The 267,445-nt window shown below is 47.3% G+C and overlaps 4 protein-coding genes, 1 long non-coding RNA gene and 1 other non-coding gene across 8 annotated transcripts; 4 read left to right on the top strand and 2 right to left on the bottom strand.

Moving 5' to 3' along the window:
• Nucleotides 1-24,933: 24,933 nt before the first annotated feature.
• On the top strand, nt 24,934-43,128 carry SPDEF (SAM pointed domain containing ETS transcription factor). Its single transcript, XM_045543528.1, has 6 exons — nt 24,934-25,296; nt 35,709-36,167; nt 38,259-38,456; nt 40,414-40,458; nt 40,559-40,705; nt 42,484-43,128. Exons 2-6 carry the CDS (start codon nt 35,732-35,734, stop codon nt 42,660-42,662), a joined length of 1,005 nt encoding a protein of 334 aa, XP_045399484.1. The 5' UTR covers nt 24,934-25,296; nt 35,709-35,731; the 3' UTR covers nt 42,663-43,128.
• Nucleotides 43,129-45,574: 2,446 nt separating this feature from the next.
• On the bottom strand, nt 45,575-102,844 carry PACSIN1 (protein kinase C and casein kinase substrate in neurons 1). Its single transcript, XM_045543526.1, has 10 exons — nt 102,629-102,844; nt 53,462-53,584; nt 52,556-52,712; nt 51,172-51,407; nt 50,541-50,696; nt 50,251-50,426; nt 49,730-49,850; nt 49,506-49,633; nt 48,694-48,881; nt 45,575-48,255 (listed from the first exon to the last, which is right to left on the bottom strand). The coding sequence occupies exons 2-10, from the start codon at nt 53,522-53,524 to the stop codon at nt 48,146-48,148; spliced, it is 1,335 nt and encodes a 444-aa protein (XP_045399482.1). The 5' UTR covers nt 53,525-53,584; nt 102,629-102,844; the 3' UTR covers nt 45,575-48,145.
• Nucleotides 87,886-87,947, top strand: LOC123633721. The gene has a single exon (XR_006733736.1). It is a non-coding gene; the product is annotated as a U7 small nuclear RNA (small nuclear RNA).
• A 5,721-nt stretch (nt 102,845-108,565) lies between the features above and the next one.
• On the bottom strand, nt 108,566-111,016 carry LOC123631966. The gene is made up of 3 exons (XR_006733272.1): nt 110,705-111,016; nt 109,886-109,948; nt 108,566-108,718 (listed from the first exon to the last, which is right to left on the bottom strand). It is a non-coding gene; the product is annotated as an uncharacterized LOC123631966 (long non-coding RNA).
• Nucleotides 111,017-133,618: 22,602 nt separating this feature from the next.
• Nucleotides 133,619-140,056, top strand: RPS10 (ribosomal protein S10). Of its 2 annotated transcripts, none has more exons than XM_045543517.1 (6): nt 133,619-133,706; nt 134,532-134,681; nt 134,898-135,069; nt 136,643-136,720; nt 139,083-139,138; nt 139,966-140,056. In XM_045543517.1, exons 2-6 carry the CDS (start codon nt 134,532-134,534, stop codon nt 140,005-140,007), a joined length of 498 nt encoding a protein of 165 aa, XP_045399473.1. In that variant the 5' UTR covers nt 133,619-133,706; the 3' UTR covers nt 140,008-140,056. The 2 variants fall into 2 exon arrangements, with proteins under 2 accessions (XP_045399473.1, XP_045399475.1); XM_045543519.1 differs by having other exon boundaries at nt 133,655-133,711.
• Nucleotides 140,057-161,046: 20,990 nt separating this feature from the next.
• Nucleotides 161,047-262,301, top strand: NUDT3 (nudix hydrolase 3). 2 transcript variants are annotated; one of them, XM_045543516.1, is made up of 6 exons: nt 161,047-161,537; nt 214,927-215,037; nt 256,873-256,917; nt 257,701-257,785; nt 261,724-261,915; nt 262,172-262,301. In XM_045543516.1, exons 1-5 carry the CDS (start codon nt 161,439-161,441, stop codon nt 261,900-261,902), a joined length of 519 nt encoding a protein of 172 aa, XP_045399472.1. In that variant the 5' UTR covers nt 161,047-161,438; the 3' UTR covers nt 261,903-261,915; nt 262,172-262,301. The 2 variants fall into 2 exon arrangements, with proteins under 2 accessions (XP_045399472.1, XP_045399471.1); XM_045543515.1 differs by having other exon boundaries at nt 261,724-262,301.
• The last annotated feature ends 5,144 nt before the right edge of the window (nt 262,302-267,445 follow it).

The following is a 267,445-nucleotide window of genomic DNA, read 5'->3' as shown; positions in this document are numbered from 1 at the left end:
CCCTGGCATCCTAGATTTACAAGAGGGAGTGTATCTTATGTTTCCCATGGTGGTTAGGTATAGTTCCTGGGTGCTCAGGGTGCTCCTTCTGGTTTTATTTTATGGATTAGGTTTTTGTGAGCTGGACTGGGAGCCTGAGAGGTAGGGACCACACGTCAGGCAGCTGGCAAACAGACTTGGAACCTGCATACTTACACGAGACAGCCTGTGACCTTGATGGGGTGGGGGAAGGTGTTACATGGCACTTAGTGAGCGTTGAGCAGGAGTCAGATAACCTGAGAAAAAATGGCAAATACGAGGGCAAATGGTGGGGTGACTGGCTCTGTCCCTTCATATCTGTCGTGCTCTTCAGAGGTCAGAGCTCAAGTTTGTCCTCGGTCACGCCATCACCCCTCTGTGTTGAAGGGAGTGAGATCACAGAGGAAAGGGAGTGGCCTGAGCCACAGCTTAATGGGTGAGTCGGGCTTGGATCCGCCTCCCAGGTGCTAGCATTATTTTCACTTAACTGAAGAGCTAACTTTTCTTCTACAAACGCCTAAATTTGGCCTTCACCCTGGCTGGAAAAGCTGTGTGTTCTAGATGATGACTGTGAGCCAGGGGATCTAGGGTACAGGAGTTGGGGGAGGGGATCCCCTGGCCACCGCCCTATAGGCCCCTCAGTGAGGGAACCTGAGATTGCACGATGAAAACAGGTCCCACAAAGAGCTGGTCTCCTGCCCCAAGGGCCCGAATGCAACACTTTCTCAGAGAGCAGCCCAATACGGAGCCTAAGGTAAAGAAGACTGGCTCAGAGACCCCTGGGGCAAGTGCCCCCACCGTGATAGTGCACCCGCTTTCTTCCAAGTGCCCACAGCTGTTTGTTCTTGGCAGGGGAGGGGCTCCCACCCAGTCATCTGTGTCTTCTGGCAGCTCAGACCTGCTCCCAGGCCTTCTTCAACACCCCCACTGCTGAGCAGTTATTTGCTTGGCAGAATCTGTTTGTCTTTGGGGCTGTAACCTGTCAAGAAGTCACCAGGCCCTGGGAGACAGGAGCAAGTTTGATGGTAGCTCCTGACCCGAGCCATTCCCACGGGGGCTAGGTGACAGGGAGGGGGCTCTCAGCTGGGCCCAGGAGATGGGGGGAGATAGTTGTAGTGGTCTAAGCCCAGCCCTCCTGGCAGAGCAAACAGGCACTCAAGCTACCTCCCTGCCCCAGCTCAGGTTGTACCTGGGTGCCTCCCACCCCGTTCCTGAGAAGGCCCCTCCCTCACCTGCTTGCTGTGACCCAGCCATTTCCCACACACCACCTGGTGTCCGGCCCTGTGTGGCTGCCAGGAGAATAGGCATGGAGGTCACTCACGGTAGCCTCAGACTTCACAGACGGGAAAGGAGCAGGCAGGAGAGTGTGTGTGGGGTTGTGTTTGGAGAATGGATTCGGACTAGGCCGTGTGACCGGTGGGTCTCGGGTGCCTTGTCTGTAAAGTGAAGATGTACTAGTTTCGAAACCGGGACTTGGAAGATGAATATTTTTTTTAATATCTTTTTTAGCCCTTCCTTCTAAGATGCTGCGCTCTGGGGGGCAGTGCTTCTCAAGTGTGGATTCTAATATAACAGGTCTGGGGATGCTCCAGGATGAATGGGTGTTGCTGGCCCCGCACTCGAACTTCGTGTGAGGACGGTAGGACATGGCCTGAGGGGGTTCAGACCCCCACCCAGTCCACCCAGTCTGTGAGGCTCTAGCCAGCAGTGTGTTGCCCAGACCTACTAGAATTTGAGGGAGCGTCAGTCAACTAGAACAGTAATATTCAAAAGTGTGGGCTGTGGCTCCTCAGCATTTCTTAGGGTTTATTCAGGCTGTGATTTCTGGCTTCACATTATTTCTGGTATGATGCTCTTCTGTCACAAACTACAAGTGTTTGAGTGTCCACTACAATTATGGTAATATTGGCTGACCATTATTGACCAACTCGTATTAAAACTATTTATTTATGTGCATTACCTCATTTAACCTACAACCATCCAGATGAGGCAATAAAGGTCAGGTAAGCCTGGTGCTTGATTTATGAATGACCAGCTCCTGTAAGCGTCACGAGTCTTGTGGAAGTGTAGCTTCCTGGGGAGCATGAAGAAGGGGACCTTAGTCCAGGGGCGTCCGGGAGGCTTCTCTGAGGAAGTGACACTTAAGCTGAGACCCAAAGAATGGGGAGACAGGAAGGGGTTGGAGGAAATTGCCTACAGGAAGATGGGGAGAGGGTGGTGTGCTAGAGACACCGGAAGGAGATGAGAGCCTCTGTGAGGAATCTTCCTTCTGTCTGTATCTGGAGGAGGAAAAGGTTATGGGAATAGAGGCTTCCCAGTTATTGCCCCGGCCGAGCCCAGGAGAGCTCTGCTGCCCTTGCTCCTTTGCAGTTCATTTATTTAGTGAACATTTATGTGTCGGGTAATAAGGTGCTAAGGATGTGGCAGTGACCAAAAGAGACAAAACCCCCTGCTCTCATGGAGCTGCATTCTAGTTGGAGTAGACAGTCAGTAAACAGTGTAGCACGTTAGGAGGTGACAGGTGCCATGGAGAGAAATAAAGCAAAGAAGGATAGGAGTGCTGATGGAGGGGAGAGCATTGCTATTTTATACAGGATGGGCAGGGAAGCCCTAAATAATATGCAGAGACAAAGTCTTGCATATATCTGGAGTAGGAACATTCCAGGCAGAGAGAACAGCAAATGCAAAGGCCCTAAATAGTAGGAGATGTGGTCAGAGAGGTGAGTGGGTCAGCTTATGTGGGGCCTTGAGGTGACCAAAATGGCTTTGGCTTTCTCTGGGTGAGATGGGAGCCATTGAAGGGTTATGAGCAGAGGGAGGGACCTGAATACCTTGAAAGATCCCTCTGGCTGCTGTGTTGACAATAAACTGGGGGAGGGAGGCGGGGAAGGGCAGACACAGGGAAACTGTTAATAGTAAGGTGGTTACGGGGTGGGGTGGGTGGAGGAGGTAAGAAGTGGTCAGATCCTCAGTACATTTGGAAAGTTGAGCCACCAGTATTTGCTGATGGGTTGGATGTAGAGTATGAGGGGAGAGAAATGACTCCTGAGATTTGGGCCCGGGCAACTAGAATCTACTTACTGGATTAACTGGTCTGGAGTAACTTGTCTAAGTCACTCTTAGCTAAGATAGGCGGGACCACGTGAGGAGTGGGCTTGAGGGGAGAAATCAGGCATCCTTTCTGGACCTGTTCAGTGTGAGACGCTCATTAGGTGTCCAAGGGCGGTGCTGGGCCAGCAGGTGGCCGTACAAGGCTGCAGTTCGGAGGGAAGGGCTGGGAAGTCAGCGGTGAGATGGAATTTAAAGCCTCAGGACTGGCTGAGGTCATCAGAGGAGTAAAACTGGACCTTAACAGCTGGACCTTATCAGTCATGCACTCCCTCAAAAGCCTGCTTTTTGCCCTAGCTCCCTCTGCGAGGATCTTCTCCGACCGAGAAGGACCCTCCTTCAGGCTCAGAACTCTGATGATTGCAGTTAACCCTTCTCCTGTCCTAGCAGTCCCTATCCTGTCCCCAGACCCCTGTGCCCCAGCCCTCCCCCGGCTGGTCGCAGCAGATAAGGTGAGGGGCTGGGTGCTGTCCAGGCCAGGGGTGGCCCCCACCCAGGATCCAGGTGATAAGGGCACAGAAGAGTAGAGCCAGAGCCCCAGTAGGTCAGAGCTTGGTTCCTATGGTCCTGTCCTCCCCAAGGATGTTCTGGGGCCCGAGACCCAGGTCTTAGATTACCTCCTGCGGGGCTGTGGGAGAGAAGTGTGAGAGAAGAGGGGGACTGTGTCTGAGGGGGCCTAAGGAGAGAAGTCCTGCGGGGGCCACGCTTGCCTGCACCAAGCCCCCAGCCGTGGTCAACAGTCAAAGACACCCAAGATCCCTAGTGGGCTGGAATGTCACCGCTCAGTGCCTCTGAGCACCACTCGGGCCAGTGGGACAAAGCAAGGGCCAGGGAGGGATTTCAGCTGAGCTGTGAGGAAATCCTTATCTCAGGTATGGTTGCTCTGAGCCATTTGAGGGTTGCTGGGACCTGTCCCCCTCAGCTGTCGTGCGCAAGGCCAGCAGAGGGCGCCACGCTTCTCAGGCCTCACCTGGAAAGGATGGACACTACCTGGCCTGGCCTTCCCTGCAAGTATGTTTTCCAAATTCCCACTCCTCCAGGGCAAGTGTTGCTTGTGCTCTCTGCTCCCAGGTAGGCAAGCTTGGGTTTGAATCCAGGCTCTGCTGCTTATCAGCTATGTGACGGGTCAGTTTATTTAGGCACTCAGCCTCAGCGTCCTACTATGTAAAACGAGGAGTTTCTATCCCAGAGGTGACATAAGAATTAAAGCCACCATAAAAATGTTTAGCATCATAAACCTGGCACATGGTAAGTATTTGATATGTGGTGACAATTGTTACATTATATGACCTGCTGGATGTGGCAAGGCCTGGACCTCTGCGGAGGACAGGGGACTGGGACACTCCCTGGGTGTTTGGGAGGCAGAGTCCAAAAAATCCGTAGCCTGCTCAGGGGTCTCTCCCTGGACCACAGCTCTTACTTCCAGCAAACGATTGCCTTGTGAATATTTCTTGGTTTGGAGTGGGAGTTGGGATGCAGGAAAGGACCATTCCGGAAGATGGTCTGGGAGATCCTAATTCCTCTAAGGAGAGGAGGCTGTGCTCCGCAGCTGCATGCAGTGGGCCCTCAATGCACATGGTCGAAATGAACCATATAGGAGACACTGTGGGCCTGCCTTGTGTGGGACTGGCCTGATTGCTGGACACTGCTCAGACAGCCCAACTCAGACCCCAGACAGTGGCAGGGGCTCCTGGAGAGGGGTAAGGGGTCACAGATGGGCCCGAAGTTGAGAATGACAGCCCAGAAACCTTTGCCAGGGAACTGGTTTGGCCACTGTGGTTTACCACTTCCGAGGGTGGAGTACCGGGGCCGACACGTCTGCGTCTAGCTGCCCACAAGGACCCATATCAGTATCAGAGGCAGGGATGAGGGCCAGGGCCACAGGTGGGCACTGAGGTGGCATTTGCTGGTGGCAGATGGCACCCAAATCCACTGAGCATCTCCAGCTTTTGCTTTCATGCTTTCTCTCACCTCTTTCTTCCCACACATTTCAGATTTCTGATAGTTGAGTGCGTTCTAACCAGGGACCCGTGCCCTGGGGGTGAAGGCTTGGGGTTGGGGGTACCCACAGAGAGTGGGTTTAGGATAGTTGTCAGGGTGAGTTGGGAGGGGAGTCTGTGTGTTGGGCCCCTGCTGGGCCCCCTGACGTGTGTCATCCAGGGCTGATAAAGACACATGTCCCCGACGGGGAGACAGGACCTAGGAGATGGTAAAAGTGAGCACCAGTGGGGAGTCAGGTAGGCTAAGGGTCCTGTGAGTGGGGCCCAGGTAAGTGTGCCACGCAGGAAGGTCTGGGAGAGCCAGGCCTCTTCCAGCACCTTGGGACGAGACAGCCACCATCTGCAGCATCCTCAAACGTGAGAGGACACTGCCTTCCCCAAAGTCCCATGGTCTTTCCCAGGCGTTCTCTATGATACCTGAGCCAGCAGGGAAAGCCAAAGCCCCCAGGGAAGAGAAAGAATCAGTGGTTGTTTGGGAAACAGGAACTGGCTCCAGCTGGCTCCCATCCCCAAGCTGAGCAGCCGTGGTAGTTGGGCCCGAGGGGAGGCAGCCTTGGCTCTCAGGACTGGTTTGCATGGAGCCAGGGGAATTTGCATCTTTGAGAAGTTGTAGCTATGAGAAAGGGGAGCTGGGAGCCTTTATCCAGGCCTTTGCTCTCCTGCCTCCTCTTGGGTGAGGGGCATAGGGAGGGCATGTCCTGCTGCCAGCCGCCCCCTGCCTTGCCTTGTATGAGGAGCACAGTGGGATCCCAGGGCCGCTGGCTCAGGATTCAGGCCCTGTCTGTGCAGAACATGCAGGTTCAGAAAACAGCCCTCTGTATACCTCCACATGCGTGCAGCCTTTCACAAGCATGCAATCTGACATACCTGTGACACTGTACTGCTCACACAGGAACGTAGGTACATGGTACACAGCACACACTCGTTACCTTAGTTCAGACAGACACACCGCTACACCCACGGGGTCACTTCTCACCCCAGCCACACACAAGCTCACGCCATATGCACACGTTCATACTTCATAGTCATTTTTTAACTCAATTTTCCTTTAAGTCAGGCATATTTGAAATTCTATTCCATCCTCCTTACAACAGCCTCCTGAAGTAAGTACTAATTTTTTGTTGTTGTCCATGTATAATTTATATACAGTAAAGAACACAAAACTTACAAGTTCAGCTTGATGACCTCATTCTTATGCACAGACTGTGTAACTGTCACCCAGGTCAAGATCTAGAATGTTTCCAGTGCCCCAGCGGCTCCCACTTGTGCCTTCCTGGTCAGCAACCTACAATAATAGGAGCCGTCATTGTGATAAGGTAAGTACCGTTGTTATTCCCATTTAATAGGTGAGAAAACCGAGGCACCGTCCCACAGTCACCCACTAAGAAGTAGCCAGACTGGAAGCTCCCGACTCCAGACCACGATGTTACGTAATTACCCAGTAACATGCGTGTGTACGCCCTCACATTAACAGGGCCACGATCACAAAGGGTTGGAAGGGCCTATTGTGTTTTTCCGTGAAGGGAGCAGCAGAGAAAATTTCAGCTTTGTTGTCAGCCACACTCTTATGAGGGTACGTCTTGGTTCATAAAGGGTCAGTGAACTCTGTGAGCTTAGGAGCTGTGGCTCCTGCCCTGGGGCGATGGGCACAGGCCACACAAGGACACACGGAGCACAGCGTGTGCATGGGCAGGGGACACGTTCAGGGACACTTCTGCACTAGAAGCCATCCAAGCATTTTCATCATGCCCTCCGTGTGTAGGAATGCTGCTGGCACAGGTTGGCATGCATTTATTCTGTGAGTAAGTATTGAGCACGTATCTGCCTGGTGCCAGCAGTGTCCTAGGTGCTGGGCGCGCAGCAGTGAGCCAAACAGAGCATCCCTGTCCTGTGGAGCTGGCATGCAGTAAACAGACAGCGAACCAGGCCGTGAACAGTGACAGGGGGAAACGGGATGAGAAAGGGGGAGGAGAAAGTGCAACTTTAGGTGGGAGGCCGGGGAGGCCGCTCTGAGGAGGTGGTGTTTGTGAAGCAGCTGAGGGGTGATTATTGTGGATATGAGAGAAGAGTATGTCGGCCAGGGAGAACAGCCAACGCAAAGCAGAAAGGCAGGTGCCTGTTGTACTCAAATGCCAGTCAGGGATTTCGTGCAATGCAGGTTTTGGCACCTGCCCTGCTCTTAGTGCCGTGTAACTTTGGAGGAGCCCACTCACCCCCTCTGGGCTCCATCTCTGCACACACATGATACGAGGCTTAGATGTAAGCCGCCCTGTCCACCAGAGCCCTCTGTGTGTCCTCACCAGCCTGTCCTCCAGCCCAGGTCTGGCCACAGGGCCTGACAGTTCCACAGCAGTGCCTCTGGCCACCCTCACCTCAGGGCTGGCCTCAGCCTCAACCTAGGGCTTTATCCCCTCTGGATGCAGTGGCCAGGGGTGGCAGTAGGGGAGACCCTGGCATAGTTCATACACATTTTCAAATATGGAGCATTTTCAAATATTAGCTGTGTATACTTGGAGGGTGCAGTGACATTACCGGAGATTTGTATGTGCCTTGTATGTCACATGTTTGCAAATTTTTTGCAAATAGTGGATGAGAGCTGAATCTGGGTCCCTTCACACTCTACCCTCCCTGAGCACTCAGTGGCAGGCCCGGCTCGTCTCTGGAGGACCTCTGTCCTGGGTACCCCTGTCCTCTTCCCAGGGTTGACTCCATATCCAGGGCAATCCCCTTCCCTTCATTTGCTTTGCTTCCTAAAAGCCTCCTTAAGGGAAATGGTCACCCAAGACCATCTTGGCAAAGGAGAGGGCAAAAAAGGAGATATTGGGGATATTGACAGACTCTACTGAATCACTTAGGAATTGTGTTCAGCTGCAGATAACATTAACCTGAAAGACAGTGGCTTAGACAAGATAGGGATTTATTTTTCTGAAGGTAGGTACAAGGCTGGCTTCCATCCTTAAAGCCTCCTCATGGTCACAAGGTGGCTGCCGCAGCTCGTCATCACATCCCAGTGCCAGACACAAACGAGGAAAGATTAAATCAGCCCCCTTTAGAAGGAACTATCCTAGAATCTGTACCAAACAATTTTCATATATATCCCATTGGCCAGAACTTGGTTACTTATTCCTTCTATCTGCAAGAAATGCTAGCATTATTTCATCCAAGAAAATCAGAATGCCATTAATAAGAGGGAAGGAGAAAACAGATATTGGGGAGGCGACTAGCACTCTTCCCTACACATGCCCTGTACTATTCCATCTCTGAGCCTTAAAAAACTCATGCTGTTTTCTCCACCTCTGAGGCCCTCTACCCTGCCCCCCACCCCAGCTAGGTAAGAGGCCTGCACACATCATCAGCACCTGCTGAGGTTTTGGATAGCAGAGACCCAGGGTTCCTCGGGTGAGGGGGGAGGGTAGAGAGCACAGGCCTGCTCACGGTGCCCATCAGCGGGGCAGGAGGGGGTCTTGCCTGCTCCACCACCCCTCCCCACTCAGCAGGGACCGGAAGCAGGTGTGGATTCCCCAGGAAGCTGACTTGAGAGGCAGCACTGCCCAGAGCTGTGGACATAGCAATGAACAAGCCAGGCCAAGTCCCTGCCCCAAGTTGCTGACATTCTGATGGGGGAGGGAGACAGTCATCACACAGGCTCAAACCTCAATGGAATCATCGCAGGTTCCTCTGAGGGCCAAGAAGGTAAATCAGGGCAGGGGGCAGCAGGAACGCATTCGGCACTCGGGAGACATGCGTTGATGAAGGCCCCAAATCCCAGGTCTGTGGACCCACAAGGGACAGGCGAGAATGCCTCGGATCCCAGCTCCAGATGGAAAGTTCCAGAGCAGGTGTCAGGTGCTGAGGCCCTCAGCCCAGGGACTGCCAACCCTGGAGAAGGGAGAAGAAATCACAGGTGGTGGAGGGGAGTCCTGCTCTAGTACTGAGGTTAAGAGGAGCTGCTGGGCCCAAGAGCCAGCAAATGCCAAGGGTTCAGGGCTGTTTTCCCCTTAGTGGGCTTCCCTGGTGGGCTGGGCCCCGGGTGTGAGGTCTGCCAAAGCAGGTAGGGCCTGCGCCTCCAGGCGCCAAAGCAGGCCCGCCTGGCAGCTCTCTGGACCTGGGGGGAGCCAGCCCGACCCCCAAACCAGAGATGTGGGAAGAGCAGCCCTTTTGCCACCAAGGCACAGCTGCTACCCTCTGAGCATCCTTTGTGGGGAACGCTGTCCCAGGGAGCCCAGGAAGAAAGGACACAAGCTGCCTCCCCAAACTGTCTCTTTCTGCAAGTCCTGCTGCCCCTGACCTCCTCTCTCACCGTAGTATCCCTGAGACCCTTATGAGGAAAAACTCACTGAGACACAGTTCAAGGTGCGGATGCTGCTGTTACAAAGTGGTGACACCTTCCATGGACATGTGACGCGTGTTCTCACACAGCAGCTCCCCGGAGCCTTGTGTGGACAGACTAGAGAATGTTCACCCTCCCTTGACACGTGAGAAGACTGAGGCTCAGAGAGGGGAGGGCACTTGCTCCCACTCCCCCAGGGGAAGGAGGGTAGTGGTTGAGGGGGTAGGTTTGGATCCTGCAGTCAAGGGTCATGGATGCCAGGCAAGGACTTTGGCTTGTGGGTAGTGAGCGCTGTGAAGCCATGCAAATCCCCATGGTAAAAATCACCAGCTGTCTCCCACACAGCCTGACATCCATCCCCGGGCTTACTGTCCTTTTGTTCTTCTGACAGTGTTCACAAATACAGTCTCAAATTTTCTTCCATCTATCTGGAAGGTGTAGTATATTATCCCCATTTTATAGTACAGGAAACTGAGTCCCAAGGAGGCTGAGACTCTTGCCCAAGGTTTCAGGGTACCTGGGCCGGGTCCTCTGTTCCAGGCCTGCCCTTGGTCCCCAGCACCCGTATGGCAGTGCTGAGAGGTGGGGAGGACATGGGCTCCAATGTCACTCGTACCTGGCCTGAGTCCCAGTTCCACTGCTGGCCAGGTGTGACCTTGGGCAGTTTGGTGATCCGCTGGCCTCAGCGTCCTCACCCCTGAAATGGGACTAGTTCCTGCTTCACAGGGTCTTTGTCAGACTGTGCTGGACTCACGCTCACCTGCAGCCCCCCACCCTCTTTTGGGGGCCAAGCAACAGCTGGGGGGCAGCTCCCCACTGTGCCCAGTGCCCCCTCCTGGCCCTGGTCCTGTGCCAGCTAGGCCCGCCTGTGCCTCATCTTCCAGATGGCACCATAAAGCCATCCGAACCTGGGCCGCCCGGAACAAACAGCCCCTCCCAGGAGGCCACACCCCACTGGAGACCACAGCAGCGCGTTCTGCTCCCCCCTGCCTGGGGCCAGGTGTGAGAACAGCAGCTCGGCCAGGCTGGGTGGTCCCCTTTCCGGGGCGGGGGAGGGGAGACAGCCGGGGCAAGGCCCGTGTGAGAGCCGAGGGACTCCTGAGACCGTGGCCACCCTCTCCGCCTTCCCTTCCTCATCCTCCCTCCTTTATTTCGCCCCTCCTTCCTCTCTCTTCCTCCATCTGAAGACAGGCCAGCTGACCCACTTCCAGTAAGCTGTGTGATCTTGGGCAAGTCACCCTCTCTGTGCTCTAGCTTTTCCCTCTGAAATGGGGGTAAGAACCAGCGGCCCCTCCTGGGCTGGCTAGGAGGGCTGGGAGGATGCTTCAGGAGGCCCCAGCTGAAGGGCGGCCTGGGGCCTCTCCCCTACTGTGTGAGCAAGGAGGGGTGATCCTTCCTGGGGTGGGCAGGAGCGGGAAGCCTGGAGAGCTGAGGTCCCAGGGGGCAAGCAGAGCCCTCATCTCCTCCTGGCTCCCCTTGGCCAGATACCCCTTGCCTTTCTCCTCTGAGGGCCCTGCAGGATGGAGCTGGGGCCTCAGTATTCCTATCTGTGCAACTGGAGCAGCAGGGTTGGTGGGGAGGGGGATGGGTGGGTAAAGTGCCTGGCCCTGGGGGGCAGGAGCCAGAATGAGCAAATGCCTCCACTCTGACCCGCCTCCCGCCAGCACCTTGGTCACAGGGACTCGGGCTTCCTGCTCTGAAGCTTTCCTCTCCCTGCCTGCTCAGCTTTCCTCGGGCAGGGAGAGTCTGCCCGTGCACTTCCATTCGCAGTTACAGACTGCCTGTCTGCCATTGTGCCCTTTGTTTCGTGTGTGTTGGGAGGAGCCCAAGTTCTCACTGTGCTTCCTACCTGTGCCGAGAGGCGATGGAACCTCCCCTCTGCCTCAGTTTCCTCATGTGTAAAATGAGGTAGTGCCTACAATGTAGGATCTATGTGAGGTTGGTGTCCACGTGGTGAGAAGGGGCCCCCTGAGGGCAGGGCTTGGCTCTGGAAACTCGCGGACCGGGCAGTGCAGAGGAAGCGGCCATGCAACCTGCCGTGGTGCGCGCTGTCAGCCCCGTGGTGCGGAAGGGCCGGACCGTGGGAAGACGGCACCAGGCGGCCCCCAGGCTCCCGGTGAGGCGAGGGCAGCACCAGGCGACTGTGGGTGTGAGGCAGAGTGAGCGGCAGCCCCAGAGCTGAAACCTCCCTCCCCCAAGTCTCTGGGGCCCGGAGGACAAGCCGCCCACGGTCCCTGCCCACCGGGGAGAGGCAGGCCGTGGAGATTTGGGCTGCTCGTTCTGCCCACTCCCCTGCCCCCTGTTCTGCCCACTCCCCTGCCCCCCGGGGCCCTGGGCCGACCACGTACCTTTTCTGAGTCTGTTTCCTCATCTGGAGACGAGACCTTCCTCACAGGGATGTGTGGCGATGACAGCCGGCAGTGTCGCAGAGAGCCGGCCCGCTCAGTGTGACGGCGTTGGGGACGGCGGTGGGAGCAAACGCAGTGAGGGGCAGGTGAGGGGGCCGGCCAGGGACCTGTGACACACTGATTCATACAAACTCTTGGCCTTTAGAAGACCAGCCGGAGACCCAGAGAGGGAAAGGAACCTGTGGAGTTTGCACAGCCAGGCAGAGGCAGAGGTGGGGCTAGAGCCAGGTCTTGATCCCTCTGGTCCGGGCTCTTGGTCTGGCCACCGTGGGCCTTGCCAGGGCAGGGTTTCCAGCTTCAGCTCTCCGGGTCTGGCCCCCAGACTTCCCACCACTCTGGCCCGGATGCTCTGCGACAGCTGGTCAAGCAGGCCCACGCTGTAATCAGCTCTGCTACTGCCCAGCTGTGGGTGAGTCACCGCCCCCACCCCGCCCTGCCTCAGTTTGTTTATCTCTAAAATGGGTTGTTGTGAGGACCCAGCAGCAGGTGATCCAAGGCCTCTCCACCCTGCACGGCACTCACATGTTCTCTGCTGTCCCTGAGTTAGTGCCATGGTTGGTCCCCCACCTCAACCAAGACGTCAACACTGTTGTTAATCTCCGGGACTGAGGAAACCAAGGCTGGGGAGGTGAAGGGACCCATCTGAGGTCACATAAGTTGTCCAGCCCACCCCATCCATGTATGTGCTTCGCAGATTAGACTCCCCGAGCTCAACACATGCTCCGTTCCTTCACCTTCCTCGCTCCTCCCCCAGCCTTTGAGGCCTGGCTCTCCACTCAGCCCCACAGCTGCCCCCTCCCGCCCGGATGTCTTTGCCGTCTGCCCCTGGTCTCAGCTCCCTAGCAGGCCGTGAGCTCCCAGGGCAGGGCCCACAGCTGGGCACACAACTGGCGCTGAGTAAAGAAGTGGGAATGACTGTGAGGGAGGGAGCCAGGCAGGGTGGGGTGCGGGCTTCCTCGCCTGCTGGGGAGTGACACCTGAGATGCTGGGCGGGTCCTGCTTCCGGCAGCCGCTGCCAGCTGCGTCCCAGACTGGGCGCAGGGACCCTGGCCTCCCTGACATGACGTAGGAGCCGTGCCGGGAGCCGAAGAGTTTAAGGGTCATGGGCAGGGGTGGGGTGGCTTCTGGGGGGCACTCAAGGCTGCTAAGTCCAGTGATGGGCACAGGTGGCAAGAGGTCTCCAAAGGTGGAGGAAGGGACTGGACAGAACAACCTTCTGGGACTGACTGACCCTGTGACCCCTCATCTAGGCTGGCCCATGGACAGGCAAGACAGAGTCATGATCAGAGCTTGGCCTTGGCTGGCTTCACATCCTGGCTGTTTCTTACTAGCTGTGTGTCCCTGAGCAAGCTAATTAACTTCTCTGGGCCTCAGTTTCCCCAGCTGTAAGTGGGGATTATGATACCTACTCCATAGGGCTATTATGAGTATTAATAAGCAGAGAATGAATAAGTAGAAAGGCATTAGTCTGCAGTGCCTATGCCATAGAAAGGGTTCAATAAATTCAAATAGTATTATTATTATATTTATTGTTATAAAGGCACAGAGACCATGAGAGACTGAGCTGAAGCCACACAGCAGGCAGAAGCCAAGGCAAAACTAAGACTCTGACTTGGTGACTATAGGTAGAGGGGACAAAGTATGGGTGATGCACGAGGCCCGGGGCCTGGCTGCCTGGTGCACGATCAGCTCTGCCCCACTCAGCTGTGTTACTCAGGCAACTCCCTTGCCCTCTGCCTCCGTCTGTAAAATAGGGATTAGAGCAACATAATAGTGCACCTGCCTCATAGGGTTGCTGGAAGGATTAAGGAGTTAATATAGGCCGGGCGCGGTGGCTCACGCCTGTAATCCTAGCACTCGGGGAGGCCGAGGCGGGAGGATCGCTAGAGCTCAGGATTTTGAGACCAGCCTAAGTGAGAGCGAGACCCCGTCTCTACTAAAAAAAAATAGAAAGAAATTAGCCAGACATGGTGGCTCGTGCCTGTAGTCCCAGCTGCTCGAGAGGCTGAGGCAGGAGGATGGCTTGAACCCAGGAGTTGGAGGTTGCTGTGAGCTATGCTGACACCATGGCACTCTAGCCTGGGCAACAGAGCGATACTGTCTCAAAAAAAAAAGTTCAGGAAACTGTACTCTCCTTCTCACTTTGTTCCTCATGTTAAGAAAAAAAGGAGTTAATATGTGTAAAGTGCATAAAAGAGTGCCTTGTTCAGAGAGAACACTATAAACTCAGCAGTTATAGAGCTGTGTGACCTCAAGCAAGTCCCTTCCCTCTCTGTGCCTCCATCGCATCCCTGTAAAATGAATCATGAGGTGAGTTCAGCTCTAGGGTCTGTAGTCCTGGGAAGGGGAGTCCCACGGGGTTCACATCCCTCCCATTTGTACAGTCCTCTCCTGCCTGATGACAGGGTCCCTCCCCAGCCTTTGTTCTGCCTCCCCCCTCTCCTTTCCCCTCCTTAAGGGTGGCAGTTCAAGGGCAGAGGCAGCCCTACGGTGAAGGAGCTGAGGTGGGGGGATGTTGGTCATGGGGTTGGGACAGTGGGGAGAGGAGAGGCCCTGGGTCTCCCGCCAACCTTCCTTACTGCCCCTTGGTGCCCCTGTCCCCAGGGCTGAGCGACTGGGCCATACCTCTGCTCATCTCCAGCTGGGTGGCACCCCAGAGGCAGGCCTGGCTCGCCCTCCATCAGGAGGGGGGACTCTCAGAGAAGCACCCCCACTCCCTGGCCTGGCAGAGCCGGGCAGGTGCTGCCTGAGAATGAAGGCAGCAGAGTCCACGGGTGCAGCGTGGCTTCAGGCAGACCCTTGCTTTATCTGAGCCCATCTTGGGGTCTGAGCAGAGGGCAGGCCGTGTCTCAGCCCCTCCTGTGGGGCTGGGGGTAGAAGCCCCGACCCAGGGAGGTAAGAGCTCAGTATCCCCTGACTCAGGGGGTCTGTATTGCCCACCTCTCCTGCACCCCCCACCCACTTAACAGGGCCTGAGTCACTTCAGGGGAGCGGGGCCCCTGACTAGAACCGCAGGGTGGGGTGAGAGCAGTTAGAAACCCCGCACCAGGAAGCAAATCCTATTCCCAGCCACCCCTCCCCTGACCCTCCTTCCCACATGCCTGTGGCCATGGTTGCCCAGGGCAGTCAGATCACACGGGAACCAGGAGGAGGGAACCTGGCCCCACACCCTCTGCCCTCCCAGAGCCGTGCCCAGACCCCTCCCGGCCACAGCCCCCGTCCCCTCCACTCCCCACTGGTGCCCCAGCCTCAGCCGAGTCCTCCGTCGTCTGCTCGTTCCTGTTTTCCACGCACGGCTATTTGCCAGGCGCTATGCTGGGCCAGGACGCCAGGCACGCAAGACAAAGCCCTGTCTGTGGACTCCCGGCCCCGTGCGGGACGTGGACCAGGAGAAGGACTGTTTCATAACGTGCGATGGGTGCTGTGGCCGCAGGTCCCAAGGACGGCAGGACCTGGAAAGGCTTGTTAGAGATGATGGCCACGCTGGATTCAGAAGGTGACGTACGAGACATGTAGAAAAGTCTGGAAGGAAGCAAGAGCCACTGTCAGCCCTATGACACAGGGCCTGATTTGTTCATGGTTGTATCCCTGTGTCTAGAACAGCCCGGCATGCAATAAAGATGCTCAGTAAATGTGAGAATAAGTGAATGTTTGGGAAGCGCTTCTGGCAGTTCCTAGGGCTGAACCAACACACATGGTTGCAAAATGTGTGGGTGACTGGCAGGGTCACTCGGGGCCTTCTGTGTCCCACAGACTCTTCGTACTTTCTCGTGGGGCATTGCGGAGCCATGGGAGGGGTGTTAGTGGAGTGACACCCCATCATCACCCTCCACACCCCTCGCTTGACTCTGACTGTCTGGTCCAGTGCATGGCCCTGCCCCGGCTGCTCTTTCCCTGATCAAATAATATCTGTTGGTCTGTTTAAATAAGCACATACTAAGCACCCTACTGCGTGCCAGATGTCTTGCTGTAGCTGGAGGTGAATCCAACAGTCTTGCTCACACATTACCCAAGATTTAGTCAGGGACTCTTAATCTGGGGTTTGTGGAGGTGCAATTCCAAGGGCTCTGTGAGCCCCTGCATGCATTCAAGTAAGAGAGAGAGAGAGAGAGTGTGTGTGTGTGTGTGTGTGTGTGTGTGTGTGCGCGCGTGCTGATGTAGGGGGTCCATAGCTTTTAGCAGATTTGCAGGAGTGACCAGCACCCCATCCAGGTCAAGCCCACACTTGTGGGGAAGTAAGTGGATTTACCTGCATTGTATCTGGACCTCAGTCCTCCCCCAACCCTACCCCATTCCTGGCAGCAGGCGAGGGCAATGAGCACTGAGCACTTCCTGGGTGGTGGTGCTGCCCGGCAGGGTGTCCCGCCCACAGCCCAGGGCTTGCGGAGCAGCTTCAGCTGTATCAGCTTAGGAGGCTTCCTGGGAACTCCAGTGGTCACTGTGTCTGGGAAGTCACTGTGGGGGTGGGGCAGACCTCAGGTCGGGGACAGGGCAAAGGCAGTAACATCGGAGGGTCAGATCAACACAACCAAAGGGGCACAGAGCTCCCCGAGAGTGGCATCCTTCAGTGCTGGGTCCCACCTTGCCCACCTTCCATCCCTCCCCACACCCAGTTCTCAGAACTGCTCTGTGATTTTCTTTTATTGTCCCTTTCCCCCTTCCAGCATCCTCATTCATTCATCCATTGATTGATCTCTTTCATGTCTTCTTGGGCACTGCCTGGCAGGAGGCTAGGAGAGTGGCTAGGAGCACCAGCTCTGATGTTACTCGGCGGGGCTGGGAGAAGCACGGGAAGCCGAGGCAAGCTGCTGCCGAGGCCCCCACCCCAGATGCAGGGCTGTGGGAGGTGGGGCCCTGCAGGGGAGAGGGGCTGGCAGTGGTGGGGTGGCGTTACATGATGCCATCCTCATCCAGGGCTCTGCCTGCCTGAAACCCAGAACAGGAAGAGTCAGTGGGAAGAACGTGCCCAATGCATCTCCAGCGTCATTCGGTGGAGAGGATGCCCTGATCCCTCAGTTATGCCTCAATTTCCTCAGCTGGAAAATGGGAACAGTTTAGAGCCAAAACTGTAGGATCAACATGAGAGACAAATGAGTTGATACAGGTAACATTACTGGTAATCATCTTGACCTTGGGTTGGCCGTGGGCTCACAGTGTTTGTTATATTATTAAAAATTAAGAGAAGGCCGCACATGGACCCTGGTAATTGTGTGTCATACACCTGGTGTTATGGTTCATCCAGTGTGTACCCGAGGTCCTTTAAAGAACCCCCAAAATGCATGGCCCCAAACTCTGGCCACAGACTAGACGACAGTGAGATGGAAAGGCCCCTCAGGAGAGAGCCCACCGCGGACAGAGCCTGGGCTGTGTGCCGGGCACTGCCCTCTGAAGAAGAAATCCTTGGTCCTCTTTTACCAAGAAAGGAAACTGAGGCTGAGAGGGGAAATGACTTGCCCAAGGACACGCAGCAGGAACTCATGCTCTGTCCCACAGCCTGGCTGCCTTGGGCTTCTCCAGCTCCATAGAAACATAGTCCTGAGGGCCTCTGGACACTGCCCCAGCTCTCAGCTGCAAACAAGTCCTGGCCTCATCCTTGGCTACAAAAGCCAGTTAGTCAAATTGCTGTGAACATCCGCACCCCCGGATCATTTCCCCTGCTCCCTACCCCAAGAATGGCCAGAACTGTCCTGCCCAGGGCCCTGGCAGTGCCCCAGCCTAAGGGCAGCAGGAATGGGGAAAGGGTCCTGGCCTGGCCCCAGAGTTCCTGGGCTCCAAGTCCTGTCTGGCTCTGCTGCCACTGTGCTGTGTGCCCTTGGGCAGCTTGGTGCCCTCTCTGGGCCTCAGTACAAAAGAGAGCTTGTTGGACTGGAACTCTATCTCCTGGCTCTGCCCTCCTGTGTTTGTGATTCTAACTCCACAGTGGGAGAGGGTTAGACTTCTTCAGGTCCTGATGCAAATGTCACGTGAGAAGGCAGCCACCAACCCCCGCCCCAACACACACAATGAAAATTGCTGTCAACATTTCCTATGCTACTTCCCTGCTTTGCTTTTGCCCCCTAGCAGCAGTTATCGCCTCCTGACACACTGCATCCTACTTATCTGTGTTCATTTATCATCTCTCTCCAGCGCTAGAACGTCAGCTCCACGGGGAAGCAAGATTGGTCTGTGCTGTTCACCGCCGTGCCCCAGTGCCTGGCGTGCAGTAGGTGCTCAATAAACATTTGCTGAAGGTGTGACGTGAGGGAAGGTCGGGCATGTGGCAGGCCTGGGTGGCTGAGGACGCTGGACAGGGCGTGAGGAGCGGAAGGAGCTGTGTCCGGCTGAGAGAGGATGGGAGCCTGGGGCGCCGCAGGCTTGGGGCGGGCGCTGGACGCCAGGGAGGACAGCCTGGGAGGTGCCCACGTGGCAGTGACTGGGGCCGCCCCGGGTCCATGTGTGCAGTGCAGGGGCTGGAGGTCCAGGTCCTCCTTCCCTAGGGGTCTCCCCCGCCCCTCCCGCCCCTCTACCGCCCTGCCCCCAGATGCGGTCTCCTCTGGGCTGAGGCGGAAGGCAGCGGCTGGACACAAAGGCACCGCAGCGTCCCTAAGGAAAGCGCACCTTGATAAGGTGGGTAAATTTCAAAGGGGCTAATGGAGGGGGCCAGGGCTGCTGATAGCAGCGCCCGAGTGCTGCCAGCGGCCTCCGCACCCCCACTCCCACCCCGGTAGCCCAGCCCCCCAGCTGGCCTGGAGAAAAACAGGTTCGATTGTGCTCTTATCTGGGCCTGCGGTTTTGGAAGGCCATGCTGGCCGGCGTTAATGGGGGAAAGGCGGCACTCCGCTCAGGTGTGGGCAGTGGCTGGGGCTTCTGCACCCCCGCCCTCTGCCCCCAGGGCTGGGGCTGCACCCGTGCTCTGGAGGGGCCTCGAGGGACAGCTGATGCCACGCCCCAAGCGGGTGGGGAGCAGCACGGGGCACTGAATACAGAGGTCAGGGCAGGCCCCTTGAGAAGGTGGGATCTGAGCAAAAGCATGACGGAGGTGGAGGTGTGAGCTCTGCAGTTGTCAGTGAGCACTCCAGGCCGGCGAGGTGCAGTGAGGGGAGCAGCGCGGAGCCGACTGTGCAGGACCCGTTTCTGGGTCCCCTGCGGGTCCCCTGCCGAGTCTCACCTGCCCCGCGCTCACCGTGAGCTGGTGCCATGCTTGCTCTCCGGGTAAGGCACTCGCGTATCCCCACACACCTTTGAAGCAGCACCCCTATCGTTAGCGTCCCTCTTTTAACCTCAGTGAGGAAACTGAGGCATGGGGAGGTTAGTGGTTTGCACAGCGAGGTGAGGAGCCCGGATCTGGAGCAAAACCCATTCTTAGCCAGCACCCACCCCACCCACCCCGCGCTCCGGGCATCCCTGGCCCTTTCCAGCGTGCTGCAGGACTTGCCCGTTTATCCTCCTCCTGGTGACAGTCTCCTCCAGAACCCAAGCCCAGCAAGGCTCCCTGCTGTATCCCTCAACCATGTCGGCCCACAGTGGCCGCGGGCACACACCTGAGGACGGAGCAGATCCACGTGGGCACAGACCGGCCCGGGTCCAGGCTGGTCAGAACTCCACCCTGTGCCCCGTCGCGGGGCTGGAGGGGGCGGAGAGGATGCCGTGTGTGTCCTGCCTTCCTCTGGGGCCTGTAGGGTTCCTGACGTGCAGCCCGACGCTGCAGGAGCCTGGCCTGGCTGGGTCCACGGGGCAACTGTGGGGACCCAAGGGCTGTGCGGGGGCGCTGGGATGGGGTGAGTGCCGCTCAGATGCCACCCCAGGGGTGAGCCGGCAGTGGGCTGGGTGGGGAGGCTCCAGGGCAGGGTGTGGAGGTAGGTGCAGCCAGGCTTGGATACAGGGAGCAGCGGCCCCCCTGCCCAGCGCCCCTCAGGAGCTCGTGGCCCCTCCCAGGACTCCCTCTGTGGAGCAGCGGGAGAGCCATCCATGCGGACAGCCAGGGCCTGGGCCCTCCTACCTGTCAGTCTTCCCCAGAATGGAGAGGCTCAGGGTTGTGCATTGCAGCTCAAGGCACAGAGTAGGTGTTCATGAAGCCAGTAAGCCCACCGATGGCTCCACTTGGGAGGGACACTGGGGGTCCTCTGTCCCTGAGGCAGAGAGGTACCAAGTGATTGTGGCCAGCAGCCCATGAACTCTCCTCCGGGGCAGGCTGGCTGCTGTGCCTGGCCACCCTGCCCACACTGCCTGTGTAGGGCCTGGCACAGGGTCAGCGCCAGTCCTGGCAGAGCAACGTGTCTTGGCCAGGTGTGCCCAGGGGTCCCGGGCATGCTCCAGTTGCTGGAAATGCCGACTTCTCTGGCCCCTGAGGACACAGCCACCATCCCCTGGCTATTGCTGGTCCCCTTGTCCACCATCCAGCTGCAACATTGTGTGCTAGAAAGAGGATTCCAACAAACCCATCCCAAATCCTGCCTCTGCTACTTTTTAGGCTTGACTTTAGGGACGTTAATGAGCCTCTGTTGCCTCGTCTGTGACTGAAATGGGCAGTGAACCCCTCAGGAGGTGAACTTATTAGGCTTGGATGAGAGAGCACATGCCACATGTGAGCACAAACTGGGGCTTGGATTCAGATCCCAGCCCTGCTATGTGTATTTGGGCCTGTTCCCTAGCCTGTCTGGTCTCAAAGCCTTTGTACCACAGCAGCTGGGTGGTCCTGGGGTTCCACAAGCCAGGCTTCCTGCCCATCCTGCCACCCATGGTCCCATCTGGGTGACCAGCCCCAGGTTCTTCACAGCTCAGGGGAGGAGCCCTCCCCCTGCTATCCCACCTTCTTGTAGCTGGAGCCTGGGACTGGGGGCAGGAGCTGTGTCAGTGGGGAACCAACTGGCAGCCTGGCATCTCTGTGGCTGGCATGGGTCCCAGCCTTGTCTCTGCCACCAACTCCAGGTAGAAGCTTCTCAGAGGGAGGATGGGAGTGCAGGGAGATGGGGGCAGAGAGCAAGCTAGGAAGACAGGAATCGGACTCCCCAACTGACTGACAGACAGACAGACTGCCCTTTCCACAGTCCACTGTCAAGTGACGTTCACTCATCCCAGTGCTCTACCCACAAGGTCAGAGAGCAAATATTATCGTCTCCATTCGCAGACGGGCGAGGGAGCCCCAGAGCACCCGAGACTCGCTCGTGATCACACTGCTAGGAAATGGCTGTGCTGCGCGGGAACGCTGACCTGGGCTCTTTTTTTTTTTTTTTTTTTTGAGACAGAGTCTTGCTCTGTTGCCCGGGCTAGAGTGAGTGCCATGGCGTCAGCCCAGCTCACAGCAACCTCAAACTCCTGGGCTCAAGCGATCCTCCTGCCTCAGCCTCCTGAGTAGCTGGGACTACAGGCATGCGCCACCATGCCCGGCTAATTTTTTCTATATATATTTTTAGTTGTCCAGATAATTTTTATTTCTATTTTTAGTAGAGACGGGGTCTCGCTCAGGCTGGTCTCGAACTCCTGACCTCGAGCGATCCACCCGCCTCGGCCTCCCAGAGTGCTAGGATTACAGGCGTGAACCACCGCGCCCGGCCTGACCTGGGCTCTTGACACCTGCCTCCCACAGGCGGGTGGCCAGAGAGGATCGGGTGGGAGGGAGCTCAGGCCGCCGCTCCAGAAATCGCAGCCTGTGTTGGTCCGAGGCTGGTCCGCTGCTGGCTGCGGCAGGGGCCTTGCCCTCAAGGCGTTAGAATCCTGCGAAGAAAAATCTGCTGGGAGAAAAATAGCAAAGACTTGGGACATGTGAGGTCTGCAAGGCCTCGGGGGGACAAGGGAAGGCTTTCTGGAGGACGGCGCTTTTGAAACAGGCCTCCAAAGGATGGGGATTCTTGCAATCAAAAGTGGGAGAAACTCGACTCAAATCCATTTGTATGACGAAAAAGGGGGGAGTGACTGGTTCACCCAGGTGTCCTCACGCAAAGTCAGGAGGGCGTCTGGCTCCCGCTGGCGCCTTCTCTGAGCTGTGCCTAGTTCCCCTGGGCTGGCAGCCCCGGGTTGCACCCTCAAGGCTTGGCAACTGTAGTGGCAAGAGAGAGCGTGTTATCTCAGTAGGTTGGAGAAAAGTTCCCGGACTGAGTCACACTGGGCCAGCTTGAGTTGTGTCCTGGACCCCGGTTCTGGAAGGGGTGGCTATGGGGCTGGGGCGGGGTCTGGATGGAGGGAGAGCAGGAGGGCATGCTTTGCCCGATGACAGCTGGCCAGAGCAGGATTAGAGAGGAGACCGGGGCAGCTGTGGGCAGGAGGCAGGATGTTTAGTGAACCCAGGGACCTGGGACTTGGCCCCGAGGAGACAGCAAAGTAGCTATCCCTGAGGGGACAGTGTCCTGTTAGGCCTGGGGAAGTCAGGGACATTGTCGATTTGAGTTTGGATCTGCTTCCCAGCTATGCCCTTGGCCATGACATTTTAAATGTTCAGGACTGTTTCTTCACCTGACAAGTGGGCACGGCAATGTCTGCCTGGCAGTGTCGCTGTGAGCAGTAGGATGACGTGTGTCAGCCGTGGCGTCGGAACAGGGCGCCGGGCGCACAGAGGACTTCCGCCAGCGCTCGCCTCCCTCCTCTGAGTAGCTCCACAGTTCTCTGGGTGGGGGAGGGACTGCTCAGCGGGTTCACACACTGGCCCCCAAGTCACAAAGCTGGAAGTTGACAAAACCAGGACATGTACCTGGCACGGTGCCACGAGACCACGCTGGGTGGATCGGGGGGTCGAGAGGGTTGTTTTGCCCAGGAGTTCTCTCTTGGGTTAAGGGCAGGTCCTAGCTGACCCTGCCTTCCCCTGTAGCCCACCAGTGTTGCCTTGGTGGGTACCAAGCCCACCTTGGGCCCACCACTGATACCCACCCCTGATACCCACCCCCAGAAGCCTCTTGAGGGTTGGGCCCATGGGAGCCCCAGCTGAGCAGATGGAGGAGTCCTCTCCTTGCTCCCTCTTGGTAGACCTTTTTCAGCTTCCAGAGGCTTCCTTTGTTTCTCTGCTCCAGGCTTGGGCGGGTAGAATCACTGCCCACATCCTGCACAGCTTAGCCCGGCCCATCCATTCAGGCCGACTCACCCCTGGAGACCCCTGCGATGTGCTCCCTTGGACCCCGAGTGAGGGCCCCCAGCATTCAAGAGGCGCCCTTCCCAAGGCCAGGGTTTTCCGTGGTGTGACCTGGCCCTTCCTAATGCCACCCAGCAGTGAGATACCCGCTCTGGTTGCAAGATTGCTCTTCCTTCCTGTGTCTGTCCATGTTCTTGTCTATTTCAGGTAGAACCAGGCTTGGCTTTCAATAATAGGGACCCCACTTTAATAAAAGCAAAAAGTCTATTTCCCTCGTAAAAGTCCTGAGGCAGACAGTGTGGAGCTGGCACGGAGGTTTTATACAATCCTGAGAGATGCAGGCTCCTTCCAGCTCACTGCCCGCCCATGCTGTCCTCGTGGTCTAAGGTGACAGCCAGAATGCCACCTACCACCGCTGCGCTCCAGGCAGCAAGATGGAGGGAAGATAAAGGAGTGGGCAAATGGTACGTGCCAGCTTGCTTTTAAGAAAGATCCCTAGATATCCTGGCACATGACACTTCTGCTTGGTCACGTAGTCACATCTACCTGCAAGGGAGGCTGAGATCGTCTTAATTCTAGGTAGCCATGTGCCCAGCTGAGCACCAGGGCCTTGGTTGCCGAGGAAAAGGGGAGAGTGAACACTGGGGGGAACTAGCTATCGCTGACACCACGTCCACTCCGTAAGCATTTGTTAGGAACTCCTGTACTTGCCCGCGTCGTAGCACTTACGGTACAATTCACACTGGAGCGCGCCGTGCGGGCGGGACGCTGCTGGCATGGAGCGGGTGCCTGTCAGGCGGCTGGCACCAATGGGCTTCTGTGACAGTGAGCGGAGGGGGCCTGGCTGCAGGGCGAGGGTACTGAAAGGCATCGTGGGGGCGGAGTCCACCTGGAAATGTAGGGGTCTTCCTTTTTATCCACCCTGGAGGGCTGGACCACTGGGGGCTAGGAGTGGTCAGTTGTAGCCATTTTGGGGCTTTGTGTCACCCCTCAAACCGCCACTCCATCCTACCTCAGCCTTCTCTGGGGGACGACTCTGATAACTCCTCCTCAGCAAGGAGCCAGTGACAATGACAGCCAAGCACAGGCTCTCTAGGCGTGCGAAGCGCAACCTTTTGTTGGAGAATTTGGGTATCAGTTAAGGGGCGGGGGCTAGTTCTGAGGCCCTTGGGTCTTCTTGAAGCCCTGGAATGATCATGTTGTGGGCAGTTACACAATTACTTGTGAGAGTAGAGAGTAATAATCGACATTATCCGAAACTCCCACACCTGGCAGGACAGGTGCCTGGTGCCCTTCAGAAATGATCCCGAGGAAGGAAGACCCAGCCTCCGGGGACATCCCTGGACCCACCCTGGCAGGAGCAGGAGGAAGCTGAGAGCTCAGCTGCGTGGCCCTCCCTGGACTCGGGGCTGGAGCAGGCTGGGGTGGGGGGTGCCCGGGCGGGTCCCTCATGCTGCATGGCCTCCTGCCCTCGCCCTTCGGGGCTGTGGGGAGCAGGTTGGCCCCGCCGTGGGCCTGGGGAAGTGAGCCACCACCGTGTGACACAGAGAACATGGCTCCCACCAGACAGGGTGAGCCCACAAGCCTCGGGACCCCTCCCCAGGGCTCTCTAAGGCTCCCTCTCCCTGGCCTGGGCAGCCAGACAGCACCTCCTCCAGGAGGTCCGCTCTGCCTTCCCCTGCTGGCCTCCATCAGGCCCGGGTGGCCCTGGATGTCCACTGCTGTTGACTGTTGCTGGCCCTCCGCTGAGCCCTCTGAGAGCCCGGCCTTAGTCCCACTCGGTACGTCCCCTGTGCCTCGCATGTGATACGAGCTCAGTAGCCATGTGCCAACTAATGAACGAGTGAGTGGGGAGTGAGTGAGTGCCCGGCTGCCCGGGCGGGCATCCCCAGCAGGGAGGGGAGGCCTGCAAGGGTTAACCGGGAGCCCGCCTGTGGTCTGAGGTAAGCAAGGAGTGTGTTTGTTCAGGTAAATAAGGAAGGATTACTTATAATGGGAAATCAGGCCCCGGCCAAGTCTTCATCTCGCAGCTGCCCGACTTCCTCCCAGCACATTCCTGCACTCCACCCGCGTCCCACCGCTCCGCAGACCCAGTGCCCCAAGCCTGCCCCTGCCCCCCCGCAAGCCCCCCGGGCTGGGCCTTGCCACGGTGCCAGCAGGCAGCCCCAGCCCGGGTACAGGGCTCCCTACAGGCACGTCGCCCTGAGACCTCAGAGGGCCACCAGCGGCCCACCCAAGTGCTGCCTCTGCCCCCAGCCCTGCTGGCCCCTGGTCCCACTGGCTCCCCGGATGCCTGGCTGAGACACCGCAGTGGCCCACGCTGCCCACAACTCCTCCTGGCCCCTGAGGTTGGCACTGCAGCGGACAACTCCTTGGGCACCAGGCAGCTAACGGGTAAGTCTCATAGGAGGCACGAGTGCCCTGCCACAGGCCTTTTCCCTGCCAGCTGTGGGCGGTGGGCGACTGCAAGCAGGACTGGAAGCACATTTTGCAAGTTCAGAGCTCTTTGCTCAGGCATCAGTGACCCTGTGATCTGGGTCCCTTCACCCTCAGAATCTCCTGTCCCTCTCCACATGCTGCCCGATCTGCCTCCCCAGACCAACCCCAGGGGCTGAGTGAGCCCCTCTGGCCCAGCAAGCCCACGTCGGGGGGCTCCATGCCGAGCCCAGCCCGCCCAGCCCGAGGGAGGCAGCTCTGTGGGTGCAGTGCCCGGCCCCCGAGACCCAGCCGGTTCTGCTTGGCTAGTGAGACACAAGTGGCCCTTCTGCTGCTGCCAGTCCCAGCTGCTGTGCCAAGGGAAGGGTCTCCCTGGTGCTGGGCCACCAGTGGGCAGGGGCTCGCTGGAACCTCGCTCAGGGCCAGGGCCAGGGCTTGAGTTGGAGCAGGCAGAGAGGCCCAGAGCCCGGGGCGGGGCCGGGCAGTGGTGGGCACAGGAACCAGGTGGTCTGGGGTCGCTGCCGAGCAAACCCTCTGAGCACTTGGATACCAGGGAAGCTGAGGGCCTATGGGCCCCGGTCTGGGCACACAAGGACAGCAACAGTGGGGATGGCTTGAAGGTGCTCACTTCTAAGATTTGCCAGATTCCTGGTGGAGAGAGAGGTGGGTGATGGGGACAACAGGGTGGGAAGCCGAAGGGCCTGGGTGACTGGGTGCCCCCGAGGCTGGCCAAGGTGTGTGCGTGTGTGTGCGTGTGCACGTTGGGGTGGGCAGGCCCACTGAGCTAGCCCAGATCCTGCACCTCACCCTACCAGCTGGAGCTACCCAGCAGCCCACACCCGGGCCACATGCCCTGAGAGATCTGTCTGCTTTATGATGGTCATGGCATTTCCCCTCCTCCTTGGCCAGGGCTGGGCCTTGGCCTCATTTCCTGCCCCCACCTCCCCAGTAAACAGCTTCACAGCAACCCCCAATAAAGCTGCATCTCCCCAGCGCCAGCTGCTCGGCTGAGTAACAAAGCAAACAGGCATCCAAGCCGCCCCAGGCCCGAGGTGGCGGGCAGGGATGGGAGGAGACGCCCCACTGGACAGGTGGGCCCAGGCTCCGCTCAGCCAGGCCATGGAGCTGAGCTCACCGCCACCCGCTTGCAGGAGGGGCCAGAGCCCAGGACGCCCAGCTTGGAGCCTCACCACCCCAGATTCACAGACAAATAGAGCAGGGAGCATCCTCAGAGCTCCTGGGAAGGCTGAGGTGTGTGGGGGAGATGGTCTCTTGCCGCATGGGGACCACCCTCCCCTCTGAGAGCCCGACGGTGCATGAACAAGCGTTTCCTCTGTGCCGAGCACCATGGAGGATTCAGAGGTGAAAACCCAGCCCCTACCAGGCCTGTTATTGTGCTTGATACGTTATAAAACACTTCATTACAAGGACCCTCTGACTTAGGGCTTCTCTTCAACCAAACCTGAGGGAACAGGGCTGCACCCACTAGGTGCTCAATCAGTGCTCAGAAATTATAACCCTGGCAGTAGGTAAAAGAACCAGGAGGACCCACCTTTTACCACTGACATCGTTGCAGTGTAGCCTGTAGCCCTGAAACAATTAGAGCATGACTTTGTGCTACCTGACTTGTTGCAGCCTGAATGTGACCTGGGGAAGTCAAAGACCCTCTGGGTGGACAGCAAGAAGGGAGGGGTGATGGCCCATATCATATGATCTTGGGCAGGTCACTTCTCACTGCACTTGCAGTGAATGAGAAATGAGACGGTTAAACAAGGTGTTAAAGGAGGCTTCACGGAGAAGCCAGTCTGGGGTGGGGTCTTGAAGGCTGTGGAGGAGTTGGTTAGAGGCAGGCTGGCAGGCAGGGTTTACCAGCCTATCTCCTAGGCCTGGGGAGGGGGGAGGTGGGTGGGCAGGAATTCCTGGCTCTGGCTCCTCCGAGAGGGCAGGGAGTGGTGGGTGAGGCTGGAGAGCAGGCTGGCCCCAGGGCAACGGCCGTAAGCCCCCTCCGTCCACCCTCAACTCTCCCCCAGACTCCACACTTCAGCCCATCCCCCGTGCCCACTATCACCACCTGCTTCTTCCCTCGTCTCCCTCACTGCTCACCCCATTACCTCTCTCCTCCCTCATCTCGGCCCCACGCCCTCCCCTGCTCCCAGGTGCACGCTCAGCGCATCGTAATTCACAAGGAATTTCCATTCACCCTCCGTCTCGATCTTCACAACCCTCCAACCGCTCTTGACAGCCCATCTAACAGACAGGACAACTGAGTCTCAGAGGCGGCTGAGTCACTTGCCCTAGTCCCAGAGCTAGAGAGCAGAGAGTCAGGGCTCAAACCTGGTCTGGGACCCTCCTCCCCTTATCCCCACCCCCACCCCACTTCATGCCCCACCCTGAGCCCCCAGCCAAGCCAGTGGCCTGTCAGGTGGAACGACTCTTCCCAAAGCAAACTTTACACAAGCTGAGTTGCCCTGGGCTCTTCCTGACATTTAATGCCAGGCTCCTTCTCCCAGCTAGTTTGCATGTTCTCAGCCTGGGAGGCCCCCTGCCAGGTTCTCCTCTCCCACCTTTCAGTGGCTGGGGGTGGCCGGTGGAAGGGAGCCTCCTCCTTCCTCCCCAGCCAGTGTGACGCTGCTGGGGGCCAGATGGGACCAGGGCCCACCCAGGACCAGACCTGGGCAGTGAGGTCTCTCTAGGCATGCCAGAGTCCAGGCACTTCTTCTGCTTCTAGCTCGGGGCTAGGGGAGGGGTGGCCGGGACGCCTGGGCTAGGGTTCCAGCAGGGAGACTGGTGAGGGCGGGGCCAGGCCCCTCTGCTCATGGGGCGGCAAGCTGTCCCGAGGCCTGCTGGGGCCGGCTCCTCCTATCCCCCACGTCTAGCCACCCCCACCCCCACACCAGGACACAAGAGGGGCATGCGTCTCTGCTGCCCCCGCACTGACGGGAATGGGTCCCCCTTACCCGCTAATAACCGCCCCCTCCCCCATCTTGATCTCTTTTGAAGCAATTTCTGTTCTTAGCTTCTCAGGACAGTTTATTCTGGACTTTTGTCGCTGTACAGTCGGAGTGCCTTCACTTTGTCCAGACACGCCCTTTCCAAGCCTGGAGGTGTGCCCCTGCCCTAGGACTGGGGCTCAAGGCACATTTGCTCCTCGGCCTGCCAAGGCTTTGCAGACTCACCAGCAGGGTTTGTGAAGCGCCTCTGCCCTCGCTGGTCCGTGTGCGCCTGCAGGGGCTGGATGCGAGCAAGAGCAGAGACAGCAGCCACTGCTGCACACAGCCCTGTTGGGAGACCATAAGGCCTTCCCGTGTCACTGTCCCGCCTGGGGACTTCAAACCCCAGAGACACAACTGTCTTTATGAGACCCCATTTCACTGACGAGGAGACTGAGGCCGAGGGCAGCCAAGGTGCCCCAGCCAGGAGCCCAGGTGGAATCCATGGCTGCCAAGCTGGTGCCAGGCCTTAGGGAGCGACACCCACAAAACCTCCCAGCTCCTGTCCTGCAGCGAGTGCCGGGAGGCCCGGGAGGAGGGTAGGGAGGGAAGGGGCTGCAGCTCCAGCAACTGAGGCTGTGCTGGAGGGAGCAGGGCGGCCACGCGGGATCCGGGCTCCAAGGTGGGATGTGCAGGCGGCCGGGCAGGCAGCACCAGGAGGGCCAAGGGCCTGACTGAAGCGAGGTACCCTTGCACACAGCATGTGCTCAAGCAGGGCTGGACGAGGAACTGAATGGCAATTTCTGGAAAAGCCCGAAAGTGAGGCAGAATTGTACCCTGTCCCCACCCCACCAGCATCACTCACTCCAAGCCCCAGGCCCGCCTGGGCTGGGGGACCCTGCCGCCTGGGGGGGCTGGGGGGAGGGGCTGGGGCTGGAGTGGGGGTGGAGGGGCCAGGCCCGATGGGCAATTAGTGAGGGGACGGACAGCCTGGGGGTGGCCCTGCTTGGCCAGAAGGGTGGGCTGAGTCTTTCAGAGCCTCTGGACACCAACTCCAGGGACAGTGGGGGACCCCCAGCCACATCCCTCATCCTGCCAAAAGCGTCAGCCTTCAGCTGTGGCTCTGTCTGCAAGGGCAGCTCAGGTGTGGCCACCTCCGTGTCTCTGCCATCCTCCCTCCGAGTCCGGGTCAGGCCGAGGGGCGAGACGAGGCCCGTGGGTCATAGAACCCAGACAGTGCGGCTGGAAAAGTCTTGGGGGATGACTTGCCCCCTCGGAGTACAGAGGAGGAGACTGAGGCCCAGAGGGACCAGGGACTCGCCAGCGTTTCACATTTGGTGGGAACAGGGCCGGACGTCTCCAGAAGCTGAGGCCTCAGGTTCTTTCCAGGCCGTGTCTCCCCTTTGGGGCCGACCCCAATACGAGGGTACGCTTGGGGCTGAGCTGGGTCCCTGTACCTCCAGGCTGGGGGCACCCAGGTCACCAAGGCCCCATCAGTGCGACCCCTGTGGAGCTGTGATTCCCAGGGCCTGGGTTGGCAGGTGGCCTGAGCAGAGGCAAAGGACGGTCGGTAGGGGTGACCGTAGGGGTCGGAAGGTGCTAGACCTACCAGCACATCTGAAAAGAGGGTGGAGCTGAGTCTCGAGTTCGAGTCCCTGCTCAGTCTCACATGGGCACATGCAGGTCACAGTGCCTTTGTCTGTGAGGCGAGAATGACACTGGCAGCCCAGGGACTGGCAGGGAGGGCCCAGCAAAGCAGTTTAGAAGTTTGACCTCCCCGTCGCCCCAGGGAGAGTTGGAAGTGGTGTCAGCGAGGCTGTGCGTGTGGATGCCCGAGATGCCCACGCAGCGGGGCGCGGAGGGACTTCGCTGGCACAGAGGTGCCTGGGCTCCTGGCTGCCCATGGGAACCGCGGGAAGAACAGCCCACACCAGGGTTCTTTGGTGCTGCCCTGGCCCTTCGGTTCCCTGTGCCCCATCGTCCTGCTACCTGCCCCTGTCCCCAACTGCCACTCTCCTGCCCCTTCACAGTCTCACTGCATCCCCCATCCCGCCCTACACACACCCGGCTCCTGGGCCCACGAGCTGCCCCCCAAGGTGGCCCCCGCCGAGCCAGGCTCCCACAAAAGTTAGGTGAGTGGCCTGGACAGGTCTGTGCCTGGAGGAGGCAGAGACACCGGGGGTCTAGAGGAAACCCTCTTCTACGCTCATGTGGAGTCCAGGCCAGGCCAGGCTGCTCAGCAGCCCCGCAGGGTCTGCCTCCCTTCTCTCTGCCCTTGGAAACCCTGGGGGCTGCAGGTGCTTGGGGATGGCCACAGTGGGGTGCTCGAGAGAGCCCTGGAGCTGCCCACTGGAGGTGACCAGCCTGAGACCACTTCCTGGGCAACAGGGTGGTCTGTCCAGCGGGGGAGGACAGCACCTGGGCAGTAAGGAGGAGGCCTGGGCACGTCTCTGGGGTCCAGCTGGTGTGAAGGGCGAGGTTGCTGGGGTTCCGTGGGAGGCGTGGAGAGACAGGGAGAGCCGGGGCCTGAGGCCAGGGCGTTCGGGGAAGCCAGACTTGCTGCCGCACAGCCAGGGCCTGGCTGTGGCCTGGGACTCTGGTGGCCTGGGCTCCTCTCCAAGGTGCTGACCTGCTGACTGGGGGCAGACCCAGGTGGCCCCTGCTCACTCTGCCTGGTTCCTGGCCAGGTCCTCGGCTCACGGTCACAGTTCCCACTCTGGCTCATCAAAGGGGGCCAGGGGTTTGCGTGGATGGAGGGGGAGCGGCTGACGGTCAGTGCGCTGGCCGCTGTGGGGAAGCCGGGGGCGGTCTGCCCCCGCCGCAGCTCCTGCTGCAGTGGGCTGGCTGGGGGCCGAGCAGCAGGGCCAGGGTGGCTAGCTCTGTCCCCGCAGCACTTCTCAGCGGGGCCTGGGCTCTGGGAGGGCTGGGGTTGGGTCTCAGGATGGAGGTGCACACCGCCATCCCCCAGGATGAGGAGCTGGGAGCCTGGGCCGGGCAGGTGGTGGAACACAGGCTGCGCCCACAGCCCAGGCCGTGCTAGAGACCTGCCAGGCGACTGACTCCGCTCCCTGGCGCTGTGGTCTCCGGAGCCCTCAGGGGATCTTTCACTGGTGCCAGGTGGTGGCAGGAGATGAGAACCTGGGAGGCAAGGGGGCCGCAGGGCACATCCCTGGCAGCAAGGGCGAGGGCAAGCAGGGCAGTGGCAGAGAAAGCTGAGCCGAATCTCCAACTTTGGGTCCCTCTGCCCTTTCTCCTTAATCTGCCTTCCTGGAGGAACGGGAGGTGCTGAGAGAACGGTCGCTAATCCTCCTGGCCGCCACCCCGCCGATCTGGTCCTGTCTCTGGGCCGTGGCCTCCACCAGCTGTTACCGAACTTTCTTTGTCTGGAGTGGGAGCCAGGGCTTCTGGGGCCGGAGGGAGCCAGGACACGCTGAGCCTTAATCCAGACACGTGGCTTAATCCAGGAGAGATCAGCTCGAGGTTTGGGAGCTGCAGGCATCGCTCAGGAGATGCAGCCCCGCGCCTGCCGGCAGAGGCTATGGGGAGGACTGGGCCTGCGGGCAGGGGACCGGCACCTGGCAGGTACCTGGCTTGTCCCAGGACCCCAGGCCTATGAAGCAGTGGCCTAGTGTCAGGGGGCCCTTGGTCTGGCGCTGGCTCTGCTGTGTGACCGTGGGCACCCCCTGCCATGCTTTGAGCCTCAGCTTCCCCAGTGCACGTGTGTCCCCTGGGCAGACCGTCACCCATGGATCTGCTCACGGGATGGATGGCATGGCACAGGGAGGAGAGCTTTGGGCGGAACTGTGGTGAGAAGGAAGGAGCATCTGGGCAGGGGACAGTAACACAAGAGAAAATAGCCACGTCGTCCCCACAGCACGGGGCCCAGTGTGAAATGCCATTCTCATTAGAGCCTGGGCATTTGGTCACCATGTCAATCCCTGGTCTGGTCCAGATGCTGCCACTAACCAGAGCTTGAATCCCTTCCCTACGCTGGGCCTCATTGTTCCCACCAATGAGACAATCACAGAATATACGGCCCCTTCCAGCTCCGATTATCTGGGCGGGGCAGGAGGTAGGCTCAGAGGTGGGCATGAGCCATGGGGATGGGGCAGGGCAGGCCGTGGGGAGCCATGGGGGGCTCTGGAGCACAGAGGTGTCTGATGAAAGGGTGTTAGAGGGAAATGAGCTTGACAGTGGGGTGAATGAGCAGCCAGAACGTGGGCATGGACTTTGGAGGATCAAGGAGCTCAATCAGGAGGTGGCAGACCCCCCAGGAAGATGGGACTGGCCAGAAGAGGATCCTCAGGGTCCAGTGAGCAGAGCCCAGCCTGGCAGGTGGGAGCCTGGGCAAGCGCGTGAGTCCTTGGCCTCGCCGTCCGCGTCTATAAAACAGGGCCTGGGAGTCCACGGCCCCCAGGCTGTGGATAGTAAAAGGGGTGATGTGGGGATGCCCTGGGCACGGGGCATGGGAGGTGCTCACCGTGCAGTTCCCTCTTCTCCCCTCCCGAGTCCAGCCGGGAGCCTGGAGGAGGTGCCCGAGTTGCAGGCTGGCCCACCAGCCCCTGGCTCCCTGACCAGTCCAAGCCTCCCCGACCAGTCCAAGCCTCCCGGCCCCAGAGCTGGGCTGCCTGCGGGCCAGAGCCTTCCCCAGCACCCTGGCCGCGGAAAGCCAGGCCTTTCCTCTTGCTGCGCGGCTACTCATTAGCTTGTTTTTCACCCGGGAAGTGTCGGAGCTAGGACCAAGGGCTGGTGGAGAGCAGGTTCTTTGGCGTTTAGGGATACGGTGGTGAGGGCGAGCTGAAATGCGGGTGTGGGGGAAGCAGGACTCCGCGCTGGTGAGGGAGCCTTGGTGCGGGAGTCAGAGGCCTGGGTTTGGGGCGTCCACCTCTCTGCACCTTGACTTCCCATCGGCAGCGAGAATAAGGCCCCAGCTGCCTCTCCCTGGGGAGGGCTTCACGGTGCCCTCGACAAATGTTCCAAGGATGTGTCATTACATCTGACCTGGCAAATGCCACCACTCGCCCAGCCCATTCATCCCCACTGACCCCTCACACAGCCCTGCCCTGAAACACAGCCGCCGCCTCCCCCCCTGCCCGCGGCTGGGGCCGAGCAAACAGGAGGGCCGCAGAGGAAGCGAGCCCTCTTGCTGCTTGGAAAAGCTTCTGCCTCCCTGGCACGTGGCCCAGGGTGCTGGCAGAGACTGTCCTAACGTGGCAGGCACAGGGGTTCTGGGGATGTGGATGGGGCGGGAGCCAAGCAGGGGGCGATGAGGGAGGAGTGGGGGACCGAGGGGGGGTCCCCAGGGGTGGAGCACCCACGGGGTAGGGCGTGGGCACAGGCCAGGGTGGGGACGCAGGGGCAGAGTGAGCTGTTGGCTCTGCCTAGGTAAATAATGTGGGCCCACGGCACACACTGGTGTTTGCACAGAAGGACTTGAAATGATTCCAGACCTGCCCTCTATCCCTCACAACCAAGGCCCCCCCTCAGTCTCTGCCCACCCCACCTCACCCTGACCTTTTCTTCCCTGTCACTTAAAGGAGCCCTTGAAAGGAAGAGTTGAAATCAAAGGGAACACCCTTCTCTCTTGCTGGCATTCTCTCCGCCACAGGAAACTGCGGGGCTGCCATGTAAGGTTGGGAAAGTTGGGCACTGCACAAGGGGGGTGGGCAGAGGGAGCTGAAATTCTACCTGGGCTCCATTCACCAAGCTATGCTACCCAGAGGGGAAGGGGTGGCATTTTCTAAGTTGTACAAAGGTGTCAAACAGGCTAGCTGCAGCCCTAGACCGGAGGTATCAAACTGGGTTCTTTCCCTCGTCGCACCTGCAGAGGTAAGTGCCAGCTGCACACTAAGGCCGAGCAGGCCGGTCCCACAGGGCGGCTGGAGATGGGCCAGGGAGCCCCCCTTCACTCTCCAGCGTCCCTGTGTGGCACGGTGAGTTCTGCTGCGGTTAGAGAGGCTACCCAGTCTTTTGATTAAAGCCTCCCCCTCCTCCTGGCCAGATGCCTTTAAAGCAGCAGTTCTGCAATTTGAACGTGCCTCCAACTCACCCGAAAGCCTCCTGAAATGTAGTGCCGGCCTCCCTGCCCCAGAGCTTCCGATTCGGCAGCTCTAGAGCGGGCCTGGGAATGGGAGTTCTGACAAGTTCCCGGGCGGTGTTGGTACTGCTGGTCCAGGCACCGCATTTGAGGACCACTGCTTTCAAATACAAACACCCTTGAGAAAGGACACAACTCACTTGCCCTCAACAGGTTTATCTGCTCCTTTGCTCCCGTCCCAGTTGTTTCCTGTATTATTGGCAGCATGTATCTGCTGTAATCTTCCACCTCTGCCTTGATTATTCTGGAGTCTCAGGCCCCTGAATCACTGAACAGCCCAGAAAGCCCCGTGTCCGGGTGCAGGTCATCTCTCAATTCCCCTGCCTCTCCCAAACTGCGCCCTCTGATACGGGACTGAGAGCAAAGGGCCTGGGTGATCGGTGGCGAGCGAGGCCCCCCGACTGCACGGATGCTGAGTGGCCCTGGAGGGCCTGGGCGGGGGGAGCAGCGATGAGCAGCAGGCTGAGTTGCTGAGGGTCTTGGCTGCTCCTGGGAGCCTGCCCCTCCTCACCACCTCTGCTGCCCCCAGGAAAGGCTGGCGTGGGTACCTCCTCCAGCAGCTGCACGTTCCCCCAGGGCTCAAGGGGAGAGGACAGGGCCCTGGGAGCTGGGAGGGCCCCGGGGCAGCACTGGAGGCAGGAGGGGGAGGTGGGTGGGAACCAGGAAACAGCCTGGCAGGGCAGCGTGCCTATGAGTTCTTACTCAGTGGCCAACTCAAGAGTGTTAGGCTTTGGGACTTTATTGACATCCCCAGATGGCCCTGTAGGAGGGGCAGGGCTGGCAGACTCCCCACCACACACCCCCTTCTCCCATTCTCTCCCCTGCTGGTGAAGGTGATGGCAGCCTTCTCCCTTCCACTTCCACGTCTGTCTCTGTCAAGGGCAGAATAAAAGAAAACAAGCTTTGCTACAGTAGCAAAGATTTAGATTAGGTTAGCAGGAAGGATTTGGACGTGAAGGGCTCCTTGTCCAGGCCTCAGTTTGCTCATCTGCCAAATGGGGCTAATCGTGCCTCCATTGTGAGGACTGAATGAGGGTAAGAACCTCAGAAGATTGCCTTAAGCACATTAGGTGTGTAAAGATTTGCTGCTCCCAGCCAACCCGGCTTCCCTGGGGGGCGAGGGATCTATCTGTTTACAGTCCCCCCCTCACTGTCCTTCCCAGCCAGAAGCCTGTCTGCCCAACCCTGTCCCAGCTGCCCAATGACCCAGAAGCCCCCAACTCTCCCGGGCCCAGCCCACTGCCCACTGGGCGCCTCATCCCCATAACCAGCTTAGTGGCCCCACGGGGATGGGGAAGCAGTCAGACCTGACTCTCTTTCCTCTTTCGCTTCTGTGGACGCAGCCGCCAGCCCGAGCAGCAGTGGCATGGGCAGCGCCAGCCCAGGCCTGAACAGCGTGCCCCCCGGCCGCCTCCTGCTGCCCCCCGACACGGCATCGAGGACAGGCTTGGAGAAGGCAGCAGCAGGGGCGGCAGGTCCCGAGAGACGGGACTGGAGCCCCAGCCCGCCGGCCACGCCTGAGCAGGGCCTGTCTGCCTTCTACCTTTCCTACTTTGACATGCTGTACCCCGAGGACGGCAGCTGGGCTGCCAAGGGCCCTGGGGCCAGCACTCGCGAGGAGCCGCCTGAGGAGCCTGAGCAGTGCCCGGTCATTGACAGCCAAGCCCCAGGGGGCAGCCTGGACTTGGTGCCAGGGGGGCTGACCCTGGAGGAACACTCACTGGAGCAGGTGCAGTCCATGGTGGTGGGCGAAGTGCTCAAGGACATCGAGACAGCCTGCAAACTGCTCAACATCACCGCAGGTGAGCCCCTGTCCCCACACCCACCTCCATAAGGGGGTCACAGACAGGGCCAAGGTCACCGGTGTGGGTTGAGGCACTGCTGGATGGACTCTGGCCACCTCTGCCCAGCCCCAGGGATGCTGGCACTTCCACACACACAGCCCCTAACAACAGTAGCTGTGAGCCTGGGCTGGGAAGGTTTTGACCCATCTCTGTGCCCCAACCATGCCAGCCTGCTGTCCCCACTTGGTAGGTGCTGGGTGGCGTGAATGCAAGTGCTACACCAGCCTGCCCACCGCCTCCCCTTGCTTCCCTCTCCACTTTCCCCCACTCACGCTGCTCCAGACACAGCCCCTGCCATTCCCACGACACTCACCACAGGACCTTTGCACCTGCCGCTCCTGCAGCCGGGAAGGCTCTTCCCCCCAATATCTATTTGTCTCACCTCCTTCAGGTCTTGACTCCCGCGGCACCACCTGGGTGAGGCCTTCCCTGACCCCCGCACTGACATTGCTGCCGCGCCCCCACCTCCTGCCCCCTCGACTGCTTCCCCGCAGCACTTCCTGGCGTCTGCCATGCTGCGCACCTGACTGACTTACCTTGTTTACTGTCTGCCTCCCCACCACAGAGTACACTCCACAGGGCAAGGACTCCCATCCGTTCTGTCCGTCCCTACTCCCCTGTTCTTTGGAAAGCACTTTGAACATAGGATGCTCAAAACACCGTGGTTGGATGAATCCAACAAGAAGCACTTCCTGATAGGCCAGGCCCTGTTCTAGGACTTGGGGATTGAGTGGTGAACACAACACAAAAGTCCCCATGTTCACGGAGCCGGCATCACAGGGAGGGAGACAGATCATAAATAAATACATGTGTCACTGTCTGGTGGTGAGGAGGGGACATGCTGGGGCTGGGCACGTGTGTGTCTGCCAGGCCTGCGGGCTGTGGCTCTGGAGCTGATGCTACGGGCTGAGGGGCTGTGGGTCTCCAGTCCCCTGTCCCACCATCGTCTCTCCTGCTTCAGGCAGGCCTGCCCCGTTGCCCACAAGCTTCAGGCGGCCGTGCGAGCACCCCCATCCGTGCGGCTTCCACTGGGAGGAAGGTCTTCACGCATCCCTCAGGCCCAGCCCCTGCCCGCCACCTCCCCCGTTGGCATCCCCAGCGGAGGCAGCTCCTGCCAGTGACTCAGGCCTCCAGTTCCCCGGTGCCCACGCCACCCCGCCCTGGGAGGTTCTCCACGGGCCTCTTTTCCCACCCTGGCGGGGGAGGGGTGGGCCCTCTGAACAATGGGGACAGAAACAAATTGCTTTGACCTCAGGGAGAAAAATGAGTTTATTAAATGAGGGCAGCCTATCCTGCCGGTCACCTAGCTGGGGCACTGGCTTAGACCATGCCGTTCACTTACAGGCCCCACTGTGACTGTACCCACCAGCCTGGCCCCCTGTGTGCCCCATCAGGCTCACTCCAGAGCAGGCCCCTCCCCTGGCCTCTGCAGCCTTAGTCGCCCCCTAACCACCCTGTGCCCCGCCGTTTGCTTGTTCAACACGTGTGCACGGAGCCGCGGCTCTACACCCAGCCCTTTGTTAGGTGTGGAATAAGCAGATGGAGTTCTCTGTGCCTCAGTTTCCTCATCTGTAAGATAAGGGGGTGGGGGCAGTGTTGGGGCTGTAAGACTAATTCCTGGTTAGGTTTTACTCTGGTTCCTTGGGGGTTTGGGGAGGGCAAGAGGTATCTGGGGGAGAAGCTCAGGTGTTTCTGGCTTAATGCCACTGGCCACTCCAGGGCTGGGGCTCCCCTGAAAGGCCCTTTGGAGGGGCTGCAGGGGTCTGGGAGGACCCGAGGCCCAGGTGGGCTGGGGGTACAAATGCACCAGGCTACCCTACCCTGAGCCAAGTTTGTTTCTAGGGTCCTGGCTCCTTCCTTTCATCCCCCTCTCTTCTTGGGCACCCATCTCCACAAGTCCCCCCAAGGCCCTGCCTGGGCCTGGCCTGTCCATACGCCTAGGAGCGAATGGTCCCAGGCCACCATGGGTGCCCCATCACAGCAGGGTAGGCCACATTCGGGGCAGTGCCCTCAAGCAGCCCCTGAGCTGACAGGGTGTCCCTTGCTCAGACCCTGTGGACTGGAGCCCCGGCAACGTGCAGAAGTGGCTCCTGTGGACAGAGCACCAGTACCGGCTGCCCCCCGTGGGCAAGGCCTTCCAGGAGCTGGGGGGCAAGGAGCTGTGTGCCATGTCGGAAGAGCAGTTCCGCCAGCGCTCGCCCCTGGGCGGGGACGTGCTGCACGCCCACCTGGACATCTGGAAATCAGGTAGGACATGGCATGGCGGAGCAGCCCCTTGGGGCTCCAAGCCAGGGATACTGAGCGGGATGGCTAGGCCAGGATGCCAGCCGGGGAGTTGCCCTCTACTGGGGAAGCAGGCCCTTGGCCCCAACCTGGGCTCTGTTCTGAATCTCAGCCCCCACTGCAGCTGCCTCCCGGATCCTGGTGAGCTCCCCCTACCCCCACCTGCTCCCAGCCCTGGTCAAGGCCACAGAAGGTAGGACAGAGCACGTGGGCAGCTAAAAGGTAGAAGTCAGACAGCCAGGGCATGGGACGTCAGAGCTGAGGGCAAGCAGAGATACTGGGAAGTCCTTATTTTTCCCTTTTAAAATTTTGTTTGTTTTGCTTTGTTTTTCATTAAAGAAGTAATGAGAGCCGGGCACGGTGGCTCATGCTTGTAATCCTAGCACTCTGGGAAGCCGAGGCAAGTGGATTGTTTGAGCTCAGGAGTTCGAGACCAGCCTGAGCAAGAGTGAGACCCTGTCTCTACTAAAAAAATAGAAATAAATTAGCTGGACAACTAAAATATATATATATTAAAAAATTAGCCAGGCATGGTGGCACATGCCTGTAGTCCCAGCTACTCAGGAGGCTGAGGCAGGAGGATCGCTTGAGCCCCGGAGTTTGAGGTTGCTGTGAGCTAGGCTGATGCCACGGCACTCTAGCCTGGGCAACAGAGCAAGACTCTGTCTCAAAAAAAAAATAAGTAATGAGGCATAGATGTGCTTGTTAAAAAGAAGACCATAGTGAGGCCGGGTGCTGTGGCTCACACCTGTAACCCTAGCACTCTGGGACGCTGAGTTGGGATGATCGCTTGAGCTCAGGGGTTCAAGACCAGCCTGAGCAAGAGAGAGACCCTGTCTCCACAAAAAATAGAAAAATTAGCCAGGCATGGTGGTGCATGCCTGTAGTCTCAGCTACTCGGGAGGCTGAGGCAGGATCACTTGAGCCCAAGGAACGTGACGTTGTTGTGAGTTAGGCTGATGCCACTGCACTCTAGCCAGGACGACAGATTGAGACTCTGTCTTAACACAAAACAAAAAACAAACCAGAGTGAAAACCAGTATCTCCAACCCCCTCCCTACCCCAGCTTCCAGTCCTTCCTAGAGGCAACAGCTGTGACCAGTTTCTTGGGTATTTCTCCAGGGAAAGTCTATGCATATTCAAGCAAATACATGTATGTGTGGTTTTTACTCCTTTTTTAAGACATAAATAGTACCAGGGTATCCCGCTGTGCCGCACTCAGCAGTGTATCTTGGCTCTTGCTCCGTCCCCAACCGCCTGTGTACAGCGGCCTGCTGGGCGCCACCATGTGCCCTGCGCACAGTGGGGCACTTTGGCAGATGTGGCGTTTGCTCAGCGAGCTAGTCAAGGCCTTTGTCCCTAGGGGCCCGAAATGCATAAGGGGACAGGACCCATTCCTATGACCCTGTCAGGGACCGGTGCCCTGCCCCAGCCCAGGCCCCTTGCCAGGGGATGGTCGGTGCCAGACCAAGGGGATGCCAGTAGTGACGTGGGAGGAAGCTGGCTGCCTCCGCCCCGGCTGGCCTGTGGGGTGGGAGAGGCGGAGAGGGCCGGGGAGCCGGAGGGGATGGAGTGCTGGGGGCAGCTGGCGGCTGGAGGGCAGGGGGCCTGTTTGTATCGTGCCAGGCACTGAGTGAGGTGCTGTGCAGCCGGCACCACCTTGAGCCCGGAAAGACCTGTGAGGGGTGTCCCGGCCCCGTTTCACAGGTGAGGAGGGCGAGGCAGAGAGAGCCTCGGAGGCCCCTTCCCGCTTTGACGTCCTGAATTTTCTTCCAGGAGGCGGCTGCTTGTAAACAGCTTGCCTTCCCAGCTTGGCAGGAGGCAGGGGGCCGCGGGGGAACCCCCCGCCCCACCCCAGGGCCCTCCCTCCTGCACCCCTGGGCCTCTCCTGGGTCCCCAACCTCCTCTCCTTGCCCCGCAGCAGCCTGGATGAAGGAGCGGACCTCGCCTGGGGCGGTTCACTGCGGTGGTGAGCGGGGGAGCGGGCGCCCGGCGGGCAGGGGGCGGCCACCGAGGCAGCGGGGTGGCCGCGGCCGCCCGCTCACCGCCCTTCCCTGGCCGCCCAGCCTCCGCCGGCGAGGACAGCTGGACCGACGGCGAGGTGGACTCGTCCTGCTCCGGGCAGCCCATCCACCTGTGGCAGTTCCTCAAGGAGCTGCTGCTCAAGCCCCACAGCTACGGCCGCTTCATCCGGTGGCTCAACAAGGAGAAGGGTGAGCGGCCGCCAGCAGGCCCTGGGCCCCGGGAGGGCGGCCGGGCGATTTGTGTCTGCGCCCGTCTCCGGGGCCGACTCTGTCATGCCGGGGACCCTCAGCGCCACACGGTGCCGGGGACGTAGCGGGGGCTTAAAACCACTTGCTGAGAGTGCGGACACAGCCTTTGCCCTCAGAACGTCATGGCTTCGCTGGAAGGACTAAGGATGTCCCACCAGAAACAACGCGAGCTGCGCGGGTAACATTAAAGTTCCTAGTAGCCACGTTAAAGCATTGTTAAAAACAGGTGAATTAAATTTTAATTACACATTTATCTAATCCAACATTATAAATTATGGTTTCCACATATAATTAATATGAAAAATTAATTTTGATAATTATAATTAATTATAAATTATTTTACTAAGTCTTAGAAATCTAGTCTGTAATTTACATGTCTACCACATCTCAATTTAGGCTAAGCAACATTTCAAGTGTTCAAGAGTCACATGGGGCTGGTGGCTACTGTGTTGGACAGCGCAGGACTTGGGTGGGGTGTGTGTTGGAAAAGGCTAAGAGCCAAGAAACCTGAGTCCTGGGCCCTTGCTGCCATAGTAGCTGTGGTTGCCTGGACCACAGTCTTCTTATCTGTAAAATGGGCTAGATTCATTCGCCCCACAGACCTTCATTGAACACCAACTCTGATGCCACACTCAGCTGACTTTACAGAGAATTCAGCAACACTCCAGCCTTGAGGGGCCTACAGCGTGCAGGAGAGAGAGCAGTGAAATGAGCCGGTGTGTGGAGCATTTCAGGGCTGTGATGGGGCTATGGGGACAGAAAGGAGGGGATTAGCTGTGTCTGGTCCAAAGGACCCCGTGGAGGAGGGATGGTTAGATGGGGGTGGTGGAGGTGATGCTCCTGCACAAGGTACAGTAGCCCAGGTGTGCCTTGGGGACTGAGAGTGAGCCAGTCTTTCGGGACAGGGAGATCAGGGAGGGCCCTGTGGTCTGGAAAGCTTCCTGGAAGGGGCATGGTGGCCTGGGCCTTGGCCAGAGGGGTTAGAACGAGAATGGAGGGTACTAACGATGTAATAACTTGTCCCAGGGGGCACTTCCTCAGGTTCCACTCTAAGCGTTTTTGGTAACAACTCAACACCCCATGGTGGTCACGACAGCCCCTCTTACGGAGAGAAGGAGCCTCAGACAGGCTCTAAAGGGAGCAAATGGCAGAGCCAGGACTGAAGCCCAGTTGGCCCAGCTCCAAATCCAGTCTCCTTCCACCACCTCATATTTATTAATCATGCCAGAAAGGGCTGTGTGGGCTGCAATGTCTGAGAATGGCAAAGAGGTCGTTTCAGGCTTGGAGCCACAAGGACACAGGTGGTGGGTGTGAGGGCTGATCTTGCCAAATGAGCCGCGGGCACTGCCAGGAGCAGCGCAGGGCTTTGGATTAGGACGTGCAAACCCTGCAGTGGGAACCGAGGCTGGCAAAGGCCAGGCCCGCAGGGCCCTAAAGAACCCACTAGGTACACAGGCTCACCCCACAGCAGGAGGTTTTGACTCCAAAGTATTCTCTACCATTTATCTGGGCATGTGGCACATGCTTTGCACACATTTCTCTAGCCCTCACCACGACCATGGGAGTAGGTCCCCACAGCCTGGCTCTGCCTGAGCAGAGGGCGGTCTTGGCACTGGCTCCCTTGTTTCCCAGGAGACTGACCTGGTGGTCTGGGTCTTTCTCCTTCCTGCCGCACCACTTGCACCACTGGCTCTCTCTCGGCCCTCCTGCTCCCCCAGGCATCTTCAAAATTGAGGACTCCGCCCAGGTGGCCCGGCTGTGGGGCATCCGCAAGAACCGTCCTGCCATGAACTACGACAAGCTGAGCCGCTCCATCCGCCAGTATTACAAGAAGGGCATCATTCGGAAGCCGGACATCTCCCAGCGCCTGGTCTACCAGTTCGTGCACCCCATCTGAGACTGCGGCCAGGCCCCAGGCCCCTCCCGCCGGCCTGCACCTGCCTTGGCCAGACCCTGGGCTGGGGCAGAAAGGGTAGTCAGCTGGCATTCCGGAGTCCAAGTTCAGGGAGGGGGTGGCCACCACCCTCAGGGGTATAAGTGGGGTCCGGGGACCCCAGGGTGGGCTGCTTCCTCCTCAGGCCTGAATGTTCACGTGCCCGGTATTCTGGAGGGTGGAGGGAGGCAGGGCGGTTCCAGGTGTTCACTGCTCTCTAGGTAAGGACAACCCTCTAACAGCCTGTGACCCGGAATTGCCAGAGCAGAGCCTACAGAATGGCAGTGACTTGGCCAAGGCCACTTGCAGTCCAGGGCTCTCTCTGCTACACCCCCACTTCCCATTGTGCACCATGCCTGGCATGGTGCTAGGAGACGTCTGCACCCAGGGGTGCCCCCAGGAATGGATAATAAAGATATTAGAGAACTGACTCATCCCCAGTGTTTATGCAGTGAATGGCACAGCTCGGAGGCCATCAATGGTCAAGAGCAGTTGTGGTCACAGGAGCCTGGAGTGGTCAAGGGAGGCTTCCTGGAGGAGGTGGCATTGAGCTGAGCCTAGAAGGAAAGGGATAACTGATTGGTAGAAGCATGTGGGAGAGAGGTAGTGAGTCCTCAAAGCCTAGGAGGGGCTAGAACAGCCACCTTGGTTTGGGCTGAGAGGAGGGACGCAGGGCTGGCACTGAGGAGTCCTCCGCATACTCTTGCTCTGCTGTGGAGCAGGGCTTTGTGCCTGGGGGCGGAGGGGCAGAGCCCTTGTCTCTGCTCTGCCAGCTAAAGGAGCTAGACTACACCGAGGGGCGTGGGAGGGGGTGGGCGCTTCAGTCCCCTCGTGGGACACTGGCTTTGCAGCAAACAGGGTGGGAGAGAGGTTAGCTCGTTTGCAATTTCTCCTGAAGACCTCAGAGCGCCACGTGAGAAGCTTCGAGCCCAGTGCGGGGCTGTGATGGGGAGAGGGTGTGCGTCAGCGTTTGTGCATGTGCTGGGGGACACAGGACCTGCCACTCACTCTTCCGGGCAAAGCAGCTCGCTCAGCTTCCTCATGCTTCCCTCGCACTTCTTCACCCAAGTGTGTGTCCTGAGGGCCTACGACGTGTTAGGTACTTCCACTGCTTTTTTGTCATTGACCTTCCCAACAAAACTATGCGGTGGGGGTTACTCCCCCATTTTGCAGGTGATGAAACTGAGGTTCAGGGTGGTTAAGTGACTTGCTCACGGTCACACAGCTGATTAAGAGCAGAACCAGGAACTGAACCCACACCTGTCTCTCCCCAGGGACAGGGCCCTCTGCCTCGCCACGCCTCCTGCTTCCTGATCGGTCAGCACCCTTCGTGCTCTATAACCCTCACCCGCCGAGGCCTGGCTTCCAGCCAGCGCCACCCACACCACTGAGGGTTAAATGCTGTCTGCACTGCTGCCTCTGCCCCTGGCAATTTTACTGTCTTCAGAGAAAGTTTACTCCTGGCAGTGAGCAAACAGCACCTTGGCATCTGTCAGCTGCCATTGGACTGGGAGGAGGAGAGGGCCCTGCCGCAGGCCTGTGCCTCTGCCTCGCTGGGCCCTGCTGTCTCCCAGCCCCGGGAAGGGGCAGACTGGGACCCTGGCCAGAGCAGGCTCTGCTCTGCTGAACTGGTTTTGTCTCCAGCTAGCCGGCTGTCCCTGGAGCCACTTGCCTGTACGTCCCCAGCTGGGCCCAGGCCTGGAAAGGCCTCAGATCTCAGGCAGGGGCTGGGGTGGAGGATGGGCAGGGGACTGGCCGCTCCCACCCGCAAGCCCTTGGCAGGCACCCGGCCACCCAGTGACACCTTGTGAGCTGGCAGCAGCAATCTGCGGACTCCTTTCCCTCTCTCACACCCCTCCCTACCAGAACCCCACCTGCCCAGGTACTCCCAGACCCCTCTCCACGGGATGCCGCCCCCAGGGCTCCCCGTAACTAAATGTAACTGCCTGAGCACACAAGACAACACGGCCTTCTGTCTGTATTTGAACATTCCTCCGTCCGGCTGAAACCAGGGCTTCAGACCGATTTGGGGCAGTAGGGGACATGGGGTGGCAAATATTCAGTCCCCGCTTGCCCTTTCTCCCCGCCCTGAGCACACCTGGGGCCGGAGGAAATTCTCCTTGAGTAACGGGTTTGTGTCAGGGCCCTGCCAGGGCCCGAGGGGCCGCAGAGAGACCGCTCACCAGACTGGGGGAAGCTGGGGCCCCCAAGCTGAAAGGGGGCGGGGACCCAGTGAACGGATGGTGGAGCTGGGACCGAACCCCCCTGGCCAGAGATGTGTGGGGCCAGGCAGCGGGAGCGGGAGAGCTGGGCCGGGCCTGGTAGAGCAGCTGAGGCCCAGAGCCCGTCCTGCCCACGCGGCTGAGAACTTCTCCCTCCCAGGGGTCCCACACGGAAACGCCTTCAGATGCAGGACACAGGAAAGCTGCTGTCACAGCACGTGGAGCCTGGCACTGTGGACAACCAGGTACCACAGGCCTCAGCAGTCACTGTTTTAAAAATCAAAACGTGTTTGGGGGCCACATTCACCCTTGAACCATGAGTTTGGGACCCTGAATGCCCCAGTTCTCCTGGTCAGGGCTTGTCACTGTGGACTCAGAACCTGAGGCCAGAGCCGCAGGAGCCTCCAGGGTAACCCTTCCCAGTCCAGACAGGACCAGGATGCCCACCAGGCGAAGGGACCGGCCTGCAGGCGCCCAGCCTGTGGGTGACCGGCTGGCACAGCACCCAGTTTTGCTCGGGCACCACCTCCCCACAGACATCCCAACCGCGAGTGGTTCTCAGAAGGCTCGGAGACCCCCAGGACTAAGAGACACAAGACTCCAGATGACAACGCCCAGCCAGGTTGACACAGTTCTGGGTTTTATCCACAGTCATACAATCACAACTTATATATATATATTTGTATTTATATACCTTTAAATTACACAATCATGTACAAAACAGGTGCATTGCTGAGACCACAGCACTTTTCGGAGTTTCACAAGTGTCAGAACTAATGGAGTCAGGAAGCCTAGGGTGGCGGGTGGCGGGGCGGCCCTGGCTCCTCACAGAACCAGGTCACACAACGGTGGTTAACTGGGGACAAAACACATTATCGCCGAGCCCCACCAGGGCGGGCCCGTGCAGCATCGAGGGTGCGGGCGGGGGCTACAGGAGGAGGCTGTGGGCGCGGCGAGGGGCACGGCCCCCACGCTCGGTGTTGAGTGCCCTGACACCAGCACTGACGGGTGGGGCTGGGCTCCCGGAGCTCAGGGACTTCCAGGTGGGAGACCCTGCTGCTCTGGGGTCCTGAGGAGCCTGGGTACCGAAAGAGAGTGGCCCTAAATGGCCACGGAGGTGGTTGCTCAGAAGGGATGGGGGTTCGAGTCCTTGCCCTGGCGTGGGCAGCTAGAGTGCTAAGAGGGACAGGCCGAGGGTCCAGCCAGGGCCACAGCCCCTCCCCAGTGCTGGGGAGCCTCCGGCACAGGGAGAGGGAGCCCAGGCCCCAAGGTGCAGATGCGCCGGCTCCCTGCCTTTCCAGGGTAAGCGCTGAGGGGCAGCGGTCCCAACCCCAGCTCCCGCCTGGGGAAAGGTAGGAGAGGCTTTTGCTCTGCAGTTGGGAGGACGGCAGGCTTCCAAAATCTCGCTTCAGGCTCTGAGGGGCCCAGCCAGGGCATATCTCCAGCCGCAGCCAAGGCCCAGAGACCAGGCAGTGATAAGGACAGGGGTGCTGGTGGCAGGGGGTGAGGATTGCCTGTCCCTGGGCTGCCGTCACCCCTGTCCCCGGGGGAGGCCTGCCCGAGTTTGGGCCCTGCCACGATCCTCCATGCCCATGTGAAGGTCGGGGCCTTGAGGCCGGGGTCTTCCACTCCCTAACAGTGGGCTGCTGGGAGCAGCAGCAGCAGGGAGCAAAGGGCGGAGGGCCGACAGAGGGCTGGGCTAGCACGCTGTCTGTGCCTGGAGGCCCAGGAGGCCCGGTGGTACAGGAGGGAGGAGGTGTCTGCAGTCCAGAGGCCTAGCAGGGGCATCCTCTGTAACAAGTCTCACCTGGGGCTGTAGGACTTCTCAGCTCCTCTCCCCGGAGGTCCCCAAGAGATATCTCTCCCAGCTACTCCCCCACCTCTTGGGATCTTGTCCAGCGCTGGTCTGCTTCGCAAGCCCCCCACCCAATCCTGTGGGACAGGCTGGTACCTAGCACTCTGCACTACTGCTGTCACCAACCAGATGGGTCCTTTGCCCCGACCCACCCCCAAAAGTCCTTTAACTGTGACCCAGGCTTGGAGAGATAGAGGGGGTCCCAGCAGGGGGAATGTTGTTCTGGGGGCTGGGGGCAAGGAAGAAAGACATGGTGACTATCCTGCTCCGGAGAGCCAGGGCTCCCCCTTCCTGCCAAACTCAGCTGTAGGCTTTCCTCTGATGGTCCCAGGCTGGAAGCTCCCACGGGCCCTGTACTGTCTCCCAGGCAGGCCAGGGAAGGGGAAGGGGTGGTTAGGCCAAGAGCCTTGCAGGCCCAAGGCTTGGTCTCACAGAGGCTCGTGGTGAGCCCAGTGATTCTACGGTTCTGGATGGACAGGGAGGGAAGGAAGGTGGAGGGCAAGATGCCCTCCTCCCCAGGAAACGGGAGGAGGCTGCTACTGTTGCTGGCTATGCTGTGGGTTTTGGGGTCCCCACCCCTGCCAGAGGACTTGTGAGAGGGGGAGGGTCTCTGCAAGTTGCTGAGGGGTATGGCTCTGAGGAAGAGCCTATGCCCAAAGCGCTGACCGCTGGAGAGGGCCCAGACAGGGACTTGGCCCCTCACATGGGCCTGGAGCTGGGCGGGCTGGCACAGACACCCTCCTGTATCCCAGGGACACCATCACTTCCTCCAGCTCACCCCTCTTCATGTCTGGGGAGCGTAGGGACCCCTGGGAACCTCTATGGTGGAGGAGGGTGACCAGGATGGGGCCAGGACTAGAAGGGCACGCCCTACGGCAGAGTGGAAGACTAAAGATTGGGGCCTCCCTTCTCGGGGTCTGGAGGCGAGGCCTTGAGCATAGGGTGGTGGTGGAAGGGGGAACACGGTGCGGGGGAAGAAGAGGTTAGGAAACCAGGCCCAGGGGGCAGGGGCAGGTGCCGGCAGCCTGGAGGGAGTGGGAGGGGGGTAAGGCAGGGTAGAGGGTCCAGGAGACATCCCTCAAGGCTCAGGGGACTCTTTGGTGGAACCTGAAGAGCAGATGTTGTGATGCTGGGCTCTGTCCTAAGACCCTCACCTGCCCTGGGGCCATCATCCCAAGCCCTACCACCCTGGCCTCCGGGTGGCCCTGCAAATGCTCTGTCTCTGTATTTTTTGTTTTGTTCTGTTTTGACTTTTAAAAAAATAAAAGCTTGATCGGAAAATATGTCTGGAACTCTATGGCGAGGGAAAGGAGACGAGAGTGGGAAGGGGAGGCGGTGGGCAAGGAGGGGGTGTGGAGGCAGCCGGGCAGCTAGATGGCCTCCACGTAGTTGGCGGGGTAGAGGCCCAGCTGCCCGCTGTCCAGCCGCCCGCGGCACCAGCCCTGCTCATCCTCCTCACCCAGCTTGGTGAGCTCGTCTCCTGGAAGGGGGACACAGGCAGGGGCTCAGAGAGGGCCGCCCCTCCCTCAACACACTCCCCGCTAGGTGAGCCCAACAAAGCCTCCCTCCCCATTAGTGCCCAAATGCTCCACTCTGACTCCGCTAGGTGCTCTTAGATATTGGCCACGGACCTCACCCTCGGAGACCAGCCCCAGTCCCCACCCAACACCCACGTGCTCCCTGGCCCCGAGGTCCCGTCCCGGCCTACTGATTCGCCTCATGGGGCCGGTCCCGCCCCCGGGCTCAGGTCCCGCCCCCGCCCCAGCACCGGCCACCCGAGGACTGGCCCCGCCCACGCCAGGCCCCGCCCCATCCATTCCCCGCAAATCCTAGCGGGCCCTGCCCTCAGCCCCGCCCCCCACGCCCAATCCCGGCCGAGCCTCCCCGGCGCCCTCGCGTGGCCGCGCCGCCGCCTCACCGGCCTTGAAGCTGAGCTCGTCCTGCTCCTGGCCGTCGTAGTCGTAGAGCGCCCGCACGCGCACTCCTTTGGCGTCGTCCTCAAAGGGGTTGGCACCCCCATTGGCCTCGCTGCCCCCGAAGGGGTTCCCGCTCTCGTCGTCGGACCACTCTGTGGCGTAGGGCTGGCCTCTGTCGTAGCTACTCACACTGAGTCGCAGAGGGAGGACCCAGCTTGAAATCCCTCCCCGCCCTCCGCGCCGTGTCCCCAGGGCTAACCCCTCCTAACCTGGGCTCTGCCCCAAATTCTACCAAGGCTGGGCAGGGATTGGCCGCCCAGGAGGGGGTCTTGAGACAGTGACCCTCATGACAGCTCTTCAAACAGATGTGAGGCAGTGCCATTCGCATTATTATTCAGCTCTTGAAGGAGAAGGCACAGAAGGGGACCCCAGAGAACATCTGAGCCTTGATCTGGGAGGGAAAGTACCACCTAATGGTTAAGGATCCCGGAGTCAGACCTCCTGGGTATCATACCCGCGGAGGTTTACTATATGACCTTGGGCAAGTCACTTAACCTCTCTGGGTTTCAGTTTCTCTCTCTGTAAAATGGGAATGTTTGCACACTAGCCTAGAGTAATTGGAGGCTTAAATACATGGAAAATGCCTAAAACAGGGCCATTCACAGTGGGTGCTCTAGAAGGATCAGCTACCACTGTCTTTTAGCGGAGACACGGTTGCTGTGATCTGGACCATTTTTTGTCTCCTGGGGCAAAACTCAGCTGCCCCAGTGTGTGGATTCCTTTTGGCCCCAGGAAGCTCCATGGAGGCACTCACCTGCCACGGTCTCCAGCCTGGGATGTGGACTCCACCGCCCCAGTGGCATTGGTCAGCGTCACCCCCTCTGCCTTCTTGGGCTGTTTCTCCTTCTTGGCGGTGGTGTGAGGCAGGTCTGGGTTCCACTCCTGGTGGGAGCAGGGGAGCAGTCAGGCTTGGGGGCTGTACCCTGAGGACCCTTCCAGCCTTTCAGGCTTCCCTTCTCCAGCCCCACAAATCCTCACCTCAAACTGAGGCCAGTTCATAGGCATGCCAGGGCCACTGGTGCTGCGGAACCATCTGAGGTCCTCCTGGGCGTCAGCGCCCCGGATGGCCTGCTCCAGCTCACGGTACACGTGGATGTAGCTGTGCACAGGGAGATGGGGGGAGGTGGAGGACAGATTCACCATGGTCCCTCTTCATCCTCAGTGAGGGCCCAGAGCCCAGTCAAGGGACCGGAATGCTGCCCATGCCCTCCAGGCAGGAATCAGGCCGGCTTTGCAGGGAGCGGCTGCAGGCATGCCCAGTGAGCTCCCTTCTCCTTCCCCACCTTAGCCACTCACCGTCCATCCAAGCACGTTTCTGGAGTCCCTAGTATGAGTCAGCTTGCGTCAGGTGGCCCCTGTGTTTGGAGCCTCTTCCCCTTTGGCCTCTGCAGCTCTGCCCTCCCCTTCCTGGCACTGTGAGGCAGGGCCTGGGATGCCCTGCACCCGTTACACCTTCTGCTGGCTGTCCCTGTGCCCTCCATGCCCACCATGCTGGGTACCTGCTATTCTCGGCTAGGTTGAGGTGACGTTTGATGTCCAGCAGCACCTCCTTGAGGAAGACCAGCCGCTTTTCCTCAAACTGCTGGCACTGTTCAAACACCTGCTCCATGCCCTCCATGTACTGGGGCGTGGTCTTGCCCACATCGTCCAGCACCTTCTCATACTTCTCCTGTGTCTGTGGGCACCAGGGTGGAGTGTGGGTGGGACCTAGCCAGGCCTGCAGCTCCCAGCCACCACCCACTCCGGGGCTCTCACACCCTCCCCTGCCCCCGCCACCCCCCGGCCGCACCTTCTGCACATCTTGCTTGCACTTGTCCACTTTGTCCTGCAGCTTCTTTTGCTGCTCAGGTGTGACTGACTGCTCCGACTTGCTGTTCATCTCCCGGGTCATGGCCAGCTTCTCCTCTTTGCAGGCCAGATGGTAGGCCTTCTTGGCTGCCTCCAGCTGCGGGGAGGGGCAAAGGGGGCGGGGCTCCCACTAGTGAGCAGGAACAAACCTGGTGGCGTCAACTCCTCCCCTGCCCACTCCCCGGGAGCTGTGAGTGCATGTTCTTGAGGGGCAGAAGGGGTGCAGGCCCTGGCTCCAGGTATTTGGGGGCAGAGTTCCTCCAACTGTGCGGTGTCCCTGCGTGGCACTGCCTGCTGCCCTGCAGATACGCTCCCGTCAGGCAGTGCAGTGCCGTCCTGTCTGTGGATCCAGAGGGCAGTGCCTCTTTTTGCCTGTGGGTCTCTTTACCCATGGGGCACTGTTTGCCCATGTGTGGCTATTCTTCCTGGAAGGCAGTGCTGCTCCCCTGTGGGCACAGTCCTGGAGGGCAGTGCCCTGCCCACGCCATCTGTAGAACCCTCCCTGTGATCAGACTGGCCCTCTGAGCTCGGCCGCCCACCCCGCCCCGTGCGTGGCCGCGCCCACTGAGCACCTCCTTCATCTTCTTGGCCCAGGGCTTCTGGGCCTTGCGGAAGCCATCTTCTGCCTCCTTGGTCTCCTTGAAGCCGCCCATGATCTGCTTGTGATAGGCGTCCTTCTGCCAGTTCTTGACCTTCTCCAGGTCCTCATTCAGCAGGCTGTTCTTCACCTCCTGGTGCAGTTCGCTTACCTTGTCCGCCTCGGTCATCATGGCACCCCAGGCCCGCTCCAGGCTGCCATACTGTGGGCCTGAGAGAACAGCAGTGGTCTCGGGGAGCCTCATCAGCCCCTGCCCAGAGCCTCCCCTCCCGCCTCCCTTCCCTGAGACTTTCCTCTTCCTCCCCATGGCAACGGAAATGCCCTCCTCTGCTCTCCCGATGCATCTATCTATCCCTTTTCTAGCCACCAACTCCAGGAAGCCTTTTCTGGCTGCCGCACCCTCAGGCACTGCGCCCTGCAGCCCTCCCTGGGCTCTGCCTGCAGCTCCTGCCCCGGTACCTCCTCCCCGCCTCCCCGTCAGCCTGTGAGCCCCACGGGAGCAGCCTGGACCCCGTGAGCTCTCACAAGCCCAGCACAGAGCCAGGCAGTGGGTGCCCCAGGAATGTTAGCTGAATGCAAAACTGAAGAACCAGCTGGCGACAGGTGCCAGGAGGCCACTGCAGACCAGTCATTCCACATTCACTTATTGTGTGTGTACTGGCACCAACTTCACGCCAGGCAGTGTGCTGGGGGTACAAGCCCAGCCCCTGCCCTCCTGGGGCTTAGAGTTTAGTGTAAGAAAACACTTATATATACAGATATATGTAAACTCCACCTTGAAACTGTTCTAGACGAAAGGAATCTGGAGACACGACAGCTAGACGCAACATGTGCCTCTGGATTGGATCTTGGACTGGCACGATTTGCTATAGTAAAATTTGCATACGGGCTGCATTAAATGTCCCAATTTTGATAACTGAACTAGTTACATAAGCAAATGTTCTCATTCGTAGGCAATACATGAAGAATTCAGAGACAAAGAGGGCCGATGGCTCAAATTTCCTCTCAACTGGTTCAGAAAAAAGCATGCGGACCAGTGGGGAGGCCGTGAGGAAAGAAACAGGGCACTGGCGACTCTGGGGAAGGGTTTGTGGAAGCTCTCTCTACTACTGTTGCAACCTCCTCAAAGTCGAAATTATTTCAAAATAAGAAAAATGTTTTGCTTTGCTTTTTGTTTTTTTAATCTAACCTAAAGTTGTACAAAATAGAGCTGAACAGGGAGGCCTGGTTTGGTCTGAAAAAGGCCTTGGCGTCAGTAGACCCAGGGTGCACGCGCGTGCCTGGGGCTTCCAGGACCCAGACTGCGGGGGGCCCTGCTTAGGACCTGGGGGCGTGCAGAGGGTGGGCCCGGGGTGCACCTTTCTCGATGAGCTGGCGCCAGCGCTTGGCCCAGTCGGTGAGCTGCTGTGCATAGGCCTTCTCGATCTTGGCGCGCTCCTGCACGCAGTTCATGAGGTCGTTGCACAGACGGTGGCCGTCATCGATGCGCTTCACCGTCCGCTTGTAGTTCCCCACCTGGTGGCCAAGCGGCGAGCTCGAGCCCTGCGCGCTCCCGGTCTCCCCGCCCCCGTCCCCCCACGCATGGGGGCTCCCCACCCTCCAACCCGGGGAGGCCCCAGCACCCCGCACCAGACCCCATCTGCATGCACCCTCATCCCACTTTAAACGTCACCACCTCACTGCCACAAAATGCAGAAGGAAGTTTATAAGTTGGACTTGGGCTGGAATGAATTATTCATTTTGTTCTTGTGAGCTAAATCCATTATATTTATATAGTCATGTAAGCGTTGAGTTGAGCTGCAGCTTTTTGACATAATATTATGTTTTGTAGACATCTCATTAAACACTTATTAATTTAAGTTTGGCAGTTTTCGTTTTGGGTTTCGGGAGCCAATAGCAGTTTTTTCCCTCAGGTCCCAAATATTTCCAGAGGCTCCCAAGATGCTGGCTTCTAGTCTTGCCTCCACCCCCACGTCACGGTGGTGCTCCGGGAGCTCATTCCGCCTCTGTGCCCAGTGCTCCACCCCTGCCCACCTCACAGGGTGGGGGCGGGAGCAGCTCTGAAAGGCCGTGTAAACTGTAAAGTGCTGTACCTGCCTGTGCGATGTGTTGGAGTCTGAGCCAGGGCCCCCCAGAGCACGGCTACAGCTGCCTGTTGGACACGGAGGACCTGGAGGGGCCCAGGGGCAGGCGGGGGTGAGGCCTGAGGTCGTGGGGACTGGGGGCATGGTGGGAGCCTGGGCCCAGGGAGCATCGGGCCTCACCTCCCAGAAGCTGTCGGTGGTCTCCTCCGGAGCCAGTGAGGCCTCGTCGTAGGAGCTGGACATGGCGCAGCGTGTGGGGATGGACAGGTGGCACGGCAGTTAGCAGGCTGGGCTGCTCATGCGCTGGGGGGGCAGGAGAGAGATCCCTGGAGACAAGGGAAGTGCCCCCACACCCCATCCCAGGCCTGGGTCCCCAACTCGATGCAGTGATGAGGGCTCCACAGAACCAAGCTTGCACTGGGACGAGGGCTTCCTGCCCAGAGCCTGGCTCACCAGACCTAGGGGTACGCCAAGATTCACCCTATAGCACCCTTGCACCCACCTCCCCATCTCCCCCCTCCACGTGCTCCCACCCCAATCCATCCTCCAGCTCCAGTGTGAGCACCTCTCAGGAGCCAGCCCCAGCCTCTAGAGCTTGTGGTGCCGTAACTCCTGGACTCGCGGAGTGAAAAGTTACGGCCACACGATTGTGTAGGTGCCTTATAGAAATCTGGGCTTTGCTTATCAGACGCACACAGCTCCTCGAAGCCAGACTTCTAGGCTCGTCTTTGTGCATATCCTACACATCCTCCCCAGGGCCTGGCAACCTGTAGAGCCCACTGGGGCTTGATGAACCCCCCTGGTTTCCTGAGTCTGGCCCCTCACGTGGGGCTGCTGGAGCCTGCATGCTCCCCCCGCCCCCCACCTGCTTCCCCTCAGCATCACCCTCCCTGACCCCGCCAGATCCATGCACCAGGCCCAAAAACCCTCCCCAGGTTCCCAACCCCTGATCCCAAAACGATGCAGGGTTCCTGGTCTCGGCCCCTAGAACTTCCTCCCAGCCCCCAACTGGAGCAGGGACCCAAGCTCCCCAGGAAGCTGGCGGCAGGCCCCTCCCCCTCCAGCCCAGGCCCAGCACCTCCCCAGTTATCTGAGCCGGGAGCCCCTGTAAATGCCCTTCTGGCTGTCCTCACTCTGAGCCTCAAAAGCCCCCATTAGCTGCTTACAAGTCTCCTGAGAGCCTCAGATGTGTGGCTTCCTGGGCCACAGGTCAGACCACTGCGATCTGTGTGAGTGTCTGGGGTGGCTGTGTCCGCCCTGGATCTGTCAGCAGGCATCACAGTTGTCCAATCTAGGCCATGTGCTGCCCCAGGGCCGGGGGTGAGGCACTCCCCTCCGCCCCTCCCCCAGCCAGGCCTCGCTGCCACCGCAGGCAGGAACGGCGCAGCAGTCAGGAGGCAGGACTCAGAGGGCCACGGGCCTGGTTTTCAAAGAGGCAGCAGAGTCCAAGCCAGGCCTGAGCCCACTACGAGCTGCCAGCCTCTACCTGGCTCCTGGCCCTGGGGGACGCCTCCCTGCCTCTGCACTGCAGCCGCCGGGACCGTGACCCCTGGCTGGTGAGGACACGCAGAGAGGGCTGGCCTCTGCAGGATTTAGCCCAACCTGATCCCCGCCCTCACCAGCAGCCGGCTCTCAGGTTCAGAGCAGGGGTGCCAGCACATGAGGGTCCTTGGTCAAGGATGTCCCTCTCCCTTCTGGCCTCAGTCTCCCCATCTGTCCAGGCCTGATGCTCTCCTCCCAGTAACAACCTAGCACTGCCTCCTCCACCCCTCAGGTACCTGAACATGTTTTGTTCCCTCCCTTTTAGCAACACCTCGGCCAGACGTTCCCATAAACTCATGCCCAGTGCGGGTGGGTGAGAGGGAAGGCGGCTACATTTCAAGGGACAAAGAAATGAGTCTTTGAATTCTTCTCTTCTCCATTTGGCACTTTTCACTTATAAAGCAGTAACTGTTTCATAGAGAACATTTTAACTTTAGACACAGAGAGATAAAAAGCACGAAAGCAGGGGTGTTTGATGAAGCCCCTTCAGCCGGGTCAGGCAAGCATCCCTGGGATCACAGCCCCTTCTGGAACCCCTGAATTTGCACAGAAAGAACTCTGCTCCGTGGGACCCCCATAACGTGGGGGTGTCAGGGGACTGGTGGGGGGCATTCCGTCATAGGAACGAGGGTGGAACCCCAGCCACGTGTCTCTCAGCCACGCAGACGGAGGTAGCCTGGCACGATGAGAGCGTGTGAAGTCATGGATGTGAGGGTGTGGCACACACCCTTCACCCGGCCACAGCACGTCTGGGAATGCACCTTGCAGCCAGCTGGGCAAACTGAGTGACAGTGACGGCGGTTATCCTGCCTCAGTGCAAAAGGCTGGAAATGACCCAAACCCGTCCACCGGGGACTAGTTCAGTGAACTGGGGTGCAGGTCTGCAACGGACGCTCTGGTCCTGAATGGAAACGTCCCCAGACCATGTTGCCAAGGCAAACTGAGCAAGGTGAAGAACAGCGTGGCTGGGGAAGAATATAAGCAGAGAATATTTTTGGAAGACAACGAAAGGAGCCAGTAATGGCGATTGCCTTGGGGAACTGGATGGCTAGGGCACAGGGTGCGAGGGACATTTTTCACCATGGGTCCTTTTGTGCCCTTTTCATTTTGCCTTGTGTGCTCAAGTTGCATACTTTTTAAAGCCTCCCCCCGTGTCAGGGGAGAGAGCTAAGAGCCAGCACGGAGGGTGTGCTCTCGGCATGGAGGGAGGGGACAGTGCAGCTGAGACCCGGAATGTCAGGGCACAACGCCCAAGGGCCACTCTCCATCTTGTCCAGACAAGGAGGCCAGGCCATGGGCAGGTGAGCCTTGCCAGGGGACACCCTTGGTGTCGGCAGGTGATGGGTCTCCCTGGCTCCTGGCTGAGGTAGCATGTGCAGCAGCAATAGCTCCAACCTTGGGGTACGTATTCTAACACCAATCTGCTGTGTGACTATGGGCAATTCACATGGCCTCTCTGGGCCTTCCTGTGAAATGCGGATGATACGTCCTGTCTCAAAGCTTAGATGAGACGGTGAGTGTCCAGCCCACAGCACACTCCAGGCACTCCCCACTCTAGCTGAGGGCCAGACCCACACAGGGGTGGGCTCAGGAAGGTGGCAGGCAGGGTCAAGGAGAGGAGGCCGGGGGGCCACGTGTGAGCCCTGAGTACCGCATGGCCAGACACACCGTCCTGCTCTGCCCTTGCCTCCCCCAAACTGACCTCACAGCCCCGCCTGGGGGCAGGCAGAAGGCCCAACTCTGGACAAATGCCATGTCCTTCCTGAAGGGCAGTCAGTGCCTGCTGTCACTGAACAGGCTGCATCCCTCAGTCAGAAAGGGATGTGGCCGGCACCTGGCACTCCCCACGGGCAAGCGCCGTAGGCTCTTAGCCTTGCTCAACCCTTCAAAGGGGCACAAGGCCTGTCTGATTTCTCTCGCCAGGGGTTGTAAGGCTATATTGGCCCTGAAAGCCCTTGACTGTGAGTAATGACAGCTGGCATTTATTGAGCACATACTGTTCACATGTCTCATCCAATCCTAGCCACAACCCTACAAGGCAGGTCCTGTTGTCACCTCCACATTGTAGCAGAAAGCCCAGAGGCTCGGGGACGTGGCTGGGACAGAGCTTGTCCAGGTGCCTCGGGGAGTGAGCGAGGGCATAGGACGGGAGCCCAGCATCACAAGGTACCCCCTGCTGCTGTATGTAAGGTTCTCACAGAAACGATAATGGCCAGCAGGGCCCGAGGTCCTCCTCTGCCCTCCACGCTGTGCAAAGCAGCCATGAGACTATTATTGATGTCACCCTGTTTGCAAATGAGGAAACCGAGTTATGGAGCTGCGAAGCAACCTGCCAAAGGTAGCCCAGTGTGATGGTTTTAGGTGTCGGCTTGACTGGATTAAGGGATCCCCAGACAGCTGGGAAAGCATTATTTCTGGGTGTGTCTGTGAGGGCGTGTCTGGCTGGGGCTGGCATTTGAGTCATCGACTGAGTACGGGAGATCTGCCCTCACCCGAGGTGGGCAGGCGCCATCCAATCGGCTGGGGCCCGGATAAAACAAAGAGGCAGAGGAAGGGTGAGTTCATGTGTGTGCGCCCTCCCCCTCTCTCTCCCCCCTCTTCTAGAGCTGGAACACCCCAGCCGCTGGCTCTGGGACTGGCCTCAGTGGGGCCTGGTCCTCAGGCCTTCGCGCTTGGACTGAGCTGCGTCCCCTGGGTCTCCACGTGCAGACGGCCTGCCGTGGGACTCCCAGCCTCCATAACCGTGCGAGGCAATTTCCCTAACAAATCACCCATCCATCCGTCCATCCGTCCATCCTCCTGGCCTGCCTCTCTCAGCCAGGAGGACGTGCAGCTGGGACTTGAACCCAGACTACCACCCAGGCACGGCCTCCTCACCACTGCACTTTTACATGAGGCGGCGCTGACGCCAATCATGCCTATCACTAGCTGCATTTGCTGAGTGCCCGCCGTGTGCCAGGCACTGCTCCGGGTGCTTTATGTGCTTGCTCTTCACTCACAGATGGGGAAACCGAAGCACGGAGCGATTAAATAGCGCACCCAGGCTCCGAGAGGGTCAGTGGTGGAGCTGGCACTCGGTGCTCTCTCCAGCTGCGGCCCCTGCACTGGTCCCCTGCGAGCCTCACTCCCCAGGACCCCCGACGGAGGCCAGGCGCAAGCAAGAGGTGGGGAAGGAGGAAGGAGAAGCGGGGAGGACGCCGAGCTTCCCTGAGCCCTTGCCTGTGCCAGGCCCCCACGCCCAGCTCCTCGTCCGTTCTCACCCAGTCCTGGGGGGCCTGGCTGCTGCTTCTCGTCCAGAGGAGACCGAGGCTCAGAGAGGAAAGCCAAGGTCACACAGCTCAGGGGTGGCAGAGTAAGGACTTGCCCGGGAGCGTGCCGCCCAGAGCAGGATCACAGACTCTGGAAGCAGACACCGGCTCTCATCCCGGCGCTGTTATGTGTGGACTGTGGGACCTCGAGTGGGTCATTTCCTCTTCCTGGGCCTCAGCTTCCTCCTCTGTACAATGGGCTGTTGCAAGGATCAAATGGAGCACTAGACCTCAGGGGCTGGACCCGTGCCTGGCACCCAGTGCTCTCCCCACGGGTGGCCCTCATTATTCGTTTGCCGCCACTGCTGCCGGGAGCAGGGCGGTGTGGAGCCAGGGAAGGGGCCTTGCCTTCCTTGCTCTCGAGGACGGTGCAGCCCACGGTGTGCAGAATGGGGGCCACGGGGCTCCACTGCCTACCACCATGAGGCCTCAGCCAGGTCCTGTAACGGGGGTCTTAGTTTCCCACCTTGTGCAATGGGGTTAGGCAGAAAGAAGCCCCAGGGCGAAAGGTGTCCCTCCTCAGGCCCCGGCCTCCTCTCTCAGCTGCTTCTAAGAGACCCTGGAGGGCAGGGGCCTTGGCCACGCTCCCTCCACCCCTGGCTGCAGAGGGGCCAGAGGAGTGAAGAGCGGGAGGCCTGGGGGCTCCTGCAGTGGGCGTTGCCCCAGCCCCTCCACCTGGGCAGACCCTGAGTTCTACCTCCCCCGCCCGGGGAGTCTGGGCCCTGCTCCCGCCCCCACTTACATGTAGCTCCTTTTCCACGCCAGCACCCCCTTCTCCCTGTCCTCCCTGTTCTATTCTCCACAGCCCTTGTCACCGTCAGACGTGCTCTGGACATTACGGCCTCTGTCACACTTAGTGTCTTCCTCTCCCACTGGAATGTCAAACTCCATCCGATCAGCGATTTTTATCTGCCTGGTTCTCTGCCATGTTCCCAGCGTCCAGAGCCCGGCACACAGTGAGTGCGCGACACACTTTCATTGAATGGGTGAGTGAATGCCAAGGGCCTTCTGCAACATTCACTCAATAAATAGCAGAAACAGTGAATTCTGAAGCCCAGAGCCAAATACAGTTACTTGCATACAGTAGGTGCTCAGTAAATGATGATGGTGGCACAACCAAGAGCCAGAGTCCCACAAGAGGGGGTTCCGGAATCCCATCTGTCTTCTGTTTCCGGCCCCTGCCCCTCCTGGCCTGCCCTTCCCCCTCCCGGCGGCGCCGCGGCCAGGCCCAGTCCCCGGGTCCCTTCCCCGCGGCCCAGCTCCCAGACGACCGCCCCACGGCGCCCTCCCTCCTCAGGGACCCCAGGCACACAGACACAACAGGTGTCCTTACCCACTCTCCACTCCCCTTTCAACCACAGCAACCACTCTGAGCACCTGCTGTGTGCCAGCCTCCCCACACACATTCTCCTAACGCTCACGGCCCACTGAGACGGCAGCGACTTCCCTGCCTTTTCCGGGAAGTTAAACCGCTTGTCCAGGGTCACACGGCAGGGAAGAGACAGAGCGGGTTCCAGACCCAGGGGTGAGTCCTTCCCCTGTCCCTCCTCCCAGCCCTCCGTGGGGGTCACTCCCCCCATCCTGGCCTGAGGCCTTGTCCCCAGGGACAGGTTCAGCTCAGACCTGGGTGGGCTGTGGGGGAGCCAGAGCCGCCGCCCCCTCCCCCGGGGTCTCGGGTCCCACAGACATTCCCAGCAGCTCCCCTGCCCCTCACCTCACCCAGAGAGGGACACACAGTGTCACCGCAACCTGACTTGGGGCCACACAGGGACTCTGACCAGTCCGTGCTGGGGCTTCCCATGCAGCAGGGAGGGTTCGGGTTAGCCATGAGGCGCTGTCCTTCCACTGCTCCCCGAGGGTGTGCCCCATGTCCAGGCCTTCCCCGCTGCCAGGGGCGCATGCTGCCCTCCCATCGCTCACCTCTCCCTGCAAAAACCCTGCTTCCCTTCAAGGGCCAACTCAGTTCCTCTCCCTCCAAGAAGCCTTCCCTGAACACCGCAGCCCCCGCCTACCCCTCCTTCCTCACCCAGCACCGGTTCTTAGTCACATCCGCCTTGACCCATGTCTTGCTGGCTCAGGGCTGGCAACCTGCTCTCCCCGCCAGCACAGGCACTCCCGCCAGGTCAGCACAGGAGCTAAGGGCACTGCCTACGGGGCCAGACAGAGTGACTGGAGATTGGGTTCAAGTCCCAGCTCTACCACTCGCTGGCTATGCGGCCTTGGCAAGTTACTTAAATTCTCCATACCTTAGTTTCCTCGTCCGCACAGTGGGGGTGATGAGACCACCTCCCCCATGGGGCTGGTGTAGGATGAAATGAGTCCCAGCGTGGGAGACCCTGCTCTCTGGGGGGGCCTCACCCCCTCAGCCGATGCCCCCGGAGCCCTTCTGGGATCTTAGGCCTCATCCAGAACCCCAGTCTCCAGGTCCCCGTGGCGGGAAGAGCCCAGGCTCGGCTTCCTCGGGCCTTTCCTTTGGGTCTAAACACCAGGCCCGGGACCCCCTGTCTTCCGACCTCAGGGCCCGGACCTTCTGCTCCTCTCTCTCTCTCCATCTTCGCTCCTTCCAACCTCCCCATAGGCCCCGGGCCCTCTCTCTCTCCTCCAGAAAATCACCGCAAAAGGCCGCCCGGGCACCGCCCTGCTCCCAGTCCAAGGGGCCGAGCAGCATGTCACTGAGGCCACAGGTCTTGGGGTGCCGCTGTGGGGAGACGGCCCAGGCGCTGCGGCCTGCAGGGAACTGGTGCTCACGCTCCGGTGCAGGCAAAGCGCCGAGGAGCAAATAAATGTCCCACGCTGGGTGGTGACAAAAGTTACAAGAGAGTCCAGCAAGGCGAGAGGGACAGGGTGGAGGTACCTGGGAGGGTGGTGCACGCACACCCCACCCTGTGGCGGCTGCGTCTGCGGTGTGGTCCACGCTGCCCCCGGGGGTTGAGCCCTTGCTGCCCTCAGCAGTAGCCTTGGTGGCTGCCTCCCCTCCCCGTGTCATTTCCCCACGCCCAGGCCACCTCCCGCACGGACCACACCCTTATCTCAGGGTGGGCTTCTGGGGAAGCCCAAAGTGAGACACCCACAGGTGGGAGGCTGGAGCGGGAGCTGGTTAGGGGGACAGGACCCCATCCTCTCTGCTCTGGGTGCGTCCCTTTTCTCAAGACCAGTCATCACCTAGCTGTCCCCTCTGCAGGGGTCTGTCTGTCTGTCTGTCCTGAGCCCACTGCCTCTGTGGCCGCCTGCAGAGCAGGGGCCAGGCCTGCCCCCTCCGTGGGTGGCGCTGCTGGGGGGTGCACCATGTTCTCCCAACAGCACAGAACTCGGGGGTGAATTCTGACCAGGAAGAAGGGGCCATCGGCCCTCTCTGTGCGTTGGACACATGCGGCTGGCTCTGCTCCCCTGCCCGGCTGGGCCCGCTGTTTGGCCACAGCTGGAGTGGAGAAAAGAGGAAATGTGGACCCAGCCACGCCCAGCATCCTGTCCCACCTGACGCTCCTGGGGCAACTGCCCAGAGAGGGACATCACCTTCCCCTGCGAGGACGGAATCACAGCCCTCCAGCACGGCTCGGAGGCTGAGGGCCAGCCACCCAGGCGACGCTCCTGGCTTTAAACTGTAGCCCTGATCCTCGTGGTGCGGATCTGGGCCACAACAGTGAACAAGACATAAAACTCCCTGCCCTCGTGGGGCTGACATTCTACAGGGGCTGGGCAGGCAGGAAACCAGACAAATACATGAATGACAAAGTGTATTAGAAGGTGACAAGGGCTGTGGAGAAAAATAAGGCAGAGAAGGGGTTGGCGTGGGGTGGGAGGGCTAGAAGTGACACTGTTTCCTACAGGGTGGCCAGGGAAGGTCATTCTGAGGAGGTGACATTTGAGCAAACCCCTGGCGAAGGTGAGGCAGACCGGCCAGTGCAAAAGCCCTGAGGGAGAAGGCGGCAGGTGAGTGAGGAGGAGGGACAGGGGCTGGGGATGCAGAGGACCTAGGGCTTGGTAGGTCAGAGTGACGTGGGAGCCACTGCAGGGTTTGAGAAGAGGGAGGGTGTGGTCCAGCTTCCATTTCAAAGGGTCCCTGCCGCTGGAGGGCGAGTAGACTGTGGGGGGGCAGGCAGGGGACCCCCCAGGAGGCAGCTACAGTCCTCCAGTGGGGGAAGTGGGGCTCGCAGCGGGGAGGGAACACTAGAGGCGTGAGGGGGCTGGAAATACTTGCCGCCGAGCCCACAGGGTTCCTGGGTGGCCGGACGGGACTGTGAGGTGAGCAAGGACGCCTCCCTCCGGGGTCTGGGCTGAGCAGCCGGCAGGGGAGCACCGTTTGCTGACATGGGGATGCCAAGGGACAGACGCGCTGGGGGAGGCGGAGCACAGTCAGGGAAACCTGTGCTGCCAGCCAGGAGCCAACTGGGGGCTTGCGGCAGGCGCCACCCTGGGCCAAACTGCTCTTCCAGTCCCGGCCCAGCCCCTGAGTGCTCAGGCCACCGAGTGCTCCTTGGCCGCCGTGAGCTCCCTCTGGTGTGGGGAAGGCTGGGGGCGGGGGGAGGCCAGGGCCCAACCCGGCTTCCAGGCAGGTGCCTTGGGCTGTGGGCACACCAGGTGCCATGGGGTGGGGCTGGAGCCCACTCGGGGGGCTCACTCCCCAGAGTCTGGAGGCAGGAATGGAGGGGAGAGACACAGCACGCAAAGACAGACCCCAGGGACCCACGAGCAGAAGCATGACGGGGAGCCAGTGGGGCCCAGAAAAGGCGGGACAGGACTGGGAGGTCAGGGCAGGACTGGAGCGGCTGGGAAAGGGACAGCTCCTTCCAGCGCTCGCTCACCAAAAGCACCTGCCCTCTGGCCTCACCTGCCTCTTCTCCAGCAGGGACAGGGAAAGCTCCGGACTGGTGACTCTGACTGGCGGCTGAGGCTGGCCGGGCTATAAGAGGGGAGGCAGGACAGGTGCCAGCCCCACCCTGGTGGGAGCGGAGGGTGCGGGTATGAACAGGCAAGTCTGCATCCCCACCCTGTGCCTGCCATCCCCGAGACCTGCCCCCTCACCTCCCAAGCCTTTGACCCCAGAGTGGGGGCCCCTGTGGCCAGCACTCCGTGGACGTGCACCTAATGTGTGCAGAAATGAACAGAGCCACGCAGCCACCCACCATGTTTTCCCCTGTCACAGGACCCGTCCTGGGCCCCGCACCAGATCCTCTGACCCTGAGTGCCCAGGGGAAGGGGAAGCCACACCCTGTGCTCCGGGCAGGCGTGCGGTAGGGGAGGCAGGTGGGAGCAGGGGCAGGCCTTAAGCACACCTGAGGGTGCACTGCCCCCCACTCCTCTTGGGCTAGGGTCTCCTCCCCAGGCTGGCCAAGGTCCCTCAGCTCTGTCCAGGGCAACCATGGACCAGGCGCGTCCCACCCCTGCAATCCTGCAGCCCCCTCCTGCCCCTCCCTGTCCAGCTGCTCCCCAGCGCCGGCCCCACCCGCTCCCAGCGGCAGAGGCTTCTCCGCAGTGCCCCCAGCAGCAGCGGAGTCTGTCCCCAGGAGCAATGCAGCAGAGAGACAAAGATGGGAGGAGGGCCACAGGCACTCCCACCCCAACCCAGGCCTGCTGCCCTGCACCTTAACATGGAGGCCCTGGCTTGCCTGGGACGGGCACAGGGGTCCTTCGGGAGGTCTGGGTGGGGGCAGTTCATGAGGCCTGCAGGGAGAGCGAGGAGGGGGCAGAGGAGAAGGATACCTCCGGCCTGACCAGGGGCCCCGGGCCCAATGCCTGAGACCATCCAGGGCTGGCAGGGAGGCTCTGGCATCGAGGGTGGGTGGTGAATCTGCTTGTTCCAAGGGGCCAGACCTAGCGGCGCCCTGAGTGGGCAGGGGCCACCCTCACTTCTCCTGCCCCCCCCCACTGTCTTGCTCCAGACTGTGGGTCCCTGGAGGCTCCAGCCCCTCGGCCCACTGCCAGGGAGTCCGGACCTGTGGCAGTGGTGGAGACAGGGCTGGAGGAGCAGAGGAGGACGGTCCTCCCGACGGGGAGGGCCTCTTAGGATGCCAGCTGTGCCCCAAACCCTGCTCCCCACCAAGTTGCTGGCCCCGACCCCCTGGGCCGGCCTGTGTGCTTCCTCCCAGGTGTCGCTGTCCACACAGCCTCTTCCAGCCGTCGGCATGCCTACCTGGGCCCGTGTGGGCACCAAGCCGGGGGCAGGTAGGAGCTTACTGCCCCCGCTGGGCCAGGCCACGGCCGGAGGGGCTGGCTGTCCTCCTTCTCCTCCGTGGTGGCGGGCGGGGAGGGGGCCTGGCGCCGGGCTGGAGGCTCTGTCTTCCTGGGTTCCCTCCTTGTTCACTCAGGAAGGCAGCAGCGAAGAACTGCAGGAGCCAGCTCCCCGCCTCCTGCCTCCTCCCCGCCCTCCTCCCAACACGCCTCCTTCTCCAGCCACCCACCTCCTTCTGCCCGTTTCTATGGCAACTGGGCAATGCTCCGCACAGACAGCCTCCCTCCCCTGTACAGCAGGGCATGCCGGCTTCTGCATGGCACCCGCATCAACACTTCACATGCAGAGAGGCTGGTGGGGACACAGGCTCAGGCCGCCACCCTCGACTGGTGGGGCCCTGCTCCAGCTCCTTCCCTTTCTCCCCAAGATCCTGCCTCCCCCCTTCCCTGCCAGACACATCAGCTGCACCCTTCCATGCCCTTCCCTTGGGCTCTGAAAATCTTACCGCAGTGCATGCTGCTCTGTAAAACATTTCTATGTGTCTAATCATGTATTCTCCCATTTGATTAAAACTCCACATTTCATTTTGAGTTTTTTCTGGGCCAGGCTGAGTATGGGATGCTCATCCACAACGTTGTGCTATGAGGCTTCATACCCATTTGACAGATTGGAAGCTGAGGCCCACAGCACCCAAGGTTCCTGGGCTAGCTGCTGGCACGGACGCCCCGACTCCAGCTCTGATTCTTCTCCCTCAGGCCATGGCTGCCACACAGCCCACAGAGTCCACATCTAGGTTTGCACAGCACATGTGTATCCACACACACCCATGTGTGTCCAGGGTGTGTGCACCCCAGCACACACTACAGAAACATTCCTTACAAGTATCTGCACACAGGCATTTCCAAAAGTCTGTGTGTCTACCTACACACGTACACACACCACACACACATGTAACTGTAACACTAACATCAGCATACACACTTAAGACACATGCACACACATCTACATGGATCCAGAACATGCAACACGCAAACTCTTCCTACACAAAGGTGCACTGCACGCACAAGTCCCCACCCGAGCCTTGTGGGAGGGACGCGGTGAGAAGCTGCTGCCCAGGAGGGGATTTGACCGTCTGCTCGGCCCTGCCCAGGGATTGGCACTAATCTGATCTCAGCAGTGTCTCAGCTCTGCTGCTGGGGGGGACAGGTGAGGGGAGAGACAGGCTCTACCCTTCCGCCACTTCATTCTGAAAACCCACACCAGATCCTGCCCACGGCCCCCCGGCCTGTCCGGCCCTGGGACTTGGAGTCATGGCAGGGTAGAGAGAAACGGCCCCTCCCTCCTGGGCTGCAGACAGCCCTGCTGCCCCCCAGGGGCACAACTTCGGGGGCAGGGAGTGGCAGGAGACCAGAGTGGGGACACCACCTGCCCCACAGGACATGCTGTCCCTAGCCCAGTACCACTTCAGGGCCTCAGGCAAAGGTCCCCGCAGCCCCTCTGTCCCAGGGCAATTCTCAGGGACCCCACACACCCAGAGAGGGCAGATATGACAGGAAAGACCCAGAAGCCCACCCAAAATTCAGCGAAAGGCTGCCTCTTGCCACCAACAATGGCCTTTCCGTATTCACCACATCTAAGAGCCCTCTCCATGGTAAGACTGCTGCCAATTAGAGTAAGGGGAAAAAATCACCCGGGAATGGATGAAACGGAGCATTTTACTCATTTAACAGCTATTTACTAGGCCCTGACCACATGTCAGGGACTGTTCTAGGTGCTGGGATACAGCTGTGGGCAAAACAAAAGTCCCTGCCCTCGAGGGCATGGCGAGCTGGTGGATTTACTGAACACCTGTCCCAGTCTCAGGGCCACTCCGGCAGTGTCTCTGCTTGTCACAGCAGTCTTGCATGGTGAGGCCACCAGACCTATTAGGAACAGGGTCTGAGAGATGGAGCAGTTTGCCCAAGATGACAATGTCAGTCAATGGCTGGGCTGGGATTTGAACCCTCTGCGTGCCAAGCCTTCTCTTGTGTTCCACATTGGTTTCACTAAGAAACACAGGAACAGCCACCCAGTTTCTAGAAGTTTCACAGCCAAGTTCACAGTCTATCCTTAGATCAAAGGCAGGACAGAGTCACATGTACTTGAAGTGTCAGTCAAGTGGTAGGACCCAAGTGAGGACCCCCAAACAACCTCAGAGGTGACTTCCAGCCTTGCCTTCCTCGAGCCAGAAGCCCAACATCGGCTGTCCCCAGGCCTGGAGGTCCTTGCAAAGGGTCAGGTGGAGGCCCTGGCGGGAGGGCGGGGATGCCTGGTGCCCAAGAATAGAGGCAGCCTGGAAAGCGAGGCGGCCTCAGCGAGGGGGCGGGAGGGATTGAGTTCCCAGGTGCTGTAAGCAGAGCCCCCTGCCCACCTGCCGGCCCCCAGCCCCGGATCATCTTTCTCCTAAAGAGCGGGGCCCATCCAGGGATACCAAGGACAGCTGCCCTCCCACCCACACACCTTCAGCCTGATCCGCCCGTCTGCTACCTGGCAGAGCCTGAGCCCTGCCCTCCCACACTCGTGATTCCAGACAGGGCCTGCGGAGAAGCTGACCCCTCTGCCACCCCCGCCTTCCCCAGCCCAGGGAGCATTCCACCCCACCCCGCGCCCACCGCAGCCTAATCTGGCCCCATTTGCTGCTGGGAAGGCCCTGAGTTACCTGCCTGTAGCCCTCTGCTCCCCCGCTTGCAGGTCCCACGCCGGCCCAGGGACCACACACACACACACACACACACACACACACACACACGCACGCACGCACTCTCTCTCTCTCTCACAATGCCAGACCTCAGTGCCTATTCCTGGACCTTAACTGTGTTCCAGTCCCACAGGGGGGATCAGCCTACAAACGAGGACAGTGTCTTGCCCAGCCACAGAGCAGCTGCCCTCGTGCCCCTGGGAGAAGCCAGCCCCTCGCTCACCCGCTCCTTGCCTCCTTGCCCAACCCCCAAAAGCATTCATTGCCCCCTCCCTGCCAGCTCCACACAGTTATCCCACATGCTCCCCAGAGCCAGGGCTAAAGCAATCAGGGCTCATTAGCTGCTGCTTTGCATCTCATTTGCATAACATTCTCATGACTGTCGAAATGCCAGAATCCGCCCCAACCCCTGCCCACAATAGGCAGGGCTGGCCGGCTCTGGAGAAGCAAGAGGAGGAGGCTCTACCTAGGATGGGTGCGGGGGCTAAGCGAGGGGGCAGGCAGTGGAGACAGGAGGATCAGAGTGAGAAAATGTCCATTGGCCCGACAGGCACCAGGGGCCCTGCTGAGTGCAGGCACCGTGCACGGCACGTTACACTTTACCACTCGTTTTCCACACAAACCATTTTACAGGTGTGGAAACTGAGGCTCAGAGGAGTTAAGTCCTCACTACTCATAACCTGGGCCCAGGACCGCAGTTTGGGCATCACCTGCAAGGTGACGTCCGGCCCAGCCCAGTCGTCCTCCGACAGGATGTGCATCTTTAGAGGATCCGGGAGACCCGGGCGTGCGCCTGCTGGGTGGAGGGACTCACCCTACAGTATGACACCCGGCCGGGCGATGAAGCAGTGCCAGCACTGCGGTGTGTCTGACTAAATCCCATGCTGGCTTCTTTAGTGCATTTCACAAACGTTTCCTGAACACCTACTATGTGGCAGCACTTTAGGGTAGAACACAGCAGAGAACAACGTCCATAGCCCTGTGGACATTTCATGCCAAAGGGAGAGACACATGATCAATAAAAGTTCAAGTGCTGATTAGTGCTAGCAAGAAAAATAATGTGGATTACAGGAACAGAGAGTATGAGTGGGGAGACATTTTAAAGTCCTTCTTTGAAGAGATGACATTTGAACAGAGACCTAAATAAAGGGAGAGAAGGAGGTATGTGATGATTTGAGGGAAGAATGCTGAAGAACAGGGATGCCAAGAATATACAAAGGGGAAAGGATAGTTTCTTCAACAAATGGTATGAACAAACTGGATATCCATATGCAAAAGAATAAAATTGGATCTTTATCTCACATCATGCACGAAAATCAACTCAAAATGGATTAAAGACATAAACACTTGGCTGGGCGAGGTGGTTCATACCTATAATCACAGTACTTTTGGGAGGCCAAGGTGGGAGGATTGCTTGAGGCCAGGAGTTCAAGACCAGCCTGGTGAACACAGTGAGACCCCCATCTCTACAAAATATTAAGAAATTAGCCAGGCATGGTGGCTCACACCTGTAGTCCCAGCTACTTGGGAGGCTGAAGTGGGAGAATCATTTGAGCCCAGGAGGTCAAGGTTACAGTGAGCTATGATTGGGCCTCTGCACTCCAGCCTGGGAGACAATGAGAACTTGTCTCTAAAAATAAATAAATAAAGACATAAATATTTAAGACCAAAACCTGTAAAATTCCTAGAAGAAAATATAGGGGAAAAGCTTTATGCCATTGGCCTTGACAGTGATCTCTTGGATGACACCAAAAGCACAGTCAATAAAGCAAAAATAGACAACTGGGGCTACATCAACCTAAAAGCCTCTGTACAGTGAAGGAAACAATCAACAGAGTGTAAATGTAACCTACTAAATGGGAAAAAATATTTGCAAACCACATATCTGATAAAGGATTAATATCTAAAATACATAAGGAACTCCTACAACTCAATAGTAACAAACCAGATTTAAAAATGGACAAAGGACTCCAATGAAGACATACAAATGGCCAACAGGCATATTAAAATGTGGTCCAGCCTGGGCGCGGTGGCTCACACCTGTAACCCTAGCACTCTGAGAGGCCGAGGTGGGAGGATCGCTCGAGGTCAGGAGTTCGAGACCAGCCTGAGCAAGAGCGAGACTCCATCTCTACTAAAAATAGAAAGAAATTAGCTGGACAACTAAAAATATATATATAAAAAATTAGCCGGGCATGGTGGCACATGCCTGTAGTCCCAGCTACTCGGGAGGCTGAGGCAGGAGGATCACTTGAGCCCAGGAGTTTGAGGTTGCTGTGAGCTAGGCTGATGCCACGGCACTCTAGCCCGGGCAACAGAGCAAGATTCTGTCTCAAAAAAAAAAAAAAAAAAGATGGTCCACATCACTAATCACTGGGGAAATGCAAATCAAAACTACAGTGAGATATCACCTCACACCTGTCAGGATGGCCATTATCAAAAAACCGAAAAATAACCAGTGTTGGCAAGGATGTGGAGAAATTGGAACCCTTGTACACTGTTGGTGGGAGTGTAAAATGGTATAGCTGCTATGGAAAGCAGTATGGAGCTTTCTCAGAAAATTAAAAATAGAACTACCATATGATCTATCGATACCACTCCTGGGTATTTATCCAAAAGAATTAAAATCAGGATCACAAAGAGAAATTTGCATTCCCATGTTTACCATAGCATTATTCACAATAGCCAAGATGTGGAAGCAAACTAAATGTCCAGTGACAGATGAATGGATAAAGTGTGGGGCCAGGTGCGGTGGCTCATGCCTATAATCCTAGTACTTTGGAGGCTGAGGCAAGAGAATCGCTTGAGCCCAGAAGTTTGAGGTTGCTGTGAGCTATCAGGACGCCACCACTCTAGCCCTGGTGATGTAGTGAGACCCTGTCTCAAAAAAAAAAAAAAAAGAAAGAAAGAAAAAGAAGAAAGTGTGGCATTAGTGGAATAGTGTTTGCCCTTTAACAAAAATGAAATCCCCCCACAGGCCACAACATGGATGAACCTTGAGGACCTTATGCTAATGAAATAAGCCAATCACAGAATGACAAATATTGCATGATTCCATTTATATGAGGTCTCTAACATAGTCAAACCCATAGAAGCAGAAAGTAGAACGGTGGTCGCCAGAGGCAGATAGGAGGGAAAAATGGGAAGCTGCTGTTCAATGGGTATAAAGTTTTAGTTTTGCAGGATCAAAATGTTCGAGGGATTTCCTGTACAACACTATGCCTATATTAACAGTACTGTACTGTACATTTAAAAATTAGTCAAGAGAGTAGATCTCATGTTATGTGGGGTTTTTTTTAACCATAATAAAAAATTTTAAAAAGACATCATACCGAGCAAGAGAAGCCAAATTTAAAAGAGCACACACAGTGGGTTCTATTTATATGAAGTTCAAGAAGAGACAAATCTGGATTTCTGATTCCTGACAAGTTGGATTAGAAGCACTTCTCCCTAGTCCTCCTGCTGAGCACAGCTAACACTCCTGGACATTATATACACAACATAAGAAGACTCTAAAAGGTTGAGAGAAGAAAGCAGACTTACTAGGTGCTTAGGACCTAAAGAATGACACCGTGGCAAGATCCCTGGGTTTTCTTTCTGCCCAGACTTGGAACTAGAGAAGTCAGCAACTCAGAAATACCAATACGCATAGACAAAAACAGCCCCAAGAAAAACCTGCTTTCTAGCCAAAGGACCAGGAAAAGCATAGCCTAGCAAGACAAAAATCTTCACAATAATGACTGCCCTCCTATAGCCAAACACCACGGAAAAAACTACAATCCCAGCCCTGCGCCCACCCCACGAGCAAAGGCCAAGGGGAGAGCCTTGCATGGCTGCAACCTGGTACCCCATCCTCCACTGTCAGGGTAATAACAGAAGAACTAGGGGGAGCCAGGACTTCCATTCCACCCAGCAATAACAAGGCACCCCTCCCCTCCATGCTGGGTTGTGTCAGAGGAGGCCTTGGTTAGGGTTTTCACCACCACCCAATAGTACCCAGGTCAGTGGAGACCACGTGGAAGCAGTAACGAGACACCTGTCCCTTCCCAGACAGGGCGGGATCAGTGGAGGTCTAGTGGGCCAGAACTCTTACCACTTCCCACAAGTAAGGAGGTAGCCCTGGCCCCCACCAGGGTGTCAACCAAGGTCAAATGGGGGACCTAGATTTTACTTCCATTAGTAAGGCCCAGTGTTAGAGGAAGCCTGCTGAAACAGATTTCAAGAAGAGCCAGTGTTTCATAACATAAAGACCCAAAGTGTCTGGGATACAATAAAAAAAAAATTTGTCATACCAAGAACCAGGAAGATCTCAACTTGAATGAGAAAAGATTAACAAATACTAACACCAGGATGATACAAGTACTAGAATTATTTCACAAGGACTTTAAAGCTGTCATCTTAAAAATGCTTCAACAAGCAATTATGAACACACTTGAAACAAATGAAAAAACATAGAAAGCCCTAGCAAAGAAATAGAAGACACAAAGAACCAAATTGAAATTTTAGAACTGAAAGCTCACTTGATGGGCTCAACAGCAGAATGGAGATAAAAGAGGAAAAATCGGTGAACTTGAAGATAAAACAACGAAAATTACCCAATCTGAACAACAGAGACAAAATGGACTAGGAAAACAAAAAACAGAGCCTCAGGAACCTGTGGAACTAAAACAAAAGACCTAATACTCATATTTTTAGAGTCTAAGAAGGAGAGGATAAAAAGTAGGGCCTGAGGGCCGGGCACGGTGGCTCACGCCTGTAATCCTAGCACTCTGGAAGGCCGAGGCGGGTGGATTGTTTGAGCTCAGGAATTCGAGACCAGCCTGAGCAAGAGCGAGACCCCATCTCTACTAAAAATAGAAAGAAATTAGCTGGACAACTAAAAATATATATAGAAAAATTAGCCGGACATGGTGGCACATGCCTGTAGTCCCAGCTACTCGGGAGGCTGACGCAGAAGGATTGTTTGAGCCCAGGAGTTTGAGGTTGCTGTGAGCTAGGCTGACGCCATGGCACTCTAGCCCAGGCAACAGAGTAAGACTCTGTCTCAAAAAAAAAAAAAAAAAAAAAGTAGGGCCTGAAAAAGTATTCAAAGAAATAGTGGCTGAAAAAAAAACCCTGAATTTGGCAAAAGACATAAATAATGGATTTAAGAAGTTGAGTGACTCCAAACAGGTTTAAAACACCAACAAACCCACTTCAAGGCACATCATAGTCAAACTCCTGAAAACTAAGGACAATGAAAAAATCTTGAAAGCAGAAAGAAAGAAATGACACTTTATCTGAAAAGGAAAAATGAATAACAGCCGATTTCTCATCAGAAACCATGGAAGCCAGAAAGAAGTGGTAGAACATTTTTCAGATGCTGAAAGAAAAGAATTTCCAACCCAGAATCCTACATCTGGAGAAAATATTCTTCAGGAATGAAGGAGAATCAAAGCATCCTCAAATGAAGGAAAACTAAGCATTTGTTGTTAGCAGACCTATGCTAAAAGAATGGCTAAAGGAAGTTCTTGAAACAGAAAGGAAATGATAAAAGAAGGAATCTTGGAATATCAGGGAGCAAGAGAGAACAATGGAAAGACTAAACATATCTGTAAATATGACAGACTTTCCTTCTCTTGAGTTTTCTAAATTATGTTTGAGGGTTGAAGCAAAAATCATATTGTCTGATGTGCTTCTCAAAGCATGCAGAGGAAATATTTAAGACAATAAATGGGGAAGGCAAAGGAACTTACAGTGAGGTAAGTTTTCTACACTTCATTTGAGTTGGTAAAATGTTAACACCAGTAGACCGTGGATGGATGGGTAGAAAGATATAGACATATAGCTATAGGTATATATATATATATATATATATATATATATATATATATATATATATTATAACAACTAGAACTACTAAAGAAACTATACAAAGAGATATACTAAAAACAAAACTACAGGTAAATCAAGAATAGGCAAATCTAGTTGCTGGAGCTCAAGGTCAGAACAGCAGTTGCTCCTGGGAGATATCAGCAGGAGGGAGCATCCCTCTAGGGCACTGGAAATATTTTCTATCCTGATCTGAGTAGGATCTTTCACAGGTGTACAATTGAGTTGCATAGCTAAGATTTGTTATACTTTAATTTAAAAATTTTACCTTTATGAGTTATACCTCAATTAAAAATAAATAGAGAGGTTATTGCAACAGTCCAGGATAGCGATGATGGTGCAGCAGGATAGGTGAGATTCAGGGCACCCTCTAGGGATGGAGCCACAGGACGTGCTGTGGGTGAAGTGTTTTCCATGCCACCACCCCCATGGGCTCCCCCAGCCCACTTTCTCACCTCTGGTACGTCAGGGGAATAGGACCAGGACACTCAGAACCACAGTCCAAAGTCACAGCTGCACCAGGCCCAGTGCCAGGCATGCAGCAGCGTTCAGTGCATGCTCCAGCATGGTTTACATCTAACAATACTCATACCCCTCACTTCCATCTGGTCCCTCCAATTCAAAAAGCACTTTCCTTCCCATTAATCTCTGGAATCTATTACGTCTATATTACATACAAGGAAACAGGGATATGAAAGAAGCTAAGGAATTTGTACAAAGTCACACAGCGCATGGCAATTTAAATCAGGCTTCTGGATTCTAAATACAGTGCCCTTTTCCGGGGGTCCTCTGACTTCCAGGGGTCCATCAGAACCACCTGGAGGTTTGCACAAAATGGATATTCTGATTCAGCCACAGAGATTCTGATTCAGCAGGGGTTTCAGTTGTCTACTGCTGCATAACAAAGCTCCCAACAGTTTAGTGACTTAAAACAACGTTTGCGATTTTTTGTGGATTGGCTGGGCTCAGCTGCGTGGTTCTTCTCTTCTGCATGTCCTCAACTGAGGCTAAAATGTCCAAAATGGTTTCTTCATTCACATGACTAACCCTCAGCTGGGATGGATTGGGTAGCTGGCAGCTGGCTGGGTGTCAGGGTAGCTGAACCCACTTAGATGGCAGCTCAGGGCTCCAAAAGCACGCATCCCGAAAGGACAAGTTGCAGTGTGCAAGCGCTTCTCCACCGAGCCTCTGCTTGTGTCACACTTGCCAGTGTCTCGTTGGCCAGAGCAAGTCACATGGCCAAGCCCAGAGTGAACATAGAAGAGTCTATACCAGGGTGTGAATTTCAGGAGGGGTTCATGGGGAGGGGCAGGGAGCACCAAGGTACCTGTCCACCACAGCAAGTGCAGTGGGGCCCAAGAATTCACATTTTTTACAAGCTTCCATCCTGATAATTCCCCCATTATGATGCTGGTGTTCCAGTGACCATACTCCAAGAACACGTCCTATCCAATTGACACTACCACCAAAGAAACTTTTAAATGTCCCCACCTGTTGTGGTCACTGATCAATGGGAATGCCACAGACACCATCCTTGTCCTGGGGAAGCTGACAGCCCAGGGCAGACACACACATACACTGGGACACAAGAAAGCTGTCCAGACACTGGCTTCTTCAACAAACCTGGGGCACTGACTTTCAGCGCTGACCCCACCCCATTCCAGCTGGGCTGCCTTGCCCAGGTCTCTCCCCTCCCCAGGTGTTGGTTTACTCCCCTCAAAGTGAGGGGGATGGGCCAGATTAACCACTTCTTACTTCCTCACCACCATGGGACCCTTTATGTATTTCTTCACCAAGGAGACCCGTGTCTCAAAAGATTTTTATCTACCAAAGAAATGGCACATGCTAAGTAATTTTTTAAAAATTGGAAAATGAATGACTTTTTACTCAATTAATTACTGGGTAGAGTTTCTGATTAGCATGGAATAACCAACATTTCTACACTGAATTGAGAGAATTCCCACCAAAAGCAAAGAGCTTGGAGGTACACGCAGACCAGGCTGCTTCAGCTTGGCAAATGTTCAGTTTGGGTATATGTTTTCACAATATTCAAAATAACTAAAGCCCTGTCTGGAGTGTTGGGGGTATCCAGCTGAGACCGACCACACAGGGTGTCCTCTAAGTGAGAACTTGTGCAGCCCTAAGCACCCTGCATGCTGAGTACCTCTTGGTCCCAGTACCTCTTGGGGAGAGCACACTGCCAGGCACCGCAGAAAAACTGTCCACTATGGCAGCCGCTAGTGCCATGTGACTATTTACACTGAAATTAATTAGAATTAAATAAAACTGCAAAGTCAATTCACTAGCCACATTTCATGTGCTTAATAGCCATGTGTGGCTAGTGGCCACCAATTGGACAGTGCGGATAATATAGCATTTCCATCACCACGGAACGTGCAAATGGACGGTACTAGAAAGCACAGTTTAGAAATACAAATGCAGGCATGTCCAATGTTAGAGGCTCGATGGTGGGTCCTTAAACCTCAGATTCCAGCCGCTCCACAGCTTGGATGATACGATGGAGCTATACATTTCCAGGACAAAAAAAAAAAAAAAAAGAAACTGATTCCAAAACAGCGAAAAATCACACACAGGGATGCAGCCAGCCTTTAGAATCACATACCATATTTAGACAGAAGATGATTAAGCTCCTGATGAGACGGCACTGCCAGTGATACTTGGAGTGAGCCACTGCCACGACGCCTGGCAGAACCCAGCTTTCCTCGGGACCCCCTCACCCTCAAAGAACACAGAGCAAGGGGGCCGTACATTTGTAGCCTGACAAACAGAAACCTCTCTGACCCTGCAGGTCCCACACTTTGGATCTGCGCTATTTCAGCATCTATTTCTAAAGAAAGGGCTTGCTCTGCAAGGCAACAGTGTGGGAAAGACGGTGGGGATGTCTGCTTTAATTGTGGAAGTTTGGCAGCCACTGCCAAAACTTTGACAGCAGACACTGGTGACTGTCGTCTAATCAACTGCCACTCCTCCGTGCTCCTCTGCCCTTGCTCACCAAATCCTGAGTGCATTAGCAGCGATTCAGGGCAAATGCTGATTGGCCTAAGGCAGCGTTTCTCAACCCCAGGACTATTATTAACATTTTGGGCCAGATAATTCTTTCTTTTTTCTTTTTTTCAGAGACAAGGTCTCACTCTGTCACCAAGGCTAAAGTACAGTGGCACAATCATTAGCTCACTGTAGCCTCAAACTCCTGGGCTCAAGTGATCCTCCTGTCTCAGCCTCCCGAGTAGCTGGGACTACAGGCGCGCACCACCATGCCCAGCTAATTTTTTCTATTTTTAGTAGAGATGGCATCTCGCTCTTGCTCAGGCCAGTCTTGAACTGAACTCAAGTAATCCTGCCGCCTCAGCCTCCCAGAGCGCTAGGATTACAGGCATGGTTCTTTATTGTAAGGTTGCCCTGTATATTGTAGGATGTTCAGCAGCATCTCTGGCCTCTACCCATGAGATACTCGTAGCACCCACCCTTGAGTCTGCAGACATGACAAAAATGTGTGCAGACATTGTCAAATATCCCCTGTGGGGCAAAATAATCCCACCCTGAGAACCATTGGTCTAAGGCTAAGACTCTAAGCCAGTGGTTTTCAAACTTAAGCGTGCATCAGAATCACCTGGAGGACTTGTTGAAACAGATTGCAGGGCCTCATCCCCAAAGTTTCTGATTCAGTAGGTCTGTGGTGGAGCTCAAGAATTTGCATTTCAGGGCCAGGCGCGGTGGCTCACGCCTGTTATCCTAGCACTCTGGGAGACCAAGGCGGTAGGATGGCTTAAGCTCAGGAGTTTGAGACCAGCCTGAGCAAGAGCAAGACCCCTTCTCTACTAAAAATAAAAAAATTAGCGGGGCGTGGTGGTGAGTGTCTGTAGTCCTGCCTGAGGCAGGAGGATCGCTTGAGGCCAAGTTTGAGGTTACAGTGAGCTATGAGGATGCCACTGCATTCTAGCCAGCGACAGAGTGAAACTCCGTTTCAAAAAAACCCAAACAGACAAGAATTTGCATTTCTGTCAAGTGCTCAGGCAATGCTTATGCTCCTGGTCAGGGACCCCATTTTAAGAACCATTGGTCTAAGCTCTTTGACACTTGTGTTCCCCTGGCCAGTCAGACCAGAGGGAAGGTGCTGAGGGGCTCCTAGGAAAGCTTTCTCATTGATGATGAGAGACTTGGGAAGAAAGTCCCTTGTCTTCTTGGACATTGTGGAGTCTGCATATGATGTCTGGAGGTGTGGCAGCCATTTTGTGACTCCAGGGGGTAGTTTGAAGGCCAAACTCACCCACCAAGAATGGGAAGAAGTTGGTCCCTTGAGGTTGTTCAGTCACAAAGTTAACCAACTATGTAGCATTCTTCTCAAGAGATCTTTGTGAGAGAGACAAGTCTTCCTTTTTGTTTAAGCAAGTAGTTCTCAGACTTTGCTACCAATTAGAATCACCTGGGAAGTTTTAAAAACTCACCCCATACCAATCAAATCAAAATCTCTGAGTGTGGGGCCCAAGCATCAGTAGTTTCAAAAAGTCCCCCTCAGGTGTTTCAAGGTACAGCCAAGTTTGAGAACCCTCACCACTGAAGGTGTGGCCAGTGGCCCATCAACACCAGCATCATCCAGAAGCTCGTCAGAAAGGGATAATCTCAGGTCCCATCCCAGACTCTGAGGCCGACTTACAGTCTGTGTTTTAACAGGTCATATGTGATCCACATACACAAAATTTGAGAAGCCATTTTGAGTTGATTTTTTGTTTTGAGACAGAGTCTTGCTCTGTCGCCCTGGGTAGAGTGCAGTGGCATCATCGTAGCTCACTGCAACCTCCAACTCCTGGGCTTAAGCAATCCTCCTGCCTCAGCCTCCCGAGTAGCTGGGACTACAGGCATGCGCCACCATGCCCGGCTAATTTTTCTATTTTTAGCAGAGACAGGGTCTCACTCTTGCTCAGGCTGGTATCCAACTCCTGAGGTCAAGCGATCCTCCTGCCTTGGCCTCCCAGATTGCTAGGATTACAGGCCACCATGCCTGGCCTTGAGTTGATTTTTTTGTTATTTGCATTCCAACTGCTACCATTTTTAATAAGGCTGCAGGGCTCACACACGTGAACACAGGATTCACATGTTAAATCATTTGAAAGAAAGATCCTAGTAGTGTGTCACTGCAGAGCAAAGTGGCATGTCCCATAAAGTTGACCATGCGTACACTTACAATTTAGGAATTCCACCTCTTGGCATACAGCCTAGAGAAAACCTCACATGGGCTCAAGAAAACAAATACAAAAATGTCCTTTGCAATTTTGTTCTATCAGAAAAGAGAGAAAATCTAGATGTCCGTAGTTGGGGAAATTGATGAGTAAGTCACGGCACATTCATACTACCGTAACGTTAGCTAACATTTCTGAACAGACACAGTCCAAAATGCTTTACATAGATTACCTTGTTCAGCCTCAGAAGTTCCCTCTAAGACAGACACAGAGCAGTAACTTCCCCAAGTAACTGCATAAAACTTGATGAGCTAGGCAGGATTCAAAACCAAGCAGTTTGCCTCTAGTACTGTCCTCCTAATCATTATACTAGCCGCATGGGGGAAAAAATCCCCTGACCCCCTGACCTCTGTACACAAATGTGCCTCTTCTTTCCACACACTCCCCCCAACCCCCCATCATCACAACACCTGCAACACTCAACTGCAAACGATGATTTTCATGCCAAGGTGCTGGCCCCCTTACATCACCTGGAACAATTTTTTATCATAGTAAAATACACATACCATAAAATTTACCATTTTTAAGTGTACAGTTCAGCAGTATTTATTCACATTATTGTGCAACCATCACCACCATCCACCTCCAGGACTTTTCTACCGTCCAAACAGACACTCTGTGCCCATTAAACAGCTGCTCCTCATTCCCCTCCCCCCAGGCCCCAGCAACCACCGTTCTACTTTCTGCCTCTAGGAATTTGCTAAGTGGGATCACACAGTATTTGTCCTTTTGTGTCCGGCTTCTTTCACTTAGCATGACGTTGTCGAGGTTCATCCATGTTGTAGCATCTATCAGAATTTCATTCCTTTTTAAGGCTGAATAATATTCCATTTTATGTAAGTACCACATTTTCTTTATCTATTAATCTGTCAATGGACACTTGGGCTGTTGTCACCTTTTTGCCAGTGTGAACAACGCTGCTGTGAAGGCCAGTGTCCCAGTGCCTGTCGGAGCACCTGTTTCTAGCTCTTTGGGGTGCATGCAGGCAGGCTTCCCTTTAGTGCGCTTTGCTTTGCAGGAACACAACATTACGCTGTTTTGCAAATTGAAGGTTTGTGGCAGCCCTATGTCGAGCAAGTCTGTCACTGTCATTTTTCTAACAGCATGTGCTCACTTTGTGTCTCTATGTCACATTTGGGTAATTATCACAATATTTCAAACTTTTTCATTATTACATCTAAGATCAGCAGATCTTAGATGATATTACTATCTTTTTCATTATTACACTATTACACTTTTTCATTATTACACCTAAGATCAGATCTTAGATGATATTACTACTAAGATCAGATCTTCGATGATATTACTACTAAGATCAGATCTTAGATGATATTACTACTAAGATCAGATCTTAGATGATATTACTACTAAGATCAGATCTTAGATGATATTACTTAGTTTGATATTACTATTGTAATTGTTTTGGGGTGCCACGAACTGTGCCCACATAAGACAATGAACTTAACCGAAAAATGTTATGTGTGTTCTGACTGCTCCACCAACTGGCTGTTTCCTTGTCTCTCTCCCTCTCTTCAGGCCTCACTGTTCCCAGAAACACAATGATATTGAAGCTAGGCCAGTCAATAACTCTGCAATGCCCTCTACATGTTCAAGTGAAAGAATAGTCACATGTCTCTCACTTTAGATCAAAAGGTAGAAATGAGTAAGCTTAGTGAGGAAGGCATGTTGAAAGCTGAAACAGGCTGAAAGCCAGGCCTCTTGCACCAGTCAGCCAAGCTGTGAATGGCGAAGAAAAGTCCTTGAAGGAAATTTAAAGTGCTACCACAGTGAACACATGAATGGTAAGAAAGTGAAAGAGCCTCACTGCTGATACGGAGAAAGCTTGAGTGGTCTGAATGGAAGATCAAAAACCAGCCACAGGATTCCCTTAAGCCAAAGCCTAATCCAGAGCAAGGCCCTCACTCTCTTCAATTCCATGAAGGCTGAGAGAGGTGAGGAAGCTGAAGAAGGTGTGAAGCTAGCATGGGTTGGTTCATGGGACTTAAGGAAGAAGCCGTGTCCACAACATAACAGTGCCAGGTGAAGCAGCAGGTGCTGATGGAGAAGCTGCAGCAAGTTATCCAGAAGATCTAGCTAAGGTCATTGATGAAGGTGGCTACACTAAACAACAGATTTTCCAGGCAGACAAAACAGCCTTATCTTGGAAGAAGATGCCATCTAGGACTTTCATGGCTACAGAGGGTAAGCCAATGCCTGGCTTCAAACGACAGGCTGACTTGTTAGGGGCTGAGGCAGCTGTGACTTTAAGTTGAAGCCACTACTCATTTACCACTCCAAAAGCCCTACAGCCCTTAAGAATCATGCTAAAGCTACTCTGCCTATGCTCTAGAAATGGAACAACAAAGCCTGAATAACAGCACATCTGTTTACAGCACGGTTTAGTGAATACTGTCAGCCCACTGTTGAGACCTACTGCTCAGAAAAAAAGATGCCTTACAAAATATCACTGCTCATTGACAATGCAACTGGTCACCCAAGAGCTCTGATGGAGATGTACGGGGCGATCAAGGAGTAATTTTGACTTTCAAGTCTTATTACTGAAGAAATACATTTGGTAAGGCTATCGCTGCCATAGATAGTGATTCCTCTGATGGATCTGGACGATGTCAATTGAAAACCTTTTGGAAAGGATTCACCGTTCTAGATGCCATTAAAAACATTTGTGATTCACAGGAGCAGGTCAAAATATCAACATTAGCAGGAGTTTGGAAGAAGTTGATTCCAATCTTCATGGATGACTTTGAGGGGTCCAAGACTTCAGTGAAGGAACTGCAGATGTGGTGGAAATAGCAAGAGAACTAGAATCAGAAGTGGAGCCTGAAGATGTGACTGAATTGCCGCAGTCTCATGATCAAACTATAATGGATGACAAGTTGCTTCTTATGGATGAGCAAAGAAAGTGGTTTCTTGAGATGGAATATACTCCTGGTGAAAATGCTGTGGATATTGTTGAAATGACAACAAAGGATTTAGAATATTCCATAAACTTGGTTGAAGAAGCAGAGGCAGGGACTGAGAGGATTGACTACAATTTTGAAAGAAGTAAAATGCTGTCAAACAGTGTCACATGCTACAGGTATCTTTCATGAAAGGAAGAGTTCATCAATGCAAGAAACTTCACTGTCTTATTTTCAGAAATTGCCACAGCCACCCACCTGCAGCAACCACCAGCCTGATCAGTCAGCAGACATCACGTTGAGGCAAGACCCTCCACCAGCAAAATCATGACTCGATAAAGGCTCAGTTGATCATTAGCACTTTTTAGCAAGGAAGTATTTTTAAGTTATGTACATTGCTTTTTTGGACATAATGCTAATGCACACTTAATAGACAACAATATAGTTTAAACATAACTTTATATGCATTGGGAAGTCCAAAAATGCATGGTGGTGACAGAGCAAGGGACAGTGTGGGGCAGGCTGTTCTGGCTGCTGGGGAGGCTGCCTGGGGCAGGGCTGGTTGCAGCCGTGGGGGCCAGAGAGGAAGGCAGCTCAGCAGGAGCCGAGCCTGTGTGGAGCAAATGGGGAGCCCAGCCCCTTTGGAGAAGCTTCCCAAGGAGGACAGAGGGGGCCATCGTAGCAGCAGCTGACATCTGCGGGAGGCCTGTCTGCTCCTGCTTTCCACCGTGTCTCCTCACCTCTAAACTGGGGTGACAGCAGCACCTACCTCACAGGGTGGCAGGGAGGATGCCTGGAGCAGGACAGGAAAAGCACCTGGAGCAGCACCTGACGCAGAGGAAGTGCTCAATGTCGGTTATTTGAAAGTCAATTGAAAACCTTTTGGAAAGGATTCATTATTCTAGACACCATCCAAAACATGTGTGAGTCATAGGAGCAAGTCAAAATATCAATATTAACAGGCGTTTGGAAGAAGTTGATTCCAACCCTCATGGATGACTTTGAGAGGTTCGAGCCTTCAGTGGAAGAAGGAATTACCTCCTTTAGTCTCAACAACAAGCCTAAGTGATGCATGCTGTTATCTCTATCTTTTTAAAGCAGAAATTGGAGATGAGAGAGGTGAAGTCAGTTGCCCGATATCACACAGCAGGAATGAGCCAGAATTCAAAGTCTATTTTATCCAGCCAAAGCCCAAAGCCTTTAGTCCACAAAACTTGGGGACCAAAGGCTGGAGTCCCGGAATCCAGGAATCCAGAGCTGGAAGGGGCCTTGTGAAGCTACGTTGTCTGGTCTAACCCTTTCATTTTGTAAAGAAAGATAACCAGAGAAAGAAGCATGTCAGACTGAGGATGTGGAGCTGAGGTTTCTAGACAAACCGACAGGTAGGACAAGCCACTGCCTCAGCCTCGGCCGCAGTCTGCCCACAGGTCAGCGAGCCTGTGTCCTGTCTCCAGCCAGCGCAGCTGAAGGTGCTGGGGAGCTGGGGCACAGCCAGGAGGCGGCGGCTGAGAGCCTCTGCTCCAAGAGCTCATTCGCCTGCCTCCCCCTCAGGCTGGCAGAGATCAGCCCGAGAGGCACCCATCCCCCCACAATCCTTGGCCGGCAGCCCAGAGACCCCTTGGCAGCCCCCCACCGCAGCCTCCTACCCACTGCCGGGAGGAAGTCAGACAATTACAGACGACCTTTGCAAGGGAGCAGAATGTAAACTAGGCTCCATTTGCCTATGCAATCTTCATAATTACCACGGCAATTATTCCCAATGAGCCATCACGACCAAGCCTTCAGCCCAGGTGCAGAGCCCCTCAGCCATCCCCTCCCCTCCCCATCCCAGGCTGGCCTTGTCCCATGGCATAATCACCTGCCTCTCTGCTCTCCAGCCACAACCGCATGGGGGAGTGACTGGCAGCTAGCTTCATCCCCACTGCAGAGATGGGGAAGCTGAGGCTCAGCCTTGCCAAGGACAAGTGGCCCGTAAGCAGTTGAGTTTGGAAGGAGTTAGACCTTAACACCTCACCTGGGCCTCATTTCTTCCCACTCAACTGGGCCTGGGCCAGATAGAGGGACCCTCAGAGGAATCCTCTCTTCTTTAGAAACAGGGAGGAAATGGAAACACAACTGGAACTCATGGTAGGATTTAGGGAAGTAGTTTCTAAACCTGGATGTACAAGAAAATCTCCTTTTAAAAAAATGAGCATTCCTGTTCCCTACCGTGGAGACCGATTCTGTTGAAATAGGGTAAAACTCAAGTGTTCCTGTCTTGATTTTTGCTTTTAAAGTTCTCTCGTGATTTAAATCATCAGTCCACATTTGGTAAATGTTAGGAGGTACAGGAAAGAATTCCTGAATATTTCTTGCTCTTTCCCCCACTGTCAACATTTCCAACAACCAAAAGCTCCTTCTTTTGCACATCTAAACAAACACTGGAAGTTGAGGGAAGAGATGTGAGTCATTCACACGTTATTATAAATAAGTCTACGCAGCTAGCTTTCTGCCTAATGCCTAGCTGAGATCCTGCCCACTTGGAGAGAGGAGGGGGGAGGGTGCGGGGTGGGGGAGGGGAATTAGTGTTGACAGAGGAGGAAAGAGAAGAGAGCAGGAAGAGGGAGGGAATAGAGGTGTGTCTGAGAGAGATGTTAAGAGTGAAAGGCCTTGAACTGAGCCAAATGACTTGAAAGGTGTGATCCATAATGGGAAAACCAGAGACAGGCTTGAATTTAAAGTAACGAACACTCATGCCAGAGCCCAGACAGCAACCAAGCAGCGTTCACCTCGGCTGTGTGGGAGACACTGAGCACAGGGCAGAGACCTGCCTGTACAGCCAGTGGCTGGGGAGTGATCTAACTCCTCAGTACCCAAAGTGTGGTCCAAGGACCAGCCGCACAGACATCAACTGGGAGTTGGTTAGAAAGAAATGCAGACCCTTGGGCCCACCAGACCTACTGAATCAGAATCTTCTAACAAGGCCCCCAAAGGTTCCTGTGTGCAGTAAGGTTAGAGAAGCTCTGGTCTAACTACTAACATTTGACCACAGCGAGCTCTGGGAATCACCTGCTCCTAGGAGGACATTGATGGGCAAGAGGTGTGGCTGCACCAGGAAGCTAAGAATGGGGCGGGTGCCGGGGCCCGGGCAGAGCAGGCTAAGCTCCTCCAAGGAGCCAGCCAGAGTTGCTGTTTAAGGGAAAGGGAGGGCAGGATAGGACAATAAAATTCAGTAGTAGGTAAATTTGGGGCCCTCGACTTGGAATTTCCAGCTGGATTTAAGGCTCACTTTGCCACTAACTTGCTGTGTGACTTTGCACAAGTAACTGGCCTCAGTTTCCTCTTCTATCAAACGGAGTTGATACTGTGTTCGCTTGCTACCTTTTAGGCTGTTGTGAGGCCCACAGCAGCTAAGATGACAAAGCACGTTGGAGACCATGAACCCCTGGGCAGGGTGAGTCACCATGGCTGCCTCCCAGTGTCCTTAGGAGACTCCACGTGAGCCTGGCCTCCCAGGTGGCGAAGTTTACCCCTGTTGCCTTCCCATCCCCTTAAGAGCTGCAATTTCATGCTGAAAGGAGTTGGACAAACCAGGTCACACGAGGATGTTACTATCTGACAATATTTCAATGGGTCTGCCAGGATGTGGTTCTGAAGACCCTTGGAATTAGATATCAGGTGCAGTCAGGTGGGGGTGGTCCAAGGATCTCACATCCTCCTACCCACCGGGGAGCACTGGTTCACCACCTGGACCGCACAACAGAAGCAGAGATGTCTGGACCATCAGGATGGCTAAAATGAAAGCACAGGCAATATCAAGTGTTGACGAGGCTGCAGAGCAACCACGCTGTCAAATGCCACTGGAAGGACTATAGAACCACTTAGGAAAACTGTACAGCCTGGAGGGACTGTACAGCCACTTAGGAAAACTAGGCGGCAATATCTACTGAAGTTCAGCACCTATATGCCTTAAACCAGCACTTGCACTCTTGTGTCTATACCCAACGGAAATAAGTGCACGTGGCCACCAAAACACATGGACAAAAATGTTCACAGCAGCAATATTCATATTAGCCCCCAAACAACCCACGTGTCCACCAATAGTTGAAAGACTAAGTAAATTGTATGCAGTGCTACATACTGTGCTGCCCAGAAGCCCGGCTTCAGAGGAAGGAGCTCCATCCCAGCAGGGAGTATTTACTGCTGCCAACTCTCAGAGTTCCCCTCAAAGAATGGCCCTCCACCTGGTGGCCCCTCCCAGGGGAGCTCACATCCAATAACTGGTTGGCCCAGGCCTGAATCCCTTGCTTAAGGCGGGACAACTCTGAAGCACCACCCATCCCCATTAGTCCCTGTGGGATCAGCTGAGGCCTGTGTTAAAATGGCACCTCAGTTCCCCCCCTCTCACTCTCCCCATCCCTGCTCCCCTGCCTTGTTATAAGTGGTGTTCCTGGGAGCACTTCCCGACACGCCTGCACATACATCTCCAAGTGGGAACCCAACCTACCCCAGCTGGTGTCAGGAGTGACTCTAGGAAGCAGCCTCTGAACACGGGGACCTGGGAGCTGGGTCACCCACCCGTCCTTGGCACTAGGAAGAGAGTTGATGGCCCCACAAGAAGCCGTGATGAGACCGTTAATGCTCTCCGGGCTTGGAGAGGAAGCGTGTGCACTGCAGGGGCAACAGCTCCTGACTCTGCGAGGCTGGGGGAGCGCTAACTCATTATACAGCCTACAGAATGGGGGGCTGTTCTGGGGCTCACAAGCACTGGAAAGACAAGGCAAGGCTGAGGGTGACTCATCACTAATTTAAGGCCAAGTGTGAAAGCCAAGGGCCTCCTTAGTGGCATATAAATTCTCCTCCCCCGCAGCTGGAGGGAGGAAGATGCTGAGGAGCAGGCCAAGGTTTAATTATGAGTGGAGCACAGCAACAGAAAAGGGTGAATCCTCAGCCCAAGAGGGGTCTGCCGCATCAAGCTCAGGCCCTGTTTGGGAAAGAATGAGATGCAGAGTGACCCCTGGCCTAGCTCCCTCTGCTTGAAGCCCCGCAGCAGCCCCACCCCGACCGCCAGACCCGTAACTGGGGTAAGTCACACCCTCGCTCGCTGGGGCTAAGGCAGGAAAGGCTGGCGCGGACAGACCATCACGTGGGCAGAGGCCAGGAGGGTGCACCCAGGACTCAATCCAGAGGGCCTGCACCAAGGGACAGGGTGGCACATCACGTCGGATAGGGAGAGAGAATCCCATAATGCAAGAGCTAACACTGTGGCAAAGACCCAGCCAAGACAGGGTAGCAGAGAGCCTGGAGAAAGCGACAGCCCCACAGTACAAGAAGCAGAAACACCAGGGCTGCAGGGCCAGGCAGTGGAAAAAGGATCCAATGGCTCGGAGAACTGGGCGTGCTCAGGTGGGTGCCACGCCAGGCCAGAAGCCCACCAGTCGTCTGTCTTCTGCAGGGAGGCCGGACAGACACTCCATTTACCAGAGCCCTGAGGAAAGCCCTGAGCTGCTCCAGCGTGAGTGTCCTCTGAGGACATGATAGTCAGAGCTGCTGTTACAGAATGGGCACCCCGACAGCCCTGGAGATGACAGGACCCCAAAGGAAGAGGCCAGGTGGCAGCATTCAGTGACCAGGAGCAAGGCAGGGGCAATTATCACAAGCAGCAGCAAGGTCAGAGCTGTCTGACCCACAGTGGTATGGGAATGACTAAGAGACCGGGTGTCCCCGAGGGCCGGCAAACAAGGACACTGCCCACTCTCTGTAATCAACAGAATTCAAGGCTTGATGATCCAGGGCTGAGGGCAGCAACCCAATAAAAAGTCACCATCCTTGGACAAATTTCCAGACCTGAGCAAGGTTTCAGATCCAACTGACTGAAGGAGAGACCCGGTCGCCAGGAGGAAGGACCCTGCAACCCCAGAACAAGTATACATGGCGATAATTCCACCAGGCCCTCCCAGAAGGACTTACTCGCCATTTATTTGGGTAACCGTACACTGGAGAAAGAGGAATACCCAGGCATTTCAAGGACTGTCAGACACATGGTCTAAATGAACATGGGGACTGGGTACCCAAAAGGTTATCATGGCCCCTGTGAGGGTGGCAGCGTAGGGGGCTGGGGGAGGAATGAAGTCCTGGCCCACATTTGGCCCACAGGGAGTCTGCTGGGTCCACAGCCCACCCAGTGTCATCGCTCTGGTCCCTGAATGTGTAACTGGAACAGACACACATGGCAGAACCCCACACTGCTGCCTTGGCCTGTGAGGCAAATGCTATTGTAGAGGAAGCCTCTGAAACTGCCCCCAGCAAGGAGGTGTGGCTCTGGGCGTGTGACAGGATCTGCGGGTCTCATCACAAGGTACCACCCAGAATTGTTGCTGGCTGGGGTGACGAAACAGCCTTTGGAAGATGCAGCTGATTAAGAGATCCATGGTATGGCGTGGTGGCTACAGTTCTCAGCAACGTACCATATTCTTGAAAATTGCTAAGAGAGTAGATTTTGACACGTAACTACCATGTGATTTGTATTTAACTCATGCTAGTTTTGAGCCCGGGGCCTCGTGAAGCACATGTAACTCACACATCTCTTCACCTTGGAAGCTGCGAGAACTATTTTTCAAGCTGCATATAACTCATGCACAGAAAACAATAAAAAATAACATTTTTCATTAAATTAGACAGGATCGGCTAAGTGCAATGGCTCACACCAGTAATCCTAGCACTTTGGGAGAATTGCTTGAGACGACCAAGAGTTCAAGACCAGCCTGAGCAACATAACAAGATCCAGTCTCTACAAAAAATTTATTTTGTAAAAAAAAAAAAAAGTGTTATGGCTCTTTTAGAATTTGTCTAGCAGGTTTTCCAGTCCTCACTGGAAGACCCTAAAAATTAAAAAATTTTAAAAAAGTATCATTTGGTTTTCGAAGTTTTTTTTTTTTTTTTTTTTGAGACAGAGTCTCGCTCTGTTGCCCAGGCTAGAGTGCCGTAGCATCAGCCTAGCTCACAGCAACCTCAAACTCCTGGGCTCAAGCGATCCTCCTGCCTCAGCCTCCCAAGGGGCTGGGACTACAGGTGTGCACCATTGTGCCTGGCTAATTTTTTTCTATCTTTAGTAAAGACGGGGTCTCACTCTTGCTGAGGCTGGTCTCGAACTCCTGAGCTCAAATGATCCTCCCGCCTCGGCCTCCCAGAGTGCTAGGATTACTGTGTCTGGCCTGTTTTCAAAGTTTTTATTCTATTTTCGTAATAAAACACTGTGGCCCCAAGGAAAAAAATTTTTTTTACTGTGGCAGTCAACGTGATAAAGGTTCTAATCACAAAAGTATATGAGATAATGCATATGTTAATTAGCTTGATGTATCCATTTTACAATGTACATGCATTTCAAAACATATTGCACACCATAAATACATACCGCTTTTATTTTTCAGTTTGAAGGATGGAGAGGCCAATCTTCTGGGACACAGTACACACTCTTAGCTATTGATCACTGTGTGGTGCTGTATCCCCATGGTCCCCAGTGGGACCAGAATAAACGCATCCCAGAACTACGGGGTAGAAGTAGGAGCAGCCCCACTCACCATCACACCCAGTGACAACTCTGCACATTGCAGAAATCCTGGGTCCCAGGGGGAAGCAGTTCCACCAGGAGACAGCAAGAGTCCAATTAAACTTTCAGCTACAGCTGCCTCCACTTCCCTTCGGGTTCCTTGTGGCAAGACAGCAGCAGACAAAGGAGTCACCGTCCCAGCAGGAGTGATCGGCCCTGATCATCAGCAGGGCCTCTGTGAAAGCCTCGCACTGTCTGTACGCCAGGGCAGGGAAGGGTCGCTGGGGCATCCAGGCAGTTCCCCGGGCATCTCTTGGTGCTCCCTTGCCTGGTGTTGATGGGAAATGGCGGAGGGCCACAGCCAAGGTCTAAGAAGGGCAGGACGAGGGTCTGGGCCCACTGGCCAGGAAAGCCACCTAGAGCAGCAGAGGTGCTGGCCGAGGGAGCCTGGCACGGGGAGTTGAAGAGGGAGAAAAGGAGAGTGAGTTGCGGCCCGAGACCTGCTGCTGCAGCAGGGACTGGAGCTCATCTCACTGCCCTTCCCCAGGAAAAGAGGCAACCAGAATCCTGAAGAAGCTGTTCCCCAACGGGGTGAGTTATTAGAAGAGCACAGATTTCCAAGCAACCTGAGGAGTGGGCTGCAGTGGATGCCGAGAGGTGCCCAGGTGTGGCTCTTCAGGGCTGAGGCACTTTGGGCCCAGCTGTCGGCAGGGGGCCCTCAGCTGAGTCTCACCCTGGGACCTGCCCTTGGCTGAAGGGAGCTGCCCTGCGCAAGGCCAGGCCTCCTCCTCAAGAGCCACCCCAGCTTCACGGCTCTATGTGGTGCCAGCTGAGGCCTCCACTGTGACTGCTGCTTTGCCACGAGCCTCCCTCCCTCAGGCCTGTGGATGCCAAGAGCAACCTCGTGCATCCAACCTCCAGCTCTGACTCTGCTTCCCCAAGGACCAGACCTACGACAACCACACAACAGTGCAAAAGGGCAAACCTCTGCCACCCACCACACACGGAGGACTCTCACGGACATAACCCCGAGCAAAACACGCCTGACACAGAAGAGCATGTTCCACACGCCTCCATTGGTATGAAGTTTGCAAACAGGCCGATCTGATCCTGTAGAAGTCAGAATAGTGGTTATGAGGGGCAGATATTAACTGGGAAGCGGTATGAGAGAACCTTCTGGGGTGCTGGAAGTGTCTGTGTCTTGTTCTGGGTAGTGGTTCCAAGTTCGTGGATGTATGCACTTTTTACCTCAATTTAAATAATTCCCAATGCCCAGGCCTTAGCCCCATTAAATCAGAAAACTCTGATGTGCAGCCAGGGTTGAGAAGCCCTCGGCCAGGGTCTGCTGAAGTGGAGAGGAGACACTGTCCCGCAAGGTGAGCGACTGGCCCAAGGCTCAAGGCAGAAGGAAGGAGCGCGGAAAGGCAGCCCGCAGGGTGGGTCGGAGCGGGAACAGAGCAGCCCAGGGGGTTGCACCAGCTCGCACTCAGGGGAGGAAGGAACTGTGGCAGTGGCAATGGCACCCCCTCGCTGCATGGCCTGGGGCAGCCCCTCCCCTGTCCAGGCTGGTGTCCTCCCCGCTGGGGCAGGTTGGACCAGGCCCGGGGGCGGGAAGGGCAGGGTGTAGTCGCATCCCCATATGCACGCTCGGTGCCCTTGGAACCCTCAGACCCTGCTCAAATCCAGTCCAGTCTCTTCCTGGCAAGTCACCCCCTGCCCCCAGCGTGTTCCCATCTGCAAAGCAGCAATGACGGTGCCTGCTTCACACAGGGCTGTGAGAACCGCTGGAAGACAAATGTTTCCACAACACCTCCTCTTTCTTCACTCTCAGCTGACGACTGCGCTGCTTATCCTCGGAAAAAAAGGGAGCAGTCTAGAGACGACACCCAGGGCCCTGCACCCACCCTGGGCTCTCCTCCGCTGGGCGCAGCCCCTCCCATCTACGCTCCCCCCCGCATTGCTCCAAGGCACCCATGCCCCGCTTTGCCTCGCTGCGGAATCTCTCCCATCCAGAGGGAAACGCGCTGTTTGTTGTTCTCTCATTTAAGAGAAAACCAAGGCCCTCAGACGGGCCCCTGTGTCTGCTCCCAGGGGGCAGAGGACACTCCTGGGAAGGCTTGTCCATCGTCCCTGTCCACTCCTTCCAAAGTCTCCCCAGTCGGCCTCCCCCCCCCAGCCCCAGGGCTGTGGCTCTCTGTCTCCTGTGCCGGGGTGCTGTTCCCCTGACATCCACAGCGCTCACTGCCTTGCCTTACGTCTGTGATCAACGTCCCTGACCCCCACTTCCCCCCATCCAAAACAGCCAGCCCATCCCCCTCACCCCCTAACCCCTCACCTGCTTTATTTTTTCTATTTAAACTTATCACTCCCTGATATATATATACATATACACATTTTAAAATTAATAGACTTTTTTTAGAGCAGTTTTAAGTTCACAGCAAAACTGATCAGAAAGTAGAGCGTTCCCATAGACCCCCCTCAGCCTCAATATCCTGCGTCTGTGTGGCACGTGCGTTACGAATGACAAAGCTACACTGACACGTCATCATCACCCAGAGCCCACCATCCTAGCATCACACGGACAGCTGCCCTGCCTAGAAATCCTACTCATCCCCGCCGACCCCCTGTCAACCCCTGACCTTTTTACCGTCTCCATAGTTCCACCTTTTCCAGAATATCATATAGTTGGAAGCAGGCAGCCTTTTTAGATTGGCTTCTTTACTTAGTAACAAGCATTTAAGGTTCTGCCTTGTCTTTGCATGGCTTGATAGCTCATTCCTTTTGAACACCGAATAATATTCCATCATCTGGATGTGCCACCGTTTATTTACCAGTCACCTACTACAGGACATATTGATTGCTTCTAGATTTGGGCAATTAAATTCCTTGACATTCATCATACACAACAGCATGTTAAAACCCTGATGAGTCCTGGAGGAAAGAAAATTTGCCTTGGTTGATCCCAGGTTTTCTCAAATTTGACCATGGACAATTTGTCCAGGTGCCACCTCCCACCCTCCACTTCCTGGGTGCCACAGGAGCTTGTCCTCTGAGGACGAACTGGGACAGCCAACGAAGGCCTTGAAGGAGGAGAAAGGCTGAGGGTAACAGAGCAGAGTGGGGACACCCAGGCAAAGGGACAGAGCGGGGACACCCAGCAAAGGGACAGAGCGGGGACACCCAGGCAAAGGGACAGAGCGGGGACACACAGGCAAAGGGATAGAGCGGAGACACCCAGCAAAGGGACAGAGCGGGGACACCCAGGCAAAGAGACAGAGCGGGGACACCCAGGCAAAGGGACAGAGCGGGGACACCCAGGCAAAGAGACAGAGCGGGGACACCCAGCAAAGGGACAGAGCGGGGACACCCAGGCAAAGGGACAGAGCGGGGACACCCAGGCAAAGGGACAGAGCGGGGACACACAGGCAAAGGGACAGAGCGGGGACACCCAGGCAAAGGGACAGAGTGGGGACACCCAGGCAAAGGGAGTGGCTGGGTTTGGAGGCCTGAAGGACGTGAGCCCAGCTAGGCTGGGGACCCCTAGAGCAGCAATAGGGATAAATTGGGGACCGACTCTAGTGCCCTACAGCCACAGAGCAGCCAGGCTGTGTGGCCCTGGGCAAGCCACTTCCCTCCTCTGTCCCTCAGCACCCCTGTGAGAGTGGGGGACTGGGCAAGGCTGGTCCTTACAACCCAAGGCCCTATTCCCAGAGGCTATCGGATGGGTCCTCAGTTGGTTTCTAGAATTCAAAACATCTAATGCCTCTAAGACTGGAGTCTCTAAAAACATTCTCCATATATGGATATACAGGAAAAAGATAACCCACAAAATGGGAAAAAATATTTGCAGATCATATATATGGTAAGAGTATAGAACCCAAAATAAAGAGTTCTGAAAGTTCAACAATAAAAAGACAAGTTATGCAATTAAAAATTAGGCAAAGGATATAAAAAGACATTTCTCCAAAGAAGAAATACAGAAGGCCAATAAACACATGAAAACATGCTCAACATCAGCAGTCTCAGGAAGACGCAAATCAAACCCACGCAATGTCACTTCACACCCACCGGGATGGCTACGATCAAAAAGACAAGCAACAAGTGTTGGTGACGATGAGGAGGAATAACTTTCACACGTTGCTGATGAAAATGTAAAACAGCACAGTCTGGAAAACAGCCTGGCAGTTCTTCAAATGGTTAAAACACAGAGTTGCCATATGATCCGGCAATTCTGCTCCTAGGTGCACACCCAAGAGAAATGAAGACATATGTCCACACAGAAACTTGTCCACAGATGCTCGCAGACGCATTATTTGCAATAACTAAAACACAGAAACAAATCAAATGTCCATCAACAGATGAATGGAATTAAAAGGAATGAAGTACTTACATGCTATGACATAGATGAACCTTTAAAACATTATATTAAGTGAAAGAAGCCAGTCACAAAAGACTTATATGATTTCATTTACACGAAATGCCCAGAATAGGCAAATTTACAGAGACAGAAAGTTGTCTGGTGGTTGCTGGGAGCTGAGGGAAGGGGAATTGGGAGGTAACTGCTAACGGGCACAGGGTTTCTTTTTGGGGTGATGGAAATGTTCTGGAATTAGATAGTGGTGACAGTTGTACAACGTTGTAAATATACTAAAAGCAACAGAATTGTACATTTAAAAAGGGTGAATAATATGGTATTTGGAATAATATGGTATATGGAATTATATCTTAATAAAAATGTATTTATATACAAGATCCACAGCTCCTTGGAGAGATGGCTGAGTCCAGCCATGAGGAGCCAAGAACATCTTTTTACTGAACAGCAAGAGCATTTTCAAAGACCAGCACGGTTGCACGACAAGGAGAAAAGTGTAGTGGAAATGGGACCTTAACTTGCAGGAAAGGTGGGACAGCCGCAGCTCTCGGGGCTCCTGACCTCCCCACGCCCCGAATCCCCAGCCTAATCCCCTGCCCAGCACGCGCTCCAGCAGGCCACGCACGCAGGGAGGTGGGGTCATGTGCACATGCTCTGCATGTTACCTCCTGTCTACAATTCACACATATAACCCCCAAGTTCTGCTAAGGGGGCAAAGTGCCTCCTCATGCAGCCCCTGGAGGGAGCCCCCAGGGCTGAGGTCTGGGACAGAGCTCCAGCCTCCACTGCCACAGCCCAGCTGAGCAATGGCTGGGAGGCCAGGGGGCTGGGCGGTGAGGGGGGTCCCGGGGAGAGCAGGGGGTTCAGGAATCTGGAGCTGACACAGGCCTGGGGCACCTACCGCCGCGCTCCTGCCCCACAGACCTCACCCCCACCAAGGCAGTCTGGGGGGGCCTGTCACCCACATCCCGCAGGTGACAGTTTCATGACTTGGTTGCTACCTGTTAGGCTTGTCTTGGCTCTGTTTGGCAGAAAGGAAGCCCGCTGTGATTTGTCACCCGCCCCCAGCCCTGTCTAGGGGCACCCGAGCTGAGCCAAGCCAGCTTTGTGGCTTACCAGGCCAGCTGGTGTGAGGGGGAGGGGCCACCAATGCCCAGGCCCCGCTGGCCCAGCCCGTCAGGGCCAATGACACGGCTGGCAAAGGGGGCAGAGGCAGGGATCCTGGGCTCTGTCGGGCAGGGAAGGCCTCCCAGCAAAGGTGCCCCATCTGGGGCAGGGCCAAGTGGAACAGGGGAGATGGCAACCAGTCACCCAACACCCAGGCAGCAGGCAGCGGTGGCAGCCTGGTGACCGATGGAGCTGCTGATAGAGGTGACACCAGATATCCTACTGTGGGTGGGGCTGGGGAAGGGGAGGCAGGAAGGGAGAGAGCCACACTCAGACTTGTGCACTCACTGCAGGACCTTGGCTGCAGCCTTCGCACCCCCCCCCTGCAGCCTCAGCTTACCCTTCTGGAAATGCTCTGCTGTGAAGGTGAAGTGCGCCCAACGACAAGGAGCCTGGCCCAGCATACAGTGTGTGCTCAAAAACATCCGCCGCTGCGGTTATGGTAGTGGTGGCCAAATGCTGGACAGACCCACTGCCTGGGAGCTCCGGGGGACAAGGACAAAGCATGCTTCATTCACCATCGAATGGCCAGCGCCCAGTTCAGTTACACATCAAGCCACACTCAATACATACTCATCCAACATCCACAGAACAAATGCATGAGCAAAACTATAAATGAGCAGCCACTGAGACCATCCACCACCTAATAAGACGATCCCAAGTAAGGATCTGAGCTCCCTTCCCAAGGGTGCAACCTTAAGCAAGTCACTTCACCCCTGAGAACCTCAGCTTCCCCACCTACGAAATGGGAACAATGATAATTAATAAATGCCATCTCTATACCCTTGTGGCGAGGGCCAATGCAGAAGATGGATATGGGAGTGAGGAGGTGCTATCAGTGCTGTGCTGTCAGGCAGGGCGCCCACCTCCAGCTGCGGTGGGTGCTGGCTGCTACCCACTCACAGCTGCCCCCTTCTCCTGAGTGTTCATTGCCCTTGGCTCACAGGTGCTGCCTCACCTGCCTGACGCTTGGGAGGTTAGGCCCTCCCTGGGGTGCAGAGCCCTGGCCCCTTGCCTCAACAGGGCACGCCCTGTGGGACTTGCTGTCCATGTTCTAGAGCTCCCCATGGGATCAGGCTTCAGCTGAAAGCACATCTTCCCCACCCTAACGTGAGCATGTCTGCAGTAAGTCATTTTCCCGGGATCCCTGTCTCAGCTCTGCCTCTAAGGAACCTGACCTAAGACAGGAGATATTTTGTAAACTATGAAGCACTGTGCACGAGTATGGGCTTGTTTTATTTTCCAGGAAACACTGACAGGAGAAGGGCGGGCAATGTGAGAGTAGGAGGAGATCTGCTCTGGGGGCAGAGTCATGCTGCCCTGCCTCCACCCCAACCCTGCCTCCATGGAACCCACTGGCAGGTCAGAGGAACCTGTAAGGGCATAATGTCAGGGATAAGCACTATGAAGGACCGTGATGCAAGGGCAAGGGATGGAGGACAATGGGGGCTGGTCTGATGAGGTGGCCTGGGAAGGCCTCTCTGAGGGGTAGCGTGTACAGAGATGTGAACATCGTAAGCCATGCAGAACTCTGGGGAAGAGAATTCCAGGCCCGGGGAATAGCAGTGCAAAGTCCCTGAGGCAGGGTGTTTCACAGGTCCAAGAAATGGCCAGGAGAGCAGCGAGGCTGGAGTGGGTGAGATGAGGTGCGAGGTATTGGGCAGCAAGGTCACCCAGGGCTTTGTAGACGGTTATAGGGCTTTTTCTAGCACTTTGGCTTTTATTCTGAATGAGAGGGGAGCCACTGAAGTGTTCTGAGTAGGGGAAGAACGTGATCTGATTTAGATTTTAAAAGCATCTCTTTGGCTGCTAGAGCAGGAAGGGCAGGGAGCCCAGGCAGAGGCTGCAGCAATAAACCAGGGGAGCTGCGGTGCAGCTGAGGAGCGAGGGCGGCAGCAGGGGTGGCGAGTGGTGGGATTCTGGGTGTCTTGACAGTGGAGCTGGAAGGTTTTAGAGATGACTCGGTGAGGAGGTGTCAGAAGACAGATGCATCCAACTGCCAATTTACAGAGAGGACAGAGGAACATGCTAAACTACACCATGGGGATGCAGTCAACAAAAACCAGACTGTGGGAACTTCCACAGGACAAATCATCTGCTTGCTTCAACAGAGAAACTGCAAAAGAATAAGAAAAACATGCAGAAGAAAACTAGGGATTAAAAGAGACTAAGACGTATCAACTAATCACAGTGTGTGGACCTTACTCGGATCTTGATTTAAACAAACTACTCAAAAAAAAAAAAAAAAAAGGCATTGTAATGTCTGAAACAACAGGGAACATGAACACTGAGTGGATACTGATTATATAAAATAATTATTAGTTTCTAGGTGTAATAATGGTATTGTGATTATATTAGAAAAAGCCCTAATCGTTTAGAGCTATATCTTGATATATTTATGATGAAACGATGCCTGAGATTTGGTTTGAATTATTACATTATTGGGGGCTCAGGGGTGGGAGAGGTAGAAATGAGACAAGACTGACCATGAGTTGATAACTGATGAAGCTGAGTGACGGGTACCCAGTGGTTCACATAATATTTTCTCTACTTCTGTAAATGCTTATATTTTTCCATAATGAAAAGTTTGCAAATAAAAGAAGAAGTAGTAGAATCCAAGGGCAGGTACTGAATGGCCTAAGGCCCCTCAGTGAGTCAGAGTCAGGGCCAGGACCTCGGCCCGGCCCTCCAGCCCTGCCTCAGCTGCCTCTCCCGCACTCTGGCGACCGGTCAAGGCTGGACCCAGGTAGGTCAGGGATGGGATCTGTGGCTCCGGGGAAGGCCCAGGTGGGACAGAATAGGGCTGAGGGACGCGGAGTCTCTGCCAGGCCCCGCGGGAAGGCGTGGGGAGCGCCCTGGGCCACCTGCCCCTGAAGGTCCAAAGAGGCGGGTCATTTAAAATGCCCAGCATCAGCAACCCAGACCAGCCGCCCCTTCTGTCCTGTGCCCATTTCCTCCCCAGCCCCTGAGCCCACTGCTCACATCCCAGCCTTCACCGCTTGTCCCTGCTGCCACTCTGCCTGGAATGCCCACCACCTTCCGCCTCTGAATCTGACCACCCTTTCCTCCCGCAGGAGACCACCCACCCCCCCGCCCTGCAGAACACACCTGCCTCCAGTCTCACTCCTCGACAGCAGGGGCTGCGGCTCGGAGACTGTGAGCACAGCCTCGGGAGCCAGGCTGCACAGCTGTGAATGTGGCTCAGCCACTTCCTCACTGTGTGACCTCAGGCAAGTCCCTTAACCTCAGTTGCCCCATGTGTAAAATGGGGACAGCCTCATGAGGTTACTAGGAGGACTAAATGAGTTAATAAATATGGATGAACAGAACAGGGCCTGGCACATCAGCGGACCCCAGGCCCTCTCCTTTGTGCCCCCACAGGACACCCCGGCGCCACGCAATCACCACTTCCCCAGACACGTGGCTTCTGCCGTGCTTCCTCCTCCGCCGTCCTGAGACCCGGACAGCACCCTGCGCCCTTTCCCATCCTGCCTCAGTCTGGGGGAACAAAGGAGAGACAGGCCCACCAGGGGACCAGTCGGAAACCAGCCACAAATCAAAACTCTTCAAACCAAAGTGGCAGCATGTGACTCAAATGCCATCAGATTAAGGGGAATGTATTTTACATGCTCATTTTTTAGCTTTCTAAGAAAAAAATCCCAGGTATTATCAAGCACAGTTTTAATTTTTTTATGAGTAATGATGTTTGTTGTAGAAAATGCAAGCGCCACAGGATGGCTGAAATGAAAAGGAAACATCCCACCCTTCCAGGCCCTCAGCCTCCCAGTGATACGCCCCGCAGAGTTAAGCCCTAATCACACGCAGGTGTGCAGCCTCCTACATATTTTTATGCAAATATGAACACACAGGCACCTATGTACATAAGTCTGTTTTAACAACTGGATCACAGTAAACACATTGTTCTACAAAGTCACTTGCTCTAACTTATCAATACGTTGTGACCAAGACCCACACTGGTATTCAGTTCTGCCCCAGTCTTCTCTCTCATCATCCCCAAGTACCTAAAACTGCCCGGCACACAGCAGACATCAGAGAGCCACTGGAGGAAGGGACACCTGCCTAAAATCACAGCCTCCTGATGGACATCTAGTTTTGCCACACTGACCGTCTGTGCCCAGCCATCCTGCACCCTGCTCAGAGTGCACCTGTAGGATAAGTCCCAAAAAGTGGAACTGCCGAGTCAGAACTTGTACCACTATTGTCAAAAAGATAGTGCCAGCTACTCTCCCCACCTGACGTGAGAGTCCCAGTTCCCCATACCCTCAGCTAGATAAGAGCTTCATTATGATGAGGATTTTTATTTCTTGAACGGATTAACCTTATTCAGTGACTCCACCCTTGATCATCAAATCTCCCTTTGTCCCACCCGAATAATCGAGAGAACTGTCACTTCATTATTTCTCAGCAGCACTAGGGGCCAAGAGCCACAGTAGGGAGCTACTCTGCAGACACACACACAGAAACAGTTTACAGATGCCAACTTTGAAACGTCTCACGTATTTCTAAAAATGGACATTTTAATCTTTTGAAACTGTCAACTTCAAACAGGCACCTATTGGCCCCTCCCTCAATACCAAAGAAGAGAAAACTAGGACCCCCACATTCTCCCTCTCTCTCCACCCCTCCCCACCGAAGTCTACAGTGGCCACATTTAGTTAATAAAAATTCAAGACACCTAGTTAAATTTGAGTTTCAGATAAATGACAAATAAAATTTTTTAGTACAAGTATGTCTCATGCAATATTTGGGGCATTCTTATACTCAAAACCAACAAAAACAAATTTGTTGTTTATCTGAAATTTAAATTTATCTGGCAAACCCACCCCAGCCCCTACCCAGCATTTTATTTATTTATTTATTTATTTTTGAGACAGAGTCTCACTCTGTTGCCCAGGCTAGAGTGAGTGCCGTGGCATCAGCCTAGCTCTCAGCAACCTCAAACTCCTGGGCTCAATCGATCCTCCTGCCTCAGCCTCCCGAGTAGCTGGGACTACAGGCATGTGCCACCATACCCAGCTAATTTTTTCTATTTTTAGTTGTTTGGCTAATTTCCTTCTATTTTTAGTAGAGACAGGGTCTTGCTCTTGCTCAGGCTGGTCTCGAATTCCTGACCTTGAGCGATCCTCCCGCCTCGGCCTCCCAGAGTGCTAGGATTACAGGCGTGAGCCACCGCGCCCAGCCATCAAGTGATTTTTAAGTAGTAGCCCAGGCCTCCTCTGCCCTCCCAGTCTTCAGGCATCCTGTGGCCCCTGATGCCCAAGCTTGAGGTCTCCAGAGGCACCAGCCCCAGCCCCACGGACACACCCCTCCTGGAGAAGCCCCCCCCCCCCCACAGTAGACTTCCTGCCTCCCCAGAGCCAGGGGGCCAGGTCCCTGTTGGTCTTGCCCTCTTGGCCCATCTCCAGGTTCCTTCCAATGCATTTCCTGGTGGGGAACACTATCTGTTGCCCCAGCTGCTGGGGTGTGTCTGTAGGCGACCTGGCGGGCAGCCCCTTCAGGGACTGCAGCTACCACAGAGCCACCTGCCCAAGGGCATGCCCACAATCAGTGCCTGCTGGACGCTGGTGTCTGAAGTTCTGACCATCTCAGCAAACGGGCTCTGAAGGGCCACTCTAGCCCCAGAGCACCCCGTGGGGTCCTCTGAGGTTGCCTGCGGGGACTGACCAGAGCTCCTCTTCTCCTTCTGTCCCACCCTGCTTCCTTCCTCCTTCCCACAGCGGGCCAGGACCACTGCCCCTCCTGCCTGCCAGTCCCCGCGGCTGTTTCACGGCCCCATCCCAGCCCTCGCCTCCAGTCCAGGGTGCCGCTGGCTGGAAACCTGCCACTAAGTGCCCACAGTGGGTGGGTCTGACGGTGTGGCTACTGAGTTTCCTTCATTTGGCTTTCCAGTATGTTCTAAATTGTCCATGGCAAACACGCATTACTTTTGTAATAAGAAAAAATAATAAAAGCTTTTTTTTCTCTTTAAGAAAAATGTAAAACCAAACCAAAGCAGCCCTCTCCCAATCCCTCTACCTGCTTCCCCAGGAGGGACCCCCTAAATCAGGGAATGCCCCCAACCCATATGTCTTCCCTGTCTGTTCTGTCCTGCCAGGCCCACAGCCAGTTTCACTTCTCCAGCGAAGGCTTTCTACCATCAACTCGATCTTGCTGGGGGACACATGCAAATTTCTGAGTGGGTTCCTCATCTCCTAACGCGAGAGGGAGAATGCTAAGCATGTTCTGAGATCGGTGAGAGTGGTGAGGAAAGTACACGACAAGACCAAAGTCACTGACTCCACAAGTGCAAGCTGGGGCTACTGTGCCAGGCCCTGGGGACACAGGAAACAAGACACAGACTCTGCCCCCCACAGACTCCACAGCCTTGTGCGGTCATGACAATCAAAAGCCCTAGAGGACACGGTGTGACGGAGGTTCCAGGAGGGGCAAGCAGGCTGGGAAGGGGGTTCACACATGTGGCCCCCCAGCCCAAGCTGGGGAGACTTCTGGGAGGAAGAGAAGTCTTGGTGGGCTCCTGAGGGTGAGAGGGAGCGGGCAGGAAGAGGGAGAGGAGGAGGCAGAACAGCCTGTGCAGAGGCCTGCAGGTGAGAGAAGCACAACGTGCTGAGGAACTGAAAGCCAGGCAGGGCAGCTGGGGGCAGAGGGAGGGCGAGAAGGGAGAGTTAGCCCAGGCTTGGGAGGGTGGCAGAGCCCTCAGGGAGACTGCACGGCCACCAAAGGAGCAACAGGGCCAGAAAAGAGCTCTGCAAATGTTGACGTCCTTCATAGACACAGCCTTGTGGCTAGGCCAGAACCCGTGGTGGCAGCCTCTATCTCTGACCTGGGTTTGCTCCTGCATGCAATGGGGTCAGGAGACCTGCCCAGAACTGGCTATGCGGCCCCCAGAGGCTGAGGACAGCCTGGTCTGGGCCTTCTCGGCCTCCTGACGCTGACCTGGATTTTCCTCCTAAGGGCTGGGACAGAGGCAGAGACCTCAGCTTAGTGCCTCAGGAATAAAGGACCAACTCAGTGGCCTGCAGAGAGCTAGACCCTTCCACCAGGCCTTCCACCAAGCTGCACTGGGCTTGGGCACTCAAACCAGGGCCCAACACCACCTCTGGAGCCAGCAGGACTGTGACACATAGCTGCCCATCATAGCCATAGCTGCCCCTCAGCTCCAGGCTTAGGAAAGGCCTAAATAGAACTGCGTGGTTTGGGTGGCTCTCTGCTCCTGGGGGTTAGAAAGCAAGCCCAAAAGGGGGCTCACCTCCCTCCTTCAGGTTGCCAGCACATCCCAGCGTTCACATTCATGCAATCATTCATTCATTCCACAGATATTTACCTGGTGCCAAACCCTGGTCAGGTGCAGGGGCAACGACAGAGATAAATCAGGCAGGTTCCCAGCCTGAAAGTACTTCTGGTTTAGAGGGCAACAAACAAGACACAAATAACCAAGCCACGAGGCAGACTGGGTCCAAGAACATAGGGCAGGAGGCAAGGATCTCACCTGGGCTATCAGGGCAGCTGCCTGGAGCGGGTGGCTTGAGAGTGGTGATTTGGACACATGATGGGACAGGCAGGATAGAGGACAGAGCCCCCAAGTCACTGACAGACAGTCCTGTTTGCCCCCTAGCTGTGCCAGGGGTTGGGGCAATGCGGGTTATTTATGGTAGTGCCTAGAAAAAAGCAGCCATATGTGTCACTGCTCATGTGGTGCAGAGCTGGGCTGTTGGGGTAGGAGACACCTGGGGGTTTGAAGCTGGTCTGGCCAAGCAATGGGATTTGCCACTGTGTCCCGAAGACCCTGATGACCCTTGAGCCTTTTCCCAGGCCTTGTACGGTGAAAACAAGGGAGAGAGATAGCTGCAGTAGGCAGCAAGTGGCCCAGGGCTTGAAGAAGAGGGCAGTGCCGCGCAGCCTGTCACTTGTGCTGTATCTGCGGGCCTTTCAGCATCCCCTCTTTCTCGCCTCCTCCCTCCCATCCCAGCTGTGGGGGAGGGGGCAGAGGGACAGAAGGAAATACCTTTAATCAGAAACCAGACAGGCATCAGCTGCTGTGTTTCTCTCCAGCCCACTCTGGTCCATAAATAGCCTACACACCAAGCTGGCACGAGCCCACCCACCCCTTCTGGTACCAGAACACCCCAGGCGGGAGACTTGGACCACCCCAGGCCCAGGCCCCAGCTTCGCAGGGAACCTACTTCCGGCGCTTTCCCCAGGGTAAGGGCCTCCACTGCCGACTCCCTGCCCAAGGGACCCAGCGCGGGGGCATTCTGGCACTGGCCGGGTGATGCCTGCGAACTCCCCATTACCTGCGAAGCATCCCCGGGCTGCCCGCCTCTCTTCAGGCAACTGCACGGTCCTCCCCCGCGCTGGCCCCGGAAGATGTCAGTCCGGGGCCCACCGCCAACACGCACTCCCTAAGCGGACCCCCGCCCGACCCCGGCCTTCTAACCAAGGGCCGGCCCCCCGCCTACCTGGAGGCAGCGGCGCCAAGCACCCCCGCTGGCGCCACGGGGCGAAGCGGGGCGTCCGGGGCCGGCGGGAGCCCGGCCGACTTCCCGGGGGAGTGAGGGGCCGGCGCTGCCGCCGCCACCGCGTCGCTCCGGGACCGCGCCGGGCTGCGGGAAGGAGGAAGGTCAGAGCCGAGGCGGGCGCGGGGAGGAGGGAGGCGGCGCGGACGCGCGCAGCTTAGCGAGGCATTTTTAGCGAGCCAATGGCGGCGCGGGCAGGGCGGCGCGGTGGCTGCGCAGGTGGAAGCGCCGCGGCTGCCGGGGAGGCGGCGGGCGCGGGCGGGGGGCGGGCTCGGCTCCGGCTCCCGCAGCCGCCCCGCCCGGCTCTCCCGCAGGGGCCTCGCGGCGGGCGACAGCGCGGCGAGCACCCCGCGCCCTTGCTCCCCAGCCGCCCTGCGGGCGCGGGCCGCCCCGGGGGTCGCTCCGCCCCTCTGCCCTTGCCCTGCCTCCTCGGCCTCGCCTGCTCTCCGAAACCCCGCGCCGCTCTGGGGGTACGTCTGAGCAGTGTGTGAGCGGGCCCCGGAGTGACGACCCCGCCACCATCACCCACCCGTGCCCCAGCCCGCCCTCAGCTTCACCCAGAAGCTCCGACTTGATCCCATCGTGGGGCGGAGTCACTAACCCCGATGCCCTAGTTCCAGCTAGACCTGCTGTCACCAAAGCAGACTCCAGGTTGTCTCCTTGGGGCTCTCTGGGAGCTTGGGGGCCTAACAGGTGACCCCCAACGGCCTTCACTCTTCCTGCCCTGAACGCTGAATGCTCCCAGAGCCTGGACACTGCAGGGGGGAGTGGGACGCCAGCCGGTGTCACTCAGCACATACCGATTGAAGTCCTGCTGTGGGCCAGTCAGGGGCTGGGCTACAGCAGATGATAACACAGACCAAGTCTCTGCGCTCCCATAGTTCACACTGGTGAAGGAAGACGGTTGCTAAATATAAGTAGTCTAAGTGTATATTTTAAAGTGCTGTGCACAACGTAGAAAAATAAGGCCAGGGACAGGGAAAGAGATGGGTGGTGTGGTGGCTCAATTTGAATGTGAACCCCTCAGGTAGGCGTGCAGACTCCAGTTTGCCACAGACCTCACCACCCCCTATTGCTTGCACCTGGGATGATCACGTGTTTATTTCCTGACCTCCCTCTCTGTGCTGGGCAGCTTCAGCAGAGACGCTGAGACTCATGACCCACGGGGAATATCTGAGTGCAGCATTTATTCATTCAGTAAGAATTCTCTGGGCACTGGCTGTATGTCAGGTGTCAAAGCCTGGAGGCACTCAATATCTACTTGAGGAGTCCAGATGGCAGTATCTACCTCAAGGCTTAACAGGACAGCCAAGTGGGTGGACAGTGTTCTGGAGAAGGTCAAAAAACTCTGGGTTAGGGCCATCCAGGAAGGCTTCCTGGGAGAGGCAGAATTCCAACAGATGCTCAATGATAGCTGGGATTCTGATGAGCCGAAAAGGGCAGGAGGCAGGGAAGAATTACTGGGAAAGACCAGTGAATCCAGGGGACATTTGGCAAGTGGCTGGGGCTGGCGTCCTGGAGCATTGCCGGACACCCTCTGTGCAAGGGGTATGCTGTCGCCTGGGGCTGATGAAGCCCCCACCCCCTACTCCCACTCCAGCAGTTCCTGGTCCCAGTTGCCCTGACCACAACCTGGGATCTCCCAGTGGCCCCAGGAGGAGGGAAGTTGGGGGGTGGGAGCAGGGAGAACATAGCTGCTTGCTTACTAGGTGAAAATGGTCAGGTTACTTCACCCCTCTGAGGCTCAGCCTTCTCCTCTTCATAGCTGTGCAGCAAGTTGCTTAATTGATCTGTGCCTTGGTTCCCTGGCTTGGAAAGTGGGCATGGCAACAGCACCTGCCTCACAAGACAGTCTAGATGAATCGCTCAGCAGTAAGCACTCGGTTAACTTTGTTGTATTGATGATGATGATGATGATGATAATTACACTTGCCCATAGGGTTATTAGAAATAGATGAGGACTGTAAGGCACCTAGCATAGTGCCTGGACCCTAGAATGTGTGCAAACAATGGTATTAATAATACTCATAAAAGGTCATTAACTACATGCAGCCCCAAGTCTCTCCCCTTTTGGTCTACCACAGTAGTGTGAAATTCCCTCCTTTAGACAGAACTTTCTTAATATAAAGAGGCTAATTCCTCAAGAGGCTCTTAAAGTGCAATGTAGAATGAATAGACTTTAAAAACCTGCCCCTCCCCTACTAATACAGTAGCCTGGCTCAGTGTGTCATCAGGAGCTTTGATGTAGATGAGATGGAACCCAGGACTGATAAGTTTTGAAAAGGCAGTGCAGTCCAGAGCATGGGACACTGACTGAGAGAGGACATTCACTGTCCCTTGCCAGCCAGGCATTTGGTGGAGGATGGCAAGAACAGGAAGAGGGCATTCACAGGGGATGAAGTTGTAATGCCAGGAGCCAGAGCCTCTTGGGGCAGTGTGGGGAGGGTAGTGGCTGGGCAGACCTGATTAGGCAGATGAAAGGGGGAGGGGAGGGGGGAGGGGAAGAGGGGGTTAGGGAGAGGAGAAGCTGGGCTTATTCCATTAGGAGTTGAGGTGTGCCTGGGACTGAATTCAGACTTTGGCAGCCCCAAGCTGCTGAAAAAATGAGAGCAGAACACACATACACACAGACACACAAACACCTGCCCTGTGTAATCCAAAATAAAATGTTATTTTAGGAATTGACACAACTTCCATGATTCCTAAAATTAAACTAGCTTCCTTCTAGATTTTCTGATTTATGTTCATCAAACAAGAATTTTTTTTCTCTTTCTCTCCCATCTTCTCTCTCTCTTATTGTTTTGTGCTCCTGCCCAGAGAATAAAATTTTCTCCCTTTGCACAGCACTTTTCAAAGCACTTTTCATATTTTTTGTCTCCCCAACAACTCACTTTTTTCAGTCCCATTAAATCTGAACAGGCCGGGCACTGTGGCTCAAGCCTGTAATCCCAGCACTTCAGGAGATCGAGGTGGGAGGATCACTTGACCCCAGGAGTTCAAGACCAGCCTAAGCAACATAGCGAGATGCCGTCTTTACAAAATGTAGAAAAATTAGCCAAGTGTGGTGGCAAGTGCCCATAGTCCAGCTACTTGGGAGGCTGAGGCAAGAGGATCGCTTGAGCCCAGGAGTTCGAGGTTGCAGGTGGTACCACCACACTCTAGCCTGGGCAACAGAGTAAAACCCGGCCTCAAACAAACAAACAAACAAACAGAAACCCAAAAAACTGACCAATATTGGCTTCCATGGGAGCTTCTTTCCAACCTAGAGCTCCAAGCCTCCTCTGTTAGGCTTCCTGTACCATACAGAGCAAAGAGGCAGGCACGGCCCTCCCAAGGGGAGTTTTCAAATGCAGACAAGACATGAAGGACATGTAGACAGAAAGACAAACCAGCACTGAACAAGCGTGTGAAATCAATGAATGAATAATGGATTGGTAATTAATATTGCATGTTTGGCCTGGGAGAGAAGGAGGGTGCTGGGGAGGCTTTGAATTCCCTTTTGTTCCATCCAACATGGAAGGCTTCAAGGAGGGGGTGAGGTTTTGAGGAGTTTCTCTATTCTTACCATGTCTCTGGTTGAAAAGGAAGGACAGGGATTTCTTCCCAATTTTGGCAGAGCAGGACTCTGAAGCCCAGAGAGGGAAAGTGACTGGTTCAAGGTCACACAGCACATCAATGACAGAGCTGGGGCTAAAAACAGATCTCCTGACTTCCGGTCAGGTGCTGTCTTCACCCAGTGATTCCTCCCACGCAAACCTGAGTGGGGGTGGGGCAGGAGAGAGCGTGGACAGCGATTGGCCCAGTGTGGCATTTTATTTTCTGAGCTGCCTTCCTGCAGCACACAGAGGTGAGCAGGACTCCCCCCACCCCCAGGGACAAAAGTACTGTAAAAACAGCCTCACATCTCCTTCTGCCCTCGCCTTATCCTCCCACCAGCTGGCTTCACGCTTGCAAATTGGGTTCCATCACCTGCCTGGTAGACAGAGGCTGTTGCCAGCTGTGCCCTGAATCCTGAGACCAGGGAATCAGAAGCCTTGGAACTGTGGCTTTCTCTGTCCATGACTCATGCCCAGGAGTTAAAAATTCCCTGAAGATATAGCATCTTGACAAGACCCTCAATCTTGGGAGGTGCCCGGAGTTAGGACCCAGACACAGCACATACTCAAGAGAGGGATCACTCCAGGATATACAGAGACTTTGGCAAACACAGAGCCCTTTTCCTGGACCAGGCATTTTCTAAGCTTTATACATATAAACTATGGGGATGGATATGATTACTAGCCCCTATTTTACAGACAGGAAAACTGAGGCCCAGAGAGGTTAGGTAACTTGCCCAAGGTCACACAGCTGGTAAGTGGTGAAACTGGGATTCAAATCCAGGCAGCCTGGTTCCGAAAGCCGTGTTCCTAATCATACAGGTAGGAAAGAAGCGAACATTTACTGAGGGCATTACTATGTACAGGAGGATTTTACATACATGCTCTCATTTAGGTACTCTTATCCCCATTTTACAGCTGAGGAAACTGAGGCTCAGTGGATCCTTTGGGGGGACCTTTCTCAAAGTATAAAAAGGGAGGACATTTGAGATTGTCCTTAGGGTACCTGCTCTGGAACAGGCCTCAGTGGCCCAGACACCATCGCCACCTAGTGGCATTGTACCTTAAATGTAAGCAGAATGTCTAAGCAGAGGAAGGTTGTCAAGTTCAACACAACGAAGACTTTGGTTTTCTGTTTTAATCTCTGTGCCCTGAACAATAGAGAAGTATAATTCACTAATAATAATCTTTTATATTTAAGATATGGTCCTGAGCAGCGTTTGACATTTGTAATGTCATCCTCAACATTGATAGTCGGGAAAAGGGGAATCTGCACAACATATTGATTTATCAGTTTTCCAAGGGCTGTCACATGCATTGTTTCATTTGACTCTTACCACACTGAACATTACTTTAACTCTTACTTTTTTAAATGAGGAAGTGAGACTCATCAAAGGGCACTGATTGTATTGTGTTTGAACCCAAGCCGGATGGCTCCGGGACCTAAGTCTTATAACTGGAGAGGCCCCGCTGAGTCAAGCTCCCATGCTCCCAGCCCAAAAAGGTTGGAAGAGTTCCCCAAGGATCCCAGTTAGTCAGTGTCAGGCCTGGGTCTCAAACCCAGGTCTCCTGAATTTTAGGGCTGTGTTTCGGCTTCTACCTCTTCCAGAGCCAACCCTACCTGAAGAAGAAAACAAGGTTTAGCCAAAGGCACTGCCATGAGGCTGAGAAAATGATATTCCAAAGTATGTTGCTTTGGCATGCTAAGTACTTTGTTTTTATTTTTTGGTTTTTTGAATTTTTTTTCAAGAGACAGGGTCTTGCTCTGTCTCCTAAGCTGGAGTGCAGTGGTGCAATCACAGCTCACTGCAGCCTTAAATTCCTGGGCTCAGCAATCCTTCTGCCTCAGCCACCCGAGTAGCTGGGACCACAGGTATGCACCACCACACCTGGCTGATTCTTCTTATATTTTGTAGAGACGGGGTCTTGCTATGTCACCCAGGCTGGTCTCAAACTCCTGGCCTCAAGCAGTCCTCCTGTCTCAGCCTCCCCAAGTGGTGGGATTACAGGCATGAGCCACCACGTCTGGCCAGCATGCTGAGTACTTTGAAATAAGGAAATCAGAAGGCCTCAGAAGCAGCCTTGGAAGCAAGTTCTCTCTGACCTTCTCATACCCTCCTGTTTCTCGCTCCTCTTTCTCCCCTGCAGTGAGTCATACAAATCAGAATTTCTCTTCTCCAAGGCGGGTAATAGAAACTAGAGCCCCTCTCCCCCAAAGCAAGCCATAAAACTTAGAAAAGTCACTCTCTCCCTTCTCCCTTGAAGACCCTTATTCTAGAAGGGTCCTGCCTCAAACCCAAGAGGAAAGAATGCTACACAGAGAGACCAAGAAGACTCTGGCCCGACAGGCCTTGCGGGGGCTCCCCTGCGGCTATTACCCCTAAGCATACCTTCTGTCCAACCGCATTTCCACATGGCTGTCGGTTCTTCAACAAGCCTAAGGATAAAAATAGACAATTTTCCCTGGGTCTTCAAGTCTTCGTTTCTGAAGGCTCTCATGTCACATAAAACTTTGATTAAATAAATTTGTTATGCTTTTCTCTTGTTAACCTGTCTTTTATTAGGAGTGTTGTCCTAATAAAAGGACACCCTTATGTTGGGTGAGGAAAGGAATCACCCCTTTCCATTCCTACAAGGCTCACAGCTGCAGAGCACCCCTTCTCACTCACAATCTCTTCTTTGGGCCGGGCGTGGTGGCTCACACCTATAATCCTAGCACTCTGGTAGGCCGAGGCAGGATGGTCACGTGAGCTCAGGAGTTCAGGACCCGCCTGGGCAATAGCGAGACCCTGTCTCTACTAAAAATAGAAAACTTGGCCTGGTACCGTGTTGAGTGCCTGTAGTCCCAGCTACTTGGGAGGCTGAGGCAGGAGGATCGCTAGAGCCCAGGAGTGTGAGGTTGCTGTGAGCTAGGCTGATGCCACGGCACTCTAGCCTGGGCAACAGAGTGAGACTCTATCTCAGAAAAACAAAAAAAAAAAAAAAAAAAGAAGCCCAATCTCTTTTTTGCTGCTTTTCAGTCTAAGAGCATGGGGGTCATCCTTCCAGCTGCACCTCCCTCATCGTGCAGCCCAGTGTCAGGCCAGGAGAAGAAAGCAGCTGCTCTGGCAGGTTTGCCCACTCAGCCCCTTGCCCTCCTGCCTCCCGTCCCCTTCTGATGCTGCCCCCCTTCCCAGAGCCAGGGGCCAAACCAAGAGGAGTTGAGAATGCATCACGGGGTTTGGGGCCGGGGGGCTGCATCTAATCCTGGTTCTGTCACCAACTCACCATGTGGCCTAGGCTGGGACACTTCGCTTCTCAGCCCTTGGTTTCCTCACCAACACAGCGAAGCTGGATCACAGCATAGTGTGTGTGTGTCAGAGCTAAAGCCTGAAAACCACCTCCGTGTCCCTCCACAGTAGGCTTATTAAACACATCGCGGCACAGCCAGGCAGTGGTATATTATGCAGCTAATAAAAAGAGCTAGGCTGCCCTTCATGCTCTTATATGAAACAATCACCAAATATCTACTTTAAGGGGAAAAAGCAAGATGCAAAACTGTGAGTATAGTCACTACCATTTGTGTATTTTTAAAAAAGGTAGTGGTGGGAGAATGCGTACTTACGTTGCTTGTAAATGCAGAGCATATTTCTGGCAGGACATGAGGACCTGGGAACAGTGGCTGCATCTGGGAAGAGAGGCAGATGGCTGCACACCGGGCAGGGAGACTGCTCTGTAAACCCGCATGTTCCTCTTCCACATTTGAACCAGGTAAATGTACTACCTACTCAAAAAATTACATGACAAATTTTAAAGATAAGAAGTAAATAGGCCGGGCGCGGTGGCTCATGCCTGTAATCCTAGCCCTCTGGGATACCAGGGCGGGTGGATCGCTCAAGGTCAGGAGTTCGAGACCAGCCTGAGCGAGACCCCGTCTCTACTAAAAAAAAAATAGAAATAAATTATCTGGACAACTAAAAATATATATAGAAAAAATTAGCCGGGCATGGTGGCGCATGCCTGTAGTCCCAGCTACTCGGGAGGCTGAGGCAGGAGGATCGCTTGAGCCCAGGAGTTTGAGGTTGCTGTGAGCTAGGCTGATGCCACGGCACTCACTCTAGCCCGGGCAACAGAGTGAGACTCTGTCTCAAAAAAAAAAAAAAAAGAAAAGAAAGAAAGAAATACAGTGGGGAGTAATCCTGACAACCGCCATTCACATGGGCCTGCTCTGTCCTTGACGCTACTCCAAGTGCTGCCCAGCCAGCACCGCGCTGAGCTCTCGCAGCACACCTGTGAGGCAGGTGCGAGTACCATCCTCCGGCCTACCGATGAGGAAACCGAGGCATGGCTTGCCATAGCGCGCCCGGCTCCCGCAGGGAGGAAGCAGTGGGGCTCGGATGTACATGCAGGTGGTCTGACTGCACACGCCGCTGGACAGCCTCACCTGGACGGGCGTCGCGGGCAGCTTGGCTCTTTGGAGAGTCGGGAGTGCTCGGCTAGGGTGAGGAAGCTCTGCTTATCTGGGCAGAAGCGTAGCTGACAGCACTTTGAGGCCGTGACAGATTGTGCCTTCCAGGATGGCACTGACAGTGGCTCCCATCCCCCGTGCTCTTCTGCAACGTGACCTTGCTCTCACCATCAAGAGGTGAGGCCCCTTTCTCTGCCCCTTTCCATCTGGGTGAACGGTGGCTACTCTGACCAACAGGAGGTGGCAGAAGTGATACTGCGCTAGTTCCCAGCCTAGCGGCTTCTGCTTCCTTCAAGTAGGTGCTCGGTGGAGAGCCGTCTGACAGCGGCTCCCTTAGCAGCTGTGAGAGGGAGAGAGAACTTCCGGCCCAGCCCGGCCTCGAGAGTCTGACCGCGAACACACGAGACAGCCACCCGGCGGGGCGGGTGGGCCCGCAGAATCGGGAGAGATGACCGTACGTTGTTGCTTGACGCCACTACGCTTTGGGGTGGTCTGTTATGCAGCGAGGGGCGGCCAGAACGGAGGTGGGGCCCGTTCTTGGCTGCGGCTCTGTTGCTCAACCGTGTTCAGCTGGGCAGAGTGGAGGCGGAGAAGGCAGAGACCCTGGCCAGGCTCCTCGGTGTCAGCGTCCAGCAGCAACGGCCATCGCGAGGTGTGGTCCCAAGTGTTGTCACGGCTCCACCTCGTCCCTCTTGGTCTCTGCTTTTGCCCTGATGGCCTGGGTAGCAGCATTAGCACCATTTCTGGTTGTACTGACGGTGTACTCGGCTGCCCCTAAGCCGTAAGTCGCCACTTCACGGCATCAGTGGATCAAATGCTGAAGCAGAGGACGCTCCATTTGCTACCTGTCTTGGAACTTGGCCTGTCCTTGGTGCGCAGCGGAATGGCTCGGCCCCTTCATTGAGCCCTGGACTCTTCTAGGTCCTGCACTGTTTGTTCTTTTGCTCTGTCTAATAAGTTTCCTCATGATTTCACTCATGGACTAAGAGACAACGTCAGGCAGTGAGTGTTCTATCCAAGCCACAGTTCATTTCTTCCTTCATTCCTTGTACTGAATGAAGGGCCTACTGTGTCCCAGGCACTGTTCTAGGTGCTAGGAATATGGCCATGATCAAGACAGGCAGAATCCCTGCCTTCATGGGGCTCACAGCTTGGGAGGGAAGGCAGATGATAAGCAGATAATCAAATAAGTAAAAAATAATGTCAGGTGGTGGCAAATGCTATGAAGAATAACCCCAAAGTGCTGGGATTACAGGAGTGAGCCACTGTGCCGGTCGAGTATGGGATTTCTTTTGGGGTGATGAAAATGTTCTGGAACTAGATAGTGGAGATGGCTGCACAACATTCCGAAATGTAGAATGTGATTCTACAGTTAGACAATAATAGGGGATATTCTTTATAGGAAAAGTCAGTGAATGTTCAGAAGAAATAATCAATATAACATAAAAATGACCTGAAGAAAGAATCAAAACTTCTGGACCAAATTCACATCAGCAAAATTTGATTAGAGAAATTATACTTGGTAAAAGTAATGGTCTCAAGGAATACTCATAATTGCAGGAGTTTTAACAATGGCACTTGCTATGTATTCTCCCCACAAAAATTCAATAAGTCATATGCAATTAAATAAGATTATTAGCAAGGAATTGATCCCAATGACAATCTCAGCAAGTTAAACACCAAAATGGAAAAAATGTTATTGCATGCTGTAGAAAATTACTTAAGGAATTGTCTTCTCTTAATACTATTCACTTCAGAAAATACTTTCTCGGCTGGGCCCGGTGGCTCACGCCTATAATCCTAGCACTCTGGGAGGCCGAGGAGGGAGGATCACTCAAGGTCAGGAGTTTGAGACCAGCCTGAGCAAGAGCAAGACCCTGTCTCTACTAAAAATAGGAAGAAATTAGCCAAACAACTAAAAATAGAAAACATTAGCCGGGCATGGTGGTGCACACCTGTAGTCCCAGCTACTCGGGAGGCTGAGGCGGGAGGATCGCTTGAGCCCAGGAGTTTGAGGTTGCTGTGAGCTAGGCTGACGCCACGGCACTCTAGCCTGGGCAACAAAGTGAGATTCTGTCTCCAAAAAAAAAAAATATAAAATATAAATAAATAAAAATAGAAAATACTTTCTCAATGAAAATTATAATAGAAATAAATATGATTAAATTTTATGTTAAAAATGAAGTCAATAGGCAAATCTACAGAGACAGAAAGTAGATTAGTGGTTTACAGGGGCTGAGGGGAGGGGCGAATGGGGAGTGACTGCTAATGTGTATGGGATTTCCTTTTTTTCCCTTTTTTCAGAGACAGGGCCTTGCTTTGTCACCCAAGCTGGAGTGCAGTGGCATCATGATAGCTCACAGCAACTTCAAACTCCTGGGAGCAAGCAATCCTCCTGCCTCAGCCTCCCTAGTGGCTGGGACTACAGGCATGCACCACCATGCCCAGCCCATTTTTAAATGTTTTTTAGAGACAGAGTCTTGCTTTGTTGCCCAAGTGATTCTCCTGCCTCAGCCTCCCAAAGTGCTGGGATTACAAGAGTGAGCCACCACACCCAGCCAAATATGGGATTTCTTTTGGGGTGATGGAAATGTTCTGGCAGTGGTGATTGTTACACATTTTGAATGTAATAGATGCTACTAAATTTTACACCTTAAAAGGGTGAATTTTATACTGTACGAATTATCTCATATAACTTTTCATTCTGTTATATGAATTGTCTGTCTTTGTGCCAGTATCACACTATCTTGATTACTATCACTGTGTAGTTTGTTTTGAGATCAAGAAGTATGACCAGCCTGAGCAAGAGCAAGACCCCCTCTCTACTAAAAAAATAGAAAGAAATTATCTGGACAACTAAAAATACATAGAAAAAATTAGCCGGGCATGGTGGCACATGCCTGTAGTCCCAGCGACTCGGGAGGCTGAGGCAGAAAGATTGCTTGTGCCCAGGAGTTTGAGGTTGCTGTGAGCTAGGCTGACGCCACGGCACCCTAGCCTGGGCAACAGAGTGAAAATCTGTCTCAAAAAAAGAAAAAAAAAAAAGAAGTATAAGACCTCCAACTCTGTTCTTCATTTTTTGTTTGTTTGTTTGTTTTTCTTTTTGTCTTTTAAACAGGGTCTCACTCTATCACCCAGGCTGGGGTACAGTGCCATGACCTTGAACTCCTGGGCTCAGGTGATTCTCCCAAGTAGCTGGGACTACAGGTGCATGTTCTTCATTTTCAAGATTGTTTTGTCCATTTAGGGTCCTTTGAGATTCTATATGAATTTTATGATAAATTTTTCTATTTCTGTAAAAAAATGCTGTTTGGATTTTGATATGAATTGCACTGACTCTGTATATCATAAGGCTGCTTTTCTTACCTCCCTGAGGCTGCCTGGCCAGGCCAGGGGAAGCCAGCACAGCCCTGGGCTGGGGCGGTCCTCACCCCTCACGCTGGCTCTGCCACTTGCCAGCTGTGTGGGAGTGAGCCTGGGCCCAGGGTTCAGCTTTCCCATCTGCAAGACGGAGCAAGCAGTGGCCACTATACGGGGCTGTGGACTGTCAGTCATGTGAGGACACAGTGGGGGCTCCACAGTGACAGAGAGTACCCTGCTATTCCAGTGCTCATATCCACCTCCTGAAGGGAAGAATTTTCCTCCTGAAAAATCGTGATCTTTATTGAGAAGGAGAGTTTGGCGCTTTCTGCAGAAAGGAGGGTCCCTTGATCTTCTCTTTCTCCTCTCTGGCTCTGGGTTTGTGTCCCAGACACTGGATCTGCAATGCCCCTAAGTGGTAGGCAGGCCACAGAGGCATCAAGCTACATCTGTCCTCCTCAACCCACGCTGTCCCCTGGTCCCCCACTTGTAGTCCAGTAGTCAGAGGCAGGAGCTGAGGATCCCAGGCCCACCTCTGAGCACATCCTGCCCCTGCCCCAGGCCCTGAACTCAAATGAAGAAAGAAAAGCAACAGTGGGTGACTGCAGAAATGCACAATGACAGGCAAAGTCCCTGTCCCACCCTCCAAAGCTACAGCCCTCATCCAAATTACAACACATCCCAATATCCTGAAACCCCCAAGCCCTGCCACGGAGCCTGGCTGGCACCTGACCCCAGAGATGGCAGCTGCAGACTGATACACTGAGCCAGATGAGCTCCTGGGGTGACCCTGGCCTCTGGCAACACAAACCTGCCACCTCTAATCTGCCACCTCCACTCAGGAGCAATGGGGGAACCATAGGCAGTGTCACTCAGTGCACCAGTGGCCCAGCTCTGTTAATGGGGCAGATCGCTTAGCTGAGGACCTCTGAGTGGGGCCGTCAGTTAGAAGACAGGGCTTAGAACCGACTGCAGCATGACTCTGGTCAGTGATTTTCAGAATATGTGCCTCTGGCTGCAATTTATGAATTCACATATTTATATTAGGGGTTTGTTACGGGATCTTAGAGCACAAAGTGCCTTGCGGAACTCACCCAAGCCAGGCTGCAGCAAGACCAAGCCAGAGCAGGGATGTGCTGTGGCTGAGTTCCCAGACCCATCAGACCCCAAGGAGCCAGGAGTGTCACTGCACCTGACTGAGCCCCCATCACAAGCGCCAGGAGCAAACTTGCCATGGCAGTGCCCCGGGCCCTGGGCCCACTCCAGAAGTGGGGCCTCTGACTGTCCCTTGTCCCCTCCCTATTCCTCCATGCTGCGCGATGGGCCTCTCTGCCAAGGGCTCCCCATCTCCACCCAGGGTCATGTAGCAAGAAGCACCGGGACCTGAGTGTCTGTGCATCACTCTAAACTCATGCAATAAATGCTGGCCATTTTCTGCTCTGAACACAGCTCCCTCATTTTACAGCCATTATCCCCACTTTGCAGAGGAAGACACTGAGCCTCAGGGAAGTAAAATGCCTTGCTCAGGAGCACACCAGTTGGCAATGACCTGAGGCCAGAATATAACAATGACCACCTGTCTCACTCTCCTTTTTGCTAGTTCCTGTGTGGTAGGCCAAATGGTGGCCTCCACAGATGTCCATGTCTGAATACCCAGAACCTGTGAATATGTTATATTACATGGTAAAGAAAACAACCAAGAACTTTCCAGATGTGATTGAGTTAAGGATCACGAGATCAAGAGATTATCCTAGATTATCTGGGTGGGCCCAATGTGATCACAAGTGTCTTTGTAAAAGGGAAGCAGGGGGAGATTGAGTGCAGAAGACAGCAGGGCAATATGACAACAGAAGCAGAGACTGGAGTGATGTGGCCTGTGGCCAAGGAATGCAAGAGGCCTCTAGAAGCTAGAAAAGGCAAAAACAGATTCTGCCCTGGAGCCACCAGAAAGAACCCCCTGCTAACAGCTTGATTTTAGCCCTGTGACACCATTTCAGACTTCTGTCCTCCAGAACTGTAAGAGAATGGATATATAATGTTTTAAGCTACTAAATTTGTGGTGATTTTTACAGCAGCAATAGGAAACGAATATACCCATCTAGCCTCTAACTCTTGCATCCACCTTGCAGGAGTTATTTCCGTCTAACAGACAGAGAAACTAAGGCTCAGGGAAGCGAAATGGCCTTCCCAAGATCAGCAGCTGGGATGTAGACATGCGCCATTCCAACAGACCCCTGCGCCCCTACCCAGGGCAACGACGGGCCCAAACCCAGAGCTCTGGGTACCACCCACACTATTTCCACTTTACCGGCTGTGTGGCTTGAGGTTTATTGGTTGAGCTCTTGTGTCTCAGTTTAACCATCTGTAAAATGGTATTATAACTCTAACAGAGCTGGCAGAGTAAATAGGCAACCTGTTTTATCTCTTATTGTTCTTAGTGTTGTACGAAACTGCCATTGGGCTGCATTTTTGTTTGGCAGCCATTCCATAGGACCAGAGCCCCTCCCAGAAGGCTGTGTTCCCAATACTTCTGTACCAGCGTCATCGTGTGCTGCTGACACCATCCCGAGAAGCCGGAGAGATCAGGCAACCTCCCCGAGCCAGCCTCCCGAAGGCTTAGGGTGGATAACAGGAGCCGATAACTCCCAGCAACACACCCACAGCGTGCCCATCCCCGCCCTGAGTCTGTGCCTTTCCTAAAGTAAGCTCCTGCTCCACCCGCCAGGGACATGGAACAATGCAGGGTCACTCTGGAAACCTGCTGGGGAAAGGCAAGTGTGTTCAGGGAAGAGTTTTTCCCTTTCCAGTTTGTCATTGCCATGACCCGGTCTCCTGGCTGGGCCCTTAGGGACTGAGGCCCCAGCAGCACCTGTGACAGGTGAGCCATACACATGATCTGGAACCTGGATCCTCCTCTGGCTCTGGCATCGTACTGAGGAGTGAGCTTAGCCAAGGCCCTCTGGGCCCCGTCTCTGGGCCTTGGTCCCCTTTTGGGCAAAACAAAGTACTTGATTTTCATAGCGATATTTGCTCCGTGATTGTTACCGAAATCTAACCCTCAGGACATTGCTATCTCTCAGTAGATGCTATTGCATCCCCATTTTGCAGATGTGAAAACTGAAGCACAGAGAGGACAAGTTGCTTTTCTAGGGTCGCGTTGCTTGCCAGGCAGTTTGGTTTCAAAACCTGTTTTCTTAACCATGCCATTGAAGACAAAAACTTTATAGAAGTACCAGAGGCCTTGCTTAAAATGCAGCCTCCCCCATCTTTGCTCCAGGGATTATGACTCAGCAGGTCTGGTGCAGCCAGGAAACTGTCATTTTTAAAAGCTCCCCCAGGTGATTCCCAGATGGGACCTGGGCTACACTTTGAGAATCAGAGCTCTAAATGTTTCCCAGTTCAAAAAAAATTCAATGACGCCAAGTGTGGGGAAAAGGAGCACCAAGGGACAACAGTACCCGGGGCACCCGGCTTCCTCATTCCTCCTCGCTCATCTTTGCCCCTCTGATCCACTCTGGCTCACTGAGAGCCTGACAGCAAGATATTTGGGAAGTTCTGGCAGGTGGAGCTCCATGTTTCACTTCTTAAGGATGAAAGGGACAGCCTGCGGAATTTGACCAGAGGCAGAAAGTCAGATCTTCACCTTGAAGAGAGAAAGCCAGGCACAGAAGACAGCTGGAAGGAGAGGCTCAGAGCCTGCTCTCCAATTTGCAAATATGGCTGGGCACGGTGGCTCACGCCTGTAATCCTAGCACTCTGGGAGGCCGAGGTGGGCGGATTGCTTGAGCTCAGGAGTTCAAGACCAGCCTGAGCAAGAGGGAGACCCCATCTCTACTAAAAATACCAAGAAATTATCTGGACAACTAAAAATATATATAGAAAAAAATCAGCTGGGCATGGTGGCGCATGCCTGTAGTCCCAGCTACTCGGGAGGCTGAGGCAGGAGGATCGCTTGAGCCCAAGAGCTTGAGGTTGCTGTGAGCTAGGCTGACGCCACGGCACTCACTCTAGCCTGGGCAACAGAGCAAGACTCTGTCTCAAAAAAAAAAAAGTTCAATTTGCAAATATCCACTGCTATGGCGGAGGAAGTGGAACTTCTATGGCATCAGCCTAGCCGAGTTTTCCCAGCCAGCCCCAGGAAAAAAGGCTGAGGCATCAGAGAGGAAAATGCCCTGCCTGTTGGCCCACCAGGAAGTCAAGGCCCCAGGCAGTGGCTGAGCCCAGGCAGGAGAGACTGTTGGAGTGGCCCTGACACGACAGCTTATCCGGCTTCCCCTTCAGCTGTCCTCACCCTCAGGCTGCAGGGAGCTGTTAGGCCAGGCAGATTAAGACTCTGGGGCCAGAGGAGAGGGAGGAGGGCGCCGTGACACTCGAGGCTGGCAAAACGCGCCCGCAGAGCTGCTGCCCGCACCCAGAGGCATTATTTATGGCGCGGGCCAGAAGGGCTGATTTGTGCTTTCCTCCTGCTCCATCTGGCCCTGCCTGGCAGGGCTCCCGGCTCGACAGGGCCATATGTCCTGCCAGCCCGGGGAGGGCCGGCGAGCCACTGGGGCGGGGAGGAAAGATGGGAGCTAATTCCTTCCCACAGCGGGTCCTGCGCCAGCCCTCGTGCTCCCAAAGCCCGGGGTGGAAACTCCATACCTGCGTGGAGTCCCGTGGAGCCGGACACCGGGATTCCTTTCCCTCCCCCACGCCATCCCTTAGCGACAGTGATTGGCACAGCGTTCAGTTAGCCTGGGGCAAGCCTCCTAAGTGGCAGGGATGCACCTGCTTGGGCTCCGGGGAGACAAGCCTGAGCTGGAATCTCCGAAAACCGCACACGCAGCCGCTCTCCTGCACCTGCGCCCCCCCCCCCCCCAGGAGGCGGCTCGGCGTCCCGCCCTGGAATCGGCCCGGGTCTCCAGACCTGCTCCTACCGGCGGTGGGAGGGACTCCACGCCTGACCTTCAGGAGATCCAGCAGGCTCTGCTTTTGTGCTGTCTGGGGAAGCCACCACTGTGCTTTTAAAAAGCTCAGATTACTGAATGACGGGGACCACCAAGTGACCCTTGCCATCCAAAAACCAAGTTTACAACACTAGTGACAAGCTGTCTCCACGAAGCCTGAAATACAAGTGGGTGAGGACAAACCACCAACAGCCACAAGACTTGCAGGGAAGAAGCAGAGGGAAGCAACCAGGGCAGCATCGGGTGGACCTGAAAACAGGAAGACCCCCAAGAAAGCGTTGTTGGCCAATTTGAGGAGGGCGGCAGAAAGTGGTTGCAACCACGTGCAAGGGGCTCAACGGGGCTGAGGCAGCCCACAGAGTTCACGGAGGTCCTACAGCTCTTGAAACAGACCCCCCCCAAGGCTCCCTGCTCTGTGGGACAGGACCCCATAGAAACTGCTGGGCATGGAATAAAATTGAGCAGCAGAATAGGGACAACAGAAATGAAGGACAGAAGGGCCAGACAAAAGTGGATGTGCCAGTTATTAATTTATTGCCTGTCAGTTCCAAGCCCCCCTTTCTTCCTTATATCGGATGAGCTACTGAAGAATTATAATATATTTCCTAGTTCTGTCCACCAAAAACGCTAACTCAATAACAATAGCATCCCCAGAGCCTGGACTGTGGTCTTGAAATACTGTTTCCATGAAATCAGGGCTTCTTGGAGAAATGCCCTGTTTCAAGTCTAGAGCAGGAAAGCAGAAGGTACAAGACGAGCCAGGATCACCTTGACACACCAGCTAGCTAGGAAGGCCTCAAAGACTAACAGGATTATGTCAAAAGGATTCAGGAGCCGGTTTGAAGAGGCTCCCACTGATCATGTGAGCTTTAATAAGGATAAGAATCGCCATGAATTCAAATCAATCAAATAGGTTTAAATCCATGGGTTCATAATACTATTAAAAAACAATTGGTCACCAATTTATTTATCTTGAAAACTGGTAAATAAATGAATCAAACATTTATCCTGCCTTCCTTATATGAACTATATTAAATAATAGGTAAGGAAAGCATCATCTTATAAAAGTATGACAATGAATAAAAGAAAAAGCAGTAATAGAATTAGAATATCATCATATTACTGCCCCAATTGAATTAGCCAATGTAGGCAATAAGCTTACACCACAAAAAGAGATAACCAGATGTCACGCACCCCCTGAGAGAGGACCACACCACCATCTGAAATGTTGCTGAAGGGACCCAAGTCTGACCAAACCTCTACACACACATCCAGCCTCCAGGTCACCAGAAATGTAGGGAACAGAGGAACACGTAGAACTGCACCATGCGTGTACAATCAGCAAAACCCAGACTGTAGGAAACTCGACAGACCTGGCGGCCCAGGTACTTGGATGAATTTGCTGTGAAGAAAAAGAAAAGGGGATGGAGAGTGTGGCCAGCATGCCCTAAGTGACCCCAACAAGTCCTAGCCTTCCTCCGGAGCGTGGGGGGACTTGTGACTGACTTGCTCCTGGCCAGTAGACCAGGGCAAAGGTGCTGGGCTGTGGCCCTGCTCGGGTTTTGTTAGAAGACTCCATTGTAACAGACTGGAGGGAGACACTCTCCTGCTAGTCTTGAAGCAGCAAACAGCCACTCTGCGCCCAGCCTGTGGGGAGGGCTGCGTGGCGGGGAACTGTGGGCAGCCTCCAACCGACAGCCAGCAAACACCTGGGGCCCTCAGTCATACAACCACAGGAAATTAGTTCTGCCAACAACCCGAAGGAGCTTGGAAACGGATTCTTCATCTTCAAACCTCCAGATGAGAATGCCACCCAGACAGCACCTTAGCTGCAGCCTGTGAGACCCAGAGCAGAGGATCTAGCTAAGTTGTGCCCAGCCTTTTGGCCCATGGAAGCTGTGAGATAGTAACTGTGTGTTTTAACCCGCTATATTTGTGATAATTTGTTATGCAGCACAGGAAAAATAATACAGGAGGAGAACTTGTAAATGAAAAAGACTTATCAAGGTTTCTTCCCTGTCATTCCTTTCTATTTATGTCTTTTTGTTTTGTTTTATTTTTTGGGCTACAACATGAATGAACCTTGAGGACATTAGTTAAGTGAAATAAGCCAGTCACAAGAAAGACAAAAACCATATGATTCCACTTATGTGAGGTACCCAGAGTAGTCAAAGGCATAGAGATGGAAAGTAGAATGATGGTAGCCAGGGGCTGGGGGGAGGAGGATGGAGGCTCCTGGGTAAAGGTACAGAGTTTCGGGTTTACAAGATGAGAGAGTTCTAGAGATGGAGAGTGGCGATGGTTGCACAATATGATTGTACTTAATACCACTGAACTACACTCTTAAAAATGATGAATTTTATGCTATGTGTATTTTACCACCATTCTTTTAATCGGGGAAAAAAAATCTGTCAAAAAAAAGATCTATCAAGTTTTTTTCCTATCTCATTCTTTTTTATTTGTGTCCTAAATTTTTTTTTCCTTTTTAAAAAATGGGCTTTAGTTTTAGGTTCACAGCAAAATTGAGTAGAAAGCACAAAGAGTTCCTGTATACCCCTTGTCCCTCCCCCCAGTGCCTCCTCTGCTATCAACATCCCACACCAGAGTCCTGCATTTGTTACAATCAATATTTGTACATTTTAAAAAACTGTTTATTTTGAACTAACTTTAGGCTTAGAGAAAAGTTGTAAAACTAATGCAGAGTTTCTTTATATCCTTCAGCTTGCTCCCTTAATATTAATATTAATCTCTCATATAGGAAAAGGAAATTAACATTAGTACAATATTATTAATTAAAATACAGACCTTACTTGAATTTCATGAATTTTTCTCTAATTCTCCTTTTTGGTTCCAGAATCTCACCTTGCATTTAGTTATTTTTCCTTAGCCTCCTTCAATTTGCAAGTCTTTCTTTGTTTTTTATGACATTTATCAAGTTTTTGGTTTTTTCTTTTTCTTTTTTTATTGAGACAGTCTCACTCTGTTGCCCGGGCTAGAGTGCTGTGGCGTCAGCCTAGCTCACAGCAACCTCAAACTCCTGGGCTTAAGCAATCCTACTGCCTCAGCCTCCCAAGTGGCTGGGACTACAGGCATGCACCACCATGCCCCATGCCCGGCTAATTTATATATATATGTATATATATATATTTTTTTTTAGTTGTCCAGCTAATTTCTTTCTATTTTTTTTTTTTTAATAGAGAGGGAGTCTTGCTCTTGCTCAGGCTGGTCTCAAACTCCTGAGCTCAAACGATCCACCTGCCTTGGCGTCCCAGGGAGCTAGGATTACAGGCATGAGCCACTGCACCCAGCCTGTTTTTTTCTTTTTAATGAACAATCCAAAACAATTTTTAAAGAGAAGAATAAAGTTGGAAGGCTTATACCACATGATTTCAACACTTTCTGTAAAGCGACAGTATTAGGAAGGTGTGGTATTGGTGTAAGGACAGACTTGTAGATCAATGGAACATAAAAGAGTCCAGAAGTAGATCCACAACTTCATGGTCTATTGAGTTTCAACAAAGGTGTCAAGGTAATTCAATGTGGTAATTCAATGTCTTTTCAACAAATGACGCTGGAAGAACTAGATATCCATTTGAAACAAAAAGAATCTTGATTCCTATCTCACACCATACACAAAATTTAACTTGGAATCGATTGTAAACATAAGTGTAGTGTTAAAACTAAAAAATTTCTAAAGGAAAACAGAAAGTCTGTGACCTTGAGGTAGGCAAAGATTTCTTAGGACACGAAAAGCACGGATCATTAAAAAAAAAGTAATAAATTAGACTTGATCAAAATTTAGAACCCTGGAATTCAAAAGACACTGTCAAGAAAATGAAAAGACAAGAAACAGAGGAGTAGAAAATAGTCATAATACATGTATCTGAAAAAAAGACTGATATCCAGATTATATAAATAACTCCTACACTCAACAAGACAAATGACCCAGTTTTTAAAATGGGCAAAAGAGTGAACATTATACTTAAAAATCGTTAACATGGTAAATATCATGGTGCATATATTTTACTATAGTTAAAGAAAAATTTAACGGGCAAAAGATTTTTAAAGCCCTTTCAGAAAAGGAGATGTACAAATGGTTAATTAAGCACATGAAAAGATGCTCAACATTATTGGTCATTTGGGAAATGCAAATTAAAACTATAATGAGATACCACTGCATACCTATTAGAATGGTTTAAAAAATTAATTTAAAAGAAAAATCTGACAATTCTAAATACTAAGGAGGATTCAGGGTAACCGGAGTTCTCATATATTGCTGATCAAAATGTACAATGGCACAGCCACTTTGGGAAACAGTTTGACAGTTTTGTATAAATTTTAATGTACCCCTTCTATACAGCCTAGCAATCCCATTCCTGGATATTTATTTACCCAGGAGAATGAAAGCATATGTCCATGCAAAAGCCTGTACACCGATTTTCATACTAGCTTTGTTCATAACCAAGGACTGGTAACAAATGTCCATCAAAAGAAGAATATGTAACAAATGCGGTATATTCATTCAACAGAATACTATACAGCAATAAGAAAGATGGAAAGGCCAGGCGCAGTGGCTCACGCCTGTAATCCTAGCACTCCGGGAGGCCGAGGCGGGTGGATCGCTCGAGGTCAGGAGTTCGAGACTAGCCTCAGCAAGAGCGAGACTCCGTCTCTACTAAAAAATAGAAAGAAATTATCTGGCCAACTAAAATATATATACAGAAAAAAATTAGCTGGGCATGGTGGTGCATGCCTGTAGTCCCAGCTACTGGGGAGGCTGAGGCAGTAGGATCGTTTAAGCCCAGGAGTTTGAGGTTGCTGTGAGCTAGGCTGACGCCACGGCGCTCACTCTAGCCCGGGCAACACAGCGAGACTCTGTCTCAAAAAAAAAAAAAAAAAAAAAAAGAAGGAAATACTGATACAGGCAACACCAGGGTTGAATTTCAAAACCATTATGCTGAATGAAAGAAACTATACTCAAAAAAGAAAACAACATATGAATCCATTTATCCGAAATTTTAGAAGAGGGAACTGTAATATATAGTGACAGGAAGGTCAGTGGCTGCCTGGGCCCAGGACTGGGCGAAAAGAATTGAGTATAAGGGAGCACAAGGGAATTTTGGGAGGTGATAGAATGTTCTTATATCATGATTGGTGGTCATATGACTGAATACACCGGTCAAAACTCAGCTGAGCATGGTGGTTCATGCCTGTAATCCCAGCACTTTGGGAGGCCAAGGTGGGAGGATGGTTTGAGCCCAGGAGTTTGAGGTTGCAGTGAGCACTGCACTCTAGCCCAGGCAACAGAGTGAGACCCCGTCTCAAAGCAAACAAACAAAAAACCCAACAAAACTCATTACATTGTGCAATTAAAATTGAATTTTGGCCCAATCTGGTGGCTCAAGCCTGTAATCCCAGCACTTTGGGAGGCTGAGCTAGGAGGACTACTTGAGGACAGACATTCAAGACCGGCCTGAGCAATATATCAAGACCCTCATTCTAAAAAGAAATAGAAAAATTAGCTGGGTGTGGTGGTGTACACCTGTAGTCCCAGCTACTTGGGAGGCTGAGGCAGGAGGATCGGTTGACCCCAGGAGTTTGAGGTTGCAGTGAGCTGTGATGATGGCACTCTACTCCAGCCTGGGCAGCAGAGCAAGACTCTGTCTCAAAAAAGAAGAGAGAAAGAAGAAGAAGAAGAAAGGAAGAAGAAGAAAGGAAGAAGAAGAAGAAGAAGAAGAAGAAGAAGAAGAAGAAGAAGAAGAAGAAGAAGAAGGAGAAGGAGAAGGAGAAGGAGAAGGAGAAGAGGAAGAAGAAGAAGAAGAAGAAGAAGAAAGAAGAAGAAGGGAAGAAGAAGAGAAGAAGAAGAAGAAGGAGAAGAAGAGAAGAAGAAGAAGAAGATTAATGAATTTTATTTTGTTGGATATAAATTATACCTCAATAAAGTTGATTTTTCAATAGGTGAGGCTGAACTATGGTGTCTAGTGATGCACACTTGGGTGATAAACCTCCTCAGAAGTGCATCCTATGAGCCAGGATGGGGGGCACTGTTGGGTGGGCCCAGGCCTGCAATTGAGATGGGGAAGGGAGGGCTTCTATGGGGGCAGGGTAGGGGTATGCCAAAGTTCTAGTTCTTGACTTGGGTGGTGATCACAAGGGCATTTTCCTTACTAAAACAAAACCGTACCTTTGTTTTCTGTGGTTTCCTGTATCTGATCTTATTTTATAATGGAATTTTAAAAATAAATTGAAAAATAATTACTGATAAGCATTTATTGAGCACTTTCCACGTGCAAGGCACTGTTCTAAGCACATCACTTGTATTAACTCTTTTAATTCTCCCCTCCCCCCCCACCCCATGAGGTTGGTACTGCCATTATCTCCAGTACAGAGACGAGGAAGCCAAGGCACCTAGAGGCTAAGAGACTTGCCCAAGTCCCCACAGCTGGGCTTGCCACCGGCCGCATGGCTCCTGAGTCTGTGCTGTCAACTGCAGGGGAAAAGGAGGCTCTGATGGGGGAGACGAGTGGAAGCCCTCGGGGGGTGGGGGGGAGTGTGGCCACCTTGCTCGGTGGACTGTGCGGGGGAAGGAGGTGCAGTAGAAAGAGGATATCGAGGTAGGAGTTTCAAAACCACAATGCACCACAACCTTCATTCATTTCTTTTTTTTTCTTCATTCTGTTGATTTGGTATATTACATTGATTGATTTTAATTTTTTTAAGAGTTTGAGAAGTATTGGAGTTACAGCTTTTAATGTTTGAAAGAATTCATCAGTCACTCCATCTGGTTCTAGAGCTTTCTCTGTTGGGAAGTTACTGATTACTGATGTCGACCTAGAATGAAAAAACTGAGGCAAAATTAATGTAAGTAGAGAATTTGTTTGGGCCAAGCCTGAGGATTACAACACAGGAGCACAGATTCAAGTTGCCCGGAACATACACTCCCTCATTCAGTCTTTACCGAGACTCTCCTGCGTGCCAGGCACTGTTCCAGGCTGCCAGGGCCCCAGCCCACAGGCAGAAATCCCTACCCTCACAGAGCTGACATTCCAAACTTTCCAATGTGTCAGTTTTTCCAGCTGCCAAATGGGTACACAAAGATGTGGTTAGGCGGTTAACAAGAACATAGGGAAGTAGAAGAAATGCTCAGAGGTTTGCAGGTGACGATGTATGGACCAGACCTTGACGGTTATGGGGGTCACCTCCAGTTTGGATCACCTCTGCAGCAATGTGGGTCATCTCATATCTCATCCAGAGCAGGGACACAGGCAACAGATCTGACAGGCTAGAAATACGTGGCATTCCCTGGACTCCGTTGTTTCCGCTTTGACATTGGTCATAATCAAATAATTCGGGGAAAATAGTCACCACAGCACCAGACAGGAGCAGTCAGAGGGGCTGCTCCAAATATGATAGGCAAAGAGGTGGCAGTCATCAAAGGGGAGGTTGCCCATGGCATGGTTGTCCTAGTGGAGGGGATGACCTAGCTCCACTTGGAGGAGAAAACAGGCCTCCAATCCCGAGGTGCCTGATACGGGCGATCTGAGTGTGTGTGTGTGTGTGTGTGTGTGTGTGTGTGTGTGTGTCCGTGCACACGCACGCCCACGCGCATGTCTGGAAATGTGTCAGCAGCTATCTACCTACATATCACAAACTCACATATGCCGTGGGAGCTATAAATGAAGATTCCCAGCACAGATGGCTCTTTTGAGGAGGTTTCTGCCTGAGTGGGAAGAGAGAATGTGCTGCAGGACTGGAAAGCTATTCTAGGGGTGGCGAAGGGAGATGAGGGAAGAGGTGAGACCCAGGGTGTCTCTTGAAAAATGTCTGGTTTACAGTTGTTGCAGCCAGTGAATCGCTGTACCCGGGCCATGAACCAGTATCCTCTGCCCCATTCCCAGAGCCCTGGAAATAGAGAAACTTCCTGAGAACATGGGGCTGGCCAGGGATGGGGGCTGATCGTTCAGGTCTTTCTCCATTCCTGCTGTGATAGGAGAGTTTATTAAAGGCCCAGTAATCTGAAAAGAAAGGAACTGCAACTCGAAAATCCTCACAAGCCATAGTGTACTCAATTCCAAACTGGGGAGACCCCCAAGGGTTCCTAGGGACCCAGACCCTGGCTTCTGTCCTTAGTAGAGGCCCTCGGGTGTTTATACATTCCTCAAAGTCACTGGTTCTCAACTTTGGCTGCTTTAGGAACTGCTGTTGATCAATATTTATGTCCACCAAAAGACACGTACAAGAACATTCTTAGCAGCTTTGTTTATAAATAGCCAGGCACTGGAAACAACTTAAATTTCCATCAACTGGTGCATATTTCAGCAAATTATGGTGTATCTTTGCAGTGGAACACTGCTCAGCAGCATTATTAATCATTGCCTACAGATACCTACAATATGCATGATTCTCAGACCTAATGATGGAAGAGGGAGCAGGTGGCTGGATACAACGTACACATTGTGGTGACATCAGTCAGAATAGTGTGCACGCAGGGGTAGGGGGTGGAAGGATGGTCTGGAAAGGGAGGTTCCTGTGGTATTTGGCTATATGCTATATCTTGATCTGGATGGTAATTAACATGGATTTATGCACACACACAAACATACATGTAAAAATGAATTGAGTTGTAACCTAAAGGTCTGTGTAGTTTACGGTATGTATACTACACACTAGGAAAAATTAAAAGGCAAAATACTGATGCCTAGCCCCCACTCCACAGTGCCTGACTTAATCCATCTGGGGTGTGGCCTGGGTGAATGGGTTTTCAAAGCCTTCCAGGGGATTCTAACTGGCAGCAGGAATGAGCTTGCCTCTCACGGCCCCTGGCCTTGGCCCCAGCAAGATAACCTCATTGCAAAGGGACAGCCTAGGGCAGGGAGAAGCCTGTAGACTCTGCAGTCAGAGCCCACTTTCATCACCTCCAACCTCTGTGACCTTGGGCAAGAAATATCCATTTCTCTAAACTTCAGGGGTTTTTTGTTTGTTTTGTTTTTTGTCTTTAACATCTGGCAGGTGATTGCACCTATATCTCATGGGATATATCTCATGCACAATATAGGGTGGGAGTGGTAAAGATGGGGTTGTTCTTCATCAAGGTAATCTCTTTAAAACATTCGTTTAATCCTGTCACTACTGCTTGAAACCTTTCCATGGCTTTTTACTGCACTTTGAATAAAATGCTGATGCCTCCTGAAGCCGACGGCCCGTGCAGCTGCACCTTGTCCACCACCTCCTAGCCATGCTGGCCTTGCAGCCCAAGCTCTCTCCTGCATTGTGCCCTTCCCAGGACTCACCCCAAGCCTGGCTCCTTCTCTGTGGGTTTTAGGTCAAATGTCACCTCCCCGCATTACTCTCTATCACTACACCCTGATCATTTCTTCATAGCTCTCAGCACATGGCAGAAGTAATTGGTGCTTGATTTGGGATCCACATATGATCCTGTCCCCATGTGGCCCAGTGCCCGGGGCCCAGTGCCTAACTGCTGGGTGGAACTCAGCGAACCCCATGATGCGTCAGCATCTGAGGAGCCTTTTGTAACGTCAGAGGTATTATTATTTCACCTCCTTCATCACTCAGTAACTTCCCATGTCCTCTGCTCTTCATGAAGTCGTTTCTTATTTTGAAACACGTACTAAGTAACACGTGAGACATTGTGCTAAATGCTGGAGAGGACACTAAGAGGAGGGAGAAAGGCATGGCCACTGTCCTCAAAAAGGTGCCACCCAAGGACAGGGCCTTCGTCCAGTTTCTGCTCAGGGACATCAGCGCAGAGCATGAACAAGCCTCAGAGGACAATGGGACAGTGAGTACCAGCAGCCCAGGGAAGGCCAGGCAGATGGAGAATGGCATGTTGGTGATAGACGCCGTAGACAGGCCACTGCAGAGACAGCTCAGCAGCTCCTCCTCCTACACCAAGGACATCAGCAGGCTCCACGGCAGCACGGCCAAGAAGGAAGGGACCTGGAAACTGATGGAGGCAAAGGAGGCTCAGACAGGGAAGGTCAAGTTGTTTGTGTCCTGGGACTCCTCTTCCTGTCCCCGCCCTGGCTTCTAACTATTGGCTCAGTCTCAGGACCAACAGCCCCATTGTTGGCAGGATCCGGGAGCCCACAGAGCCATGGGCATTTTGCTAGGTGACCACTCCATGGTGGTGTCGCTTCCTGAGGTTTGTACCTGGATCTGCTACACAATGTCCTGTGGTCGCCTAAGATCTTCTTTGAGTGGATGCCCAGTGGGAAGCTGGTGACCCGTTTCTCAAGGCTTGACACAGTGGACTGGATGATCCCACAGGTCATCAAGATGTTCATAGGCTCCCTCCTCCACACACAGTGATAATGGACCCTGTTTTGAATCAGAGGTAACCCAGCAGATTAGCAAAGCCCTGCATGTAGAATGGGAACTGCGTGCATCCTGGAATCGATGCAGGGAAGTGGGATAGGGTATTGCTGCTTGTCTTCCTCCAGATAAGGGTAGCCCCAGAAACAGGCTTACGTTAAGCTCCTAAGAAACAGTTTATAAGAGGCCAGGTAAGGTGGCTCACACATGTAATCCTAGCACTCTGGGAGGCCGAGATGGGAGGATCATTTGAGCTCAGGAGTTCGAGACCAGCCTGAGCAAGAGCAAGACCCTGTTTCTACTAAAAATAGAAAGAAATTATGTGGACAGCTAAAAATATATAGAGAAAAAAATTAGCCGGGCATGGTGGCGCATGCCTGTAGTCCCAGGTACTCAGGAGGCTGAGGCAGGAGGATCGCTTGAGCCCAGGAGTTTGAGATTGCTGTGAGCTAGGCTGACACCACTGCACTACTGCACTCTTCCCCAGAGCAAGAGAGCAAGACTCTGTCTCCAAAAAAAAAAAATAGAGAGAGAGAGAGAAATCGGTGAAATGAAAGATAGAAGTGAAAAAAATAATCACAACACCGTGCAGAGATTGAAAGAGAATATTAGAGAGAAAAAAATAAGAGACATGAAAGTCTAATAGATGTCTAAGTGAAGTCTCATAAAGAAATAATACAGTAGAAAAGAGACACTGTGAGAACATTTTCCAGAATTGTTGGACGACAACACACTTTATTTATTTATTAAAGACAGGGTCTCACTGTGCCACCAGTGGCATGATCATAGCTCACTGCAACCTCCAGTTCCTGGGCTCAAGGGATCCTCCTGCCTAAGCCATCCAAGTAGCTGGGACTGCAGGTGGGTGCCACCACACCTGGCTAATTTTTTATTTTTTGTAGAGACTGTAGAGATAGAGTCTTGCTATGTGGCCCAGTCTGGTCTCCAACTCCTGCCTTGCCTTCCCAAAGTGCTGGGATTATAGGCCTGAGCCACCATGCCCAGCTGACAACACATTTTTAGATACACTACAAATCTCAAGTTGGGTAAATAAAAACAAATCCATGTCTAAGCATATCACATCAAAATGGTAAAACATCAAAAACAAAAAGAAGATCATCAAAGCAACCAGCAAGAAGACAGGTGTGACCGCTCACTTCCCAGCAGCAACAGTGGAATGCAGTCTCCTGAAACAATCTCCCAGTTCTCTCCCCTTACTAAAGCGACAGTGATCCTGCCACAATCTCAGATCATGTCACTCCCTGCTTAAATCCCTCCCTCCAGTGGCTCCCCAGCTCACTTGGAAAAATATTCAAAGTCTTTATGTGATTTTATTTTTTACGTTTACATCTTTTATCCTCCTGGAATGTTTTCTAATGTAAAACATTTTCCCTCCAAAGTGTTAGCCAGTACTCAACACCATTTCCTCAATAAGCTATGCTTCTACTTATCTGAAATACCACTAAATTGTTCATGAGAGGAGAATTCAGTTTTAGATTTCTTTGCATGTGAGGTCCCCATGAGACACATGGGTGCAAATGCCCAGTATAATTTTAGATAAAAATCTCGGAATGTGTCCTGTGGGAGAGAGCTGGGTTAGATCAGGCAAGGGCATCATCTGAAACCCTGTGAGGATCTGAGGTCACCTGGAGAGGATGTGGAGTGAGAAGAGGCTGAGAAGGAACCCACAGCTCTTCCCAGCTCACCCTGAATGGCAGTGTTCTCGTGGTGCCTCCATCCCTGGGTGGCATCTTTTTTTTTTTTTTTTTAGCAAATACATTAACATTTTTATTTTTCCCTTTTTCTGAAACAGATACTTTAGATCGCCTAAAGGCTGACCCCTTCACTGGGGGCTTGAGTCCTCTCCTTTTATGGGGCACCTCTTTACTTTGGTACAATGGACCCAAGATTTTACTTGGAACAATTTCAATGAGGTGTGAGTTAGAGTTGTTAGAGGGTCCCTTCCACTTCTTTGTTTTCAACCAGGGCAGGGACTCGAAAGAGGCAAACTCATGCATAGCGGTTAGCTTTTTTTTGAGACAGAGTCTCCCTCTCTTGCCCCGGGTGGAGTGCAGTGGCATCATCACAGGTCATTGCAACCTCAAACTCCTGGACTCCAGCGATCCTCCTGCCTCAGCCTCCTGAGTATCTGGGACCACAGGCGCATGCTACCAGGCTCAGCTAATTTTTCTATTTTTAGTAGAGACGGGGTCTTGCTCTTGCTCAGGCTGTGATTTTTCTCTTCAAATGTGTCAGATATATTTTTTGGTCTTTTTATTAAATTTTAATCTTTTTAGTTTTTGTTTTTTGTAAGTTTTATTTTATTCTTTTTCAGATCTTCTTGATTTGTCCTTAGATCAACTTGTTCCTTGTCCGTATGTTCAAGCTTCTTTTTTTATTTTATAAACATGTTATTAATACTTATTTTCCCCACCATCTTAACCACTTTTAAGTTACAGTTCAGAAGTGTAGTTACATTGTTGTGCAACCAATCCCCAGAACTATTTTCATCTTGCAAAAGTGGTGAATACTTATTTTTGCACTTGATCTTAGCCAAAAAGCCAAAATACAATAAATACTTATTTTTAAACAATGCAACTACAAAAACACTTCAGGAAACTACAGGTGAATGTTTATATCATCTTGAGATGTGAAGTGACTTCTTAAGCATTGTACATGTCTGAAACCATCAAGATTTGAATATATAATCACAGAGTTGTACAAAAGGAATTTCAAAAATAATATAAAGAATATTTTGAAATACTATGACAATCAAGACAAATGAAAAACTGGGGGAAATGCTTGAAAATATGTGGCAAAGTGTTAATAGCTTTAATATGTAGAGTGACTTCATATTAGTAAGGAAAAGAATAAACTCTGAATAGAAAAACAGGTAATAGAAATGAACAGATAATGTATAATAGAAGTGTCAACCTAACAGAGAGAGGCTCTCTAAAAGAAAATGATATTTCATGGGCATTGCAATGGGAATATATACATGCCACAGTACTAAGCTATGTGTGTATTCAGGAAAGTAAAGGAATACAAAGGAAAAATGGGGAGAATTACGTAGTATTTTTGAGATAATTATCCTTGGCTACAAGGATCAATAACAAGGGTGGCACCAATCTGAGCCTGGAAAGGCAGTTGCTGGGCAGATGTTCTCCCAGAAGTATTTCCTTCTGTAAGGTTTCGATGCCTTTGTGTAAGGTTGTAGTTTTTGGAGAGTCTTTTAGGATAGTTCTTGTTATCAGGCATTTGTGCATAACAACCTCGCCTTCATGGCCTTCCTCAGGTCAGTTTGTCAGGGTTATTATCACAAGTGACTTCATTTTGATTCTGACAGCTTTCACAGAATGAACACAAATTCTAAAAACAAAAGAAAAAGAAAAATATTTAACTACAGTAGTAATCAAAGAAATGCAAATTAAAAGAATAGTGAGATTAACATTTCTTACCTGTTAGACTGGCAAATACACATAAGAGTGATATTATTCCATGTCAGTAGGGTTAATGGGGAAATAAGCCTTGTTAATAACGATACTTGCTGACACAAGAATAATCGATTAAGCCTTCCTGCAAATCAATGTGGCATGTGTCAAAGACCTAAACATGCATGCTTTGTTACTCGACAATTATGCTTCCAGGAATTTACCCTCAGGAAAATACTGGGCAAGGGTGCTAATATATGTGTAGCATTGTTACTTATAATAGTGAAAGATTTTTAAAATATAAATCTAATCATAGGGTGATTAATATCCAGTAGACTATTACACAGTCATTAACATTGCAGTTATTAACACGAAAAGAGACTCACGACATGTAGGTAAGAAAAAAAACAGCTTACAGAACCTATCATACATACTACATATACAAAACATCCTATTTTTGTCAAAAAATGTATTTGTGTGGGTGCATATGACTTTGAAAGTTTTTCTGGTTGATGCGATTCTGCTTTTATTCCTTTATTACTATTGTTATTACCTGTATGTTCTCTCTCTTCTGCTGCTCAAAGGGCATATACTACTAGCATAGTAAGTTCAGCGTTTGGCGGGAAAAAAGGAAGCAGCGTGTTTCTAAAGGGACAGCCCAAACATACGCGTCCATTTTTTGATATAGCACATAGGCTCAAAAGAAACACGCCGCGCTTCGCTCCTGCGTGTGCCCCTACGGCCGTCAGGGCCCGGGGTCAGAGCCCGCCGACCCTCAGGCACCGCCGAGGCCACCCCAGGCACGCGCGGGTCCTGGCGGGGGGCGGGGCCGCGCCAGCCCGGAAGAGACGCCGCGCCGCGCATGCCCCTTCCTTTCCAGCCGCGGCTCCGGACGCTGCAGCCGTCGCGGTGAGGTCCTCTGGAGTTGGGGTTCCATCGGCCCCCATCCGGGCCGCCCTGTTGCCGTAGCGGCCGCTCCTCCCCAGAGTCAGGGCGGGGGCTTCTCTTACTCTCCCCGCACATCCATTTCTGGGCAGCGACAAGGGATGGGGGGCGTATTTGAGGGGGTAGGGGGTCGCTAGTAAGCAAAGACTGGCGTCCGGATGGCCGAGGGAGGAGGAAGGGAGGATGCAGCACTTGCTTGGCGGAGGCAGCGTACCATCTGCACGCTTTCCCTTCGGGACAGGAGCCCTGCGGACTGTCGCCTGGCCTGGCCCTCTGTTTGGGGGGGAGTGGTAGGAAATGAGGGTGGGAAGGCCTTAGCCCTTCGGGTTCGGGTCAGCGGCCCGTCAAGAAGCGAGGACTTTACTCCTCCTGGCCCTCCGTGCCTACCTTAAGGTACAGCCGCCCGGTTGCTCACTAGGTACAGTCACTCATGGCCTCTGTATACGCTGAGAACACAGGGTCTCTTCCCTCCCGCCTGCCCCCGTATACCTCTGTGATTGTGAGCGCCTATGGAAGTCTGGAGCAAATACGCACCCTTGTCCCGGTTTTGTCTGAACGTCTTGGCGGCCTTTTTTTCACCTGAATTGGTTTTTGGGGTGAGGAGGGTGCTGGTGTCCGAGTTTGTTCTGCAGTTTGTAGTCCTCCCTTCTGCATGTTTTCTAGGGTGTGTTTGAATTTTCTGCCCATTGGGTGGTGGTTTTGTGGGGCCATTTTTGGGTCGTGTACTTGATTACTGGACCCTGGCCACATTGCTCCGAAGTGCTCTTGATGATCGTTTCTTTCTTGCAGATGTTGATGCCCAAGAAGAACCGGATTGCCATTTATGAACTGCTTTTTAAGGAGGGAGTGATGGTGGCCAAGAAGGATGTCCATATGCCTAAGCACCCAGAATTGGCAGACAAGAACGTGCCCAACCTTCACGTCATGAAGGCCATGCAGGTATAAGGGTGAAAGGGGGAGACTGATGGATTGGGTGGAGGTAGAGGGGTTTTCCGTTAATGTTTTAGGCAAATTCCAAGGAGTGGTCAGGACAGCTGGTGCTGCTTGCTGCTTTGAAGGGCAGTGAGGTACATTGGAAACTTGTTTAGGAAGCTTTGCGTGTCATTTCTAGCTTCAAGCTCCTAGTTATGTCATAACGAGTTTTCTGCTTTACAGTCTCTCAAGTCACGAGGCTACGTGAAGGAACAGTTTGCCTGGAGACATTTCTACTGGTACCTTACCAACGAGGGCATCCAGTATCTCCGTGATTATCTCCACTTGCCCCCTGAGATTGTGCCTGCCACCCTGCGCCGCAGCCGTCCAGAGACAGGCAGACCTCGGCCGAAAGGTATGGTGCCCAAATAAAATGGCCTCCAGTCTGCTCTGAAGCAGCCCTTTGGAGGGGATAGTTTCTTGTATGTGAGGGATGGAATTGTTCCTGATAACACATTGGTGTCAGCTTTAGAGGGACTGGCATGCAGGACCTTGGACCAAACCTGGAACATGGCTTGCGACCTGTAATAAAACTGGACTTAGGCCTTCAGGCCATCCATGACATTGCATTGAACATGAATAGAATGTTAGCCTGTGGCTTTCTTCCCCAGTACTTGTGCAAATGTCCAGACACATGGTAGCACATTGAGTAACTATTTTCTAGCAGAGTGAGGTGGTACTTATCCTTAAAAAGTCCAAACCAAAGGTGTTTATCACATTTGAAAGCAACAAAGAGTTTTGTAGAGTTTCTTGGCAACAGTGGCAAAAATTATTATAGAAAGTAGAATGGAGAAGAATTGATATTTGTATAATTATGGTGTGAAAGGATGTGCATCTGTGTGGTGAATTACCTTCTGACTCTGGAGATCACTACTGGCTGACAGTTAAAAGTTATGGTTCTTTGTCAAATGAACTTTGTAGGAGCTGCAGAGAGTTCACGGGCTGGGATGATGAGATCAGAGATTGCTGAACAAAATTGTCAGACCACCCGGGTTCCCCTATATAGAGTTCAGGAATCTGTGTTTGTTACGAAATTCCTAAGGGGTTTTAGTGGTTATTAGATAGAGTTACATATCTCTGGAGCAAAGGTTTTCTACTGCATCTTGAAATTACCTGGAGAAAAAACTACTAGTGTCTATCTGCAGTGAGTCTGTCTTACAGTTTCTGATTTAATAAGCATACTTGGGCCTGGCATTTATTTTTAACACTCTCTACATGATGAGGCTTTTTTCGTTCTGCTTTAAAGTTCATACTATTTAGTTCCTATTCTAATTACATGAGCTCCAGGTAAGTTCCAAAGTAATTGGGTGGAGATAATACTAGATTAAATTTACTTCTTGTGTTTATGAGAATTTTTTAAAGTAGTGTTTGAGGTCTGTGACTTAATATATATCCCACAGCTTTACAGGTTTACAGAAAATCCCAAGAGGAACTAAAGGATTCTTGGTGGCCTCCAGATGATATATTTAATATCGGAGTTGGGACTTTGAGCTTAAGATGCCTCCTTTCCATTTGCATACTCAATTTTCCGCCTGGATGGGGCATGTTCTAAATTTTGGCTATTCAGATGTTAGTAGAAACAGCTGGATTTCTAAATTTGCTAAAAATTGGAAAATGCCTTTTTGTTGAAAAACAAAGTAGAAGAAGGCAATCTTTTTGCAAATATGTGGCATTTTAACTGAGGTGTGAGTTTTCTAGGTTTTTGAGGTACTAAACTGTCAATGATGACAAGTTTCTGTGAGGAAATAGAAGTCTGTAGCTGACAGCTGTAGGCACAAGGAGTCACGTGCCCCCATTAACCCATCGTAACCACGTGGTTGCTGAGTAAAAACAGGAGAGTATTGGCAGTTTTCCTGGCCATAAGCGAATAGAGTTCCCATGGAGTTCCCACGTTGCCCTGCGTTCACAGTGTGGTTTAATTTATGCAGGTCTGGAAGGCGAGCGACCTGCAAGACTCACCAGAGGGGAAGCTGACAGAGACACCTACAGGCGGAGTGCTGTGCCCCGTGAGTAATGGATCTATTAGGGTCGGTGGGGTAGAATCTCTGGATTCTCAGCGTTGGCCCTGGTTGAGGCTCAGCCCTTGAAGCTACCAGGGTGACCAGGAAAGATCCTTGGTTTCAATCTCTAGATCATCAGAACAGCCACGGTCCTTTGTGCATCTTTCCTTATGTAGGGATTTGATAGATGGGAATTAGAAGGGAAACCCTCTGAGTTGTGGGCACAGAAAACCTTAGTTTAAGACCTTGAACTGAGCAAAACTGCAGCTTTCAGGAAGCAAAATGCTTTTCCTTGTTCCAGGTTGTGTTATGTGTTGTAAGCTCCCCGAGGGCAGGGCTCAAACTTAACCTTCATTGTTTTCTTGCTGCAAGAATCAGTGCAAAACAGTCTTGTTTTTGAGTGGTGGATGTTTGTTTATTCAGAAGATAAGCCTTTGTGTATGCTAGGCACTGTTCTAGGGCTGGGGAGATAGTAGTTTACAAAACAAACCAAAGGCCCTTTTCATTGAACTTGCATTTTAGTGGTGGGAGGAGTAAGTATATGTCAGTTGGTGTGGGTGGTATGAGTGGGGCGGGAGTTAAAGCAAAGGGGGTGGGTGTTGGCGATTTTCAGTTGTGTTTTCAGAGAAAGTCTTATAGAGGTGAAATTTAAGCCAGCCAGTAGCTAACTAGGGGAAGAATATTCCAGGTAAAGGCCCCCAGAGAGGGCACCTGGCTTATCTAAACAATAGAAGGGGCTGCCGTGGCTCACGCCTGTAATCCTAGCACTCTGGGAAGCCAAGGTGGGAGGATCCCTTGAGGTCAGGAGTTCGAGACCAGCCTGAGCAAGAGTGAAACCCTGTCTCTACCAAAAAAAAAAAAAAAAATAGAAATTTAACTAAAAATACATAGAGAAAAAATTAGCCGGGCATAGTGGTGCATGCCTGTAGTCCCAGCTACTTGGGAGGCTGAGGCAGGAGGATTGCTTGAGCCCAGGAGTTTGAGGTTGCTGTGAGCTAGGCTGATGCCATGGCACTCTAGCCTGGGCAGCACAGCCAGACTCTGTCTCAAAAAACAAAAAAAAAAATAAAAAATAAACAATAGAAGGCTTTGGGAGACGAGGGTGTGGGCCATGGTAAGGACTCTGGGTGTTGCTCTTGAGTAAGATGGGGAGCCCTTGGTAGTATTTTGGCAGAGCAGTAACAAAATTTAACTTCTTTTAAAGAGTCACTCTTTGTTGTGGAAAGAGTGACATAAAAGCAATGTGTAAAAGGAATTTCTAACTTCTGCCACTCTTATCTTCTCTTGTCATTTTTCCTGACTGTTTATAAGTAAAATAGAAGTGACTAATTGACCTGAATACCTTACAGCATAGTAGTGAGAATGAATTCCTCCAGCCCTTGGTTCAAAAGAAGTTGATGATAACTCATACTAGAAGTTACAGCACATGGGGAAGTCAGTCGGGGAAGCTGTTTTTGGAGGATGTGATAGTTGGGCCTGACCACAGGGGTCCTCATGTTGGGGGAAGTGAGCATTTCAGGCAAGAGCTCAGGCTTTGCAAAGGTATGGGGATGGGGAGAACGCAGTGGCTCGCTTGGTCAGCGGGCAGGGAGGTGAGCAGACAGGAGGCTGTGATGGGCATGGGGAGCCTGTGGTGGGTGTGGTCTGAAATGGAGCAAAAGGAGACTCCAATTTTAATAATAATTATTGAAACCATATTCTTTGTATCACCGTTACTACCTCCTCCCCATAGCTGTAATGTAAAATTTCCTAGTAGCCACACTTGAAAAAGCAAGCAGAAATAGATTATTTCAATATTGATACATTTCAGTATTGAGATATTTTACATTCTTTTTTCCTTAAATCTTTCAAATCTGATTTGTGTTTTGCACACATCTCAAAATGAACTAGTGGCTGCCATGCAGGGGGTGCAGGGCTGGATCTTTCATCTTGTCTGCTTCTCTCCCTTGATGATAAAGTTGCTTTTTGCTTCTGTGGGCCCTCATTGCCTTTACCTCTTGGTTTTTCCCTTACTGCACTCCCTTTGTGAGCTAAGTGCTGATCTGGAGTGGGTGGTGAATAACTCAGTGATGAGTGAAGATCCTCTGGTACCACACAGGAACGCAAGGCTTTCTTGGAGGAGTTGATAGTTCGGGTTGTGAGTTTTGAATGGTAAAATAAGGAAGGCTGGGAAGGGTGCCCCAGAGGGGGAGGGATCAAAGGTGGCTCAGAAGGTGTTTCTCACTTTTGTTGTAGTTTACTTATGCTTCATGGGCTGGTAGGTAGGTACATGGCTTTTCTGTAGGATTAGGGTCAAGTGAATTGTCTTCTTTTACCCTACAGTAGATTAGATCATATGAGGACTCTAAATTGGTGTTTTATTTTCCAGCTGGTGCCGACAAGAAAGCCGAGGCTGGGGCTGGGTCCGCAACCGAATTCCAATTTGTAAGTATCTCCCTATTCACACTCTGTAAGCAGTTGCTTGTTCTGGCCTCAGTCGTTTGGCCCTGCAAGTTCTGAGAATGTGGTATAGTGTGGTGGGTCCTGAACTCTCAGTTTTCTCCAAATTCCAAATAAATTTTACAATGAGACACAGCATGCAAACTTATTAAATATATGATTACTGAGATGAGTCTCACAAATTGATACATGTGCTTACTGGTATTTTCTGTTTCATTTATGAGGGTCATAACCTGAAATAGTTTCAGGAACCAAAGCTTAAGATTGAAATAAACACTGGAGATTAGGTGGGCTCAAGAACCAAATCCTTTGTCTTTCAGATGATACGATCTTAGTTTCCTCTGCCTCACTTTCTTCATGTATAAAATAGAGGTGATAATTATAGCTATCAAGGTAATTGTGAGATTGGTTAATCTAGATACAGTGCCGGCATAGGGGCTGGCATATCACTTTTGGGGCAGCAGCTGTCCTATGGGAGGTCTCCATAGCACACAGTTGCTCTCAGAAGGAAAAAGGAAGCGTGTATGGTAGAAACAAGATAAGCCCTGTGCTGGGTGCTTCCGTGTGTGTGTGTGTGTGTGTGTGTGTGTATATGAACACACTCTGAGTGGGGTGGCCATATTCCCATTTTACCAATGAGGGAACAGGCCTAGATAAGGGGCAGGGCTGGCATTGATGGCCCGCATTCACTCTTCTAGCCATTTACATTTGGGGGCTTCGCCAGTGATAATGAGGCCTAAAAGTTAGTGAAACCTTGAAAGAGGTAGAACCTGAATGTTGCTAATGCTGATGTCCTTTGCTTTCTCTTACAGAGAGGCGGATTTGGTCGTGGACGTGGTCAGCCACCTCAGTAAAATTGGAGGGGGGGGTATTTTGTGTTGAATAAACCTGTAGTCAGAAAACTTGTGTGTCCATTTTGTTTGCATTTTGTAGCTGGTTTAAGGGTCAGAATATAAATGGTTTGGGGAGTTGTCCTTGTCCAGGATGATGTCACTCGTTTCTATTGCCATGTGTCCTTGTTGCTTTAGCCAGCGCCTCCCTGCAGAGTTGTGTTCAGTGTGGTACTGCTCCGTAGAGGCAGTCAGAAAGCTGAGCATCTTCCCCAAACCAGCCATGCTAACTTGGCTCTACATGGGGGAAGTTGGCATTTGTTAGCCTAGAATTGGGATTTTGTGCCTGCTGTCTGGAACTGAGAAGTGCTGGGGAGGGAAGATGAACAGAAACAACCAAGGAAATGGTATTCTTAGAATCCGTCACAGACGATGTATGGGGAAGGTGCATGAGAATGGTGTTTAGGCCACCAGTTTATACATATGGATCTTAAGGCTCAGGGTTTGCTTACAAGAATTACAGGAGAGGCTTGGTGTGGTGGCATGTGCCTGTAGTCCCACCTGCTCAGGAGGCTGAAGCAGAAAGATTGAGCCCAGGAGTTTGGGGTTGCAGTGAGCTGTGATGGCACCACAGTACTCCAGCCTGGGAGGCAGTGAGGCCCTATCTCTTAAGAAAAGTTACAGGAGAAAACAATGCAGAAAAATATATTGGGAAAGAACTGCCTGGTATCTGAAATTCTTGGGATTTTTTTGTCTTTCCATGATAAGAGAAAACACTGGGCGCTCTTGGTGTCCCAGGGCTCCTTGAAAAAGGAGAATGCATTGTAGTTTTCCTGGGGCCTTCGTGAGTGGTGGTCCAGCGTATGATGTGACGGTGGACAAGAGCAGTGCGGTCTTTGCTTGGATGCCAGAGGAGGGTTTTGATGGGAAGTGAGGTGGGGTGGAAAGACCTTCCATGGGCCCATGTGCTTGGCACAGTGCCAGAAAGCCTTGGAACAGCTCAGGGACGGTCCTGCATACTTTGCTCTGCTGGGCAGGATACCAACCTTGGCTTACAGATCAATCCCCATGACTGGTTGCCGTAAATATGTGCTACTGGGGTGGGGTTGGGGGTGGTTAAGGCATCGGAGACACCAGTTCTGGGCCAACTTGTGATGGACAGGCCTGCCAAGGTAGGGTTTTTCAGACAGAAAAACTAGTAGCTAATCAGAGTGCATCTTATGGGTTCTGGGAACTTGGGGATCTAGTTTGTGGAGTACTGTGAGCCAAGCATTGTAGAGATGGACAATGGTTGGTCAAATGAGATGGATGGTGAAAATCCTAAACTACCCAGAGGTAGCTTCCTGCTGGCAACCACCTTCAGTCTTGACAGGCAGTTGTAGTGTAGACCACGAGGTGGCAGCCAATGGCAACTCCAAATAGGCACTTAGCTTAGTTCTGGGAGGTGAGTTTTGGAATCTGAACCACCAATAAAATAGAAGCTTGCTTTGGCAGAAAGAGGCAATATCTGGGGAAGCTCATTTCAGCACAGCCTTGGCTGCCTTGCCAAAGATTGCCTTTTATCCAATTTTTCTGCTGGCTTGAGTGATGTGGTTTGCCCATGTTCACACGCCTTGTGATTATTTAACCTGGATTCTGCTATGAAATGTTAGTAGGCTCTGCCTTTCTGTTTCCCACTGAGGCCAGCAAGTGAATGGGTTTCCTCCACAGTCTGAGTGATTTTCTGGCCCTAAGATGTCACTTTTTCAGCTAGGGCTCTTTGCCAACCTCTTCCCTTGTGATTTAAATTAGTCCCAGAATATATTCTGTAAGCTCACCCGTGGACTCTGGGGAAACCTGAGGAGTCTGTAGGTAGAGCATGTGGATAAAAACATGCAGGTGCAGGTTCTTGCTGCCTGCCCGCTCCCCAGCTGGTAGATGGACTACCCCTCCCTATCAGTAATCATTTGTTAGCTGCTCAAGCAAGGATCATTGCTGATTACATGCTCTGAGAAACAGAAGGCTCAAAATTTGCTCTTAAGCAACCTCACCATCTAGTCAGGAAAATAAAACCAAAGCTACACATTAAGAATCTATGACAACAAATAATCCATATAGGTGGTAAATTGTTATGTCCAGACTCAATTCTAAGGAAAGGGACATGAATGAAGGCTGAAGTGGCCCAGAGGTGGGTTTGTGGCACAGCAGAGGGATGAGACCAGTTAGGGCATCCTGAAGAGGTTTTCTTGGAAAATACAAATGTCAGATGGTGTCACGTTATGAAACTGATGTCAAAAAATTAGTTTTTTTTTGAGAAAAGCTAGGAAAAAACATGTGAATACTATTACAAGTACCTGAGAAGGTCACTTGAGGGAGGATGTTGGTTGTGAGGGACAGGGAGAGGCCCACCTGGGTGGCTGCATGGGCACAGGCATCACCGGGGGAAAGCTTTGGGGAAGTTTTGACCCATCTTCCAGGGTTGGACTCCAGGTGCGTCCGAGCCTCATATCTGCCCCCCAGCCCCATATCTCAACAGCTAATCCCATCACCACTACTATCACCAGTAAACTCTCCACAGGATTTTTAAAGTTTTAGCAGTTGAAGATACATTTTCCAAATTTAATACAAACTTCCTGATGTGGACACAAATCCCTTTTTCCTGGAAAATAGAGTCCCCTTACAGCCAGTGCCAATAGCAGCCTTAAGTCTCTGGCGCTTTTGAAGCCCTACTTCTGTTTTGATTAATTTGTTAAACAGAGCATTAGGAAGCAGCTACCATGTGCCTATGTTAAAAGCTGGGAGACAAAGATGTTGGGATGGAATCAGCGTAAAGGATTTCCCTAGAGATTTGGTTTTGAGGAGGTTACATCCTGTAGCCTCCAAGACCTGAAGGCCGGCCGGGCACGGTGGCTCATGCCTGTAATCCTAGCACTCTGGGAGGCTGAGGTGGGCACATTGTTTGAGCTCAGGAGTTTGAGACCAGCCTGAGCAAGAGTGAGACCCCATCTCTACTAAAAATAGAAAGAAATTATATGGACAGCTAAAATACATATAGGAAAATTAGCCGGGCATGGTGGCGCATGCCTGTGGTCCCAGCTACTCGGGAGGCTGAGGCAGGAGGATCGCTTGAGCCCAGGAGTTGGAGGTTGCTGTGAGCTAGGCTGACGCCACAGCACTCTAGCCCAGGCAACAGAGTGAGACTGTCTCAAAAAAAAACACCTGAAGGCCCAGGACAACACTTCCTCTCTGGTGCCTGGCATGGGGCTCCCACAGGGCAGCGTGGACCCATTGAGGCTACACATTCTGTCAGGACAGACTCACATTTTCTGGAGTTTTATACAGATGGAGTTATACAGTATGTACTCTTTCTAGTCCGGCTTCTTAGTATCATTGTTTTGACATTTATCAGTGTTGTCGGATATATGAGTAGTTCCTTTTTGTTGCTGAGTGGTGTCCCATTATATGGATATACCACAATTTGTTCATCCTTTTACCTGTTCTTGGGCATTTGAGTTGCTTCCAGTTTTTGGTTATTGTGACTAATGTGATGAATGGTTACATACAAGCTTTTGTGTAGAAGTGTTTTCATTCTCTTAGGTGTATACCTAGGGGTGGAGTTGCTGGGTCTGTGGTAACTCTACGGTTCGCATTTTGAGGAACTGCCAGACTGTTTTTCAGAGTCACCGTGCCATTCTACGTCCCCACTCGCCTTGTGTGAGCTTCAGTGGCTTCCCATCTTCCCCAGCACTTGGTCTGGCCAGTCTTTTAATTTTAGCCATTCTAATAGGTGTGAAGGGTTTGGACTTCATCCTGCAGATGATAATGAGCCGGTTAACAATATTAAGGTGGGGGTGGGTGTGGACAGGGAAAGGAAGCCGTTGGTCAACAGGTACAAAGTTGCAGTTAGGAGGAAGAAGTTCTGGTATTCTGTTGGGCAGCACAGGGACTATAGTTAATAATACCAAATAAATACATTTTGTATATTTCAAAATAGCTAAAAGAGAGGATTTTAAATGTTCTCATCACAAAGACCTGTAAATATGCTAATTAGCCTGAGCTGATCATTCCACAATGTGTACATGTATTGAAACATCACCGTGCACCTCATAAATACACACAATTATTATTTTCAATTAAAAATAAAACTTAAAACCATATGAAGCTGAGGGCCGACACGACCAGGCGTGCTTGGGTGCTTGGCAGATCCTTGACCCCTGCTGCAGAATACAGTAGGCTGAATGTGGGTCTGTGCAGCGACTGCACTGGGGCCCCGAGTGGTCATGGGTAAACCACTCAGTCAATAGTGACTACAATGCACATTCAGGCTGCTAACGGGAAAGGGAGGGAAAAACCCATCACTTGATTGCTCAGTTTTAGAAAGGGAAACTAGGACAGAATGAGGGCAGTTGGGGGCGGGGGAAGGGATGAAAGGAATTGTTTAAAAAGTTACAGCCCATAGAAAGCCCAGAGCCCATTTCTATTTAAAAGTGCTTTATTAAGAAGCCTGTGATAAATGCATGGCACAAGTCCAAGAGAACAGCCACTTGAAAAATAAGCCCTACATGGTTTACTGACATATCAAAGAGGCCATTGTGAGGGAAAGGGCATCTTTAAAAATAAATAAATATTAAATGGGAGAGGATACCCCAGCTGAGGGAATAAGGTGGCCTCAACATGGGACAAAGCTTACGAAACTGACAAGTCAAATGAGATTTAAAAATTCTGAAGAGTAACTGCAGGAAATGTCAAAGTAAATAGTTGTAGTTTATTTAAGTGCATGAAAAGTAGGAGGTCAGTTTGAGAATCTAGGGGCATCATTTTATTAATGTGCAAAAAGGTACTGGGAGAATGAGCAGTCAACAGCCTTTTTTTTCTTTTTGAGACAGCATCTCACTCTCACCTGGGCTAGAGTGCCATGGTGTCAGCCTAGCTCACAGCAACCTCAAACTCCAGGGCTCAAGCAATCCTCCTGCCTCAGCCTCCCGAGTAGCTGGGACTACAGGCATGCACCACCACGCCTGGCTAATTTTTCTATTTTTAGTAGAGATTGGGGTCTCAAACTCCTGAGCTCAAGCAATCTCCCACTTCGGCCTCCCAGAGTGCTAGGATTACAGGCGTGAGCCACTGTGCCTGGCCCTCAACAGACTTTTTGACATCTTTGCGTCCATTACACATAGATTTCCCCTTCCATTGAAATAAAATTAAAAACAGTATGGAAAATTTCCAGCATATATAAAATAAACAAGATTATAATTTAACCCATCAGTACCCATCCCTGAGCTTCAAAAGTCATCAACATTCTGCCATTCCTCTTTATTTAGAGATAGGGTCTTGCTATGTTGCCCAGGTGGCACTCAAACTCCTAACTCAAGAGATCCTCTGCCTCAGCCTCTGGAGTAGCTGGAATTGTAGGCACGTGCCACTGCACCCAGCTTCTGCCATTCTTGTTATATTTATCCCTACACCCACCTTCCTCCCCTAACTTGATAATTTAAGTCAGGTTTATTGAGATACAATTTACATACAATAAAATTTGTTCTTTTTAGGCATAGAGTTCTGAGTTTTGATAAGCAGTCCTGAAACCAGCACCACAGTGAAGCAATAGAACTTTCCCATCACCCTGAAAAGTTCCCCCATGCTGCCCGTTTGTGGTCAACCCCCTGGTAACCACTGTTCTTGGCCCCTCTAATTTTGCCTTTTCCAGAATGTCAGAGAGATGGAATCATATAGCATGTACTCTTAGGTCTGGCTTCTTTCTCTCAGCATAATGTGTGGAGATCCATCCATGGTGCTGCATGTATTAGCAGTTTGTTCCTTTTATTGCTGAGTAGTAGTCTGCTGTAGGACCTGCTACAGTTTATTCGTGTTTCATTTGGGTTTTTTGTTTTGTTTTGTCTCTGAGATGGATTTTTTTTTACATAGAGGCATTTTTGGGTAAAATTGATATGGAAATATACAACTCTTAACTCTACCTTTTTGACAAATGGATATAACCATGGAACCCACACTTCTAAGAAAGACAAAAGCAGGCTCCAACATGAGGAACTGGTCCGATCCTTACAGCTAAGCCTTGTCATATTTGAACCTGGCCTACCACTCACAGAAAGGCCATGCCATTCTTCTGTTGCACCTAAACAATGTCATCAAACATCAACAATCGGACAAGGTCACTTTGTGACTCTGATAAAGTAGACAGAAAATCAAGACTGCTTCATAGTCTCGTCTAACCACAGACAAAAACAAATTCACTATGCAAACCACCAAAATATAAAACATTCCCCTCTACCAGCTAAGACCAGTAACTGATGCTTCCCTACTAGTTATAGCTTTAGCCATGTTCATTCCTCCTTCTAGATAAGATTTTTTTTTTTTTTTTTGAGACAGAGTCTTACTCTGTTGCCCGGGCTAGAATGCCGTGGCATCAGCCTAGCTCACAGCAACCTCAAACTCCTGAGCTCAAGCAATCCTCCTGCCTCAGCCTCCCAAATATCTGGGACTACAGGCATGTGCCACCATGCCTGGCTAATTTTTTCTATATATTTTTAGTTGGCCAGATAATTTCTTTCTATTTTTTAGTAGAGATGGGATCTCGCTCTTGCTCAGGCTGGTCTTGAACTCCTGAGCTCAAACGATCCGCCTGCCTCGGCCTCCCAGAGTGCTAGGGTTGCAGGCGTGAGCCAGCGCGCCCGGCCTATCTTACACTTCTGGTGGTCAGAAATCCAAAATGGGTTCGTAAGACTGCATTTCTTCTGGCAGCTTTGGGGAGCATCTGTTTCTTGCTTTTTCCAGCTTCTAGAAGCCACCTGTATTCCATGGCTGTTTCCTCTATCTTAAAGCCAGCAAGATGGCATCTTCAAATCTCCCTCTCTCTGACCTCTGTTTCTGTCATCACATTTCCTCTGTCTCTGACTCTCCTATCTCCCTCTTTCCCTTATAAGGCCCCTTGTGATTCCATTGGGCCCATCTAGATAATACACGATGCATCCCCATCTCAAGCTCCTTAATCACATCTTCAAAGTTTGTTTTCTCTTGTAAGGTAATATAATACATTCACAAATTCTGAGGATTAGGACATAGACATCTTTGGCAGTGGGGCGGGGCAGGGGGTATCATTATTCTGCCTACCAAACTGGGCAAATATATCCAGAAGTAGAATTGTTCAGTTATTAGATAATGTTTCACTTAATCAGACACTGCCAAACAGTTCTCCAAAGTGTTTGTACTATTTTGTATTCCCAACAGCAATGTATATGCATTCCAATTACTCAACATGCTCACCAAGATTATTTGATGCAGTTTCTTTTTTTTTTTTATTTTTGACTGAGTCTTGCTCTGCCGCCTGGGCATCAGCCTAGCTCACAGCAACCTCAAATTCCTGGGCTGAAGCGATCCTCCTGCCTCAGCCTCCCAAGTAGCTGGGACTACAGGCATGCGCCACTGTGCCCAGCTAATTTTTTCTATTTTTAGTAGAAATGGGGTCTAGCTCTTGCTCAGGCTGGTCTTGAACTCCTGACCTCAAGTGATCCTCCTGCCTTGGCCTCCCAGAGTGCTAGGATTACAGGCGTGAGCCACCGAGTCTAGCCAAGTCTTTTTAGTTTTAGTCATTTTAGTACAGTTTAGTGGTACCTCATTGTAATTTTAATTTGCATTTCACTCATTACCAATGATGTTGAGTACTTTGTGCTTATTGGCCATTTGCATATTTTTCTTTGTGAGGTGTCTGTTCAACTACTTTGCCATTTTTAAGTTGAGTAGTTTGTCTTTATTATTATTATATTAAATGGCAAAAGTCCTTTATATATACTGGATACAAATCCTTTGTCAGTAATAACCCTTGTGAAAATTTTCTCATAGTGTGACATGGTTATTTTCCTTAATGTATCTTTTGATTAACAGAGTTTTAAAATTCTGATAAAGACTAATTTATCATATTTTTCTTTTAATGTTACTGCTTTCTGGGTCCTCCTAAGAAATCTTTGCCTACCCTCAGGTCCTGAAAATATTCTATGATTTCTTCCAAAAGCTTTATGGTTTTGACTTTTATGTTTATGTTTATATTCCATCTCAAATTAATTTTTGTGTATAGCATGATATAGGGGTCAAGGTTCATTATTTTTCCATATGAATATCCAGTTTTTCTAGTGCCATATCTTCCTTTTCCCATTGATTAGCATTAGCTTTTTTTTTCAAAAACCAGTTCATTTTATATAAGTATAGGTTGATTTTGGACTCTATTTCATTGATCTATATGTCTATTCTTAGACATATATTGTTTTGATTACTGTAGCTTTAGAGTATGTCTTAAATTCAGATAAGTCCTCCAACTTTGTTGTTTTTCAAGATTGTTTTGGCTATTTTTGGTCCTTTACTGTGTAAATTTTAGAATCAATTTCTAACAAAAAAAGCCTGCCATGATTTTGATTGGGATTGCTTTGAATATATAGATCAATTTGGGGAGAATTGACTTCTTAACACTATCACATCTTTCAGTTCATTAATGTGGTATATATTATATCTCTCCATTTATTGAGATCTTCAATATCTCTCAATGCTTTATAATTTTTAGCGCAAAGTCTTTTGTTAAAGCTATTCCTAAGTACATTTATGATATTTTAAATGGAGTTGTTTTATTTTAATTTTCCAATTGTTGTCTGGTAGAATATTAAAAAGGATTGACTTTTAAACTTTTTAATTAAAAGGTAGTGAACATACAGTAAAATGCACAGATCTTAGATATTCAGTCCAGTGAGTTTTACAATTGCATACACCTGTATGACCACCACTCAAAACTATAGATAAAATATTTTCATCCACCCAGAATGTTCTCTTGTGCCCTTTTCCAGTCAATTCTTTCCCCTTCTCCCCAAAACCACTGTCAAGTTTCTGTCACCACAGATTAGCTTGGTCTGTATTTGGATTTCATGTAAATGGAATTATGTAGCATATACTTTTTTCTTGACTGGCTTTGTTCGCTTAACATAATGTTTAGGGGATTTATCTGTATTGTTGCATTATCAGTAGTTTGTTTTATTTTGTTGGTGAGTAGTATCCCATTGCATGAATATACTACTTTGTTCCTTCTGCTTTGATGGACATTTGGACTACTTCCAGTTTGGGGCTATTAGCAACAAGGCTGCCGTAAACATTCTTCTACAAGTTTTTTTGGTAAACATTTGTCTTCACTTCTGCAGGGTAAATACCTAGAAGTGGAATTTTCTTGGTCATAGACTAGGCATGTTGTTAACTTAGTAAGAACTTTCCAAATAGTTCTCTAGAGTGGTTTTTTCATTGCACAACCACTACACAATTATTGTATGAGAGTTGTGGTTGTTCCACATCCTAGCAAACATTTTGCTGTTATGAGTCTTCTTTTATTTTACTCATTCTAGTAAATGTGAAGTGGTATCTCATTGTAATTTTAATTTAGTTATCTGATAACTAATGATCTTAAGTGCTTTTCTATGTGTTGGGCATTTTTTAAAACTAATTACACTATCATTTATATTGTTGGGCATTTTTACATCTTATTTTGTGAAGAATCTGTTCAATTCTATTTTCTATTTTTTTTTTTTTTTTGAGACAGAGTCTTACTCTGTTGCCTGGGCTAGAGTGCCATGGCGTCAGCCTAGCTCACAGCAACCTCAGACTCCTGGGCTCAGGCAATCCTCTTGCCTCAGCCTCCTGAGTAGCTGGGACTACAGGCATGCGCCACCATGCCCGGCTATTTTTTTCTGTGTATATATTTTAGTTGGCCAGATAATTTCTTTCTGTTTTTAGTAGAGACAGGGTCTTACTCTTGCTCAGGCTGGTCTCAAACTCCTGACCTCGAGTGATCCGCCCGCCTCAGCCTCCCAGAGTGCTAGGATTACAGGCGTGAGCCACCACGCCCGGCCTATATTTTCTATTTTTAAAAATTGAGGTGTTGTTTATTGATCTGTATACATTTTAAAATATATTTTGGATACTAGTCATTACATATGATTTTTTTTCAGGCTTGTCTATTCATTTTCTTAATTATGTCTTTTGATGAGCAGGCTTTATAACTTTGATAATCCAGTTCACAAATCTTTTACCTTTTGTAGTTTGTGCTTTTTTGTGACCTAAGAAATTTTTGCCTACTCTCAGGTCATGAAGATATTCTTTTATATTTTCTTTTAGAAGGATTATGAGTCTTGGTTTACATTTAGGTCTATGATTACCTCAAGTTAATTTTTGCGTACAGAGTGACATAATGGTCAAAGTGGATTTTTGTAAGCAATATTTTATTATGAAAACATAGCCAAATTGATAGAATTTTCCATTGAACACTTAGTCCCACCACCTAGATTCTACCATTAACATTTTGTATATTTACTTTATCACTTATCTATTTGACATCCATCCATTTGTCTATCTATCCATCCATTAATCTATCTTATATTTTTAGTGCATTTCTTTTTTTTTGGGGGGGGGACAGAGTCTCGCTTTGTTGCCCGGGCTAGAGTGAGTGCTGTGGCGTCAGTCTAGCTCACAGCAACCTCAAACTCCTGGGCTTCAGCGATCCTACTGCCTCAGCCTCCCGAGTAGCTGGGACTACACAGGCATGTGCCACCATGCCCGGCTAATTTTTTCTATATATATTTTAGTTGGCCAGATAATTTCTTTCTATTTTTTTAGTAGAGACGGGGGTCTCGCTCTTGCTCAGGCTGGTCTCGAACTCCTGACCTTGAGCGATCCACCCGCCTCGGCCTCCCAGAGTGCTAGGATTACAGGCGTGAGCCACCACACCTGGCCTATTTTTAGTGCATTTCTAAGTAAATTGCAGAAGTATACTACCTCCTAAATACTTCAGCACAGATATCATTAATTATAGATCAATATTATTTATGCAAGCAAAATACACAAATCTTAATTTAAAAAATTTAATTGACAATAATTGTATATATTTATGGGACACAAATCTTAAGTGTTCTTTCACAGTGTTGTGACACTGTGACCTGTGGCAACCCAAACCTTTATTAAGATATATAACTTTGCCATCATTAGAGTTTCCTCATTCTTCTCCATTAATCCCCATGCTTCACACCCACGGTGGCAACCATTGTTCTGTTGTGTTTGGGTTTGGTGTTTTTTCCCACCATGCATTAGTTCTGCCTGTTCTAAGACTTTGTATAATGGGATCATACAGTATGTACTGTTTTGTGTTAGGGTTCTTTCACTTAGCATAATGTTTCTGAGATTAATTTATATTGATGTGTGATTCAGTAGTGTGTTCCTTTTTATGGATGAAGAATATTCTGTTGTGTAGCTATACCACAGGTTGTTTAACCATTCTTCTGTTGATGGTCACCTGAGATGTTGCCAACTTTTGGCTATTGTAAATAAAGCTACTATGAACATTTTTATATGAACTTTTTGTGGACACATGTTTTTAATTCCCTTGGGCAAATACCTAGAAGTAGGATTGTTGGGTCATAGGATACATTTATTTAAGAACCTGTCAGTTTTCAAAAGTGGTTATACCATTTTACATTCCCACCAACAAAGCATGAGAGTTACAGTTGTTCCCCATTCTCCAAACATTTGGAGTTGTCAGTCTTTTTTTATTTCAATATTTTAAAATTTAGCCAATCTGGTGTTTTTCAAATGATTTTAATTTTCTTTTCTTTTTTCTTTTTTATTTCTTCCTTCTTTTTTTATTTATTTATTTTTTTGAGACAGAGTCTCACTGTGTTGCCCAGGCTAGAGTGAGTGCCATGACATCAGCCTAGCTCACAGCAACCTCAAACTCCTGGGCTTAAGCGATCCTACTGCCTCAGCCTCCCCAGTAGCTGGGACTACAGGCATGCGCCACCATGCCCGGCTAGTTTTTTCTATGTATATATTTTAGTTGGCCAGATAATTTCTTTCTATTTTTAGTAGAGACGGGGGTCTTACTCTTGCTCAGGCTGGTCTCGAACTCCTGACCTCGAACGATCCGCCCGCCTCGGCCTCCCAGAGTGCTAGGATTACAGGTGTGAGCCACTGCGCCCGGCCTGGTTTTAATTTTCATTTCCCTGATGACAAATAATGCTGAACACTTGTTAAGGTGCTTATTGGTCTTTCCTCATATATATATATATGATTTTTGTGAAGTGTCTATTAAATCTTTTGCCCAGCATTTAAAAAATTAAACTTTTAATTTTGAGATAACTGTAGATTTGCATGCAGTTGTAAAAAATAATACAGACAACAGCCTGTGTACCTTTCACCTGGTTTGCCTCACTAGTAACATCCTGCAAAACTATATCTTGAAAAAAAAATATTGCAAAACAATATCACAATCAGGATATCGATACTGATATAGTCCCAATACAGAATATTTCTATTACACAAGGATCCCTCATGTTGCCCTTTTGTAGCCAAGCCCACTTCCCTCCAATACCCTCCTTACATGCTGGGAACTGCTAATTTGTACTCCATTTCTGTAGTGTCATCACTTCAAAAATGTTATTTAAATGGAATCCTATAGTATGTAACTTTTGGGGATTGGCTTTTTTTTCACTCAGCATAATTCACTGGAAATTCATCCAGGTTCTTTCATGTATCAATAGTTCATTCCTTTTTATTGTTGAGTTGTATTCCACGGTATGGATGTGCCAGGATTTAACCATTTACCCACTGAAGGACATTGGGGTTGTCGCCAGTTTTTGGCTCTCACAAATAAAGCTGCTATAAACATTCATATACAGATTTTTAAGTGAACATAAATCTTAATTTCTCGGGTATAAACACCCAGGAGTGCAGTTGCTGGGTTGTATGGTTTTTGCGTGTTTAGTTTTTTGTTTTTTTTTTTCTTTTTGAGACAGGGTCTTGCTATGTTGAGCAGGCTGGAATGCAGTGGCTATTCATAGGCACGATCATCGCACACTGCAGCCTCAAATGCCTAGCTTCAAGTGATCCTCCCACCTCAGCCTCCCAAGTCTCTGGTATTACAGGTGTGACCCACCACACCCAGCATAAGTTTTTTGTTTTGATGAAGCCTAATTTGTTAATTGCCTTTTATAGTTATTGCTTTCTTGACTTAGCTACCTTTTAACTCACGAAGATATCTTATGTTTTCCACAAGATTCTTTATGTTTTAAGTTTTTATGTTAAATTCTATGATCCATCTTGAATTTATCTTTGTGTGTGATGTGAGGTAGGAGTCATAGTTCATTTTGTCCATATGGGTACCCCTTTATTCCAGCACTATTTGTTAAAAAGCCTGTCCTTTGGCCAGCGTGGTGGCTCACACCTGTAATCCTAGCATTTTGGGAGGCTGAGGTAGGAGGATTGCTTGAGGCCAGGGGTTCCAGACCAGCCTGGGCAACATAGCAAGACCCCATCTCTACAAAAAATAGAAAAATTAGCTGGGCATTATGGCATGTGCCTGTACTCCCAGCTACGCAGGAGGCTGAGGCAAGAGGATCACTTAAGTTCAGGAGCACGAGGTTGCATTGAGTTATGATGACATCGCTACCCTCTAGCCCAGGCAACAGATTGAGTTGAGACCCCTGTCTTAAGCAGGAGGGGTGGGGGAGGCTGTCCTTACTTCATTGGATTACTCTGATATCTCTGGCATCTTTGTTGAAAACAAAATGTAAATCTATTTCTGGGTTCTCTGTTCTGTTCCACTGATGTATTGGTCTATCCTTAAACCCATATTACACCATCCTGATTACTGTCCTTTTATAGTAAGTATTGAAATTAGGTCATATAAATACTGTGTTCTTTTTCAGGTTTTTTTGAGAGGGCTATTTTACATTGTTTTCATTTTCATATACATTTTAGAAGCATTCAGTCCACATCTTCTCCCAAAACTGCTACAATTTTTATGAGTTTTGTTAAATCTATATAACAATTTAGGGAGAAAGGATGTCTTTTCATTTTATTTTTTATTTTTATTTTTTTGAGACACAGTCTCACTCTCTTGCGTGGGCTAGAGTGCCGTGGCGTCAGCCTAGCTCACAGCAACCTCAAACTCCGGGGCTCAAGCGATCCTCCTGCCTCAGGCTCCCAGGTAGCTGGACTACAGGCATGTGCCACCATGCCCGGCCAATTTTTTCTCTTTTTAGTTTTTTGGCTAATTTCTTTCTATTTTTAGTAGAGATGGGGTCTCGCTCTTGCTCAGGCTAGTCTCGAACTCCTGAGCTCAAGGAATCCTCCCACTTCAGCCTTCCAGAGTGCTAGGATTACAGGCGTGAGCCGCAACACCCAGCAAGGATGTCTTTTCAATACTGAGTTTCCTAAATCATAAACATGGTATATGTCTCCATTCATTTAGGGCTTCTTTAATTTCTCTCAGCAACATTTTGTAGTTTTCAGTATACAGATCTCACATAATTTTTATTAGATTTATTCCTCTTTGACATTTTTTGATGCTATTTAGTAAATGGCATTTTGTTTTAAATTTAATTTTGCATTTATTTGTTACTAGTGTATACAAATATATCTAATTTTCATCCATTGACTTTGGGTTTTTGTTTGTTTGTTTTTGAGAAAGAATCTCGCTGCGTTTCCTGGGGCTAGAGTGCTGTGGCATAAGTCTAGCTCACAGCAACCTCAAACTCCTGGGCTCAAGCGATCCTGATGCCTCAGCCTCCCGAGTAGCTGGGACTAACAAGTGCATGCCACTGCACCCAACTAATTTTTTCTATTTTTAGTTGCCCAGCTAATTTTTTCTATTTTTAGCAGAGACAGGCTCTTGCTTTTGCTCAGGCTGGTCTTCAACTCTTGACCTCAAGCGATCCTCCCACCTCAACCTCCCAGAGTGCTGGGATTACAAGTGTGAGCCACTGTGCCCAGCCTATATATTGACTTTGAATCCTTTCACCTTGCTAACTTCACTTATTAATACTAGTATTTTAAGTGTACCTACCTTTGGATTTTCTACTTACAAAAGTATGTCTTCTATGAATGTTAACAGTTTTACTTATTTTCCAATCTTTATGCCTTATAATTATTTTTTATGTTTACTTCACCAGCTAAGATCTCTAATACAATATCTAATAGCAGTGGAAGGAGGATATATTCATGCTGATGTTCCTGATGTTAATCGGAAGCATTTATTCTTTCACAAATGATATTACTTGTTGTTCATAGGTGTCCTTATCAAATTGCGAAAGTTTGCTTCTATTCCTATTACTATATTTCACTGTATCTTCTTCAGGATTTGTGTGTGTGAGTGTTCTGTGTGTGTGTGTTTGTCTGTGTTTGTGTTTATGAGGGATGTGAATTTATAACTTCTTTTCTTGTACTGTCTTTTTTTTTTTTAATTTCAGCTCATCATGGGGGTACATAAGTTTAGGTCATATACATTGTCCATGTCCCACCCATCCCCCCGAGTCAGAGTCCCGAGCACGTCCGTTCTCATTCTCCAGACAGTGCGCCTGGCACTCACCATGTAGTCATACCTCCATCCCCTCCCCCTGCCACCTCCCCGGGTCTGCACCTTCAAGCATGACCATTCCCCAGAGGGTGTGCAACGCACTCGCACTCGTCATGTAGGCATACACCCATCCCCTCCCCCCACCCCCCATCCCAGTCTGATATCCAATTGGTATCCTTCCTCTTGTACTGTCTTTATCAGATTTTGGTATCAAGATTATTTTGGCCTCATAACTTGAAAAGTATTCTTTTTTCCTCTATTTTCTGAAAAAGCTTGTGTAGAATTTGTATCACTTCTATCTTGGATATTTGATAGATTTCACCAATGATACCACCTGGGCCTTGAGTTTTCTTTGTAGAATTTTTTTAATAGACTTTGTTTTATTTTTTGAGACAGAGTCTTACTCTGTTGCCCTGAGTATAGTGCCATGGCATCAGCCTAGCTCACAACAACCTCCAACTCCTGGGTTCAAGTGATCCTCCTGCCTCAGCCTCCCAAAGTGCTAGGATTATGCGTGAGAGCCACTGAGCTTGGCCCCTTATAATCGACATCTTACATTAATATGCTACATTTGTCACAATCAGTGCCAATACATTATTCTTAACTGAAGTTGTGAGAAGGTTTTTAACAAATTCAGTTTTTAAAATATATTTTTAAAAGTTATTCCAATGTTCTATTTCATTTTGTGTCATTTTTTGGTAAATTTTGTTTTTTCTAGGAATCTGTCCATTTCACCTAAATTGTTGAATTTGTTGGCATTAAGGTTTTCATAATATTCCCTTATTGCTCTTTAAAAAAAATTCAGATTGAATTGAGCTGCTATCCTTATTACTCTTTTGATGTCTGTAGGATCTGTAGTGATATCCCCTTTATCATTGCTGATATTGATAATTTGTTTCTTCCTGTCTTTTTTCCATAATCAGTCTTTCTCATAATTTAGAATTTTATTGATTTTTTTCAAAGAACTGACTTTTGGTTTTGTTAATTTTTTTTCTATTGATTGCTTTCTATTTCCTTGATTTCTTTTACTAATTTCTTCCTCTATTTAATGTGGGTTTAATTATTTGTTTTGTTTTTTGAGACAGGGTCTTGTTCTGTTGCCTGGGCTAGAGTCCAGTGGAGTCATCATAGCTCACTGTAACCTCAAACTCCTGGGCTTATGCAATCTTCCTGCCTTAGCCTCCTGAATGACTAGGACTATAGGCACATGCTGTTTTTCTGTTTTTTGTAGGATGGTCTCAAACTACTGGCCTCAAAAGATCCTCCTGCCTCGGCTTCCCAAAGTGCTAGGATTACAAGTGTGAGCCATTTCACCTGGCCATATTTTTTTATCGAGCTTCGTAAGTGGAAATTTAGATAATTGATTTTAAGCTTTTCTTCATTTCTAATACAAGCATTTAAAACTATGTATTTCCTTCTAAGCCCTGTTAGTTGAACTCCACAAATACTGATATTAGTTAGTTAGAAATACTGTATGGTTTCCTTTGTGATTTCCTCTTTGTCTCATGGGTTATTTAGAAGTAGATTATTTCGGCCGGGCGCGGTGGCTCACGCCTGTAATTCTAGCACTCTGGGAAGCCGAGGAGGCGGGAGGATCGCTCGAGGTCAGGAGTTTGAGACCAGCCTGAGCAAGAGTGAGACCCCCATCTATACTGAAAAATAGAAAGACATTATCTGGACAACTAAAAATATATAGAAAAAATTAGCCAGGCATGGTGGCACATGCCTGTAGTCCCAGCTACTCGGGAGGCTGAGGTAGGAGGATGGCTTGAGCCCAGGAGTTTGAGGTTGCTGTGAGTGAGGCTGACACCACGGCACTCTAGCCAGGGCAACAGAGACTCTGTCTCAAAAAAAAAAAAAAAAAAGAATGAATGAACCACAGACAAGGTAACTTATGGGAAATGTGGTAAGTACACCAATGATCCTTGTCTCCTGGTATTCATGCCTTTGTGTAAGCCCCTCCCACACTGAATCAAGGCTGACTTATGTAATCAATAGAAAGCTGTGGAATCGATAAGTGTGACTTTCAAGGCTATGTCATAAAAGGTATCACAGTTTAGTTTTTGAATCTTTATCATTCACTCTGGGGAGAATCCAGGCACCATGTAGTGAGGATGTTCAAGTAGTCCCTTGGAGAACCCCACATGGAAAGGTACTGAGGCCTCTTGCCAACTTCCAGCCATGGAAGGAACCACCTTGGAAATGATTCTCCAGATGCAGTCAAGATTTCAGTTGACTACAGCCCCAGCCAACACCAGACTACAATTTAATGAGATACTTTAAGCCAGAACTGCTCAGTCAAGCCACTCCGGTATTCTTTACCTAATTTTATTTTTTTATTTTCATTTCATTTTTTGTTTTAGAGATAGGGTCTCGATTATGTTGTCTAGGCCAGACTCCAACTCCTAGGCTCAAGTGATTCTCCCACCTCAGCCTCCAAAGTAGCTGGGACTACAGGTATATGCCACCATGCCCAGCTCACTCCAGGATTCTTAACCTATAGAAACCATGAGAAATAATGACTCATGTTTTAAGCTACTAAGTTTTGGGAAGATTTGTAGGTAACTAATACAAAAGCAAAAATCAGAAACAGAAGGTGCTCCTGGGGACTTGATGGCATGTGGCAAGGTAGGCTGGGGAGGTGGGAGGAGAGGCATGTTAAGGGAGCAAGGTGGAGTAAGGAAGTGTGAAAAGCAATCTTCTGTATTGTACTCACCATGTCATCCAGGATGGGGTATCAGACGGTCCCTGAAATGTGGAAGCAGGAGAATGCTGTGTGCTCTTCATTCAGAAGACAGATTTTAGGTGTGTCAGGTGGGGATATTCCTACAGACAAGTTATTCTCATTCCATACTGGGAAAGTGATTGGGCTCTACAACAAAGATCAGGGTCTGGAAGGGCAATAGCTATTCTTTCATTTAACAAATGTTTTTTTCAGCTGTTTATGGCAGGCCCTGGGATAATTGCTGGGTGAATTAAGCAAGGATAAGTGACACACAAACTCCGTCTTCAGGAAGTTTTAAATGTGTAGGGGATATTGGCAAGAAAACAATGACAGCACTATGTTACAAATAACGTGATAAACCAGGAAAATCTCAGGCCACTAGGACGCACAGAGGCAGTTAGGGAGGACTTCCAGAGGAGATGACTTTTAATCTGAATTTTGAAGGATAAATATGATTTGGCCTCTCTCTGTGTGAAAGGGAGGGGTGGGACAATGCAGCGTGTGAGAGTCTGGGAAGAAGAGCCTCCCAGACAGCAGAGAAAGCATGTTCGAAGACTTGGAAGGTTGTCCACCGGTTCAAGAAACTGTAGTTAGTTCTGAATGACTAGAATATAGGAAATGAGAGAAGGGGTGAGGATGGCAGGGGCCCAGTTCCTGCAAGGTCTTGTATTTTCTAAGAGTTCTAATTTTTATCTTCAAAGCACTGAAGAGCAACTGTAGGGTTTAATCAGGGGCTTGACTTAATCAGATTTACATTTCAGAAGGATTCCTCTTGCTGAAGTGGGTGGATGGGAGCAAGAAGACCAGATGGAAGGCCACAGTTTAGGCAAGAGGGAAGAACTCTAATGAAGTAATGGCAGAGGGCAAGGCAGGAAAGGGCTGGGCCTGAGGCTGTCAAGAAGGCAGAAGTGATGGAGTTTATTATTAATTGGATAGTGGGTAAGAGATATATCAATAATGACTCCCAGGTTTCTGGCTTAGGAAGCTGAATAAATACCATCCTCTGATGTGGACATAAGAAAATTGATAACATTTTACCTACTAGTCTTTTAGGACTTTTGGAGAAATATTTAACTAGAATAGTATTAGTAAGTATAATTTTTTAGAAATTTAAATCTACTATCTTACTATTATTTGCAAGAAAAGGATGGGATCCCTTGGTTAATGCTCCCTGAACAAAGAAAAATTAATTATTACTACTTTAGGCAAAGGATCTGGGAGTGATTTAGTGGGCTCTTCAAACTAAACAGGCCCCTAAAAAGTTGGGGTTAAAGAATGAGAAACCAACAGAAAACCTCCATGTATTCTTCCAACATTTACTCAGCTCTTATTTTCGATGAGGCCTGTGCTGAGATGGAGATGTGAATGTAAACGACACAGTCCCTGTACTCAGACTTGCTTATTACCTTTACTCTGGTGTACTGACACCTACAGTGCTATTTTCAATCCTGTTCTCAACCTTAAGAAAGTGGCAGATAGTAGTACTCTGCAGCTCTCTGGCTGTTGGTGTGATTTACCCATATAACTTTTCTGGGAATGTTTTGCAACAGGCAGCAAAGGCCATAAACATGGTCCTACCCCCTTGATCTGCTTCTAGGAATTATCTTGAGATACTCTCTGAGATAGGGATAAGGACTTACATACATACAGGGATGTTATTGCTGTGGTTCTAAGCTTAGGACCCAACCTAAGCTTCTAACAGTGGGAAAATGGCAAAATAATTGATGGTACATCTCTGTGATGGATTATAGTAATTAGAAATGGTATAAAAAACTTAATGACACAGGGGAAAGACCAGAAAAAAAAAAGTATGGCTCTCTACAGAATATCCTCAAAGATATCCATGATTTAATTTTTTTATGGCCCTTGTATTTTTTCAAATTTTTGATAATGCATATGTACTATTTCTCCAAATGAAACTTGTTTTTTTTTCTTCCTTTCTTTTAAATCAGAGACATAATACCCAAGAGTTTGGGAATTCTGTTGCATGGGCATTGATCAAAATGAACTGAATTCCACGCCTTATGTGATAAGGGTTGAGTGAAATGTCAATATTAGCTACAATGTATTGAGTGTCTTCTATGTGCTAAGTAAATTATTATCCCTATTTTATAGAGGTAAAAAATGATATAATTGAGGTTCCAACCCGGGTACGTTTGGTTTCAAATTCTTTTTTCACTATGCTAAATACAAGCAAATTCAAGAAGGTAATAAGCAATTCACAGACAAATCCTGCACCGGATTTTTCGTGTGTTTAGGGCACTGGCATGGTACTAGGTTTGGTATGGGTAGCTGAGAACATTCACAGGTCATATCCCGTTTTTCCTTTCTTGAGAATCTGTTTTGACATCCACAATACATACTCCTCGTTTATCGTCAGAAACCATGATGTCTTATGATTTGCATTATGTGTGCACACTTACACATACACCTTCTTTTCTGGCCCTCTTGTTTCCCTTAAAAGGAAGCATTTGCTTTTTGCAACAATAAAGGATTGCAGGGTAATATATCTTCTTTCTAATGGACGACATGCCCACAGACTTCCAGAGCTTCAGGTTGTCAACACAACCTGCACGATGCACCACCCCCATCCCCACGCCCAGTTTCCGTGCAGTTCCAAATCCCACACGTCTCAGGATGCACTCTCCGTTGCGTTTAACTGCGTCTTATTATCTTCTCCAGACCTTCCCCCTCATCCCCTCCCAGACAGACCGGCAGGGACAAGGAGCGGGTGGCATGACTTTGGCTCATCACCGGCCGCGAATACGCGGCATAACCTTGGGCGAGTTCTCGCTTCCCCCTCCGCTGACTGGCGCGGTTGGATGGCGGGGTCTCAACCCCGGCCGCCAGGAGGTCCCGCGCCCGTACCGCTACTCCCCTTGGCTTCCTCCTTGCCCGCCCCACCATCCCTACGCCTACGCTGCCGACGTAGCAGCCGCCCGGAGGCGCGCGGAGCTCTCATTCCAGACGCTCGTTTACGCCGCGCGGACTGGGAGGGCGCGATTCCCGAACGCGGCCTGCGCTGCGAGCGCGCGGTCGTTCCGCAGGCCGGCGCGGCCTTACGCCGCTGACGTAGCGCGCCCAAGATGGCGGCGCGGTCGTCGTCGGGGGTGGTGGCAGCGGAGGGGGCGGCGGCCGTGGCGGCAGCGGCGACGGCGGCCGTGACGGCGGCGGCGCGGGACCTCGGTCGGGGGGAATGAGGCGACCGCGGTGGGGCAGCGGCGGAGCCGTGTAGCGGAGAAGCGGCTCTCCCTCCCTACTTCCCTTGGCCGAGTCGGGGACGCGCGCGCGTGGCCGTCCGGAGCGGGCTCTCCACCCCTCGACTCTCGCGACCCGCACCGCACCCCCACCCGGGCTCGGAGGATGATGAAGCTCAAGTCGAACCAGACCCGCACCTACGACGGCGACGGCTACAAGAAGCGGGCCGCATGCCTGTGTTTCCGCAGCGAGAGCGAGGAGGAGGTGAGGCGCGGGGCCGGTCCGGCCGAGGGTCGCGGGGGTCGCCGGCCGCCTCGGGTCGAGGCGCTGGGGGCGCGGCTGCCGGAGGAGGGTGTGCCCAGGCCGCCCCGCTCGGGTCGAATGAAGTTCCGACGGAATTTCCTGAGGCGAAAAAGAGGGGGAAGGAAAAAGGACGGTGGGGCGGAGGGGAAGTGGGTCTGAGCGTGGCCATATGGGACGCCCCGGCCGGAGGGGGCTGCCAGCCTTAGGCCGGGGCGCTTAGGGCCGGCCGCCTGTCACCGGCGAGGGCGGCTGCCGGGAGAAGGCAGTGGGTTGGGAAGTGTGATTTCGGCCCCAGCCTCCAGCTTGGATCCAGGAAGGGCAGCTCCTCACTTGTCAGCCCAGCACATGTGTGCGGAGGCCGCCTTGCACGAGGCGCAGGCCGGCCTTTGTGGCGGAGAAACAGTCCATGTCATTGGCAGGTTTGGGGTTTGCCGAGGGATTATGTGTGTCCGTGAGCCCAAAGTTGGGGGGTGGGCATCTTAGTAAGATTTAGGGCCTTGTGCAGTAGCTACAGCCAGCTGTTTATTTTACAACGGGCTGGGTAGCCCTTATGGTGTAGCCTGAGAAGAAAAGACATTTGATAAAATAATCTTTGTGAACTGAAACATTTTCATTTTAATTGGGAAGACCAAGAGAGGTATTTAAAATCTTTGCCCTGACGTTTTTCCACTGGGAAGACCCTTAGTATTAAATTTACTGGGAAAATAGAAATGCTTTTAGAATCAGTTTCTTTTTGCTTCGGCTACTTAAAAAAATCTTAGCTTCTCAAAGCCGTTTCTGTGGTGATGAAGAGAATTCAGGGAAGGCACATGTTTCGTAAATCCACAAAGAATAGCTGCTTTGGAAATTCATAAGATGCCTGTGGGAACGCATTTCTCTTCTGTGCATGGTGGTAAAATGGCAGTTAAACTGGAAACAATGAAGGACAGTGAAATTCAATATGTTATATTCTGGCATTCAGCAGTGGGCTCTGGTGGCAGGGCTACAGTACAGTGCATCATGTTGAAATGGGGGAAAGGAACTTGACCCGTTAGTTATGAAAAGAAGCTGTGATGAAAGACACAGATAGATTGCCAGTAGTTGCTGTCCAGAGATACTTAGGAGGAAGTGGGAATTTAAATTATTGCCTGAAGAAAATTAGTTAGTGAAGTACTAATTGTGCTGTTGAGGGATGGTACGGGTGCTCCCTTTAAGCAAAACAGAAGGAAAGGACATTTGGAAATGTATACTTTGTGTCCTAGCATATGTTATAAAAGTCCCCAAAACAGATGCTAAGCAGGGCCATGTTGTAAATTATGTACTGTTTTGGAATACATACTTGAGTAAAGTAAAATCATTGGTGGTTACTGCTCCAGTGGCTTTGTTTTCTTCGTTATCATATCATATTATGGGGAATCAGATGGGATCACAGGCTGTTAACTGGAGGGAAAATAATTAGCATAATAACATGTCCTACTACATTACTATGGTTAAGCCTGTGAGCACCCCAATTATAAGTAGGAAGGTATATAATTTAGTTATGTGAATGATGCAAGACTATTTGTATTGAAAAATCAATGCTAGAAATTGAAAACATGTACTTTGGATAGATTGGAAACCCTTTATAGATCATAAGCAAACTAACAAAGATTTGATTCTCCATTTTCTGTTAAAAGTTTTATTAAGTATTGACATTAGCAAGCATTAATGTTGTTGCATGCTTACTTATGTGTTTAGGCTTGCAAGTCAGACCTGGAATAGGACTTGCCTTTTAGGAGCTAAAATTTTTAAACTGTTAAAAGAATTTTTTTTAACAGATAAAACATTTGATTTATCATGGAGTTTCCTTTATTGAATTCCTTTATGCACATTGGTTAATGAGCAGAGGAAGCATGCAAATCTTTAATTACAGATTCAGTGTGTGTTACAGCTAAAGCCTGGGAAGAACAAGAAAATTAATGAAATGGGCCCATTTTAAACTTGTTCAGTTCAATTAAACAAGTAGGTATTAAAGAACCTACTATGGGTGCAGCACTCTATCATGTGGGACTTAAAGATTAGTATCCCTCCTTGACCAAAAAGTTGAGTGGTTTTAGATGGGATCCCTTAATCTGGAGGGATTTTGGATCACAAAATAATCTCTAGGGTGCTGTTCAACTCTCAGATTATATAATTGTGTTGGAAGGGAAGTAATTCGTTAGTTCCAGGAGAACTTTTATGTTTTCAGTAGATGTGCCAGAGACTGAAAGTATTAGCTGCCACACATTGTGGGAATGTAAAATTTAAACCTAATAGGATAGTTGACCCAATTTTATTTCTTAAAGGGCACTAGTGGCTTTACTCAAGATAGAATAGTTTACAGAATATTATTAGCATCATTACAGTAGTAATGTAAGTATAGACAGGACCTGGTTTATACATTTAACCAGTGTCAAGAAACATACATACAATGTGAAGAAAAAGAGACAAAGATACAGTCATGCATTGCTTGACCTCAGGGATATGTTCTAGGGCAGCGGTCCCCAACCTTTTTGACAACAGGGACTGATTTTGTGGAAGACAGTTTTTCCATGAACGGGGTGAGGTCAGGGGCATCACCGCCTGGGCTCCACCTCAGATCATCAGGCATTGGATTCTCATGGGGAGCGTGCAACCTGGATCCCTTGCTTGTGTAGCTTGCAGTGGGGTTCATGCTTCTATGAGGGCCTGATGCCCTCTCTGATCTGATGGGGGCTGGAGGTGCTCAGTTAGTGTTGCAAGCTATGGGGAGCTGCTGTTGGTGCAGGTGGGGTGTCTTTCTCGCCTCCTGCTGTATGGCGAGGTTCCTGGCGGGCTGCGGAGGGTGGCTGTCTGCGGCCCGTGTGTTGGGGTCCAAAGTTCTAGGGGATATGTTCTGAGATACGTGTTAGGTGATTTTTTTATTGTGTACCTCATAGAGTGTACTTACACAAACTTAGACAGTGTAGCCTACTACTGCGGTCCCCAACTCCCGGGCTGCAGACTGCTACCCCTGTTAGGGGCAGAGCCTCAGAACTTGGCCTCCCCATGCCCACGACCCATCTCCGTGGAAAAATTGTCTTAAACTTAGGAGGTGAGCGGAGGGCAGGCTAGCCAGCGAAGCTTCATCTGTATTTACAGCCGCTCCCAATCTGTCTGCGTCCCTGAGTCACTGCCTGATCCCCGCCCACCCTGTCCCTGGAAAAATTGTCTTCCATGAAATGGGTCCCTGGTACCAAAAAGGCTGGGGACTGCTGGCCTGCTACACACGTAGGCTTTATGTTACAGCCTATTGCTCCTAGGCAACAAACCTATGCCGCATGTTACTGTACTGAATACAGTAGGCAGCTGAAACACAGTGGTATTTGTATATCTAAACATAGAAAAGGTATAGTAAAAGTAAGTATAAAAGATAAAAAATGGTACACTTGTACAGGGCACTTACCATGAGTGGAGCTTACAGGACTGGGAATTGCTCTGGGTGAGTCAGTGAGTGAGTGAATGTGAAGGCCTGGGATGTTACTGTGCACCCCTGTAGACTTTATAAACACTGTACATTTAGTTTACACTAAATTTATAAAAATTTTTCTTTCTTCAATAACAAATTAACCTTAGCTTACAATAACTTTTCTACTTCATAGAATTTTTAATTTTGCAAGCTTTTTGACTCTTTTATAGTAATACCTAGCTTAAAACACACATTATACACCTATACAAAAATATTTTCTTTTTTTTAAATTGAGGTTAAATATGCATGTATAATTTACCATTCTTTCTTTACGTTTCTTTACATACTTATTCTATAAGCTTTTTTTTTTTTGAGACAGAGTCTGACTCATTTGCCCTGGGTAGAGTGCAGTGGCATCATCATAGCTCACTGCAGCCTCAAACTCCTGAGCTCAAGCAATCCTGCCTCAGCCTCCTGAGTAGCTGGGACTATAGGTGTGCACCAAGATGCCTGACTAATTTTTCTATTTTTAGTAGAGACAGGGTCTTGCCCTTTCTCAGGCTGGTCTTGAACTCCTGAGCTCAAGCAATCATCCTGCCTTGGCCTCCCAGAGTGCTAGGATTATAGGCATGAGCCACTGAGCCTGGCCTTTATAAGCTTTTTTTTCTATTTAAATTTTATTTTCTTTTCTTTTATTTTTTAAACTTTTTTGTTAAAAATTGACACACACACATTAGAGCATAATTTATTTACTTTATGATAAGACGTAAAGCTTAGAAAATAATTAAATAATGAAGAATAAAGCTCAAAAAAAACACACGCATATATTAGGCCAGGCCTCCTATACAGGGTCAGGATCATCAATATCACACTGTCTTCCACCTCCATATCTTGTTCCACTAGAGAGTCTTCAGGAGGATAACACACATGGAGCTGTCATTTTCTGTAACAGTGCCTTCTTTTGGAAGACCTCCTGAAGGGCCTGCCTGAGGCTTTTATGTGTGGTTAACTTTTTTTTTTCTTAAATAAGTAAAGGAGTACTCTCTAAAATAGTGATAAAAAGTGTAGTATAGTAAATACATAAGCCAGTAATGTAGTCATTTATTATCATTATTAAGTATTATGTACTGTATATAATTGTATTTGCTATACTTTTATACGACTGGCAGTGCAGTAGGTTTGTGTACTCACCACAAACATGTGAGTAATGTGTTGCACTGCTGTGCCTACGACGAAGTTACTATGGCTATGATGCGATAGGAATTTTTCAGCTCCTATGATGCGATAGGAATTTTTCAGCTTCATCATAATCTTTTTGGACCGTCATTGACTGAAGTGTCATTACATGGCACATGACTGTATTAGAAGATAATAGACTCTAAGTCAAACCCCCTAGCATTCTGTCTTCTCAGCCCCAGAAAACTTTACTTATAGACCAGCAGTGAGAGTAGCTGAAATTCTGATCCATGTTCAGATGTGTGAACATAGATAGCAAGTTTATTGATCAGTCATTGAGTGCCAGCTTCCGTGATACAGTAACAGAGGAAACAGACATGTAGGGAACTTGGAGTCTAGTGGGAGAAATGGAAAAACAAAGAGATCTAACGTGACAAAAATGAGTTCCCTTTCCTCCAAACCTCTGCCTTCTTTTCCTATTAATAAACAAGAATTAACAGGAAAACTCCCCGACTTAGATGTTCTACTAGTTGTTATTGACATTTGATAAATTAAAATCTTTACATTTTGGGCATTTGTGATAACTAACCTATTTATTACAGTACTTTGAACCTGATGTACAATGCGTGGTGTCATAATCATCCTCCACTTTAACCAACTTGGTGCACTGAATGTTCAGCTGTTACTTGGCAGGCCCCAGGGTCTGGTGTACCCCAACCTTGTGGCCTCCTAGCCAGTGAATTGTGTGCTCACAAAGAGTCAGTTGTATTTATTTCTGTATCTGTTTATGTTCATCATACTTGTAATTGTGCAACCTGATTAAATATTCGTAAGTGAAATTTGATTTCAAAAACGACAGTTTTGTGAGAAGTATTTCAAATGCTTTGGAATACTTCATAAATGCAAGTCACTAAAAGAAATTGCTGCTCAATTATATGGACAGACAAACTTGAAAAGATTGGGGAAAGAATCTTAAAAGTCTAGAAGGGACTCTGCACATAGGTTACTTCATGAATATTTTCAGGTTTTTGTTCTTTATAGAAACTAGGATTGGAAAACATAGGTCATTCGTTGTGGGTGTGGCATATGAAATAAAGACAGCTTGCAATTCAACAGTATATATAACACAAAACAAGATCTTGGCCCTACAAAGATTAGCAAATACATGTACATTTATATTTTTAAATCTGTCATATCCTCCAGTTGACACTTTATCATAAATAGTGTGGAAGACTGAAACTTATTTCTTGAGTAAGATTTTATTATCTTAAATTGGGTAATATGGCATTCATCTTTTTTTTTTTTTTTTTTGAGACAGGGTCTCACTCTGTTGCCCAGGCTAGAGTGCCATGGCATCAACCTAGCTCACAGCAACCTCAAACTCCTGGGCTCACAGGATCCTCCTGCCTCAGCCTCCCAAGTAGCTGGGACTAAAGGCATGTGCCACCATGCCTGGCTAATTTTTTTTATATATTTTTAGTTGTCCAGCTAATTTCTTTCTATTTGTAGTAGAGATGGGGTCTCACTCTTGTTCAGGCTGGTCTCAAACTCCTGAGCTCAACCCATCCGCCTGCCTCGGCCTCCCAGAGTGCTAGGATGGCATTCATCTTTGTCATGTTATTTAGCTTTGGCCCTCCTAAAGCACTTCCACTGAGGTTTTTCCTCTTCCCCTATTCTTTCCATTTTTAGAGCCTCTATGATGAGGAGAAGTGAGAGACGCTAGGGATGAGCTTGTTTTTACTTTTAGAAAGGCCAGTGATACAGGATATACACCAGATGACATCGCAGTGCCTAGGAGACTTAAAGCTGCTCCTAAAGGGTCTGTTTTTACCCAGGGGGAAAAATGTCTACTAATAGGATTGTGTCAGATTTCCCTTTGTGTTAAAACTGTTTTTAAAAAGATAGGATGAAACTGTACTTAAGGTATTAGGTTTGTTTGTTGAGCTTTTCCACTAAAATCCCTGCATGTCTTGGCAGGGGGCTGCTGCTTCTCATTTTCTCAGATCCTTGAGCTCGTCAGGTTGGATGGAGAGATGATTGACACTGGAGATCCCCAGTGGGCAGAGACTCTGGTGGCCTGAGTGTTTGTCTGTAAAATGCCCCAGAGGAGTAGGTGGAAGGACGTCACTGCAGACTCCACCTTCCAGCAGGCTCTAGAGAGGGGAGTAAAGCACGGGTGGCAATCTGAGAGGTGATAACCATGACGAAGGGCTTCCAGTAGATCCCAGAGTGGTCAGGGAGTCCTTGTGTAACATATCTTGGTCACTGTCCAGTATGACATTGCTCTAAGAATACAGTGGGCACATAGATCTGTCATCTGACTGGACATTTCTGCTCCTCATTTCTCAGAGTCTTTCCTGGAGGCTTTTTTTCCCCCTGCTTCCCCTTCTGCCTGCCTAATATCAGTTAGTCAGTCATTTCTCCCGTTACATTCTTTTCTGCTTCCTCCCCAAGATGTGAATTCCGGCCTGAGTTCATACTGCAATTTCCATTCCTTTTTACTCCTCCCCTTGCCCTAATCCTACTTCTTTGCCTTGGGGTGATTCTCATTTCTCAATAAGAATAATATTGCATATCTACTGTGTGTGAAGCAATCTGTATGTCTCTTGATAGCTTAGTACAAAAAAGAAAGACCTTTGTTCAGGAATACATTTTTTAAATTTATTCTTTAGCATATATTTTTTTGAGAGCCCTGCTATGGATTGGTCTCTGTACAAGACCCTAGGAATATACAGATAAATAAGACTGTTCCCTCATAAAGCCAACCCTTCCACCTGTGTCTGTCACCTCCTGCCTACTCAGCAACCATGCCCAACAGCTGTCCAGTCTCTCCTGCACCATCGTCTTTCCTTCTCAACTTTATCATTCCTAGGGCGAACAGGCTACATCTCCCATTTAAAAAAAGAAACATGGCTGGGCACGGTGACTCATGCCTGTAATCCTAGCACTCTGGGAGGCCGAGGTGGGTGGATCTTCTGAGCTCAGGAGTTCGAGACCAGTCTGAGCAAGAGCGAGACCCCGTCTCTACTAAAAAATAGAAAGAAATTATCTGGCCAACTAAAATATATATAGAAAAAATTAGCCGGGCATGGTGGTGCATGCCTGTAGTCCCAGCTACTCGGGAGGCTGAGGCAGTAGGATCGCCTAAGCCCGGCAGTTTGAGGTTGGTGTGAGCTAGGCTGATGCCACGGCACTCACTCTAGCCCGGGCAACAGAGCAAGAGTCTGTCTCAAAAAAAAGAAAAAAAGAATAAAAGAAACATACATCCTTGACCTCATATTCCCTCCAGGTACCATTCCATTTCTCTCTTCCTTTTCACAGCAATATTTTTCTGTAATTGCTGTCTCCACTTCCCCTCTTTGCATTCTCTCCCAAATTCATTCCAATTAGGCACTTTTTCCTACCATTTGCTGAAGCCACTCTTCAAGATAACCAAATCCAGTTATGACGTTGAGTGGCCAGTCTTTGTGTTACTTGGTAATTCCTTTCTTCTTGAAACACTTTCTTCACGGTAGTTCTGGGGTATCTCTCTAGTTCTTCCCTCCCTTTCTGTTTGCTCCTCCCTAGTATTATAGATTCCTCCTCATTTTTCTGACTTCTTTTCTTTGTAGTGAGTGATGGCACAATATTTGAACCTCTTCTCCTCCCTGCCCTATACAGTAGACAGTCCCGTCTTTAAATATCATCTTTATACCGATTACTTTCAAATGTCTATTTTTAGCCCTGACTGCTCTCCTGAAATCAAGACTTGAATATCTAGCAATCTAGATATTCCATCTAGAAATTCCAATGGTATTTCCATTTGGATATCTGGTAGGCATCTTAAACCTCAAATGCTCAAACTGATTTCGTTCTTCCTTTCCCTTTCCCTTTCCCTTTCTCTTTCTCTTTCGCATTCTCTTTCTCTTTTTCTTTTCTTTGTCTCACTCTGTTGCCTAGGCTAGAGTGCAGAGGTGTCATCATAGCTCGCAGCAACCTCAAACTCCTGGGCTCAAGCAATCCTCCTGCTTTAGCCTCTCGAGTAGCTGGGACTACAGGTGCATGCCACCACACCTGGCTAATTTTTCTCTTTTTTGTAGAGACAGGATCTTGCTATGTTGCCTAGGCTGGTCTTGAACTCCTGGCCCCAAGCAGTCCTCTTGACTTGGCCTCTCAAAGAGCTAGGATTAGAGGTATGAGCCACCGTGCCCAGCCTCCAAACTGAATTCATTATTCCATTATTACCCACCAAGAAACAAACAACAATAAAAAGCTGCTTCTTTTACGGTCTTCAGTAAAAGAAATCCCTAATCTACCACTTGCTCAGGTTAGAAACCTTGGAGTCATCCTTGACTTTTCCTTGTCTCATACCCACATCTTATTGGCAGAAATCCCAAATCCAGCCATATCTCTTCAACCTTCATTGTGTTGTTCTAGCCTAACCCATCACTGCCTCTTGCGTGGACTATTGCCCTATCTTCCTAACTGGTCTCCCTGCTTCTGCCCTCACTCCTGTAGTCTTCTCTGCCGTAGCTGCTAGAGTGATTCTTCTAACACAGAAGTCATGTGTCACTCCTCTGCTCCAGTGGTGTTCTGTCTCAGAGTGAATCTAAAGTCTTATTTGTGACCTCTGAGGCCCTGGATGATCAGGTCCCCTGCCACAGCTCTGATATCATCTCTTACTGCTCTCCCTTTTACTCATCCCTTCTACCAGCCACACTGCTCTCTGCTGTTTCTCTCCCATATTACCTGCGTGGGTCACTCCCTCACTTCAGGTCTTTGCTTATCACCTTAGCGGACGTGTCTTTGATGATTACCCTGTATAAAACAACACTAGTCCATTGAGACTATTTATCTCTAATGCTGCTTTTTTCTTGGCAGCACACATTACCACCAGGCATATTATGTATTCATTTGTTTATTGCCTTTTTCTTCCCCCTAGACTACAAGCTAGTCCGTGAGGATGGGAATTTTTGTCCATTTTATTCACTTCTGTATCCTGGGTGCTTAGAATGTAAAGATGCTCAGTATTATTTGTTGAATGTGTAAAGGATGAATGAACCCCTATAGTCCCTGCTTTCAAGCGGCTTACAGTCTAGTGGAGGAACTGATAGCCAAAACACACTGGTAGCGTCTGCCAATAATGCATTGACAAATGTGTGTCAGAGAAGTCTCACAGCTCTTTCTTTATTTCCAATGTCTTAGTGACAGAGTATCTGATAATTTTGAGTATCAGCCTGATGGAAGTATCTGTGCATTAAGTTGTAAATCTTTTCTGAATCTTATTGGATAGTCCTATGGTAGGATACTTTGGATTTCTTTCAGACATTGAACTTGAGAGTCTGCCATCTCACAGGATTTTTATTGGGTAATTGATATAATGTACTGATTCCCAACCCTAGTGGTGCAGTACCTGCGAGCAAGGGGCTTTCACTTTGCTGATAATCCTGGGACCATTTATTAATATGTGCATAAGTAAGTATATAAATAAACCATAATCAAGTGGTAGTTACTGTTTTCTCAATCTTTTTTTTTTTTTTTAAATTTTATAGAGACGGGTCTCACTCTTGCTTAGGCTGATCTTGAACTCCTGACCACAAGCCATCCTCCCGCCTCGGCCTCCCAGAGTGCTGGGATTACAGGCGTGAGCTACCACACCTGGCCAGTAGTTACTGTTTTAATGACTACTTGATAGTGGTTCATAACCAACAATGTAGGTCCAGTCTGCATTCTAAAATTAGTTAAGACTGGGTACGTAGGCTGACGCCTATAATCTCAGCATTTTGGGAGACCAAGGTGGGAGGATCACTTGAGGCCAGGAGTTCGAGACCAGCTTGGGCAGCATAGCAAGACCTGTCTATAAAAAATTAAAAAATTAGGCCGGGTGTGGTGGCTCACGCCTGTAATCCTAGCACTCTGGGAGGCCGAGGCGGGCGGATTGTTTGAGCTCAGGAGTTTGAGACCAGCCTGAACAAGAACGAGACCCTGTTCTCTACTAAAAATAGAAAGAAATTATATGGACAGCTAAAAAAATACATATAGAAAAAATTAGCCGGGCATGGTGGCGCATGCCTGTAGTCCCAGCTACTTGGGAGGCTGAGGCAGTAGGATTGCTTGAGCCCAGGAGTTTGAGGTTGCTGTGAGCTAGGCTGATGCCACAGCACTCTAGCCCGGGTGACAGAGTGAGACTCTGTCTCAAAAAAAAAAAAAAAAATTAACCAGGTGTGGTGGCATGGGCCTGTAGTCCTGGCTGCTTGGAAGGCTGAGCAAGGAGGACTGTTGAGCCCAGGAGCTGGAGGTTGTAGTGAGCTGTGATGACACCACTGCATTCTAGCCTGGGTGACAGAGTGAAACCTGTCTCTAGGGAAAAAAAGTTAATGTTAGAATAGATAATATTGGAGATGGAGGTTGATACGGGTGATCATAAAATTTTCCTGTCATCATCATTTTATTCCTTATCTACGTGAAGGTTTTAGAAACATGATGTAAAGTTTGTGGGTGCTGAGTCTTGAAGCATTGATTTGTGGTGGTTAACATATGAAACAGAACGAAGGAACCATCACAGGCAAAAAGATAATGTGTGGATAAAAGAAGAGCAAGGAGTTGAGTTTGGAAATAAAATCCTCAAACCTGGCCGGGCGTGTTGGCTCACGCCTGTAATCCTAGCACTCTGGGAGGCCGAGGCGGGTGGATCGCTCGAGGTCAGGAGTTCGAGACCAGCCTGAGCAAGAGCGAGACCCCGTCTGTACTAAAAATAGAAAGAAATTATCTGGCCAACTAAAATATATATATACAGAAAAAATTGGCCGGGCATGGTGGCGCATGCCTGTAGTCCCAGCTACTTGGAAGGCTGAGGCGGGAGGATCGCTTGAGCCCAGGAGTTTGAGGTTGCTGTGAGCTAGGCTGACGCCACGGCACTCTAGCCCGGGCAACAGAGTGAGACTCTGTCTCAAAAAAAAAAAAAAAATCCTCAAACTTAACATTTGGTAAGGAAACATATATACCTGAAGTCAACTTTCTGAGTAAAATCCTCTCAACACCAGAGAAAACATTCTTGAATCCACTTTGAGAATTTCTGCCCTAAAGTACCATGTCTACAATCTCCCCTCCTGTTCCCACCTTCGTGAATGAAGCCTTTGCTTCTTAACCCTTTCAATAGGGAAAACTGTTCATTCATTCATTCATTCATTCACTCATTCCTTCCCAAACTTTTATTGACTTCCCACTTCCAGGCTGGTTGCTGTTCTGGGAACACTGTGGTAAACAAGGCAGAATGAAAGCCCTTGTTCTTACAGAGCATACGCGTGCAGGGAGACAGTAAGCGAGCAAACGAATCAGTGAACATGATGATGATTTTAGGCAGCTCTGAGTGCTAGGCAGAAAGTAAGCGTGTGATATGGCTGAGAGCGGAGTTTTGGCAAATTTTGATTGGGTGGTCCCTGAGTGTCAGGGCAGAGGGAGGAACAATTACAGAGGTCCCAAAGTAGAAATGATTTTGGCATGGAGGAAAAACAGGGAGCAGGCCAGTGTGACTGGAGGCCAGAGCTCTGGAGATGGTAGGAGAGATCTTGGGAGGGATCAGATCATGTGGGGCCTTGCTACCCCTCCAGGTTTTATGATTCTCCTTTACTCTTAAAGTAAGCAAGCAAGGCCGGGCACGGTGGCTCACGCCTGTAATCCTAGCACTCTGGGAGGCCGAGGCGGGCGGAATGCTCGAGGTCAGGAGTTCGAGACCAGCCTGAGCAAGAGCGAGACCCCCGTCTCTACTAAAAATGGAAAAAAATTATATAGACAACTAAAAATATATGTAGAAAAAATTAGCCGGGCATGATGGCGCATGCCTGTATTCCCAGCTACTTGGGAGGCTGAGGCAGGAGGATCGCTTGAGCCCAGGAGTTTGAGATTGCTGTGAGCTAGGCTCACGTTAGGACACTCTAGCCCGGGCAACAGAGTGAGACTCTGTCCCAAAAAAACAAAATAAATAAATAAAAATAAAGTAAGCAAGCAAACAAACCAGTGACATCCCATGTAACTACCTTCTTTCCTTTCAGTGTGACGGACAGAAGTGAATGGGATGGTAAGAGTTTATTAGAGAAAGCTGTGTTTAAGTAATATAAGATGGAGATAAAAGAAAGTACTGGCCGGGTGCGGTGGCTCATGCCTGTAATCCTAGCCCTCTGGGAGGCTGAGGCGGGTGGATCGCTCAAGGTCAGGAGTTCGAGACCAGCCTGAGCGAGACCCCATCTCTACTAAAAATAGAAATAAAATTATCTGGACAACTAAAAAAATATATATAGAAAAAATTAGCTGGGCATGGTGGCGCATGCCTGTAGTCCCAGCTACCCGGGAGGCTGAGGCAGGAGGATCGCTTAAGCCCAGGAGTCTGAGGTTGCTGTGAGCTAGGCTGACGCCATGGCACTCACTCTAGCCTGGGCAACAGAGCGAGACTCTGTCTCACAAAAAAAAAAAAAAGGTAAGTTTGAAAGGACCCAAAGAAACTTTGAGACAGGAGAGAAAAGGAAGATGAAAAAGGAGAAAGGAAAGAAGAAACTTCATGAAAAATAAGGAAATGCTTGTGTGATGACCCTAAAGTTTCTTCATATTCTTCTTAGGGCAGTTTAATCAGAAAGGCTTGTTTGAACAGGTAATATATGTACGCAGTACAAAATTCAAATGATACAAAGGGTATGGAGTGAACGGTAATCTCCTTTCATATGTCTTCCCTAGCCACCCAGTTCTTCACCTTACATTCTACCACTGTTACCAGTTTCTTTTTTCTTTTCTTTTCTTTTTTTTTTTTTGAGACAGAGTCTCACTCTGTTGCCAGGGCTAAAATGTCGTCTCTGTTGCCAGGGCTAGAGTGCTGTGGCGTCAGCCTAGGTCACAGCAACCTCAAACTCCTGGGCTCAAGTGATCCTCCTGCCTCAGCCTCCTGAGTAGCTGGGACTACAGGCATGCACCACCATGCCCAGCTAATTTTTTCTATATATTTTTAGTTGTCCAGCTAATTTCTTTGTATTTTTAGTAGTGATGGGGGTCTCGCTCTTGTTCAGGCTGGTCTCTTGAACTCCTGAGCTCAAATGATCCACTCACCTCGGTCTCCCAGAGTGCTAGGATTACAGGCGTGAGCCACCACGCTCGGCCTGTTACCAGTTACTTGTGTATGCTTAGAGAGATAAAATATCAGGCTTTTGCACACCAGCCAGGTAGTTAGCTTATAAAAGTTAATACTGCGATGCATTGCAAGTAAAAGATTGGAGGACAGTTTTTGCTTGATAGAACGAAGGTTTGCCAGTTTTTCCTAGAAATTGATTAGAACTCAGGCTACTTGAGTACCTATCCTTTTTCAACATTTACCTGGTTTTATTGAGGTTTGGTTACCTTAAGTGCCAGGGACCCTTCTAGAGTAGAGAGCTGCTGGGAATGGAAAGGGTGTGTGTGTATTTGTAGGTCAGTTCTTGTGAGGCTGAGTATATGCTGGCCCAGGGTTATATCTGTGTCAGGAGAGGGCTAAGGTATGGAAGTCATTTGCCTAACTGACCTTCAAGCCCCTAAAAAAGCAGCTCAGCAGTTGTCTGGATCAGATGGTGTTTGCTGATTTCTAAACTGTCTCATTGTTTAGACTACTCAGAGGAACTGGAAGAGTGGGCCTTTTAAGTCAAAGTACTTTCTTCTCAAGGTAATGTGTGAGCCTAAACCTAGTAGAAAGCTGTTTATTTTAGCCATATGCGTTTATCCCCAGCTGTGGAATAGAGAGCAGGTAGAATGATAGAAATTATGGGTGGAATTGTGGCTTTTCAGCTCTTCCTGAGTCAGAGATCATGTCTTTTATTTATTTATTTATTTGGCGACACGGTCTTGCTCTGGGTGTCGTGATAGCTCACTGCAACCACAAACTCCTGGGCACAAGTGAGCTTACCACCTCATTCTCCCAAGTAGGTGGGACTACAGGTTCATGCCACCATGTCTAGCTATCTTTTCTTTTCTTTTCTTTTTTTTTTTTTTTTTTGAGACAGAGTCTCGCTTTGTTGCCCGGGCTAGAGTGAGTGCCGTGGCGTCAGCCTAGCTCACAGCAACCTCAAACTCCTGGGCTTAAGCGATCCTACTGCCTCAGCCTCCTGAGTAGCTGGGACTACAGGCATGCGCCACCATGCCCGGCTAATTTTTCCTATATAGATTTTTAGCTGTCCAAATCATTTCTTTCTATTTTTGGTAGAGACGGGGTCTCACTCTTGCTCAGGCTGGTCTCAAACTCCTGACCTTGAGCGATCCACTCGCCTCGGCCTCCCAGAGTGCTAGGATTACAGGCGTGAGCCAACGCGCCCGGCCTATCTTTTCTTATTTTTTGTAGAGATGGGGTCTTGCTGTTTTGCTCAGTCTGGTCTTGAACTCCTGGCCTCAAGCAATATTCCCGCTTCAACCTCCCAAAGTGTTGGGATTACAGGCGTGAGCCACCGTGCCTGGCCAGAGATCATGTCTTAACTTCTTTTTATCTTTTCCCACCAGTCCCCAAAATGCCAACACAGAGCTGGGTATGGGAAAACTTGGCTGAAATAGATCATTGCAATTCAATCTCCTATTTAATTTGAAATAGAAAAATTACTAGAATGATACACTCATATACAAATGTAAATACCAGAAGTATTTGCAAAGCAAACATAAGTGTGTATTTTTTTTTTTTTGGACATTTTATCATTTCAATATGTGTGCTTCTGCTTCTTTCTTAGTGCAGTTAATCAAGTGGACTGTTCCTGTTGGTTACATAGCTGAGGCAGGGTAAGGTCATGACTTTTTGTGTGCTTTATCCAAATACACTTTTAAAAGTTCTTATATAGTTTGGAACACCTTTTAACTCAGTTTCAAAATGGGAAATTAGCAATTTGAGTGTCATAAAGCATTATCTTATGTTGGTGTATGTTGTGAGCACTTCTAAAAGAAGCGGAAGAGAATGCATTTCTAGTCCATATATCAGAGAGCATTTAAAAAATTATTACAAAAAGAATAAATATTTAAAGCAAGTAGAAACAAACTTTTATAAAGAAAAATGAAGAATATTATAAACATAAAAAAGGAATGATCCCTTAAGTAGACTTTCTTCATATACAATTAGTTGATCTCTTTGTTTATAAAACAGTATATTCCTTAAAAGGAACTGCCTGGAAAATCTTTTACTAGGTGAGTTATTTAACACATTTTTGATGTGCTTTATGAGAGCAGTTTAGCAATGGTGAACAGAAGTAGATGTGAACTTAGACATATAGTGCCTATACTTTTATTAAAAGGGGAAAGGATAATGATTTTTCTTTGAATACTTAGGAATCCTAATAAAATATACATTGAAAGAAGTTACATACTTTTATAAAATACTTTTCATGTTTGAGTAGCTTTAACTAATATATTTTAAATATGTGGTCATTGTGATCATAACTTGGAAATTTGTTTGCTTGTTTAATATTTTCATTTTGCTTCCTCTGTTTAGAAATGGTTTGGTTGCTAGATTTATATTCAGCCATCATTAATCGAATGTGCTGAGCCCTGACTCAGGGATTTTAATTCCATCACCATGGTATTGCTTTCTTCCCAGGAGGTTTGCAGTTTGAGTAGTCTGCCTTAATAATAATAAGACAAAATTTTCAGATTTTATTGGTAAAATGAGTTAGGAATGTAATCTAGAGAGTTGCTGTGTAATTTTATTTCTATGGTATTTTTATAGGTGCCACAACTGTTTGATAAGGAGCTAGTTTGGGATCATCCTTCTGCCAGGCACTATGGGTGATGATTTTTCTTTCAAAAGGGAATTAACTTTTTGATTACAAAAGTAATTGTATTGTGGTATGTATAAAGAATACTTTAAACTGAGTATAAGATGTGTAGAATACAAAATCTGAGCTTTAGTCTGCTGACAAGATGCTATTTAGAGTGTAAAATAATTAGAGAATTGATGGAGTGGAGTGTTTATAGGAATTTGGAGGAGTCTGAAGAAAGATGAACTGGAGTGTCAGGTACGATTTTGTGGAGCCCATGGGCTAGACCTGAACAGCATGGTTGGATTTGGGTATGTGTAGAAGAATATTCCAGATGGAGGACATTGGGTCAGCTAAACCATGGAAAGTCAGAGACTTGGATATGTAGCCTTTAGAAGCCTGTTTGTCTCAAAGTTTTGTGGGTAAAGAAAGCTCTTGTTCCCTTCCTCCTTCCTAATGACCCCTGCCCAGCCCGTATTGGGAGAAAGAAATTAAGAGGGTCCAACCCATTGTCTGGGAGAGGGATAAAGACCCTTGTTTTTTCACATCCACAAGGATGTGAAAACAAGGAGCTTCATAGAGAACTCTACCAGTTTGTTTGTTTGTTTGTTTTGTTTTGTTTTGTTTTTTGAGACAAAGTCTCACTCTGTTGCCCGAGCTAGAGTGCCGTGGCGTCAACCTAGCTCACAGCAACCTCAAACTCCTGGGCTCAAGCAATCGAATTGCCTCAGCCTCCCGAGTAGCTGGGACTACAGGCATGTGCCACCATGCCCGGCTAATTTTTTCTATATATATTTTTAGCTGTCCATATAATTTCTTTCTATTTTTAGTAGAGACGGGGTCTTGCTCTTGCTCAGGCTGGTCTTGAACTCCTGAGCTCAAACAATGTGTCCGCCTCAGCCTCCCAGAGTGCTAGGAATACAGGCATGAGCCACTGCGCCCAGCCACTCTACCAGTTTTAAAGCTGTAACTGCCACTGAAGCTAGGAAAATCCTTGAAAATTTAACCTACATTTTATTTCATGGTGTTAATACCATATGCCATGGCCGGACGCGGTGGCTCACGCCTGTAATCCCAGCACTCTGGGAGGCCAAGGTGGCAGGATCCCTTGAGGTCAGGAGTTCGAGACCAGCATGAGCAAGAGTGAAACCCCGTCTCTACTAAAAAAAAAAAATAGAAATTATCTGGACAATTAAAATATATAGAGAAAAAATTAGCCAGGCATGGTGGCGCATGCCTATAGTCCCAGCTACTTGGGAGGCTGAGGCAGGAGGATTGCTTGAGCCCAGGAGTTTGAGGTTGCTGTGAGCTGGGCTGATGCCACGGCACTCCAGCCTGGGCAACAGAGCAAGACTCTGTCTCAAAAAAAAAAAAAAAAAAATACTATATGCCATTAAAAATTGTTATTTTGTTGCATGTCTAAGAAATTATTTTAAATGCATTTAAAAAACTGATTTAACATCTATTTTTTAATTTAAAATCTCTGTGAGCCGAGCACAATGGCTCATTCCTGTAATCCTAGCAGTCTGGGAGGCTGAAGTAGGAGGATTGCTTGAGCCCAGGAGTTTCAGGTTGCAGTGAGCTATGATGGTCCCACTGCACTCCAGCTTGGGCAACTGAGCGAGACTCTGTCTCTGAAAAAAATAATTTAAAAAAATCCTCTGTGGATTGTTTTTATAATAAACTTTTTTTAAAAACTAGAAATACAGTGCTGTGGGAGGAAGAAGAGGGGAGATGAATTCTTTTTGGGTTTGATAAGGTGTGTGACTGAGAAGGACTTGACAGAGGGCTTGATCAGGGGACTTGGAGGAGTGTGTGCTGTGGCCATACCGGGCAGAAGAGGCCAAGGACAATAGAGGCAATAAATAGCACACACAGTGGTGTCTCTGGAGAAGTTTGGGTAGCTGTGATGCAGGGATATGGAGTGTATTGAGTGGCATAAAATCAGAAAGCAGAGAATAATGTTTCTGGATTTCTGTGAATAACTTTGAAAGAGAATGTATCTGTGGAGAGAGGAGTGTTTACTATTTCTAGGATCTCTGGCCAACTCCTCCTTCCTCAGAGTGCCCCTCTCTCCTTTTTGGAGAAAGCCCCTCTTGGAGGGGAGGAAGGGCCCACCCTCCACAGAAACCGAACGGGCCAGGATGCTCTCCCCCTTCTCTGATGTGCCCACGTGGATGCACAACTAAGATGCCACTAGTTGGCTGCTCAGTGCTTGGAGTCTCGGTCTTAAGAAGGCCAAGTGGAGGGGTAGAGGAAGACGGTGGCCATGTGCTGACCAGATGTTTGTGCTGTGGACCCAGGCCATGGCTGTTGCTGCCAGCCAGGCCCGAACCGCGCATGGTATGGGCTCATCTTCCAAACCTGGCCCTATAGTCCCTGCCACTCCAATTTTCTGAGCCTTTGATATTTCTTCTAGTAAATTTGCTTTTGGCTTCAGCCAGCCAGGTTTGGTTTCTGTTGCTTACAACCAAGAAACCTATCTAATCTATCACCTGGGTAGTTTTTGAGGTAACTTCCTCACTAATCCAGTGCACCAGAAGAAATACATATGTGTCAAGTCAGAAAAAACTTTATTTTTTGGTTGGAGAGCTTTTTCATTTGAAGCAGGCTTTAAAATTTCTCCACTTTTTGTAGTAAAAAATCTCTTCCCGCTGAAGCTTGTAAAATTGATTTTAAATGGCCAACAAGTAATTCAGTCAAATTAGAGTATTGTAACTGACAGTGGCCAGAACTCCAATATTTTTATGAAATGCTTGGCAGCATAGTCATGCCTTCCCACACTTGATGCTTACAGTTTCTCTTTCTAGAATTGTCCTATAGAATATTTGAGAATGTATGAATTCTTAATGTTTTAAACCTTGTGGGTGTCAAGGACCAGATAAAAAATGAATTTTAAAAATTCAAGTTTATAAAAACTGTAGGATGCTTCTTAAAATACACATCTTGTCATCTCCAGGTTCTATCTTGGTTAACAAGAATCTATTGAGTCCTTACTTTATGCAAAGCACTATTCTAGGTGCAGTGATGATTTTAAAACTGTGCACATGTTCACCGCTCTTCAGGAAGAAAGCTTTTCTAAATTGATGGATTAAATTACTTTTAGCCATTTCAGCACAGTTGAACAAAAGGCTATAGTGTGTGTCAGTTAGAAAAATTAGAGAGATTGGACTTAAAGTACATGCAGCAATTAGAAAAAATGTAGGAGAGGCTGTGCTTTGGAGATATTTCATTTTGGAGGGAAAATATTAAAGCAGTCAATCTTGGGCTTTAAGAAATGGTTAGGATTTAGATAGGTCGAAAGGAGGGGAAAGAGTATGTTAGCAGACAGGGTCCCAACATGACTGAGGGGGACTTGAGTTTGTTACATGCCAGAGACACTGAGCACAGGAGCCTGGATTGGGGCTAGTGGTATGGCAGGGCAAGAGAGGGGGTGTGGGCGGGCAGGGGCAAGCTGAGCATGCAGAGAGCCTTGACTTGAGAGGATGAGGAGTTTGGGTTTGATCCCCCAGTGGGGAACCACAGTGGTCTTGCAAAGGGTTATTGTGGAAAGGCTCAGGTGAGAGTGGAACGAAGGATGAACTTGATGGGCTTTTCACCAGAGGGAATGGTTGAGAGAACGCTATTGTGTTTTAGTGGCGAGAGCCATGGCAGCAGTGGAATAGAGAGAGGGAGTGAATTAAGTAATGTTGCAATCAAAGGAGTGGATAGGTTTGGTGACAGATGATATGTTAAAGATGAAGGAGCTTGTGGTTCAAGATGACTTTTAAATTTTGGTCCTGAGTGACAGGAAAAATGGAAATTTAGAAGAGAGGTTGGGAGAGAAGATGGGACTTTGATTTTGTCATGTTGAATTTGAAGAATGAACTGAATTGAACTGATTGATGAAGTTGAAGATGTGGGACTCGAGGTGAAGTGAGAGTGTTGAATGTCAGGGACCGTAGAGAGAGTGGAGAGTCTGCATGAGAGAAAATGCATAACAAGGAAAGCTGAGCGCAGGGCCTGAGCTTGGGGCATCATAGTGGTCAGAGAGGTGCTATCATAAAAGCTGGGGGAGAAGGACATTTCACAGAGGTGTGCTGGGTTATAGTGTCAGACTTAGAGCTATCAAATATAATGAAGATAGGATGTAGCCAGGGAGTTAATGATGACTTTATGAAGTAGTTCTAGTAGAATGGTAAGATAGATATATGGATTTGGGTTAAGTTAGGCTTTAAGAAATAAGCACATTTTCTTCAGAGATTGGAGTTGGATGAACGAAAAAAATTAGAGCCCGGGCCGGGCGTGGTGGCTCATGCCTGTAATCCTAGCACTCTGGGAGGCCGAGGCAGGTGGATCGCTTGAGGTCAGGAGTTTGAGACCAGCCTGAGCAAGAGCGAGACCCCGTCTCTACTAAAAAATGGAAAGAAATTATCTGGTCAACTAAAACAAAATATATAGAAAAAATTAGCCGGGCATGGTGGCGCATGTCTGTATCCCAGCTACTGGGGAGGCTGAGGCAGTAGGATTGCTCAAGTTCAGGAGTTTGAGGTTGCTGTGAGCTAGGCTGACGCCACGGCACTCACTCTAGCCTGGGCGACAAAGCGAGACTCTGTCTCAAAAAAAAAAAAAAAAAAAATTAGAGCCCGAATTATAAGGATGTGAATTTGAGAAGACTTCTTCCAAATGGCCCCATTCAGGGAAGGAGAGAAGTTCAGTGCATATACTCTTTCAGTCAATACACTGGTCTGGCAATAGGTATTTGAGAGGCAAGAAAAAGTCTGGCAGAGTGGCTGTGGTATGGGCAGGATTGAAATGATTTTATGAATGAATGAATGAATGAGACGGACTTGCTCTATTGCCCAGGCTACAGTGCAGTGGCATCATCATAGCTTTCTGTAACCTCGAACTCCTGGGCTCAAAGTGATCCTCCTTGCCTCAGTCTCTCCAATGGCTGGGACTACAGGTGTGCTGCACCATGCCCGGCTACATTAAAAAAAAGACTTTTTTTCTGTAGAGACGGGGTCTTACTGTTGCCCAGGCTGGTCTCAAACTCCTGGCCTCAAGCTGTCCTCCTGCCTTGACCTCCCAAGGTGCTGGGATTACAGGCATGAGCCACCGTGCCCAGCCAAGAGTATCTTCTAAGGTCAGAGGAATTTGAGAGTTTCTTTATCTGTAAAATGGGATAAATAGTACCTAATCATGAAATTATGAGACTTGAATGAGGAAAGATAGCAAAGTGCCTCCCAGGTACATACATAGTAAGCACTCAGAAAATGTTAGCCCTTGTTACTAAGACAGGAACCACTGAAGGAATCACACTGATCAACAAATAATTATGAAATAGTAAGATGAGTGCTATTAAAAAAAAAACCCTCTCTGGAATGCCTTAGGAGTGGAGGAGTAGACTAATGCTAGACTGAGAAGTCAGAAACAGTGGGACAGGAGTAGATCTGGGTGTTGAAGGGTGAATATAAGTTTGCTGCCACTCCTATATAGATTGTGCAGGCATTTAAAAAAAAATCCAGTCCTAACAGCCTCACACAGCTACACAGAGATAGATTTCAGTATGGTATGTGATCTAAAAATACGGGAACTGGGAAAGAGGGGAAAGATTTAATGCAGTAAATGAAGCTGTTTGAGTTTACTTAGAAAGGGCTTTATGGAAAGAGGTGTAAGACCTGAGGTTATAGAATTTTTAAATTTATAAACCTGGAAGTAACCTTAGACATGATCTATCCAGCCACCTCAGTGAGATAAAACTGAAACCAGATGGGTGTTCACGTCTGTCGATTGGGATATTTCTGGTAAAATAATGCGTACAAAGACAAGGCGAATTTCTTCCGACAGAGCCACAAAAGGAGTTAAACAAGTAGAATGGAAGAAGTTTGAATAAAAATATATTTCTAAAACTGACTCCCAGCACCAGCATGTAAAAAAAACAAAAGCAGGTGGAATGAGAGGCTGTAATACAATTATAGAAGTGTAATCTATACCGACTTCAGCAGCATCTATTGCTCTGTTGTCGCTGTTAGCTGTACCTCATCACGAATCCTGGTGTCAGTGCATGTGTGTTGTGGGAAGAAGTTGAATTTGTCAGAAACATGGATATTTTTGGTAAATCTTGAATGCCAAAAAATACTTTTGAAGGCAATTTTAGTAGTCTTCTTTCCATTGTAAAGATGTTTCACACTCACTATAGCAAATTTGAAAAATATCCTCTTTTGAGCCATCTAGGTTATGTTACCAGGGTTCTAAAATGTCTTTCCTGCTCAGTTTTATCCTCCACGGTGCCTACATAGTGCTCTATACACAGGAGGCCCAGAATTATTTGTGAGGATAAATACCATTCAACCTCCAAATAGTTTCTTCCAAAACATACGAGGGAAATTATTCTCTTTACTCATTCTGGTTTTTAGTTTTACAACATTGTGATTGATTTATAGGTAATCTTTAAAAATTAATTAATTTATTTATTAATTTTAGAAACAGCGTCTTGCTTTGTTGCCCAGGCTGGAGTGCAGTGGCACAATTATAGCTCACTCTGACCTCACACTCCTGGGCTCAAGGGATCCTTCTGCATCAGCCTCATAAGTAGCTGGGATCACAGGCATGTACCATCACACCTGGCTAATTTTTTCTATTTTTTTGTAGGGACAAGGTCTCGGTATGTTTCCTAGGCTGGTCTGGAACTCCTGGCCTCCCACCTTGGGCTCCCAAAGGGCTGGGATTAGAGATGTGAGCCACCATACCTGGCTGAATCTTTTTTTTTTTTTTTAAGAGATGGAGTCTTGCTCTGTTGCCTAGGCTGGCCTGGAATTCCTGATCTCAGGATCTTCTCACCTTAGCCTCCCAAGTAGGTGGGACATAGGTGTGTACCACTGCGCTTGGCTATTTATGTATAATTTTATAATCTATTTTTTGCATATAAGCCCTTTTTTCCTGATCTTAATTCTGTGTACACAGTTTTAGTGACTCCATGTACTTTAAATGGGTGAAAGAATTTATTTAAATATTCCTCTCTTGTTGTAGATGATATTGTTGAATCACCGTAGAAGATACTATTGGGGACCTCAGTAATTATTGTTTTTTTTTTTTCTTCAGCCTCACAAAATGTATATTTTTTTGAATATATGACATTTAACCAACCATCTTTAAGAATTACCACTCCCTTCTTGCCACTGTCTTCCCCCAGTGCTCATTAATAAGAAGTAATGTGATTCTCTTTTCATCTAATCAGTGAACCACATAAACCATGATTGATAGGGGAGAGAGGGAATATCAGACACTGTTATGTATGCCAATAAGCATTTGTTTAGTTAAGAACCATCTCTAGTGATTTCAGAAAGTACTTGGTATAGATTTATTTGCAGTAAGAAATCAATACCACAATTCAGTAGTGATTCTACTTTCCTGTTTCCATGTTGCATCTGTATCTGCTGGGTACAAGACTTGTTATCTTCAAAGCATTTTGCATAAGATTGTCCTTTAAAGAGACAGCGAAGTGGTATTAGACATTTTAAATGCATCTTTTCTTGGTGATAATCATCAGCAGTACAGCAACAACTATGAGAAAAATTATATTTTAGCCAAAGAACATATGTAAGAATTCACCCAGTGGTGGTGGACTTCACTGGCTTGATGGTCAAATTGCATTAACAGCATTGTTCAGATTGTCATGTCCTGCACAAGGAAGGAAGTTGGACATTGATTTCCCACATTTTGGCTCAAGTAGTGTGTGACAAACACTGTTGTTTTACTGACCCCACACCCATCCTGAACCCCTTTTCCACTAAATATTCACTTCCCAGCTTTCTTTGCAGTTAGGGGTGGCTGTGTGACACAGAGCAGAAGCTTGCTAAAGAACAGATATGGCTGGCACTATCACTTACCTCTTCTGCCTTAAATGTTGAAATGGTATCTGGAGTTGTAGCAGCCACTTTGAGGCCATGAGGTAACAAGCATGAGCCGGGATGGGGAAGTGCAAAGATATATAGCTGGGCCTTGATAGCACTGAGTGGTCAAACCAGTGCTGCCTTCCTCAGCTTTCTCCTTACTGAGAAAAGTAAGTTCCTATTTATTTTAGGTAGTGTTATTTTGTACCTGTGCTTGACAGAATTTGTGACATCAAGAGGCCTTTTCAGCACTGTCTCTACCTTTCCCACTCTGACTGTTCCTGTGATTAATTAAGAGTTCCTCTGATTAATGATTGTCAGACTTGTTGATCTAAGGACCCTGGTATCCTCTTAAAAATTATTGAGGACCCTAAAGAACTTCATGTGAGTAATATTTATTGATATTTACCCTATTAAAATTAAAACTAGGAAATTTTAAAAATATTAATTCTCCAATAATAATAAGACCATTGCATGTTAACATAGACAGCATGCCTTTCTGAAAAATAACTATGTTTTCCAAACAAAATATTTAGTGAGAAGAGTGTTTCACATTTTTTGCAGATCTCTTTAATGTCTGGATTAATGGAAAATCAGTGGGTTTTCATATATGCTTCTGCACTCAGTGTCTTGCAGTATGTTTTGAAGTACCTGAAAAAAATTGAGTCTTACACAGATATGTTGTCAGTTATTTCATGGAACATTCCTTAATTTGTGTCTGATGGTTTCTCATGATTAGATTGAAGCCATGAATTTTGGAAACATATCAGAGGATGTGTGATGTTGATACATCTTATTACTGGTGACTTTAACCCTGATTGCTTGGTTGAGGTGGTTTTTGCTTTGTTTCTCTACTGTAAAGTTACTACTTTTCCCGTTGTGACACATAATTTTTGACTTTTAAAGAGCTCATCATGACTATATTTACCATATTCAATTCTTTTTCTTTTTTTAAAACTTTGGATGATTAGTTTCAGTATGATGCCTCAATAATAATATTAGAAAATGGTGTCATAATAACATTAGAAAATGCTTTGTTGCACAAGACACAGTACAGTAAATTATTCACATCTGTAGGCTAAGGGAAAGTTAGCATCCATAATTTTTTTGTTTCTTATGATTTCATCCAATTTCCTTGAAATAGATTCTTCTCTTTCATGAATCGGAGAATTCACTGATACGGTCAGTTTCACCTTTTTCACCACCTTTAGACATAGATATTGCAGCTGTGGGTTGAGGAAGTAAGTCTTACAATCTTCCGTTTTTAAGGCAATGATACATCCTTAAATGAAAATACATTATTATGTACATTTTCTTTTCTTTTTTTCTTTTTATATTATTTTTAGAGACAGGGTCTCACTCTGTTGCCCAGGTTAGAGTGCAGTGGCGCAATCATAGCTCATTGTAACCTCGAACTCCTGGGCTTAAGTGATCCTTCTGCTTGGACTACGGGCATGTGGCCACCGCACTTGGCTAAGTGTTAAAATTTTTTGTAGAGATGGGGTCTTGCTATATTGCACAGGCTGATCTGGAACTCCTGATCTCAAGTGATCCTCCTTGCTTGGCCTTGCAAAGCACTGGGATTATAAATGTGAACTACTGCACCCAGCCAGTTTTCTTTTTTTTATTTTAGAATAAAATGTTAAATTCTAAAGTAACAGTTATAAAATTTAAAAATTTAAATTTTTTTAAATTTAAAAATATTATTGCAAAACAACAAAGTGTACTCCTTGTGTTTTTGTGTAGGCATAAGCAAAACTTCAGAATTTGAAATTAATGATATGTTGCACAGTATTGAGGTTAAAGAAATTAGAGCCGGAGTAACTGACGGTAGCCAGTAAGAAGAGCACAGAAGTGAGATCAAACTGAGTTAATCTCTGAAAATGAACATATTTGTACACTAAACCTATTATCTTAGAAAATTCTGAAAAACACAGAAATATAGAAGCACACATTCCATTATTGGTCAGAGCAATGGGATCATCACCTGTCATGAAGCCTCTGGAACACTCCAGTGTACATACATGAGACAGAACAGAAAAGACAAATAACATGTTAGTATTATTATGAAAATGCTTTGGCCCCCTAGATGCCTGTGGCACCCCCACCACGGATCTTGAGAACTGTTACTCTGAGCGATTCTAACTGTAGCCTTGAGGGAAGCCGGGGTGGAAGGAAGGGCCTTGTTATTGGCCAAGTGCTTTGTGTTCCAGGCACTGTGTTAGGAGACTTTACAAGATTTGCTCTCATTTAGTCAAGGTTTTTGTAAGGATTTTGGCCTTCAAATATAAGGACTTGGACCTGGAGTGAGATAGGGAACCACTGGAGGCTTTTGAGCAGAGGATGGACATGGTCTGACTTTAAGTTTTAAAAGGATTTTCCTTGCTTCTGGGCAAGATTGGGAGCAGGGAGACCAGTTAGGGAGCTCTTAGCTTAATCCAGGTAAGAGCTGAAGATTATTTAGATGGAATGGTGGCAGTAGAGGTGGTGTGGGGTGGTCACAGTCGAAGTATATATGAAGGTGGGATTTCTTTACTTCGTTGAGTGTTTGATGTGAGTCAGGTCAAGGATGGTGTTGAGGTTTTCGACCATAATAAATAGAAGGTTGGAGAAGACTATGAAAGGAGCAGGTTTGTGACAACAGACATCAGCTAGATGTAGAAGTTAACCGGGGGGAGGTCTAGGCTAGAGATATAATTTGGAAGTTGTAAGCCTATCAGTGGATAGCCTGGACAAAATCACAAAGCGAGTGAGTGTAGAGGAGAAGATGGCTTGAAGACCAAGCCCTGCAGCAATGCATGATTTAGAGGCTGAGGAGAAAAGGAAAGAGTAGCAAGCAAAGGAACAAGAAAACCAGAAGAGTACGTATTCTGGAAAGCAAGGCAAAGTGGTTTCAGTGTGAACCTAATGTCACTGTGACAAGTGCCACTGAGGATCAAGTGACAGGAAGACTGACAGTTGACCATTGGACTTAGCAACAAGGAGGTAATTCGTAGTCTTGATAAGGGGATGAAATTCTGTCTGAGGTGGGTTTAGGAAAGAATGGGAAAAGAATGCACATTAGTAATAATAGACAATTTTATGGAAGAATTTTGCAGTTAATGAGGAGCAGAGAAATGGGGTAGTAGATGGAGGAGGATGTGGAGTCAAGAGATGGTTTTGTTTTATTTTTTCTTCAGAAAGGAGAAATTACACCATGTTTTATGCTGAAGGAAATGATCCAATCTGGTAGAAAAGTAAAAATATATACGTATATATTTTTTGAGTCAAGGACTTGCTGAGTTGCTCAGGCTGGACTCTTAACTCCTGGCCTCAAGTGATCCTCCCACCTCAGCTTCCCAAATAGTGAGAAGTAAAATGTTATGATGCAGATGAGAGAGGGGGAGAATTGCTGGAGCAGTGTCTTTTAGTAGGGCAGACAGGAGATCGCACAAACAAACAAGCCACAAAAGAGCAGTCTGGGGTGATGTGACATAACTGATTTCCCTAAATGCCTCTGTCTGATAAGTTAGACTACTTGTGAGTTTCACATCTGGTTATCTAAAGTGAGTTCTATGATTAACCGTTATAGATTGGTTCCAGATTCTCACTAAATAAGATATACTTATTATCTCGTTTTGGTTCCAGATTCTCACTAAATGAGATATACTTATATTTCTTCATTTATTTAAATTTCTCAGATGTTACTTTTCATATCAAGGAATACTTTTAGTGCCCTGCCTGATTAAAGTGTAATATATGTGTTCTAATGGTACCTTTCACAGTCAGGTTTTACCTTAGAATTATTCTTGTGTTAATGATCACATTATAGTTTACAATTCTTTTGTAAAGAATATATGAAAGTGTTAGAAAAACTCATTAAATGGAAAGCAAATGGGTAGAAACAATTGGTCACCTCAGGATTCTTGTTTTATATGCTAATAACTAACAAAAACAGCAGCCATCAGTTTTGTTTTTTTTTTTTTTGAGACAGAGTCTCGCTCTGTTGCCCAGGTTAGAGTGCTGTGGCGTCAGCCTAACTCACAGCAACCTCAAACTCCTGGGCTCAAGCAATCCTCCTGCCTCAGCCTCCCAAGTAGCTGGGACTACAGGTGTGCTCTACGATGCCTGGCTAATTTTTCTATTTATAGTAGAGACGGGGTCCCGCCCTTGCTCAGGTTGGTCTCGAACTCCTGAGCTCAAGCGATCCACCCGCCTCGGCCTTCCGGAGTGCTAGGATTATAGGTGTGAGCCACTGTGCCTGGCCAGTAAATCACGTTTTTGTCAAGTCTTCCATTCCTGGAGCTGTTTAAGGATTTTGCCTAATCAGAGTGATTTATTATACATTTGAAATTATGTTGCTTAATATTTACTCTTTTGCGTGAAATCCAAATTCATCTTTATTACTAGTGTATAGTCAAAGCCAGAGCCTTTGCACGGTTAGCTTTGGGACAAGCAAGAAAACAAACCCCCCAAAACCTGCATCATTCATGCCTTTGCAGTTCTCTTTCTTTGGTCTTGATCCTTAACATGTCATGCATATATTGTCTTGGTTTTTGTATTTTAAAATGATGATATAGACTGGTGTTTTTTTCATATGTAAGGGTTTTGTTTTTTTTTTTTAAATTGAAATGCAGCCTTTCTTGCATGTAGAGAATGATCTGGTTTTCAGCCCCTTTGGTACTGGTTTTATAATTAGCAAATGATGAAGTAGTCTTAAGAACTCTCCTGACAAGATTAGAAGATAACTTGTTAAATCTTTTTACTGAACTTGGCAAAAAAAGTCTTAAAAATTCATGATCTTTCCAATGCCATCATTCAGCTTTTAATTAGATAGTCTTATTCTTCTCACAAGAGCGAGATCCTGTCTCTACAAGAAATAGAAAATTAGCCAGGCATGGTGGTGTGCGCCTGTAGTCGCAGCTATTCCGAAGTTTGAGGTTGCTATGATGATGCCACTGCACTCTAGCCCAGGTGACAGAGCGACACCCTGTCTCAAAAACTAAATAAATCAATAAAAATAAAAATAAATAAATAAAATTTAAAAATATACTGTTTTTTTTTTTTTTTCTCTAAGCAGGACCTTCTTAATCCAGACTTATTTGGCAAAATGCCGGTTAATAGTCTGAACCCTGTAGTATGGAATTTTCTTTTTGATTGATAGAATCATAGATATATAGTATTATTTCCTAGTGAAGGTACTTACTGCCTAGCTTTAAGTAATTGACAAGAATGATTTGTAATTAACATGGATTTTTTCATATGAACAAGTACTGGAGATTGTTTAAATTTTGGGGGGCTATAAATTTACTTAGCAGATCATAGATTGCATAAAAGTTAGATTATTGCTCAGCTCTTTAATTATAAATTTAGATAAACGATGTCTGAGTTAACTGGTGAATCTTGTGCCAGATGCTTCATGCAGTTTTTTATTTAGAAGATATTTTGATAAATAAAGTCACCTGGCTGGCTGTTTATTTCTTAGGGTCCTAATAGCATTGTAGTACTAAGAAGTATTAAAATTAATGTTCAGGATGTCACTCTTTACATGAATTTTTACACTGAATGTTAACATGAGAAAATAACCAAATTTTAAAAATCAGATTTAATTTCTGGTCTCTTCTACTTTCTGCCTATTACACGGAAGTCCTGATAAAATAAAAGATAAGCCCCTTTAATGTCCATTTATCACATGATACAAATTAAATGGCACTATGATGATGCTTGGAATATACTGTGGAAGGAATGCTTAGTGGTGATTACAGGGGAAGCAGAATGGAGCGAAGTCCTGGGGCCTCTGCTGAAGCATTTCTAATGGAAAGCTGTTTGCCAGTCATAGGGAGCAGAAATTGAAGGGAATTTCTGGGGTCTGGCAGAGAATTTATCTTTCAGTGTCTTTGAGTCTTCTGACGTTGATTTGGGGGAGGGAGAAGGAGAAGTGACTATAAAGAAGATGGAGAAGAGACTAGGATATGGATTTGTGTGGTCATTTTTGGTTGGTAATCATGATAACTTCCATCACAGGAATGTGGAAAACTTCAATATATCTGAAGAAGACTCTCCAAAGGGAACAAAAATGATTTTTCTGTAGCAATTTGAGGGAAACTAAGACCAAAATAGCAAGTAATTTTTTAAAAGTTTAGAATATGTTTTGTTATAAAAATTTGAAAGCAGTTCCCTTGATAATCAGAAATAGTAATTATTCAACAACTATTATTAAAACATTGGTTCCCTGCTAGGTTGTATGCTAAATGCTTGGTATATACTGATGAGCAAACGCATGGGTTCTGGTCTTAGGAAGCTTATAGATACTCACATTCAGAAGTGCTTCATCATAAACTGAGGTGACGTCTAGGAAAAGAACATCCATCAGTCAGTGAGCACATTTGACAAAAGACATTGATAAGGACCTTGTGGGCAGGAGTGTCTTAGGGAAAGCTGCCCTCATCTGTGAAGGATGGGTGGGCGTTAACTGGGCATCGGGAAGGGCACACAGAAGAGAGAATAGTATAATCTCAGTGTACTCATCATTCAGCTTTAATCAGTAGTTGGCCAATCATGTTTCATCTGTATCTTCACCCATCTGATTATAGTTCTGATTTTTAAGAAGCGTTTTGATAAAAGCAGGAATGGGTGAGAAATTTGACCAGATTTTTTTTTTTGAAAGATTATTTGGACTCCAGAATAGAGAATAGATTAGGGGGGGCACATGTATTGAGAGACCACTTAGGCAGTTTGTTATGTTAATAGTAGTCCAGTCAAGTAAATACCTTGAGTCAGAATAGTGACAGTGGAGCAGAAGGAGTGGGCAGAGTTCCAAGATGTAGAGGGGAAAATCCCCTGAACTGGGTAATAGGTCAGAAAGAGGGCAAAGGAGAGGGGACTCCTAGGTTTATGACTTGAACAGCTGGGTGGTTGGGGTTGCTGCAGTGTGAAGCCCAAGCATAGGAAGAAAGAAGTGAACCAGTTTCCTCATCTGAACTAATCTGAACTTGAATGATAACCTGTCACCAGAGCAAGGGATATTGTCATTTGGATTCAGAAAACATCATGGAGATAAGCCTTAACAGAAGACTGAAAAATAAAAAAATAAAAAAACAAAACAAAACAAAAAAACATCGTTTGCAGAATGGCACTAAGAAGGCAGCAAAAACTTTATCCATTAGGGAAGGTACAAATTGTCATAAATGTTCTGTGGATAATCTGGACTTTGAGTATGAGTAATACTTGCCATATTCTCTTTTTTTATACATACCATGGAATAGTAATTGCTGTTTTCTTTGAGGAATTATCAGTTCTTAAAAATAAACCAGGAAAAACATAACACTTTCTAAATACCGTATTTCAGGGCCTTATTCAAATGTTATTCTTTTCGTTGTTGTTCTTATCTTTCAAGTAATAGACTTATAATAAACTGTTTCTAGGAAATCTCAGATTTGTCTCCAAGATTGGGAATATTATGTACTTTACACAGGTACATGTGCTAGTGATACTAGGAAGAGGTCAGGATTAGGATCTCTGAGTCCTTGGCGTCTGTGCCAGCTAGCTGCCTGATACTGCGTAAGTTTCCTAAGAAGACCCTCCAGGTACCTGCCCTGTTCATGGCTAGCTGTAAACTTCTGTACAAATTTTTAAAAATCTTTTCACCATTCTGGGGTAGCATGTGATAAATGATTTTAAGTAAAAGGTGAGTCACTTTAGATTAATATACTGATTTTTCTCAGAGAAGCCTTCCCTGTCTCTCTTTAATGCTGTCCTCCAAGTCACATGCTGTCACATCATGCCCATTGGTTTCCTTCTTAGCACTTATCCCTGTTTGATATTTTCTTATTTATCTGTTTACATGACTGTCTCCTTAAGAGGGACTCCATCGTGGCTGGTCGCGGTGGCTCACGCCTGTAATTCTAGTACTCTGGGAGGCCGAGGCGGGTGGATCGCTCAAGGTCAGGAGTTTGAGACCAGCCTGAGCAAGAGCAAGACATCCCCGTCTCTTACTAAAAAAAAAATAGAAAGAAATTATCTGGCCTACTAAAATATATATATAGAAAAAAAAAATAGCCGAGCATGGTGGTGCATGCCTGTAGTCCCAGCTACTTGGGAGGCTGAGGCAGGAGGATTGCTTAAGCCCAGGAGTTTGAGGTTGCTGTGAGCTAGGCTGACTCCACGGTACTCACTCTAGCCCAGGCAACAGAGTGAGACTCTGTCTCAAAAAAAAAAAAAAGAGGGACTCCATCAGAGCAGCGGTCTCCTGTGTCTTGCTCACCAGTGTAGACCCATTGCCTAAACAAGAGTCTGACACATACACATCCCTAATAGATATTTTTATTTCTGCCTTTTCCCTCATTTACCAGATAATTCACATTGTTTAATTTAAAATAATCATGTAAGAAAAATGTAATTTGGGAACAAATAAATTGTTTGATACCTGATGCATATTAAAATGTATATTGAAATGTAACTGTGCATTATGGTTTACAAAGTTGACAAAAGTTCCTCACTCATCATGATGTTTGGAATTTTTGCCTTTAAATTCTAAAAATCTACTGGTTTATTTTATATTTTTAGAATAATGCTGTTTTGTTTGTAAATGATGAGCGATTTCAGGATGCTTTTTGTGAGTATCCTTTAGTAAATATGTTGAAACTGTGTGTAACTTCCCAGTTAATTCTCAGTAAATACTAATAAAAAGTCAAGATGGAGATATTTTTTGTTATTTTTTTCTCTTGCTGTTAGCTTTTGAGTATGTGGAGATACTCACATTATAGATAGTTATTTTGATCTGTTGAATTCAACTTGTAGATCTGATAGAAATCATTTTGAAAGAAATTTGTAGAATTATATTTATGCTCCTTGTTAACAAATACATTTCTATACTAGTGTTCCTTCTGTATCTTATATTCAACCAATGCTCTATTACAGGTACACAATAAACAGTTTAGAACTAAAACAATCAAAATCCCTTAGGCTGCTAAGGGAGTTGAGCTGTGAGGAAGCTCCTCACAGTCAGCTACAGAAAAGAGACAACAGATTGTGCTACTGTTTTATACATTGGTGCTTAAACCTGGGAGTGTGTGAGCCACCAGTTGAGAATTGCTGGCAGAGGTCCATACTATGTGTTTTTGGGTTTTTTTTACTTTCCCCATACTGCATTTTAATGATATAATTTGATGAGAGCCAAATAAGCAAGACTTTCTCTCCAAGCCCTGGATGGAGCCTAGGGGGATTGTGAACTGCTGTGCTTCTGTGCTTTATGAAATCTCCTGGCCCCCTCCTTGCCAGATTAGTCATTCCATCAAGAGTTAGGGTCCCTTTTCAAGCTTGTAAGGAGCACTGGCCTTCTCAGGCCCCAAATACTTGGTAGGGAAGAGGGAGGGGAAAAAGCAGCTTGAAGCAGTCGTAAAAGGAAAACATCCAAAGAAAGAAACACCCAGAAAGTATATTCCCATTGGAAGCTGCAGCTTTTTACCTCTCCGTTCTTCCTGGCAATCCCTAGCGTGGTGGCCAGTTTCGCCCATGGCACAGCTCGTTCTCCTCCTCCTTTTCTTCCACCAAGGGTGTAGTAGTGCTCTGAGCTTCCGCTAAAGCGTCAGTGTCCAAATGCAAGGCTGGGAGCAAACTTTTAGCTTATGATAAAATGAGAAAAATAAGGGCAATGTGTGTTTAAATGTATTGGAAAGTTGCCACTTTTGTTCTGAAATTAGGTTTATCCAGTATTTTTGCCACCAGAATGTTCTTTCCTTTATGAACCTGATGGTCATGCTGGATGGTACTTGGTTGTGCCAAGTAAATCTTCTGTTTATTTGGCAAAATATAATAGTGGCAACTATTATACCTTATTTATTTTAAAAATTTTAAATTGTGGTAAGATATGTGTAACATAAAATTTATGCCACTTTAACCATTTTTAAGTGTATAGTTCAGTAGCATTAAGTAAATTCACATTGTTGTGCAACTATCACCACCACCCATCTCCAGAACTTTTTAATCTTTCCAAACTGAAACTTTGTACCCGTTAAAGGATAAGTCTCCATTCCATTCCTCCATTTCCCCAGCCCTTGGCAACCACCATTCTGCTTTTTGTCTCTATGAATTTGACTGTTGTAGGTACCTCATATGAGTAGAATCAGACAATTTTTGTCTTTTTGTGACTAGCTTGTTTCACTTAGCGTGATAAGTTTCATCCATGTTGCAGCATGTGTCAGAATTTCTTCCATTTTAAGGCTAATATTTTAGAACTTTATTTATCTTAAACTTTTATCCGAGAAATTTTAAAAGTCTGGAAATCACTGGTCAACACCATGCCCTGCTTGGACTAATATTTCACTGATTGGTTCTTCTATATGAACTTACATATATGGGGCTGGTTGCTATTGGTGATACAAAAATGGCCAAGATGTATGCCCTGCCCGAAAGAGTTTGTGATTTATTAGGCAAGGGAAAGTTTCACTTGCCAAGTAAAGGTTGGGCAGAAGAGATGACATTTGTGTTGTGCCTCAAAGGATGGGTAGGATTATGTATTGGCTTCCCATTGTTTAGATTTAGAAAATGTCACTAGCACTTGTATTTTTAAAATCTACTTATTAAAATTATGCAGAAGAGAAACTGCAGGTTGAACTGCTGTTGGAAATACTGGAAATGAAATGGGAGTTTTATAATGCTAGAGAACAAAGGGGCTTAGTCTCTAGATGAGGGCAAAACCTTAGCAAGTTTATTTATATTTGGTTATATTTACAATAATTGACAATAAGGGCAATTTATCAGCTGTTACTGTTTCCCCCAGCAGTCATGTTTTGTGACTTTTTACAGTCATCTGAAACATGTTTCTTAATTCTTGATGTCCAACAGAAGTAGGTACAAAGAGCCCTTGTAATAATTTGACATCAATGAAAACATCAGCACAAAAACTTCTTCCTCAAAACAGGGTGTGGTCAAGTTTAGTCTTACTTGAGAGCTTGACACAACCTGGTTACTAGCTTCCTTTTTTAACTTCTGGTGGATAAAGGGGAAACAGATAGTGGGAGACAACCAGGAGTCTGCCACGTTTCTCCTCTTCCTTTCCTTCCTGCTTTCCTTAGGCAGCCCCACCATCTCACCCACCCACAAATCAAACGTGGAACATAGAGGAAGTTCCTATTGACTGGAGGCTGGGGTGCAGGGGGGAGTAAAGGTGAAAGGTGAGAGTCAGAACTATAATGTAACTATCAGGTTATAGGGCAGTGTCAAAGTCAGTGTTGGGCTTTGATCGTGATTATTTCCATGGTGAAGATGATCATGGGGGTAGTAGGAGGAACTTTTCTGACATTTCAAAAGACTGGTAACTAGATTAATTTTGAACTGGACATGTGAAAGTTACAAATGTGCAATTACTAAAAATACCTGCTGATCAGAACTCTCACCTAGTCTTGTCTAATACATCTATTTTGGGCCCTCTTTTCCCACTGCCAAGACTCCCTAATCTCCCATAACTGCTGAGTTTGCTTCTTACCCTTAAATAACAAGCCTGCTTCCCTTGTCTCTTCATGAGCTAGGTAAAAATTCAGTTATTTTTCAGTGCTGAGAGTGGATGAGGAGTTAAGTCTGCCTTTTATGTTTTTATTTCCCTTTGGTTGTTTGCCACTTCTGCTGATCTCTTTTGCATAACTACCTTCCTCCAGTGGAAGTGACTAAAGGCCAGTACTTGTTAATTTGCGAAGGAACCAAGTAACCCTTTATCCTTATGAGATGTAGATCTGGAGAACTCCCAGGCTCTGCTGGCCTAGAATCCCAGTAAACCTTGATGTGGCTGCTAGCATGTTATGCAGCCTCTCTGTTCATAAACGAGCTGTGAATGTCAGTTTTTGATTACCCAGAAAAGTAGAGGGAAGACCATGTCCTTCCTAGTTTGAGTGTTGTGCTTAATTGTTACTGTATATACTGAGCATGTTTTTGCTAATTTGAGCTATTATTTAATAGAATCCGTGTGCTATGTCGAACTGAAGCTACAAAAAGCTCTTTATTCAGATACAGATTCTCAGGACTATCACCTGTGTTAGCTCATGGTGAATAGTGCTGCAACAGTCAAGTGGAGTCAGGTGGTATAGTGGAAAGAACATGGCTTTAGAGTAAGATCTGGAATTCAGATCTGAGTTATCCTCTTTAAACCAGTTTCTTCAAGTGTAAAATCGAAATATGTCCAGTAATACTATCTAATTCCTAGGGTTATTGTGAGAATTTAGACTATATTTATGTGAATAGAACTTGTAACATTCTAAATTGTTATAGAAATATTAGTTACAACTGTTACTAATAGTTCTGTGAGCTTAGGTTGAACCTTTACTGATCTGTTGAAGTAATCCAGCAATATGATTTTTAAATATATCTGGTACATTTAAAAATATTTCAGTACTTTTTAAAATAGACTTTACTTTTTATAGAAGGTTTAGGTTCACAGCAAAATTGAGTGGAAAGTACAGAGTTCCCGTATGCCCCCTGCCTCCACACACCATCTTCCCCATTGTCAACGTTGCACACCACAGGGCTACATTTGTTACGCTTGATGAGCCTACCGTGACATATCATTATCACCCAAAGTCTATAGTTTACATTAGAGTTCACTCTTGGTGTTGTATAAACATCCATGGTTTTTGTGTAGACGTAAGTTTTCACCTCATTTCAGTAAATACTGAGGAGTGTAATTGCTGCATCATGTGGTAAGAGTACATGTAGTTTTATAAGAAACTGCCAAACTGCCTGCCAAAGTGGTTGAGTACTGTTTTGCATTCCCACCAGCAAGTGAATGAGAGTTCTTGTTGCTCTACATGCTCACCAGCATTTGGTGTTATCAGTGTTCTAGATTTGGTCTGTCCTAACAGTTAATGTAGTGGTATCTCATTGTTTTAATCTGCATTTGCCTGATAACATATGATGTGGAGCATCTTTTCATATGTTTATTTACCGTGTGCACATCTTTTTTGGTGTGGTGTCTGCTCAGGTCTTTTGTGCATTTTTAAATTGGGTTTTCTTATTGTTGAATTTGAAGTGTTCTTTGTATATTTTAGATGAATGTTTTATCATACAAGTATTTTGCAAGTATTTTCTCACCTGTGGCTTGTCTTCTCAATCTCTCGATATTCTGCACATTTTTTCTTATTATCTGGGAGGAAAAAAATCTAGTTATTTGAGCTTTCTCTTTGTGTATATGAGAAGGAGAGAGAGAGAGAATAGGAATTTAATATTTTCTTCAGAAGTTAGGTAATTGTTTTGGAGATTCTTAACCTAAATATTTGTACTCCTGTAATATGCTGAAATAAAAAAAAATCAAAAATAAATAAATAAAAGATTTTTCCTTTTTTATAAAAAGCTAGTTTTAACATGTCTCACTCACTAGGATGGAAAATAAGTGTTAGTGAGCTTGTGGTCACTCATTGCTCAAACATTGCTGGTAGGAATGTAAAATGGTTTCAGCTGCCGTGGAAAAGTTTGGTGCTCCTTCAAAAACTTAAACACAGAATGTTTGACCAATGTTTGACCAAACAATTCCACTTTTAGGTATATACTCAAAAGAATGGAAAACAAGTACTGAAGCAAATATTTGCACAGGAATGTTTAGCACTATTCATAATAGCCAAAAGGTAGAAATAACCAAATGTTCATCAATGGATGAATGGATAAACAAATTGTGATATATGGTATATACATACAATGGAATATTATTTAGCTATAAAAAGGATGAGGTGCTGATACGTGCTACAACGTGGATGAACCCTGAAAACATGCTAAGTGAAAGAAGCCAGACACAAAAGGTCACACATTGTATGATTCTATGAAATATGCAGAATAGGTAAATCCATAGATATAGAAAACATGTTGATGGTTGTCAGAGAGTGGGAGGGATGGGATGGGGAGTAACTACTTAATGGATGCTGGGGTTTTATTTTGGGGTGATAAGGTGTTTGGCACCAGGTAGAGGTGGTAGTTTCACAACATTTTGAATGTAATAAATGCCACTGAATTGTTCACTTTAAAATGATTAATTGTATGTTATGTGTATTTCATCTCAATTTAAAAAACTGGTTTTAAGATCACAGTAATTTTTTAAAATATTCACTTAAAAGTTTTCCTGTTAGGGTGGGTGGTCTGTCACTAATGACAACTTACGATGTTATAGTTGCATGGATGAAAAAGGCTTTGTTTTCTACATTCTTCGTTGGGTGGGTGTTGTGAGGCTATTTCATTCTTCAAATGCTTTAAGTGCAATTAAAAGACAAATTTGGGAGCAAGTTTTTAAAGTAAAAGTTTCAGAATCACTACAAAAATGTGGTTGAGTTCATTGTTGAGCAGTGATACTTTTCCAGAGTAGGGCAGAGTCATTTCTGTTTTGACCTCTCAGTGGTTGAAGAAGGAAATTCAAGAATGATTTATAATTTGAAATTTTGGTTTCCTTTAAGAAAATTATCTTTGAGAGCTTTCATTAAAAATGTATGAAACAGGTCAATTAAAGATTTGAAAACATCAGTGGAAGAGATGTTCCAAGAATTGAATATCCACTAAATCTATCTCTCTTATGGATTAGCTAAAAAGAAAGAGGAAAAGATGATAGGACTAATCGCTTTTTAGTGACTAGTAAAAGAACACGTATTTGTTAGTCTAGAAACAGACTTTTCCTGACATTACATTTTAAGAGGCATTTATAGAAGAAATTCTCATATGTAGGAAATTTGAGTGGTATAACAGCAGTATCTTTAAATGTGGTTTGTGGAAGATTCGAAATTCTTTGGTCATTTTATAATGTTAAAGGCTCTTAAAAATTAAATTTATTTATTTTTGAATAGGCACTACTTCTCCATCATTCAAAATTCAAAAGGAACAAGTGGAATACAATGAAAATTCTCCCTCCCAAGCTTGTCTCCCCTAGCCACCCAGTTTCCTTCCCCATAGGCAACCAGTGTTACCAGTTTCTTATGATTCTTGTAATAGATGTTTGATTATATAAGATTCATTTATATTAATTTTCTATAGGGTTGGAATATTTAAAACATCTTGGTCTACAGTGGACTCATCTGTTCATTCTGTGAGTGTTAGAGCAATGAGTTGTCTTCAAGTACAGACACTCTTAGCCAAGAATTCTCAGTCTTAATTAGTTGCTACCTAGTTTTTTTCTGTGATTTCTTGTGATAACTCTTCATTTTCCAAAGTAGAATAAATAAAGTGTAATTTGTGGTAGAATAAAACAGTTTGACAGTTGAATTTAATTCATTTAGGAACACAAAACTTTGTGAAATATTACTTGAAATTAAAGTATTTTCCCTATAAAAATTATCTTTGTTATTTTAATTTTCTCCTATATAATTAAATATTTGCTTTATTCCTGGTTTACCATATGTTTGGTCCTTTTTTATTCTCATTTTTATAAGAATGGTAAGCTTGAATTCATATATGTATAAACAGCTGTTTGTGCCCTGCCTGCTCTCTGGTTATTGCTCCTCTGCCCAGCTCTGGCTCCGGCCGCACTGTAAGGTGTGGCTTTCCTGTACATCTCATGGCTATAGCTGGGCAGCTGGCCAGGCCATCATGGTTTACAATACATTGGTGTAAAGTAAAAACTTCTTTTTTACTTTGAAAAATAATTTCCTCCTCATAAGCACTTGCTTGTGCTTATGTGTGGTATAATATTATTTTAATGGTAACCTTTAGAATTTGCTGTACCTTCTTTGGAATAATAAGCCATAGGATAGAGTTATGAACCCATTATAACAGTAACAATAAACTTAAGAAATGCATGAGATCTGTGCAAAGAAAACTTCTTAAATGTTACTGAGAAGACTTGAAGAAGTACCATATTCTTAGGTAGGAAGAGTCAGCATCATAAGATGTCAGTTCTTTCTACGCTAATCTATAAATTTAACTTTATTCCTGTAGAAATTATAAGTTGTATCTTTTAAACCACTTATCCATCAAATACATAAACAAACTTGGAAGAATAGCCAGTGTAATTCTGAAAAAGAAGAGTGAAGGGTAGGAATAGTGATGTCTGGTCCAATGAAAGCATGTATATATATATATATATATATATATATATATATTTTTTTTTTTTTTTTTTTTTTTTTCTTCAAGAGACAGGAGCTTGCTCTGTTGTCCAGGATGGAGTGCAGTGGTGCAATCATAGCTCACGACAACGTTGGACTCCTAGGCTCAAGTGATCCTTCTGCCTTAGCCTCCTGAGTAGCTAGGACTATAGGAGCATGCCACCATGCCTGGCTACTTTATTAAAATTTTTCCGTAGAGACAGGGTCTTGCTCTGTTGCCCACACTGGTCTCAAACTCCTGGCCTCAAGCAATCCTCCTGCCTCAGCCTCCCAAGTAGTTGGGACTACAGATGCAAGCCACTGTGCCTGACTGTTGTGTTTTCAAAAAAATTGTCAGTGTGAACTCTTGGATTTAAACATACTTGAAGTTCCAGTTTGTTGCAGTTATCATTCTATTGACACATTTTTGACTAGTGTGAGCCTCTTCATGTTAATTCCTATGTCCTTTTGATACAAACTCTAGAGGTTATTAATTAATCAGTTAATTAATTAATTATAGAGTCTCCGTTTGTCACCCAGGCTGGAACACAATGGCACAATCATAGCTCACTGTAACCTTGAACTCTTAGGCTCAAGCAACCCTCCCACTTCATGCTCCCTCCTGAGTAGCCCTAGAGGTTTTTGATAGCTTCTTCAGTACTTTAATTTGGAAGATGTTTCAGAATTATCTAGTACATGACCTGTTGGTCATGGAATTAGTTGTATCAGGAATGAAAATACAGTATTTTACAGAAAAAATTAGTATTGGTTTTACAGATAACAAAAGGATAATAAGGGAATATTATGAATAGTTTTGAGGTAGCCAAATCAATATTTTTTTAAATGGACAACTTTCTTGAAAGATACAAACTATTAAAGCTGACTCAAGAAGAAATAGGCTGGGCGCGGTGGCTCATGCCTGTAATCCCAGCACTCTGGGAGGCCGAGGCGGGTGGATCGCTTGAGGTCAGGAGTTCGAGGCCAGCCTGAGCAAGAGCGAAACCCCGTCTCTACTAAAAATAGAAAGTAATGATTTGGACAGCTAAAAATATATATAGAAAAAATTAGCCTGGCATGGTGGCGCATGCCTGTAGTCCCAGCTACTCGGGAGGCTGAGGCAGTAGGATCGCTGAAGCCCAGGAGTTTGAGGTTGCTGTGAGCTAGGCTGACGCCACGGCACTCTAGCCCAGGCAACAGAGTGAGACTCTGTTTAAAAAAAAAAAAAAAGAAGAAGAAGAAGAAATAGATAAGCCTGTATCTATTAAAGAAATTGCATTTGTAATTAAAAACCTTCTTACAGGGCTGGGCATGGTGGCTCACGCTTGTAATCCTAGCACTCTGGGAGGCCAAGGTAGGCAGATTGCTTGAGGTCAAGAGTTCGAGACCAGCCTGAGCAAAAGTGAGACCCCATCTCTACTAAAAAATAGAAAAAATTAGCCAGGTGTGGTGATGTGTGCCTGTAGTCCCAGCTACTTGGGAGGCTGAGGCAGGAGGATCGCTTGAGCCCAGGAATTTGAGGTTGCTGTGAGCTATGATGACACCACTGCACTGTAGCCTGGGCAACAGAGTGAGACTCTGTCTCCAAAAAAAAAAAAAAAGGCAAAAAATAAAAACCTTCTTACAAAAATAGCTCTAGGCCCAGATGGCTTCACTGGTGAATTTTCACGAACATTTGAAGAAGAAAGTATATAATTCTACACAAACTCTTCTAGAAAAGAAGAGTTTTTGCTCAGGCTGGTCTCGAACTCTTGACCTCAAGCAATCTGCCTACCTTGGCCTCCCAGAGTGCTAGGATTGCAAGCGTGAGCCACCATGCCCAGCCCTGTAAGAAGGTTTTTAATTACAAATGCAATTTCTTTAATAGATGCAGGCTTATCTATTTCTTCTTCTTCTTCTTCTTTTTTTTTTTTTTAAACAGAGTCTCACTCTGTTGCCTGGGCTAGAGTGCCGTGGCGTCAGCCTAGCTCACAGCAACCTCAACATTTGCTTGCCATTTTATGAAGCCACCAATACTTTGATAACAAGACCATACAAGAAAAGAGAACTCCAGACTATTATCCTTCATGTACAGAGACCCCAAAACCCTAAACTAAACATTAGCAACTTGAATTTAGCAATATACAAAATGAATAATACATCTTCACTAACAGAAATGCAAGCCTGATTTAACTTTGAAAATCAGTCAATGTAATTCACCACACTAACAGACTAAAAAAGAAAAACTATATCATTATATCAAAAAAAGCATTTGATAAAATTCAACATCCATTTATGATAAAGATTCTCAGCAAACTAAGAATAAAAGGGAACTTCCTTAACATGAAAAAATAGCATCTGTCCAAAACAACTAATTTCATACTTAGTATTGGAAGAATGAGTATATTACCCCTAAAATTGGGAACAAGATAACGTTGTCTGCTCTCACCACTCTATTTAACATTGTTCTGGAAGGCAAGAATTAGAAATAAAAGATATAAATTAGAGAGGAAGCAGTAAAATGATCTTTATTTGTAGATGACATGATCATCTATGTAGAAAATTAGGAATATATCAGAAAACTACTAGAACTAATAAGTGAATTTAGTATGGCATGGGATATAAGGTCAATATACAAACATCAATTACATTTTATATACTAGCAGTGAACAGTTAGAAGTTGAAATTTTAAGAACACCATTTAAAATATTATCAAAAGAATATAGGACAGGGTGTCACAAACTATGGCCTATATTTGTAAATAATGCTTTACATTATTGGAACATGGCCATACCCTTTTGTTTACATATTGTATTGTCTATAGCTGCATTGGCGCTGCAGTGACAGAGTTGAGTAGTTGTGACAAAGAATGTAAAGCCAACAAAACTAAAAATATTTACCATCTGGCCCTTTACCGAAAAAGTTGCTGACCCGTAATATAGAAGAGCTTTAGGACCTCGAGGTAAGGGGAGGATACCTTATACAAGAAACAGAAAACATGAACCATGAGGAAAAGCATTTGTCTTCATCTAAATTAATAACATGTTCACCAAAAGATGTCATAGAGTGAATGGAAAAGCAAGTCCTCAAGAACTGTGGTCCCCAACTACTGGGCCACAGACCAATACTGGACCATGGCTTGTTAGGGGCCAGCCTGCACAGCAGGAGGTGAGTGGCGAATGAAGCTTCATCTGTGTTTATAGCCGCTCCCCATCGCTCACATCACCACATAAGCTCCGCCTCCTGTCAGACCAGTGGCAGCATTAGATTCTCACAGGAGTGTGAGCCCTACTGTAAACTGAGAGATCTAGGTTGTGCACTCCCTATGAGAATCCAATGCCTGATGATCTGAGGTGGAGCTGAGGCAGTGATTCTAGTGCTGAGGAGTGGCTGCAAATATAGATTATCATTAACAGAGAGGTTTGCACAGTAAATGTAATGTGCTTGAATTATCCCAAAACCACCCTCACCTCAGTCCATGGAAAACTTGTCTTCCATGAGACTGGTCTCTGGTGCCAAGAAGGTTGGGGACCGCGGCTCAAGAATGAGAGAAAATATTTGTAATACATAACAAAAGTCTATAAGAAGTCCTACAAGTCAGTTAGAAAAAGACAAAGTAGAAAAATGAGCCCAAGACTAGATCAGGCCCTTGATGAAAGTAGGAACCCAAATGCCCGGAAAACATTTTTATACTTAACCTGATTAGTGATCAAAGATGCAAAACAGCCGGGCACGGTGGCTCACGCCTGTAATCCTAGCACTCTGGGAGGCCGAGGTGGGTGGATCGCTCTAGCTCAGGAGTTCGAGACCAGCCTGAGCAAGAGCAAGACCCTGTCTCTACTAAAAACAGAAAGAAATTATCTGGCCAACTAAAAATATATATAGAAATCATTAGCCGGGCATGGTGGCGCATGCCTGTAGTCCCAGCTACTTGGGAAGCTGAGGCAGTAGGATCGCTTAAGCCAAGGAGTTTGAGATTGCTGTGAGCTAGGCTGACGCCACAGCACTCTAGCCTGGGCAACAGAGTGAGATCTGTCTCAAAAAAAAAAAAAAAAAAAAGATGCAAAACAAAGCCACAATTAAATGCCATTAAACATTCACCAGACTGGCAAAAGACAAAGGATTATAAAATTGATTACATAAAAATAGAAAGCTGCTTCTGCATGGCACAATCACCATAAAGCCAAATCAACAATCACCAGGCTAATTTACTTACTATATAAAGAGTTCTTCCACATTAGTAAGGAAAAGATCAATAGCCCAATAGAAAAATGGGCAAAGAATATGAAAAGGAAACATAAGTGAGTCTTAAGAGAGGTATATGGGCTGGGTGTGGTAGGTCATGCCTGTAATCCCAGCACTTTGGGAGGCTGAGGCAGAAGGATCTCTCAAGGCTGGAAGTTCAAGACCACCTGAGCAACACAGTGAGACCCTGTATCTACCAAAAATTTTTAAAAACTAGCCAAGCATGGTGGCCACATGCCTGTAATCCTAGCTACTTGGGAGGCTGAGGCAAGAGGTTTGCTTGAGCCCAGGAGTTTGAGGTGGCAGTGAGCTATGACACTCTAGCCTGGGCAACAGAGCGAGACTCTGTCTCAAAAAAAAAACAAAACAAAACAGATATGTGAAAGATGGTACACCTCTCTTGTAATAAGAGAAAAAGAAATGCAAACTGAAACTAAAATGAGACATCATATTTCACCTGTCAGATTGACAAATGTCAGAAAGTTGAGTAATACCACATGTTGGTTAGGCCGTGTGGGAACAGTCAATCTCATGCTATTAGTAGGCATATAAACTGGTACAACCTCTATGGAAAGCAAAGCATCAATATCTATTAAATTATAAATGTGCTTGCCTTTGACATGCAGTTCCTGTCTTAGGTTATGTAAAGAAACTACTCTTGTCACTATACAAATGACCTCCATGTTGCCAAATCCAGTGGTCAGTTCTCAGTTCTCATCTTACTTGACCTCCCAGTAGCATTTAACCCAGTTGATAATTTCCTCCTCCGCGAAACACTTTGCTTGGCTTCTTGTATGCCCCACTCTTGGTTTTCTTTCTTCCTCACTGGTTGTTCTTCTCAGACTCCTTTTTTTGGATCCTTTAAAACAGTAAAGAATCTCAGGGCTCAGGCCAGTGGTGCCCCAGGCTACTTCTCTGTATGATCTCATGTAGCCCCAAATTCCACATACTACCTCATGTTAATCTCCAGCTCTGACCTCTTCACAGAACTGCAGACTCATCTCTCCAACTGCCTTCTCAGCCACTCCACCTGTGTGTTGAATAGGCACCTCAGACTTAACACGTGCAAAATTGAACTGGTGTTCCCCTCCAGACCTGCTCCTGCATTGTCTTCCCCTTTTGTTGGATTTGCTCAGACCAAGGAACTTGAGTCATTGTTTTTAATAACAGATGATTAGAAATGCCCAAAATGTCCATTTTAATTCATTAAATAAATTAAATATGGTATAACCATATAATAAAACCCTCAGTGATTACCATATGATTTCATTTATATGACGATCCAGAACAGGAATAAATATGTATGTATTTATACTTATGCTGGAATATCTCAAGAAGTCTTCATGGGAAACTCCCCTAGGGACAGAGGTGGGAGAAAAGACTTGCTTTTCACTGTGTTCTTTTGTGCATTTTGAACATATGCCGCGTGTACTGTTGAAAAAATAGATTTTTTAAAAAGTCGCATTAGGAACCACAATTGTAGACACATACATGTGGTAATTTAGAGTGCTGTGTTAATACTGCAAGGATTTTAGAGATTTAGGCCACCTTGTGTAAAATCAAAAAAGCTGAAATCTGGAGATGTAAGATTTTTTTTTGCAGTTATACCTGATTGGTGTTAGAGGCAGACCTGTAACCCAAGTCTCCTGACTATCCTTCCTTCTCTGTAGACAAACATTTGTGGTTTAAACTTTGACAAATTAAATTGAAGTATGATTAATATGTTAATGCTACTTTGAGCACACAATACCTGCCTTTGAATTTACAGTGAGTGTCTTCTATATGAACCTGTATTTTGGAGGCTATTATTTGGCATGTAGCTTGGCAAAATCAGCATATTAATGAGTAGGGATTTTACAAGGTATTCCTATAGTTCTAAGACTGTGGGAAAATAATGCAGTTCATGGATGTCAGGAATGCTGTCACTGTGGCTTCGTTTGTTTGTTTGAAGAACCTCAAGAAACTGGAGGGTTCTAAATATGTCATTCACTCCATTTGACTTTCAGAAATTTCCTAGGAAATAATGCTTAGCATTCATCTTGGCCAATTATAAAGATCTTCTATGCCTATTCTAGAATATTCAAGCTGTACACAAGGTTTTAATATGAAACGCCTCCTCAGCACCACCAGTTGTACTGTACAGAGGCAATCACTGTCTAGTATTATGGCCCGTACCCTGGGGACTCATGCTTAAGACTGATATCTGTGTTCAATAGTTGGTGTTTGTGACTACCTCTTCATATTGTTCTGAAAATACCTTGTTACTCTCAAGATAAAAACTGTCAAAATATCTGTTCACAGCACAGTATGGTGTTTCTTTACTAGGCAGGGAATGCCCTCTTTTGTTAAATAAATAGCCTGATCAGCTAAGTAAGGTGAAGCAATGTTGATAAGGCATTTTGTAAATTGATTGTTTATCAATTGTTTATGTCTAGTGGTTCCTTTTAACAGTTTTTTGAGCCTCCCGTGTAGTAAAAAAAAAAAAAAAAAAAAAAAAGATGGCTTTAAATTTTTTAAATAGCTATTCAAAAAATAGGTTAAATGGCTTTAAAACTTTAGGAACCCAAACTTCTACTTCTTGGTCCTGTGATTATTGATTTACTTTCAACAAGTTATTTCACCTCATATTCAGCTTTATTCTTCCTTAAATGTTCTGTGGAATCATTGTAAATGAGAACTTGTGGCAGCTGTTCTTTAAGACATTGTGTAAAATGTAGTAAACTTGCATTTATTTGGAATCCAAGCAAGTACAGGAAACTATTCATTTTTATGTTGGTCTAATTTTGAAGAAGGGACACATAAACTATTAGAAAGGACTCACCTGTAGAAGCAGTTTGCAGGGCATATCACAGATTTGATAGGGTATAGCCCTTCTGCCATCTGGAGTACCAGCAGAACTCTCTGGCAGTAACGGCAGTGCGGAGGAGCCGTTTAATGCCAGGGCCCTCACATTGCATTGCACTGCATTGTTGGAAACAAGATCGTGTTAGATGCATTATTGCATGTGATTCTCTGGAAACTGTTAATATGTCTAACCATCTAGTTTGTTAATCAGGATTTCCTAATGGTATAGATTATCACCGTAGGTAATCTAATTTCTTTAAGGAAAATATTTCCAAAGCTTTAATCTGAGATATCTGGAGTATGTCTACACCCACTACACCCTTGGCAGAGGGAATGGAGACTTGCCCGACTACCAAGTGGGGTGGAGAGTGGGCAGGGGGAAAGGGGCTAGCTCCTCTAGCCAGAGAGCTTTGCAAATATATATATTTTCCCTTGTGTTAATCTCATTCTGGCTGGAAGATTCTGAGACCATTGTTTCCCAAATCACTGTCTCTTTGCCTCTTCCTAGCTGCAGTCCCACATTATATGATTTCCCACTAGAAATATTTCTCTCTAGAAATATTCATTAGACATTTCACTGAACCTTCAAATTTGTATGTTCAGAGGATGACTTCCCAACTCTTCCCTGTTGGTTCCCTCCTCCACTAACCCCTCCACATTCCCCTGGGAGCTGTTCCACCATTAACCCAGTCCACATCCAGGGGGACATACTCCCATGTCCTGTCAGTCACTTGGTCTTGTAGATTCTTCCTTCTGTGTATCAGGAAACCTGTCACCTCCAACACCTAGTATCTTAATCCTTTGTCAACCAGAATTACTGTAGAAACCTGCTCCATTAGCATGCTTTTCCTTTCTCCAGCCCATGTCAAAGTGACCTTTCTAAAACTCACATGAGGTTGTGTTATTTCCTTCTTTAAACAACTTCCCCATTGCCTTCAGCTTGAATCCAAACTATAATTGGACGCTTGCCTTTTTGTCCAGCCTCGATAAGTGCTCCCTTCTATATGCTCTGTGTACTCCTTTTGAAAACAACTGTTTGTTCATTCAGTTATTGGTCCATTCTTTCATTTGCTCATCAGACATTTATCGACCACTTACATGAATCAGGCTCTATGCTTCAGGATTGGGTGTGAGCTGTCCACAGAAGAGATCATTAGACATTTCACTGACCTTCCACAGGGTAGGCTAGGCTGTGATGCAGTAACAAATTTACTCTGAAATCTCATTATTTAACACAACAGAGTTTTGTTGTTATGATGCCTGTCAGTCATGGGTTTTCAGAAGCTCTGCCCCACACAGGAACTCTCCTTCATTTAGGGGCCCCAGCTTATAGCTGCATCAGCTGGAACTCACGGTCCTTGGGTACTGTGGCAGAAGAAGAAAGAGACTGGATGGGCTTTTTACTGCCTCACCTCAGAAGTGACACTTACCCCTTCTGGTCACATTTCATTAGCCAGACTAGTCACATGGCCCCATCTCACAGCAAGGGGGTTGAATACTGTAGGTAAGCACATGGAATATCTGGTGAGCATCGCAATCTCTGCCATAGTCACTGAAATATAATCACCTGACTATTTTGTCTGTCTCATCCATCGTATTTTAAATTTCTCAAGGGTTGAGGCTGTAAACTACCTTGCCTTTGTGTCCCAAACACATGGATACACAGTAGGTATCTTATGACATTTTTGTTGAATAAATGTCCTTCTTGAGCTTAGATTTAACTTAAGTCACTTCCTTTAAGAAGCCTTCCTATATCATCCCTCTGTCACGCCCCTACCCCACGTCTGGGTTAGGTAGGTGTCTCTTTTCAGTGTCATTGTGATATCCTGTCCATACCTCAACTGAAATACTCCTCACCCTGTATAATTACCCTTTGTTTCTTCCACTAAATACTCAGTTCCTTTAGGGCAAGGACTATGGCTTTCTTTTATATTCTTTAAAAAACTTAAATTTTAAAAATTTAAGCAATATTAAACAAACAAAAAAACCTCTAAGAAATAAAACATTACTGTTCCTGCTGTATTTCTTCCTCCTTTCATTACATTTATCCTTTCCTCATATTTCTTTATCCTTTTACTATACACATATCACTAATCAATACAATGATTTTCCCTCTGTGTCTGTATGGAACACAAGTTATCCCTGCCCCACCTGTTCATTTCTGCCTGCTCTGCAGAGCCATCTGTATCATGAATCCAAGAGTCTGTCTATAGGTGGGTGTGTTCCATGGGTCCGTTTATCCATCTCTACACCGATATCTCCCTCCTGTCTCAATGACTAGAACTTCAGAAAGGTTTGATGCCTGGTTCTCCACTTTGATCTTCCTCCAAACTGCAGTGGTTTTAATCTCTGCATCTCCTATTCCTGGCTCATGATTATGCTTAATGAATGTTTGTTGAATAAATAACACATTCTGCTTTTTTTTCTTTTAGTGTGTTATTTTCAGAATCTTTTAGGAGCTTTGCCATTTGGTTTATTTTCAGAGAATTTTATATTTCAAAATCAAACTTCAGAGTAAGAACTTACTGACCAGAATATGATTTAATGTTTTATCAGGTAGGAAGGAGCTAAATCCCTGGCTAAAATAAAGGATTTTTTGTTTTGTTTTTTGCAGTAAATTTTTGATGGGTTGTCAAGGAAACTTACTGAGGAAAGCTATTTCCCAGTAATAGCGTTTGCTTTGAAGTGTGACTACAAAGTAATGAGGCTTGCTTTCTCCAGCCTCATTATTACTTATAGTCTTACTTCATATAGTCATGCTTTGAATGTACAAAGCAATAGCACTTGCTACATTTACTAATTAATATTTCACAATGATTGAAATTTAGAAATTGAATGCTTGTACTTTATGCCAGAGTTTCCTTTTTTTTTTGCTTTAGCTTTGAAATGTTCCTGTAAAGGTTTTTCATTTGAACTATAACTTAATTGGATGGCCCTAGTCAGCCTTTGAAGCAATGCTTAGCTTTATAATGACTGGCAAACACTTTGCCAGGAAGTAGGAGAAGAAAGACTGTGTTGTGATTTATACAGCAAATCATGAAAGATTAACCCACTTTACTACTTTTTCTACTTAAATCTTCTTGCAGATTAGATAGATATGATTTAAATGCCTTTGTCTATAGAGTCTTTGGAGGACTTTTTTTAACTTTGTGATTGGATTCAACATGCATGCTTACATATGGGTTTAATTTTCTTTTGATAAGGAATGTTTAAAAATATAAGATTGGTCACAATTATTGAAGAGAATGAGTATAGCAATGATCCCCTTTTTTATGGAAATAGTATATTTGTAGTTTTATAATTTGTTAATATAAAACTAAGGATAACCTTCTGGAAGGCTGCTTGCTCTGAGGAAGAAAGTAATAGCACTAACTCCCTCAACTTTTAAAAAATTACTGTAATCTTAAAACTATGTTTTTAAAAATTGAGATGAAATTCACGTAACATTAAACATTTTAAAGTGAACAATTCATTGACATTTAGCACCCACCACTTGTTATCTACATTCTGAACACTGTCATCATCCCAGAATAAAACTCTGTTATCCATTAAGCAGTTGCTACCCGTTTTCCTCTTCCCTAGTCCCTGGTGACCGCCAGTCTGCTTTCTGTCTGTGGATTTACTTATTCTGCATATTTCACATAAATGGAATAATGCAATATATGACCTTTTGTGTCTGTCTGCTTCCACTTAACATAATGTTTTCAAGGTTCGTCCATGTTGTAGCATGTATCAGTAATTCATTCCTTTTTATGGCTGAATAATATTCCATTATATGTATGTGTCATGTTTTATTTATCCATTCATTCACTGTTGGACAATTGGGTCATTTCTGCTTTTGGCTGTTATAAATAATGTTGCTATGAACATGAGTACATTAGTGTACAAGTATTTGAGGACCTGTTTTCAGTTCTTTTGGGTATATAGCTAGGAGTGGAACTACTAGGTCATATAGTAATTTTGTTTAACTTTTTGAGAAACAACCAAACTCTTTTCCATGGTGGCTGGACAATTTTACATTCCTACCAGCAATGTACAAGTATTGCAGTTACCCCACATCCTTGCCAGCTCTTTTTGTGTTCTGTTTGTTTGTTTGTTTAAATTATAGCTATCCTAGTGGTTATGAAGTGGTGTATCATTGTGGTTTTAACTTTGCATTTCCCCAGTGACTAATGATGATGAGCCTTTTTTCATGTGCTTATTAGCCATTTGTATATCTTTTTTGTAGAAGTGTTGTTTCTGTTGTTGAGTTGTAAGAGTTCTTTATATATTTTAGATACCAGGCCTATATTAGATATAGAATTTGCAGATATTTTCTCTCATTCTGTAGGTTGTCTTTTTACATTATTGATAATGTCCTTTGTTGCACAGAAGTTTTTAATTTTGTTGAAGTCCAGTTTATCTTATTTTTCTTTTGGTGCTCATGCTTTTGGAGTCATGTGTAAGAATTTAGCATATCTTGCCAAGATCATGAAGGTTTAACCCTCTGCTTTAAGTGTTTTATAGTTTTAGCTTTTATATTTAGATTGTTGTTAGAAAGCAACCTTTTCTAAAAAAATAAAGAAAAAGAAAAAAGAAAAAAATAATAAAATAAAATATATTTAGATTGTTGGTCCCTTTTGAGTTAATCTTTTGTATATGGTCTGAGGTAGGAGTCCAGTGAGGACTCTTCTTTATTAATAATAGCAAAATTTCATGGAATCTCCCCATTGTACTTTCAGTACACTTTAATTGAACATGTATACAGACCAACCAAAACTATTCTAGGTTCTATCTCAGCATTTTAAATTATTTTACATTGTATTAGTCAAAGCAGAACTTATAAATATATATTTAAAATAGTACTTGTAAGTATAACACATTTTTTTTTCAGTCCATGGGCTGTATATATTGGTGACTTGATATGGATTCATCATAACTCCATGGTCTCTTCTGAGTCTACAAATTGGAGATTTTGTAGATGAGCATGAAAAGAATATATCACAACAAGGGAAAAAAAGGGGTAAGGGTAGATTTCCAAGGGCCTGTAGTTGCGGAGACCTCAAAGTGAAGAGGGGAAGATGACTGGAAGGCCAGGAACCGGAAGGCAGTGGTGGAATCTGTAAGGGCCAGAGAGGAAGTAGCACTTTCTTTCAGGCCATAAAGATGACTGCAGAGTAGAAGTGAAGTGCTCAGAGGGAATGTGGCTTGGAATAGGGATGGAGGCCCAGAAGTCATCATTAGAAAGTGATGGTTTAGGGAACAGTTGAGGATTCTTTTAGTTTTGGAAATAATGCCATCCCAACTCTGCCTCCAAATGAGGAGTCCAGCTGGTTTTGTTCAGCATCTTTCCTAGAGAGGCGCAAGTAAGGAAAAGGAACTAGGGAATTCTAGATTTTTATTTTAGCCATGCACAGAATGCTGGTTAAGCTGAATTAGTAAAACCATATCCTGTATCAGTATTTTGTCTGTGTTTTTGTTTGGTTTTCTTTCTATTTCTTAATAAAATTTCCTAGTTTAAAAAATTCCAGTTTTATCTTAGCCTAAAACGTAATGAGAGGAATTTTTCTACTTCTCATGTAGACAAGAGAGTTAGGTTCTCAGTGTGCACTTAGAGCCTAGGGTAGTGTGTTGGAGTTGTTGGCCAGTGAGCATCTGATGGAGCAGGTACTGGGACCCACAGGAGTGAGAGCCTGGAGAAAAAGTGTTGGGCCATGGTGGCAGCACAACCAAGGGCCTCTTTCCTTCTGGCCAGCCTTTGCAGTGTTCACAGGCTCATCAGTGCCTTTCTTCACCTCGTCAGCACTGTGGTCAAGGGCTTTAGAAACAGGAACAGGGAGGGGATAGATGGGACAAACGACTGAGGGGAGTCTGAGTGAGGATAGAGATAATGGCCTTCAGATGCCCTTCTGTTTTTACTAGGCAGATTGTCTACTTTTTCAAACAGAAATCAAAGCTACCTTGATTTGGAAAGGTATAAACAAGGAATGGGTCTAAGTTACTTTGACAAATGGTGCTTGAACTCTGAATTTGTATGAGTATGTCTTTTTGAATATTTAACCCATTCTGTGACCTCTGTGACTTCAGGTGCTACTCGTGAGCAGTAGTCGCCATCCAGACCGATGGATTGTCCCTGGAGGAGGCATGGAGCCTGAGGAAGAGCCAGGTGTGGCAGCAGTCCGCGAAGTCTGTGAGGAGGTATGCACGGAGAAGAAAGGGCACAGCTGTACCTTGTAATCATGAACCTGTCCTGTGTGCACACTTCTTTAGTTTATCAACACTCACTGAATAGACAAACTCATAATCACAGAAAGATGGCATTTAGTGGTTACCATGTGCCTCCTTTATTAAAGGGGTTATCGAGTGGTGACATGGTAATATTTATCAGGCACTCTATGCAAGACGAGAGCTCGAGGTAGTAAGTATGTCTAATTATACTAGACAGCCCTTAATGACTTCCCATGAATCTTTTCCAGCTATGCCCCTGTTACCTGTGATAGAAGACCAAGAATCAAATAGTTCCCAAGCCCTAAGAAAGGAGAGGAACAGGCTGCATTAGTATAAATGGCTCATTCTTATTAACCTTTGGATAAGGAAAAGGAGGAGACCTTTGTTCTCCAGTACTTCCTGGGTCATAGCCATGGAACTGGCTGTGGCTAAAGCAACAATTCTGTTAGCCAGAAGCTGTTAACGGTGCAACTTAAGAGATAATAGTACCTTTTTCATTTAGTCACATGATGTATGCAGATGTAATACATACATGCATTGAGTTCCTGGGCCATAATATTTTACTAGATACTTCAGAATAAACAGAAGAAGTAAAGGTGTGGACCCTCAGGAGGAATAACTAGTGTTTCTTCATAGCCTTTTGTGGCAACATCATACTCTGCTTTGCTTGTCTCATTTAGTTCTCATAACTTAATGGTGTAAATTTTATTGCCCAGATTTACTTGTCCCGGTCACGTCCCGGTCACATAAGTATTACTTTTTAAATCCATTTCTTTGTTATAGAGGGGATTTAAGACTAATTCTAAGGGAATATAAGATAGCACTTAGAACAAGTCTAAATTCTATGTTTTTTTGGTCCAGCTCTTCCTGTAGTCCTCTTAGACTATTCGTACCCTTAGAATAGTCAAGGAATTCTTTCCTGACTCTGAACTCCTACAGACTTAAATTGGCTTATGTCACTCTCATTTTATCATGTATCTGGTATTCATAACTAGATTATAATCTCTAAGGACAAAAATCCTGCTTCCCATTTAAAATCCTCCCTTTTTGTGCCTAGTGCACAGCTAGATGAACAGAAAGTAATTAATACATGGTTCTTTGATGGGTGGAACAATGCAAATGCTGAAGAAATACCCAAAATGAAAATTATAAGAGGATAGGAAATGATAAACATTGACAGAGAGGATGTGAGAATGCATTCTTACAGTGGGTGGTAAGGAGGCTAACCTGGGTAGAATGAAATGGAATCAAGAGAAGTATGATGAAAACATTGACGTGGGAATCCTGCTTTCTGATACTGTCAGTTAATAGCTATGTGACCTATGAAAAAATAACTTTAAACTCCCTGGAAGTTGCTCCTGCATTTGAATACCTTCCTATTTACTCCATCATGGAGAGGTGGGAGGAGAGTGTGAGGTTCAAATGAGAACATGAGTAGGCTTGTCCTTTGTAAGCTATATATCACTCTATCAGTCAGGATGTCTGCAACTGAGAAGAATATTATGTCCTTTATCATTCAATAACAGGTTTATTGTATCTTATAACAAGGAGTCCCAGGCTGGCTAACTCAGCAGTATCAAGAGTCCGGGTGCTTCCCATCTTTCTATTCTGCCGTCTTTGGTACATCTGCTTTTGTTCTGGGGCTTGTCTCCTTATGGTCCCAAGATGGCGACCACAGTTTCATGCTCATGCATTCTCTTCAGACGCAGGACACACAGTTTCACCTTACTGGTTTCTTTTTATTTGGGAAAAAAGAAACCTTTCCCAGAAGTTCTCCCGGCAGACTCTTTATGTCTGGTGTTCCAGAGTTAGTTCACACGCCCATGCTTAAACTAGTTCCTGGCAAAGGGAATGACAGTTCCATGTTTAAACTACTGGAGCCTTCACCCTCTAGGATTTGACTTTCAGAAGGCTCTTAGACTTTAATTTAAAGCAATTTAAAAGCATGGCCAGGAGGAGAAGATAAAATCTTTAGAGTTTATTTTGTTAGAAATTTAACTTATATTAAGATATACCAAATATATATTTATTCTATAATGTAAGAGAATGGATAATGTATAATTCTAGAGTAGGAAAAAATTCATCATTTAGGCCATCAGTCTGTGTCATAACCACTTAACTCTGTCATTGTAGGCAAATGTAGCCATAGATAACACATTATGTAAACAAACGGGCCTGGCTGTGTTCCAGTTAAGCTTTTTTTATAAACACAGTGGTGAACCATAATCCCTGGTTTAAGCCCTTGCTACTTAGAGTGTGGTTGGTGGACCAGCAATATCAGCATCAGCCATGAGCTTGTTAGAAATGGAAAAGTCTCAGGCCCCAATCCAGACCTACTGTATCAGAGTCTAATTTAAATAGGACCCTCAGGTGACTTGAGAACCCACTGCATTAGAGTATTGAATTCTTACCAGTGAATGGTCTGAGAATTCCTCCTGATAGAGCTGTGGAGAAAAATGCTCTTTGAGGGATAGACTCTGGATTGGCTATCTCCACACCCATTCATTCCCTTTCTGACATGAAGAGACTTAGTGCTAAAAAGTACTTTTCCCAGACTCTTGTAAGGAATGTAACTAAGTCTCCTTGATGAGATTTAGGTGTGCCCAGTACAAAGCACTTGCACAAGACTACTTTAGTCACAAGGAGAGAAGCAGGACATGTTCTGAGGGTAGCAGGCCCATCCGTTTTGGTGGCACACTTTTTGACAGGAGATACGGTTCTGGAATTGGCTGCTAAAGTGTCAGCTTCCTGATTTGGCTGGTAGCTTCTATTTGGCAGCTTCCTGATTCATCCCAGAGATGACAATTGGCAGCCCAGTTCTGCAATGTGTTTTTGGGAATTATACCTGGAACCTTGGCTTGCAGTCTACTTCTTGAGCTCCCCCAGTGATTCTGTAAGCTGTTTTTATCTCTTAAATAAATCCTTTTCTTAAACTAATGTAGTTGGATTCTATTGTTTACAATTAAGAAACCTGACCAATCCAGATTCCCAATGAATAATAACTGCTTTAGTTGTATCAGCCATCCTCCCCTCCCTTGCTCATGCTATAACCCAGTGGTCCCCAATCTTTTTGGCACCAGGGACCATTTTCATGGAAAACAATTTTTCCACAGACCAGGGAGGGGAGAGATGGTTTTGATATGATTTAAGCACATCTTATTGTGCACTTTATTTCTATTATTATTACATGGTAATATATAATGAAATAATTACACAACTCACCATAGGTTGAGGACCCCTGTTATAATCCATCAAGGAATTGAGATGTGTTATATTAGCAGAGCATCCCCCTCTAGAGAAGGGTGTTCAATGGCCCGTGAGAGATGTCAGTGGGTTAATCAGACAGACCTGATTCCATGGGAGAGGCAAGCTGTGACAGAGTCCAGTTAAGAATCTGTACCTTCCTCATACCTATTTGCTGACTGAATGTTGTCTGTTCATTCAACAAATATTGAGTGCCCATCCTTCTTGCACTAAGTGCTGGGCCACATGCTGGGGATACTGAAATTTAGGTTTTGCTGTCAGTGAGCTTAACATCTGACTGAGAATACAGAGTAAATGGGAAATTATAATGTGAAATTTAGGATTTGAAGGAACGGTTAGTACAGCATGCTAAAGGGCCTTCTTGGCAGAGTGAGTACCCACCTCTGGCAGAAAGATGGGTTTCTAGGAGGATGTCTGGATGGTTATAGACTTTCTCATTTAAAATTCTTCTGTTTTGGAGGGACTTTGCTTGGGGGTGCAGTAGATAGTGTGGTGGTGGTGGTGGTCCAGTGTAAGATTTCCCCAGGTAAGCGAGATGATAGAGGAGCAGTGAAAGTAGATGATGAGTTTTTGTTTACTAAGGAGCGGAATTGGGGTCCCATTTCTCTGTTGGACCTTTGATAATGGGGAATGAGCAAGGTATAGGCTCATCCTGAGGGGCAGGCATAATTCTATATGTTGCCTCCCTAGACCTGAGGAAACCAGAACCTTTGCCTGGTTCTTTCTGGAGAAACCTAAAGGTTTGACTATTCAAATAAGTATGATAGGGCCAGTTGGTGGACCTAAACTGTGTGATTTTTATTTAAATCCATTTGGCTCCCATGGGTTCTATGGTACCTAAGGGAAAAGTGTTGTTTGACAGGTTTGACAGAGTTAATGTGCCATTGTGGATTAAGGCAGATTGTTGCAAGACTTGAGATAGAGTGATGGTTCTAGAGTAGAGAGAAAGGAACAAGTTCAAAGACCTTGTATAAAGACTTGGTACTTGGTTTGGGGAGTTGTGGTTGGAATCTGATAGTTGTTTTGTAGAGTATGATTGGATTTAATGGCTGTCTCAGGAAAGCAGATCTTAGTTGTTGTCACTATTATTGTTCTGTTTTTGAGTTTTATACTTTAATTGTCCCTGGGTTATAAAAATGCAGCTAAGATGTATAGATGGTTGCAATAGGAAATGCAGGGTACTGTGCCTGCCCTTGTTTCCTAGAAATTACATACTATCCTTTTGCAGGTAAAATAGACAGTACAGTAAAGTGGAATAAAGTGCTTATAAAGCAAGGAAATGAAAGATGCAGGACAGATTAAATTAAACTATGCTCCTCATATGTTTAGTATTTTACCTACCTCCTGTCTTGAAGGGAATCCTGATCTTGAAATTAAGCCCTGCCTCCAATTCTCAGGCCTAAAGAATCCTACCTAACTTTGAGCAAGTTTTTACCCTGTAGTCCTTTATTCTAGCATTATTGAGACTATAAAGACATGTCTATGAACTGTTTTTTTTTTTTTTTTTTTTTTTTTTTTTTTTTTTTTGGAGACAGAGTCTCACTTTGTTACCCGGGCTAGAGTGAGTGCCGTGGCATCAGCCTAGCTCACAGCAACCTCAAACTCCTGGGCTTAAGCGATCCTACTGCCTCAGCCTCCCGAGTAGCTGGGACTACAGGCATGAGCCACCATGCCCGGCTAATTTTTTTGTATATATATTTTTAGTTGGCCAGATAATTTCTTTCTATTTTTAGTAGAGACGGGGTCTCACTCTTGCTCAGGCTGGTCTCGAACTCCTGACCTCGAGCGATCCACCCGCCTCGGCCTCCCAGAGCTAGGATTACAGGCGTGAGCCACCGCGCCCGGCCTATGAACTGCTTTGAACTTGAGAATAAGCTTCCATGCCGGGCGTAGTAGCTCATGCCTGTAATCCTAGTGTTTTGGGAGGCCTAGGTGGAAGGATTGCTTGAGACCAGGAGTTCAAGACCAGCCTGGGAAACATAGCAAGACCTCGTCTCTACAAAAAAATAAAAAAAAAAAATTAGCTGGTTGTGGTGGCATACACCTGTAGTCCCAGCTACTTGGGAGGCTGAGGCAAGAGGATTACTTGAGCCCAGCAGTTGGAGATTGCAGTGAGCTATAATTGGGCCACTGCACTCCAGCTTGGGTGACAGCAAGACCCTGTTTCTTTTTTAAAAAAAAAAAAAAAAAAAAAAAAGGCCGGGCGCGGTGGCTCACGCCTGTAATCCTAGCACTCTGGGAGGCCGAGGCAGGTGGATTGCTCTAGGTCAGGAGTTTAAGATCAGCCTGAGCAAGAGTGAGACCCCGTCTCTACTAAAAATAGAAAGAAATTATCTGGCCAACTAAAATATATATATATATATATATATATATATATAAAATTAGCTGGGCATGGTGGCACATGCCTGTAATCCCAGCGACTTGGGAGGCCTGAGGCAGAAGGATTGCTTAAGCCCAGGAGTTTGAGGTTGCTGTGAGCTAGGCTGACGCCATGGCACTCATTCTAGCCCGGGCAACAAAGCAAGACTCTGTCTCAAAAAAAAAGAGTTCCTAATAGATCAGATGTACAAATAGTAAAAATTAGAGAAACATGTCATTACAAAACCAGAAACAATTCAGTGGCTTCCATCAGAATAGAGTGGAGGGGTTGGTTTTTCCAATTCCATGTCTGTCAGCAAAGAACCAGACTTGAAGTCAGAGAATAAGTTGGTAGATGTTTTTAATTGTCCTTGAAGAGAAGCTTTAGTAAACAGAAACCACTATTTAGAGGTTTATTCAGTTTTCAAAATGTTATGATTTCCTTAAAGTACATATCTAAAACCTAGTTCTTTCATATGTTTTCATATCTGATTTTTCTGTTTGTAAGTGTAAGATATTTTAATAGTCACTTTTAAAGGGCTTTTGGATGATACCTCTATACCAGTTAGTTGAAGACCTTCAGATGTTTCAAATTGCATTTATAAATTTAATATATTTGATTGGTTTTAACGAACTTCAGTTGTCTGACTTTATATATATAAAGCTCTTCAATTAAGAAAAAAAGTCCTGTGAAAAACTACTAGAAGAAAACACAGGGAAAAACTCATCAGACATTAGACTGGGCAAAGATTTTATGGCCAAGACCTCAAGAGCACAGGTAACAAGAGCAAAAATAGACAAATAGGATTATATTAATATCAACTAAAAAGTTTCTGCACAGCAAAGGAAACAATCAACAGAGTGAAGAGACAACCTACAGAATGGGAGAAAATGTTTGCAAACTATTCATTTGATGAGGGATTAATATCCAGAATATACAAGGAACTCAACAGCAAAAAACCCAAATAATCCCAATTTAAAAGTGGGCAAATAATATAAATAGACATTTCTGAAAAGAAGACATACAAATGACCAACAAGTACAATTGACTCTTGAACAACACAGGGGTTAGTGGCTGATACCCCCTCCAGTGCAGTTGAAATCTGTGTATAACTTTTGACTCCCCAAAAACGTAACTGCTAATTGCCTATTGTTGACCAAAGGCCTTACGAGTAACAAACAGTTGATTAATACTTATTTTGTATGTTGTCTGTATTATGTACTGTATTCTTACAATAAAGTAAGCTAGAGAAAAGAAAATGTTATTAAGAAAATCATAAGGAAGAGAAAATATATTCATTAAGTGGAAGTGGATCATCATAAAGGTCTTCACGTTGAGTAGGCTGAGGAGGAGGGGAAGATTGGTCTTGCTGTCCCAGGTATGGCAGAGGCGGAAGAAAATCTGTGAGCAGACCCGTGCAGTTCAAACTTGTGTTGTTCAAGGGTCAACAGTACATGAAAAAAATGCTCAGCATCACTATTTATCAGGAAAATACAAATCAAAACCATAATGAACTATCATCTTCCCCTAGTTAGAATGGCTGTTATCAACAAGACAAGAAATAACAGCAGGCAAGGATGTAGAGAAAAGGGAACTCTGATATCCTGTTGGTGGCAACACAAATTAGTATAGCCATTATGGAAAACAGTATGGAGGTTCCTCAAAAAGTTAAAAATAAAACTACCATATGATCCAGCAGTCCTACTGCTGAGTATGTATCCAAAGGAAAGAAAATCAGTATATCAAAGCAGTATCTGAATTTTCATGTTCACTGCAGCATTATTCACAATGGCCAAGATATGGAATCAACCTAAGCGTCCACCAAACAGATGAATGGATAAAGAAAATGTGTCGGCAGGGTGCAGCAGCTCACTCCTATAATCCTAGCACTTTGGGAGGCTAAGGCAGGAGGATCATTTGGGGCCAGGAGTTCAAGACCAGCCTGAGCAACATAGCGAGACCCCTGTCTCTACCAAAAAAAAATTAGCCAGGTGTGGTGGCATGCACCTGTAAGTCCCAGCAACTGGGGAGACTGCATCAGGAGGATTGCTTGAGCCCAGGAGTTTGCGGTTTCAGTGAGCTATGATGATGCCACTGGACTCTAGCCCCAGTGACAGAGCAAGATGTGTCTCATAAAAGAAAAAAAGAAAAGAAAAGAAAAAAGAAAATGTGGTATGTATATATATATATATATATATATATATAAAAAACAGAATACTATTCAGGTATAAAAATGCATGAAATCCTGTCATTTGTGGCACTATGTATAAGCCTGGAGGACATTATGTTAAGTGAAATAAGCCAGACACAGAAAGTTAAACACCACATGTTTTTGCTCATGTGGGAGCTAAAAAAGTTGATCTCATAGAAGGAAAGAGTAGAATAGTGGTTACTATAGATGGGGAAGGGGAGGATAGGGAGAAGTTGGTTAACAGGTACAAAATTACAGCTAGGTAGGAAGAATAAGCTCTAATGTTCTGCTGTACTGTAAGGCAACTACATTTAACAATTTATTGTGTATTTTCAAATAGCTATAAGAGGATTTTGAATGTTCCCAACATAATGAAATGATAAATGCTTGAGGTGATTGGATATGCTAATTGCTGTGATTTGATCATTACATGTTGTATACATGTATTGAAATGTTACTCTGTACCCCATAAATGTATACAATTATTATGTGTCAATTAAAATTAATATTTTCAAAGAAACAAAATTTTATAATACATGGAAAGCTTAAAAAAAGAGTCCTGTGAATCTCCTATACTAAACTTATAAATAAGATGTCTTACGTTCTTTAAATCTTCTCATACTATATATAAGCTTATCAAGATTTTCAACTTAAAATCACAAGTCATAAATAAATTAATCAATTATACATTTTGTGTTTTAGGTTATAAGGCTGCCAATCTATAGATGACATTCTTATAAAAATTACAAAATCATAAATTATGTCTGGTCTCCTTAAACACAAAAAATATTGATACAATTATTAATATAATAAATATGCACATACAAGATATTTATGATTTTGAGTCTCTTAAACATTCTATATTCTAAATATTTCCAGGATTGAAAGATATTTACCCACTAAAGAAACTGATCCTTCCTGTTAAATGAGACCAGGACTCCTGGGTGACCTGATAGGACACACTGACCCTATTCACTTTTGCCCTGTTAAGGTTCCATAACTTCCCAGAGTGTGAGTGGGTGTTTAGAGAGCAACCTGAAGCATGTGTCACACAAAGACCTTCATGAAGTCTTTGTGATTCCCCCAGTAGGTTCATTGTTGTGTATTTCCATTGTGGTCTGTACTTCTAGCACCATGGTATTTATCATGCTTTATTGATACTGCTTGCTTAATTATCTGTCTTTTGTGATAAACTTTACACTCTGTGTAGTCAGGTACAATTCTTTCTTGCTCACTGTTGAATACCCAATTCGTAACACATAGCAAATGTTTAATAAAATGAGTACTTCAATTAATGACTTAACTATTAGAGCAGCCACAGAAATGCAGTTGGGGTCAGCCCTTTTGGGTTATCAGAAATAGACATATTCTCTAGGTTCCTCAGTTAAGTGAGGAAGAAAATGACACTGTCACAGCAGCTGCCCAGCCAGGCCATACAAGCTGAAACCTGGGTCACACAGTGCACAGGCAGGCAACACTCAGGGCAGGTGGAATGACAGTGGGAAAGCAGTGTAACTCAGGGAGCCTGATCACACACCAGTGGCTCAGCCCCTCTCTCCCACAGTGGAGGACCTGCCTTTCCAATCTCTTCTCAGCCTCCCAGCTTCTGCTTACTTCTTTTGTTTTGTTTCTCCTCCCTTGTGTACCATTCACCTGCCTGTTGACTCTGTCTGTGTGTGTCTCACACTCAGCCTTCCCAAGAGAGGACCCGATTGGTTTTGCCTAGTTACAACTTCATGTAGTATGCCTCTTTGGGTAGAGCTTGTTAGGGTGGAGAGCGAGTGCATGTGGGTTTTGAGAAACATTTCTCCAGACAAAGATGAGGATAGCAAAAAGTTTATTTACTTTTTCCTAGGCAGAAAAAGGGCCGAGAAGGAAGAAGAAGAGTGTGTTGGCAGAGAGAGAATCAGGTACTCAGGCTTTTTATTTAGGGAGGGAACATTTATGCCTATAGCCAAATTAACAGGGTACTGTGCACTGTATCTGCTCCTTCTCTTCTTCCTCCTAGCAGGCAGATAGTAGAAGTGGCTGTCAGAGATCTTGTCAGATCTTGCCCTTAAGATACGATTTTGGGCAGGAATCTGAGGCCTGAAGTTTGTACCCCTGTTGTCAGTCCAGGAGCTCCTCAGGAACTCCTTGAGTCTATAAAACAAATTCTGAAAAGACAGTTTTAGTCCATAGGTCTAGTGATCCTCATAGAAAAAAATTTACATTTGCCTTCTGTCTGCTGGGCTCCTTTTAGATGCTGTGAAAAGAGAGCTCCGCAGGGTGCCTGTCAGCTAGAGAGCAAGAGTGAGAGAGAGCGAGAGTGAGTGCTCGCACGCTAGAGAGCTGGAGCCTGCGCAGAGCTCATTTTCTCTGTCATGCGCTAGCAAGACCAGCCGTCCTGTCGGAGCTGCCAGGCCCTATCATCAGCTTCTGGCCATTTTGAAGATGTCTACCTTACGTTTGCATCAGTTGCTGGTTTCTTATTCTTTTAGCTGTGCTCGGAGTGGTGAGATCATATGCTATAAAAGTATGGGAACCCATACTTAAGTACTACCTGCAGCAGCTTTACCAAGGGTCCTGTGTATTATGACTCACACAGGAAAATGTTTACTCACACATCCTCATTAAAGCAGGATGAAGCAGTATTTGTGATATGAAACCATTTGATGGGGAAGAAATGTGTGTGTGTTCACATGTGTAGAAAGAAGAACAGATAGCATTCATTGTACACTTACTGTGATCCAGGCTGTTCTAAGCATTTTGTGTGTGTTGCCTCATTTAATCCTCACAAGACTCTGAGATAGGAATGGTTATTATCTACATTTTACAGGAGAGGAAAAAACTGGTTCAGTGATTTGCCAAAACAAATTGCGTCCAGCCTGATGTGCGCAAGTGCCACGGTAAGACTTGAATCCAGGACATCTAGTTTCAACGCCCACACTCCTAATGGTATGCTCTTTGACAGGATGTCCACCAAAATATTCACAGTGGTTATCTTTGGCTTAGCTCGTAGGATATGAAGTTCTCCACATTGAGCTTATATTTATTTTGTTACTAGAAGAAATTTCTATATAAACATTAATGGAATGAGATTATTAAGTAATTTTTCATGGCATTGTCAGGCCTAGGTACCATTAAACTCCGTTCTACCGCTTTGTTCATCCTAGCTTAAAAATTTCGGCATGTTGGCTGAATTTCAGAAACAGAAATCTGAAGCTCTTGAAACATTTAGCAAGCACATTTGAAGGAAGGGCTAAAATATTCCCTTTTGTAAATTGGCCACCATTTTTTAGCTGCTTATGGTCAAAATCCTATTGTAGTCACCCATCACAGGGTTAGGGGCACAGGCTTTTTCCCAGGGCTTGCCATGTGCATTGGTAACACTGTATCTCTAGCCCAGTGAAGGCTTGTGTGAACCAGCCATGTGGTAGTGTCTCTATAATAAAAAAGAAAAGCACCTCTTTGTGATCTTCAGAGCTATTCCTTCTTGCTAATTCAATGGGAAAGGTAAAACTCTTGGCTGACAGGGATAAAAAGAGAGAAGCTGAGTCTGAAACTCTTCTGTCTTCTGTTATCTTTTAAATTTCCATTTCTTTTACCCATTTTTACCTCAGCCAAACAAAGAGTATTATCACAAAGATATGGTACATCTGAAGACTGAAGGAGAAAATTTGTGTATAGAGTATAGCCATCCCTTGGTACCCCCTGGGGATTGGTTCTAGGACCCCCTGCAGATACCTAAATCTGTAGATGCTCAAGTCCCTTGGTGTAGTATTTGCATATAACCTATGCACATCCTCTTGTGTACTTTAAATTATCTCTAGATTACTTACAATGTCTCACACAATTAAATGCTATGTAAATACAGTCAACCCTTAACACGGGTCTGCTCATATGTGGAGTATGCCTGCTTCTCCTGCTTCCCCTTCCACCTCCACCTCTGTCTGCCTGATACAGCAAGACAAACCCCTCTTCTCCCTTCTCAGCCTATTCAGCGTGAAGGCAATGAGGATGAAGGCCTTCATGACGATCCACTTCCACTTAATGAATAGTAAATATATTTTCTCTTCCTTATGATTTTCTTAATATTTTCTTTTCTCTAGTTTACTTTATCGTAAGAATAAAATATGTAATATATATATACAAAATATGTGCCAATCGTTTGTTATTGGTGAGGCTTCAGGTTAGCAGTAGGCTATTAGAAGTTAAATTTTTGGGGAGTCAGAAGTTATATGCAGATTTTTGACTGTGTGCAGGGGTAGGGGGATTGGCACCCCAACCCTTATGTTGGTCAAGGGTCAACTCTATACTGTTGCTATACTGTATTATTATACTGTATACTGAGTTGTTATACTGTATTGTTTACGGAAGACAAGGAAGAAAAGTTGGTACGTGTTTAGTACCAATGCAGTTTAAAAATATATATATTTTTGTTCTGTTGTTGGTTGAATCCATGGACATGGAATCCATGAATACAGAGAGCTAACTATATTTGTAGCCAGTCTGATAGTTAGCTTGTGACATAGGCCTAGCTTTAAGGAAAAAAAAGGGGGGTAGTTAGTTTTCTGTGACTTCCTCACTTATATCCTAATATTGCAATTCTCTGCTACTCCTTTGGCTCTTTACCACCTATTGCTTTGCCATATAAACTCATTATCTTGGAAATTTCTTCAGGTTAGTGGTGTTTCCTTAGACTCTCTGTACCTTTTGCTGCCCTCTCAAGTTTTTAGTACACTGTCATACGTAAAATAAAAATTCCACAGCATGTTTGCCTTAATTCACTCTTATGAAAGAAAGTTTGAAAGTCTAGATACTTTAATGTAGTATCACTAAGGTTGCTTTCCTAATGGTAACCTCAAGAGTTCAGAGCCACTGGCTGTGGTGGAGCATGCCTATAACTAAAAATAATTTTTTTAAAAAGTACTGAAAAATAAAGCAGACTTTATTTAGATGACATTCTCTGAATTTCCATTATTTAATTTTTAAAGGATTTTAAATCACTTGAATATGAATTACTAGTAATGATGTACATGCGTGGCTCTATGTACCTATAGATATATCTTTTTATTTTTTAGAGACAGGCTCTTGCTCTGCTGCCCATGCTGGAGTGCAGTGGCATGATCATAACTCAGCGTAGCCTCAAACTCCTGGGCTCAAGCAATCCTCCTGCCTCCCAAGGAGTCCCAGCCTCCCAAGTAGCTGGGACTAAAGGAAATAGGGATAAATACTTATTATATGTCAACCATATTTAAGATTTTGAGCTGGAAGCTATGAAGGACGTATGATGGATACCACATTCCCTAAGACAAACTGTGTTTATCAGTATTACCATGTCTTTATTTTTACTTGGTAAGAAGACAGATAATTTTAGCTCCTTTGGTCACAGTGCTATAATAATGTAAGAATCGTCATGTCTCTTAGTATATTACGTGTAATGATCTTCTGATAATTTATTCTTTTTAAAAGATTTACTGGAAAATGTGGCTCAGTGATTAAAGTATCAGGAAAGTCTTTGTTCGCCTAACATGGATGTATGTTTTTGTGTGAGGAAGCATCTTTATTCTTCACCCCTAGGAAAGCAGTAGAGCAAGACCCTGTCTCTAGGAAATAAAAATAAAAATACGAATCTTCTATTACTCTTAGAAAAAACAATTTTGAATATGTAATGTGAACAGAAAAAACATCATGTCTTAATGTAAAAGTGCTGTGAGGCTGTTGTATGTTAGAAGATGGAATGAATCCCACAGATCTCTGGTGTTACTTTTCAGGCCCTTAAGTAAATCGGTATTGAATCTCCTGTTTCTGGCAGCTGAGAACTTAGAAAGGGCCTTCCCTCTCAGTTACAGTTCGGGGCCAAAAGGAAACCTTGGCACAGACACAGCTTCCAGCGAAGGGCCTGGCTGAGGTGCACTTGTGATGATCCCTGTGCTCACGTGGCCAAGTGAAATTCAACTCTGGCTCCAGAGCACAGACCAGCACAGATGCCTCTCTTATTTTAAGAGGAGTGCCTCTCCGTTCCAAGGCTGTTACAAAATGTTAAATGGCTACTCCTGGATTACTTCCATGATCACTTCTAGAGTCATCTTTAAGATGATCAAGTTTTTAGTGACTCCGTCATTTTTTGGCTTTTGCAAAAATTTTTGGTACTGTTGGCTTCATGAAAAGTGGTATTCATAGTGTTATTACATATTTGTGTTAGTGACCATTTTAAATATATAGGTGCTTTTGACTAGGAATATCCATTAGAGTGGTTTGCCACATTTTAACCTTGAAAATAGAGACAATATAATCTAAACAAGGCTCTTATTCTGAGTGCTTTAAGTGCTCCTTCTCAGCACTTAGTGATGCTATTCATGCAGCCAAGTTTGATTACGTGATTAAGCTGATGCCCATACATCTTACCATTTTTCTGATTGTAAAAATGATACATGTTCATAAGTAGAATGACAAGACAGAAAGCACAAAGAAGATGGTATATTACTATAATTCTATGGCTAATTATTTTTTCCTAACTTTTTAATCATGAAAATTTTTAAACATGAGAAAAATTTAAAAATAGTAAAACAAACACTGTATATCTTCATCTAGATACAACTAACATCTTTTGACCTTTTGCATATTTGCTTTCTCTCTCTGTATTATTTATGTTCATACTTTTTTTGGCTATACCATTTGAACATAAATTGTAGACAGCATGACGTATCACCTCGAAATTCTGTTCTTTAGCATTCATCTCTTTATAAGTCCAGTCCCCTACATAACCACTTACCATTTGTCACACCTAAGACAACTTATAATAATTCTATAATATCATCTAATATTCACTACATTTTCCAATGTCCCCAGTTATCACGATATGTCTATTATATCTGTTCGTTTCCTCACCAGGATTTAACCTAGGTTCACACATTGCTGTTGGTTATATGTCTTTTCAGGCTATTCCATCATAGAACCATATCCCTAGCCTTTCCACATGCCCTCCCTCCTGTGATACTGACTTTTTAGAAAAGTCCAGGGTATTTATCTTATGAAATGTCTCACATCCTGGTTTTGTTTGATTGTTTCTTCTTGGTATCCTTTAACTTCTTTCCTTATCCCCCATATTTCCAGCAGCTTAGTCTAGAACAGTGCTATACTGTAGAACTTTTTAAAGTGATAGAAATGTTGTATATCTTCACTGTCCAGTATGGTAGCCACTAGCCATATGTGGATAGTTAAATTAATTAGAATTAAATAAAATTTAAAATTCCTTAGTTGCCCTAGCAACATTTCAGGTGCTCACTAGCTACCTGTGTATGATGGTCAGAATTTTGAACAGCGCAAGCCTAGAGACTTGATTAGATTTAGGATAAAGATTTTTGGCAAGTTGCTGTGCGTGTGGGGTGTGTGCTTCCTAACCCTTAATGTCAGTTGAGGGGGTTGTGGGACCTGGGTACCTTGGTGACCGCGTAGTACTGCTTAGTAACTTGCAAATCTATGGAATGGATTAGGAAAGGTAGTGATGGTTGTTCTTCCCTGGGCTTTCTACTTCTAAGCAGAGAGGAGATTAGTGAAAAAAAAATATATTCCATCTCATTGGTCATCAGATAAATGCAAATTAAAACAAACTGGTATCTTGCTCTTATTAGATTAGCCAAGATTTAAAAACTAATTCTAGTAATGATGATGAAGGAGGCAGCAAGTTTTAAGAATCTTAAGAATGTTTATGCTATCTTGGACCCTGTATACCGGTCTTTCCAACTGTGTGTGATGGTCACCATTTTGGCCATCCAACTGCTTTCCATTTCAGAACACCTGATACATCTGACATAATGCATGTGGTTCCCTCCTAGAAAGCCTGTCCTATCGCCTTGCTACCTGGGGGCACCTCTTTGGGTTTTCAGCTTAGTTGCTACATTTTATGGAAGCTTTCATGACTTTCTAGGCTGGTATGTGAGTGCTTTTTCCACCATCTTACATTGTAATGTAAGTTTCAAGTATGTTTTTCCTATATATTTGTATTTATTGTGGACATTTAAAAAAAAAAGTAAAAAGAATAAAATTTTCATAGTCACCACTATTAACTTCTTGATGTATTTCCTTCTGTGGGAATTAACAGACTTCCTTCTCCACTATAGGCTTCTCAGGTGTATTCTCAAATATTGGATATGGAAGTGAAGGAGGAGGTTCATATAAAATGTAAAAGAGGAAGCAGGGGTTTTCTTACTTTTTGCTTTGCTGTCGTGATATAGGAAGGTCAGAGAGTTTCTATTTTCTGAGACCTGCTCCTGAGGCCTAAAGTACCCCAATGTTGTAACAAAACACTGTAACGAGGGGTATGGAAGTTATGAGCCAGGAACCATGGGTGAAAACCTATATATGTTAGGTTATATTATATTATAATGTTGAGGCACTTTAGGCCTCAAGATCAGGCCTTGGAAAACAGAGTATCTCTTTGACCTTCTCCTGTCCTCCTTTTACCTGCCCAAGGCAGGACTCTAATCTTCTCTCACCTTTCTGATTGTAAGTCGTAAGACCTTTATTCCAGAGAGAGAGCGTCCTGCCCCATACCCTGGAGGAAGGAATGCTACACAGAGAGACCAAGAAGAATCTAAACGGGCCTTGCTGGGTTTCTCCACTCAGTCTGTTAAGTCATACCCTTTTTATTCAATCATATTTCTACACACTTGTCCATACTTCAGTCATGCCTATCCAATGAAGTTTCCATAAAAGGCCCAAGATGACAGGGTTCAGGGAGCTTCCAGATTGCTGAACATGTGGAGGTTCCTGGAGAGTGATGTGCCCAGGATGGATATGGAAGCGCCAAACCCTTTCCCCCGTACTTCACCCTACCCAGCTCTTCATTTGTATCCATTGTATTAATGTCCTTTGTAATAAACCAGTAAACATAAGTGTTTCTCTGAGTTCTGTGAGCTGTTCCAACAAAGTAATCAAACCCCAAAAGAGGGTCATGGGAACCCCAACTTGAAGCCAGTCAATCAGAAATGGAAAGAAAGGGGCATGTTGTAGGACTGAACCCTCAACCTGTGGTTTCTGAGACTGTCTCCAGGTAGATGGCGTCAGAATTGAGTTGAATTGGAGGACACTCAGTTGGTGTCTCCTGTAGAATTGATTGCTGCTTGGTGTGTGGAGAACATTGGTCACAGAAGTCTTCTGTGTTGATAGTTGTGGTGTGACAGCAGAGGAAAAATACTGAGTCCTGCCCACCCACCCATGACTGTCATTTTCTACCCTCCTAGCTCTTTTTCTGCTAACCCACCTCTGTTGTCCTAGAGTAGCCCTCTCTCTCTTCTCTTGCCATGGGCTTGGGCACATTGACCAAATCTTGTTAACTTTGTTTTTCTTTTCTTTTTTTTTTTTTGAGACAGAGTCTGGCTCTATTGCCCAGACCCGGCTAATTTTTCCTATTTTTTGTAGAGATGGGGGTCTTGCTCTTGCTTAGGCTGGTCTCAAACTCGTGAGCTCAAGCAATCCTCCTGCCTGGGCCTCCCAGAGTGCTAGGATTACAGGAGTGAGCCACTGCACCTGGCCAAAATCTTGTTAACTTTCTATGCCTCGTGGTTATATCTCACCCCAGCTTTTTTACTTCTAAATATCTATGGAAAAATGCTTGTTCATGGACACAAAGAAGCATGTACAAGAGGTTCATCACAACTTTATTTGTAATAGCAAAACACTGGAAACAATCTAAGTGTCCATCAATAGAATGGTTGTGTCAAATATGGCACGTTCATATTAACGTATTACCACCGAGAAGTTTAAAAATAATATAGGAAATCTATTATATATATATATATATATATATATATATATATATATATATCCCAATATGGAGAGTCCTCTAAGATATATGTTAATAGTTAAAGGAAATGGCAAGTCTGTTCCCATTTGTGTAGAATAAAATATACTAAAACATATTTGTATGTTTTTATGCACACACACACACAGAGAATGGAATCTGTTAGGAAAAACATTAAACTGATTAGAATGATTACCTTTAAGAGGGAACTAGGCCTGGAAGGAAGCCCATGGAAACTTTTGCTTTATCTAAATTTTTTTTAGTTTTTTTACAACCCTATCATTTCTAGAGTCTGGGCAGAAATGTGAAGACATCAAGCAGTTGTAAAAGTTAGCATTTAAAGTACTTAAGAGTATATCCACCATACACTCCCCAAGGATTTCTAAAGGGATGTATTTGAGCTCAGAAAGGTTAAAATTAGAATTGCTGAAATTCTGTTCTATATTGTTTTCTCCTTGGGTACAAGGAAATGAAAGCAAAGTTATCTCTGGGGGCAGATGGCAGAACTTGTTAGGTTTTTGCTTTTGATGCAAGCTTATTTTCAGCTTTGAAACCTGACCTTGCTATCCTTAGAGATTTTTTTTTTTAATTTAAATTAAAATGTTTGGTGAAGATAAGGTTAGTTGGAGAAGAAATAGTTCACATGGAGGTCATTGAGACAGGTTAGTATGTTTCCAGATGACTAGGTTAATCTTTAAAGAGGTAAAAGACACTTTGAAGTAATCGGTGAAAGAATAATTATATGTGCTAATCAGCTTGAGAACTATATTGCTGTTTTATATATTAAATATTTATATGACCTCTATTATTGGTATGCTGATATTTATGAATTTAAAAACTATATTAGTTATCTATTGCTATCTAGCAAAACTTAAGAATTATGAGATAACAACAAGAATTGTTATCTCATGCTTTCTGTGAGACATGAATTCAGACAAGGTACAACCATGCTTCATGATGTCTCGGGCCTCAACTGGAAGAATCAATGACTGGGAGAAAATACTGTTGGGAAAAAAAAAAGATTGAATAACTTTTTCTAGTAGGCTTCCAGGACTTCACACTTTGCTGATACTTCTCCTACATCTAAGTTGTCTATGCTAATTCCTATCTCTTCACCTCTTAATGTTGAGTGCCCTGGAATTCAGTCCTTTGTCTCCTCTTTCCTTGTTTGCCCTCTCATTTATTCCTTGATGATCTTACCCAGTCTCTTAGTCTGGAGGTTTTAAATATAGTAGGTGTTGGTTGAGTTAGTGGGTGGGTAGGTAGATAGATGGATGAATGGATGAGTCATCTATCTGCAACCACAGCTCTCCTTAACCTGCCTACTTGGTGTTTCCATTTGGATGTTCAGCATGTACCTGTAACTCAGTATGTATAAACCTTGATTATACTTTCTTCTCCCAAACCTCCTCCAGCAGTCTTCCTCATCTCACTAAATGGCAACTCCATCCTTTCAGTTGCTTAACCCAGAATCCTAGATGTCATCCTTGATTTCTTTCTTTTCTCACACCCAGTGTCTATTGATAGTTCATCCACAAATCCTGTTGGCCCTCCCTTCAAAATACAAGTATCCCGAATCCAACCATTTCTCACCATCTCTTTCACTACCTCCCTGGTCCAAGCCACCATTACCTCTCATCTTGATTCCTCTGCTCCCCACTATAGCCTTACCCTCTTCAGTCTATTTTCAACACAGTAGGTAAAATGATCCTGTTAAAAGAAATCAGATTATGTCACTCAAAAGCCTTCTAAGCTGAAGCCCTTAGATCTGGCTCCCTCTGGGACCTCGTCTCTTACTCTTTCTTACTGTGCCCCAGCCGTACTGGTGGCCTCCTTGTTGCTCCTATAACACCAGGCCTTTTTCCCCCTCAGGGCCCTTATAATTGCTGTTCCCTCTGCCTAAATCACCATAGTTGGAAATATACAGTCTTAAACATTAACCCTGAAGGAGAGAAACTCCATCCTGCTGGGTTTTCCTCATGATTTATATAGCAGATGCCTTTTATTAATGAAGGGATGCCATGGTACTAACGATGGGAAATTAACAATTTCAAACAACAGATATAATGTATTTATGCTAGAAGTAGAATGTCTAAGCGTTTACATCTATGCCAGATGAAATACCGTTTTTCCTCTATCTACCTTCCATTCTTGCTCATTCAGATCTCTTCCATACAGCACAGTCCTGTCCTTCAGATGAGTAGGGAAATGTTAGGTGACTCCTTGAATGCCACTGAAGTGTTCATTGCATTTGGTTCCGTTTTTGTTCCTCTTTACTACCTTTTATGGTTGAGGGGGCATCAAAGGGCAATCTCAGCTGATTCTGTCAGGGGAGAGACTTGTCTGGAACATAGAAATTATGATAGTACCTGCTTCACAGGTAGACATTTAGTGAGAACTCAAATACTAGCTATTATTATTATTATGGTAGGAAAGAAGAATAATTTGCCCCGAATCACACAGTGGTATATGACCTGAATACTTGGGAGTATCTCCAGAAACCCTGGGCTTTTATCACCCCCTTTCCCATCCCTCACCAGTAAATAGCAGCAAAGCATTTATATTCCCATTGCCTAAAGATAACTTTTGTTAACACTTTGATAAATTCATTCACACAAATCCATGAATGTGACCATATTTTTTAAAAATAATACTGGAATTTAGCCATTTGATTAGCTGCTTATGTTGTAGACATCCATTTGTGTTAATTGGCATACGTGTTAAGTGATTATTTTGAAAGATAGCATAATAGTTTGTGTATGAATATGCCATAGTTTGACCCTTTTGAAAAAGGATTATCTTTTTTAAAACTTTATTTTTTTAAAACAGTTTTAGATTTACAGCAAAATTGAATGGAAAGTACACAGAGTTCCCATATCCCCACTGGCCCTCCACATGCCATTATCAACATCTTATACCACAGTGATACATTTGCTACAGTCAAGGAACCAACAGTGACACGTTATTATCACCCAAACTTCATAGTTTTCATTAGGGTTCACTCTTGGTGTTTTACATTCTGTGTATTTGGACAAATGTATAATGACATGTATCCACCATGATAGTATCACACGTAATAGTTTCACTACCCTAAAAATCCTCTGTGCTTTCTCTACCTATTCATTCCTCCCTCCCCACTAACCCCTAGCAACCACTGACCTTTTTACTCTGTCCATAGTTTTGTCTTTTTCAGAATGTCATATAGTTGAAATCATACTGTGTGACCTTTTCGTACTGGTTTCTTTCACTTAGTAATTTGCATTCAGGTTTCCTCCATGAGTTTTCATGGCTTTTCATGGCTCATTTCTTAGAGTGTTGAATAATATTCTGTTGTCTGGATATACCATACCTTATTTATCCATTTACCTGCTGAATGACATCATGGTTGCTTCCAAATTTTGGCAATTATGAATAAAGCTGCTATAAACATTCATGTGCTGGTTTTTGTGTGGACATAAGTTTTCAGCTCTTTTGGATACATACCAAGGAATGAGTTTGCTGGATCATATGGTAAGAATATGTGTGCTTCGATAAGAAACTGGCAAACTGTCTTCCCAAGTGGTTGTACCGATTTGGATTCCCACCAGCAAGGGAATGAGAGTTCTTGTTGCTCCACATGCTCATCAGCATTTGGTGTTACCAGTGTTCTGGATTTGGTCCATCCTAATAGTTGTGTAGTGGTATCTCATTGTTTTAATCTGCATTTCCCTGATGGCATAGGATGTGGAGCATCTCTTGATATGTTTATTTACCATGTATATATCTTTCTTGGTGCAGTGTCTGTTGAGGTCTTTTGCTTATTTTTTAGTCAAGTTGTTTGTTTTCTTGTTGAATTTTAAGAGTTCTTTTGTATAGCCAGGCATGGTGGTGCACTCCTATAGTCCTGTTTACTCAGGAGGCTGGAGTAGGAGGATCCCTTGAACCCAGGAGTTCTGGGCAACATAGCCAGACCTCTCTCTCTCTTCATTCTCTTGGCAGTTGTCTGTTGTAGAGCAAAAAATTTTTATTTTAATGAAGTCTGTCTTATCAATTCTTTCTTTTAAGGATTATACCTTTGGTGTTATATCTAAAAAGTCATCCCATAAATATTTACAACTATTATGTACCTGTAATAATTAAAAATAATTTTTTTTTCTTTGCCTGCTGCTCCGTGGGTTGGAAAATATAAAAAATTAAAAAAAAATAAAAAGTCATTGCCAAACCTAAGATTTTCTCCTGCTATCTTCTGGGAGTATTATAGTTTTGTATTTTACATGTAGGTCTATAATCCATTTCGAGTTAATTTTTTGGAAGGGTATAAAGAATATGTCTACATTCCTTTTCTTTTTCTTTCTTTCTTTTTTTTTTTTTTTAGACAAAGTCTTGCTCTGTCACGTGGGCTAGACTACAGTGACATCATCATAGCTCACTGTAGCCTCAAACACCTGGGCTGGAGCTATTCTCCTGCTTCAGCCTCCCTAGTAGCTGGGACTACAGGTGTATACCACCAGGCCTGGCTAATTTTTCTGTTTTTTATAGAGATGGAGTCTTGCTCTTGCTCAGGTTGGTCTTGAACTCCTGGCCTCAGGTGACCCTCCCACCTCGGCCTCCCAGAGTACTAAGATTATGTGCCTCAGGCCCCCCCACCCTGCTGCCTATATTCATTTTTTTGCATGTGAATGGCCATGTAAAAATGCCAGCACCATTTGTTAAAAAGACTATCTTTTCTCTATTGTATTGCCCTTTCTCTCGTTTTTATTATTTTTTTAATGTAAAGATGTACTTTTATTCATGCAGTAATATCAGTACTGTTCAACATTAGGGTTTTATTTTTCCCTATTTAAGTTGAATTAAAATTTTAACATCTAATAGTGTAGTGACAAGTACCAAGCAATTCTGTCAGGTTACCTTTCACATTTATAAAAATGGCACAAATTTATCTGAATACCATTCCAGAAATACTAATTCATGCTTAGTACTTGTGATATCAGTCTTCTAAAGATTCCAGGATTCCAGGCCGGGCGCGGTGGCTCACGCCTGTAATCCTAGCACTCTGGGAGGCCGAGGCGGGAGGATCGTTCGAGGTCAGAAGTTCAAGACCAGCCTGAGCAAGAACGAGACCCCGTCTCTACTAAAAATAGAAAGAAATTATCTGGACAGCTAAAAATATATATAGAAAAAAATTAGCTGGGCATGGTGGCACATGCCTGTAGTCCCAGCTACTCAGGAGGCTGAGGCAGGAGGATCGCTTGAGCCCAGGAGTTTGAGGTTGCTGTGAGCTAGGCTGACACCACAGCACTCTAGCCCGGGCAACAGAGCGAGACTCTGTCTTAAAAAAAAAAAAAAAAAAGATTCTAAGATTCCAAAGATCTTAATATATGTTTGCTGAGCACTTCCATGCAAACAACTACCTGGTGTTTTATCTCCAAGTTAAAAAATAAGGCAAAGAGAGGTGGAATAACATTTCCTATACCCTAGGAGAGGTATAACGTAGGAACAGACTAAGAAAGTTTCTGCTTTCTGGCCACCTGTTTCACAGTCCTCTTTGCCTTTCTGTCTTTCTTCCTATGCATGATGAGACTCCTCTGATGAAGGACAAGATGAATGCCAACCATGGTGTTTTGGGGGGCGGGGGGGGGGGGTGGGGTTTTTTTTTTTTTTTTTTCCTAAGACAAGGTCTCACTATGTTGTCCAGGCTGGAGTGCAGTAGCTATTCACAGGCGCTATTATAGCTCACTGCAGTCTCGACCTTCTGGCCTCAAGTGATCCTCCTGGCTTAGCCTTTCAAGTAGCTGGGACACAGGCACATGCTACCATGCCCAGCTTGTTCTTGTTCTTTTGTCAAAGATTTTTTGACTGTATTTATGTAGGTCTGTTTCTGGGCTCTTTGTTACTCATAGATTTATTAATCTCTTCTTTCACCAAAACCACACTGTCTTGATTACTGTAGCTTTATAGTAAGTCTTGAAGTGGGTGTCAGTTCTCCAGCTTTGTTCTCCTTCATTACTGAGTTGACTATCTAGGCTTTGTCTTTCCTTATATACTTTAGAGTCGATTTGTCAATATTCACAAAATAACTTGCTGGGATTTTAATTGGGGTTGTGTTGAATCTATAGATCAAGTTAGGAAGAACTGACAGCTTGACAGTATTGAATCTTCCTATCTATTATATTAACATGGAATATTTATTTAGTTTTTCTTTGATATTTTTCATCAGAGTTTGATGGTTTTTCTCTTATAGATCTTGCACATTTTTTTAAGATTTATACTTAATTATTTCACTTAGTAGGGTGTTAGCATATATGATATTATGTTTTTAATTTCAAATTCCACTGTTCATTGCTGGTATATAGGAAAGCAGTTTATTTCTGTATATTTACCTTGGATCTTGCAACATAAAAACAAGCTAATTGTTTTAGTTCCATGAGGTTTTCTCCAAGTCTTTTGGATTTTTGACACTCATGTGTGAACAGTTTTGTTTCTTCCTTCCCAATATGTATACCTTTTCTTTTCTTTTTTTTTTGTCTTTATTGCATTGGCTAAGACTTCCAGTATAAGTTGGAAAGGTGTGATGAAAGGGGACATCCTTGCCTTGTTCCTGATCTTAGTGGGAAAGCTTTTAGTTTCTCACCATTAAGTATAGTGTTAGCTATAGGTTTTTTTTATAGTTATTGTTTATCAAGTTGAGGAAGTTCCCCCTCTCTTGCTAGTTTGCTGAGAATTTTTATCATGAATGGGTGTTATTTTGTCAAATACTTTTTCTGCATCTGTTAATATGATCATGTGATTTTTTGTTTTAGTCTGTTGATGTGATAGATTACATTAATTGATTTTTGAATGTTGAACCAGCCTTGCCTACCTGGGATAAATCTCACTTGGTTGTAGGTATAATTGTTTTTCTTTTTTTAATTTTTAATTTTTTTTAAACAGGGTCTCACTCTGTCGCCCAGGCTAGAGTGCAGTGGCACGATCATAGCTCACTGCAGCCTCAAACTCCTGGGTTTGAGAGATTCTCCTGCCTCAGCCTCCCATAGTTGGGAATATGGGTGTGTGCCACTACACCCAGCTAATTTTTAAAATTTTTTGTAGAGATAGTGTCTTGCTTTGTTCCTCAAGCTAGTCTCGAACTCCTGGGATCAAGCCATCCTCCTGCCTCAGCCTCCAAAAGTGCTGGGATTATAGGTGTGAGCCACGTGGCTGGCCTGTAGGTATAATTCTTTTTATACATTGTTAGGTTCTATTTGCTAAAAGAAGTACTGATTTGTAATTTTCTTGTGATATCTTTGTCTCATTTTGACATTAGGGTAGTACTGCCCTCATAGAATGAGTCAAGAAATATTCTTTCTATTTCTGTGTTCTGAAAGAAATTGTAGAGAATTGGTATAATTTCTTCCTTAAATGTTTGATAGAATTTACCAGTGAACCCGTCTGGGCCCAGTGCTATCTGTCTTGGAAGGTTATTAATTGTTGATTCAATTTCTTAATATAAAGGCACATTCAGATTATTTCTTCTTATGTGAGTTTTGGCAGATTGTATCTTTCAAGGACTTGGTCATCTCATCTAAGTTATCAAATTTGTAGGCATAGGATTGTTCATAGTATTGCTTTATTTTCCTTTCTTGTGTCCATGGGATATTTAGAGATGTCCCTCTTTCATTTCTGATATTAGTAATTTGTGTCTTCTCTCTCTCTCTCTCTTTTTTTAAATTAGCCTGACTAAAGGCTTATCAATTTTACTGACCTTTTAAAGAACCAGTTTTGGTTATGTTGATCCTCCCAAATGATTTTGTCTCAATTTCATTGATTTCTGCTCTAATTTTTATTATTTCTTTTCTTCTGCTCACTTTAGATTTAGTTTGGTCTTCTTTTTCTAGTTTCATAAGATGGAAGCTTAGATTATTAATTTTAGATCTTTCCTCTTTTCCCATATATGCAGTCAGTACTTACAGTTTTGCTCTAACCATTGCTTTTGCTGCATCCCACAAAGTTTGGTAAGTTATATTTTCATTTTCATTTAGTTCAAAAATTTTCTTGAGATTTCTGCTTTGACTCATATGTTATTTAGAAGTATGTTGTTTAATCTCCAAATATTTGGGGGATTTTCCAGCAATCTTTTTGGTATTGATTTTTATTTTAACTCCACTGTGGTCTGAGAATATGCATTGTATGATTTCTGTTCTTTTAAATTTGTTTTGTTTTGTTCTGTTTTGTTTTTTTGAGACAGAGTCTTGCTCTGTTGCCCGGGCTAGAGAGCCATGGCATCAGCCTAGCTCACAGCAATCTCAAACTCCTGGGCTCAAGTGATCCTCCTGCCTTAGCCTCCCGAGTAGCTGGGACTACAGGCATGTGCCACCATGCCCAGCTAATTTTTCTATTTTTTGTAGAGATGGGGTCTTACTGTGTTGCTCAGCCTGTTCTCAAACTCCTGGCTTCAAGGAATCTGTGGTGGCTCACACCTGTAATCCTAGCACTCTGGGGAGGCCGAGGTGGGAGGATCGCTTGAGGTCAGGAGCTTGAGACCAGCCTGAGCAAGAGTGAGACCCCGTCTCTACTTAAAAAAAGAAAGAAAGAAAAAAGAAAAAAAAAGAAACATATAAAAAAGAATTGATATTTTAAACTTACTAGGGGAGCATAATTTAAAGGTCCTCTTCCATTAGCACATTTGTAGTGCAAATAACTACCCCTAAATTATTTTTCAACCATTTTTTAAAAACTAGCATAAAAGATGATATCTTTTTGCTCAATTTAGCTGGCCGTGTTATCATACATAATTAAATGCTACCTATTGTGGGGGAGGAGGCAAGGGCAATATACGTAACCTAAACTTTTGTACCCCCATAATATGCTGAAATTTAAAAAAAAATGCTACCTATTGACAAATAAGTCAATTCAGGGGCTGCGTGTAGAGATTAGAATCTGCCTTGTTAGAGAATATTGCACTGTATTCAAGCTGGTTTGTGTTGGAACCCTGAATAGAGGCTGGATTACTGGGATAGGAGCCAGTTGCCTTCTGCTAAATGAATTGAGTCCACAAGAGTCTTCCAAAACAGTTGTTTGCTTTTTCATCCAGCTCCGCATTCCAGGGAAGGATTTTTAGTCATTAGGAAGTATATCTACAGCTTACTTTCCATTGACTTCAATATAATTCATAGTGGTTTCAGCAAATACTAAATGCAACCCTTGCCTCTGGAGATTCCACAATCATTAAACTACCAAAGCTGCTGGATTTAGACAAGTCTAACTTATTTGGCTGAGGTACCACTTAGCAGTTTCCTCTTAATTCAGTGAATTTACAAATGCAAGCTGCTTATCACAGAGCTCTCTACACAGGAAGGTTTTATGTTAGTTTGTTTTATTTTTGTTTTTATTTTCTTTTAAGGTGGAGTCTCGCTCTGTCACCTGGGCTACAGTGCCATGGTGTCAGCCTAGCTCACAGCAACCTCAAACTCCTGGGCTCAAGCAATCCTCTTGCCTCAGCCTCCCAAGTAGCTGGGACTACAGGCGTGCACTACCATGCCCACTAATTTTCCTATTTTTAGTAGAGATGGGTCTCTCTCTTGCTCAGGCTCGTCTTGAACTCCTGACCTCAAGTGACCCTCCTGCTCTGGCCTCCCAGAGTGCTAGGATTACAGACGTGAGCCACCGTGCCCGGCCCACAGGGAGTATTATATATAAATTTAAGGACTGATTCTAACTCACCTCGAAGAGACTCCATGTGGCTCAGTAAAAAGCTAAGTTTCTAGGTTAAATCACAATAAATGTAACTGGGTTATACGTAGTTAAACTTAACTAAATAATAGATATAGAATTGGATTGAAAAGAAAATAAAACTTAAAAACTGTATGTTTCCGGCTGGGCGCAGTGGCTCACGCCTGTAATCCTAGCACTCTGGGAGGCCGAGGTGGGTGGATCACTCAAGGTCAGGAGTTCGAGACCAGCCTGAGCAAGAGTGAGACCCCGTCTGTACTAAAAATAGAAAGAAATTATCTGGCCAACTAAAAACATATATATAAAAAAAAAAAATTAGCCGGGCATGGTCGCGCATGCCTGTAGTCCCAGCTACCCGGGAGGCAGAGGCGGTAGGATCGCTTAAGCCCAGAAGTTTGAGGTTGCTGTGAGCTAGGCTGACGCCACGGCACTCACTCTAGCCAGGGCAACAAAGCGAGACTCTGTCTCGGAAAAAAAAAAAAAAACTATATGTTTTCAAACATAAAATTACTGGAATGGCTAAGAATGAAGAAATGGAAAAAGATACATCCGGCAAATACTTAACCAAAAGAAAACTTGGATTATAATTGCAGTATCAGACAAAATAGAATTTAAGTTAAAAACATAAAGAACAAGAGGGACATTTCATATTGATGAAAGGAATAATCTACCAAGACAATATAACAGTGATGAAATTGTGTGCACCTAGCCAACCTTCATCTACATAAAGCAAAAATTGACAAAGCTGTGGGGAATATTTGACAAAGCAACAGCCATATTGAAGACTTTAAAACATCTCATTTAGAAGCTGATAGAAAAAGTGGCAAACAGTAAGAAAAATAGAGGTTGGGCTGGGCACGATGGCTCAAGCCTATAATCCTAGCACTCTGGGAGGCCAAGGTGGGAGGATCACTTGAGGTTAGGAGTTCGAGACCAGTCTGAGCAAGAGCGAGACCCCCCATCTCTACTAAAAATATAAAAAATTAGCTGGGCGTGGTGGTGCATGCCTGTAGTCCCAGCTGCTCGGGAGGCTGAGGCAGGAGGATCATGTGAGTCCAGGAATTAGAGATTGCAATGAGCTATGATGACACCACTGTACTCTAGCCAGGGTGACATTACAAGACTCTATTTCATTAAAAAAAAAAAAAAAGGTTGAATAACACTGTTAACAAGGTTGAGCAAATAGCTATATTGAGAGATAATCTTGCACCCAACAAAGAATATGCAGTTTTTTCAAGTACACATGGAAGGGTTATAAAAACTAACCATATGTTAAGTTGAAAAGAAAGTATTAAAAATTCCAGAGCATCAGTATTATAGAGTGTACTTACTCTGACACAATGCAGTAAAATTAGAAATCAGCAACAGAACCAGCTTGAAAGAAACAGGAACATATTTGGAAACAGAAGAAAATGTTCTAAAGAATCCATGAGTTAAAGCACAAATCATAGTAGATATTAGTAAGCAAATAGAGCTGAAAAACTGAAAGCACTCCATATCCTGACTTAGGGAATACAGCTCAGTCAGTTCTTTGAAATTTAGATGCTTATATTACAAAATAAAATAGACATTAAATAAATTAAGCAATCAACTCAGGAAGCTAAAAAAAAAAAAAACAAGAGTAAGCCCAAAGGAAGTAAAAGGATAGAAATAACAAGGCAAGGTGTAGAATTAATAGGAAAAATAGAAATGATCAACAAAACTGAAAATGGGTTGTTTTTACTTGTCTAATAAAATAGACAAACCCCTGGCAAGACTGATAAAGGAAATAAGAAGGCACAAATAAATAAGGAACAAAAAAAGAAAAACAACCACAGATTATAAGAGAGATTTTCAAATTATGAGAATGCTACAAAGAGCTACAAACAAGAAAATTTTTAAAACTTTGATGAAAATTTTCTAGGAAAAGCCCAAATTTAATTAAGAAAAACTAGAAAACCTATATATAGATAATTAGTCCTTAAAGAAGTTAAGTGATAATCATCTCCCTCCCTGTCAAAAAAATGCCAAGGTCCAACTAGATTTTTTTTTTTTTTTTTTTGTGGGACAGGGTCTCGCTATGTTGCCTGGGCTAGAGTACAGTACAGCTGACTGCAACCTCCAACTCCTGGGCTCAAGTGATCCTCCTGCCTCAGCCTCTTGAGTAGCTGGGACTAAAAGCATGTGCCACCATGCCCAGCTAATTTTATTTTTTTTTTGTAGAGATGAAGTCTCCCTGTGTTGCTCAGGCTGCTCTCAAATGCCTAGCCTCAAGTTGTCCTACCTCTCAGCCTCCTAAAGTGCTGGGATTATAGGCATGAGACACCATGCCTGGCTAGATAAATTTTACCAAAATTCCAATATATATGTATTCTTCAAGGATTATGCAGAGAAGGAGAGCTACACATCTTTTGTAAGGCTGGTATAATCTTGATTAGTGATAGGCAAACTTTCTATAACGGGCCAGATAGTAAATATTTTGGACTTTAGAAGCCATATGGTATCTGTTACAACCACTCAACTCTCCTGTTGTAACATGAAAGCAGCCATAGACAATACTTAAATGAATAATATGGCTACGATCCAATAAAACTTTATTTATAAAAACTGAGGACAGGCCGGGCCAGGTGGCTTACGCCTGTAATCCTAGCACTCTGGGAGGCGGAGGCGGGTGGATTGCTCGAGGTCAGGAGTTCGAGACCAGCCTGAGTGAGACCCTGTCTCTACTAAAAATAGAAATAAAAATTATCTGGACAACTAAAAATATATATAGAAAAAATTAGCCGGGTATGGTGGCACATGCCTGTAGTCCCAGCTACTCGGGAGGCTGAGGCAGTAGGATCGCTTTAAGCCCAGGAGTTTGAGGTTGCTGTGAGCTAGGCTGATGCCACGGCACTCACTCTAGCCCGGGCAACAAAGTGAGACTTTGTCTCAAAAAAAAAAAAAAAAAACAAAACTGAGGACAGATTTGGCCTATGGGCCATAGTTTGCTGACTCCTGATCTTGATGATTAAAACTAGAAAAGAACAATACATTTTCATTTATAAACACGATTGTACAAATCCTAAGTAAAAATTTATGAAAATTCCACAGCCATTCCTCATTTAAAAAAGTTAGCAAACTAAAAATAAAAGGAACTTTCTAATCTGATACAGTATCTGATAAAACGAACAGCAAACATCGTATGTTTAAACTTTCAAAGCATTTCCATGATAGGCAGATAAGACAATTATGCCTGCTATCATGTTGCCATTTAATATTGAACTGGGGTCCTAGCCACTGCAATCAAGACAAGAAAAATAAATACAAATTCTAAAGATTCAAAAGAAAAAAACAGGCTGGGCGAGGTGGCTGAGGCCTGTCATCCCAGCACTTTTGGGAGACCAAGGTGAGAAGATTGCTTGAGGCTATGAGTTCCAGACTATCCAGGGCAACATAGCAAGACCACATATCTACAAAAAATAAGAAAAATTAGCCAAGCAATTGTGGTGTGTGCCTGTAGTCCCAGCTACTAGGGAGGCTTAGGCAGGAGGATCATGTGAGCCCAGGAGTTTGAGGCTGCAGTGAGCCATGATCACACTCCTAAACTGCAGCCTGGGCAATAGAGTGAGATCCTGTCTCAGAAAGAAAAAGAAAGAAAGAAACAAAACTGTCATTATTTACAGATGGTATGATTATTAACTTAGAAAACCAGAGAAAAACAGCAGAAACTAGTAGAACTAGTAAAAGCGTTTAGAAAGGTTGCAATAGATAAGATTATATAAAAAAACCAACAGTGTTTCTTTAAACAAGCAGTAATCAGTTAGAAAATATATAACTTTAAAAAAATATGGGCCGGGCGCGGTGGCTCACGCCTGTAATCCTAGCTCTGGGAGACCGAGGCGGGTGGATCGCTCGAGGTCAGGAGTTCGAGACCAGCCTGAGCAAGAGTGAGACCCTGTCTCTACTAAAAATAGAAAGAAATTATCTGGCCAACTAAAAATATATATACAAAAAAAATTAGCCGGGCATGGTGGCTCATGCCTGTAGTCCCAGCTACTCGGGAGGCTGAGGCAGTAGGATCGCTTAAGCCCAGGAGTCTGAGGTTGCTGTGAGCTAGGCTGATGCCACGGCACTCACTCTAGCCCGGGCAACAAAGTGAGACTCTGTCTCAAAAAAAAAAAAAAAAAAAAAATATGTTATTCATAATAGCAACAAAGCTAAAATACCCTGCTATAGACTAATAGAGTGTAAGATCTTTACAGTGAAAATAATACAACTTTGTTGATAGAATCAAGGAAGGCCTGAATAAATAGAAAGATACGGTCAATTCTTGGATGGGAAGACTAAATATTATAGAGGTATGGGTTTTCCCCATATTAATCTAAAAGTTAAATAATACAAATCATCCCAAAGGGATTTTCCAAGAGATCTGAAAAACTGATTTTTAAAATTTATATGGAAGCACAAAGGTAAAAATCTGGCTTAGAAGTTTTTTGAAAAAGAAAAACAGTTATTAAGATAAAGCTATATTCATTAAAATCATGTGCTATTAGTACATAACAACTAGATTAGTAAAACAAAGTAATATCCATGGCTCTATTCTGGAGTATCTCGACAATTGGCTATTTGGAAATAAATTACAGATGGATCATAGTATAAAACTGTCGGACAATTAGAAAAAATATAGGAGACTAAATTTCTGCCATTGGATAGGGATGTATTTCTTAAACAAGATGACTTACACAAAAGATAAAGATAAAATCAGCAATGTCTAATAAAACATGTTCAGCCAAGAACAGCAAAAACATGGTAAAAGACAAGTGCCAGACTGGGAGAAAATATTTACCACAGAGTATAAGTATCAAGAAGATATAAACAACTTCTGTAGATCATTAAAATAGTTACTTGCCAAAAAAGGAAACTACGAATACAACTATATAACTCCCAGAGGAGGAAAACTGAATGTCCATTGAATGTAGGAAAAAGTGCACAATTTCAATTAAAAAGTGATGTAATACAATTTCACGCTCATTACATTGACCAAATAAAGGGAGAGGGGGACATGGCTAACAACAAATCCCAAGTATTGAGGAACAAGAGCAATGGCAACTCATACACCGCTTATATACTTTGGAGAGTGTATCAGTTTGCTGTATAACAAACTATTCCAAAATGCAGTGGCTTAAAATAGTATTTACTGCTGCTTACAAGCCAAGGTCAACTTCTAGTGTCAGCTGGACTATTCAGATGTCTGTAGCTGGCTCTGGGTTGAGTAGGCAACTGCGCTGACCTTGGCTGTTCTTACAGTTTTAAGGTTGGCTGGCTGTAGGCTGCTCATCCTAGACAGCTGTAGTCTTTTATCCTTTAGGAGGTTAGGTCAGGCTATTCATATGCCAGTGGCAGAGTTCCAGGAGAAAAAGTGGAAACTGCAAGGCCTCTTGAGGCCTAGGTTTGGAACTGGCATGCCATTCTTCTACATTCTGGTGTCCAAAGCAAGGCACAAGACAAGCCTAGATATAGGGGTGGGTAAGTAGATTCTACCTCTTGGTAGGAAGAGCTACAGAATTGCATTTCAAAGGACATGGACAGATGGAGAATGATAGCCATTTCTGCAGTTGATCTACTAAAGAGAGCAGCTTGATAATATCTGGGAAAATTAGAGGTACTTACCATCTGTGACTCCAAAATTCAACTTTTAGTATAGATTTTAGAGAAACTTTCACACGTGGTAACGAGATCTACAAAACGGTTTTTTGCAGCATTTTTTAAATAGTAGGACTAAACAAACAAGTGAATGAATTAATAAATTATGGTAAATTCCTAAAATAGATAACTTTCCAACAACTAAAATAATTTTGTTGTTGTTGTTGTTAAGAGAAAGAGTCAGGCCGGGTGCAATGGCTCATGCCTATAATCCTAGCACTCTGGGAGGCCAAGGCAGGAGGATTGCTTGAGCTCAGGAGTTTGAGACCAGCCTGAGAAAGAGTGACACCCTATCTCTACAAAAAATAGAAAAATTAGCCAGGCATGGTGGCGCATGCCTGTAGTCTGAGCTACTCGGGAGACTGAGGCAGGAGGATCACATGAGGCTAAGAGTTGGAGGTTGCAGTGAACTATGATTGACACCACTGTATTTAGAAAGGTTGCAACACATAAGATTAATATTGAAAAAACCAACAATAATCCTTTAAACCAGCAGTAATCACTTAGAAAGTATATAACTTTAAAAAATATCATTCATAATAGCAACAAAGCTAAAATACCCTGCTATAGACTAATAGAGTATAAGATCTTTTTTTTTTTTTTTTTTTTTGAGACAGAGTCTCACTTCCTTGCCCGGGCTAGAGTGAGTGCCGTGGTGTCAGCCTAGCTCCCAGCAACCTCAAACTCCTGGGCTTAAGCGATCCTACTGCCTCAGCCTCCCGAGTAGCTGGGACTACAGGCATGCGCCACCATGCCCGGTTAGTTTTTTCTATATATATTTTTAGTTGTCCAGATAATTTCTTTCTATTTTTAGTAGAGACGGGGTCTCGCTCAGGCTGGTCTCGAACTCCTGACCTTGAGCCATCCACCCGCCTCGGTCTCCCAGAGGGCTAGGATTACAGGCGTGAGCCACCGCGCCCGGCCGAGTATAAGATCTTTACAGTGAAAATAATATAGCTTTTTTGATGGAATCAAGGAAGACCTGAATAAGTAGAAAGATGCAGTCGATTCTTGGATGAGTAGCCAGGGTGACAGAGTGAGACTCTGTCTCAAAAAAAAAAAAAGGAGAGAGAAAGGGTCACCTGTGTAACCCAGGCTGGCCTCGAATTCCTGGGCTCAAGCGATCCTCCCACCTCAGCCTCTAGGATAGCTGGGACTAAAGGCATGACCCGTCATGCCCAGCTAGTTTTATTTCTTTCTTTTTAAAAAATGAGATACAAAATGATATGTAACACTTGACAAAGCTGGCTAGTGAGAGCATGAATGTTTATTATTTTCTTTTTTGCCGTTTGAAATATTTCATTAAAAAACAAAACAAAGGCCGGGCGCAGTGGCTCACGCCTGTAATCCTAGCACTCTGGGAGGCCGAGGTGGGTGGATCGCTCTAGGTCAGGAGTTCGAGACCAGCCTGAGCAAGAGCGAGACCCCATCTCTACTAAAAATAGAAAGAAATTATCTGACCAACTAAAAATATATATAGAAAAATTAGCCAGGCATGGTGGCGCATGCCTGTAGTCCCAGCTACTGGGGAGGCTGAGGCAGTAGGATCACTTAAGCCCAGGAGTTTGAGGTTTCTGTGAGCTAGGCTGACACCATGGCACTCACTCTAGCCAGGGCAACAAAGTGAGACTCTATCTCAAAAAACAAAACAAAACACCCTGTGATTTGATTACGCTAGACCTCTGCAGGCTTCCTATCCACTTCTGTCTTCACTGTGATTCTTTCCTTCTGTAATTGCCAATCTTGATAAGTGCCAAATAGTTATGTGCATTGAGGACCATATATTGTTCATGGGTTTCCTGATACAGGCATTTGCATTAGAGTTGCTCCCCTGTGCTCCTTTAGGACTGGGTTTATTGCTTTAATATAGAAAGCTTTTTATATTATAGCTTCCTTAAATATTCAGATTTTTTCTTTTTTTCTGGAAATGACCAAGCAATAGCATGTTCAGAATTTTTGTTTTGGGATACTTGGTCTTCCTTAGAGAGCTACCTTTTAAAATCAAGGGAAGAAATAGCAGGAAGTTTTTAGCTACAAATAACAGAATACATAACTAGAAGTATTAATATTATAGCTTCAACACCATCAGTTATTTTTCTCACTTTAGGAAATCCAGAGGTTGGCCATGACCTCATTGCAGCTCAGCAGCATCAGGATTTTGGGTCAGCTTCTCACTGATTCTTTTGGCCTTTCCCTAATGATCACAAGATGACTGTGGCAGCTCCATGTTTCAGATCCTTACGTGACAAGCAAGGAAGTGTAGGGTTTCTTTTTGTGCAGTCTTTTTATCATAGTGGGAAATCTTTCCCAGGAGTCCCCAAGAGACAACCTCTCCAGAGGTATTGACTCAGAACTGGTTCATACCAACACCCCTGCACCAGTCACTGCAGAGGGCAGTGGAGTTCCTTATGCCTTATTTAGGCATACCTTCTCCAGGTGTGCCACAGCACCCCCCCAACAGAATCTATGTCTTCCTGGTGCCAGTGTGGGAAGGGGAATGCCTGTGGGCTGGGGAGCCATCAGTGTCTGTCAAAACGTCCACCTTAGAGTGAAAAACCAGTTTTAAGAGGTGACGACCCACTTTGTGCCCACTGAATTTTTTTTTTTTTTTTTTTTTTTTTTTTTTTTTTTGAGACAGAGTCTCACTCTGTTGCCTGGGCTAGAGTGCCGTGGCATCAGCCTAGCTCACAGCAACCTCAAACTCCTGGGCTCAAGCAATCTTCCTGCCTCAGCCTCCCAGGTAGCTGGGACTACAGGTGCTTGCCACCACGCCTGGCTAATTTTTTGTTTCTGTTTTTAGTTGACCAGCTAATTTTTTCTATTTTTAGTAGAGTCTCACTCTTGCTCAGGCTGGTCTCGAACTCCTGACCTCAAGCAATTCTCCCACTTAGGCCTCCCAGAGTGCTAGGATTACAGACATAAGCCACCATGCCCAGCCTGTGGCCATTAAAATTAAACAACAAAGCCAGGGTTCCTCACAGTGGGAGATCATTTTAGGGGTAGGTTCAAAGGGCCATCACATTAGTGCCTTTGCCTGAACTTTAGTACACACACGGGGAGCCTACCAGAGGGACGGATGGGACCACTGAGATCTCTCTGGTCAGTCCAGGCCTTTCTAGATAAATACTTCAATCCCAGTAGAACACCTCAAACGAAAAAGAGAGTCATATTTTTTTTCATTTTAAAAAGTAGGCAGGCCGGGTGCGGTGGCGCATGCCTGTAATCCTAGCACTCTGGGAGGCTGAGGCGGAAGGATTGCTCAAGGTCAGGAGTTCAAGACCAGCCTGAGCAAGAGTGAGATCCTGTCTCTACTAAAAATAGAAAGAAATTATATGGACAACTAAAAATATATATAGAAAAAATTAGCCGGACATGGTGGCACATGCCTGTAGTCCCAGCTACTCGGGAGGCTGAGGCAGAAGGATCGCTTGAGCCCAGGAGTTTGAGGTTGCTGTGAGCTAGGCTGACGCCATGGCACTCTAGCCCGGGCAAAAGAGCCAGACTCTGTCTCAAAAAAAAAAGTAGGCAATTGCTCAGATTATTTTTGTTAATTATAACTAAAGTACTAGAATTAATAATGTATACTTCGAAGTTCAAGGAAGCACTCACCTTCATTCAGTTGAATAATGAAGGGCAATAGCTATTTTATTTAGAGTTCTCTTTACTAGCTAAGATGAGCTTTTATTTATTTATTTTTTAAGAGACAGGGTCTCACTGTTGCCTAGGCTTGGAATACAGGGACGTGATCATAGCTCACTGCAACTTTGAACTCCTGGGCTCAAGCCATCCTCCCACCTCAGTCTTCCGAGTAGCTAGTATTATACAAGCACACATTGCCATGCCTGGCTAATTTTTTTGTAGAGGTGGAGTCTTGCTCTGTTGCTCAGCTGGTCTCGAACTCCTGGCTTCAAGTGATCCTCCCACCTCAGCCTCCCAAAGTGCTGAGATTACAGGTGTGAGCCACTGCTCCTGGCCAAGATGAGCTTTTAAATAAAGACTCCTTCTCTCGATTAGGGACATTTGACATATAGATTCAAATTGTAACTGCTTTCGTATAATTTTGAGAAAAACAGGTCCATACTAGAACCCTGACTGGACCAAACTTACATGTACCCAGAATCCAATCTTATCCTGAAATGTGTGAGCCAAATATCTGTCATATGTGGCCCTGACACCTATCCTGACCTGCATGCAGAAATCATGTGAGAGGTAAAAATAACCTACTCTCAGATTGCTTTTGGCAGGATTTGAAACAGACGTAGGAGATGAATGTTGGACCCTGGGTGCAAGAGAATTGTGATAAAGTAAGATAGTTAAAGTGAACTCTGTCTCAGAGGGCCATTGCCTATGAGGAATCTTGCTCTGTCAGAACTATGACTTTAAAGACCTAAAATTCTCTTGCTGAAGGGGAGACCTCTTCCTAAGAAAACTGCTAAATCTCAATTTTTAAAAACTGTTAAATATAGTACTACTTTGCTTTTTCTGTACAATTCTTAGTAGTATCATTTTAAATAGAATTCTGCCAAGTAGATTTCCTAAGTATTAGTATAAAACCTGAAAGAAAGGTTAAGGGACAAATAAAACTATCATTAGCCAGGCACAATGGTGTGTGCCTGTGGTCCCAGCTACTTGGGAGGCTGAGACAGGAGGATCGCTTGAGCCCAGCCTAGGCAACGTGACAAGACCCTGTCTCTAAAAGAAAAAAATATGTTTTTATATATTAGTTTCTACAAGTTGAGGATTAATTAGAAGTGAAAATAAATGCCACTGAAGTTTTGGTGTACAAAATAGCAGTATTATTTGATTTGCACTAGACTTTACAAAATTACATCCGTCTCAGAAATAATGATGCTTTTATATTTTTTCCAAGTGCTTCTGACACAGTGAAATCATAGATATATGTTGGTGTTGAATGCAGAAATTACTATTAAACAAAAGTTTTAAATAAATTATATTTGTCATAATATTGATTGTGTCCTAAAAGTTTAGAGATTATTTTCTAAATTTCTGGTTTCTTTAAGAAAAAATAAATTAGTTGGACAGTAGCTGCTAAAGAGACCACTCTCTCCACTTTGCAGAGGAGAAAGTGAATGACGGCCTCTTAAATCTTGCCTCACTCCTTCCCCGCCAGGCCCTTGCCTCCCTTGATAGCTCTCCTCCCAGGCCTGTTAGTGGAGGGCCTGTGGCAGGAGCACAGGCGACATGTCTCAGATGATCTAAGCATGACTGGCCTGCCCGGGATCAGAGTACGGAGCTGGCTTTTCAGTCCAGGCTGGCCCAGCAGCTTGTCCCACTTGTTCAGGCAGCTTCATCAGTTAATTCATAAAGTATAAGAAGTATAAGCTAGCTAGTTTTAGCCGGCTATGGAGGGCAGTTACTTCTAAAAAGGGAGGGAAGCAATTTAATTAAGAAATGGTAGACATTTCCATTCAAGTAAACAAAAAGCCACATGGCTGAATGGTTATAAAATAGAGAAAGCAGGAATGTTGGCAAGAGAAAGGAATAGAATTCTTTGACAGATAAATAACAAAAATTAATTTCAAAATATGTCATCTGGGAGTCCAGTCCTTTAAATCAGCTTCTGTTATTTCTATTATTAAATATGTCTTAACAAGTTTTAATTTTTTTTTTTTTAAGTTTTATTTTTGAGACAGGGTCTAGCTCTTGCCCAGGCATGAATGCTATGGCCCCAATCGATCATAGCTCACTGCAGCCTCGAACTCCTAGGCTCAAGCGATCCTCCTGCCTCAGCCTCCCCAGTAGCTGGGACTACAGGCACAATCCTCTGTGCCTAGCTAATTTTTTTTATTTTTTGTAGAGATGAGGTGTCTCACTATGTTGCTCAGGCCGGTCTCAAACTCCTGACCTCCAGGGATCCTCCCGCCTTGGTCTCCCAAAGTGCTGGGTTTACAGGCGTGAGCTACCACACCTGGCCTCTTAAGAACTTTTAGAGTACATTTTTTTTGGTTTTTTTTAGACAAAGAGTCTCACTCTGTTGCCCGGCTAGAGTGCTGTGGCGTCAGCCTAGCTCACAGCAACCTCAAACTCCTGGGCTCAAGTGATCTTCCTGCCTCAACCTCTGGAGTAGCTGGGACTACAGGCATGCGCCACCATGCCCAGCTAATTTTTTCTATATATATTTTTAGTTGTCCAGATCATTTTTTTCTATTTTTAGTAGAGACAGGGTCTCGCTCTTGCTCAGGCTGGTCTCGAACTCCTGAACTCAAACGATCCACCCGCCTCGGCCTCCCAGAGTGCTAGGATTACAGGCATGAGTCACCACACCCGGCCAAGATCTTTTAGAGCATTTATCTAAAATTTTTGTTTATTCTATACAAACTTTTTGAGTGCCACGTTAGCATTTTTTTAGTATTTTAAGTATTCTTATTTTGATTTTTAATTGATTACACAAATAACATGGCAGTAGTGATAGAAAGCAAGTTACAGTATCACCCAGGTACTTCCAGGGGTTTTTCTTTCCCTCATCTTTCACCCTTCTACTCCCAGCAAAAACAGAGGAAATATAAAAAGCAAAACCCAGAAAGACGTGGCCTGGCCCATATGAAAGGGGGGTTTACCCTCATGGATCAGAAACATAGCAGAAAGGTGCAGCCTACCTAGGCTCAGGTGGCTGGTGGTTGGACCTCTTGGATTGAGGGGAGTTCAGGTGCCCCTCCTGAAATGGAATCGGCGGGATAAAAGGACACAAGGAATTTAGACTTTTAGAAAGATGTGGTCTGGCTGGGCATGGTGGCTCATGCCTGTAATCCTAGCACTCTGGGAGGCCGAGGCGGGCGGATCGTTTGAGCTCAGGAGTTCGAGACCAGCCTGAGCAAGAGTGAGACCCCGTCTCTACCAAAAATAGAAAGAAATGATTTGGACAGCTAAAAATCTATATAGAAAAAATTAGCCGGGCATGGTGGCGCATGCCTGTAGTCCCAGCTACTCGGGAGGCTGAGGCAGTAGGATCGCTTGAGCCCAGGAGTTTGAGGTTGCTGTGAGCTAGGCTGATGCCACGGCACTCACTCTAGCCCGGGCAACAAAGTGAGACTCTGTCTCAAAAAAAAAAAAAGAAAGATGTGGGCCGGAGTAGGGGGAGGACACAGATGTAGTGCCCAGCAAAGGACAGAGCCAGGCCACCCTCTGATTCCATGGCTCCATTAGCAGTAATCCCCCACATTACCTTGGGGCACCTAAACAATCACTTTGAGACTTGGCTCTGGAGAGTCTGATAAAAGCAGCTCAACTAGAAACATGAATTCACCTTCAGATGAAATGAACATATATAGAATGGCCTGGCAAAGAACTTAAATATCTTCAAGATATTCAAAAGTAAATGAAGGAGGCCGGGTGCGGTAGCTCACGCCGATAATCCTAACACTCTGGGAGGTGAGGCGGGTGGATCGTTTGAGCTCAGAAGTTCGAGACCAGCCTGAGCAAGAGCGAGACTCCATCTCTACTAAAAATAGAAAGAAATTATATGGACAACTAAAAATATATAGAGAAAAAATTAGCCGGGCATGGTGGCTCATGCCTGTAGTTCCAGCTACTTGGGAGGCTGAGGCAGAAGGATCGCTTGAGCCCAGGAGTTTGAGGTTGCTGTGAGCAAGGCTAACGCCATGGCACTGTACCCTGGGCAACAGAGTGAGACTTTGTCTCAAAAAAAAAAAAAAAAAAAAAAAAAAGTAAATGAAGGAATAACTTCTCTTTAAAAAGAACAAAAAATCGTGAAAACAAAAGCATACATAATAGAAACAAGTAGATATAAAAAGAACAGGTAAAAGTGAAAGACATCAACCTGGATACAGTAAAAAATAAAATTACTAAATTGGAACAGACTGAAAAATTCATCTATAATGTATCAGATACAAATCTAAAAAAAAATATGGAGGGACCAATAGGAGATAGTATATATTAAGAAGATCTACCCACTGAATTTTTTTTTTTTTTTTCCCCAAAACAGAGTCTTACTCTGTCACTCAGGCTAGAGTGCTGTGGCATCAGCCTGGCTCACAGCAACCTCAAACTCCTGGGCTCAAGCAATCCTCCTGCCTGAGCCTCCTGAGTAGCTGAGACTACAGGTGCGTGCCACCACACCTGGCTAATTTTTTCTATTTTTAGTAGAGACGGGGTCGTGCTCTTGCCCAGCTGGTCTCGAACTCCTGAGCTCAAGCAATCCTCCTGCCTCAGCCTCCCAGAGTGCTAGGATTACAGGTGTGAGCCACCACGCCCAGCCTTACCCACTGAATTTGCCCATCTTCTTTTCACTCTCTGTCCATCACATTGCTCTGTGCATTTCTGTCATAATACCTATTACTAGTAGAATTATCATGTTTATGTTCTTGTTGACTTGTGCTTTCCTAAAGTCCTGCAGGCTACTGAACTCTGTTCTGGCATATTGCATACAGACAGCCAAGAACAAGTCAAACCAGAGTCTTGCTCCCATGGGGTCTTGTATTGTAGCCTATTTATTGATCACTGTACCTCTGGCACCTGTATTATTTTCTGGCTCAAATTAAGCATTAAATATATATTTGTTGAATGAATGAATCAATGAAGTAATCAGTGCTTCAGAATATTTTTTGATAGGCTTCATGGCCTTGATTGTCTCACTCTGTTAGGCTAGCTTTGCAGTGGGGAGAGAGACCAGGGGAGATGAGAGGAATTCTCCCTCCCCAGAGCATGCCTTGCTGTTAGGAAGGAAACACTCGCATAACCTCTATAGACCTGGAGTCTGCCTGAGTTGTGTCCTCTTGTTTTTTATTTCTATTTTACAATCTGCTCAAGAAGATTCAGAATGAGACCAGCAATATAATAGTGTCAATGTGTTAATTTTTCTTTTTCACTTTTCAGGCTGGAGTAAAAGGGACATTGGGAAGACTAGTTGGAATTTTTGAGGTAAGCATATTAAAATCTTCAGTACAAATGGTATCATATCATATTAATAACCACAGATATTAATGTAGGAAAGGTGCCATCTCCGTTTCAACAAGTTTTGCAAACAAAGCAGCATGAGCAGAGAATAGCATGCTTTCTATTTTAAATCCCATGGTCTCCACCTCCAAACAAGTGGAATTGCCTTACCTATTCCTACCTTTCTTCCTCTCCTCCAAAGGTGGGAAGAAGGGTAGATAAATGTAGAGAAAATAGAGGAAAAATAGAAGATAACCGTAGCAAAGCAGGAGAAAACAAGGAAATAGGCCGTGGTAGAAGGCAGAAGGAAGTGATAAATCAGGAGGAATAGAGCTGCGCAGGGTCAGCAGGAAAAGGGGAGCTGTGCGAGACGCTCAGCATGTTTGCCTGGCTGAGGTCACCGAAGCAAGAGACCTCTCTGTTGCCCCACCCATCCACAGTCTCTCCTCTCTTGGTGTTCCAGCTGGTTACGTTGACATGGTGCCTTTTCCTTGCGAGGTCACAGCATTCCTGTGAAGCTGCATTTAGGGAAAGGAGGAGGAAAAACAAACGTAAAGATTTGGCTTTGAAAGTCTGTCCAGAGAACACACCCTCAAATCTAGGTGTGGTCTGTTTTAAATCATGTGCCCATGTTTGTAGGATGATGAAAAAAGAAAAAGGAATCTTTGTGTCTTAAGCACTCTAGACATATGCGTAAGAGTGTGTTTCATTTAAGTAATCCTGACTCTCTAAGGAGAAACTCTTCCTCTTTCTCTCTTTGTTCTTCAGAACCAGGAGAGGAAGCACAGGACGTATGTCTATGTGCTAATTGTCACGGAAGTGCTGGAAGACTGGGAAGACTCGGTAAACATTGGTAAGTTGTCGCCAGACAGCCTCAGAAGGGCTCCCCACAACCAGCCCTTGTATTACTCAGAAACAGAAACAGGAGTCTAATAAAGAAAAGAAATAATAGAAGGATGTATTTAATAATAATTTTGAGAAGCATGTATATTTTGAACTTGAGAAAGTTAGTATTTTGAAATGTTCAAGTGGAAACTGAAGGCGGGTGGTGGGTACATGGTCAACAAACAGAAACATGGCCCATAAAAATAAGAAATACTGTTTCTGCTGGATGCAGTGGCTCACGCCTGTAATTCTAGCACTTCGGGAGGCTGACGTGGAAGGATCGCTTGAGGCCAGGAGTTTAAGATTAGCCTGGGCAACGTAGAGAGACCTGGTCTCTACAATAAAAAAAAAAAAATTAGCCAGGCATGGTGGCCCATGCCTTTAGTCCCGGCTACTCGGGAGGCTGAGGCAGGAGGATCACTTGAGTCCAGGAGTTTGTGGCTGCAATGAGCTGGGATGTTGCCATTGCACTCTACCCCTGGAGACAGAGCAAAACCCTGTTTGAAAGAAAAAACAAGTTTAAGAAATGTTTCTAAAATCAAATTGGGTTCTTTCCAAAAAGGGTTGCACTTCTCTACGTCCTGAGCAGATCTTGATTGAGGGCCTGCTGCTAGCCTTGGGGACCGAAAGTGAGAACGGGACCTTGGTCTGGTTCCTCATGACACTCATTCCTGTTGTTGGAGAAAACGGTGTTGATCCGGTGGTGTGAGCCCCTCCAGAAAGTCATTCAGTAGATGCAGAGTAGTGGAGGTGGTTTCCAGTCTTATTTATGTTGCCCTTTATGTACACCCAGCTTTCTCCCAAAGGAGAGGAGCTATTTTCTTTGATCTATTGCGTGTATATCTTTTGAACCAAAAACTGAGGTGGTTTAATGGTTGGCTCATGGTTTAATTTTTTACATCTGAAAAAAGTATGTACTAGAAAAGTACATTAATTTCTGGTATAAATTGACAGACTCACTTGTCAAAACCCCTATGTTGTTAGTGTTTGCCTTGCCATCATGCCCCCTCGTACTGTTAATCTGGGTAGTTCATGGCCCTTTGACTCTTAATGCCTTTGTGTCTGGTAATAATGCAATATATTTAAGTAAATAAATTCATTGTGGGTATATTGAAAACAGACTCCTTGACAGCCAGTGGTAGGGCCTGAAAAGGAGATACAGATGAGTGTGGTGTGGCCCTATCTTCAGGGCACTCTCTGTCAGGCGGGAGTCACACACTTGTGATATTAATTTTTAAGGTACCATTGCTCTGTTAATATCCAAACAAGGTTATTACCTTGTACTCTTACTTCTAATGAAATAATCTAAAATACGAGCAATAAGCCTATGAGCCTTCCTTTAAATGCTCTTCCTAGCAGTATCCTACTAATGAAAAATTGCATCTGAAATGTACAACACACGAATGACAAGTGAGTAAAGGTACATTCCTCTGACGAAATGTTACAAAGCTATTAAACACCACAGTTACGAAAGCTATGTATTATGGGGAAATGCTTATGAAATAGTGTTGGTGAATGAAAAAAGCAGGGTATAGTTTTATATATATATATACACACACACACACATATACACCCTGATTATTGTGTGGGTGTGTGTGTGTATATATATATATATATATATATGTAGATAGATAGATAGATAAAGACATACATTAAGATAGGAAATTGAAATGAAAACCAAAATGAGGTACTGATTTTCACCTAAAGAATTGGCAGTGATAAAGAAAAGATAACATGGGCCAGGCACAGGGGCTCACACCTGGAATCCCAGCATGTTGGGAGGCCAAGGTGGGAGAATGGCTTTCAGCCAGGAGTTCGAGATCAACCTAGGCAACATAGTAAGACCCCATCTGTACAAAAAATACAAATAAAAATTTAGCCGGGTGTGGTGGTTACATGCCTGTAGTCCTGAGACAGGAGGATAGCCTCAGCCCAAGAATTTGAGACTGCAGTGAGCTATGATCCCACCACTCCGGCTTGGGCGAGAGAGGGAGACCCCGTCTCTTAAGAAAAAAAATGAAAAGATAATGCTGGTGGAGTGTGGCAAGACCAACATTCTGACACACATAGGCCCTTCTGGAGTAGCCCTTCTGGAAAGCAGTTTAGCAGTATATATATCAAGAGCTCTTGAAAGTTCAAATGCTTTATTCTTATAATCCTGTGGTAGGGATCTTTCCCTAGGAGGTTAAAAAAAGAGAAAAAAAACAGGGATAAAGATTTTGTTTTAATCATAGCATTATTTATAATAATTAAAATTGCAGGCTATTGATGTCCAATGATAGGGAAATGGTTAAATGAATGACAATAAATTCATGCTAGATGTTATGACAAAATGCAGGCATTAAATTTCATATTTTTAAATTTATTTTTTATTGAGGTAAAATATGCATATATAGTTTACCATCTTTACCATTTTTAAGTGTATGATTCAGTATAATAAATACATTATATTCTTTTTTTTCCCCCTCATTCTCTCCCTCCTCCCTCTCCTTCTCGGCCTCTGGTAACCACCAGTCTACTTAAATGTAATACTTTTTTATAACATACAAAATTGCTTAAGAAACAGTGTGAAATAAATAAGAATCAATAAAAATGTGACTCACACTGTGTGCCAGGTACTCTTCAGGTGCTTTACATGTGAATTCTCAGAACAAACTTGTGAGATAAGTCCTGCAGATTATCTCTACTTTATAGATGAGGAAAACAGGGCACAGGAAGGCTCAATGAATCGCCCAGGGCTGCACAGCTCAGGGAGCCTGTGATGTGATTGGTGCCCAGCACGCTGGCTTCAGAGTTCTGGTGCCTACCACAGCCCTCTAGCAGGGCCTGTCAGGGTTCAGAGCACCTGAAAGCATGGTCTGATTATAGTTGTTTAAATATGATTTCTTTTTCAAGTATGAATGGGAAAAAAAACAATTGCACTAAGGTATTAAGAGTGGTCATTTCTGGTTTATAAGATTAAGGGGCCAAGCATGTTAGTTCAGGCCTGTAATCCCAGTTACTTGGGAGGCTGAGGTGGGAGGATTGTTTGAGAGGAGTTCAAGACCAGCCTGGGCAACTTAACGACACCCTATCTCTAAAAAAAATAGAAAAATTAGCCGGGTGTGGTGGTACGCACCTGTAGTCCCAGCTGCTTGGGAGGATTGCTTGAGCCTGGGAGTTTCAGGCTGCAGTGAGCTATGATGACACCACTGTACTCCACCCTGGGCAACAAAGTGAGACCCTGTCTCTTTAAAAAAAAAAAGATCATGGGTACCTAATTGTATTCTTTGTACTTTCCTCTGTTTCTCCAATTTTAAACAATGATACTTTATTACTTTTATAAGAGAAAAAATAATAAAGGATTTAAAAACACTTGAAAAGAGTAAAAACATATACTGAAAAGTCAAGTGATTGTATTGAGATTATTTTTTCTGTTTTAAATATTTTCTATTGTGTAGATAAATCACTCCTATAAAAAATTTTTAAAATAAATAACTGATTATAAGCCAGCTATTCTAGCAATGCTGGCAGCTGGTGTGCATGCTGATTTTCCACGCGGCAGGGATGCTGCTGGGCTTCGGCCCCTGGAGTGCAGCAGGGAGAGCCCAGGCCCGGGCGGGTGGAAGGAAACCACTAGCAGTGGCTGTCTCTGGAGAGCAGTTCTGCACAGTTACTCTTAGCTCCGCAGTGTTCAGATTTCTTGCCTATTTTCTTCATTAGGCATTTGTATCATATTTGAAGCATATAAAATGTGCTTGTATTACTTTTGTAAGAAAAATATAAGGAAAAAAATAAAATACATATTTAAAAAGTATTGGGGAGCATTGCTTTAATGTTTTCTTCAATGTTTTCTCAAAAGTTCTATGCTCAGAAACCTCATTGCTTCCCTCTTGTACTAATTTCTTTTTCTCTCTGCCTCCACAGGAAGGAAGAGGGAGTGGTTTACAATAGAAGATGCCATAAAAGTGTTGCAATGTCACAAACCCGTGCAGGCATCATATTTTGAAACGTTGAGGCAAGGCTACTCAGCCAACAATGGCACCCCGGTCGTGGCCCCCACGTACTCGGTTTCTGCTCAGAGCTCCATGTCGGGCATCAGATGACTGAAGACTTCCTGTAAGAGAAACAGAAATTGGAAAGGAGACTGAAGTGCAGACCTCCCCCTACCCTGGCTCTTTTCACTTCTCCTCACAGGCCTCTTCTTTCACATAAGGCATGATGGGCAGCAGAGAAAGGGTGTATTGATAATGTTGCTGTTTGGTGTTAAGTGATGGGGCTTTCTCTTCTCTTTTTATTGAGGGGGTGGGGGCTGGGTATGTAATTTGTAAGTACTTTTGTGCATGATCTGTCCCTCCTTTTCGTACCCCTACAGTCCTCTGAAGATAGGCAAACAGCCTTCCCCCTGCCTTGGATTCTGAAGTGTTCCTGTTTGTCTCATCCCAGCCCTGGCCAGACAGTTTTCTTTTATTTTTAATTTTTTTTATTAAAAGATTCCAATATGAGATGAAACTATTCAAGAATTTGTCCTACAATGTACTGTTTAATTCAGTAGGTTGGTCTTTTTCACTGCAGGATACATTTATCTACACATTATATACTGGACATATAATATGTAAATAAATGACTTTTAGAAAGAGGAATTTAACTCTTTATTTTTTTCAAGTTGGTTTTTTTTTTAATTTGGATGTTTCTGGAATGGAGAGCCTCACAATTAACTTACTTTTTTTGTTTTTGATACTAGTGGCTAGGCAAGTTTCCCTGTCCTCTCTCTAGTCCCCAGTCACTGACTGTAGTTATGCAGGATTCAACAAGAGTCCACCTACCTTCATAGTGCTCCCAGGACTCGTGGCCTTCTTTTCTCTAAGCTGTGTTTCCATGCCAAGAAAGAAACAGGAAGAAACCTATTTTCTTTTTTATTACCAAGCCAGGGGCAAATGGCCTCAGCCCAGATCTGGAGAAACAATGATAGAGATTGAATTCTGCCCTATGTGTTGACACTGGGGTTTGAACTGGATTCTTGGGGTTACTATCTAAAAAACTGGAGCATCGAGCACCGTTTCTATCCTGCTGGTTTGGAGTCTTTTCCATAATGCTACTTACTGCTGACAACGGCCTCTCTTCTTGTCCATATATGCCTTACACTGTGCTGAACTAGATATTGTCCTTGTGCTCTTAAGCATCCAACTGTACTTTGCAAGTGCAGCTACGCAGTCCTGTCCCCACACTGGGTAACCACATTAAGTTCCTGATAAGTACACTGGGGGGAATAGTCAGGTGTTTGCTTGTCTTTGTAATGTTGCAGCACTTGTGATTGCACTGTGGAGCATGCTCAGAATTTTAGACTGGTCTTCCACCAGGACATGAAAGGTCTGTCTTCTGAAAAGTGCTATGAGAAGCCACGTAATCATTTACTAGAGTGGCCACATAAGGCATTGGCTCACTGCAGACTCTCTTGTTGGTTTTTGATGCAGGTTTCATACTGGCTTTATTTGTCAGTCGTATTATTTAGTTGGGAAGTAAAAGGGTCTTGAGATCAGGGTAGGATTGGAGAGGGGAACACTGATTGATCCTGGCTTGGGACAGGAGATTGTCACTATACTCTTAGTGGCATCTCTTTTGTCAAAACATGGCCAAGATGTGAAGTTCAAATCGTAGTTCTCCTTATTTAAAAATCCTAATAAATACTCAAACTTTGAAAAGCTTTTGCTCTTCCCTCCTACTAAAAGAAATGTGTATATCTGGTAGCACTGTATCATTTAGTGTTCAGCATTTTGGAGAACATTAGTAGGTGAACTTTAAGTTTTGCTGTCTACTCTTAGTTTGCATCCTCTCTCCTAGTTTTGAAACACAGAGCCAAAAAGCAGTGGTATTCTGCTTTTTCTCCTCCCATCATACCTCTGGGGGAGGAATTATATCCCTAAGTAAGGGTCCCAGTGGATAGAAATAGCACCATGGGACTTAAGTCTGAACACCAACTTGCTGTTCACATGTCCTACTGAAAAACAAACACTGTTTCTTATTGCCTGACTTGGAGCATTCTACGGTTCTGTTCAAATAAAGGGGAAAATAAAACAGATTTAACTAAGCACTAAGTAAAATTCAAAAACACATTCTTCCAGATAGATTCCACTTTGTAGTGTGGATTTAAAATGCTTTGTAGGAAAACAGTACTCTTGAAAAAGGAACTACAGTGTTAATAGTAATTTGTGCATTTTGTAATGATCTGAGGATGTTTTGACGGGGCTAGTGTAACAATACACTACCCCAAAAAGTGCAGTTTTGATTGTTGTTGGCGTCTTTGGGTCAGGAAAGTGAACTGTGCCAAGAAGTATTTTTCAGTGACATGAATGGATCCTATTAATGTAGTTAACTGGAGAGATTGGCTGATGCTTTCTTAACTGACAAAAGGAGGCTTTGTCCAACACCAGAATTGTTGAAACCAGTGCTGTTTTCTATTGCACTCGGATCCTGGTGAGCAGGGATTGGTGCTTTTCCCTCCCTGGCCCCACAGACATCATGGCTGTCTTTACTGACGTGTAGTCACAGTCCTTTTGTGATAGATTAGTTAGACCCATGGTTGCAATAACCTTTATTTCCCCAAAAAAAGTGAAAAGAAGCAAAGCACAAAAACTACCCTCTTTGCAGAATATTTCATTGGTACTGATTTGCCATTAACTCTACCAGTGCTGGCCTCATTCAGGCTTGATGGAAACAGGTTCCTGTGTTTAGGGCAGATCTGTAGCCTCTCGCTTACAGTGAGTTTGCATGTCCTAGATTCAGGTTATTACTGGAGCATCCAGCAAAGTCTGCCATACTCAGGATAGAAAAAGATAGCAATGGATTTTTTTAATTAAAATGTATTTTTAGTTTATAAGATATAGCCATTGGGGAAACACCAGTGAGGTCAAACAATCTATTTGGACCAGGACTTAATTTGTTTGTGTGTGTGTGTGTGTGTGTGTGTGTGTGTGTGTGTGAGAGAGAGAGAGACAGAGAGAAAGAGAAGGGCTACCAGGAATCAACCATGTTAGATTTTCTGTAGCCTTCCAGAAACAGTGCAGCCCATGAAACAGGAGTCTTGATTTTTCTTACAGCAAACATAATAGGATGGAACAATTAATGAATTGACTGTTTTGTTTTTACAAGTGTCCACCACCCAATCTCACCTGCATGGAGGGGGCTCCTTCACTTCTGAGACTAGGTTGAGCCAGGGGGGCGATCGAAGCGGGTGGGAGTATCACCCCCTCTGAGGCCGAGGAAGGGCTAGATGGTGACATTGCCCTAGGATTTCCACCCTCTGTGTTGCGCTGTGTCCCGTGGCACAGTAAGGCACTTGAGGCCTTGCTTCTGCACCCTGGAGAGAGCAGAGTAGGTCACTGCCCTCCTCGGCTGTTTTGCAGTAGTTTTATTCACGTTGCCACATAGTCAAATTTCTTTATGGCAAAGAAATATTTTATTTTGATGTTAGGAGTCAGCCCTGTAAAGTCTCTTAGGCTTGCTTAGAAGAAAAAAGTCAGCCTTTGTGGTTTTTAAAAGAAGAAAAAAGTTCCTTGCAGGACTGTTTTTCCTTCTTCCCCTTTCTCTTCTCCACATACAGTGCTCAGTGGAGGCTTCTGCGAAACCTCTTTAACCAGAGATGTGATAGGTCTTTTGTTAGACCCGGTGCCTGTTTCACATGTTGTACTTCACATATTTCTCATTTCCATCTAATACTGTATTAATACCTTTGTTGGAGTTACCATGCTCATCTTTCAAAAAAAAAACAAAAACACAGCTTAGCCTGAGCCACATTCACATTTTTAGTTCACAAAAAGGATTTAATAGCCACAATGTGATTTTTGCCACAACTGCGTGATTTTAGTATTTCTGGAGAAATCTCCACAGTGGGATGCGTGTTTGCTTTAAAGGAAAATAAGAGTTGGCTATAATTGATAATATAGCTTCGTCATGGTCCCATCTACATTTCAGAAAATAATCCATATCTTTACAAAAAATATGAGTCATGCAGGACAGTTAACTCAAGCAGCTGTCAGGAGGGAGGAGATTATTTAATGGTGATGAAATAATGCAAATGGCTCTTGTAGCTCTTTGGTTTTTTTGTTTGTTTGTTTGTTTGTTTGTTTGTTTAAGAGACAGGGTCTCCCTCTATCATTCAGGCTTAGAATGCAGTGGTATGATGATAGCTCACAGCAGCTTGAAACTCCTGGGCTCAAGTGACCTCCTGCCTCAGCCTCCTGAGTAGCTGGACCTGCAAGTGGCACCACCATACCTGGCTAATTTTTTTATTTTTTGTGGAGACGGGGTCTTGCTATGTTGCTCAAGCTGGTCTCGATCTTCCGCCTCAAGCAATCCTCCCGCCTCAGCCTCCCAGTGTTGGGATTATAGGAAGACTCTACAAGAGGTCAGACCCAAGCCTTTGCAATTCATACTGCCCAGTTGAGGTGGCAGTCATTTCTTCTGAGCCCTGTTGGGAGCCTATTTCCTTGAGGCTCTGGGAAGCTTCCAGGCTGTGGAGCTGTCCATATTAGCCTGGCCTCCATCGGGGCACCCAGCTTGCATGGAGTGGGCAGGAGAGTACACCAGAGAACCCTCTGCTCTGGGGTGAGCTTTACAATGAGATCTCACCATTCAGGAGAGCTCTGTTTTCCATGTCACTGTACGTGTCACCTAAAGCAGTGAGATTTTAAGAGTAAAATTTTTAAGATAAAAAAATTATAAATTGGAGAACATTGGCTGCAGTTCATAAAGGATACTATTATCTGTGCATCAGGTTGACTTGAGGTCACCACAAGTCCTGGGAGCCCGGAGATTTGAGGCATATTCTCCTTTGGAGGCCAGCAGCCTTTCACTCCTGCCTCTAAAAGGGCAGCTTCACATTTTGACCATGTTTTGCATTAGCTGCAGAAGTTCTTGTCTTTAGCTGATGACCTCTCAGGGATGTGAGAAGCCTAATTGAAGCATCTGAGAAAATGATACCTCTCACCTTCAGATTAATCAAATAATTTTGCTCCTAGTCACCTTCAAAATTAATAAAAAGAGAGAATCCCATTTTGTGTTGACTTAGGTGCACTCCTTGAGCTGAGCCTACCAGTCATATGACTTTGGCTGTCTCTGCAACATGAAGCTTTTGAAATAAAAGAGTCATATCTCTCCCTTGGAACTTTGTTTACAGTGATGATTTGGTGAGCCTGAGCTTGTCTCAGAAAGTGAGACTGTCCACATAGGGGAGCTTAAAGGGAGGCTTGTTAATTCAGAGTTCGGCAGGCCATGAGGGACTCTTCTGGAGAAGAAAGACTGTCATGTAGAAGGTAGAGAGTCATTGCTTCTGTTCTTCCAGCAGTCAGTTGTTTAGTTACTCTAGATTTTCTTTGGTTTATGTTCCCAGTTCTTAACCCCAAAACTTATTTGACTTCTTACTAGGAAACCACAGAAAAGCCACTTACAAGCCTGGATGCAGGCTCCCAGCAGCATGGTCACTTTGCCAGGTCCACCATCACTGTGGTGTGCTACGCACCCTCCCGCTCACCCCCCGCCAGGCCACAGAAATTCTGTTCTGGAATAATTATCTACTAAATTTCGCTTGTTGTCTGTGGGTGTACCTTTTAGGGAACTGATCTCAACAGTACAGTAAAATATCTTGGGCTTG

The sequence above is a fragment of the Lemur catta genome, chromosome 2, assembly GCF_020740605.2.
Source record: "Lemur catta isolate mLemCat1 chromosome 2, mLemCat1.pri, whole genome shotgun sequence".
NCBI classification, from domain to species: Eukaryota; Metazoa; Chordata; class Mammalia; order Primates; family Lemuridae; genus Lemur; species Lemur catta.
The sequence above is the reverse complement of the archived record's forward strand: the minus strand, read 5'-3'. Positions and strand labels throughout refer to the sequence as shown.

Coding starts and splice junctions, on each gene's coding strand:
- SPDEF (XM_045543528.1), top strand. CDS start 35,732: ATGGGCAGCGCCAGCCCAGGCCTGAACAGCGTGCCCCCCGGCCGCCTC. Junction 36,168..38,258: donor ACTGCTCAACATCACCGCAG/GTGAGCCCCTGT, acceptor TCCCTTGCTCAG/ACCCTGTGGACTGGAGCCCC. Junction 40,459..40,558: donor GCCTGGGGCGGTTCACTGCG/GTGGTGAGCGGG, acceptor CTGGCCGCCCAG/CCTCCGCCGGCGAGGACAGC.
- PACSIN1 (XM_045543526.1), bottom strand. CDS start 53,524: ATGTCCAGCTCCTACGACGAGGCCTCACTGGCTCCGGAGGAGACCACC. Junction 52,713..53,461: donor CCACCGACAGCTTCTGGGAG/GTGAGGCCCGAT, acceptor CTTGGCCACCAG/GTGGGGAACTACAAGCGGAC. Junction 50,427..50,540: donor GCAAGCAAGATGTGCAGAAG/GTGCGGCCGGGG, acceptor TGGTGCCCACAG/ACACAGGAGAAGTATGAGAA.
- RPS10 (XM_045543517.1), top strand. CDS start 134,532: ATGTTGATGCCCAAGAAGAACCGGATTGCCATTTATGAACTGCTTTTT. Junction 135,070..136,642: donor AGGCAGACCTCGGCCGAAAG/GTATGGTGCCCA, acceptor TAATTTATGCAG/GTCTGGAAGGCGAGCGACCT. Junction 139,139..139,965: donor CCGCAACCGAATTCCAATTT/GTAAGTATCTCC, acceptor TTTCTCTTACAG/AGAGGCGGATTTGGTCGTGG.
- NUDT3 (XM_045543516.1), top strand. CDS start 161,439: ATGATGAAGCTCAAGTCGAACCAGACCCGCACCTACGACGGCGACGGC. Junction 161,538..214,926: donor GCAGCGAGAGCGAGGAGGAG/GTGAGGCGCGGG, acceptor CTGTGACTTCAG/GTGCTACTCGTGAGCAGTAG. Junction 257,786..261,723: donor GGAAGACTCGGTAAACATTG/GTAAGTTGTCGC, acceptor CTGCCTCCACAG/GAAGGAAGAGGGAGTGGTTT.